Source organism: Apus apus, chromosome 5, assembly GCF_020740795.1.
Source record: "Apus apus isolate bApuApu2 chromosome 5, bApuApu2.pri.cur, whole genome shotgun sequence".
In the NCBI taxonomy this organism is placed as follows: domain Eukaryota; kingdom Metazoa; phylum Chordata; class Aves; order Apodiformes; family Apodidae; genus Apus; species Apus apus.
Window position 1 is genome coordinate 57,148,484 of NC_067286.1, and position 286,785 is coordinate 57,435,268.

At 45.0% G+C, this 286,785-nt stretch overlaps 4 protein-coding genes across 12 annotated transcripts; 3 read left to right on the forward strand and 1 right to left on the reverse strand.

The window, feature by feature from the left end:
- Positions 1–29,536: 29,536 nt before the first annotated feature.
- On the forward strand, positions 29,537–35,981 carry ZBTB42 (zinc finger and BTB domain containing 42). Of its 4 annotated transcripts, none has more exons than XM_051621888.1 (2): positions 29,537–29,783; positions 31,208–35,981. In XM_051621888.1, the coding sequence occupies exon 2, from the start codon at positions 31,222–31,224 to the stop codon at positions 32,647–32,649; it is 1,428 nt and encodes a 475-aa protein (XP_051477848.1). In that variant the 5' UTR covers positions 29,537–29,783; positions 31,208–31,221; the 3' UTR covers positions 32,650–35,981. The 4 variants fall into 4 exon arrangements, with proteins under 4 accessions (XP_051477848.1, XP_051477850.1, XP_051477851.1 ...); XM_051621890.1 differs by lacking the exon at positions 29,537–29,783 and adding an exon at positions 30,224–30,241; XM_051621891.1 differs by lacking the exon at positions 29,537–29,783 and adding an exon at positions 30,264–30,293.
- Positions 35,982–70,014: 34,033 nt separating this feature from the next.
- Positions 70,015–130,215, forward strand: CEP170B (centrosomal protein 170B). Of its 5 annotated transcripts, XM_051621361.1 has the most exons (19): positions 70,015–70,100; positions 71,630–71,765; positions 83,187–83,276; positions 86,345–86,423; positions 89,313–89,371; positions 91,467–91,605; positions 99,653–99,754; positions 100,849–101,325; positions 104,451–105,214; positions 107,386–107,574; positions 107,760–107,868; positions 109,298–111,076; positions 114,316–114,565; positions 116,749–116,908; positions 121,378–121,521; positions 123,083–123,171; positions 123,725–123,818; positions 125,188–125,239; positions 125,938–130,215. In XM_051621361.1, exons 2-19 carry the CDS (start codon positions 71,661–71,663, stop codon positions 126,171–126,173), a joined length of 4,917 nt encoding a protein of 1,638 aa, XP_051477321.1. In that variant the 5' UTR covers positions 70,015–70,100; positions 71,630–71,660; the 3' UTR covers positions 126,174–130,215. The 5 variants fall into 5 exon arrangements, with proteins under 5 accessions (XP_051477321.1, XP_051477318.1, XP_051477316.1 ...); XM_051621358.1 differs by lacking the exons at positions 70,015–70,100; positions 71,630–71,765; positions 83,187–83,276; positions 86,345–86,423; positions 121,378–121,521 and adding exons at positions 103,535–103,597; positions 120,781–120,819 and having other exon boundaries at positions 89,319–89,371; XM_051621356.1 differs by lacking the exons at positions 70,015–70,100; positions 71,630–71,765; positions 83,187–83,276; positions 86,345–86,423 and adding an exon at positions 103,535–103,597 and having other exon boundaries at positions 89,319–89,371.
- Positions 130,216–135,054: 4,839 nt separating this feature from the next.
- PLD4 (phospholipase D family member 4) lies at positions 135,055–149,749 on the forward strand. Of its 2 annotated transcripts, XM_051621290.1 has the most exons (11): positions 135,055–135,154; positions 138,630–138,719; positions 140,310–140,515; positions 141,185–141,368; positions 142,575–142,695; positions 143,056–143,183; positions 143,347–143,547; positions 143,935–144,074; positions 146,535–146,700; positions 147,768–147,864; positions 149,172–149,749. In XM_051621290.1, the coding sequence occupies exons 1-11, from the start codon at positions 135,113–135,115 to the stop codon at positions 149,378–149,380; spliced, it is 1,584 nt and encodes a 527-aa protein (XP_051477250.1). In that variant the 5' UTR covers positions 135,055–135,112; the 3' UTR covers positions 149,381–149,749. The 2 variants fall into 2 exon arrangements, with proteins under 2 accessions (XP_051477250.1, XP_051477251.1); XM_051621291.1 differs by lacking the exon at positions 135,055–135,154 and having other exon boundaries at positions 138,636–138,853.
- Positions 149,750–154,832: 5,083 nt separating this feature from the next.
- Positions 154,833–183,876, reverse strand: AHNAK2 (AHNAK nucleoprotein 2). The gene is made up of 7 exons (XM_051622038.1): positions 183,793–183,876; positions 182,964–183,020; positions 182,226–182,367; positions 181,310–181,491; positions 167,102–180,521; positions 165,232–167,052; positions 154,833–165,155 (listed from the first exon to the last, which is right to left on the reverse strand). Exons 3-7 carry the CDS (start codon positions 182,359–182,361, stop codon positions 155,797–155,799), a joined length of 24,918 nt encoding a protein of 8,305 aa, XP_051477998.1. The 5' UTR covers positions 182,362–182,367; positions 182,964–183,020; positions 183,793–183,876; the 3' UTR covers positions 154,833–155,796.
- Positions 183,877–286,785: the final 102,909 nt, after the last annotated feature.

Sequence of the window (286,785 nt, forward strand, 5' to 3'; positions counted from 1 at the left end):
TGAGCATCAAATGAATCTCTGGATTTTTGGTACACTAGGGTGCTGGAGGAGCTGACTCTGAGATGGAGGAGGAAAGGCTTCACTCTTCTTCATGGTGGAGGAAGACAGAAAAAGACCTCCTTTCCCACCAAGGAACACACCAGTTCCTCCTGGCGGAGCTGCTACATCAGTGTGGTGTTTTCTCTGGCTCTCCTTTAGGTTTACTGGGGCTGTTTCTGCACAATTAAAAATGTACCATTTCGGCAACTTAGTGGAATAAGCAGGCCCCGGGGTACAAGCCCAGTTACCCAGTTTAGGGTCAGACCCTCATGTGCTGCAGTGAGTGGAAAGATTTCTGTTGATATCAGGGCAGAATGAAAATGGCTGTGAGAACTTCCTAAGATGCAAAGGTAATGGAAAGGAAAAATCTGGGTTTGTGATCACATGTTAACCTACTGTGCATTACATTCAAAATATTTAGTGTAGATTAAAATGTAGGTAGCCATTAAAGATCTATTTAAAATTAAATTAACCATCAGTGTGCAAAGCTTGCGGGCAGCTCAAAGGACATGTATAGAAATTCACAGGAAAAAAAAAAAGAACATTCACTTATGAAGTAATTTTGAGTCTTCAGGCTGCAGTTACACCTAGCAATAAGGAGCATGGGTAAGTACAGGAGTTCACTGGCTGTAAGACACTTGTGTCCAGGCAGGGGGATCTCTGGTAATAGATCTGATTGCAGGAGAGCTCTCTTGCCTTCCTGCCAAACCCTGTACTGATTGATAAGCTCCCAGGCTGCATGGTAAGCAAGGTCATTAGGATTTCCCCCTGCCAATGAAGCAGGAGTTTAAGAAATAAGGTCATAGAGTAAACAGTTTTCTGTCCTGGAGAGAAGAAAATAAACCTCTGTTGTTTGCTAGAAAGGAAGTACAATTAAAAAAAAAATAAAATTCAACACTAACAGATTGTCTAGCTTTTTCAACTGTTGATTTACCATGATGAAAGACAGGCAGAAACTAGAAAGTTTGGATTCCGATCTGGATCTGACATTCCCCAAATGTGAAGGGGTAGTGCAATTCAGAATCTGGAGTAAGGGCTTATCTCTCAAACACAGCAAAGTACAGTGGATAAAAATACCCAGGTAAAGTAGGAAGTGCCTGGCCTGCAACAACAAGAGTGACTTTGTATCAACAATGAACAAAAGCAACTATTTTTTCTTTTCTTTGAGAACAATGAAATCACTTAAGAATTGTCATAAATGTAAACAACGTGGGTTTTATCACTCAGTTATCATCAATGGGATTATAGTCTGTGAACCCTAATTTTCAGGGAAGTCCCTAGATTTCCCTGAGTGCTTCCTCAAATTTCAAATCTGTTGACTGTAGTTTATTAAGTGCTTCAGGATAAGGTGCATCAACTGTTCCTTGGTATTATATTACCTGAAAGGACTGAGCAGAGGGCTTAGTGGCAAAGAGTGGCTGATTGCCAGACACTGTATCAATACCACACCAGAAAAGTAGGCACTCAAGTTCTCACCCATTTTTAACAAATATATAGGTAACATATAATTTGATGTAACTTTCTCGAGTTATTTTAAAACGTTTAAATTATGCAGCTGTGGATAAAAATGTTTTTTATCCAGTCAGGCATTAGAAGAAAGACTAGCATGGGAAGATGAAGTGGAATTATTGAATTAACCCCCAGCAGAGCAAGTTCTGTTCCATGATTGCTAGGAATCACCTTTATAGGCTAAGTAGCAAACACTGACATTTCTTCCTCCTTTTTTAAAAGGTGGGCTGTACTCAAAGGAAAAGACTATGTAGCAGCCTAGAATTACAGAGCCAGTTATCTCAGACTAGGCATTAACAGCTTTGAAACAAAAAACTCAGGTTTGGCCTCAGACAAAAAGTCTAGCTCACTAAAAACATAAATTGAAAGTGCATTTCACTGTGCCAAATATAAACATAGTTGTGTTTCTAAAATTGAATTAATCCAATGTTTGTAGGTGTATTTCTCAGTAGCAAAACAATAGCAAACTATCTGGAAAAAATAATAAATACAATCGTGCTGAAACATTGTAACTTTAGAAATTAATCTTGTGAATAAATAAACATATTATTTTGTTTGTAGTCTGATCAGTTTCCTACAGGGCTAAGTGTCTGTAAAGGAGCAGCAAACTCGATGCTTGTTTGCTGAAGCATTTTTTGGGAGCTCTTCCTGACGGCTCAGGGAGAGATGGGACAGGACTACTCAGGTTCGGTTTCCAGCTTCTGTTCCTGGTTGCCACGGTGCTAAAGCTGGCCAGCCCTGGGATGGCAGTGTGCTTTGCTTTCTCCAGCTGGAGCAGGAGGGAGGCACACTTCATGGTCCTGCAAAGAGCTTTTCTGACTGAGTCACCAATGGTGTTGACTCAAAGGAAGAGCCCTACGGTCATCAGGAATGATGGTAGCTGTGGCATGGGGTAGCAAACAGCCTGTGGGGAATTTGGTATACAAACAGGAACTGGATTGGTTTGCACAGAAAATGCACTAGTTAGATATAGAATGTACAAAAATAGCAAATATATCAGTTCTATCCCATACACCACCACAATTGCTTTTGTTGTTACAGTAATAACCATAAGTCCCAGTCTGGACCAGGCACCACTAGGCACTGTAGAGACACATCAGAAGACAAAGTCTTTGATCTGAAGGGACAGAAGTCTGCTTCAAACCACTGCTTTTCCTCCTTGCTTTTACAGTAACACGACATGAGTTCTTAGTTCTGGGAAGATATCTGAAAATGCTGAAATTCCAGTGATCTCTGTGAGGAAACATCACCATCTTAACGACAGTCAGAAAGGCAAATCCTCCAAGACTGCAATACTGAAGTTGTATATACATATTAAAACAAAGGTAAAAACTTTCGAGTTCCTGCTGCATTCCCAACCATCAGTGGTTGATTATCCCTGGAAAAGGCAAGAGCTGTGCTGCTGGACATGGACATGGGCACAGGAATGGGTTCTTGAAGCACTGGTTCTGGCTGCATTGAGCTCCAGGAGAAAGCCAGCACGGAACAGGTCAGTCTTCCAAATAGAATCAAATCGAATCACATCATCCTGGTTGGAAGGGACCTTGAAGATCATCAAGTCCAACCACAACCTAAATGCCTCTACCATACCCTTATTTACCCATTCAGAGCTTAAAACATGTCGCTAAGCACTATATCTATATTTCTTTTAAAAACTTCAGGATTTATGCAATTTTCTTGAGATCAAGAGCTTGTAATTGAGCTGTTAAGGTTTCAGGCATTATGGTGACAGGGGTTTCCTAGATTCTTTAAAATGTATGTAAGCATTACATTTACCCAGTGGACTGGCAGGTTTTTTATGATTTGTATATAAATGCAAGAAGAGAACAGATTGTTTTTCATTTCTTCAGTTTGCTTTCAATGGCATTTCCATGCATGCAAACCCCTTTGAATTACCCTCTCAAAACTGTATCTTGGAAACTTTTAAGTGCAGAAGCAACCATGACACTACTATGAATAAAAGCAGGAAAACAGAAGAAAGATAAACTAGTATTTTTGGTGCTCTCTCTGTTTTAGAGCTCTGCTGCCCCTGTGACTCTGCAGTCACAGTGACCAGACACCAATAAAAAGCAATGGCTTATGGAGCAAAAAGAGGAGTTTCTGCTTTATCCATAAAACAAGAAGCAATCATATGAAAGGAGAGCCTGAGCAGTAATCTTATATATAAATAATTGATATTGTGTTAATAATTTAATATGTAATTTATAAAAAATATTTCTATATTAATTTTATTTATATTTGTTTTTACTTGTTCTTAGAGGATCTCTTTCCTGTAGTTCTTTGATGTCTGATCAGGTTTGAGCTCATACTGCTTGGCCTCAGTTAAAACACTGAGGTCTCCTTTTCTGCCTGACTTTTTATTGTTGCAAAACTTCCAAGGGCTTTTACTAGCCATTGGCTACATCTACTCTGGTTTTGTTAGCTGTGCCTACAGATAGGTTTATGGCTCTTAGACCCTGTGGCCAGAGGGAGTTATGTCCAGGGGCAGGGCTCCTCTCCAAGCCTCAATCCTCTTTCTCTCCCCCTGGCCTGGAATTCCCCATGGGCAACAAATGGAGATGTGCTCAGTCTGTGTGAGCAGTGAGGTCCTGGAAGAGTGGTTTTCTGGAATTATTCAGTTGGTGTTGAGGACCCTGTCTCCTCTACCAAAGGTGTTTCAGTGAAGTGGGGGTGCTTCAGGCTAGCTGTAAAGGGAGGCCTTGTACTGCATGCCCAGTGGTGGCCAGAGTTTGTGTGGAGGCTGTCTCTGCTTTAGGTTCACTGGAAGGGAGCCCAGTTCATGCACTCCCAGACTGATACAAACTGAAGCACAGTAAATCAGCACAATCAGGAGATCTGCTTCAAAAGCACGACGCTCCTGATTCAAACATGCTAATGTAGACACAGGCATTGAAACCATTTCTGCCACATAATTTGATGGTGTCCCGAAGTTAGGAAGATATTAAGAAGAAGTTTAAGAAGATATTAGGAATATAAACCTGGCATATGCACAAACACTGCAAAATTCAGGCTAAAAACAAGTACCTATTTGGTTGCACTTTTCTACCCCACCCCTCACCATACTTGGCACATAACCCTGGTTTTCTTGGACCTTGAATCTGCAAACACTATGTGTCTGCTGAACTTCCATCCCACTTGAAGACAATGGCTCGTGCACTAAGGTGGGTCCACTAAGAGCCTGCACGTAACAGGGCCATCTCTTTGGGAGTGTGTGGGACAGGACCTACATTCAGCATGTCCAAGTACAGTGCTCAGCACAGTCTGTGCAGGAGCTTCTTGGTACTTACCTAGTACACATGCTAAATATTAAAATAGTAAAGGCAACTGTGAAAGAAACCAACCTGTTGACCTGCCTTGCAGTCTTCACTGACCTCAGCCTTGTCATCTGTATTCAGCTCGAGAAGTAGCTGCTCCTCTGCCAGATACTCGTTGCCAGCCTGGAGGGAATCAGGTCCACTGTATTCTTCTGCTGCATCCAGCCTGGCTCTCACACAGTGTTCCCACTGCAGCCCCTGAGCCTGCCAGGACATGCTGGAAGTTGTAGAAAATGATGTCACCAAATGGGCAGGGCTTCTTCTCCACCGATAGCATCTCACCGAATGTCCTCCAAATGTGCTCACAGCTTTTCCCATTATTGCATCTTTACCTTCCATTTACCTTTCCCAGTCCCACCTCTTAAGTTAGTAACCTCTTTGCTAGAGACTGTGTGAAAAAAAAAAAAATGGAAAAGAGCTTTGCTGCAGTTACTTTAAGTATATTTTATTTATTCTTGGGCAGGAAAAAAAAAATCACCAGTACTCAGATACATCCAAGCATATAGGTACCAGATTTCCACTTAAAAAGTTTAGTCTTTTCCCTTGTTCATTTACCCTCTTCCAAAATAAAACAAGCGATCAACAAAGTTGCTACCCTGCATACCTTATGCAGGAACCCCTGTGATCCCATTATTTATAATCCCTTCTCTATAAATCCTGCTACAACTCATCACTATTTAGAAAATAAGATCTGCCCCAGGGAACCCTTCTGGACATGTAGAGCTCCACTGAAATCTGCAGGGATCTGTTTAAGGACATGCCTGCAGAGAGTATCTGTTATTCTATATTTACACAGTACCCAGCATAATAGGACATGAAACCTGATTAAAGCTTCCAAATGCTACTGCCATGGAAATCAGTCTTGTTATTGACTGATGACTCAACATGTCTGAATTTAGATGGAAGAAGGCTACTTTCAATTCCCAATTCTTCTATAGACTCTCTGCATAACCTAGCCAAGTCATTTAATCTCCACACCTCAGACACTCCTGTATTTAATGCAGAGAAAGTCAATCATTGATTAATTCCCTTCCCCCAGCCCCTTCTATGTTCTTTCATCATAGGTTCCTTGGGGCAGGTGTTGCCTCTTGTGGGGTGCCAGTACCCCACATAGCATCAGGGAGCTCTGGCAATCCTATAAATTATAAAATAATAATAATGTTCAGTAGCACAGAAGCAGCTGTGATTGCCCTAATATTTGTCCTTACAGAGTCATTTTTAAATTGAAAGCACACCTGGGACAATTCAGTTCCAGAAGAGGCTCAACCTAATCCTGGGATGACGACAGCCTCAGAGTAACCTGAGCTGCAGTTTTGCCTTTAACAAAGTAAGAAAAGGTAAAATTAAGAGAGTCATAGATTTTTTACAAAATGTACAGCAATATGGACAGATTCAAACCTTAAATAAAATACCATCAGCCACACAGCTTTCCTTCTTTATGAGAACAGATGTTGAAAGCTATTATTATAATTTGCAAATAATGTTATTCCCTTTATGTGTGTCATTGGAGCTTTTTAAAGGCAAGTCTTTCAGCTAGACAGTTTCTTACATAACACTGTTATTCTGCTTTTATTTCAGACATAGTTGTTAGGTGATGGCTTTCCATGAACAGGCTGTATCAATAAATAGCCATCAGTTACATAGCTACTTATCTCTCAGAAAATTATTATTTTTAAAATCATGAAGATATTTTCTAGGGTTGAATATCTGCCAAAAGTTAAGCCCAGGAGCAAGCACAAATTCCTGCAGGTATGCCATACAACTTGCACAGACAGCCATTATTAATACAAATCACTTCCGTTCAAATTGACATGTGAACTAATTAATAGCATGTTGATTGATAAACAAGACCTTGCTCATTTTATCCAGGCATTTGCTAATTACCTGCCTGATGTTGCAGCTGACTGCTGAGGACAGTCCTGCTCGGGGAACATTGTAGGTTTTGTGTGTGTTCCAGTTTATTGGTGATTAGCTGTACCTTGCAAATAACAGTATTTTTGAGCCACGAGATATAAACTTATGTGTCTACCTGCATCATAGCTGGGATACAGAGTGTATCAGTTCATGCAAAGTAGGGTAAATATTCTCTGCCATGTGATGCTACAGTAAACTCTCCCATTTTTTGCTGACTGTAGATATTTTTTCTTTTCTCTCCTCTTCCTCCCCCCCACCTGGCAGCACTGGCAGCCTGCACAGTGCTCTGTAACAGCAAACACACTGCGACACCGTTGCAGGGGTTCCCTACAGCAGAGCCTTCCCAGTGCCATTGATCAAGCCACAAGCACTAGTTAAGTAATGCAAGGTTGGCTCTAATTCCCTGACTCATCTCCTGTTCCCCCTGGAAATCCTAAACGTGGTGCTGGAAACCAAACTGCAGTCCTCTGACTGCAGCAGGACGAAGTAACTTTGATTGCTGAGTCACCACGTTGACCCACACTGCTCAAATTTCTGTGTCTAGTTAGCAATAGTGGAAAATGCTCATTGTAATCTTACCACGGTGGAGGTACTAACTGCATGTTCCCTGGAAATGCATGGAGCCTGGCTTGCAGCTTGAGGATCAGATTCCCCAAATCAGTACTTGAATAATGTTTACAAAAACCACATTTCATTTTAAGTAGCCTTGATTTATTATATTCTTGAGATCCCTCTCTTTTAATGCATGTGTCATCTTGGAGCTAATCAGCATTCTGCTCTTGCATTTGCAACTGCTGAGAAAGTCAGATCTTAAAAAGCCGTAACTCGCTGACAATTTTTGCCTGTCAATAGCTCATACAAGCTGTTTGGGCATAGTAAGTAGCGTCGGGGAAAACTGAAGATCAAGTTATTCCCAGGTATGAATTAAATCTATTGCTTTGTAGCCTCCAACATATCTCCTTGCTCTGCATGATGAAATTCTCCCAGCTCTGTACTGCATGCTTTTACAAATGCTGCTGTCCTTCTGAGCATGATATATGCTTCTCTGACAGAAATCTGTGTTTTGCAACTATGCAACACTTCTGATAATGTGAGTCCCACTGCTTTAGATGCAAGCCTTTTGTTCTGGTCCATGGCATGAGGAGGGATGTGTTTGATGTGTGCCTGACTGCAGAGACAAATGGAAGAGGAGAAACACTCGTGTGCTACAGTTTGTTTCTAGAACTGATCTTGACAAGTCAGCATAAAACGCATCGTGCCAGTGTGACTGTCGTGACATCTTTCATTAGGAAAAATGGTTCCTCTCGGACATGGGGCAAACAGAAGTTGAGTGGGGATGCCTCTGCTACCCTTCCACATGGGCTAGTAGATAAAAGTCTGCTTGCAATTCAAAGCAAAATATGAAAATAGATCAATGTAAATACAGATGAAGGAAGAGGAGACTCACGTCAGAGAAGATACAAATGAAAAGGCATGTGACCAGTTTAAAAGTCGAATGAGCTTCTGTTAAAAGAGCTCTCTCCAGTGACCTTTTTTCCTGCCTTGTGACCAAATTCTTCAATCAAGTACTGTGGAGGAATGCTCAAATTGCCTTTGTTTTAATTTCCGATCTGGCCCTGTTAGCATATACTTGCTGTATTCATTTATTGCCCAAATAATCTCACTTTCTCTGGAAGTCAAAGGGAGTTCTTTCTTGTAACCCCTCTCCCGGCTCTAGCTCTGGGCTGCAGTGGTGGTGCCCACAACCTTTTACACTCCACAGGGCCTGGGGCCAGCCAGCTCCCTGCCATCATCAGGCCCATCTGAGAAGGGAGCAAATCAATTTAAAGCCAGCAAGTGGCTATGGGAGAAAGCTGGTTTCTGTGCAAGCTCTTGGGCTGAAGGGCAAACCCCTCTGAAAACAGCTAGCCCTAGAGTGAGCAGAGGGCCCTTCTCTATAGAGTCCAATTCATTAACCAAGCCAAATGTCCTAAAATAGGCATGGAGGGGTATTGGGGTGGGTACCTGCATCTATGCAGCCTTTTAAATCTATCTAAATCCTTGAAGAACCACAGACCCAGACCTGAAGGTAGCATTCACTTGGCTGCACCCGGTGCCAAACACAGCTATATGGTAACTCCTTCTTCTCCATCTCCCCTCACTCAGACTTCCAAGGCTCCCAGAAGAATTTCTGACGTGCTCCAACATTGAACAAAGCAATCTCTGATCTTAAGAGGGGGGAAAATACTGGGTTCAGTTTAATACAGGCAACTGGCAAAGATTCAAATTGCATCTTATTTTAACCAAAGCAGTTCACCAGTCCTGAGGAGAGATGTGAATTTTTCCGCTCCAGTCAGATGCCTAATTATTCCTTTCTCCTTATCTTGCTTTTAAAATCTTGCCAAGGCTGCACCCAGCCCTATATCTTTAGGCATTTGAATACCACTCAAGAAGCATCTGAGCCCTTTGACGGCAGGCCAGTTTTCAAGTCACCACGTAACCTCTCAGGAACCCCTGCAGATGACGACGTGCTGACAAAGCGCGCCTCACCTTGGAACGATGCTGCCTCTTACCTGTAGAGGTACCACTCCATCCACCATACCTGAAAGGATCTCTGGGACTGTCAGCCTGCTCTCACCAGACAGGAGCATGCCCTTTTCTAGAGGATGTTTAAGCAGAGCTACTGTGTGTGACAAATAATACCATCTTTTTTGCTCTAGGCAGAGCCCAAGATTGAATCCTCAATCTGTTACTGACTGCACAGGAGGGGCTTTCTCCAACTGCTGAGTCTAAAATGAAAATGAAGGAGAAAGAGGGTAAAGCATGCAGGTTGTGCAGCATAAAATCAGACTTCTGAAAAATTCCAGTTTTGTTTTCCTCCCAGATATGTTCCCCACCCAACTTTCTCATCTTCCATTCCCTCCCCACCCATGTATTCTGCAACAATCCCTTTTGGAGATGCACTCTACACTTGTTTTCTTCAGAGCTTGATTTCAGTCCCAATGAAGTCTGTGTCAGTCCTGAAGAACGACATGAGAGGATCACATCTGAGCCCCAGAGGAAGGACACTTAGGCTCCTGGCAGGACATCAATTTTAAAGCCAGAACAGATTTTTATTTTTTTTTCTGTGCTACCTGCAATTAAAGGAGCCACATGATTGATGGGTAACTCCTGTGCAGGCTTTCCACAGGGTCGGGTTTCACTCCAGGAAAGGGTTAGCTCCACTGGGAGAGACTGATGGCATCTTGTATGGCCTGGGAGAAGAGCTATACAAGACATGGGATTAGTTTCTTAGTATATCATGTAAGAGGGTGCTATGGTTTCCTTTATCATCTCCCACTTTTAGATCTGCTTATACTGTATCACTTATAAAAGTGATTATTGTTCATTACCTTAAAAAATGGTCACCTACAACTTGGGAGTACAGGACGTGTTGAGAGGGAAGTTTATTTCAGTTCCCTCTCTTCTATCGGGGGCTTTGTTCATCTGCTTCAGGTTGGGGTGAGGAAAGTCTAATGAAATTAGACTTTTTTAAATGGAGAACCAAAGTGACTTTTTTAACCTTATAGACCTTCCTAAACACAACATTTCTTGTGATCCTTGGAGAGCATGTGACACCAAAGCCCCTCTGAAGAGCCTGGCTGTGTTTCTCTTACATTTTAGACAGAGCAGGCACCACTGACATTGATACATAATTTAGTCACCACCTCCAGGGTACGATAAATTAGCAAATTCTCTAATTTGCTAGGAATTCACATAGATGAATTGATGATTAAGTAGGTGAAGAACCCAAATGGAGCAGTTTGTTGCTAATTTAAATGCCATCTATGTCTAGACCACTCTCCTTGTTACATTCTAATCGACCTAATTATTTCCAAAAAAACTCTTTTTGTAATTTCTTTCGCATTTAGATTGTTCTGTATGGGGGCTGGATGTGGGAGGAGGGCTGTTCTGGTGTCTTCCAACAGTAGAGAGTATTTTAAGCAGTGATTTTGGATAGCAGGAGCAGTGACTGGTTACGAAGCTACAGAGATTCACATAGACCTGGGGAGAAGATTGTTTGAACTTCACCACCATCCAACCACATCCACTTTTAGCACGTCTTCAGAATGAATGCATCTCCAAAAAGGACTTCTCATTTTCGGCCAAGTTTCAGTCTTAGTGCTCAGGCATTTGATTGAGTTCTGCCATTTGACAAGCTAGTGCTTGTCAGCCCAACTGAGCTGGGCAACTGCTCTGACTCTGTGCATGCTTCGTCTGGTGTGAAGGCAGAGAGGAATGGCACTTCTTGTGGTGGGGAAGGAAAACTGAAACAGTACACAGTTGCTGTAGGGAGCTATTGTTACTGCTTGTAGGAGCAAGTACCTGCAGAGTTACCACATCTCAGCTGACATGAGGTAGCTTGTTCACTGGCAGGAGTTGGATCAGCATCTGAGTCCTGCAGAGACCCGGATTTCCCTTGAATAATAGTATTATATTTAATTTATAGTAGCAATAACATCAGCTGTAGCATGAAGGAAAACTGGATGTTAAAACACAGTTCTGGTCTTTTAGAACCTCTATTTTTAATGTCAGAAAACCCTCCATACTGCCTGTAGTTAGTGTGCATGGAGAATCCACTATGGTCACTGGTGAGCCATTGCAGTGGTTCATTATCTGCCCTGAAAGCATACTCTGCACATTCAGAATGAACTGAAAAAGCTTCACCCTCCAGCTCCTGATCCTGCTTTACTTTTGTCTTTGGATGATCACCAAAAGTTATATGCTATCACCAATGGAGAGTGGCTGTAATTAATGTCTACCCCTTCTAGACTGCCCTGGCAGATACACATGGCCAAAGCAGTGTCTCATTTCCCTCATTTAGGGGAAGAAACTGAGGAGAGGGAAGAAAAAATTACTTGCTCAGGGTTGTACACAAAATCAGTGATGATGCAAGTAGGGGAACCTGGATGACCTGTTTCAAGGGTGATCTCATCAGGCAGGAACATTTTAACCAAAGTTCACGCTATCTTTGGCCTGTCCTTCACTGACTTTAGCTGAATTATCCCTGACTAAGGCCTGGCGACTGAGAGAAGAGAATGAGGTTTAAGATGCAAAAAAATGCATTTTGTTATCCCTCGTGGCTGCTTTGATTTTTCTCAGCTTTCTCTGACTGGAGACGTGTCAGTCAGATGCTGTGCCAGATGTTTCCCACAAACTGTCACATAAATGAAGTAGCTGGAGCGAGGGAGCAACGTAGCCGGTTGCCAATCGGCTGCCAGTGCCCACGGACTGCGTTCGAGAACCACAGAATCACCAGGACTCTGCTCTCCTTCCACTCAACCTCAGAAGGTCTGCCCATCCAAGAGGCCCAGAGCAGGTGGTGACAGCCACAACGACTGGCAGAAGGTAATTTAAGTGGCCACCCTGGACTAGACTGCTCCTTTTCCTCACTCCCAAACACTCAGGACCCCTTGGCAAGGGCTGGTTGGTGTGGGACTTGTTTAGTGACGGGGGTGAAGACCTGGGCAGAAGGGCAGTTGCACAACCATGGAGAAGAAATAACCCAAAGCTTGTCGGTGTCAGTAGCACTGCTGCAAAACACCTTTCAACAACCTCCCCTTAAGGTCCTTTTCCAAAGGTGCAGTGCCAGGCGGGTGTTTCCTTCAGATTGAACTACACCTGAATCTGGGGCTTCATAGGACATTTTCAGCTTAAAGAGTACTGGGTGTTTTCTGTCACATCAGGCCATCAGAGATTCCTGTCGTGTACTCATTTCTCAAATTAAGTGCTTAAAAAATGGTGCAGGCAGCCAAGTCTCACACAGATCCGGCCCCGTACTGCCAAATCTTTACCCGCTGCCACTGACCACTGCAACTGGCAGCCAAAAGCAGGTTGCTAAATCCAGCAACCTCCTCAGGAGCTGGGGCACGATGTGCAGATGCAGAATGTCCCACCTCCCCTGTGGAACACCTGCCAGAGGCTCCCCAGCCTGGCCCCAGATTTCCTGATCCCACCATGCTACACCCATAGCAGGGAAATGGGTCTTTTCCTTTCTTTGAATCAATCTCTCTCTTCCCACCCTTGGGCCCCCAGTTCTTGTTGATTTCATCCAAGAAATAAACCCTTTTTTAGGGAATTTAGTGATAAAAATCGGTGTATCATCTGCTGTGTTCTTCCAGTGCTTTCAGCTTTCAGATTTATCTTAGGAAGTTTGTGGTTTAGGAAATCAACTGTCACCTGAAACAATATTCTACATAAACCCTCTAATTGCATCAATGATCCCTGCCCATCACAGACTCCCCTCCCTTTTTTGGTACTTCAAGGAGCTTTGGTCTTTTCCAGGGTTTCTGTCTGAGCTATGACCAAATTGCAGATAAATTGGTGAAGGCATTTGCAGATAACCCTTTCCTTTCCTTTCCTTTCCTTTCCTTTCCTTTCCTTTCCTTTCCTTTCCTTTCCTTTCCTTTCCTTTCCTTTCCTTTCCTTTCCTTTCCTTTCCTTTCCTTTCCTTTCCTTTCCTTTCCTTTCCTTTCCTTTCCTTTCCTTTCCTTTCCTTTCCTTTCCTTTCCTTTCCTTTCCTTTCCTTTCCTTTCCTTTCCTTTCCTTTCCTTGCCTTGCCTTGCCTTGCCTTGCCTTGCCTTGCCTTGCCTTGCCTTGCCTTGCCTTGCCTTGCCTTGCCTTGCCTTGCCTTGCCTCTCCCTCTCCTTCTTTCTTCTTTTTCTTTTTTTTTACTTATAGCATGCTTTTTCATTTATCATTTTTCAAGTTCCTGGGAACTAAAATTCTTTTTATGTATGCACAATATGATTCTCTGAACAATATTTCTGCATGCAATTAAAACCCCTTGATTCTGAACATTTTATAAATAAAGCATCTAGACTTATATTTAGATTACAATGATCTCTTGGGCATGAACTGTCTTTCCAGTCTCTATTTATGAAGTGCTCAACACAATAGTAACAATAAAAACAATGTCATCTAGTTGCATTCAGACAGAAAAGATCTATTATCAGCTATAGCTGGAAGACTTCTTTTCAGTAGTAGTGTGTGAAAAAAAAATATATATGAAAATATCCTACTGGGAAAAAAAAAAAAAAAAGATTTCCAACAAAGAGAAATATTATTGGGAATTTTCAGTTTTCCTCATCTTGTCATTGTTTTTTTTGGAAAACTGGGCACCTTAAATCCCTTGCAAAAAGTTCTGTTCAAACAAAGCGCAGGGGTTTGGCATGTTGAGGTAAAACCCCCTAATTTTTTGTTTCAGCCCAAAGCTGCCAACAACAGAGGATTAATTAAAAATAAAAAATTCCTCTTGCTATTCTTTTGTTTGCAGCAAAAACTGCCGAACAACATTTTCTTGCCAACTCTAGTGCAAATAACCTCTCTTATGGTTTTGACAACTTCCTTGGGATTATGTTGCTCTATTTCAAGTTCTTCCTTGTTTTCTTTCCTCTACCTTAATGCCAGCATTGGCACCGAAGCTTCCCTTAATGATGACATATGTTCCTCACTCATTCAGAATATGATCTAACTCTTTATATAGAGCATCTGTTTATTTATCTGTGGGACATGTGGCTAGAACATAAACTTGAATGAGCTGTGGGAAAGGCCAATTTTAAATATGAAAATAGACTAACATTGGTGTACTTACAGACACTCACAACTCCCTAATTTGATTACTAGTCACAGAAAATGCTTAGACATTCTCATGACAATTAGTATAAACATTATTCTTCCCATTGGAAAAAAAATATTATCATAGCTGGACAAGTAAACTGACCCACAACTTGAAAATGAATGTCATTTCAAATTTGCCTTTGAAGGCATAATTCAGTAGCAGTGCTTAATATTCTCAGCTGTCATCAACCATGCAGTAATTAGTTTCAGTTCTAATGAATATTTATTTATATGAACAAGGTATAAGCATTGCAAATATTGTATGTATTTGAACACAGTTTATGATGATGACATTGTATGATTGCATGTATGTATTCATTATTATCACATGAATATTTCATAGATCAATGTAAGATGTAATTACACCCTACTATGTTTGGTTAATGTCAGTGTCAACAGTTTGATCAAGATTAGCATCAGATCAAATCATTTTCTCAAAGCAGGCCCAAGTTTCCCATTTCTGGTATCAGGATCAGGATTTTGGGGATCATAAATCACAGCAAAGTGACGTTTTCCACAGCTTGAATCACTTGATAGAAAGCTTTTCCTCAAGCCAAAGGCAAACACAGAAGGGGGGGGAACCATGTTTAGTTTTCTCGAGTGCTTAGTCCCAGAAGAATCAGGGACAGAACATTAATTATTGAGTGTGATGCAAAGATCTGAAGTCCATTTAAAGACATTTATCCATCATTCTTGCAAGTTTCAGGAGGAGTCCTAAATACAAGAAATCTTTGTGTCCTGCTGTCAGTAAGAATAAGACATTGTTTCATCGCATGCTAACACCTAAACTCTCTATTACATCAGTTGTCTAAAAATGTCCTGTTTGCCTGAAATGTTGGAAGTTCTTCATAATCACAAATATCCCCTAAAAATGAAAGATCAGAGAGAAACTAAAGCAGTGCTTTCTATTTTTGTCAGTGTTTACTTTGTTCCGTTGTTCTCATGTCACACACAAAGCCACTTCAGTTTCCTCCATCAAGACAGTTTCTCTTGCAGTTTCGAGTTTCTTTCTCACAAAGCAAGATGGCAGAGAAAACATGCGTTAAAAATAGGAAAATGTGATTGTGAAACCACAAACTTGTGTTTTGTACAGAAGAGAGGTGAAGATGGTCAGAGAGAGCTACTGCACAGAAATCCCTTTAATCTAAGTTTTGAATTGACATCGTCTTACTAAAGATGAAACTCTTCACTTTTATACTCATACCAGCCTTGGTATCAGAACCTGTGTACATTTGCGTGTGGGAGATGATTTCTCAGTATTATTCAGCTATATAATTTCCCTTTTTATGTTGTGTTTCCCCATTTTTAGCACCTTTCATTTGCTGGTAAAGCTGCCCCAGACTGTTCATAATTTCTGAAATACTTCTGAGATCCTAAACCATGAAGTTTTCACTTTATCAATCTGTCAGGGCTGCAATGCCAAGGCAGCACTGTGATAACCAGCTCAGGTCCATTGCTTGCTTGGTCTGTTTTGTTTTTGCTCAGGGTTTGGGTTTTTTTGATGATGGGATGGAGGGGAGTGCTTGGTGGGAAAGAAATCCTTCCCTTGGATAGGTTCACAACTTGCCTTTCTGAGCCTCTTAGTTGTGAAGTGTGTGCCGACAATTTCTCCTAATTGCTCTTGAGAATCTCTGAATGAGGTACACGTTTTGTTTAGGACTTGACATTTACTTGTCTTCCCTGTGTCTAAGGCAGAACCTCATGTGTTCTGCAAGGGGCATATTTCCCACCAGTGAAACCTGCCAATGCTGATCCTGGTCTCATTTTCGACCCAGCTCACACATGGATGTCATGAGAGGTGGATGGCAGAGGTGTGGAAAGGGCTTCTGCAATTTGGAGTGCTTAGAAGCCCCATGGAGGGACTAATTTGATGGTCAGAGATCTCTTTTGAGATGTGTACTCACTTGGAAGTATTAATGGAATTTTGGGAAATTATTTGGTTTGGAAGAGTTCTGGAAAAGGAGGCAGGCTTTGTCTTTGCCTGAAGTCTTTCTAAGTCATGTTGCCTCGTGATTCTGAGGCCTGAGATGGTTCCCAGGTGTTTGGACAAAAGCCACCAGCTAAGGTGCCTGCATGCATGCAGTTTGTGACAACATAACGTTCACTCTGCCTGGCACAGGTGCTGTAACCCACTGAGCTATGCCCAGAGAGTGCCCAGACACAGTGTCTCTGATATTTTCCTGTAAAGGCCACCAGCTTCCAAAGCCTTGAAAGGTACTTGGCAAAGAGGTGACAAGAGCCATAAGCTTTCCAGGCACTGCTGATTTTGGGGTTGTGTAGCACTCAGTGTTTCCTCTCATGTGGGTGTTTTTTCTTGGCCTAACAGGTTGATTGCAGCACTTTGCCACTGTGCTTCTAACAGCCCTTCCCATAATCACCGTGCAGCCATCACCATTGTAACTTCAACTGCTAAGCCTCTGGCTCTTCTTGGTTTTACTCTTCCTATCCTTTTCACCATTTCCATCCTGGCAAAGAATGGTCCTTTACTCATTGTGCTACTGCTTGTTCTGCACCTGAATCTTTCCCTGGTGCTTCCCTGGTGCTTTGCATCTAAGGCACGACACAAAGACATGCAATGTGCTCCCTCCTTAGTATTATAGATTGATGTTGAAAGGAGTGCTGCATCTAAGATTTTAATCAAGAAACTGCAGTAAGTTTATGAGCAATATATATCTCTCTTAATTTGGCCAGCAATGAAAATATGGTTGGCATGGGGAAGAAAAAGACAACTCCTTCTCTCTCACCAATGTACTTTCCAACATGAAAAAGAGGATTTTGAATAAAGTGGCAATATGGATGCATTTGAAACTGCGAAATGTGATTCTTAATTGCTCATGATTGTCTCTCCCACAACTGGTAGGTTAACCACGGCAGGCTGACAGCCTGTACTAACTGACAATCAATATTGTTGAAGCGCAGAACCTTTGCCTGCGAGACACAAAAACATTTCATTTTCAAACACTACAGGACATCTGCTTCTGGAGAGAAAAAAGTTGCTTCGTCTCGGCAGTATGCACCGACTTGTAACTTATTTTTTTCTCCTTGCTCGGAGGAAACAAAAGTCTTCTTTATACCATATCCTTTCCACTAATCTGGCAGCTATCCAGTGTGGGTTTAAACAGATGTTCTGGAAAAAAATATGGCATGTACAAATGAGATGGAATCCAGCAACTCAGTCATGGATTATTACAGATATAAAATACGAAGGGCTAAATTCTTCCCAGATACACATTCTATAGAATATTTGGCACTAGATGTAAGAACAGCACACAAACAAATCATTAATGCCCTTATTATCATAATTGTTATATATTTAGCATAAAGACCCCAGGCTGACTCAAACCCTTTGCATTCAATTCTGTACAGATACACATTCAGGCTGAGGAGTTTACACTCGAATGGCTGCATGCACCAAAGACTCAGATATGTAAGTAACTTCACTTGTGCATGTTTACAGGATTAAGCCCACATGTGATTATGTTATTGGCAACAACAGGCATTTCTTACTTTCCATGCTGCAGCCTTTGAATAAATCACACAGTAATGAACGATTCAATGTTAAAAGGGAAGAATCTGAGTTTTGCTGTAAGTCTACTAAGCCTTAGGGCTGCCACAGGGTTAGAAGCTCAGGGGTAGAAGTCATACAGACACACACACTTCATAAATTACAAAAAAGGCAGTGAAACTGATAAAATTATCTTTTTAAATGCTGAAATGCATTCCTGATGTGAAGGGCAAACACCTAAGCCTGGAGCTCTGGTAACACTGCCAGGATGAACTGTAAAAGCAGCTGGAAGAAGAGCTGGTACCACATGATGGTCCAATTCAGAGGTGGGAACTGGGGACACTGGTAACTTTGGGAAAGACACAAAGAATTTACTTGTAGCTTCTACTGATATAGTAAAAGAATATGATATGGTATGATATGATGGACAGAACATTTAAAAGCAAGAGTACCTGCACGATCTGTGGATATCCTGCTCTTCCCATGTTTCTGGGCAAACGCTCCAAACTCATATTCAGCCTGAGCTCCCGGTGCCTGGGAGTGGACCCACCACAACCCGCTTTTCTCCAAAGCTTCTATTTTTAACTTCTTCTATTTTTCCTCCTCCCTCACTTCACTTCATCTGAATTTGAAATTAATTTGCTTCAGGCAGCTCTGGTGTCCTTTCAACGAAATGTGCTCTTCCAAAAAACAACACCCCTTTTAAATATCCCTGAAAATGTGTAACAGCAAAGCCCAATACTTATGGAAATAAACTTAAAAAATCACCTTTTTTAGCAATCACAAAGGACATTTGATTACTTGACAAATAATCTTGTTTTTTATTGTTGTCATTGCTGAACAAAATAAAATGAAAGAGGTTGGGGAGATGCCAGGGTGAGGAGTGGGAGGGATTAATTTGTCCCCCTTTTCCCAACTGCTTTTCTTTTCAGTCTGTAACTTTTCAGAATTTCATCAACTTCATAAAATATACAGGGAAACGAAAGTACAGCAAACTCTGGCTTTTGTATCCCCATACTTTTGGAAATGAGAGCTCACTTGGTGGGTTGCAGTGGAGAAATAATGATAAAGTCCAAATGGGGAAGACAAAGAAGTGGGCAGGTTTCCTTTTTCTCCTGGTGTCAAGGTGAAACACTAAACATCAGGAATTTGCTAAATCCAAGGATATCAGAAAATTTCTATCTAAGAAATATCCCAAACATTTCTGGAAATGCTGCTGCACTTAAAACATTGCAAAAGCAAAACAACCTGCACTTTTCTTTCCAGCAGTGTGACAAGTCTTTTCTTCCCTTTCCCCACTGCTGCCTGATTCTGCTACCTGTATTTTTTGCCTGATTGCTGCAAAGGGCTGGGCTCACCCTGGGAGCACCTGCTGGGAGCCAGTGCCCTGTGCTGGGGGAGATGTTCTGGCACTGGGAATGCTGAGGTGCCAGCACGACCCGTGCCAGCCCAGGGCATTGCTGCATCCCCCCTCCTGAGGCACACAGACCCACCCACCATCCCCGTGTACTTGATGCCTCTGCAGAAAGGCTGGTGAGCAGCCACACAGGCATGGGTTCATTACATACTCTTTGAGCAATTTTAACAACTACAGAAGAAAGAGCTGAATTGAACACGCAGGCTGGCTCCTGCAGGCTGCCTGGTTCTGGTTACAAGCTCAAGAAACCAAGGGAAATACAGTGCAAAGCTCAGTGTATCCTCTCTAAGCCACTGAGCAAGTCAGGCTTAGTGGGTTATTTGATGATATTTGACTCTCCTATATGAATAACATCTGCAAATACACCAACTCTCTTTGGAATTGTTTTTGGTTTCAAAGAATTTGTTATTTAGAGCATTTCAATCAGTCACTCCCTGGCTTGCTGTTTTGGCTGGTCACAGTGTCACGCTTGAGCCTTCCCACCCCCTGCATCAAGAAACATCACTCTCATAATAATCAGGTGTTTGTTAGAGAAGCTTTTAGAGACAAGAGGAGAGAGCCTTGATACTATAAGCCTACTGCTGGGGGTTAGAAATGAGGATGATTATAAAGCAGGGAAAGAAGACAAAAATTAAATGAAGAAAAAGATTCCATTTCAGAAACTCCACTGATGACATTTAGATTTCTCAGCAGCAGCCAGCTCAGCATTAGGCTGGTTCACACATGCATCCTGCCCTGTGTCAGTGCATCCACCTGGCTGCTGTGGCAAGGCCAGCCATACCAGCAGCTTTAAACTTCCCAGCCATCCCAAAGGCTCTTCTTGAGCCATGATGTCTCGTCTTTCATCAAAGAGCTCAGGCAGAATTGTCTGCATTTTCCACACCAGTCAGGGCACAGGAATGAATTAGCAGAACAATGCTAGAAAAGCTGGTGGCTATAACACCTACCTCCATCATCTCCACCATACATCTAGAGGGCTTCTGCAACTGCTGCCTGCCAGTAGCAGAGGGAAAGCAAATTTTCTTCCCTATCTCCATCTACAGATAATAACATAAAAAAAGACCATCCTGGGTCAGACCAAATGTAAACCTGGTCTAGTGTTGTCTCTCCAGCAAAGAACAGAAGTAACGTGGAGGGATGAATGTGAGAACAGGGTGAGAAATCAGGGATACTTTCCCAGAATATTCTCCATGCTGTCAACACTGTGTGGCTTTCTAAGCCAAAACCAGAGCATTCTGTTCAAAACTTCTTGGTGAATGTATTGACCATGACATTTTCTCATGGTTCTCCAGACCCACACAGTCTTGGCACCTGAAGGTACTGTACCAAGGAGATCCATACCTTAACTACAATCCCATAAAGAATCACTTCCTTTAATTCATCCTGAACCTGCCATCTTGCCAATTTTATCTGCTGTCCTTGGTTCTTACTCTGGAAGAAAGAGAGGAGGACTGATCTCTGCACACTGATCCGATCCTGCAGGCTCCTGCCATCCCTCCTGGAGATGCCTCACACCAAGGCTGTAGGAGCTGTCCCTCTGCGACTACCCTGAGGCTATGTGAGCATGCCAGTCGACATCCCACCAGCCTGGATGGCAAGTTTGGGATAGGGAATGGTCTTGGACACAAGCTCAAAGATAGTCTTCTGACTGCTAAAATCTTAAGGCTCACCCAGGCAGTGTGGCTTAATTCATCAGTGCCTGCAAGCAGTGCAGGTACACAAGTGTGAGGCACCACACAAGTGTCAGCAGGCAGATCCACCTCTACCCCAGCCTCTGTGCTTAGACAGACAGCAGTGTTTTTCAATCATAATTTTTCCACAATTTGCTCAACCTTATCTCCTCTTTCCTTCCAGGCTTTAAGATAAGCAACCTTAAGAGCAGCTCCAGAAGTGGGCAGAGGCTAAAGAAGTCCCAGAAAAGACACTGGGGCAGGGAGAGGTGGGAGAGAGGCACATGCCCACATGCACTGTCACCAGCCTGCCTGAAAAAGAGAGCTAATATAATTTGTGTGGGATTTTCCTCCCCCTCCCGCAGATCAAAAGGACAGCAGCAATGCAATCTGCTGTTTGTGTAGGAAATGTGTCAGAAGAGGGAAGGAGGGGATACACATGGGAACATCTGCTCTTAGAAGCCACTTGAAAATTAACCATTTAGGTCCTGATCCAGGGAGCACCTGCCCAGTGCTGACAACACTGGGGCTGTGCACATTCATGGAACCTTCTGCAAAGTCCTGAAGGAAGATGAGGATGACAAGCAAGTCTTCCTCTGGCACCCTTGGACTTGGCTCATTCAAGCAGAAAGGAGCCCTTCCTGCTGCTAGGCAGGAACACGCACGCGTGCCTCCACCAGCTGCACTGTGAAGATGTGGGAAGAGTCACGCATGGCCAGAGTCACTCATCTCCATCAGGGCACACTTGCACAAGCAGCTCAGCTCCCTGAGTTACAGGTGTCAAGAGCAAGATACATGGAAGAAATGGGACTTTTAACCTCATTTGTTTTACAAGCTTTAAACACCTAAAACCTCCCTTCTCCTGCTCTCCTTGCTGCTCTCTCCCTCGTTCTGCATCAGCTGGACCTGGCTGGCTGCAGCTGAAGAACCCCTTGCAGAAAGTTAAAGAGGGTGGAGGGATGGGAGGGTGAGGAGGGCAGGACAGGGTGGATGGGCAGGACATCCTGGTTTTTCTTTTCTGCTTGTGACTATCACAGGTGCCCTGGGCCTTCACAGCCACTCTTTGTGCCCTTTGCACAAAATCTTGTCACCAGAATAAAATATCTGCTGACCTGGCTTTGTAACATCACCAGACACAAAGATAAGAGCAGCAGAGAAAAAGAAAAAAAAGGAGGTTGTATTATTTCTTCCTTCTGTGTGTAAAATTAAAAATCTCACATTGTCCCGGTGCAACACAGTCGAGCACAAAAAGGAAAAAACAGGTCCGTGTTGTTCTAGGCCAGGGGCCAAAACAACTTGTGCGAGTTTGTGCTGGCAGCGGCGTTCTCCGGCAGAGGGTCTGTGCTTGGCTGTGGCAGAGTCCTGACCCCACCTCCCAGGTCACCATCCTCTTTGTCCCCCCCGTCACCCTCAACCTCCCACACACTTCAGCAAAGGGTTGGGGTTTATTATTAGTAGTATTAGTATTAGTATTATTAATGTGGTGCACCCTGTAAAACGTGTCCCATGATTGCCGTTTGCTACCCGGGGTGGCATACGGAAGACTGCAGTCTCTGTGAAAACATCAACCTTAACCTGGTTTTGGATGCAGTCCAACAAATCCTTTACCCACAGAAATACTTTGACACAAGTATTTAAGTCAACAGGATTCCTTGCATGAGTAAGGGATTGTGGGATTTAGCCTTTACCCATCTTACTTTTCCAGTAAATAAAAGGTACTTTTTTTCAGCCTCTCTAGAGAACTTAACGATTTTTTAGCCTTTCACTGCTCTTTAGGTTTTGCCTATTTCCCCAGAGCTCCCTATCACCTCAAACACCATTTAACTTGCAATTTCTTTCTTTCTAATCTCTCCTCTATATAAATTTCTCCACATTTGTCCACCTTACTTGTAGACATGAGTTAAATCGGCAATTTGATCTCCTAGTTAGGAGAGATTGTTTCGATTTCAGTCCCTGCATCAGAGCCCGTTTTCTCGCTATTGATTCTGCATCGAATGCTGGAAGAGCTGCACGAGTTTAGAAGTAATTCCCAATAACCAAATAAAAATCAGATTCCAGGGTTTTTTAGTAACTGATCTTAAGAGGACCCCTGCTTTTCTTTTATTTCCCTGCCTTCTCACAAGTCTGGTCTAAATGTGTGTAGTCACAAATCCTCCCCATATTCACACCCAAGACGCTGCAGAGAGCTGGAGAGTATCCTGATTACAAAGGTGTAGTTTGAACGTTGCTCTGGACTTGAACTGAAGGCTATCTCTGCTCTCTGCTTCACTCGGCTGAAAATAAGTACTTAGCCTTTTGGACTATGGAATTACAGGCAGACATGAGCAGCAGCACATCACTTGGTGTACGCTGCTGGCTACACAAGATAAGGTCCGACAGTCATGCAGCCACATGGACCATCTAGGCACATCCTCAAGTCTGAGTCTTGAAGGTCAGCCAAACAAAGGGAGATGTAAAGACCATGGGGTTTTAGCTCCTACTTCTGCACCTCTCCTAGTCTGTTTAGTTTTAGTTTAGTCCATTTTTTGCTTTTTGCTAATGAATATTTCACTGTCATGCCAACTTCTGCAAAACCCCTTTGCATACTGAATAGGAAATACTGTCACCAGCAGTGACACTGGTCCATTCACCCCCTCCTGCTTTGACCAGGGGACATCCTACCAGTGAGGCCTGCAGCTCCCAGGCAGGTGACTGCCATTCCAGGTTGTTTCCTTTCACTTATTAACTGCTACAGGCTGACCTCCATCTCAGCATGGTGCCAAGTGTCTTTGGAAGCCTTTTTTCCAAATGCTTTTTAATAAGCATCACCAGGTTCACCAGAAAAGACCAAAGCTTTGCAAAAGCATCAGGAGTGGATCTTAATGAGCTGGAATTTTTTCGCAAGGTCTTGCATGTTTGCTGACATCTCCACCATCCCATATTTTGAGGCATTTAATTTCCAGGGGGAAGCTACTAAAAACCTTCTCCTCCATGGGTGCAGGTGGAGCTTAGGCCCCTTCGCTGTGCTGCAAGAGGAACTCGGTAATGCAACAGCCTGATCTTCAACTACAGACTGATGTCATGAAGCCTGTCACTTCATTGCATGATGAAGTTGTGATTCAAGAGCAAAATACTCAGTATAAAAGAGCTGGCTGTGAAATCAAAACTCTTCCACAGGCAGAGAGGTCTAACTGCAGCTAAATTCAAGCCTATGCCCTAGTTTCAGGGAGTCCCTTCACCCTCACTACACATTCTCCTGGGTGCTAAGCGCCCGTCTCCCCAGAGACCCAGCCATGCAACCAGCCTGAAGTATCTATCTCTGCAGCCATATTCTTAAGCTTAATGTTATTCACGTATTTCAGTGATTCATTAAAACAGGACTTACACTGAGAGTCTAATTAAGACCAAAGTTCCACATTCATTTCCAGAGAAGTAAAAGGCAAGTTATGTAAACTCCCAGCAAGTACTTCTTCTTTTACCAGAGGAGCAAGATAAAAGCATAAAACACATCCATAGGCAAAACAGTAAAGGAGGGGAGCGAAGGTTTTGGCAGACAGTACATAAGAGAAGGAAGTCTAGAAAGATACTTTTATTTGCATTTCTTACATGACATTCTCTGGACTTCCCCTCCACCTGGAATACATCAGAAGGAAGTGGAGAGACCAGTGTGATGGCTACTTCACAGCCCTTAGACAACAGCAGCTCTTTTTGACTAGATAAATGGTCTGTCTTGCTCTCTCCATTTCTGGGGACTGGAGTGCCCTCAGAGGTGTGGGTTTGGCAACCAGGCTTCCAAAAGAGTCAAGCAGAGGCTGGAAGCACACCAAGGACAGTTTCTCTCTGCACAGAGTACTCAGATTCATGGCAAAATCCTTCCCATCCACTGCTGCCCCTCCCAAAACCCTCATTCCAGCTCTCTGCCTAGACTGAGGAAAACATCACCAATCAAAGACTGAGACATGGTGAAGAAGAGAATAGATGCCCATGCTAAAGGGACCCAGTATGTTTAAAAATTGGTAGTTCCTGTATCTGGAGACAGAAACAGTGTTTGTAATGGAAGAACTGTGGCTCCTTGAGCCAGGGATGCAGCTCTGGTCTCAAAGGACAGCACAAAAAAGGGTGAGGGAAGAAGAAAGTGACTGAAGAAGGAAGAAGAGTGTGAGAAGATGACACCACTGAGTGCTCCACATTACGTAGAGTCTTGGAGCTGGGAAAAAGGAGCTTGGTTTTGATTTGCTGCATGATAACAGGATAAACAAATAGTAGATGTGATTGCTGCAGCTATCCGGGTAGGTTTGAGAGGGAAGAAGGGGGGGTCTCTAGGACCAACAACAGATGATAGCAGTGAAGGTTTTAGTATGGGGAATGGAGGAAAGTGAGATCTTTGTGATTTTATTTTTTGAACTCACATCTGGGATGCTTATGCTTATTTATATTTGCCCAGGCTGGTTTGATCTGGAAACTCAGTGAAAAAGCAAAAAGCAAGAGAAGACCAAGATTTTATGTCACATACATGGCAAAAGATAAGTCTTTAATGCACTGAGACTGCATTTTTATCTAACAAGGATCACGACACTTGTCCTAAGAGTATTTTTGGCCTACACCACAAGCCCCAAGAGAGAATTCTTCTTAAGAGACCTTTTACAGACAGTGAGATAGGTACACCATTCTCTGCGTTACAAAGCTCAGAGTAATAATTGGAGGTACAATTGATTTATCCTGGGACAAAACGTTTTCTGAGGAACTGCTGCTAAACTGGCACCAGAACATTGCTAGGACTAAGCTTTTTATTCTAGGTTATATATATTTTTGCTTAGCAAGGATTTCCATTGTGAGATTTCCCAGTCCTAAACGAGCAAAACACTTCTGCAGTATTTAGCCCTGTTTTCTTCTGGGAGCGACTAAAACAAAGTCCATTGTTAACATGGTGTGTTATTTGCTTACAAATAGAGCAACATGAATTAAGAACCTCTCGTTTAATAAGAAATTAGTAACTCTACACTGGACCCTACCAGTGCTGCTCAACATATCTGAGAATACATCAGCTCCTGATTTAAAGACCTTTGTCTGGGCCTGATAAATCTTATGCCTGGTCCCAAAGCAGACACCAATTTTGTCTCTTACTGTCCACTGTTGTTTTATGGCCTTTCATTGTCATTCTCTATATATCCTGCTACAGACTTCTATACACCTGTAAATCCATAACATACGTTCTCAGATTTCCTTCCTGAGGATGAATAGATAGATAAATAAATAAAAGAAATAGTAAAAAGGTAATAACTTGTACTAGATTTTTTTTAAAGTAAATGTATATTTTATTCTGAATGTGCCAAAGAAAATCCAATTAAAACATGGCTGCCAGGGTGAAAAAGGGGGAAAAAAAAAACCCTCTCAAAGAGGAAAGTGCGTCTTATCAACACTATGCAAATTTCCTTCACCAGTGCAAACCACAGAGTGTGCTCCTTTTATGGAAAAAAAACCCCAATGGATTTTTAAAGGCTGGAAAAGTACCTTCATTTACCATTTCTAGAAATCAGGAAAGCAGCAGATTGTAACAAAAACAACCAGAAGTTGAGGGTTAGGGAAGCTGACTGAAACTATGGAAGATGAATAACTGAGAGGAAGCTGTCTCCCAGCTGCTGACAAGGGAGCTGAAGTACAGGTGTGATATTAAATGCCTGGCTGGTTTGGATGGGGACATTGCAAGCTCTTGCTGTGGAGTCGAACGTGACCTGCGCCAGCGACACCTCTGCAGAGTCCTTTGTGCTCTTAATGCATGTCACTAGATTGCTGTATCCTTATTGATAGCTATGCTATAGCAAATACAACAAGTTAATATGTAATTTATATATGCAACTTAGTGCTATGAGCCTATCCATTTGGTAGGATGATCTGACACTGGAGATGTAAGGCCCGAGCTGCTAATATATATACTCGCAAATACTCCAGTGCACACACAGGGTCTCATTATCAGGGAGAAATCAGCAGGACAGCCATAAAACAAATACGACTCACATAAACACACTGCTCAGGAGACTGTCTGCAATATATGCTCTGATTAATGTCCGGAATGGCAATAGTGCAAGTTAATGCTTCCTTGAGTCTGAGATGACGTGCTTGAAAAGATCTTTGGGAAGGTCATGCCCACTTTTACGACTTGACTGCAAATGGAGCAACCTCCCCCCACCCCCCCAAAGGCTGACCTTGGATTTGACTGCAGGGTAAGTGCTGGAGTAGATTGCAAATTGGGGAAGATCTGAGGACACCAATAGCAGCTCCTTCTCTTAACCCCGTGGGACTCAGCATCCTCTGGGGTTAAATACCTCGATGTTTCAGAGAAGGGAATGAAGCATTTGGTCCTTCTAATGCCCACTGCTGCCTTCATGGGATAAATGAACCTTTGGAAAAGTTTGGAAGAACTTATGCAAATAAACCTCTCTATGACCAACGCAATGGAAATATCTTCAATCCCTGCAAGTATCAAACAATCTCAGGCCCTGATTCTCCCTCTGAAATGCAACTGGACTACCACAAAGAAGATGGCCTACAAAAAAAAAAAAAAAGAAAAAAAGAAAACCACAACAAAAAGAAGAACATGAAAGCACTGAAATAGTGTAGAAAGAAACACAAAGAGGCTTCTGCCCAATGTGGTGAGAGAGAAAATTATTAAGTCACATGAAAAACCTGTTGCTACCACTTCTGCATTTGGCCAACAATGAGGGCTAGAGAGGCCCCACTTGGTAAATATATACTCTTGTTGGATCAAAGGGGTAAGAATGGAAGTGAGTCCTCAGGCTTTATGGACCTGATCCAGTTGGTTTTTCTGCTAATTTCTGTGGGCTTTGGCTGGTATCCAGGCAGCATAAAAAAACCAGGAGCAGGGCTACCCTTGCTTGGTAAATGAGAGTCCTGTCAGCACCACTGATTTTCACTCTCGGCTGACCTAAACCTGGACTTTCTGTTCAACTCTAGAAGGATCCAAAAGCAGTAAGAGGCTTGCTGGTACCCAGGAACGTTTTAGCTGGACCCAGGAACACACGTGGCTGCACAAGGATGCCTAACATGGTGGCTCCCAATGTCTTCTTCTATCAGTCCCCATTCCCACTCAGCTGTCCTCATGTTTGGTGGTGCAATGGTCATGACCTCCCCAAGTACGGTTGGAGAGTTTCCTATCTGGCAAGCAGCTGCTGCCTGGCTCCATTCCCTCAGGGAAGGACTGAAAATGGAGACTCTTCTCAGCTTGGTGGTAGGGGAGCCTTCAGCCTGCAAAGGGCTCAGGGGCCAGGGAGGTGAAAGCAGATGGTTTGTTTACCACGTCATGCTTTTGTGAGAGCCTCAGGAACGCAGGAGCTCTTGGAATAAAGCTTCTGGGGCAATTCTTCCTGTTGCATTGCCTCCAGTAATCACTCTGGGCTTGTTTACATTAGAGAGTTGTACTACCAGTATTTTATACAGCCATAGTTAAAACAGTACAACACCTGTATTGTATCTGTCGTTGCCTTGGTGGTGAAGGTGAGTACAGTACTTCTGAGTCCTGAAAAAGCAACCCAACACCATGCAAAATGGATACCTAGAGAAAATGGGAATGCTGTTGTGTTTTCTGACATTTCAAACTCAGTAATGACCACGGATTTACTGTGAAATTGTAATTGGTTTACTAAAAATAAGACACTGCTGGATTGTAGACAATTATTCCTAGCTTACAGAACTCAAAAAGGAATTAAAACCTGGTTCTTTTAATCTTATTTTCCCCCCCTTATTATTAAAAGGGAGACGGAAAATGAACAATATAAATAAGGGATTTCTGCCAAGCAGTGCAATTCATATGAATACTAGAGATTGCCCAGCATTTCCAGTGTACAAAGACAGCAAAACTCTGCAAGTCGACAAATCCACAGAGTAACTTAATGGCAACTGCACCGGCACTTTGGGGAAGAAATTGCTCCACTTTTGGTAGAGCCTGCATTATCAGGCTGTGACTGTGGGATAATGCCATCTTTAAAAGGACAGAGAGCTCCCATTCCCGGTGGCGTCTGCAATGGTGGACAAATGGATAAAGCTCTCGGCTTTACTGAACGGGGACAGATTTAACCCCAGGACTTTTAACTCTTTCTCTGGAGCTGGGCACCAGGCAGGGGTTTGCAGGGGAGCTCTGAAGTGACCCCAGTGCTCCCCAGTCCCCCCAACCTGACACCAATCTCAAACTCATCCTTTTTTATTATTATTCTTTCCAAAGGGCAGCAAACCCCTTTAAACATCAACCTCGACCGGGAGCCCCAACCCTCCCCTCTGCAGCCACCTCTGCCTCCCTTCCCGGGACGATCACGGCAAGGATATCAACCCCCCCGCCCTCCACACCGGGGACTCCGGTAGCCGAAGTTTTGCTGGGGGGGGGGGGGGGAAGCGCGGTAGCGGGAGTTGCGCGGCGGCACCGCGGGTGCGGAGGCGTCGCAGCGGAGTTGGAAGCGGGACGGCAGCGCTGCCAGTGCAGCGGCCGAGGAAGGCAGGAGGAGGAGGAGGAGGAAGGGGAGGAGGAGAGAGGGGGAGGGCGCAGCCGGCAGCGCGCACCGGCCGCCGCCGGCGGGGCTAGCCGGGGCGGCGGGGGCTATTGTGTGCACCAGACGGGGACACACTTACACACACTCACACGCAGACACACACACACGGATCGGAGGGAAAATATCGCGAGAGCGGCCGGTGAACAACCTGCTCCACAAACCCCGCCGCGCCGCCGGCCCCGCGCCGCACCCGCGGAGCGCCGCGCACATGCGGACGCCGAGCCCCGCCGCCGCACGCCGGTAAGTGAGGCGGTGAAGCCGGGCGGGAGGCCGGAACCCACCCTCTTCCCCTTCCTCCGGCAAGGAGAAAAAGTCCTCCTTGCAAAGTTGGGGAGCGCGGTTGCAAAGCGCGGGGGGGGGGAGGGAGGGAGGGACCGGGGGTGTGCTCCGAAAAGCGGCTCCGCGGTTCTCTCCCCCCCCGCCCCCGCTCTACCGCGCTGCGCGGAGCCGGGCGCCAGCGAAGGTCATCGCGGTGGGCTGCGGGAAGCAACTTTGCGGCGGGAGGTGGGGTAAGGGGGGGGGGGAAGGGAAGGGAGGGAGGTGGAATATGTAGGGGTGGGGGCGGGCTCGGGGCAAGTTTGTGGGATTTAATCGCGGGCTATAAATGGGGCTGCTGGAACTTTAAAAGGCAGCAAGCTGTGGTTGGCTGGTAGCGAGATTTGGAGTAACATATGGCATTAAAAGGCGCACAGCTGGAGGTAGCATTTCCATCGCAGTGAAGTCAGAGCAGCTGACTCTCCAGCTTGCGGTGTAATTAGCAAACCGAGCACTCCTCCTTCCCTCCCTCCCTCCCTCCCGCCTGCTTCTCTCTCTCCCTCCCTCCCTCTCTCCCTCCCTCCCTCCCGCCGCGCCTCGCTCGCACTCGCGCACGCACCGCGCCCGCGCTCCCTCCTGCCCGCCCGGCTCCGCGCCCGCGGCCGGCTCCGCCGCGCCCCGCGGGAAGGTAAGCGCCCGGCCGCGGCAGGTAGCCTGCTGCCGCCTCAGCCCTGCCCGCTCGCTGTCCTTACGCCGCTCATTTTCCTCCTTGGCTTTTAATAACTTCAAGGGAAACTTTTTATTCCTCACCCCCCCTCCGCCCCTTTCCGCATGCGGTGCCGGGGCCGCTTCCCCCCCACCCCCCGCCCTCCCCGCCCTTTTCCCTCCCCGCAAAAACGCCGCTTCCCCGGTGCCGGTCGCGACTGTTTTGTTGTGATTCGGTGCATAACGACGGAGGATAAAGTTTAAATGTGCGTGCGTGTATGTGTGTGACGTGGGTAATATGCTTTATTAAAAGATGCCCCGAGTTAGCGTTGATGGGAAGAGAGCCTGGGAGTTTATGCTTTTTGTGTGCCTGGGTGCTTTCCTCCTCTTAATTTTATTAAAGTGCTTAGTGGGAGAAACAAAGGTTGGAGGGGCTGCTGCTTTACTAGCTTTTGTTTACTTACAGTCAAGTTTTTCCTGTTCGGAGCAGGTGTGAAAGGATGGGAAGCATGTTGTGTTGTTTTGGTGTTGTTTTTTTTTTTTCTCTCCCCCCTCTTTAATAAAACTATTAGAGACAATTAACCGTAAACGTTATCTCCAAGACTGTTTCTTTGGCTTGTGTTACCAAAAAGCTGATCTGTTTGTTACAGCTGCTAGGAGGCTTTAGTTTACAGTAGCATTCAAGTTTTTCCTGTTTTGAACAGGTTATGAAGGAAGAATGGAGTTTCCAGACCATAGCCGCCAGTTGCTGCAGTGTCTGAGTCAGCAGCGTCACCAGGGCTTCCTGTGTGACTGTACTGTTTTAGTTGGAGAAGCTCAATTCAGAGCTCACAGAGCCGTTCTTGCCTCTTGCAGTATGTACTTCCATCTTTTCTACAGGGACCAGTTAGACAAAAGGGATATTGTGCATCTGAACAGTGACATTGTCACAGCCCCTGCCTTCAGCCTGCTGCTCGAATTCATGTACGAGGGAAAGCTGGAATTCAACAGTCTCCCGGTGGAAGATGTGCTGGCTGCTGCCAGCTACCTTCACATGTATGACATTGTGAAAGTCTGCAAGGGCAAGTTGAAAGATAAAGAATTATGTTCGGAAGAGAAGATTAATGATGAGGCGGCTGGTTTGGAGAAAACGGAGCATTTTCTGGATGCCGGAGTGCCCCTGGTCCACGAGTTTGACCCAGGAAACAAACAAAAATTCAGCGTTGCAGAATATGAGAGAGCAGCAGGCAAAGAAAAGGTCAGCAGTCACCCTGCCTGGTCCTCTGATCATCTAAGTGTCAGCTCTGTGCCGACAGAGGCAGAACCGTGTGCCGCAGCAGCTGGAAAAACAAAGGCTAATGTCAATAGTTCCACGGGACCTTTGTCCCAAAGGTCTGTTAACCATCCCCTGGCTTCAAGTGATGTGGACTGTGCGCTGGATTTGTCTTTCAAGCCCGTGCCGGGGAGAGATTCCTTACACCCCTCCTATGTCTTTGGACAGCTGGCTTCCGACAGCCAGCAGCAGGGTACCGAGCCACTTGTTAAAGATGAACAAGACTTGCTGTCAGATCAGGAGGACGGCGAAGCCAGGAGTCCAGAGAGTCAGCATTTTGGGAATTCAGCCAAAAGCCTAGTGACAGGGTTAGGACACATGTTCGCGGGGAATGGCAGCTCTCATGCCCGAGAGGAGGATATAGATCAAGAGCGAGACGAGAGCGAGGACGACATGGATTCCTCGGACATCTCCTCGGGTGTCCTCGTGCCTCCTGGGCATATCTGCATCTGCCCCCTCTGTAGCAAGGTGTTCCCGAGCCCACACATCCTTCAGCTGCACCTGAGCTCTCACTTCCGTGACAAGGACGGCTCCCGGACCCGCCTGTCCCCTGACGGGTCTGTCCCCACTTGTACCCTCTGCGGAAAGACTTTTTCTTGCATGTACACCTTAAAAAGGCACGAGAGGACTCACTCGGGCGAGAAGCCCTACACCTGTGGCCAGTGTGGAAAGAGCTTCCAATATTCCCACAACCTCAGCCGCCACGCCGTGGTGCACACCAGGGAGAAACCCCACGGGTGCAAGTGGTGTGAGAGACGGTTCACGCAGTCTGGGGATTTGTACAGACATATCCGCAAATTTCATTGTGGCCTTGTAAAGTCCTTGGTTGTTTGAGATGTGGGATTTCTATTTTTTTTTTTTCTTCCCCCCGCGCCCTTTTTAAAATGAAACGGGAAAAAAAGGCAGCATCTGAATTTTATTCTCCCCCCCCCCTTTTATTTTATTTTGGTGATACTCACTTCAGGTATATGATCTTTAAAAGATTCAGAGGTGTACACTCCAGAGGCCTTTTAATGCAATCCTTCCACCTCTCCATCCCCCTCCTTCCCCTGCCACACTCCCTTTCCAGCCCTGTCCTTTAGGTCTTCTCTTGCACACCCATGTTACATTATTAATGTGAAATGATCTAAGTAATTCTGCAGTGATTTAGCATCTGTTTTCATGCTGGAAGTACTTGCTTCATGGTCAGGGGGTTGGTTTGTTGGTTTTTTTGGTTTTGTTTTCTTTTTCAGTTTTAAAAAAGATTATCAGCAAATTCCAGAGAAAAATTTGAATTCCATTAAGCTCCCCTAGTGCTCTCTGTGTGTTGCATGGAAACATCCAGAGATGAACCATGATTTAAATGCATTTCAGTGGAGAGAAACTTGTCTGCATGTCGCAGAGTAAGCGGCCGTGCTCTTATTTTACAGAGCTAGACAAGACCTTAAATTGGCACCTGTATGAAGGGGGTTGAGGATTCCGGGCTTTGTCTTTGGTAGGGGTCATTTTTATTCTCTTCATTATATTGGAATAGTTCTGCAATTGATCCTAAAATCTGAATGAGAAGTTTTTACCTTGGGACTTAAATTTTCCTTCCCCCCTCCCCATCCTCATCTGTGGACTGACCTGCTGAAAAGCTGCTTTTGAGCATAAGACGTGGACAGAAAAACTCTTCCTGTCTGCAGTGTATTCCCTCCTGAAATATCGAGGGATGCACACTAGAACATAGGAAAAAATCATATGATATATGAATATTTTCATTCCCATATCAACACCCAGGGGTGGATCCTGTCCCCCTTGAGGTGGAGTGGGACACGGGAGCCCTAAAGTGGCTAAACAGCCTGTCTCCATGTCAAGTTCTTGGGGTGTCTTAGTTCAAGGTAACTCGTACCATGTGTGTTAGGTGATGCCCTGCTCTCTTGTCTGAAATGTTTGCTGCTACGCTAGGGGCAGCAGCTCAGAATTTTATTTTCTTTGTTTATGAAGTTGATGATTCCCACTGGGCCAAGTTCTATGCAATCGCCTGTATTCTGAAGGGGCAGGATGGATACTAAGCCACTGGAGGGAATACTTGGCCCAACTTTTTCCCCCATGTCCCACCTTTTCAGGAGAGGTTTTTGAGGTTTTTTTAGGTGTGGGGTTTTATTTTAAGTTTTTTGTAAACTGAGGCTACCTGTAACTATAACCAGTTTTACTCCAAATAACTCAATTACTTGCTTACTATAGCATCCTTTGGTCTGTGCATGTTGGTAAATAGCAAATTATTCCCTTTGAGTGAAATTACCCATTCAAGGTACATGTACACAGGACTGAAACACAATAATAATGATATCTGAGGGCTTTGAATGTCGTTCTGCTGCGTTAGTGTTGCTTCACCAGCTTTTCTGACACTCCTGGAGTTCTTTTTGTGAGACTTAGGCATTTATTTTAAAATTAGTTTGAAGCACTGTGTTAGATTATTTTAAAAAGTTGTGCTTGAAATACTGTATTTCAACTTATGAAGAAAAGATTTCTCAATGCCTTCCCCCTCTGGTCCAAAAACTGAGCACTACCTACATAAACAATATGGAATTGATTTTTTTTTTTAAATATTTTTTTTTTATAAAAATAAGTACTTCCTCTTAAAGAAAATCAGGATCTTCTTGTTACAGCCTACTCTTACTACTCATCTCTTAAACTATGAATGTACATGTAATGTGAAATTTTGCTTCTATTTATAGTTTTGGGGGTTTTTGTTTTCAGTCTAATTTCTCGACTGTAAAATATTTTTGCTGAACCTGTTACATATGAAAGTTGTGGGAGAGTACTGTATCTTGAACATAAGTGGCTTTGGTACTGTGGTCTTATACTACTTAATCCATTTTTTTCTTCCTTTTTTTTCCCCTTTTTGCTGTGATTGGAAATAGCACTGAACAAAATCTACTAAAATTAAGTTATTTTTCTTTCTACTAAAATTAAGTTATTTTTTTTTCTCCTGAAGATACTTGATATAGTATTTATTAGAATTTTTTTTTGAAGTGGAATTATTACTGTTAATCTATTTCAAAGCTAGTTAATTTACACTTTAAATTTTATAACAGTGGGTTTTGCATGTTGAACAACATGTGAAGAGTTTAATGTAGAGTCAACATTACTGAAGCTGGTAATCTTAATTCTGCATTCTTGTGACACTTTTTTTTTTTTTGCATTTCAGTCTTTAGTTACTGTTTGGTTTTGTTTTTTTTTAAGAAGATCATAAAATAGGATGTGCCATAAGAACATCATTAGCGTACGGAGCTGGGAAAAGTTGAAACAAGTTTGTGTCTGATCTTAGTATAGAAATAATAAAAAAAACCCTGATGCTATGAGCATGCTCTGTACTGCAGTGAATATGGGGCAAAAGGTGTTTTTTTCTTAAAAAAAAAAAAAGACAAAAAAAAAAAGACTTTCTCATTCTTTATTTACATCATGAACACACTGTTCTCATAGTCTGGTATTTGTGTTCCCACTCCTCATAGTTTGAATTTCTAAAGTAAAGGAAAAAAAAAACAACAAAAAAACTTTGCACTTATTTTTGTTCTTAAGGTGACTCTTTTTTGCTATCTCTCTGTGTGTCTCTTCATTTTTAAGTTGCAATAGCTCAGAGCATGTTTTCAGAATGGCTCATGACTCTACAGAGAAGTACTAAAAACATTGCACACTTAAGCTTGTCTCTTCATAAACTGTTTCACTGTGGGGTGGTTACTGTCTCTGTAGGGGACAGTCCTGCTCTGCATTTTAAACACTGGATTTGTCTTCTACAAACAAATACTGTGAAGTTAATGTAAAAAAAAAAAAAAATCATTGATATTTTTAATTGTTTTTAATCTTGGTGCAGTTCAGATTAAATATGTATATTTAAAGACACTAATTTTTGTGGGAGAGTTTTATAGTATACAGTATGTAGAGAAGCTATTGGAATGGAATATATTTTATAAAAATGTTCTATCACTGTTTTATAGTGAACTATTTTTTTCTTCAGTGTTAGTGTAATACTGTTAGTCTAGATATGACAATCGCAGGAAGAGTGATTCAAGCTACTGTTAGCGCTTAGTTTTGCGTGGAGTTCTGTTTGCAACTGTATTGGTATGTGCTGTACAATGTGACAATCGTGACTAGGATTGTTGTCTTTATAAATTTACACAAAATAAAACGTGCTAGAGTTGTAAGCTGCAGCCTCCTCCTCCCTTTACAGGAAGGGGTGTGGTGTTTGGGGGTTTTATTTTTCTTTACTAATATTAATTCTTCTTTTCATTATTAGTATTTTACAGGGGGTTGTCCTCCTTTTTTTTTTATGTATTATGGATGATCTTTAAGGTCCTTTCCAACCCAGGATACAATTCTATGATATACTCTAATAATTTCTTTCTTTTTCAGGGCCGTGTGGAATTTTAGGCATGTGAGGAGCTGCCATATGCCAATCAGAGCCTGACTGAGCATTTCCTTAGTGACTGGGCAGGACTAAAACCAGCACCACTTCTGCATTTTAACCAGAGTATTGGGGAGGATTGAATGGGCTCAACTCTCCTGGTGCCCTGAGTGAGCTTCAGACCAGCCGTGCCCCAGGTGATGCTGCTTTACAGCCAGCTACTGGGGACTGGTTGACAAGCCTGGGGATGCAGAAGTGATGCAGCATGTGAGGATAGCCTGGCAAAGGGCTCTGGTGCCTGCTGGCATCCCAACACCATTGGGCTGACCAAAGCCACATTGGCTAACAGGCCTGAAGGGCTTCTTTTAAGCACCAAATCTCTCCCAGGCTTTGGAGAGATGAGGTCTGACTCAACTGCCACTAACATCTGCCTTAACACTCGGGTTGACTTTATCTGGAGCTGGGATTAGGAGGAAGAAGACACAAGCTGCCTGTGCCAGCTGCTGCTCGGGAGGAAAATAAGCTGGTGGGTAGGTCTGCACCTGTGCTATGCACACAGCATCATGTATCTCTTGATTATTTGGAGGCAAAGGATCCTAGAAGTGTTGGACTGCCTCAAAGTGGTGCTGGCTGAGAAATGGGCAGATAACAGTTAATGCTGATGTGGAGGCACAGCTCTCTCTCGCTCCTCCTGCTGTCACAAAGCCCCTGCTTTACAGTTGTCTCAAAACAGGTATTTCTCATGTTCAAGCCTGTGTCCTGCCTCGTGGAGCTTGTGCCTCCATCGCTGTCTGGGGAGCGTGGAAAGCTGCTGGAGGTGCCCAGCAGTCCTGCTCCTACGTGGAGATGAGTTAGAAACTGTAAGTACATATATAATTTTTTTTATTTTTTTTAAATCTACTGCTGGGTTGTGAGTGTCCCTGCAGCTGCTTATTTGTGGCATGCTCTGTTTTCACTCCTTTCTGCTGTTGCGGAGGTATGGAAGAAGATTCAAAGGTGTGTTATCCTCCCTGCCCTCCCCCTCCAAATTGCTAAGTATTTCCAAATCTGGGTGCTCTGCTGAGGAAGGAGGATGCAAAAGGGTTTTCTTTGAGGGAGAGGACACTCAGAGAGAAGCCAACTTGAAGTTAAACCTAGGAGGTGGATGGCTTGCAAACAGGCTATAAATAACTGAGTAGATTGAGGAGAGCAGCCCACATCTACTCTGGCATGGGCATGCTGTGCCCATTTTCTTTGTTGATAGCAATTGCTAATGTGAATTCTGGCACTCTAAATCCTGATGCCTGTTGTTCTGATAACATAATTAAATCGTAGGAATGTAAAATATAGAAAGCTTTGAGAAGAAACGAGGCCACTAAGTGCATACTGGGAAGGGGGGGATGTGGGGTGTGTTTGTACCGAATTAGCAATGGGATCCTTCTAGGCAGGGTTCCCTGCCTGCCAACTCACGGGTGCATTGGAAGTGACCCTTCCCTTTGGGAAAGAGAGTGACCCCCAAGGGCATCTGCTGTCCTAAACCCAGGCTGCGAGGGCTGTCATCTTCCCAGAATACAGCACGTGATGGGCTCCTTAGGTTGGCAAGGGTCAGTCCTACCACTGCCAGCAGCTTGGGTTCCTGCTGCCCTTGCAAAGCCCAGCTCTCCTTGGGGTGAGTGTTGTCAAATGTTTTTATTTATTTTTAGCTTTTGTTTTGAAGTGCTAAGTGTCTTCTGGAGGTAATCTGGCCTTGGTAAGCACAGTGATGGCTGTGGATGTCCAGATGCATCTGGCCATGTGTTGCCACGTGTCTTCACCGTGCTGCTGGAGACCACAGAGGAATGGCTTTTTCCTAAGTTGGGTGGTGAGATGTGGGTTTGGACTTTTTGCCTCCCAACCACTGAGGACAGTTTGTCCTGGCCCATGGGGATGTCAGCAGGTGAGGTCCCTGGTGCTGTTGCATCCTGTGTTGTTGGAAGCAATGTGCAAAGGGACCGTATTTGCTGTTTAAATTAAATTATTGCAGGTGAAATAAGCCTCCAAGCCTGTTAATGAGAGAGATCCCCCATGAGAAGTAGTTGGGGAGGAGGGGTAGAGAATCACAGAATCACAGAATGCTGGGGTTGGAAGGGACTTCTGGAGATCATCTAGTCCGACTCCCCTGCTAGAGCAAGATCCCCTAGAGCACATTATACAGGGGCACATCCAGGTGGGTTTTGAATGTTACCAGGGATGGAGACTGCACAACCTTCCAGGGCAGCCTGTTCCAGTGCTCTGTGACCCTCAAAGTAAAGAAGTATTTTCTCATATTCTGCCAGTTTGTGACCGTTATCCCTTGTTCTGTCACTGGAATCTCTGTATTGCCCATCTTGGTGGTGGTACTGTCACCATTCAGTTTCTACTGGTGCTCAGGGTTGGATTGTGCCACCCTGAGCTTTGCTTGCCCCTGAGTATCTTTCTATCCTCTTTTGCTGAGGGAGGCAGGCAGCAGAACTTGAAACAGCAGCTGTTATCTGAGGAAATCAATGGCAGGTGTGACCCAGCAAAAACAGCCTATGTAGGACAAAGCTGGGCTCCAGTGAAATGGAGCTGAGCCTACAGTGCAGTTGGTGTGTGAAAACGCCTTGTCCTGGGAGAAGGAGGAATCGTGAACGGGGCTGTGACCAACCTGCCTTGAGAACATTTTGTCTCAAATCTCTTGATGTTTTGTGCCGGGGACGACCTGGCGGGAAGTGCCGTGGATTGAGCAACTTTGTGCAGTGAAGTGTCTTTCATAACAACCGGACCAAAGGATTCCTAGTTTCTTACTTTTCAGAAGTGGGGATTAGCTGCTGCAGAAGGATGGTGAGCACTTTCCAAGCGCGCACCTTCGGTGATATGTTCTTGTGTGATCATAAGTAGGTGATCCTGCTGTAGCAGGGGTGTTGGACTAGATGATCTTCAGAGGTCCCTTCTAACCGTGAGAACTGTCTAAGCGCCATAGCCCTCTGCTCTCTTCCTGACTCTTTTCATCCAAATTTAAAAAAATAAATAAAAAATAATTTAAAAAATTGCTCATACTGTTTAACAGGAGAGTGAGCAAACACTTTGGTTATTGTTACCTGTTTCCTGTTTGTTGTTCCCTCTTGTGCAGCTGCAAGCTTCTGTACACAGCTGGCTCCTCTGCCCTTTCAGAATGATCTGGTGCAGAAAAGTAAAGTACTTGCCAACCTGGCTTTAAAAAGTCCCCAACAAACCCAAAATAAAAGAAACCTCAGAACCTGCTGAAAAGCCCTGTTAGTATTATTGGGCCTTGTATGTGCCCTACCCCAGCAAGAGGAGCTGGGCACAGGCTAGGATAGCTGGTGCTGCCGCCAGCCAAAGCAGCCTGTGCTGGGCAGTCCTGCCAGCCTTTTGCAGTGGCAGAAGATGGGTTCCACCATCCCAAGGGGTTTGGAAGCACTATACGTTGTAGACCTCAGGACAGAATTGCTGAGAAAGGGATGTTGTCAATCTTAACATAGGAATTTGGAGATACAAAAGTTCAGGTGATGGCCTCATGCGCAGGTTACTTCTCCCTGGGGATAGCTGAGCCCACACACTAGGTACTCGCTGTTCCCCAACCTTCCTTATCTCTCCCTTTTTTTTTTTCTGTGCTATCCAGGTGGTGTTACAAACCATCTGCTGCAGTGATTCAGCAGAATCCATTTAGCGCTTTCCCAGCGAGGCAGGCATCTGCCAGGCAAGGGGGAGACTGTGGGGAAGCCCAGCACATCTGCCGCTGTGTCTGCCAGTGAGGTTTGGGGTCAGCCCCTAACCTCCTCCTGGCCACCCTACAGGGTGCAGGTTGCATGGGAGAGCATGGTGATCTTCACCTCCATCACTGGGGCTTGTTAGGTTCAATCCGGGTAGTTAATTATCAAATGGCTGTTTTGGCTTTGGCTGTGAAGTGAAGAAGCTGCCTTGTACTTTGCAGTGTTCTGTGGTGTCTGGTCAGTGCTTGGCAGGCACTGGGCTTCCTGGCTGGCACAAAATGGGAATGAGACGGTGCCATCTTTCTTGCCAAGGTCGTAACTTAGGGAGCTTGGACTCAAAAGCATGAGTAAAAAATACACCATTTCCAAAGTGGAAGAAATAAGGGGCTGAATTCCCTTGTGGGGCAATATGGCAGCTCTAGTCCAGCAGGATTTTGCAGAGCATATGCAATGTGGGGCTGGGCTGGATGCAAGAAAGGAGGATGCCAATTCTGCCTTGGGTATCACAAATTTCCCTCCTTCACCTTGGGGAGGTCCTAGAGTGCGAGGAATGCTTTAATTTTGCTTCAGGATGGGGGGAAGATGATTGTCCAGATAATATAAAGAATTTCATTAGCAGTGCTGACTCCCCAACCTATTGGTGAGATGTGAGCTCAGGCTTGGCAGCCACTGTCAGCAAATACTGAGTCGGTGTAAAAAGTAACTACCTGGCAGGGTGATTTGAAAGCCTGTACACATTTTAGCCTCTGGCAGGAAACATAACAGATCTTGCATTCAAAAATCCATCACATCTGTGCAATAGGTTATGGCAATGAGCACTGAACAAGGAACAGGAACAGGTCATGACATTTCTCATGTACCAGAAGCTGTATTTATATTTTACAGAGGACCAGTGACAGGAGCATAAGATTCTCTCTCTCTTACTTTGTAAGTTAAATAAAAAATATCTTAGTTTTGGTAGACCAGGAGTAGTTCCAGTGACTGGGATTTTGACTCTGCTAGTGTCTAATCAGATGCCAGAAGAAGCTGGTTTCCTTTTAATAATTTCCTTAGAGATGCTCTGACACATCTAACAGTTTTGTTTCTGAAAATGTTTTGCAAGCAAACCTTTTCACCCTGCTGCTGTCAAAGAACATACACAAAATCCTTGGAAGAGGATGGGGAAAGACTTTTTCTGGGCATCTGGTCTGTCCTGCTCCTGGGGAGGGTGCACTAAACATTAGTTTTACCTGACAAATACGTGTCTAACCTGCTTGTGGGAACCTCCTCAGGCAATCTGTCATAGTGCCCACCTGTCCCTTAGCCTGGAAAACTTTTTTCTCCCTGTATTGTCTAGCCTAGGTTGTATGCTCTGATGCTTTTGTCTTTCCAGGTGGACAGGGAGCAAGGCTCTACTGGCAGTGTGATGACTGAGCTGTAAAAATGGGCTTTTGTGGAGAAAAGTTTGCTTAAGTTCATGTTTACCCAGGGGTTGAGTTTTGCCCTAGCTGGGGAGCAGGTCTGAGGGAGCTCTGCCGCCACCCAGTCCTAACCTCAATGCCATGAAAGCAGGACAGAGAAAGATGTTTAGCTCCGCGTATCCAGAGTTGGTACAGTCTAAATCCCCCTTTTTTGTCTCATCAGGACCTTCTCAAAGATGAGGAAGGAAAGGAGCCAAAGTCAGTGATGCCATTTGGTGCAATAACCCGGGGGTGGCAGTGCTTGCCTGGGAGGGATGCAAGCGGAGCTTCAGGTCTTTCACAGCCTTTTGGGACCTTGAACTTGCTGTTCCCAGGCTTGGCTAGTGCCTCAATGCCTAGGGCATAGCCAGCAGTGTCTACAGGCAGCTCTCCATCCCTACCTGCAAGGGCAAGATGGTGAAAGTGAGAGCCAGGCTCTACACCCAGCAGATGAGGACAGCTTTAGGGAGGGAGGAATCTGGAGTTGCAGACTTGAAGACAAAAGGGGCGATTGGTTTTTGGAGCAAAGTACAAGGCTCTGAACATGGCCTCACCCTAAAATTATGGTAATAGCACTGCTGCTTCTTGTTGCTGGTGCAACTGGGGCTGAGGAGCTCTGGCTCCCAGTAGCACTGAGTTCCAGTGGGGCAGAGAAACTGCAACGCTTCTTGAGTGCTGCTCTTAACTCCTGGGCACCAGCTGAATCAGAAACTCTTGTTACCTCTAAAATTAGGCTAAAAAGTCACCCGAGACTTTCAGCAACAAAAGCCACCTGTTTTATTTGGCTTGGGTTTTTTTAAGCCTTGCTGCTTGTAAAACTAGAATTTAAAAGATCAGACGACACTTTGTTCTACAGTATTTGCAAACATCAAAAGATGCCAAAACTTACTGAACACTGCTCTGAAGTACAGTATGAGCACAGTGACTTTCTTGCAGTGTTTCACTGTGCCTCCAGTAGCATACTGTCAAGTTCCTGCAATGCTTTATCATTCACCTTCAAACCAGAAGTTCTGGCTTTTTGTTTTGTTTCACAAAAATGTCAATGACTTTCAGAATAAGGAAATGTAGAAGATCTACTTTGGAAAGTGGTTTTTCAAAATGTCTTTTTGCTTGTGTTTTTCTTTGTTTACTGAGTCTTCAGGGTATGTGATGCGGCTGTGTGCAGTTGATGAAGCACAGGGGAGGGCTGGGAGGTATCAAGAATGTAACTACAATCTCTAAATTTGTCCCCCAGGATGATCTCATACACAGTCGTGATATCTGGATCTCTCAATTCTCCTCTCAAGCTGACATATCTAAAAGCCTTGTTGCTGAAATGTCAGTGCCGGGAGTTTCCCTGGGAGAGCCTGTCCTCACATCATGACCTGGCACAAACTCCCTTAGCTTTTACAACTGCCTGGTGTTAAAGGGCTCTGTGGAAGAAAAATAGATGTAGTGAGAGCTGTTACTACCTCATTGGCTTTCAGCACTGTAGCCAAAGCTGGTTAATTCATTTGGTCTTCAAATATGAGTTTAAAATATTATTTTAAACATTTTTATTTATTTGTTTATTTATCTTTAAATTAGCAGAGGAAAGTATTTAGATTTGCAGCCTTGCAGGTAGAAGTCTTTAGGTCTGCCATCCCCATGGATTTGCACATGTGGAGGTACTGAATTGCAGAAAAATATAATGCACTTTCTATAGAAAGCATCTGTTTTTTTGGCCATATCCTGAGGAGCTCTGCCCTGGTGGGGCAAACTCCAGTGCAGGAGCAGAGACTTTTACCTACGTAAAGGCTGTGGAATGGGCTCTGAAGTTGCACAACTTCCAAGCAGACACACCAGCGTCGGCTACCTGCGAGGCTCTCCCTCCTCCTCCTGCACTTTGAAACCCGGAGGGAGGGAGAGTGGAGGATGAGTAAGTCATCAGGAGCAGATGCTGCACAGTAGCAGTGAAACAAATATTTTGTGTTTCTGCTACTTCCCATTCAAGGGTAGTGTTAACACCGGTGTGTCTGTGTTAACTTGCCTTGTCCTCAGCACAATCCCACTGCAGAGCCATCAGAGCTGGTTACTAATAAAAATCTGTTTGGAGAGGAGGGAGCACTGAGCTCCTGAATATGGGCAGTTTGCTTCCTGATTCTGCAAAGCCTCTTGGTTATTCCCTTGTTTATGTGTCGTTTCTTTCCCTGCCTGACCTGTTTCCTATCCCCCTGCTGTGAGCAGTGTTTTGCTTTGCATAAGGAGGAAAGACACTACCCAGGAGGACTCAGAATTTTATTTGCAGCTTTTTTTTTTTTTTTTTTTTCTTTCCAGAGGAGTTTCTGAGTAAGAAGCAGATACCCTGGGGTAGTTTTCTGGGGGGGGGTTGTGGTTTTTGTTTTGTTTTGTTTTTTTTCAAAGAGATCTGCCTATGCCTCTTTCCAGGCATTTTCTTATAGATGTGATGGGCTTGGGGTGCACAGCTGGCTGAGAAGCACCCAGCTTCCCAGCCCTGGAGGTTATTATCCCTGTGGCAGCATCTGGCTCTTGGCAGGCTCTGCAGGCAGCCGTGCTGGCAGGGTTTGGAGTTCCCTTTTAGCTTTGTCGTGTGGTAATCTGTCAGTTGGCTCTTTGGGCTCCCTTGTTCTCCTGCAGGTTTTTTTCTTCTCGACAAACCTCTTAATTCGGAGTTCATCAATGAAAGCCTTGAGAATGCTCCTTGGAATTGCTCTCTGCAAAGCATTTATTTTGCTTTGCTCCAAAGAGGGTCTTTTGGCAAATCTTTATTTTATTATAATAGTAGCAAAAGGGGAAAAAAAAACCAAAAAACAACTGATCAGGTTTCTTGTAGCTTGGTGGAGTCTTTTAGTGTCTGCAGACAGGATAATTTACTCAGCTGATTGTTCTGGCTCTGATTATTTACAGTAACCCTAAAAGCATTGCCTCCCTCCCCAGGAAGGAAGCACTGTTGGTTTTAAACAGCAAGAAAAGACTTTAAACAAATCAAGAGTAAAAATATGAAATGCCAGCTCTGCTGCTCCTCTTGAAACAAGCGTGTTTGGGGACAGATTCTCAAATGAAGTAAATCCCTCCCGTCCCTGGGATTGTGTCACTGTGCACCGTTTCAAAATCGTCCCCCAAGGATACTACTATTTTCTCCATGTATGAATAAGCCACTTACAGTGCATAGCTGCTATATTACAATTTCCTAAGAGGTGCTGGCATCTGGAGAGATTACATTCCACTGGCCCCTGGGATGGAAAGAATGAGTTCAAGAACAAAGAATGAAATCCTCACTTCTGTGCTCAGAAACCCGATATTCACCAAGGGGTAGGGACAAGCTGGTAGCTGGACCTCGGCAATCCCACTGCTTGGTGCAACCTTCCTCTTTTCTGCCAAGAACTGGGCTACACTGAACCATCCATACAGTTAAACTTCATACCGCTCAGGCTGAACTTGGGGGGCAGGGGAGGGGGAAAGAAATCTCAGGGTTGAACTTTGCGACACTGAAATGTGTGGGATTAACAGCTCTGTGATCCGGCGTCTGTTTGCAGGACTGGCACGGTTCACGCCGTGGTCTTGGCAGCCGTGGTGCAGCCCCAGCACTGTGCTCTGCAGAGACACCTTTCTGGATGGGAGGAGGATGCTGAAGGCCTGGCTGCCTGCCAGTGAGCGTCCAACCGCCACGCAAGTTGCAGTGTAGCTGCAGGAATTGGAGATCGCCCACTCCGGCAGTCTGTGCCATCGGCTGTCTGGCAGGATTGATGGTTGTCACTACTGAATGCTGCTGAGCTGGAGCCAGAATCGAACGAGTGGATGTCCTCGTGAGCCTGCTTGGGGGAAGAAAAAAAAAAAACCCACAACAAAACTTAAAAAACCCAAGAACTTCTTTTCAGTTTAGAAACTAAACTAAAGAGGCTGGTTCCACTTTATAATTGTTTAGCTGGGAAGAAGGGCTGGAGAACATTCCTGCTGCATCCCAAAGTGAAAAGTCTTAAGTCTTCAGTTGTCTCTCCTTGGTACTGTTTTGGGGTACCACTCTGGCAGGGAGGATCGAGAGTCTCTTCTCATGCTAAACTATCCCTGGATGTTTAATCATGGCCAGCCCTGATCTTAACAGCTGTGCTGCAACACTGTTCGTAGGGACAAGCTGATATGTCTTAATGTTATCTTCCCAAATGGACATCCAGTCCTGGACATGCACTAGGTCACCATCACAGTGGTGGCTAATAAGTAATAAGCAACTGGTTATTACCTATTTGGTAAAAGTGGGGACTAGATTTCCTGAATCTAAGTGAATGGTGTAACCAATGGGATTTTACAAAATCCTGGTAGGAATGTGGTGTTAGAGCCTAGTCTGGCTGAAATGGCTGAATTGAGCTCAATCTACACCAGCAGAACAGAGATCAGGCCCTGGCCTCCTGTAGCCCTGGTATGGGATCTGCTCACCCTTCAGTCTTCAAATCATTCGCAAAACAGAGACAAGATGTATCTGGACCACCGTGTACTGAAGGGTGAGAACAACCTGGAGAATGGTCTGTGCTCCCTCACCTCTTGCAAGAGGGACAAAAGGAAGGAAGGCAAGGGAAAGGAAGGAGACATGCTTCCTTTTCTCCTCTATGTTGAAAAAATGCTTATTCTTCTGCCTGTTTCCTCTTTCTTCCCTCATGTCCTTAGTGCGATAAGATGCAGAGAATAAAAAGTGTTTTCCTTGACCGTGTGTGTCAAGTCCCTCTCCTGGGATGGGGATGCTGTGGTGCTGCTACTCCCAGGGCTGGAGAGGGCTGAATCTGATCCTGCCTCTCCTGTTGTTCCCTGCTTCAGGTGGGCTATGGACATTTATAGGAGGGGCACTGTGCTGGGCAAACATTCCCGTGACTTGCCAAGCTAAGCTACTCATGAAAGCCAAGTTCTCAGTTTGGAGGCTGCCTACACAGTGAGCTGGAAATAAAAACCTCCTACCTACCTGAGCAGGCACTTCCTCTCCTTGTTGGCTGCAGGAAGGATGCTTACCCCATGCTGCCTCCTGCCCACCTGCAGCCCTGGGTCCAGCCTGGCTTTGCAACCCCATGGCCACCTTTGGCCTGAGGGATCCTTCCATCAGTTCTCTTCTTTAGAGAGAATCTGGTTTGAGTGTTATGCCTACCCCTGGGCAGGTGTGTAGAGGATTAACTGGCCACTTGTTTGTATTCTGTCAAAGCAGATACTTGGTTTGGTTTCTTCTTCCTCCCTTTTCCCCATTAGCTTGGACGGTATCTTTGTATTAAGCAGTGCAATAGAAGAATGAAGATTTAAACTCATTTAACCTTGAACGTAGCCATTAGTTAAGCAATTAAAATTAAAGGGTGAGTTAATGGGCAGTGTCAAACATTCGGAGAAACATCTGTTGTAATAGAAGTCTGCTTTTTAGCTGATGAATAATAGATCTGCTGTTTGTCAGCACCTAAACCCAGCCAAGGCAGGAGCACTGGTACTGCTGGAGCATCTCCAGTGACCCCTGTTCAGCCAGGGGGTCCAGGAGAGCAGAAGGTCCCAGCCACCACCACTTGAAGATACATTAAGAAAAACACCTGTGTTGTATCCTCTTGGCTGAAGTCATCCCTGTCAGGTCTTTTACTTCCCTGGGATCAGACGTGTTATTTCAGGTCTAGAGGAATTGATGGCCTATATTTAAGTCTTTATTAATGCATGTGTGGATGGATGCAGTGTCTGTCTGGACTGACAGCCAGGGATGTAGATGACTCAAACCGCTTTGAATTGTATCACTGAGCTAAATTAACTTGCTTTTTGGCACTCAAAGGATGTGAGTGAACATCTTCACTAATGCATGGAGGGCAATACGGTAAATATTGACCGGGAGTTTGAAGGGTAAATAGCATAAAGCATTTGTTTCTTGGCTGTGGTAGAGCCAATAATTCTGAAGTCACATCCTCAATACAATCATCTCCCACAGAAAGCCCCCTCTCCCTAGAATAACAAACAGCAAAAGATATTTGGGTGAAATCTCTGGTCCTGTGAAATGAAGCATTCTGCTGTTCCCAGCAGGATGGCACAGAGAATGGGATGGCAGAGCTGGGTCTAGTCTCCATGCTGAGCTCCTCCACACGCCCTGCTGCTGAGGCTGGGGCTGGGAGAAGTGCCAGAGCGACCCAGAAAACGAATTGAGGGCATGAAACATTTGTCGTGTGGGATGTGGGAGATGGAAACACCGGTCACAGAGGATTCTTGATGTGCTGTTTTGCATATTGCTTCTTAATCTCTTAAAAAGAGTAGGCCTGTTGTGCAATTCCTCAAACCTTGTGTGTTTGTGCAAAACCTGCAACAAACTCAACTGAAACAACCCCAGGTTCTTGCTCCAGCGCAGAAAAGATGGCTGGTGATTAGGAAGTCAAGATGAGCCCTTGCCCCCACTGTTTGGAGGTGCCATGATCACAAGCCACTTTATGGGAGGAAGCTGGGAAAAAGATATGGGGAAAAAAACAGGAAAAAAAAAGAAAATAGAAGAAAGAAAATTATTTTGAAGATGACTCAGAGGAGAGGCAAGTGTTGACAGAAGTGGGATGTTCCCTCATCCTCAAGCTGAGTCTGGTCATGTTTTTACCCTTTGAGGTACAAGGCAATAATGGCCATTTGGCTATTTGTTGGAGAGAAACATAACAAAAGTCACCCACACTTCTAAAAAAACTAGTTGTATTAATATTTGGCTTTCATATATTCATCTCTCTTTTTTTTTTCCTCTGGACTCTCTGCAGAACTTGAATTTGTGCAACAGTCCAGTTTTTGTTGAAGATCAGGTGAATTTGTAGTTGCATCATAAACGTAAAGAAAGGGAAATAAACTGGAATGGGAAAATTAATCTGCCTGTCTTCACCTGGTTTTAGCTGACAACAAGCAGAACCTGTAGATCAGTTTCTTCCTTCATCAACTCCTTTGCATGCAGAGCCTGCCTCAACATCTGCCTGCACTTCTGCTGCTGCTTCAACTTCTTTCTCTGCTTTAGACCAGAGCAGCTCTTCTCTCAATACAAAATTGCCCCTGGATTATTGTCAAGTGTTTGATGCCTTACTCCACTTCTACCTTTCATTGACTCGTCAATATTGTCTTTAACGACATGTGAATGCAAACAGACCAAGCTTTGAAGCCTGTGTACAGCAGGCAACAAAGTTGGCTTGTTCTGGAGCTCTTTGAGGCAAGTTGTGTTTAAACAAGATTTTGACTGCTGAGGTTACGAACGTGCACAACTGCCCATCTCAGTGTGTGTGGGATGTGTACAGAAAAGATTTTCATGTTGAACTTAACGTGTAAACCCTTTTAAAGGAAAGATAACTGTGAGGATGGATGAGGTTGAGAAATGTTTTATCCTAGAGGATTTCTGTTGGAGGAAATGAGACCAGTTAAATAAGGAGATTGTATTCAAAACTGTAATTCAGCCAGTCCAGCTCTCAGTCCAAAAAAGGCTGCTATTTTTTAATTTCAATAGCAAAAAACCCCCTCAGAAACTAAAAAAACCCAAACAACCAAACTCAAAACTCTGACTTTCAAAACTTACTTATCTCTGTTTGGATAGCCAAAGTATATTTTTTAATTTTATCCAAAAAATACATGTTCATAGCTCCATCTCAGCCACAACTTCACCATTCTCCCTGTGGTGACAGGAGTGATACTGTTTTCACTACAATAACCTGGTTACATTTTCTTGACCATAAACCTACAAAATATAATAACTGTACTTTCTTTCACCCAAAGATTTGAGTGAAGAATCTGTGAAGAAATCTCTGCTAAGTAGTTTAAATGAAGTTTGTGTTTGTTGACTTAAATTGAAGTAGATTTGAGCCTTGGGAAGGCCTCTGCCCTTCAGATAACTTCCCCAAACACAAGTTTTTCATGTGCAGTAGCCAGATATTTTTCTGACTTCTTTCCATCCCTTCTGTTTACATCTCTAGATAATAAATGGGGATTTACCCCAGTGTTTTCTTGCCTCTGAAGATCATTTATCCCCCATGTGCCACATCTTCCCAGGGAAGAGAACAAAGCAGCTCCGAGTTATCTGAGGGTGTGGGTTACTGGAATGGCTGTTCCAGAAAAGTGGAATTTATGTATATGAATATGGGATAGCTGGGAACTGCCAACTAGTTACCTTACCCTATACAGTGCTGCAGCGAGGGATTGGAGTGGCAATGCTTATTGTTTAATTCCATTTTTATTAGAATTATCATCAAGTTATTTCATCCCCATCAGCAGTGGCTGGGCAGGGAGGAAGGTGAGCAGAGCTGTGTGCACAGGGGCATCCTCTGCCTTGCCTGATCTGAACAATTGCTGTGAGGCTCTGCTGGTGGGGACAAACGTGATGTCTCTGCCTGGGCTTCCCAGCTCCCAGTTGCAGGGCTAAACACCCAGAGGAGGAAAACATTCTGGGAGCCCTGCAGGGCAAGCTCTGCTGCTTTCTGAGTTGCCTGCTGGCCTTTCTGCCCAGCACACACAGGGCTGTGCCCTGGAGAGGGCCTGGCATGGGCATGGCTGGAGATGCAGGGCTTGCTGCTGCTGGCACATGTGGGGGAGAAGCAGGTGGCACTGGGAGTGATGGCTTCGTGGGCTGGTGTCAGCCATGCAAATAAGCTGGGGGAACCACAATGATTTAACTTATTGGTGGCCAGTTTGCTTTTTTTTATGTTGTCTTACTTTAAAAAAAAATGGGAGAAAAACTGCATTTAGAGGCCTGATATGGGGATGCTTGGCATAAATGGTGCTCTCCTGGCTCTTGGAAAGGCTGGATTTGGGTGCATGTCCTCTTTTATAAGGCTGCTTTTGGATTTCTTAAGAAGAAGCTGGGTGTGCTCCACCCTGTCCCATCTCCTGGGATAGATGGGTCTGAAGCTGTGAAGACCACACTGGGCTGGTGGGCTTGAACCAGCTTCTGTCCAAAGCTACTCATGCTCCTTATAAAGAGCAAAGCAGGGGCATTGACACCTTCCCCTTTGTCCTTGGGTCTGAATTTTTCCAAGGCACCCTCAGAGCCACCAGCCACTGCAGATGCTTGAGAGGAGAAAGTGAAATTAGGGAGGGAAGAGGAAACCTCTTCACATTGCCAAGACATCCTAGAGATGCTGCTGGGGCAAGTCATAATAACTACTGCTTCATTTCAAAATAAAAGGGGCTTGATTTGACATTTTCTTCTGAAAAGCTGTTTGCGACGTTAGCAACTACCCAGGCAAAATAATGTCGAAAGATACAACTTCCCAAGCCTTGGGTGTTCTCCTCCTGCCAGCAACTGACAGCTCTGCTCTGCCTGTCATCTGCAAACAAGCTGAATTACTCACAACTGTTGGAAGAATCTGTCTTTATAGCCTGGAAATGGGGGTTTGGCCTTGGCCTTTTTTGGTAATCTGTTTGGAATTGGGTGGTGGTTGCTGATCAAGAGTTGTTCAACAGCTTGCTGGTCTTAGGCTGTTTCCAGCTCTGTGCGTTTATTTCCTCTGATGCAAGGAAAAGGGTGCAGTCCATGCTAAAAGGCAGAGAATTTAAACCTGATGAAAAGAAATTCTTTGCCACACAATTAGCCTTTGGGATTTTTTACCACATGGAGCTGCTTAGGCCAAACAGTTCGCACACCTGTGGGAGAGGAAAGGGTGTCTGGGGATTTATATGGAAAACAGATTTTTCTGAGGAAAAAGATTCCAATTTGGACTAGGGCTCTAACGTTCAGAGCAGGAGTTTCAGCTGCCGTTTGAGTGATTAAGATGTTCTCTGGACTGCAGCACTGTCTTGAATGGCAACCTGCAGTCCCAGGTGAGCATCACAACTACCAGTTACACCATTAATCTGCTTTAATAGTTGTTTTTTCCACCACTGGTTCACCCAGCAATGTGAACTTCCCCCCAGGAGAAGTTTCAGCAGTGGTACAGTTTACATTACCTCCCTCCTTGGGGCTGTATCAGCACCATGAAGGACTAGGCTTGATGGTTTTGTGTGTGGGCAGCAAAGGTGTTGATAGCTTCCCCTATCACTCCAGTCCATGCGTGACTTTGTGCTGCTGGAGAGGTCAAACTCTGCTTTCCCTTCAGGCAGGAGCAAAGTACAGCAAGTTTTGTGGATGGACTATCAAGGCTGAAAGCTGGAGCAAGCCTTGCTTCTGGAAAGATTTCTCCTGGCTGCAGCCTTGCAGGTGCTGTACCCTGAAGAGCCCTTTGAGCTGGAGTTTTAGGGCGGTTGTGATGGACATGGCATCCTCTACTCACCTGGTGTTGAAGTTTGTGTGGTTTTTTACAGTGGGTTTTTGTTTCTCTTTTTTTTTTTTTTTTTTTTTTTGAGTGCCAGAGCAGTTTTTAAAAAATAAAAATTCCCCCTCTCCTGGTTTTCCAATTGCACCTGAAATTGCAAGCCCTTAATTAAAAATACTGTTTTTGTTATTAGTTTGAATCTCACCTGACAGTCTGAATTTGCAGCCAGGTGCTTTGTTACACTGGAATTGTTCCAGTGCACCACAATGAGTTTCATCCTGCAAAATGAGGCAGTTTGCTGAAAAGAGGCTTTTAGAGAAAGTCTTTCAAACCAGCAGAACAAAACCATGGCAGAACAAGACACTGTTGCCATTATAAATTAGTATTTGGTGCAAACACCAATTTCTGCAGAAGGTCCCTCGTTATTGGTTAGAGGGAAGGCACTGCTGTGTGGATTATAGACCCCCTTGGACCAAGGTGCTTAAGTGTGTGCTTAACCTTTCTGCTGACCTCCATCCTCCAGGCTGCTGGGTGAGGGCATCTTGGTGAGGGCAACTCCCCTGTGATACCCCAAGATCTGCCAGGAGGATACCTGAGAGCTGTGCCCAGCAGCCTGAGCACAGAGAGCGCCTGAGACTGAAATTCAGGATCTTCAGCAAGTCCTGGGAGCTCCTGCCTGGTGGGAGATGGGTGCTGTGGTTGGTTGGGTGCTTCTCTGCAGTGCTGCAGAAATACACAGCAGCCCCAAAGTCCCTCCTTTCTTTCCTTGTTGTCCAGGATAACAGCATACAAGAATTTAGAAATGTCCTTTATCTGATATTTGTCCCATGTTCTCTGTCAAAATTATGGTCCCATGTTATGTATAATGAATATATAGAAAAAACTATGAGGCTTATCTAAGTCCCTGCCTGGGTGCATGTATGTTTTATATGTATATTGAGCAGTAATAACATTGCAAAAGCAGGGGGAGTAGTTTTTGTCATTACTTCGTCATTTACATTACACTTTTGTCCCTATGCGAACAATTTCTTCTTCTCTTTTCCAAGCCTTGAAACACCATCGAAGTCTTGACTAAACCCTGGAACGCTTTGTGAGCCTTGAGAAGTGTTGAAGCGCTGCAGACAGCGTAGAAGGCAGCAGTTTATCTCTCACTGATGACCCAAGAGCAACCTCTAGTGTGTATTTAAGGTAATACTTACACGTCCCCTGCCCGGTTGCCTTGCGGAAAATGATACTGGCAGAGCAAGGGAGCAAAAACCATGCTTGAAGTTCATGGTGAAAGGCAGCACTAGGTGCTGGCTGAGGAAATAAATGCAAACACAGGCAGTAGGTGCTTGCTCCCACTCAAGGCTGGCTTCAGGAGCTCACAGCACTGCAACCCCCTTGGGACAGAGCCTTTCCATGAGGCATTTGGTAGCTCACATCTGGAAACCTCTGAGCAAAATTGAGAGCCAACCATTTAATAATGTTAAATGGATTGAGGAGGCCAGTTAAACTAAAAATGGAAGACTTGCTGCAGGCAAACACCTTAAACAGAGTTAAAATGTACATTTTGAGCTTATAGAGTACAGTAATGTCTGTAAGGGGTATGTTTTGACTACAAATGTATTAATGTATTTTGCTAATTAGAAAAGGTAAGTGAAACCACCTTTGAGGTTGTGGGAGTTTTTCTTCTGCTGTGAAAACCTACTTTCAGTACCAGTAAGTCATTTTCCTGCTTTGGGACATTTTGATTTTCACAGCACTGTGAAAAAATGGTGCATAATTAGGAGTTCAGCTAAATCTTTTAAAATAGCCATTACATGGCTATTATGTGTACTTATGCTATTATGGTTTTATATGACACAAATCTAGTCCCCCTGTGCCTTAATTTTGTCTCCTGTAACATGGAAAAAACTAATTTTCCTGCCTCACAAGGGAATATATCTGTTATCCTGAATGTTCAGCTCAAAGACAATGGGAAGCTGTATAAACATTACAGGTGAGTGGACACATGGCCAATGACAACATATTACCTTCTGATGGCTGGACAGAAGAAGTCATGCCATACTTTCCTTCTCTGCCTCACTGCTCCTTAGTGTTCCTGCTTCCCTCAGCTAGCAAACTACCCCCTCCCAGTAAAGTCATGGCACCAACATGGTTTCCTCTTGCCACATCACTTTGCAGAAAGCCTACTGCAAGCCTGACTCAGTGCAGGTCTGTGTGCATGTTCATAGAATATATCATAGATCACAGAACGGTTTGGGTTGGAAGGGACCTTGAAGATCATCTAGTTCCAACTCCCCTGCATAGGCAGGGACACATTTCACAAGACCCATCTGGCCTGGCCTTGGACTCAGGGATGAGATACTGCAGCTTCTCTGGACAACTTTTTCCAGTGTCTCACCACCCTCACAGTAACGAATATCTTCCTACTATAAAATCTAAATCTGCTTTCACTTTAAAACTGTTACCTCTCGTCCTGTCACTACACTCCCTGATAAAGAGTCCCTCCCCATGTTTCCTGTAGGTCCCCTTTAAGTACTGAAACCATCCTGTTATCAGGGTTCTTGTTTTTGGTTTTTTGTGGTGTTTTGTTTTTTTGTTTTTTGGTGGGGTTTTTTGTGTGTGTTTTTTTTGTGGTTGCTGTTGTCTGCTAAAAGCCTGTGGCAAAACACTGCTGAAAACTTCTGCAGGAAAGGAAGGCAGCACATATGCTCTCATCTGGAGAAGTGCAGATACTAGGACTCTGAGCAACCTGATCTAGTGGGAGGTGTTCCTGCCAATGCAGGGGGTGCAAAATCTAGATGATCTTTAAGGTCCCTTCCATCCCAAACCAGTCTATGATTCTATGATTCTAAGTAACACACTCCATTTGTGCCCAAACTTCAAAGAAGTTGAGAGGAAGGATGAGATCAGGACAGCCACAGGTTAGATTAATCTCACCTCAGTGGCATGAAGGGGTTTGAAAGAAACCTTGAAGGGATGAGCACTTACAGACATGGAAGCACATAGAAAATGAGATAACATCCAACAGACCTTACCCAAAGTTGACCATGCCAGCCTAACCTGTTAGCTTTCTTTGACAAGGGAACTGATCTTCCAGATAAGAGTTCCTGCATCTGTGCATTACCCACCTTGTCTCTTAGAGAAGTGGATAAAGTGCCATTGGGGACATTATGCATTTAAAATGGGAATCAGTAGGAGTGTTTTGGTAGGGTAAGGAGCTGGCCAGGGCAATGTGAGTAGCTTGGGGGAAGCTGCTAGAGCAGTTCCTCAAGGAGACTGGGAAACTTTCGCCAACACAGGGGAACTGGCATGTCCCAGTGGTGCACAGATGGGAACAGTAGGACAAAAGGATTAATTCAGTTGCTGTGAGCCTGAGCTCAAGGAATAACAGTAGTTTCTGCCATGAAACAGGTGCTCGACACTTCAGAATGACTGGGAAAAACACCTCAGTTTCTCCTCTGAGAGCAGGAGGATGGAAATGGCCCTCAGGAAGGGGTGGGGATGTAATTCCAGTAGATACAAGGCAGGATAAAGGCCATGGTACAGAGGTTAGTGGGACTTCACTTGGGATACTCTGCTCAGTCCATTCGTCTCTGTGAAAGGAAGACAAATGTAGGAGAAGGCAATGAGAGAAGAACACCTGAAGGTGGGGTGGCCACTGAAGGGAGCAGTCTGCCATTGAAGACCTGTCCTGGTCTAAAACAGTGTGTTTTGCTCACATTTTTCCCCCTCTGTGTTTATGTGCCGAGTGTGAATTTTGCACTAGCACAAGCAAGGAGTATCCAGGGTGGGAAGCAGCAGCCTCAGTGAGGAAGCGTAGAGTTCACATCTCAAAGATTCTTTAGTGTTGAGGTTTTCTTTCAGCTCAGCACACACTAGTGTATACATATATTTATATACTTGTATTCAAAGCCAATCATTGTGGTATTCATGTGCTGTCCTGTACAAAATCAGTGTTGAAACAACTGAGGGAATCACAGCAAAAGCAGAAACTTAGAAAGTCCATTATACACGAGGGAATCCTAAAATCCCTTGTTTCATTTAGACACTCTCCAAATTATTTCCTAAATGCCAATCTCTTGCTGTGATCAGATATACGAAGGAACAAGTTCACAGACTATTACAAATCTTGGAGAGGACTGAAACCGCAAAATACTGAGCTCAATTGACATTATACCTTTTATAGGTGAGGTTGGCTGTGCTACTTCTAAACTTCCTCTCATAAACTCATTTTCACTTAGTTATATTTGGTTTAAGGCTTAGTAATTTGGGTTAAACCCCTCAATCCTCTCTTTGCCTCAGGCCCAGAACTGAAGCCAAGTTTCTTTTTAGTTATTTCTAAGAAAGACTAGAAGGGAAAAGAAATGCTGGCAACCTACTCTCTTTGGAAATGCTAGCATTGTGCTGTGTTTCAACAAGATGGTTAGATCTGGCAGGAGCTTGGACTTCATGCCTGCCTCTCTTCTACACCTGACCTATCTCCCTTGCCCATACACACTGACACATGACCAAACAGAGATGGCCAAGTTGCCACTTATGCCCCTTCACCTGCCATTTCCCTTTGCCTGGGTCTTCAAAACAGACTCAATGATCTTAAGGGTCTTTTCCAATCTAAATAATTCTATGATTCTGTGATCACAAAGGAGCAAAACAGTACTTGGGTGAACGCAGAGCATCTGAATCCCAGTCCTCACACCCAGTCCTTACACCTCAAGCTTCCTGTCCCCACCTACTTTTACACCATTTCAAGCTATGACAAAGTAGGATTTCCAGAAAGGATTTCCATCTTCACTGGCATCAAGGAACGTAAGTGAATTCAACCTAAGGTATGTGCTTGGCATGTCAAATTTTAAAATACATGTTTCTTGTGATAAAACTACAAGTAACTGAGTAAAGCCCAACATATTGGGACATACTGGGCATATCTACCAGGCAAGGCAAGTGGCCCTGGAGGGAATAAGCATAAGTTTTTATAGGCAAATATTGCAAGTAGACTAGATGACTGCTGTAGATCCCTTCCAACTGGAACTATTCTATTCTAATACCTTAAAGAAAACTGCTGGGCATGCACTATGATTTTGAGCTTACTTTTTTTGCTGACTTGTGATTTAATCAGGTCATGGAGCTAAACACAAAATAAACACATTCAAGCAACACAGATCATGAAGATCAAAGCAGAAAATATTCATGTCACCAAGGCCACTCTAGATTTTGCCTCTTCAAGATGCTAACTGAATCACAGGTTGCTGAGTTTTGAGAAGTGATGTTATCCAACCTGCAGCTGGGGTGGTTCAATGCATCAAGAGTGTGAGTGTAAGTGTGAATATTTACACATGGACTTGCAGGGCTGATTGCTCACCTCCTGCCCTGCTTTGATCCTGTATGCTCTGGGTAACCTATTTCAATCCCACCTTGAGAGCACACAGAAAGCACTCAGTTTATACTGGCAGTGGTTTCAGTAGGATAATATGGATGGTAGAAGCATTGCAACAAATGCATATTGTGAATAGACACAGGTGGGGCCAAAGAATATGTCGTTTGGTCAAAGAAAGCCTCTAAAGTTTAATATAGACAGCAGGGCTGCTACGTAGCAGTGGCGAGGGGAGGTGTTGCTGGAGTTATTCATCCACCCTCATGCAAAATCTTGCAGTCTCCTGCCATGTCCCACCACCCCTGGCTTAGCTGCTGATCAAAATGGGCATGGATTGGATGCTGATGAATGCTGCATTTTCTTTCACTTTCTGATTTAACTGGTAATGCCACTTGCAGCACTGATGGCCAGATTTCTCTCTAGGTTTTGAGTGATGCTGCCTCTGCTGCCTTCTTGGTGTTTCTCTGCCTTCTCTACTTCTAGCCAGGTTTTTACCCAGCCAGCCTATGCTGTTTGCCCCATGCCTACTGCAGGACGGTGGGCTCTGGAGTCACTGCTGTGTTTCTCTTTGGCTCCTTGGCTTCTATAATTTTTGTGGAAATCCCTCCTACCTTCCCAGCATCCAGCCCTGTCTCCCAAATCAAGCCTCCCAGCTATGTCATCTCCCTCCAAGTCTTAGATATCCAGAAGCTGCTTTTCCCAGCAAAGAAGCTAAGTTTGATTTATAGAATCTGTTGTTGCAATCAGTGCAGGCAACTGCTGAACTTCTCCTAAGCCTCTCCTTTTCCCTAGAAGGCTTAGCAGTTGCAAGATTTCTTTGTATTCACCTCACAGACTTGCTGAGCACAATGATTGAGGTGGGAAGTTTTCCAAATCCACATTGCCTTGTGTATGACTCAACTCAGGTGAATCATTAGTGCTTGGTGCCAAGAAATCACAGTAATTGCATAAAGGCCTGAAGAAAAATTCAGTACAAGCTGATCTAAGCCTCCAAACGCAGCGAACCGTTCAAGTACAGGTGTCCTAAATCTCCTCTGCCTCCACCAGTAGCAGGGAACCCACTGCACTCTGCTAAAGAAAGGGGATACATGGCCCCAAGTGCCTTATATCTTTTTGGTACGATATTATATTGCAAATAATAAAAAATACTAACTTAATGTAATTCAATTGTGTTCAAGAGAGGCTGGGCAGTTTTGCAAAAGGCTGTTTAGCAGAAGGAAATCACACAGACCTCAGGAACCCATTGAGCTGGCAGCCAGGTGATACCCAAGGAAAGCAGGGATTTTTGCATTTTTCTCCAGGAATTCACATTGTCCAGTGAGACACTGCTGCCTAGGTGGCCCCTGGCCTGATGGGATATAGCCTTTCTTAGGAAAGCTGTCACTTTCCAGAGACTGTGTGAGCTCTTGCTCACCATGGACTGGCTCTGCCTGCATGTGGCTGCCCTGGGTGGGAGCAAGTCCCTGGGGCACCCAGAACCTTTATAGCCTGAAACTTCCTGCCCTGTGTCCGAAGCAAAGCAAAAGCTGGTGTGCTGCCCAAAACATTGCTGGTGGTGCTAATTTTAGGTCAAGAGCTTTAAGTTTCCCTTTAAATATCAAAGATTGCAGTTTAAACTTTTTCCTAGACATGGGGTGATGTGCGTCCCTGACAGGCAAGGACACAGTGTGTAAAAAATTGCCTTGCTCAAGTCAGCAGGAGTTTACCCCTTCAATTGAAAGGAAGCTTTTCTGGGCATCCCCTACCTTTCCATCACAAAGGAGCAGAGAGGTGCAGTCCCACACAGCAGTCTGCAGGCAGCAAATCCTCCCGTCAGGAGCAGAGAATTTATGAATTTTCATGGTATCCATTAGCAGTAAGTGGAAGTTGCCTTGAGACAGACTTTTTTGTTAATTAACCTTCTGAACACGCATTTTTGTTTCTAACTGGTGAATTAATTTGGTGTTCAAAGTCTTCCCCACATGCCCCTGCTTTTTTCTTTTTCTCTTCCAGGTTAATGTAATCCTTCATGGATAGTAAAATAATTACCAGGAGGCAAGAGCAGTAATTACACAGAGCAGAATAAATGCACAGAGTCAGACCCTCTCTGATTGTAACCTCTTGTAGTCCCATGAGTCCATGAAGCTGGACTGTGGCAGACAGGTGGTTTCCAGGAGCAGGACAAGGTCCATCTCCAGAAGGTGGGAGATCTCCTGATCTGAGAGGGTTGGAGCAGGATCTGGGGGTTCTGCACAGGCACTGAAGTGAAGTGGTGCAGAATGACTTGATTTCTGCATCCAACCAAACCTTGTCCCTTCTGCCACTGCTGAGAGAGAGGCCCCAGGGCTGAGCTCCTGCCTCACACCCTCTGATTTCCTACACCCAGAGGGAAGAGCCCCATTATATTAATAGATTTTTTCATAGCCAGTTGCAGAGGGGCCAATGGGGCCAAACTGCCTTCATCTGGCACTCCTATAAGCTGTGACATCTCCATTTTTTAAACCTGAGTCAGTTTTACACAAACTGCACAAACCACTCACCTTAGAAAAAGCATCAGGGTGATGTTGGCTGCAGTATCAGGACCTGTTACACTTCTGTTTCTCAATGACACTTTACTGATGTCTGTATTTTACTTAAGACTTGCCAGTTTGTCACTTCTTAATTCACTTACCTGGTTCTTGTCTGTTATCAGTTATTTTGATAATTTATGAGAGTATTGCAAATGATGAAGCAATGTACAAAAGGCCAATATCTTACATCTATTTAGAAGCTGTTATCAACTGAGCCAATAATTTAAAGGAAAGACTAAATCAAGTTTCTTTTACAAGATTTTTTTTCCCTCTAAGTCATGTTGACCCCTATTATTTCCACTAACATTCTTTATTTGCTGACTTCTATACAAGTATTTCACTACTTTGCCCAGAATTGCTAAGCTGATTGGCTTAGAATTACTTACATTGCACTAGTGATTTTTTTGAAAGTTATTTACCCAAAATGCAGTATTTCTCCGGTCCTCTAAAACATTTGCAGTCCTCCAAGATTAAGTGGGAGTGGGTCAGGGATCCCTTGAGCCAATTCATCTCAGTTGTGAGGTTGACAGTTGTCTGGACCTGTTAAGGTAATAATGTTTATCTCTACTAATACTGTTTAATAGCCTCCTTGGTTACTAATGGGATGGAAAGAGCATTGTCCTCATGACATCAGTGCATGATTCTCCTTGTTTCCAAATTCAGAACAAAAATATTTATTGAACACCTCTGACCTTTTCACATCTTCATCACCAATTTTACCATTTCTACATAGTGATGCAAATGCTTTTGAAGTGAACATGATCTTAAATGCAAACTAGAGTCAAATGCCAGTTTATTGCCCTGGTCTATTTAATGTGCTAGTGTTTGATTTAGGACCTCATTGTTCAAGACTGCAGCAATATGAAAATCCCACTGAAATCCTAAAGGATCTTCAGAGGTGAACTCAACCTCCCAGGCGTTGGTATCTTTGATGCTGGCTGCCAAAATAACTTCAAAGATTGAAGTGGGCAAGGACTGACACAGCACACGGTCTTATTGATTTTGTAAAAGCTAAAAATGGCTGCCATTCAAGTTCTAAATCAGTCTGAAAGGCAGCACAGTGCTTTTCTTAAGCCAATGGCTTTAAGGTAGCTTCCATATGATGTTTTTAAAAGGTGGTTTCTAGGCTCCATCCACTCTAAGTGCTTATAATATAAAAATCTAACCAGCAGCAGCTCAGAGACAGAAGAACATGGCTCAACTCTGACGGCACAGTGCAGAAATGGCACAGAGCTACAAAAGTGTACCTTGAGAAAGTGCCTGGTGGCCAAGGACATCAACGCTGCTGTGGTTAACATCTACAGTCTATGACCTGATCTTGTCATTAGGCCTCTGGAGGTACTGACACCTCTTCATGTGGGTTGTGTTACTCAGGTAGGCTTCTCTCCTCCTGGGCACTCCTGGGCTCAAGCCTCTTGCTGCTGGGATGGGGGCAGCGGGGAGGGGGATATGGTCCTGCTGCTCAGAGGGGTCCGGTGGTGGGAGCATCCCAGCCCCACCAGCGCAGTGCCTCTCCCCCCAGTCACTGTGCGTATCAGGAATTATATAGTCACTTTTCAGCGACTCCATCCCCTTTTTCTTTAAGGAAAGATAAAAAGCATATTTTAAAAGATAACTTTTGGGGGTGTGTTTTTTGATGTGTTTTTTTTGGTTGGTTTTGTTTTGTTTGTTTTGTTTTTGTTTTTTTTTGTTGGTGTTTTTTTTCCTTTAAAGCAGGAAATGTTGTCTCTTTGAAAACTATTGTGCCCATTTCTGTTTGCAAAGACTGACGTGTAGGGGTGAGGAAACCTAAACCATACTTCTGCACGACTTTTCGTCTGGCAGGGTGGAACAAAGAAACCTGGCAAATAATTGGCCAACGCACTAGTCCAAGTGCAAAATCCTCTCAAGCATTAACTGGAAATTTCAAAAGTCCTTTTGTGCCACCAGGAAAGTATTGTATTGCTTTCTTCCCTCCCTTCAAGTACTTGCAAAAGACATTTGCATAAAGTTTGCTGAATTCACTGTGAAAGGGCATAGTGAGCTCTCTGCAGAGTGTGGTTAACCTCAGCTCCTCTCCTTGTCCAGACGTGTCCTGAGCAATCAGCTTATGGCTGAAAAACAGATCATAGGACCAGTTGAACTACACACTGGAGAATTTCCTATTCATCTTCTCTGTATGTTAATACAAGCACTTGCAAAATGTGATCTTTTTCTTTCTGGTCAGCTATTACTAGTCCATCAAATAAATTATAGACCATGTCATCAACCTTAACTATACCACCATCTCTCTCCCCTCCTCACCTCATTGTCTTCAAAGTTAAATTCTAATGAGAAGCTACCTCCAGTTTACCTAGGGTCTCAAAGGTATCTAATTTTCAACCTTTCCAGGTATACATTAGCTTCTGTTGAATGATTATTTGCTTTGTAGGGGTGCTGAGAAGCTCAATGCAGAGTACAAAGTGTAAGAGACAGACCCTACTCAAAATCATAGAATCACCGAATATCTTGGGTTGGAAAGGTCCTAAAAAGTAATCTAGTCCAACTCCCCTACAATAAACAGGGATATCTCCATCTATATCTACAGCTATAACAGATTGCTTTGAGCCCCATCAAGCCTGACCTTGAATGTCTCCAGGGATAGGGCCTCTACCACTTCTCTAGGCAACCCATTACAGTGATCCACCACCCTCATATTTAAAAACTTTTCCCTAATGTCCAACATAAATCTACTCTTCTCTAGCTTAAAACAATTACCCCTTATCCTATTGTTACATGCCCTTGTGAACAGGTCTTCCCCAGCCCTTTCATAGGCTCCTTTCAGGTATTGGAAGATCACTATAAGACTACTTGCAGTCTACTGGGTACCAAGTGACAGGGGGGAAAACAGCTGCAAAGTGGGACAACTCTTATGTCCCACCTGTTCTCAGTCTTGTACAACACCTAGCTGTACAGTCTACAGCCTTTTTTCCTTCTCTCCTTGCATTTTCTTCCACACTTGTTTTTTCCTGACCACCCAGTCTCAAAGCACACCACTTGAAGGACCTCTTCATGGCATCTCTCTTCTGTGTTGGCTCCTTCATTCTCCTTTATGTGCTTAAGCTGATGCATATGGTACTGAGAAATACCTGATGTAGAGTGGGGAGAACAACCCTTGAGAATGAATGAGCAATTAAGATAAAATACAGTGCTAACGAATGCCTCTTGATTTAAATCCAACTCACAGTGAGTGGGTGGAAAGCTCTAGGATGTTTCTTAAAGATCTCAAGAGAAGTTTGACCTGTAGCAGCTTGTGGCAAAGGCAAAATGAAGCTAGACAGTACTGAGATGGTGATGTGCTGTGGAGAAGGCTCCACCCTGTGATGTGATACCAAATTTATTATGCATGTCCCAGCATAGAAAAAAGGATGACCACAGGCCCTTAAGGAGATTTAGTAGCAGAATCCTTTCTCATCTCTAAGTACTTGGCTGTTGGGCAGGCGTGACCATCTGTGATTGGTGTTGCAGTCACTGTTTTTTCCCAAAGGCACCATTTGCTTCTTCCTTTTCTCTCTGGGACTGGTTCCATGGAGGATCTCAAGTCAGTGAAAAAGAGGGAACCTGTACAGATCTGCTGTGCCTCAGGGAAAGGAGAGGCATCAGCCAAAGCTCCTACGCCCTCTGATATTAGATCTGGCCAGTGAGCTACAACATGGTCCTTCTTCTTGCAGTGGCCAGATATGGTTGGTTTACAGCTGTTTCTGCTAAAGTTTTTCCTGCAGAAAATGCAATTCATCCCCAAACACTGAAGCTGATATTAACAATGACAGTCAGATGGTGCCATTAGCAACCAGCAGACATCCATCTTGTAGGTGTAGGTATTGGAAGGGCCTGGAACTAAATTAATCTCAAAAAATACTGCAAGATAATGAAACTTGGTGGACGTGAGAAGTGTTCTGAGTCTCCTCTGGAACATTTAAGCAAGGCAGCCAGTGTGTGCAGGAAGTACACAGTTTCTTTGTGCTCTGCAGAAAACCAACACTGTGGTACCTCCGCTTCTTCTTCAGATGTCACTTCACCTTCCTCAATCCACTATCTCACCTAATTTCAACCCATTTTCCGGAGTTATTTTCACCACCATGGAAATACCCTGGAACTTGAGACTTGCCGGGAGTGTTGAAATGACACAATGATCTGTGCTAAACTTATCTGGGCTCTTGTGTCAACAGGATTGCTCTGTTTACCTGAAACGGATGGAGCTTCTGCTTATAAAATCTATGGTGAGAAGCAGAGGCCCAAGCACATGTGCAGTTAGCTAAGCTGCATATTTTGCAGGGTCTTAAGATTATTTGATGCATGTAGAACACATGAGAGTTCATGCACCTCTGACTAAAAAAATTATCCCAGAGTATCCTGAAGCTTTTCATAATCAGCCTGTAATAAATCCACCACTACCACACCTCAAAAATACTGCTTGGTTGGTCTCCTGGTGGCTTTTATTCTCCTGTGGTGCTGCTCATCCAACTGTTTTCCCCAAAGAAATAACTATTGCTCTGATGAGTTCTTACAAAATGCTTGGCAAGCATATAAATCTCCAACTGATGGCTCGTATGCTATAAATTAGTAAAGCTGCCCCTACAGCTGACCCCATCAAAGCAGGTTGGCTCGTCCTGACTCTGCTGACCTTTCCATCCATATTCAGAGCATTCTTCCTCACTATTCCCAAGTGAGGGAAGATCAGCATAGCAGAATATGGTCTTAACTTCACAGGGAAAAAAATACTTGTATCTCCAAGAGATTTAGTTAATTTATTCCCTGCAAGCCAGCAAATGAGAATAATAGAATCATAGAATCATTAAGCTTGGAAGGGACCTTAAAGATCACTAAGTTCCACCCCCCCTGCCGTGAGCAGGGACACCTCACACCAGACCAGGCTGCACAAGCCTCATCCACCCTGGCCTTAAACACATTCAGGGATGGAGCTTCCACAACCTCCCTGGGCAACCTATTCCAATACTTTACTACCCTCTTGGTGAAGAATTTCCTCCCAATGTCTAACCTAAATCTCCCCTCTTTCGGTTTTAAACCATTTCCAGTATCGGTCAGCAGAGCAAACACTTGGCTACAGAGGTAATAGTAATGATTCCTCTAGTGATGCAACTGTCTACTGTAACTTAAAATTTCCACCCCTTATTTGCCTTATTTATAATGCCAGCAAAGAAAGTTCAACAGTCTTGGATTTTCAGTAAAATCCATTAATTTGATCAACAAATACAGGAATGCCTTCTTTTCATGAGTTCCTCTTAATTCATTTCTGATTGTCCAAGTCTTACCTTACTGAGTCTCTCAGAAAAGGAGCAACTTTGTGCAGTTCATGCTTCAGTGAGCTCCTGTTGAATGACAGTCTTATAATTCTTTAGTGTAAACTGACGTTTAAATTGGAACCAAGATTTTCATCCTCTCCATGATGGCCCCAGTGAACTAAATATCATGAGGATTTTCCTAGAAAGGCACAAAATACATCCAATGGGAGAAGTTCTATAAAACATCACCCTGTGGAACAGTCTGCAGTGAAATGTGCACCCAAAATAAACCTTGGGATGGGTCTGAAAAAGTGCAAGTGCATGAGTGAAGCACTAGGGGAAAGGAAGGAAAAGAGAAGAGGTGGTTACTGGAGCAAAACTGCTTAAGGAAATCTTGCATCTCTGGTATTCAACCAAATATTTTTGCCTTAGCACTGTAATAACAACCACAGAGGAAAAGGATAAGGAATTTACTCATGGTTTGAAGGGCAAAGAACAGCCCTCTGGCCATGCATATTGCATTGAATTCTCCAAGCCATGTGAAATCATTTTTCTGTTTGACTAGGCTTGAAACTTCCTCATAAGAAATATGCACATACACAAACATTTATTGAATGAATAAGAGGAAAAAAACCTGAAATAGAGACAATCTCAAGCGGCCTTTTGTTCCCGTTCTACCACACAGGAGTTCTCAAAACCCTGCTGCTTCTCTTATGAAACCAATCAGCTTTCCCTGAGAAGCTATTTCTTTAAATGTGAAATTAAAATGGCTCTGGCTTGTCTTCAGGTGATTCCTGTTTCAGATGCTACACCACGCAGCCATCTGACCTAATCTCATCAGACAGCACGACATCATAATTGCTGAGCTTTTGCTAATTAAAAATGGAAAAAAAAATATTAAAAAAGAGATCAGTTTGGTTTTAATTCTTTCAGCAAAGTTTTATACTGAAGAAATCCTAGATGAGACATTCTGACAATGTTCAGAGTACACCGGCTCCTCTCTTTTATTGCACTGATATTTCCTCCTGTTCCCCCTACCCCCCCCGCCTTGAAGAGTTATGAGGGTCATAAATTAAAAATAGCTGTACAATTTTGGCTACATAATAAAAAGAAAATAATTTTTGTAGCAAATCATGGGAATAAAAGAGGGTGACTGGAGCAGTCTGTACTGCACGTTGTGAAAAGACGTGTTAATGCATATATGGTCTTATTTTCATAAATTGCATAGTTGTAAAATTAAGTGTCATGTTGGTACATGGGATTAGGTTGTGAGTAAAAAAATACAGGAAAACATCTCCACCTGGTATAAAACAAGGATAACAAGTTGAAGCCATTTTGCTCAATGCTTCTACACTCCAGCTAAGGATCTGTCTCCGCAGCTGGCTAAAAATGGGTTAAAAATACTGGTCTTGCAAAAATCCGTCTTGCAGAACCATCCAAACGACAGAGGCCTGTCCCAGTCAGGCTGTATCACTGCAAACATTTATGCAAGTGAATAACCAGGCACATGAATAGTCTTATTGTTTTCCAGTTGACTAGGCAGGATTGGGGCCTGTTCCCAGCTGTACAGGAGACGGGAATTTTGGCAACCAGCACAACCGAGATTTTGGACAGAGCGAAAGCTTGATGCTTGGGCAGAGAGGAGGGGCAGGTTGCTTTTGCTGGTTCAAACTCATTTCAGCAAACTTGTTACACCAGTCCAACTAAAATCAAGATAAACATCCCTACTCTTAACAAGTACCTAGGCGATTAAAAAGTAATCAATCAACAAGAAACAAAAAAATCAAGTGGGAAATTTTCAAAATAAAGTGCACATTCAAAAGGGGGAGTATTTGCATTTTATGATGATCCAGATCATGCTGATGCTCAGAACCAGTGGTGAAAAGCTTTGCTCTCAGGTTTTATAGGAAAGGTCTCAATCCTGCACTTTCTGCCAGTGGGCAATGGCACCATTAGCTGTACAAAGGACACAGGTCCAGATTCCTGCAGTATCCTCTTGCAAAAATCCACAGATCTTTCCTGCTTGCATTAAAAATCCAGGCAGGAATCCTGATCCAAGGTGAGAATGCTGCAGACACACACCAGGAGCATACGCAGCTCCCTGACCTGGCTGCAAATTTAGCTTTCTGGGAAAGAAAGGCCTCACTGGGGAGCAGAATCCATTTGAGAGCAAGAGAGGGTTAGGAAACCCTGTGTGACCTACTTGTGAGCCTCTCCTGATGCCTCCTGAAGTAAGTTAGCAAAGAGCAAATGAAATCACCTTGGGGAGCAGTGCCTGCCAACTACTTCTGCAGTCTCTTTGATGCAAAGCAGCCAAGAATTCACGAGCTGCACATGTGCCTGTGAATATATGCACATGCAGCTGCACACACCAGATTTTAGCCAGGCTGCGGCAGGTGAACCAGGCAGAGGTCACCTAGCAGTTCTGCACATTTTCACTTGTAAGCTACCCATCATGAGAATATCTAAGCAATAACCAAAATTATTTCTTTTCTTAGCTCATGCACAGGGAAAACTGTCCTTCCTTCAGAAGCCAGGGGGGATATCTGCATAGGGCTATGACCAGTCAGGGAACAGAAACTTCCTTTGCAGCAAGAGAGTTCATGTTTGGGAAGTCTGTCTAAAGACTTCCTTACATCAGAGCCTGTCAGAAAGAGCTTGATTTAGTTCAGCTCTTCTGGGAATGGTGGGATCTTTCTTTTGAAGCAGTGATCTAAAGTGGTTCTTCTCCAAGCAGTGATAGCTATGGGCTCAGAGTGTCAGACAAAAGGCATTTCAGTAAATGACCTGATTCTACAGCTCGATACAGAAATCTGGCTTTCCTACAGCCCTGTGACCTGCTGCTCTTCTTCCTGGACATTTTATCTCACCTTCAGACTGCTTCCTTACTAGGAATATGAATGCTTTGGGACAGGAACTGGTCCTTAGTCTGCATCTGCACAATGTATGGTACAATGAACCTCCTGACACCTGGGTTGTGTAGATTAATACAGCCATGGGAATGTCCCTTGTAGTTGGAGGTGACAGTGCTGTAGATGAACATGGAGAGCTTTGCCTGATTAAGCACCTTCTGTCACAAACACAGGATAAACCACATCGTGCTGCTGTTGCACCTAACTTCTTGAGGTCTTTCCCGGGCCTTCCCTCCTTCCTGTGGGAGCATATGGTTTTAAGACACTTCTCTAGTGTCATATTTTCATAGAGTCATAGAATCACTTAGGTTGGAAAAGACCTTGAAGATCATAATGTCCAACCTTTAACCCTACTCAACCATATGCATTTTATCTCCTTATCAAGACTGGTAATAAAGATGTTAAAAACAAGTGGTTCCAGTACTGAACCCTGAGGTTCTGACCGGCCACCAGCTGCATTTAATTCCACCCACCAGCACTCTCTGGGCCCAGCCATCCAGCTAGTGTTCTACCCAGCAGAGTGTGTGCCCATCCAAGCCACGAGCAGCCAGGTTTTTTTTCAAATACCACTGTGTGTTTCATCAGCCTGTGGTGCAAACTAGAGCAGCCCATGTGCTGCAGTGGCTGCCAACAGGGCTTGTTCCAATAGGGAAAAATCCTAAAAATCAAAATACTGCAGTGCAACAGCTACTTTTTCCCACAGAGGCACCCTCTGCCTGGGATTTAAAGATGAAAGCGTTGCACTAGGCTATTCTGCAGCCCCCAGTGCCCACACACTATTTTGGGAGAGGTAAGGAGAGAGGTGAAAGAAGGACTCCACTTACTGGGTTTCTTATTCCCTTTAGGCTACCTAAATAACACAAGGAGGCTGTAATGCAGCATTCAGCCAGGCCCAGTGTAGTGGCCTAAACTGTGTCTTCAATCAGGTCAGGAGATACGTGGTGGGAACAGGAACTATTTTACTTGTCTATAAATAGTGAAGTGCTGACTGCTCAGATAAATACATATGTATAAATGAACAGTGAAACTGGGCTTAAAGAGAGGCTAAAGCAAACACTAACCTTTTTATAGTACCTTATAACAGAGATTTGCCTAGATGGCAGGCTTGTATAAAGAAGTAAATTATCCTTCTACCTTACAGCAGTACAGAAATGCTCTACTGATCAGCTCATAAGGCATCCTCTACAGTGAATAGACATGGTTCAGAAAAAAGTCAATATTTATTAAAAATTAATCTATCAGTCAGTTAAATAACGAAACATCACTCAGTGGCAGGACAAACTGGCAAACATGGTGGGAATCCACTTTTATTTATGAAGGATTTCTATTACTTTATGCCCCAGAGGTGGTGGCTGCTCATCCTGTCCTCCTGCCTGGTGTTCAAGGGACATGGGGTGCTGCAAGGGTGTGGTGCTCTGCACTGAGAAGATAGCAAGAACACTCCAATAAAACATATTGCTGCAGCCTCAGCCAGCTTTGAAGCCTTTGAAGATAATCACACCTTGAAAACGACCTGGGGGCATGATGTATCTGCCAAGGAAGAGGTAAAATGTTGATTAAAGAAGGTAATAATACTATAAATTAAATAATAACAAAGTTATACTGCTCCTCAGAAAGAGGAAGGAAAAGAAGAACTGCTGTTTTCCTTCATCCTCCCTGGCTCTCCAGCCTTGTAGTGGATGACCCTCCTTGCCATCATTCCCAAGGGACAGGTCCTTCTGCTGTCTGAGTTGCGATGACATTAGCCTAACTGGAAGATGTAGGGCAGGGGTAAGTTCACAGAGCGATGCTGCAGTAGAACTGCCCTCTGCAAGTAGCGTACTGGATCTATGGTTTCCATCCCATCAGACTTTATTAAGGGTAGGTGCTGAGCCAAGGTTCAAGAGGACCTGAGGAATTCCTGTGGCGACAGGGGCCAGCCTCCTGCCCGAAGCCCAGCGGGGGGTGAAGAGGCTCTCAGAAGAGGCTGGTGCTGAGCTGCAGGTGGGTGGGAAGGCTGGTGTTAAGGCTTGAGTGGGGGAAAAGGCGAGTGCTGGGGCTGGCTCCAGCAACCAGGGAACGCAGCAGCATCGCCTGCAGCACCACCTCAGCCTTGCTCCTTGGGCCTCCCCAAGCCGGGGACAGCCACATCCCCATCCGGAGGGATGTCTCGAGGTTCCACTTCTCTTCGCGGTGACCCTCAGAGAGCCTGAAACGAGGGAAGCTGAAGCAGGGAACGGGTTGCGACTGCGGTGAGGAGCCCGGGCCCAAAAATCCCGTCAACCTGTCTCACACCTGCCGTTCAGGTGCCGGGCCCCGGGAGGGCCAGCGGCAGCCGCCGCCCGAGGCCGAGGCCAGAGCCGGGCGGGGTCTGGGCCGCGGGGCCGGGAGGTGGCGGGGCCGCCTCCTGACGTCGGGAACCTGCCGTGCGCGGGGCGGGGCGGCGGCGGGAGCGGCCGGCGGGAGGGGGCAGGCAGAGCCGGCTGGCGGGGCGCGGCGCCCGGGCTGCCACCGCGCCGAGGGCCGCAGCAGGTAGGGCGGCGGGGGGAGGGCGGCTCCCGCCTCACCGGCCGGGCGGGGGAACCGGAGGGGAAGCGGGAGCCCGGGCTCTGGCGGACAAAGGGCCGGGCCCGCCCCGCGGCGTGGCGGGGGGGGAACCCGGTGCCGCACCTGGCCCCTCGGGCGGCTCCGGCCGGGGCCGCTCGGCCATCCCGCAGCAGCCGGGGCGGCCCCGGGTGCTGCTCCTGGGGAGGGGGCCGGGCCCGACGGGCGCCCCGCAGCGCTGCTCGGGGCGGTGCGAAGCGGCCCCGGGGCTCGGCCGGCGGCTCCCGGCTCCCTTCCCGGGCGCTTTGTCGGCGTCTCCCCGGCAGGGCCGGGCGGCGGGGCTGCTCGCCTGTCGTGACGCGGTGGCGGGAGCCCTCGCCGCCGGCTCCCGGGGCTGCTGTGCTTGTCTGCAGCGCTGGGGAGGGCGGTGGGGCGTGCGGTCTCCCCTCGTCGCTCTCTCAGGCCTGTGCTCCGCCGGGGGAGGCAGCTCATCCTCCCCGCGGGTGTCACCTGCGCCTTCCCTGGGCCGCCGGGGCGGGGGAGGCCGGCGCTCGGAGCCGAGAGCGCAGCGCAGCCCAGATAAAACGGTGATTTCTTTCCCCCGGTGCGTCTAGGGTGCAGCTTCGATCCCGGGAGGTGGGTAGGTGGGGGGGAAGTTGCGAGCCTGATGCGTGCCGCTCTTACATTCCTTCACCCAGGGAAAGGAAAAGGCGGTATTGTGGAGGAGAGGCCGCAGGAAGAGGCTGCCTGCAGCAGGGCTGTAGCAGCCACAACAAACAGGTGTGGCTGGGAGAGTTCCCGATAAGTGCTGCTCTCGCAGGTTACAGCTGCCTCATCTGCCTGTGGCAGGGGAGAGAGGGGCGATGGACACGCCAAAACCCTCCCGCGGGAATGACAGCCTGTGTTTCCTGTCCTGAGGTAGCAGCGTGGGGTGGTTTTTGGACCAGCTCACGCGTTGAGGAAGGCAGGAAGGATCTGTGGGCTCCCGACGCGTATCGGCGTGGAAGTGGGATGAGCAACAGGGAGGCTGTTCTCCCAGCACCGGTGTAACTGCTCCTGGGAGTTTACTGTGAAAGGTGGTAGGAGCTGGGTTATGTCACCTTACTGATGTGCTGGACCACATCTTTGATGATGGGGGAAGCTCAAGCTATGATTCGTGCACAGTGCTCGTGATGAGGAAATGTTCTGGAAAAGGTGTCCTCCCATGCCACGTTTCATCTTTTCATTGATTGGATTCAGCTGCATGCTTCAATTTTTAAATAATCCTTTCTTCAGACCCTTAGTCTTTCTTTGCTGTGGGAGTATTTCCAGGGCTGCAGAGCTCCTACACATGGGCAGCAGGTCCTGGCACACACTTCACAGCTGCTTGTTGCCATGAGATGTTTAAACCACGCAAGAGGCAACGCTGGGTCCCGTGGCACAGGGAAATTTGGGAACTGCAGCTATGCACTGGTGTACTTCCACACTTCATTATTAGCTCACTGTGTGCCATGTTGTTTTTTTTTGTGTGTGTTTAGGATGTATAAGGATTAAGTGCCAAGTGCCAAAATGAGCGTGACTTCGTGGTTCTTGGTGAGCAGCACCGGCATTCGCCACCGGCTCCCTCGGGAGATGATATTTGTTGGCAGAGATGACTGTGAACTGATGCTCCAGGTAACATGGCTTTTATTTTTTTGTTATTTCTTCTGGAGGTGCAGTAGATGTGGATATAATGTTGGGGATCTGTAGGGATGTTGTGTACTTTTTTTCAAATGACATCTTTGAAAAGTAACTTCATTTTTTTATGTTGAGTCAGTGGTTCCCATGAAGACTTAATGTTTTTGTAAAAGTGCAAGTGAGGTTTCTTTCAGACTGCCAGTGTCATCAGATACATAGGAGCTGTAGTGATGAGAGATTAATCAAACAGATTAACTATCTTGATACTACTGTAAGCAGTAAGCAAAGACCATTCTGTCCTGATCTGTGATTATACTGCTGGTTTTTGTAGCTTTTAATACATGCCCTGTGTTTAGTACTATGTGTGATTTGAGTGGGGGCTGGGTTTTTTGTTTGCCTAATTTTGCCTTTGATTGAATTGTCAGTGCTTGTATGTCTCACTTAGGTTCTTTTATCATGGTAGGATATACGATGTTTAGCAGAGGAACTCTGTTTTGGTGGGGAGGGTAAGGTGGTGACCTCTTCCAAAAGTAATTGTGTTCATTGGGCAAATTTTAAGCTTCTGTTAGTGCTTCCCATACCAGGGAATTATGTCTCTGCTGGACATAATCCAATGTGTCTAAAGTGTCAACTGTGGTCTGATGTTTGACAGCATAATGTAGTGGATGTCACTCCAAACAAATGAAGCTGGAATCTTGCAAACAGCTTTTGACAGGAGCAGTTTAGCTCAAGAATCTGTAGAAGCTCAGAATTAAATTAATGTTTCTGCTAAACCCCTGCCATGAGTGCTTAAATGCAAAGTAATGTTTGATTGCACCTGCCTGTTTCCCTTTGCCCCTTAACAAAGGTGCCAAATGTGCCTGTTGGTGTTAAAATTAGGAAGCTGTGCAACAAGGACTCCCTCCCCTGTAGTTATGTCTTAAATGTTTTGCTGATGTTCTACCAGGCAGGCTGTGTTTGTAGTTACTGCAGGGATTTTGTATATGTTAGTGAGAGGTTTGTTTAGGAGGGTATAAGTTCTTGTAGAAGGTGTACTGGGAAGGCAAGGTGTTGTCTAGCTGTAAGAAAATGTTATTGTCCACAAAAGGAGGCCTTGCAGTGCTTTTACTGCTCTGCTAGCTGGCAGTGAATGGCATGACTGTTCTGCAGTGGTCATGTCTCAAGCATACTCCTGTTGGACAGCAGATCATTTGTCTGGGTTTTCCCATGAATCACACTATCCTTTATTTCATGTTTCTACTTGTCTGACTGGTGAGGCATGTAAAGATGAGACATGAAAAATGGGTTCTCTTGTGACTTGAAGTGAGAAAACATACATAGTTGCCTTTGTTTCCAAAAACAGCCTGAGTTTTAGGGTGCCCATCTTAGTAAGTTCTGAAGGTACTTGAGGTTTTTTTACTGTCAGGGTTCAGCACTCTGAGAATCACCTATCTCAAGCTGTGCACCCTAAAATAAAAGTACGCAAATATCAGTCATGCTTAAAATGCATTGTGTGTTTCTCTGGTCATTTATGGGGTTAACTGGAGAGCGTGGATTGTGAGCCACTCTGTAGCACACGGAGTATTTGGTGTTTCTTTGCAAATCTGAGCTGGCTTGTCAGTGTTGCATGTGGCCTAGTAACTTTGTGACGCTCTATGTTTTCCATGCTCTTTCCTACAAGGTAAATTCATTGGGCATTCTGGGGAAACCAGAAGTGTCTGTGCAAGCAAAGTTGTGTGTGAGCAGTTGGAGGATAAGGTCTAAAACTAGACTTTTTTCCTACTGTGACGGTCCATATCACAAAATCATTGTGAATACTGGCACAAGCATTTGGCTTGGGGAAAGCTTAAGAAGGAGGGCAGTTATTAGAGCAGATGGACAGAGCTCATGTGACAGAGTTCATACCTGTAGTATTTCTGTGGTACTGAGCCTGAAACTGTATATTCACGGCACAGTTATTTTGCTTATGTATTTCAATAAATTTGCCTTTAATCCCTTGAAGTTTACACTGGGAGCAGACCGGCAGTGCCTGGGGAATGGTTTGTATGACCTGGTTGGTGTTTTTTTGTGTCTAAGACAGTTGCTGCTTAGTGATTTCATCGTGGTACAGTTTGTGGTTCCCTGTTGAGACCGTGTGTATTAGATGGCGCAAAAACATACAACACAGAGATAACCCTTGTCCTGGAGACTTTGCAGTCTTTCTCATTTTACTGTTTTAGGAGCGTCTTATCTTTTGATATTTTCTTGGAATGTGTTGTTTCAATGTATCGGATCCCTAAACAGCAAAAAATGATGGCTTTGTTACCAAACAGTAAAGCTTTACTCTTGCCTGTGTTTACTGATTTCATACAGGTGCAAGATTTGCTTTCTGATTAACAAAGAGGTGAAGAAAACCAGGAGTCTTTAAGCTTGAAGCTAAGTAGGTTTGATAGTGATGAAACATAATCTACCTTGAAATCTTCTATACCTACTAAGAGGATTAGATATATTTTAAATGTTTTTTGCAGTACTGTAAAGCTTCTAGTAAAAATAAATGCAAGATTTACATTGGGTTTGAATGTTAGTGCATGGACAAAAATGCTGTGTAGTGTAGCTTGGTATGCACTGTGTCCTTGTGCAGTGAAGAGCTCAGTTCTGCCTCTTTTCTGAAGAACAGTGCTGGATTTCTTCAACAGTCTCACTGACTTCCTTCTGGTTACAGTCAACAAACAGCAGGCATGTAGAAATCTAGACATTCACTAATTTCCACTAGTGTGTTTTTTTGTGTGAAGCTTGGTGGTGGTAGGAAGTAATTATCTGAGAAGGTTTACTATTTTTTATATTACCAAAAATAAGAGGGGTTTTGGATCATCTTGAAAAGTCATTTTCCTCTCCCTCGACATTCTTCTTGGGAAATATAGTTGCCATTTTTATCTGCTTTGATGAATTGCTTAGTGTGATGTGTATTTACTCAGGGGATGAGCATTTTGTGAACTCAAAAATCTTCACTTAACCATTAAAACCTTCCCCTCTGCCCCTCAACAAAGCCTCTTTTGCATTTTTGCTAAATGTAAATATTTAACAGAAGGGAAAACAGGGTCATGATTTCCTTGTTTTTGTTTGAGAGAGATGTTTATTGGAAAATTTGGGAAAGAAAAATATTTAACCAATGCTCCCTTGAGTATTTTGCTGTCTTTAGAGTGATGGCTTGGGCATGCTATTGTCCTATGCCAGGTGAGATTGTACACATAAGGAGTAGGTGCAGATGGCACAATGCTTTCTGTTTTATGCCTTTGTCCTGTGTGACTTTTAAGACAGCTTCACACTTCCTACCAGGAGACACTGTTTTCAAGTGCTTATAACTGTGTTAAACTTTGTAGCTGTTTGGCATCAGAGTTTCTGTTCCTGGTGTCTGTTTTAGGTGGTGTGCTCTGGATATGATCAGCTCCCTTCTTTGGTCTTTGCTGTGAGCAACTCAGAGAAAAAAAAAAAAAATCTATTTTCTTCATGTAAACCATTTAAAAGTATGTTTAACCTCTTCTTTGAAGTTCTGGCATTGTAGAGCTGTGGGGGTGGTGCATTTAAAGAGTTGAATGCCTATGTCAGAGGTGATCAGTAATCTGAATGTGACTAATCTCCAAACCTTCAGAAAAAAAGTGGGAGGTTGCAGCAGGGACTTGCTTGATACTTCTGTCCTAAGTGACGTCTCATCTGGGAGTCAGGTTAGTGGTGGAAGGGATTGTAGAACAGAACTGTCGCAGGTTGGGCAAAGAGGAACTAGGTGCAGGGATGCACAAGGCTGGGGTTTAGATGTAAGAGCAACTGCTCTAGATTAGATCAGGGTGCATCTAGCCTGGTATCCTGACTCAGACAGTGGTCAGAGCAGCTGTCGAGGAAAGTGCGAGGGCAAGCCAAGAGTATAATGATACTTCCGGAGTACTTGCTAAACCTCTTGACCTGTGTTTTAGGAAACCAGAGGCCAAATCTTTGCATTTACTCATTGGATTTCTGCTCTATAAAGCCTCACCAGGAGATTAGGATTTGGCTGAGCAGGGAGGCACAACAAGGAGCCTGTCATGTGTACAGAGTGCGAGGAGGAGCAGCAGGACTTGGAAAAGCGGAAGGTGGTGCATATAGGGCAGAAGATGGTCAGTGTTGGGAAAGTGGACATTGCAGGACGTGATGCTGGGCAGCATCTTCCTTAGGCCTGAGATGGGCTCAAGACTTGCTTTTATTCTGGTGTCATCAAGTAGCTGTGAAAGCTACTAGCCAAGCATCTGTCACTGGTCCATATGGGACATTGCATGCTGCTTATGGTATCAATTAGTCAGTTGAAGTACTAGGAGCTTGTGAGCTAAACATAGAGGTTTGTTCTGCTGGTGAATTGGATAAATAGTTACTTGATACTGCTCGAATAGGCATTTCCCTCTTTTTACCTTGCTTTGGTAAAAAACTAGGGAGTTACAAGCATTCTACAAACTAAAGGAACACTCTTGTGGCTGCTAAGTCAAGTGTTCATAAGTGTGGAGTGGTTACGACAGACAGGTGTGAAGATTGCCTGTGTAATCCTGCTCCTGCCCCTGTGTACGCAGGCATGAAGATGCAATCTGTTATTGTGTCGTTACCGGATGTTTTTCCCCCGCAGGATCTGTTCCATGTTGGGTACACAGGCACAAATAATAGAGTGCAATGGTGAACTCTGTTTGTGACATCTGGTCAAGTTAAGGTTTCATTCACCTGACGTATCCTATCTTCCCCAGGCCATACTTGATAATATGTCTCTCCTATGTACTTTATTAAGTGTATACATAAACAAGTGTGAATAGGTGTGGTGTAGTTTGTGTACAGCATTATGCTGGGTGGAAGCAGATGGTGTGAACGTGTTAGGTTATCTTTCTCCTGGTACTTCTAGGTGAATTCACTGCGGAGCAGGATCCACACTGTGGATCCTGTCATCACTCAGGTATTTTCCCCAGTGGGAGCTATGCAGAATCTCTGCTGCCTTTTTGTCCTGACTGCTTTCCCCATGGAAGTGTGGGGCAGGAGTGGGAAGCTGTAGTCGGGACAGGGCAGAGCCCTGCTCATGCTGTTTGGCTGCAGTTACCCAGAGGGTGTAATCCAGCATTAGTCCCTGGGCGTTGAGAATTGCAGTGATCCTGAGACAGTCATTCATTAGATGTCACAAGGGAAGTCAATGTCTTACAGGCAGAAGGGAGAGGATCTAGCCTTGGGAAGGCTCTGCTTTTTGACAGGTAGTGTTTCCAGGTGCCTGGGCAGCAGCTGTGAGAGGAAGGATGCACATCCCTTGTTTCCAGGCCTGGAGTAGTTTTTTTTGGTTCTTGCCTCTCCCATTGTTTTCCGTTAATGTGCAGCTGATGGGAGCATTATGGTGCCTGATGAAATGTGGGTTGAGGAGGCTGGAGGCATGGCAGGACTGGCAAACCTGGGAGGGGAGATCATTGCTGGAGGGAGGTAAGGAGAGAGGTGATGGTGGCACTGCAGGCACCAGTTATTAGGGGTGAGAGGACTCTGTGGCTGGCAAATTGCTGGAAGCCTGGCCTGTGGAGGGAGGGTTTGTCCCTCTCCAGAGCAGGCAGGGGAAAAAGGGGACCCCTTCCACATCTGAGATCCTAATCCAGGCACTTGCATGCAGTTTAGCTGTCCTATGTAAGTTCAAGCTTCTGTCCCACCTAAGATGATGTTTTTCTATGTCTCCTGGGTGGGCATGTATATAAAGGGAAAACCAGTGCATCTGTGGGCAGTGTGTTCCCTGCCTGTAGTCAGGATCTGACTCGGGGTCACTTGAACTGATGCTCCATTTTGGGAAAGGGGAATCAGAAAGCAAAAACTCGTTCTACCCCAAAATAATGGGTTAAGTTTTTATGGGAACTGTGCCAGCCTCCAAATCCCTTCACCAAGCTGTGGGGATTAGAGTTTCTTTTTCCTGTGGGATTTCTCTGTTTTGTTCAGTGCCTTATTTTTTGCATGAATACTCAGGCCCTGCTCCTGCCACAGGTCCAATAAAGTCCATGATCTTTGCTGCAGCGAGGCTGAAGGCAGGAGCCTCTGCAGCCCAAGAGCTGTAATGTGAGTCCAGCTTCAGGATGAGGTGGCTACACCTGCTGAAGAGACATTTGTCTGCTCAGGCAGAGTCATTTAGAAACCAGCAGCACATGCCCTTGGGAGTGATCAGGCTGCCTCTTGTGGGGGTGTCTCATTTGCAACCAGCCTGGGGCAGGGCAGAGCATTCGCTAATGTTCTGGAAAAGTACTGAACTGGCTGATAAACACAACTCTGAAATGCACATTGTGGTGAAAGAGAGAGACACAGTGTTTGTAGCTGTCATTAAATGTGATCCGAGGTTTTGCTTTTGAGGAGCAAAAATCATATTTCAGGCCAGAATGCAAGGAATTATTTTTTATTTTCTTAAATTTGGCTTTGCCCTACTCCCTTCTAAAGTGAGACACTGGGAGACGTTTGCATTTCCTTACTGGGACACTTCTGCGAAGCACAGTACTGGCAGAAATGTAACCTGTTCACTATGGAAAGTATTTGAGCAAATGTTTATTGCCTGCTGCCACCAGAATGCTGCAGTTATCTTGTGCCAGACGTGCACAACAGGCTAGTGAGGAATAGGGAAACTGCTCCCATTTGTTTATTTTATCTCCAATACCACGATGCCTCGCGGCACTGGCAGGGCCGAGGTCCAAATCTCAACCCTGAGCAGTAGGATTTTGCCCATAGTAATTCTTCTGGGGGAAAAAGCAGCATCTGTATCTACATAGACAGCTGATCTGTGTCTGCTCCCTGGCCCTCTGGGGAAATGCAGGCTGTCTGGCTGTATTCCTCCTCCTGCCTTCCTAAGCAGGTCTTGTTTCCTTGTGGGTATTGCTTAGCAGCTGGTGGCTTCATCCTGAGTGCCCTGTTCTATGTATCAGACCCTCACCAAACACAGAGCTGTAGGAAAGCTGCAGCACATGTATTCAGTGTGATACGTATCTCTGTTGGGACTCCTGTGTGTCCCTGAAGCTGCTTTTGCTGCTTCCATGCTAAGCAGGGGCTTCTGCTGATGTAATGCATGCAGTTTGGAGAATCACAAGTGGGCTGCCTAATTGCATGTCTTGATTGGAGGCTGGTGATGCATATTGGTACTGGTATGGGACTGACAGACCCAGAGGTGCTACTCCCATCCGTGATTTGGACTATTTGCTTAATATGATCTTGGAAGAAAGGAGAGCTATACAATACCTCTGTCTTCAGATATATGCTGCATGTGCACTGTGTCTACTAGGTATTAAAAACATGGTGCCTTGTGGATAGCATGATGGAGAAGCAGGACAGCCTTATATTAGGAAATTAATTGAATGTTTGGAGATGCAGCCCCTGGATGAGCTTTGTGTAGTAACAAATCAGTGTCCATTTTTTCCCTTCAGAGAAGTGTAAATGTTGTTAGTCAGAGGAGCATGTGTTATGTTTACCCAGGAGTTGTTTTAACCTGATAACACGTCCAGTGTTGGGACATGGTGAGAACGCTGTGTCCTTCATTCCCAGCCTCTCAGAGTGTAGTCTTATTTCTTGTCTGCAGATCACTAGTACTTAGGAGAAGCCTTGCCTTCCTTGCCTTCTTTTCTCCTTCTCAATCTCATCTGAAGTGCTCCAGCTCTGGTTTTGCCATTTGGGTCCAAGCAGAATCTCAGTGATCCTTGCCATAGTTGAGGAGTGCCACTCATCCCACTGCAAGTGTTTTTTTTTCCTAGTGAAACATTTTAACTGTGTTATTTTCTGCTTTTGACATCTGGGTATAGGCACTTCAGGGTTTTTTAACACTTTATTGGAAATTAATAGGTATTTTCTGCTTCGACCTCTGTGTCCCCTCCTGACAGATGGATCAGTCTTGTCTTTTGTTGTGGAGGTTGTGAGTGATCATAAGCAAGGCTCAGTATTTGTTGCAAGTGTCAGTTTAAGCTGGGGAGTCCTATATTTGTGATTAAATCAAATTAATAGCAGCTTTTCAATTTATAGATGTCTAAAATCTTTCCAGTGGAGCTGCAGACCATTGGGAGCTCTGCACTCGTGGGCTGCTCTGTAATGTGTGTTGACTCAGGCTTCTTAAGTCACTTTCTGTGATTCAGTGGGTCATGCATTAGAAACCACTGGCCTGCTGAGCTGGAGTGACTTCTGTAGGACTGTTCTCAGGCTCTCAGTTGTTACCAGTTTGGAAACTGGTTTGTCTTTTCTTTGGAAGTAGGATTGAGGCAGTCTGCTCCTCTCCAAGAACAAAGCACCATCAGCCACTGGGTTGCTGCTGTCACTGCACACAAGAGCGGTTTATGTAAAATGTGACTGATGCTGAAATAAACCACACTTCAGTTCACAAGCAAGAGTGACCTTTGGCAAGTCTGCATCAAAATAAATAAGGTGTGATTTTAGTTATTTTGAGTTTCCTTGGAGATGGGAACTCCTGCTCTCAGTTTCTGTGATGTTTGCTGGTTTAACATAAACAAAGCTAACAGAATTCCCCTCTTCTCCACCAAAGCATGAAACTTCAGAGAAGTGCAGTCTGTGTAACAGCTTGCCATGTTCCTCATGTGCTTTTTAAAGAGATGCTGAGAGGTAGTATCAGGACTATAGGTCAAATTTTGCATATCATTTTGACTCTGGCTTGAACACACCTAAAGCTTCCTTTGAAGACACGAAGTTTTGGCATAAACTAGTTTCTTTGGTGACCTCTTCCTGCTTTTTTTGTAGGGCAATATCATGCTGCTGGAATACATCTCTGCTCCCCAGTGATGATCCATGTATGGTTTGGGACCCCTGGGTGGCTGTAGTCAGCTGTTGTAAAGCACAGCAGCCCAAAGGCTGTGCTGACTTGCAGCAGGGTCAGATCCAGGGCAAACTGACGTTTTGGGAGACAGCTGGTTCCCAGAAATAAACCCTTTTTTAAATGACCTATGACTTCGTGCCAGATAAAATCTACCTTCTGTGTGTGTCTGGATTAGCTTTTTGGAGTAGAAGTCTTTCTTCCCTTGGAAGGGAGCTAGAGGGGTTGTTCTGCCTTTAAATTCTGTTAATCTTTAGATGGGTGTCTGTGACATGCTGTAAAAAACTAAAGCAAACATCTGGGAACAGTGATGTGCATGAGTTTGTGTAGCAGGGGGACCAGGGAAGATGTTACATCTATATCTGTACTGTGCAGGCAGGGACCCTGTGTGCAGTTGTCTTTGTGTCCAGCGGGATGAAACGTAGTTACATAAATGCCCATGGATGGGAAGAGGGTTTTTTTCTGTCCGTGCTGTAAGTGGGGACTGTCTTCCCCTTCCTCTTGGTAGGTAAGGTGTAATGAGCCCTGTTAGAACCCCAGCCTGGGTGCAATGCCCACACCACCTGATGATTGTGGACTTGGACCCTGGGTGGGCAGGGCAGGAGACCCTCACATTCTCCTGAAGGATGTGAGGGACAGTGTGACAGGTCAGGTACAACCCCAGCTTGTGTAGCATCAGATGGTGGGATGTGTACGGTTGGAGATGTTCCTATTTACAGAGTCAGGTGCCAAGGTGCAGGTCCTGGGCAGCATCCCTGGACCATCCTTATCCTTACTCTGCACCTACCTGCCACAGCTCCTTGGGCAATTGCAAATCAAGCTGAGGGGTTGCATCTAATGTGAATAGTAATGGAATAAAGCAGCAGCTTCTTGTTGCAAGTGTTTAAGACCTGTCTGTTGGAGGTGGGATCAGACAGGAAGAGTGGGATGGCTTGGGGCTGAGAGGTTTGTGTGTGCTCCTCCTGGGAGGTAATTGCTGTGTGTCGGTTCCTGCATTTAGGTCTCAGCATAGAAGGAAATATGAGTGGGGTTCCCCATCCACCTTGTCTCTGCCTATCTCACCAGTCGTCAGTTGGGGAATGATTGCTGTCCAATATCATCAGTTGGGCAGCAAAGCACCAAGCGATACCTTGTTTTTTAGCTGGGACTCATGAGCTGACACCATAAATTCAGTAGTGTGCTGATAACTGTACTAGTGGGCAGCTGGAGGCTTGGAGTCACCTGCCCCTCTCCTTGCTGCCTCTGCTTGCGGTGGCATGTCATGAATGGTGTGAGGGACATCAGAAGGTGGAGGGGCAGTTTTCTGGCCAAGTACATGCTTGCTTCATATTGGAACTTCAGAGTTATTCTGGAGGACAAGTCTCCTTGGTTGACAGATGCTCTGCAAGGGGAGGAGGTGCTGTTTATCAGCTGTTGGAATATTACTGATGTGCTTGACGCTGGCAGGGGCAGAAGAAACTTCTGCAAGTGGTAGCAGTTTGTCTGAAAGAAGTCTCTGTTTTTACCCAGGAATTCTGAAACAATCTTTGCCTTTGCATGCTTGCAAGGAGGTAGATAATGGCTTGCTGAGAGCAGTGCTATGGAAACCAGTGTGTTTATACTTGGGAAAAGGGAAGGACTTTCACTAAGAACTTGTTGGTTGATGCCCAGGAAGAGGAGGATTAGCTAACTTAGAGGCTGGCACATCTCCCTGCTCTGGTAGCACGTCCTAACCTCCCCTGGTCCAAGATGCCAGGGAAGTCTCGGTGTTGTCTGTGCGTGCTGATGGAGTGATTGGTTCCAGTGACCAGGTGAGGTCAACTGCAGCAAGAATTCAAGTTATGAGAGGCAGTAGGTCTAAATACAGAGAGGCTGGTGTCTTTATAGCTGTAACACTTATGCCATATTTCAAAATTATTTAGAGACTTTGTTCTAGCTCTTCATCCTTAGAAGTCTGACACTATTCCTGTTCAAGTGTTATACTCTGCAAGGCCAGCGGCACCAAATTACTGTGCAGTTCAGTGTTCTCAAACCTAGCTTTAAATGTCAGTTCTCCTAGAATTGCTTTCTTTCTCATTCCAAGTTTATGAAGATTCCTCAAACTTGGAAAACATCCTAGAATTTAAATCAACTCCAGGACATAATCCTGGGAACAGTACACATTACTGTGAATAAGTTTGGTTTGTAACTTAAGAAAATTATTTTTTGCTCTTTGAAAAATAGGAAGAAATAAACCCAAATAGGAATGTCCCTAGTGATGAGGCCACTGGCTTCAGCTGGTGAGAAATGGAGCTCTTCTAGATAGCACTGGCTGAGGTCCTGCCCCCCAGGCTTTTCTGTTTGACTGGTTTTGTTTTCAGTGTGTATTGATATAGTTTATTGAAACAATGGCATGGTCTTGACAGCCTTCAGTGATTTATTTATTTTTTCCCTCTCCATGAAAACAATGAATTGTCTTCAGTGAACTGTTTAAACTACCATGGAAGCATTTACTGTTTATCCTTTGGTTATTTATAGTAGGAAACAATATTTAATCCTTCCTGCTTTTCCCCGTTCTCCCCCTACCCCATATCAAGTTATTTTAATGTCTAAATGTTGCTCTGATTAGCAGTGTCTCTCATGCCTGACCAGTCTCATGCTCATTGTGCTTTCGTTGCCAGTCCCGCAGTGTCGATAAGCAGCATGCTGTGATCAACTATGACAAGGAGAAAGATGAGCACTGGGTGAAGGATCTCGGGAGCTTGAACGGCGTAAGTAGCAAACCTCCTGGCTGATGGAGGCAGACATGTGGTGTGCTGAGTCTGCAAACACTTGTGCACTTAATTCTACTGCTAGACTCTTTTGGGTCACTGCAACTGTTGGCATGAGTTAAGCTAAACGTACTTAATTATTTGCAAGGCCTGAGATGGAGGTCGTGTAGCATCTCATCTTGGAAGAGGACAGCTTTGGTGGATACTGTGTTTCTTTTTCCTTTTCTTCTGGTGTCTTTGCAGAATGCTTCAGGGCTCACAAAATCATAGAGACTCTTGCAAAAGAGGAGGAGAAAAATTCAATATAATTTTGAGGTTGTTAATATTAAACTAGTGGAGATTCTGAAGCAGCTGTTCAGCATGAGCAGGGTGACCTTTTGGCAATTCAGTTGTCAGTGCATGGAGCAATTTACGGGATGATGAGACATTTAATTCTTTGGGGAGAAACTATTTAAAACCACCTCCTTTTTTATTATAAAAATTGCTCTTTTGCCTGCCTTGAGCCTGGTTTGTGTGAAAACTGAGGGGTAATGTGAGCCCAGAACAGAGAGCTGAGCCTGCCTGAATCTTAACCCTTGCACTGGCTCTGAGTCAAACAGTGGTGTTAGGCAGCTCGGTGAGGGCTTTGTCTGCTCACCTGATTTCTAGGGTTTTGAAATGCATCATTGTAGTGAAAACTGTCCTAATGTCATAGCATGCCTCTTCTGTAGCTGTTTCTTCACACCATCAGAGCTATTCCTCTGCTGGAGCAGGTCTAGATTCACATAATTGTTTTCCCAGTAGGGGTTTTACTGCAGTCATTGTTTTGGGTTTAGAAACAGAAGACCTCTACCATCACAACCACAAGGCAAACCAAGAAACTTGTACAAAAACAGTGGCTGAAGCAGACTTCAACTGTTCTGCCTCTTCTGGAATCTGAAAACAGCAAGAATGAGTGTTAATCTTTCTCAGCCTAATAGCTGAAGGCATGGAGCCCTGCTGAAATGGGAATATTTCCAGTAACTGGTCTGGGCTCTAGTTGCATCCCTGGTTCAAAACCTGTGGTATTTAACTCATGGTGGCAAAATAGCAGATAAAATTCTGCTTGCAAGAGAGGGAAGACTTGTACCACTAATTCTCTTCTGTCTTCACATGCTAAAGCATATTAATTTCCATTTTAATAATAGACTCATGGTCAGAGGGGCAGTGGAATAAAAGGAGTTATAGCAGTGCCTGTCTTCTGCAGCTGGTCAAACTCACTTCCATTGGAGAAGACTGTTGTGGCCAAAGTGAATTTATTTTACAGGAAGGAAATACAGGTCCTTATTTGAAAATTTTCATTAAAACCTCTTTTCCTTCCTGAAAGTGAAGGAATCACTTCTGAGAACCTTGATTTTAATTCCATTTTCAGAATTTGCTTTTATTTTGTATTTACTTTGTGGCTTGTCAAGAATGCGTTAGATGGCTTTGCTGGATCGTCTGGTTCATATTAGTTGTTAACATGTATTGTATCTTTTTTATTATACTGTTCAGTTGATGCTGCAGTCTCTCCTTTAGGGTATTTTGATTTTGAAGGTAGCATTTCTATCTTCAATAAGCAGGTTCTTTGGGTTATTTTATTTGAAGTAATCATGGACAAATAGGTAACAACATCAAAATAGATTTTCTAGTGGATTTCTGTTTTGCAGAAAATTCATCAGATAATTATTCCTTCTCCAGATTTGTTTGTAGTGGGATTCTTAAATATGGAAAAAAATCATGCAAATAGGAATTCTATGCCTTTTAACCAGCTTCACTGCTTTTATTCTGAAATTACAGGCCTGTTCCCCAGCTCTTCTGTGAATTGCCAGGAAGCTGGGGGCTGATGTCTGCTAATGTTCTAGTTTCCTGCTCTAGCATTGGTTTTCCCCTATGGTTAATACTTGTCTTATCATGCATGTTTGGCTTGGCCAAGGTGAAAAGGCAGCAGGAGAAGACTGTACCTCAGTGGTCAAAGCATGGAAATTCCTTGTCTAGCATAATTTTGATTCAACAGAACTTAGTTGCATTTGTATTGAGGCTACAAAGACCCAGCCCTGTGAGGTTGGGTGGATCCCACCCTGTAAGGCAGGGTAACTCCTGGGGTCTCTGACTGCCTTGGGTGCAACTGAGTGTGTAATCCCCAAGAGCATGCTGGTGCTTCCTCAGCTGAGTTCCTGGTCTATTTTTATTTGGTCTGGGTTATTACAAAAGTACAGGGGTTTATTTGTGAAAGATGTCCATGAGTGCTTGATTTGTTCCTCTGTTGCTCTGCAAGAATTGCTCCTGGTAGGGGGTGCCCTCGGAAAGAAGCCACCTGAGACATCTGAGATGTTTTTTAGAGCTATGAAGTATGCCTGTTGCACCTTTATAAGGATAACTTAGTTTCTTTGGGCCTCAATTAACTTCCTGGAGAACAAGAAAAAAGAACAGGCAAATCTTTGATCTGAAGGGCCTGTTGTACTGATGTGTGGTGTCTTGGACAACGCAGCCTTAGACATCTTGTTGATGCCACTGCAAATGCTTGTTTTCCTGTGCATTTTCATTTTCCCCTTTCTCTGTTCCAGGCTTTGCTTGTTGAATTATCAGGCCTTGGGGATGACACCAGTCTTGTTTGACATCCAGTGGAAAACTGATTCCTGGCTCATTAAGAGTATGAGTCAGTGTAGCTTCATTGCACCATTTGCTGCTCTTGCTGGTTGTGAAGGGCAGGGGAGAACCAAGAGCATCTGAAGTTCCTAACTTCAGGCACCTCATTTACATGTTCAAGTTGGGGACTAAAATTTCCTTTGCAGTTGGTGGAAAGGTAAATCTCGCTAGAGGTCCTTTCAGAGCATCTTGCTTTGAAGCGTAATTGGGGTGCTCTGACTTGCCCATGGGAGCTACTTGCCAGTGTTGGTTTTTCTAGGGGACTTAGCTCCTCACCTGGTTGTTTTTGTGCTAGTGCACCCTGAATGAGTGCAGTCCTGTTGGCAGATGGGCATTGGTTTCCCTTCAGGAGCTTGCTCTGTCAGAGATGCATTGCCTTGATAACCTTGGTCAAAACCCACTCCTGTGCTTCTTTCCTACAGACATTTGTCAACGATGTGAGGATTCCTGACCAGAAGTACATCACCCTAAAACTGAATGATGTTATTCGCTTTGGCTATGATATCCTTCTTGTCTGAAGATAGAGTGGGATTGGGTTTTGTGATGTTTGATTTATGGAGAGTTAACAGTGCTGATTGTGCATAATGAGTAATGGTGTTTGTTTTGCCTCCTGGAGCCTTTGCATGGTTCATAAGCTTTTGTTTCTCCACCATGGACCTGATTCAGAGCATATTAATCATGTTGCCTGATACCTTCACTGGACTTTGAATCAGGCTCTGCACTGGCAGTAGTGGCTGTGGAGGTGCCTCTTCAGTCTCTTTTTAAGGAAAGGTTGTGTTTTTTTCTTTTTATTTGGATGGCAACTGTAGCTGATAGCAGCTAGGGAGTGAACATGTTCCATATGCTTTTGTGTGAAATGTCTTCAATTTTACTTTTTTTAAAATCCAACTTGTGTGTTTTTGTTAATTGTTTCACCCAAATGCTTGTTTTTCAGGTCTTCAGCCTTAACCATGTAGCTTTGGGCTTGTGGTCAGACCCCTTGACTCTGTATCGATTGAAGTTTGCCTGTGCAAATTGCTTCTGTCACAAAATGGAAGAGTAAATGTCTCTTTAGAAGTAGCAAATTTCACCTCTATTGTGACACCCTCAGCTGCAGTTACTGCTTTGTTTACACAGTTGCACATCCTGCTAGTGTCTGCTAAAACACCTTTGCCTTCATCCTTTTCCTTTTTATCCTGGTGTGACTGTATGACTGGCTATAAGCATTGATATTGGAATGCTTTTTTGAGCCTGCAGATCAACAATAGTAAGTAGAGGCTCCTATTGCTGCCTTTTAAAAGTAATCTAATCCTTTTTTCTCACTTTTTTCAGTTGTTTTTTATCTGACAGACCTTATCCGCTCAGACAGAATTCAGAAGTAGCAAACGTGTTCTTCAGCTTTATTTCTCCTTTAGCAGAGAATTTCAGTTAAAACAGTGCAAAAATTTCTGAGAATAGAAGCAGAGACTAAGTTTTGCCTTTGCAGGGGGAGGAATTGTTTGATTGAAAAACTCTTGTGCGTCTGACCCCAAGACTGCAGTCTTATCTGTCTTTGTCATCAGGAAAATCAGTTTGTGCTTGGTCATGGTGTAGCCCTTGAAATACTCCAAATGATGCTGTAGCCCAGAGAGCTGAAGCAGCAAGGAGAAGCTGAACCTCCCACGTGTGCCAGGGATGTGGGTACCTTGGCTTTAAGAAGTGACAGTGCAGGAGCACTCACTGTTGCAGCAGGGATGCTTACACTGGTCTGCATGCAATCCTGGATCTGATGGAAAAGAGGGTTTTCTAGACCTTGTGTAAGATAAACTTTTGGCCTTGGTCTCTTTGCCATTTTTTAAATAAGAAATCCTTGCTTCACAGTGGTATTTAATCTAAAAAGGGAGGTAGCTGTTGAATCATAAAAAAAAAAAAAGAAAAAGAGAAGAAAAAAAAAGGAGATATTATTGACCTTCAGATCAGCATTTGAACAGGGTGCAATTGATGAGGATTCAGGGATAGATAGAGGGGGGGAAAAGTACTGAGTAGCCCCTTACTGAGTGCTGCCCAGTAAAAAAGCGCTGTCATCTGGGAACATGTCATTAGAGGTGGTGTTTCAGTGCACATGTGATGAAGCCTGTTACAGCCCCACAGGTAACCTCAATTCTAGCTTTTCTTGACTTTGCAAATGTTCTTTTTATGTGGCTGATAATGTCTTATAGTCTCAAGATATGTGGGGAAATTCGGAGAGGATTTGCTATGAACTCCAATCTAGTGAAGGCATAAGCCAGTGCCTGCAGTGTGGGTGGGTGTTAATGGCTGTGATACGGGTTTAAACTTTTTATAGAAAGCAGTTCTAAGCACTAAGCAGCTGAGTTAAAGTGCTTAGTCCTGCAGCCCTTACATGGATATTCATGTGAAATGAGTGATTGCATTTTATGAATTAGAATTTATTGACCTCAACAGGAAAACTTTAAAGAATATAGGTTTAGAGTAATCTTTTTACTTCAGTTTGGTTGCTATGGCAGTTAGAATCTCTTCCTTTCCTTTGCTTCCTCAGACCCACTCTCTTTAGCAGTGGTTTCTGTCCATGCCATAGTCAGCTGGAGCTGGATGGCAGCATCTCCTGAGGTCTCTCAGTCAGCTCTGAGCCACTGCGTGAGCATTTGTCTCTTTTCCATTTACAGTTTCACTTATGGACTGTCCAGAGTTTCCCTGCTATGCCAGTATCACTTGGTTTATTTTTAGTCTAATATTTTCCATCTTCCCTTTCTCCTCCCCTTTGCTTTGTGCTGTGCTGATTGGGTTGTTGAAGACATTGCCAGATGCTTCCTTTTTTTTAATTTTTTTTTTCAGTCAGTGTTGCTGAGGATTATTGCCTAGGCTTAACCATGTTGAACGCCTGCCTTCTTAAGAGGTCACAGCAGCTGATGACCTGATTTTCTTCTGATCCAGGAAACCGTAGTGCCAGAAAGGCCTTGTCAGGGCAAGAGAACACCACATGCCTGTGCATCCCTCTGTTCCCTCATCCTGAGCATGCAAGACTGCCCCATCTTGGCCAGAATGCCATGGGGAGAAAATAGTCTGCCTGGAGCTGCCCATTGTGGGGAGGGGAGCAGGGTGAGAGTTGAGTCAGGGCTCTGGTTGCTCCCCTGCATCCTGCATGGAGCTGCTAGTGCTGCTCAGGCTTCTCCTGCCCTGCTTCCCTTCTGTGCCGCTCTTTAGTTGGCACATGTCTGGCCAGCAGATGTGATTCCATGCACTGTTGCAAAACACGCATGACAAAGACTATGGTGGGATGCAGCACAGGCAGTTTTTAGTGCCCTGCATATTTTAGGCTTCTCTGGTTTTATGATCTTGTTTTCTTTCTCTGACTGAGTGCCAGATTTCTCTCTCCATCCAATTCCTTTTCCATTTCCTTAATAAGTTCTGTACATTCGAACATGTACGTTCTGGAGCAAATTCAACACAAAGTCCCAGAAGAAGCATTAAAGGTAAGTGTGTCTGAGTGTAGATGCATTTTTCAGTTTTTTTGGGTGTTTTTTTTGGTGGTGTGTTTTTTTTTGGGGGGGAGGTGGTCTAGTAAAAGTCAAAACAGCCTGAGATATTAAAATACTCTTGGCAGCAGTGAAATGTTCCACAATGTGAGGCTCTCCTCCCATTGAGACTTAAAAAAACCTTCCTTTGAGGAGAGATACAGTTCTCAGTTATCTCAGCTCTGATCTCCCTTATCCCTGTGCTAACAGGTAGATGAAGTTATTTATGATTTCATAACTGCTAAGAAAAAGGTTACTAAAGCTGTAATGTATCAGTATGTTAGTTTGTGGGTGAAGCACTGCAGAACTTGTTCTCTCCCAGATGTAGAACACAGTTGTCTTTCTCTGAGCATGGTGACTTAGGCCAGCTCCATCACACTTCCTCCAGAAGGCTAAAGTTTGTTTAATTTACTCCTGTATATCATGTCATTTTTGCATTTAAGTGCCTATTTTTTACTTACTGAGCAGTCTGCAGTGAGGTGTTTTTTAAACGAAAAGGTCACTAGCAGGTACAGAATATTCAAGTACTCTCTTTTCTAAGGCAGAAAAGCAACTCTCTTTATGCAGGGAAGTTGTCTTGTTCTGCTGAGGATCTGGGCTGTCACTGCCAAACATCACCCCTTGGCTAGCAGATACTGTCATCTTGGCCCTGGTTCTGTGTTTAGGACTTGGAGAGCATTGGAAATGGAACAGCTAGAATTGTGCAAATCACAGAATCTTAGGGGTTGGAAGGGACCTTGAAAGATCATCTAGTCCAAGCCCCCTGCCAGAGCAGGATCACCCAGAGCACATCACAAAGGAACGTGTCTAGGAGGGTTTTTAATGTCTCCAGCAAAGGAGACTCCGTGACCTCTCTGGGCAGCCTGTTCCAGTGCTCTGTCACTCTCACAGTAAAGAAGTTTTTTCTGATGTTTACATGAAACCTCCTGTGTTCCAGTTTGCACCCATTGCCCCTTGTCCTATCACTGGACAACACTGAAAAAAGCCTGGCTCTGTCCTCCTGACACTCGCCCTTAACATATTTGTAGACACTGATGAGGTCGCCCCTCAGTCTTCTCCAAGCTGAAGAGACCCAGCTCCCTCAGTCTTTCCTCGTAAGGGAGATGTTCCACTCCCTTCATCATCTTTGTGGCTCTGTGCTGGATTCTTTCAAGCAGTTTCCTGTCCTTCTTGAACTGAGGGGCCCAGAACTGGACACAATATTTCAGATGCAGCATCACCAAGGCAGAATAGAGGGGGAGGAGAACCTCCCTTGACCTACTAACCACACCCTTTCTAATGCACCCCAGGATGCCATTGGCCTTCTTAGCCACAAGGGCACATTGCTGGCTCATGGTCATCCTCCTGTCCACCAGGACCCTCAAGTCCCTTTCTCCTACACTGCTCTCCAGCAGGTCAGCCCCCAACCTGTACTGGTACATGGGGTTGTTCTTCCCCAGATACAGAATGAAATGATTCATTGAACTTACTCAGGAGTAATCTGGATGGGTACACCCTTTTTACTAATGTACATTTGATAAACCCACTTTTAAATAGCTCATTTACTGTGTTAATGTGGAGCTTCTTTTAAGGCAGAACCACTTTACTAGCTGGTGAGAGTCTGGAGAGAAAGAATTAAAATGTATTTTAATTGCCTTTGCTTAAAACCTGAGATAATGCAGATGAACGCCCTGAAAGAATTTATAACGTTGCTTGAAGAACAAAGGGGGTGTCAGGATTTGAATTCTGAATGGAAAATGGCCTAAGTTCTGATTCTTCTCAGTTTACTTTTTAAAGGGTTTTTTAATTAGTTATTTTGCGGACATGTCACAGTGGCCTTCTCATGGATGAGCATTGTCACTTAGTATCTTCCAAAGGGATATTTGAAAGCCCCTCAGCTGGCATTTTGCTATTCTGTAGCCTCTACTTGGATGTGCTTTCCTTTTATTGCAGAGTATAGCCACATTATTTGCATTTGTGTGATGGGACTGTGGGGGAAGGGTGGTTTACCTTCTTCATGGGCTAGGGCACAGATCACATGGACACCTTGCAACTGTTTCTTATGTCTTTCCAGCATGAGAAGTACACCAGCCAACTTCAGATGAATTATAAAGGCACTGCAATGAAGAGGGCAGAGCAGCCCATGGAGCACAGCGTCTACACTGAGTCCCCACAAGCAAAGCTGGAGAAGGGAGAGAGGAAAGCAATTACAGGTACTTGCTCAGGAACTAGTTAATCAAGATTCAGAACAAAGTGCAGCATGATCTCTGCACACAGTCAGAATTAAGTACAGTGTCTGGGTTGCATCTAGGAGTAGTTCCAGAAGGATCATCTTTATAAACCTCTGAGTGTTTCAGACTCTCGGTTCTTGGAGATTCAGCCTCCAAAAAAAATCAGCTGGCATGATGGCTTACACATGCTTTGTTGCTGTGTGTGTGCTGGAGAGCCTGAGTAGGCTGAGCAGGTTTGGTGAGTTCTTTGGCACCTGTCTGGTCTATTTTTAATTTCCTAATCATGAGCTGGTATTTGAACAGAGATGGTGAGTCAGAGTTGAAAATGTGTGGCTGCTGTGGCATGATGCTGGCAGGCAAGGCAGGAACAAGCCTTTTCTTTCAAAAAACCCTGTATCATCTTAAATTGCTGTATTTCCTAACATGCCAGTACGTGGTATTAAAACTGATTGCCAAAACTGGGAGGCGTTTGTTTCAGGTTCCACTGTTCCCTGGCTGGAAATCTTTTTCTATTTGAAAAATTCCTTGTGTTCTTCATTTCTTCACCCACTGCTGCCTTCCTTTAAAGACCCTTTGTCATACCTGCTCCCTCCCTGTTGCCCACCACAGCGGGCCAAGACCCTCCCCAGCAATCTTACCTTGCCCATCTGGACCTTAATACATCCTATACATGTTGCCTTGGCAGGTCTCCCCCAGTTCTGTTCAAGTATTGGTTGGTGGCCTTCCAGAGCTTGGTCACGCACTGGAGGAACAAACAGTGGTTTTAAAGCCAGTGACAGAAGACTGCCCACGGTGATCTTGTGGCACCAGGGCAATTGAAAAGCTTTAGGGTTAGCAGAGAGACTGCCCACCGTGTCTGTTGAAGGAAAGAGTGGGGAGGTGAATGAAGGGAAGAGGATGGGCAAATAGAAGTGAGACAGCACCTTGGGTGAAGTGACCTAGAGATTAAGTACAACAGCTTTCTAGAAACGTGTATAACTTTGGGTAAATCCATTAAGGCTTCATGATTGGAGTGGGTTGGCTGACCTTAATCTCCCCTCTATTGTCTTTATGAAAATCCCTCTAAGCTGACACAGTGTCCTAAAACAGTGTAATATTTTTCCCTCGTCTTGTCTGTTGCCTCCACACATCCCTGTGCTCGACTGACATTTTCTGCACTATGAAACCTTTCTCTGTGTTCCTTTAGCTGTGTCTGTGAGTTGCCTGCCCTCCCCTGTGGATGTGGCATATGTGAGTTTGCCTCACAAAAGTGCAGTAAAAAGGATGAAGTTGGTGGTGATTAACCATGACACTTGGGAAGATGAGAAGAGGTGAACCTCACCGCAGGGAAGAGCTCTCCAGCTGCCTTGCAAAGGGCGTGGGGTTCTTGAAAAACATTGCCAGTAACTGGTCCAGTTTGCATTTGCTGCTACCTGCTTGCATGAACATTATCATTTTTATTCTTGTCACCTTCCAAAACAGGCACTGGTTGGTTTTAACCTACATAGTATAAGCAGTTGATATTTGGAACATCTTCAAAGTCAGGACATTGAATGACTCTTCAGCAAGGTGACCTGTTTCTTCAGTGTCTGGTTCACAGACCTGAATTATGTTTTTATTCATTCTCTTTAGTGGGCACAGACCATATGTCCAAGGCAAAAAGGGCTGCGACTATTTATTGGTGGTTAGTGCTGAAATAAAACATTTGCAGTGAGACTGACAGATATGAAAAAAGTCTGTGAAGTGCTGCTAACCCCGTTGAAAGATGAAGGAATTCAGGATGTTTTGTGGGAAGTGTTTTACTGGATTGGACTGAAGCCTGTAGGAGCTGGGAAGTCTGAGCAATACACCCGTGCCTTGGTCTTCAGAAAGTATCTGTCCTGTGAGCAGAATGATCAGTGAGTCCCTTTTTCATCTGCGATGTGACTAATTCACCTTGTCTTCAGCTGCTCACATGTACAGTTTCTCCTTGGTTGCTCGGAGGAGTGGCAACTATTTAAAATGATTAGTGGAAAGAAGAATGTTATGTTCTGACGGGGAGTGGGCTTGCTTAATGGCAGCAGAAAGAGGCTTTGGGGAAAGAACTGTTTTGCTAAGCCCGTGGGTATGTGTGAATTTGCATTGACTAATTAAAGCAAGGTCTGGGGTGACAAAAGCCTTTAGAAGGATCACTTCCCGGGGCCCGGGTGGAAAAGAGGCAGAGGGAAGCTTTCAGGGAGGAGGTTTAACAAAACAATGTGAGCAATTAGAGCTGGTTAGGAGTGGGAGGAGGTGAGGGGCTGAGTATAAAGAGATCCATCAGAGTGAATGGGAAACAACTCAGCCATTTAGTCTTTATCTTGTTGAATTTGCAGCTTTTGGGGGTATGTTGCCTGTAAGCAGAAGAGCATCGGTCTCTGAAACGTTTGAGGCAAGGAGCTCTATAAGCCCTGATGGTTAGATATGGATATGAGTGAAAAAAGTGCCCACAGTTCAGCTAGTTAATGCTAAAAATAGCCATCAGCTATTTTTGTTTAAATCCCGTTTAAAGTCTTAAGTGATCAGGAGGCCAGGTACAGCCTTGAACTGAGCAGGTTTTAAGACTGCTACAATTCCAATCTGTTGCTACCTGAGTTAAGGTATTGGGTGAGAAAAACTACTTTGAGGTCTTCTACCCTCGACCTGTAGTTAATTCTCAGGCTGATCTTAGTGGTTTGCTTTTTTTTTAAAGCCCTCACAGACTGATTGGCCTAGATAATGCCAAATCTGATGACTAGCCCCTGCAGTACTGCTGCAGGTCTGAGTTTCCAAGGGTATAGGCTGCTTGCAGCATCCAGCTGAAATAGGCATCACCAGCTGCAGGAGCAGGACTTGAGCTTCTCCCAGGATCTATGAAACAGGCTTGCTCGTCATATTAGCGTCCATGTCATTAGGGAGTCCTCTCAGCCGAGTGGCTGACTTGAAAGTCCTGTTGGTGTCCAGGGTTGAGGTCAGCAGGCAGGGTGGACAGACGCAGTGGGAGTTGTGCCCAGTTGTGAAGTGGTTTCCATGGTCTTTGGCTGCTTTCCCCATGAGGTCATGGTAATAGCTATTTAGAAGCACAGCTCTGCCCTAGCCTTTAATTTAGGAGAGTGGTGGTGGTGTATGTCCTTTTCCTCTGAGCAAGGGTGGTGGTACCTGCATCATGGTAAAGGTTTGGTGATGTAATTGATACAAATAAATGTGTGATTATCAGCCCGAATTGAAAGCCTCTGGAATCTGTATGTTCACAGCAGGTGCAAAAGACCAGGGCTTAGGTTTGCCACACACACGCAAAATAAATACTGCAGCAAAGAGTGAGAGAATTGCTTTACAGTTATTCCTACTAGGTCTGAATTATCTGTTTTGCAGAGGAGTTAAAAAGCAGATATATAAGGAATTAATGTTAAAATGGTACAGCTAGATCATTTTTTTTTCCCCGCCCCCAAGGCCTCTGCTGTAAGAAGCCTACTCTGCATCTTCTGAAGATGGACAATATTGTTATTAATAATGAATCAAAAGCATTTTGACTTAAAGCAAGCTGGATTTCTCACACCTTTGTTGTGACTTGCTGTAGAGAGCTTCAAAGCATGTGCTTCTCTCAGCAAAGAAATTTACCATTTCTTTGTTTCTCTCATGATGGCTTGAAGCTTTGTGAGGATCTGGGCAAAGAACAGCCCTCAGTTCTGTCTTGACCACAGGGGACATCTTCAGGAGAAATCAGACCCCTCTACAGTGGGAGTTGCATGCTCATCATGAAAACACTTCTGCCCACTGGCCAGTAGAAAGAAGCACTAATGCAGGCTTTCTCCTTTCCCATTCATTACCTGGACTGTATTTTTGGTTCTGCCCTTGTGTGCCCTTGTGTTGTTCCGTGTGATTCACTTCTTCATAAATACATCCTTTGTATAGACATGTCTCATTTTCTCTTGTTCTGGTGCCTCTCCTTCAGGTGATCAATAGTTCTGTATTAATTTAACAGGCCACTTCCTTGTCAGACTTGTTAAACAAATGGACTGCTCTTGTTTGTGCTAAAACAGCCATAATTTTTTCCTATTGAGTAACTGCCCCAAAGACTGATATTGAGAAGCAGAACATGTGCATGTCAGTGGCCTTCCCTGTATTACACTGCTATGGGTAGCTCAGTATTATCTGGCTGAATGCTTGTGCTGACCTCAATTCAGTTATCTAAAAGGATGGTTTTCAGACTGTCTGCCTGAATTGATGAGCTAAGAAACATTTTTAAATGAATTGACACCATCTGGGCAGCCTGGCATGGAGAGGAGGGAGGTGGTAATGAGCTGCCATCAATTGAAGGAAGTCTCATGTCATTAAAATGACTGAGCAGTTAGTTTCATTGGTTTTCCTTGTTTCACCGCTGACTCGGGCAAGCCTTGAGTCTCTCTGCTCTTGCAAGAGCTTCCATCTCACACTAAAATCTAAGAGTCAGGTGGTGGATGCAAGGAGGTATGCCTGTGGGGACACAGGCAGATGCACTGCTCTGGATGTGGCAGGTCCAGGTTGAGGCTGCTACTCAAGATGCATCCCAGCTGGTGAAGAGCAAAGCCCTCTGGCACAGCTGCACATGTAGCCACTCTGGCCCACTTCTGTCACAGCCATCTGGTTGAGCTACCTTCCTAGTGTGCTTTTTTTCACCCCTCTCTTTATTATAGAATATTGTTGTATTAGAGCTGGAGCTGGGAGAGGTGTCAGGTCAGTTGTGCTTGCAAATTAGAAGGGACAGAAGCTTCTGACACGAGCAGAGCATCAAATTAATGTAACTCTTCTATAGTCAGGGAAATTTTACTTTGGCTCAGGATCTGGCTGCTTTCAGAAGTAGCTGAGAGTGAGGGTGTCTGTCACTTGATAACATTATTCAAAATGGAAATTAATATGAAGGCTCAGTGCAAACATTAATTGCTCTTAAAATATTGAAACTGTCCCCAAATAGTAAGATCCTGACTTCTCAGCTTCCCATCTGTGGTTTTTTGCCATCTTTAAAATGAAATTCCAGTTTATTGTGGAGGCTGGGGGAGGGAAGGAATAGAAGAAAACCCCACAGAAGTGAGCAGATGTTACACATGCTGTAATACATCTGAGTGTTGCAGTTGGGGCCACATGAGCTCTGTGTTGTAGGGCAGGGGGGACCTTCTGCTGCCATGCAGTGAGTGCCATGGAGCAGCTCCCACCACTACAGCCCTAAGTTGGTGCACCCTGCCCAATCTGATGCTCTCCCTGTAGGTGTTCCTTGATGTGCCTTAGGGTTTTGGCTTTTGTCAGAGGGAGAATTTCCAAGCACCTATCAGGGCTCCACAGAGCAGAGGCGGAAATTGGAGAAGACAGTGGAATTGGCTCATTATTCTTTATAAATCCTCTTCCCCTGCCCCACCCCTTCAACTTTCCTTGTAATTCCAAAGTTCCCTATAAACAGAAAAGTCTGACCAATGTTGACTTGCTCCCCTAGCTGCCTTTTCCCTGTAGCAGAAATACTCCTGGGGAACAAAGGCAGTAGCTCCCATGTCCAGTATGCAGGTGGGACGCAGATCCTGGGGCTGCAGCAGCTTCTGGGAAGAACTCCGTTCTGCAGGATGGATGTGAGCTCTCTTAGCTCACTTCTGCCTCTCTGAAAGCAAAATTGTCTTGAAACAGATAGCTAGAATCTTCTAAACTATAGGGCCTTTGGGATCTTGTGAGAGGCAGGGATGTCCTGGAGAGACAAGCTGTCATGAGGCAACTCCTTGCAAGGTGCAAGCAGTAACAGCACCCAGGCTTGGGAATGATGCTGCTTGTGCAAGAGTCAAGTGCAAGATGGCCTTTGCTTTTCATCTGTAGGGTAGTACCCCCAGGCTTTGTTCCACCAGCAACTTAAATTACTGATGAGCTTCCAGAATTGATCACGTTAATCTGAGATGAGTATCCAACATCTCCTGTGTTACTTCAAGGTTGAGCCCTTCATTGTGCCCCATTGACCTTTAGACATGGGTAACCCCAGACATAGCTGGGTGTTGCTAATGGATTTGTCCATCACCCAAAGTTTTTCTCCTCCCAGCCCTGACTGCTTCTTGGCCATCAACCCTAAGATAATACTGCACAGGATGATAATCCCATGTCTGCCCAAGAGAAGAACCTGACATTGGTAGAGCAGATCCTTTGTGGTTGGGGAGGGGGTTTTGTGGTGAAGTCGTGGCACAAAAAGAAGGTGCTAGGTTTCCACTAGACTGTGTGACAACGTCTTAGCCTAGCAGAGACCAAACCCTACATTTGGGCTCCTCTGTTCATTGACAAGCTTGTAAATAGGTGTTTTTCTTTTATTTCCCCCCCCCTTTTTTTTTTCTTTCTCTCTCCCTTGAATAGTTGACCCATCCTCAGTTGTGAAACATATTGCTTGGCAATTTCAATTTATTCGTGGTAAGAAAAGCTTCCTCCTTTGAACTTTCAAAGGCCGCCTACATAATGGGAACACAGTTTATCTTCTACATACTCCAGGCAGAAAGGAGAGTAATGCTTTCAGCCTCTTTTGATCCTCAGTGTGAAGGGAGAGGCAGCATGGATTATTTTGAAACATGAAGATGGTGTCTTGAAAAGGACCTGTGGGCTGTATCTGTAAAGGAAAATTTTTGCCAGTGAACTGTCAATTTATGAGCTTATGTATCTCTGGAACTATTCTAGAAAAAAAAACATCTGAAGTGGTGGCCAATGGGTCTGTGTAGCTTTATAAACCACAGCATAAAATCAACCTCCTTTTTTTTTTCCTTTGAATTATTTAATTCTCCTTCCTCTCCCAACTTCCTTTATGCTAACAACTACTTTCTGTCATGTCCCTATTAAAGTAGGGAATGCAAAATTGCAAGGCTGTTTGAGGGCTGCTTTACACAGGGCAGCATGTGGTTCCAAACCACAAGCTGAGTGAGCAGCAGCTGGCAGTAGAATCCCAGCTACAGCTCTGCAGCTGGAGCCAGGGTTTAAAACGTGGCCAGTAAAGCATGTGCTCTTGACTCTTATGGATAGAGGCAGAAGCAGCTGACAAAACTGAAGCTTAACCTCAGCCCCTGACCTATCCTTGTGTCTCTATCACCTCTGGATGAAAGAACAAAAGCTATTTTATTTGCTTCTCTTCAACTATTATAAAAACATAATTATAACTATACCATGCATAAATGGAGATGTATTCTTTTTGCTTGTTGCATAAGCAGCAGCAGCCCAAGGCACTGCCAAAACACAGTCTTGTTTTGTGGGAGACAAAACAAGAAGCAGTGGATAAGCTCCTTTGGGTACCAGTTGTTGCAAAGAAGCCCTGAGCTTTCAGTGAGTGCTCTTTGAGCAGAGAAAACGATAGAAGTCTGGCTCTTCTAGGGAAAGTTCTTCCATGAGAAAATTTTCTGTCCTGCAATGACTCTGGAACCCACTTTGTTTACTTTAAGCTTTTGAGAGAAAGAGTTTACTTCTCCTTTATGTATGTGTAAGGAGGGAGGTTTTACCATTTTCCCTCAATTTGTAATGCTACAAGTATTTCCTGTTGTGGGATGTGTGTCAGTTAGACTTGGAGTGGTGAACAGCTGGAAAAAAATCCCTGACCTCATGGGATCTGAGTACATGGTGGAGCAAGAAAGGACCAGAGCTGAAGTCTTCCAGTTATAGTCAGGACAAAAGTCAGAACTTAAAGTCAGTTCAGATTTACCTGAATTGCAGGTGATTTGCAGACAATTTTGTGGTTGGCGTTTTGCAGTCTGTCCTGCCAAAAATATTCCACTTCCTGTGAATAATGAGGCTAGAGAGGGAGAAGAGCCAGTATTTGGGAAATGCAGCTATGAAAGGCAGCAGAAGGAGGTGGAGCCAGTGTCTTGCAGCAGAATGTAAAAAAGACAAAAGGAAGAGAAAAATCCTTGAACATACTAATTATCATGTAAAATTTGCTGCTGTTATAACTGCAGTCTAACAGGTACATGATCTTGTCTGACCCTGCTGTTTTTTCCTTTTGGCCATGTGGTTGACTTCTGTGAACCTGGTAGATTTATATTTTATGTGTAAAAGTATTTGCTTATCCTCTTCCTAGAGACCAATACTTATCGCACCCCTCTTTATGGGCAGCCCTCCTGGTGGGGGGAAGATGATGCAAATAACAAGGAGGACAGAAGGCAAGAGGAACATTACCCAGGTAATGGAGGTGATTTGGAGTTCGAGAAGACTGGGGCAGGGACAAAATTTCTGCACAATTTTCTGTGAAGCCTCTAATTACCACTTTTTTCCTACTTGTATTTGCACATTCCTATGTGTAGATTGCTGCCAATGAAACCAGAATAAGGGAAAACTAAAATGTTTCCCCTAAAATATTTGAATGTTAGAAATGGCAGTTGAGGAATAATTCAATATGTATAAGAGAGGCCTCACTAAGCTTATCTGAAACAAGTTGAACTGCAGTGGTGTATCTGTGATTGTATTCAACCCACCTGAATAAAACATCCACTGTGTCTCCCAGAAGCTTCCTAAGAGGCATTTTAAGAGCTGATGCATTGACTGGATTTGATTGATGTGGCAGCAATCTGTTTCTTGCCTCATCACCCTTGGAAGCCATTTAGTCTTGCCACTCCTGTTGTTGTGAATCTGTATGCATGGAAGATGCATTTTCTCCCTTGTGCAGTAAACCTGATATTTCTATCAGGCACAAAGAAGTTTTTTATTTTGATGAGTGTGCAGTGTATCTCTTCTCTAGCAAAGAAGGATTATGGTTAACAGCCCTTCTAAGAGGCTGAAATAAAGAAGCCAAGAAGTTTAAGTACTCCTGAGAAAATGTGGGTTTATCCCTAGTGATATTACAGAATTAGGTGTTGATCCAGCAAAAAAACATACCTGTGATCAGCTTTGCACACACAAGCTTTTCCTTTGAACTGCAGAAAGTTGAGCAGGTGTGCATGTAAGGGAATTCAGCAAAGTAAACCAGGTTATCTTCCTTCCACATCAGCCTAGGCATACAGAAACCTTAAAATGCCACCAACCACATAATCTCTGCCAAAACATACAATGGAACGTGGATTTGTGCTCAGCTGTCTCTTTGGGGATCAGTGGAAGAAGGGACAAAGTGAATATAACAAATGTTGATCAGACCTCAGCAGTGCAGTAAGCACCGAGCTCAGTGATGAGGCCAGAGTGCACATCTCTGTAAAAGAGAAGCTGTATTTTTTTCTTCAATCCATTTCAGCTACTGTTTGTAAACTTAAGGTTTTGTTGCCTTTTTTTCTCCCCCTCTTGCAGAAAGATCAAAAGAGATAACCCAACATGAAGAGGAACTGAATGGTAATATTTCAGCTTACAGAGATGCCCAAGAACAGTCTGTGTTTGCCTTCCGGAGAGAGCCAAGTTACTTTGAGATTCCAACTAAAGAATTTCAGCAGCCATCAAAATCTCCAGAAACGCAGGTCCATGAGATCCCAACAAAGGATGTCGATGCTGTGGTAGCCCCCGTTGTACAAAGTCATGCCTCTTTCACCATTGAGTTTGATGATGGTACCCCTGGTAAAATAAAGATAAAAGACCACGTAACAAAATTTTCACTCAGACAGAGAAGACCATATAGTAAGGAACCAGCTCATACAGAAGTGATGTCAGCGGAGAGCAAAGTGGCAGACTGGCTTGTCCAGAATGACCCAAGCTTGATGAGACGACAGTCTCCAGGAGACGATGTGTACAGTACAAAGAGTGACCTGCCGGTTCATGTGAGGACACTTAAAGGTGAGTGGATGTCTTATCATGTGGACACAGTTCTCTGTTGGCCATGCAAATGCAGCATAATAAAGGGCGAAAGCTCTTACCCTGTCAAGGAGAACTGGACTTCATTATCTCTGCTCCACATTTGCAAGATGAAACAATTTCTTTTATGACTGTTAATGGTTTTGAATCTGGCTAGCAGGCTCTTCACCTGGCCCTGAAGTCATGTGTGATGCTGGCCTGGGGACACTCTAATCTGGTTCCTCTACATCTGTAATGCCAGCTCAGCAGTAACAATGATTGAAAAAAAGGATTTTGATTTTGAAATGTCTAAAATAATTTCCATGTGGTCAGGCAGGCTGGTAAACACAGTAGATTTTCTTCTCTTGGCTTCTGCTAGCTGAAGGAATTACTTATTTTTAGCTGTAGTCCAGAAGAAGTGAAGTGTGATAATCCTGATGGCTGTAATGACCAGAGGTCCTAACATGGAAGCTGGTGATAAAGTTGAGATATGCATGATTACCAATGGAGGAAATTGTTGTGGTCGCAAACAACGGTTTCTTTTCTTAAGCCTCTGTGAAATCCTGCTCTTATGGAAAACTTCAGGGTTTGTGAACTTGTGTCCTGTTAAGTATGTTACTGTGAGGAATTCTTTGGGTATTTTCAAGGGTCTGAAGTGTAGTTTGGAGCCAGGTCCTTAGCACAGCTGGTGGGACAGACTTGCATGATTTGAATATAATTTGCAAGATTTGAGCTTTCTTGCATGTGTCTCTTGGGCCATGCACTGAACAGCTAGGAGGAGACCACTGATTCCTGTATTCTCACTACCTTGAAGGCCTCTGGAAAAGCTATTGTTTTGAGCTGCAACTTTAACTGTTGAAGGCATATTGAAGGTTATCAGACCTATTTGCTTACTTGTGCTTGCAGTCCTTAAAAGAGAGCAGTACCTTCTTTTCCCTTAAATAAGTATTTTCATGATCCTTGTTGGAAAAAACATCCTTGTATCTTGAAGAGTTTTACCTGTTACACCTCCAACTTACTTGTTTTATGTACAGCTTTTTGAGAAGTCCCTATGGTAAAACAGTCTCACATATCCAGCCCTGGGGTTTGGCATAGCATGGAAATTGAACTGTTTTTTCACCATTGCATGTTTGTAGTTCTACGCAATAAGGGACAGTGTTGAGATGCCTTGCCTGATTACTTAGGGTCTTATTCTCAGTCTACTCTGTGTGATGGAGGGTTTGGGGTGTTTTTTGTGGGGATTTTGTTTGTTTTCTTTTTGTTATTTTGATACTGGATTATGTTGACTCACTGGAGAATGTTGTCAGGGACAGAAATGTGCCTCAGTAGTTTTGCTTTTTCCCTTTGGAGAAAACTAGAGAGAGTCAGCTGCTGCTCATCCTTGGAATACCCTGAGCAATGCACAGGAGTACTAGATAGACTGCCTTTGCCTCTTTATAGTCCATGGGAAGAAGCTGAGGTAATTTAATACGTAATTTGCATATCAAGAATCAAGTCTTTGGACACTTGATTAAAAACTATAGTGTTGGTGGCCTGAGGACTTTATCCACCTCTGCTTTGGCAGAGGACAGGGTATCATTTGTTTGTGATAGCTGTGTAACATGTTCTTCTGGCAGGGCTAATTTTGAAGATGTCTTGGAGGCTACTGCTGGCTGCCTACCAAGTCTGGGTCTTCAGGATCAGAGACGCCCACTCTCCGGGTCCACTAGTAACATTTTTCACTTTCAGGAGCAATGTGGTGAACGCAAAGCCTGATATCAAGACTAGAGAGTTCAGGCCTTAGCAGCATGGAAGGATGTGTATGGTGTTTTGCTGGGGTATCCATGGGCATGGTGGGTGTTTTTCCTTGTGTCCTCACTGTTTTTCATTCAATAGAGTTTTTAGCCAAGACCCTTTAATTTAAGAACTTTCCCTTCCAAGGATGAACCTTATCAGCCCTCAGGACACAATGCAAAGTTTGCTGACTTTCTTCATCAAGGTGTTAGGGAGCTCTTTAGAGGGCTGACTCCTGGGTTGAATGGATCTTGTATTAAATTCTAATCTTTCACAGCTAACTCGAGGTAATAAATGGTCTTCACCCATCTGTCTGGAGAACTTGCAAAGTAGGTTTGAGCAGTTTTTCTTTCAAACACGTGGTATTTTAGCCAGTATATCTTGCTGCATATTACAGTCTAGAGCGCAGAGACCTCTTTCCCCGTTCTCCCGATGACAGGTTCCTGGTCGTTGACTGAGTCGTGTTGTGTGCCTTCACACCCGTTTCCTTCTCCAAAAAAAGGTTTGTTTTTTGTTTTACTTTTAACTTTCTGTTTTATTTTACCTTACTTTCTGAGAGTCCTGAACTGAGGTGCTGAGGGGCAGGCATCACTGGTACATAGAGAAGGTTGTAAAGATGGTTGTCGCTAACATAAGTGGAAACAATTATAAACTTTAAGCTAGTGAACTCAGAAGTAATGTTTAACCTTTTCTTGGCTGGTGATAGGATGATGTTACTCATGGGGGTGGTATGCTGCAATTCTTAAATCTTCAGGAAAAGTAAGGAATCCTGTAAATTCACTTTTCTGGTTTATTTGCCCCTTTCAGAATGGGGTCAATGTGGGTGCTCAGAGGTGCATGCACTCATAACACACTGCTCTGTTCTTTCACCATGGGGATTTGGTTTCATGGGACGAAGTACGTGAGGTTTATTTACTAATCTTGCAGAGGTATTTCTGCTCTGTAACACAGAGAAACTGATGGGGTGATCTTGGACTACAGTAATGGGGCAGAATTGCAAAATAGTGTCATCATTTTTACTGAATTGGAAAAAAAGAAACAAAACATTAGGTGTCTAAAACAATCAGCATTACAAAATCGGATATCCTTGGGGATGAAATGATTTCTTGAATTGGTTTTTAATAACTTGAGAGCCAACCAGTTGTGAAAAGTGGGGTCAGGAGGCAGCTGCCTTCTCTATTATTTCCTCTGATGGGATGCAATCCCTGTACCACAGCAGATGTCTTTGGAGTTGTTTAGTCCTATGGGATTTTTTTTTTTTTCTTTTAATTGAAATGATAAATTTCATCTGAGAGGTAATGACAGGGCCACAGCAACGAAGAATACGAAAGTCAAATCTGCATACCTTTTTCCAGGCAATAGGCACGAGGACGGGACGCAGAGCGACTCTGAAGACCCTGTGGCACCCAAGGCAGAGAAGGAGACGACGACGGGCAGCGAACGTGCAACAGAGCAGACGAGGCTGCAGCGCCAGATGAGGCGCGATCCCCACGAGATGCTGCACAACAAGCAGGCCTTCGTCATCGAGTTCTTCGAGGACACGCCGCGGAAGAAGCGCTCACAGTCCTTCACGCACAGCGCTCACTCCTCCCAGAGCGACACCGACCCGGGGCTGAAGACCAAGGTTGAAAAGCGCAAGAACACGTCTCCAGCAGAGAAGCTGGGAAATGCGGTGCCACCATCCCACCCTGGGACCCAGGCAAACAAACCCAATAACAGCTCCTCTGGGACCCAAAGAGCTAGCTCCTTCAAGAGGGAGAAGACAGAGGATCGAATCAACTCTTCATCCTCTTCTGCTTCCAAAACGTCAGGCAAAACTTATGGGAGTGTTGGGAGGAAGTCTAAAATGGCTCAGGATTTTATGGCCGAGTACCTGCGAGAGACTGCTCAGTCTGGGAAGCCGAGCACTGAGAAACCGGCACCTCTGCCCATGCCGGCAGCTCCACACGTGGTTATATCATCAGAACCAGAGTCTACCTCTGCACCACCTCCCGAGGTGAAGTCTGCCCAGGGCAGGAGGAACGATGAGGAAGACAGCGTAAGCGAGACAGGCACATACACCATTGAGACGGAGTCACAGGATAAAGAGGTGGAAGAAGCACGAAAAATGATAGACCAGGTATGTGCTGCTTTTCTGTGCTTTGCCAGTGAGCTAAGGGGTGAAGGCTTGGGCTTCTGCTTCTTGTGCTGGAGGTCCTAACTTGATGAGCTGTTGCTGTGATGGATTGCTCCCTTTTGAACTGGGTGCAGCGGAGGGTTATGGTTAGGGGTGGAAAATCATCCTGGGTGACCTGTGTTAAGGATAGGCCTTGAAAAAACTGGTCGTAAAAAAACCTCCAATAAAACAACAAGCAAACAAAAGACCCACATAATGCAACAAGGCAAGGCTAGCCCACAGCAAAGAGCTGCCTTGCTTCTAAAATGGGATTTGGATGCAAGAGTGGGCTTGCCATCTGTTTAGAGGAAAGACAATAGCAGAATAGAGATCAGGCTGATCCTGCCGAGAGCCATGGCTGGGAGTGGCTCTGCTCTCTAGAGCTGCTCCCAGGCCTCTGCCTTGGCAGTGCATCACCTCCTGCCTGCTGTTACAAAGACAGGAGCTGCAGAGCATCACTGACATGGCATCCCATGGTAGGCCGAAGGAAATACAGGTCAAGGGCTGGTGGTGTTCTTGATCCTTCACAAGCCTTAGTGGTAGGTGGTTCTGTGGCTGCGCTTAATTAGAAAGGGAGTGCTTGCTGGCAAGGCAAGTGGCAGCTAGTTGAGGTAGCAAAGGGTGTGGTCTAGGGCAGAGGCAATCCTGGGTGGATCTGTGCTTGCTTGGATTTTGCAAAGTGAATGATAGCCTAAAAACAAAACCCTAGAGATGAGGAAGAGGCTTGAAAAAACCCACCCAACTAAGCAGCTGCAGGGCAAACCAAAGTTTGGCTAATTTTCGGGTTTAACTTTCACCTGTGGTCTATTATAAAAACAAAACTTGCAAGTTGCTGTGAAGATTTAGTGAAGCGTAAGCAGGAGGATGGTGAGGTTTAAAGGAAGCCTTAATTGAACCTGGCATTAGAGCTTTTTATACAGTGTTTTCTGAGCTTAGATCTAGCTTCCCTCTTTTGTTTGTTTATTACTTTTGTTGCTTACATCTTTTTTGAAATGAAATGTGATTTGAAGCTTTCAGGGCAGGGTGTTTTAAGCCACAGCAAGGCTGTAGTCCTGACATAAGATGGTTAATTGTTCTGGTGGGGAAATACAATTATTTCTGGTGAGTAATCTTGGCAGCCGTGTGACTTGGGCAGGCAAGCTGGCCAAGTTCTGCGCCTGACTCTGCCACAGACTTGGTGCAGTGCAGATCTGCCACTTGAGAAGTAACTAATAGCTGGACCTCACTGTTTCTGTCCAAGAAGAAAGATGATAGGAATTCTGGACTTGCTGCGGTTTTGATGTGACTTTGCTTTTTATTCCCCCATCATTGCAGGGACAACCTCTTTTCACTTGTGCCCTGTGATAGGAGGAGGTGCAATGGATTCAAACTCAAGCACATGAAGTTCCACCTCAATATGAGGAAGAACTTCTTTGCTGTGAGGGTTACAGATCACTGGAACAGGCTCCCCAGAGAGGTTGTGGAGTCTCCTTCTCTGGAGTTTTTCAAGGTGTCTGGATGCCTTTCTAAGTGATCTGCCCTAGTTTTTGGTCCTGCTCTGGCAGGGGGGTTTGGACTTGATGATCCTCTGAGGTTCCTTCCAACCCCTAACATTTTGTGATCGCACACACACTTTTTTTTTTAATAGAAGTGAGTGGAGAACTTTATGGCTATCTTGGCCCAGCTTAGGTACCATCCGTGGTGGCATCTTCCTCTGAAGAACAAGCCCTTCAGAGACATGAATCTTGGTCATCCCCCAAGGAATGCCTGTGTATCTCCTGAGGGAATCCGGCCAGCTAGCTCATATGCTCATGTGTCTCTGAGGTCCTTAAGTTTCCTGACTTAATCCTAAATTTTTCAAGGCTGAAAAGAAACTTGTTTTCAGTGCAAGTTACTACTCTTAAAAACAGCACACTGAAATAATGAGGGTGAGAGTAAAGGTGGACATGAGTGGGATTCTGTGGATAAGTGTATTTAAAGCTGCTACTGTGGAATAGAGAAGAAAATTATTTATTTAGCTGGTAAGGGAGTGTTGGCAAGTGTTTCTTGCCTTTTGGGATCATAGTTTGTGACTAATGCTTCATGGATTTGGATTTTGGGCTAATATTTCCCTGTGTTCTGGGTTTTTGATCTTTCCTATGCAAACATCTTTTCAGGTTTTTGGTGTTCTCGAGTCACCTGAATTTTCCAGAATCTCTTCAGCCTTTAGACCAATAATTAAAGGTGAAAAAGATGACTCTGGTTCTCATCAGCATCTAATCAGTGAAAATGGGACTAGTCAGAAGTCACCCTTGCTCCAGGCACTTGCCTCAAAAGCTGCCAGTGGGTCTCAGGCTGATGCACAGGTATGGGCAGTCCAGGTGGATTTGTTGGGGTGGTGGAAGTGTAGATGGGTTATCTGTCTGGATGGAAATGTGATGTGTAGATTGATTTCCATTTTGAGGAGACTGAGTGATGCGTGTATGAGAGGAGAGATTTTTGTGGCTTTACAAGCCCTCTTTTTGACATTGCCTTCCTCACCTTGTTGTAGATGTCTGCAGCATCTCAAGGGAGTCAGAAGTGGGTGTCTAGGTGGGCGAGCCTTGCAGACAGTTACTCTGACTCTGGATCTGTTTCTGGACAGGGTGATGGAGGTGTAGGTAAGTCTCATCCTGACATTACTGTTTGAAGGTGGCTGAATCTAAGCCAGGGTGATATGAGAAGCAGGAATTAAGGGCTTCTGTGCATCTGGCTGTGACTTATTTTCTGGTTTAGCTGATTTATTTGGGGATGGGAAGGACAGAGGGAATTGTTTCCAGTGCAATAAAGATGAAGAGAGCCTCTGGTTTGCATTTCAGAGTCATCCAAGTAGTTCTTAAATGTTATATTGGACATGACTGAAGGGCAGCTGGGAAAGGAGAGTGAATGCAAGGGCCTTGGCTGTTAACTAGCCCTGAGTAGTGATTCTTTAGACTACCTTATGATGCCACATGAAAGCCCTTTGCAAGTTGTCTTGAACTTAACTGCTGATTTGTGGGGGCTTTTTGTATGTCTGCTTCTCCTTTTCCAGCTGTGCTGAGAATTTTAGGCTGTTCTAGGGTTTGCGGTTGGGGGGCAGGTTTGAAGTGTGGAGATAAGCACAGAAAAATGGCTAGAAGGAGAGGAGTGGGAGGAGATCAGGCTTCCACTGTACTTGACAAGACAGTTTATAGGCCCCCATATCTCATATGTGAGAAAGGAAGGACAGTGCTTTGTTGGCTTTTGTAAATGTTTTCACCCTTTTTTGGTTGGAAATATTTGTTATTACCTTCAATGCCATCAACAGTGATAGATAGACTCAGTAAACATTAGAAGAAACCATTGTTTTGAAGGTCACTGCCACTGTTTTCACACTATGTGAGAACCTGACTCCTGTAGCATTTGAAATATTACCATAGTCAAATAACCAGTTATCCTGGTATTTAAAGGCCATATCAGGTACGAAGTCCTGGCCGGCGGCATGGGAGATAGAAGAGCTCTCTTTCTATGAAGTGTCTCCATACTGATAATCCCACCCACGCTGAGACCGTGAGCTCTGATTCAAAGCCTCTTCATTGTTACAGGGTATTTTTCCTGAGGCTTTGCTGTGGGATGTGGTCATAGGAGAACTTGTACTGTGAAAAATGCCATCTCTTAGTCAAATGGGCTGTGTTGTGTAGAATGGTACTTAAAACACTGCATCGCTGTGATGGTTTGTCTGATGGCTTTTCATCTCCTTCCTGTGGCCTGATTTATAGTAGACTGATGCCAGCTGTTAGCATCTAAATGTGTGTTTTGGTATGGAGGGGCAGGTTATGGGAGAATGAATGCCTCGACAGAGAGAAGGTGTTAAGTACTCTGATCCAGCAAAGGAATTAAGTATAATTTTACCCTAAGTGTTTGTATTGATAAACCTGAGGGACTGAGTAGTAGCCAGATCCTATTGATGTTCATATTACATAAAAGCTTAGTTGTCCTGTAAGTGCTTTTGAGGCCTTGTACCGTACAGGATGAAGCTCTTCCTAAATTAAGTATACAACAGTTGATTCTTGTCTACTTAACTCTCTTCAGAAAGCAGAGTAGCTCCAAAACCTGGGGAACCAGAAAATGCTGTGCCCTTGAGAACAAGACGCCTTCTTCCCCAGCTCCCACCAAGTGATAAATCAGACAGTCCCACACCCACAGTCCTGGTCTGCCAGGAGTCCTACTCTGAGGTTACCAAAAGAACTGTTGTGAGGGACCACTGTGTGGATGCCTATGGTGATTCCAGCAGCCGCCTCTTCATCCAAGAAGACTTGGATCCAGATAGCCTCAGCGACGCCAGCAGATCTGACGATGGCTTCAGCACAGAAAAAGGCAAGAAATACAAAGAGAACAATAAAATGCTAGAGCAGATGGGGGAAGACACAAAACTGGAGAGCCGGCAGCCAGGAGCCTCCCGGATCTCAAATGTGAAAGCTGTGAGTGAGTCAGTTTCTGCTTCGTTCTACATTGGTGATGACAGCAATGACATGGGGATTCCCTCCAAGCTATCTCTGAGTGTGTCCCATGCTCGAGCAGACAAAGATGGCAAGGATCAGGAGTTTTCCTTCAAGTCTGCTGGCACACCAGTTCCTGGAAAGCCACCAGTCAAAGATGTTACTGCTTACATTAATGCAGCTGGAAAAATGGTTATTTCTCTTCATCAGAGTCTTCCTCAAGATCAGGAAAGCATGGCAGGAAAGGAAACATCCTCTTTTGTTAGACAGGAAAGTTTTACCAAAGATAAATCAAGCAATGGTGTTCCTCAAAATAAACTCCCTCATATTTCAAGTCACCCGCTGCTTAAAGATTTAGAGGCTGTTCGGTCAACCCGTATGGACTTGGGTCAGGAGACTCATCTTCTCCTTAAGGACACTGAAACTGCCTTGGCAGCACTGGAAGCCAAATTACTTGGTCAAAGCCAACATCTGGAGCCCTCAGAAACTGCTGGTCAGCTGGAGGACTCCTTATCTGGGGACTCAGACGTGGACACTGCCAGCACAGTCAGCTTGGTGAGTGGCAAAAATGTCCCAACAAGCGCCCCGAAACGCAAAGCAGTTGCGAGCTTGCAGAAGGAGAAATCTTCCTCCACACCATCCATCCAGGACCAGTGTGGGCAGCCGAGCGCTCGGGACAGGCTGACAGAGAAGCGGAAAACGCAAGCACCGGAGGCATCAAACCGCGCAGAAGCTGCAAAACGCTTCCAGATGAAGCGGAGCGCTGGGGCCCGAGGGTCGCTCGACTTCACAGACGACGAGAGAAGCTCGAGCCTGCCCTACTCACTGGTGCCCGAAGCAGTTGTGTCTGACCATGAGCACTCAGTGAACAGGCCGGCTCCCAGACGGAAACCTTTTACTCAGGGTGCCAAGGAGGACCACAGCAAAACGACCTCGAATGTGCAGAAGATCCAGCAAGTTCTCACCCGCTCCAACAGTTTATCCACCCCGCGGCCCACGAGGGCCTCAAAACTACGTCGTGCCCGGCTGGGAGATGCTTCAGACAATGAGTGCATCGATACAGAGAAAACATCCTCTAACCCTGACACTGCTGCTCCAGGGTCCAAGCAGTCTGCGGAGACAAAGAAGCTCTCCCGGTTGGACATCCTTGCCATGCCAAGGAAACGGGCAGGTTCATTTACAGTGCCCAGTGACTCAGAGACAGCACAGTCAAAGACAACTGGGTTTTCGGGTCGGAGTGTGGAATCTTATAGGAAGACAGGTATGTTGGAGGTGAGAGCTGCAGCGAGGAAAATGGCAGCTGCTGCTGCCTCTGCAAAGCAACCTTTCAGCAGGACCCGTTCAAGCAGTGTCAAGTATTCCTCCTCATCCAGTAAGTCCTCATGCTTTATTGTTTCTCCCATACTCCCCTATTTCTGATTTTTAGGCTGCACATGATGGCCAAGGATTGGTATTTCAGTAATATGAGCGCTTTGTTGGTGAGTACAAAAGTCTGCATTAATGGCTGGTATGGAGGTTGACATTTCCTGTGGGTTTGAAGACAGCAGAGCATCTCTCCTACCCAGTGAGATGTTATTGTGGTGTTGTCCGTGATGATATTAGAAATAGCCATTTTTCTTTTTACCTCAGTGACTTTGCTTTTTGAACAACCAGTTGCCAATTAACAGGAGCATGTCAGACATTTTTCTGTTAAAAAAGTATAATGCCTTTCCTAATGCTACAAGGAATTCTGTTCTGCTCTTCTTTGACTTCTAGGAGTCAAAGTTTGCTCCAAAAAAGCTTATTATGGTGCTGATGACAGCTGGTGTCCAAGGTGGCAGTTTTGGTGGCGACTGAAACAGGAAAACAAGAAATAAACACTCCTGTGTTTTGAGGGCTGTTCCCTTGTTCTTCCTGTAAATGTAAACATGGGGCTAAACACTGCATGTTGATTGCCCCAAGTGGTTCCCTTTACTGTGTGTTTCCATCCACATTTGCCATAGGTAAGGCAGGTACACAGTTATGTTTCCCATGTGGTGGAGGTTTGGGGATTGTCTTGCCCCCTAGCTGTGCACTCAACAGACCCTTGCAATATTGACATTTGCCATGTTGAAATCAGTCTTTTATTAAATGGTGTGGACAACGCAAATGACCAATGTGAAGTGGTTATTGATAAATATAGATTGTTCCCAACACCTTTGCTTTAAGTCTTACTCTATGCCCATACGTTTAGACCTACCATGGATATGATGGCAAAACAGGTGTTTCCTTAGATTTTTAGCAATGTTGTGTGGGCAAGGAATGGGAAGAACCCCTTTGGCAGGGTGTCTCAGGCCTGTTGAGAGGGATCCAGTTTTCACCAGATCTGTGAATGGAGTCTTAGAGTTCTAGGTTGTATCCTTTTTGTATACTTTAATATCATTGAAATAATTATCCTCCTTGCACTATTGCATGCTAAAAACGGTATTTGCTGCTTGTTTTGATCTGGATTGTTTTAGTGCATCCAGCTTCCTTTTTATTTTAATGATTTTTTTTTTCCTTGCACATTTGGATATGCATGTAATTCAGAATGGGAATAAGCTAAAAGAGTATGTTCAGTCTTTTTTCTTGCCTTTTTTGAGATGGTGCTATTACTGATTTCTTGTTAAACAGTAACAAATTTTAAACAAAGTAATGTGGTCAGAGTTTCCCAAGCAGGAGACACTTTGCACTTCCTCTGCCTTTGGACCACAGACTTCAAATCATTTGGAGAAAAATGATAAGTGTTGGCCAGTTCTTGGTTTAAATGAATTGGTTTTTGATTTCCAGAGCTTTGTGACAGCATGCTAACACCTTTCTTTGTGCGTAGTTGCAGCAAATTATGCTAATCCTTCTTTTTAATTAGTTGCTTTTGAAATACTAACCTCCTAATTCCTTGATAAGATTGTGGACCTCACACAAGCTCTTAAGTGTACTCATGTACTTCATGCTTCATCGTGCTGTGCCAAGTGTGTGATGCATGTTCCTATACTAATGCTATTATAGTGAATCAACACCTAGCACCCCCTTCCTGGAACAAAAGTGAAACCTTGATAAACTAAACTATTGCACTGTGCCATCAAGATATTTTTGAACATGATACAATAACCCTTGAAAGCACTGAGTGTCAAGCCTTGGGAGTAAGGAGGCAGATGTGGCTGATTTATTCAAGGATTTCTTAAAGTGTTTAGCTAATCACAGCAGTTTCCAACTCTCCCAGTGGGAGAAAGTTAATCTTGCTGCCAGAGGAACAGAATGAAATATCTGGCCATGAGACAAGAAATGTCAGGAGATTATTGGGCCATCTGAAGTAACTTTATGTGAAATGCACAGATAATAGCAGAATACTCCAAGTTATCAATTCTAAAAGCTAAGGATCTGTCTCCCCTTCTTTGTGTACCTGTTTTGTTTACTTAGTATAATTTGAATGGTATGGAGGGAGCTGATACTGATTTCCCTTGCCATACAGGGATTGAAAATCAGGTTCTTAATTTTAAAAGTGCTGTTCAGGGGCAGGGTGACTTGATTCTAAACCTATGTTTAAAATAAAATAACAACAACAAAATCTGTACCGCTAGAATATGAGCAGATTTTTTTCTGTATATATATTTTTTAATCCTAAACCAAGACATTTTTATAGCTATACCTGAGATAACAATGGATAGGAGTGGTTTGGGTTTTTTTACTATACAGTAACCATAGTTTCTACCTGCATCTTAAATGCCAAATTCATTATTTTTGTTTGTATGATCTATGATGCTGGCTTAACTTGCTTGCACTGGTTCAGCATTATGATAATCTTGGTAACACAGTGAAGCTTTTAGGTGGTGTCATTTTAAGTAACTTGCCTGGCTCTGTGTTTGGTGGGTCTTTATTCTCCAAGGAAGGGTGGAAGGGAATGAAGCAGTACCCATAGAGAGTATAGTGAAGCAGCAAACACTGGGAGCCCAGTTTTCAAATAAAGACATCTTGGTGCTTCTCGTGCAAGGAGAGGACCTGGGTGTTTACAGATCTGCAGAACCAGTTGGGATAAGTGGACAGCTTCTACTTGGCTCCAGGGGTTGGAGCTGGTCCTGACTGTGTAAACACTGTTTCTTGTAGTGTCATTAATGGTGAATTGTGAGGCAGGTGGCAAACGTGGAATGTGAACTCTTGGAAATAACACCAAACACTATAGTCTCTTCCTCACTCAAACCCCCCTTCTTTTGCTTGTATTTGGAGCTCATTGGAAAGGTGTCTGCAGGCTTGAAAACTGGGCTCTTTAGAAAAGGACTTCTGTGGGACTATGAGGAGTCTGAAACTCATGCTACTTATTCACAGAGCTTCTGTGCATGGAAAGCCAAGTCTGTGATAATAATTTAGTACACAGGAGTTGTTAACACAGTCATTTTGCTTTTCCATTGGAATTTCCCACTCCAAATTTGTAGAATTGAATGGGAGCCATGGAAGTGCTCAACTGTGAAATAAACTCTGAGTATGTGCTGTTTGACTTAAAATCTGCACAGAAACTCTCCTTTCCTCCTGCTCTTGGGCTAGTTTTATGTTACCTTTTTGCCCTTTTGTAGTTATTCTTTACTACTTTCCTTGGTCTGAAACCAATTCATTTTTTATAAGCATCAAGGCGGAGACCACAGGGTTCAGATTACACTTCTACTTCGGAGGATGAATATGGCTCAAATCACAGCTCCCCTAAACACAAACGCTCCCATACTTCAACAGCCACACAAACCCCAAGGATACGTGGCTCTGGGCTGAGCAAGCAGAGGCACAACGGCAGAGAAACCGACGATGATGAAGATTTTGATGACCACCCTGACCCCTTCAACTTCATGGCGCAAACAGCAGAGATAGCAGAAATAGCCAGGTGAGGTGGGGCTTTATGTAATGACCCACATGCTGAAAATGGGTTGAGTTATTTTTTCCTCGGTGTTCAAATCAAAGCCAGGTGTGGCTATAGAAGGAGAAGCGCTCTCCTGTTGTTTGTGTGCCCCCCATCTTCTTCATATCTGAATATTGACCTGTTTAGGCTTTGGGGGGGTTTCATGAAGCTTTACAGTCTGTGCTAAGATATGCTGGTTGTACCTTCTCCCTAGAAAATGCCAAGGCGCAGTGCATTGTATCTTGGTTTGTTTCTTACCCAAGCTGTGGATGGGTCTCCCTTTGTAGCTCAAAGTCTGTCAAAAGATGTAACTGTCTATACCTGCTTATCTCTGCCTTCTGCTGGAAGTCACAGTGTGTGCACTGTGCACGGACTGGCTGGTGTGAACTGTCCTAATTCTCTGCGGAGGAAGTCACATGGATTAGTGACACTGAATATGTAAACTGCTGAAGCTGCTTTGCCTGGAGCTGATGAGGGAGCAGGAAGCAGTTGCTGCGGGTCAGAAACCTCCTCACTTGACAAAATTTAATCCAATCAAGAAAATCTGTCTGGGCTCTGTGTACAAATGAATCATTGCTTAGGTTGACATCCCTGGGTACGGGACCTGTTATATACTGGTGGTCTGATGGTTGCCTGGAGGACCTCAGCAGTAAAGCAAATAGATTCTTTTTTTAAACAGTGGCATTTGAGGTTTGACATCTCTAGTATGCAACTGTGCTATGCCAGCTTTCCAGAAATACTGGTCTTCCATCGTACTGGCCATTCTTGAAATACTTCTGACTGAGGAAGCCATCTTCTGTCTGCTTCTGGTCAGCATTTCCACATGACCTGTATCACTTGCTGCACTGATCTCTGAGGGGCTTTTCTTGTGTCTGTCAGTCTGCTAGAAACTGTGCCAGCCTTCAAACCAGGCTGTGTTACCTGCACCCCACGAGGTGTGAGGGTGGGAGATGCCGGCTCCCCTCCTAGCAGCTCCTGGCGCGGGGGAGCGCTCTGGGTTGCAGCTGCTATAAATAAATGGTTGCGTCAGACTTGTCTGGCACTGCACGTTGCAGGGCTTGGTCACAGAGTCTGCTTCATAATTGCAGTTCTGATTTCTGTTGCTGGTCCCAAATTAACTGGGAGGGGTTTAGAGGAGTCAGGGAGAGTTAAAAGGGAAAATGCCACTTGTTTACAGTAAGTGAATCACATAATGAATGCATTTGGTGACAGCTCTATCCAAACCAGTACACATAGGGGGCACCTTAGGCAGGCAGATTAAACTGCTTTTCATTAGTTCAATTATACATCTTTTTTTGAGGAAATGTTTTGATGAGCTGACAGTTTTATTACATTGCTTGGTTTTTTGAATTAAAGAAGAGAGTGTTTTTCAGCTGAAGCCTATCTAGCTGGAAGATTATTTTTTTTCTCTTAGAAGATTTTCTTTAGAATTACCACAACAGCTACTTTTGGTCTGAAGGGTTTTCTTAAGATAAGCCAGCAACAATTCAGATACTTAGAAACTGTTTTTGAGATCTAGAGCAAGTAGAGCAGAGTGCTGCCATCACTGAGTATTAACCGGACACCTGTCAAGGGGCTTGAGGTTTCAGCACTTGGTTTCTGAAAACAAGATCCCTCAGGTATGCTGTGCTTACCCTGGTGATCCCTCAGCCTTTCTGGCCAATGTGGAGACATATTTTGGTGTACAGTCTATAAACCACAAGGAAGAAGGAAAGATAATTTTTTTTTTTATTACTTAAGTAACAAAGAAAAGAAGGGCTTTTTTCCTTCTATGGACTTTTTAAGGGAAAATGAAGTCCCAAGAAGAAAAACTGACTGTGTTCTGTAAGAGAAAAAGAACACACTGGAGTGGATGGGTGGGGGAGCAATAGCATAAAGCTTTATGGATTGTCTCCCAATACTTTCTGGTAGTTTTTAGTTACTATAATCTGCGTTTTTATCAAATCTCTACTTTGAAGCTGGCTTCAGGAGGGGAATGGTTTTATTTTGTGTGCAGCCAGTGTTCCTCAGCACCCTGCCAAGGCACCCCAAAAAAACCTGCTCTCTTTAGCCTCTGCTGAGTTTAATAGTTTCAACAAACTTTTTGTGGCTGCTCTTTTATATTTTATGGATTTGAGGCTTGTTGTGTCATATGTCCTAATGGTTTTGCTGCTTGCCCTGTGCTTTAGGCTCAGCCAAACCTTGGTGAAGGACGTGGCCATCCTTGCTCGAGAGATTCATGATGTTGCTGGAGATGGGGATTCACAGAGTTCATCAGGGACAGGACCAAGCACCTCCCTCAGCTCTGTGCCCAACACTCCTGCTTCCACCATATCAGCAAGAGAAGAGGTAAGATTCTAAATGACAGAAATCTCTGCCTGTGAATGTTAGTAAGTACACAGGGCACAGATGTGGTGGGAGACCAGGGCAGCACTGCAGCACTGAAAAACCCTTATCTCCTCCTAAGAAACACTACCAGAAAGATTGACTGCAGTTGATTTAGGGTGCTCTTTATTTTGCCCTGCTCTGTGCCACAGCCAGGCTTGCAAGAGGTGGGAGTCGTCATTTCCTAAGGATCTCCTGGACTCTAATTGGACTTTGGCCCCTGAAGCTTGCATCTGAGGAACAGGGTGGGGGCAGGGGGGCAGGCTGTGTGTGTGCTTCTCTGCTGATCCAGGAAGCCAGAGCCTCCCTCCTGGTTTCAGACAAGGCTCTGGCTGCACATTCTGTATGAGCTGTGTATTTTGTACTTCTGCTGGGTCCTTTCTGCCAGGGCTGTTGAAATGCTGTGCAGATGTTACTTGAATCCCTTCCCTCCATCTGTGTATTGATGGGCTGGGGCAGGGACACTGCTCTCCACCCAGAAAGGAGAGCAAGGAGGAAGGTGGTTAGCTTGGAGAGGGCTGTCCTCCAGCTCTTCAGTGAAGCTGTGGCTTCTTCCTGAACTGTGTAATTTATTTACACTGGAGTGGGGAGGAGAGAGTGGCTCACCAGTGCTGCAATGCAAGGACTCAGCTCAAACTTGGCTGCAAAGTCCCCAGAAGGTTCCAGCTGTTAATGCAAAATTGCCTTTGCTGCTGTTTAAATCCAAATTCCCTCCTGTCCACCAGCACAGGCTTAAAATAAAACCCATCAGCTCTCTGACTGCTGTTCAGATGGGCCTCTTGGTCTTCTGTTGTCTTTTACTGTTATGAGAATTGCAAACCTATCCTAAGTAGGGTTCAAACTGAGGACCAAACCTGTTACCTTGCCAAGTGAGTACTTGAAGGCTCTGTGGCCCTCCTGTGATCATCACTGAAGGTGCAAAGCAGAAGTTTAGGGAAATACCCAGAAAATCAGGCAAGTGTGGCTGTGCCTGTGCTAAACCCAGGTCAGTTGCAGCCTGCTCAGGGAGGGATTTTTTCCTGAGGCTGTTTGGAGCTGCAGTGCACAAATGTTTCGCAATAACTTCAGGCTCTGAGATAAAGTGTTTTATTGCTTTGTTTCCTTGTATGTGCCACACCTGCAAAACTACTTTTTGTATTGTTCTTTTTGAGCTGTAAAGGTAGCAAATCTACCCTGCTTCTGACTTGCTTGCAAATGAAACATTTGCTGTGGGTTGGTAACGATCAGTATTCAGCACCTGCTTCCTTCTGGAAAATTGACATATCTACTTTTTTGTCAGTGCCACTGAAGGGTACAACCATAAGTTAGCTCATACCGAGGGATCTATCCTCTGCTACTTAGAGGAAAAGCAACTGGCAAAATACAATGTTCCCACTTTGTGGAAAATGATGAGATCCAGAGCACGCGGTTGTGATGCTGAATGGCAGGATCACAAAGCCAGGGTTACCTGGACCCAGGCAAATTGAGGGTTTCTCAGGGATGTGGCTATGCAGTGCTGCTGTGTGGGACATGCCAGTCTGCCCCCCTGCAATAGTCAGGAGAGCAGCTGTAGGGCTCTGCCGTGCTGTAGGTAATAATGCTCCTAGCAGTCCCCAGTGCTAGAGCAGTTTTTGAGATCTTACAGTGGTGTAAAGGAAGAAGAACTGGTAGGAGCCTATGAAGACAGATTAAGAGCCATAACCTTCAGTGTGTTTAGCCAGTGGTGGCAGAAGCTGCCATAAAGGCTTTTAACTAGTTTCATTCTAAATAGGGGTGGATGGCACTGTGATTTCAGCAGAGCCAGTGTCTGGGAGACCATTTGAGTTACACCCAAAATGCCACCATGCATCATTGGAGCTGCTTTATGTTAGTGATAGCCAGGAAAAGGTTAAATCAGCCAGACTTTTTACTGGTGACGCTGAGATGGGGATCTCAATCCTGAATAGCTCAGGATCCTGAACAGTGCATCTTGGGGATCGTGTTATGAATGGGAGCACTATAAACTGATGGGGGTTTATGAAACACACTTTTGTCTTTGGAAGTGGACTAGAGTCAATGGACATGCTTCCCTCAGTCAAGGTGCTCCTGAATCTGTGCTAAAAGAATTATTTTGGCTTAATGAAGGAAAGTTGCTAAGAAATAAATGAAGATCAGTGTTTGTGGGTCTCAGCATTGAGTTTTGTGTTTATTAAACAACTTTATATTAAATATTCTGGGAAAGGACATAGCTATGAGAAATAGCTTCTTTCATTATAGTAGAAATGTATTGAAACATCTGATAAAAGGCAGTATGTGAATAAGAAATGTTTGCTGTGTATGATTGTCTCGTCTACTGCTCTGGCTCTTACATTGTTGTATGCCAGTCTGCTAGCTTTTGATTTTCTGCTACTACATATTTATACCTATTGTAATAAAGTGGGAGAAAATGCAGGAAAAATAAATACTGATTCTGGAATCACTTCTGAGGGTTTAATGCTGTACTGGAAGCTTCACTTTGGACCAGTGTGTGGCACAGCGTTTCTCAGCCTCAAATGAATTGCTTTTCAAATTACTTTTATTACAAAGCTTGGTTAAAGATTTAAATAATGAGTGTTCCTTTAAAAATCAAGATGGAGCCTTAGATTTAAACCTTACTCTTCATGTTCTGTCCTTTCAGGTCCAGTGATGGCTTGGATGTTTACGAGGCAGGTTTTCAGTTTCCCCAGTGCTTGTTTGGGCTAAATTTGTTTGTTTTGTAGCCTCAGCTGTATCATTTATAATAATCTAGGTTCTTGGCTTGCTGAGCTGAGTACTGCTACAAATTAAGCAAAAAAACACCCAATCAAAACAAAAAAAAGAGTTCAGCAAGGGTGAAAACTTCATGATTCCTGTTTACCAAAGCCACGGGTTGTTTGGGCTGCTTTGGGTTGTGGTTTTGTAGGTTTTACAGGACTCTGCTTTCTGCAGAGCAGAGCAGTTGAACTGAAAGCTCAGCTGCTACAAGCGTAGTCAAGTGGGTCATCCCAAATCACTGGCCACTTCTGCTAATTTTAGCCTTGCATGGAATTCTTTTGGTTGGTCTTTGTTTGTTTGTTTGTTTTTTCTAAGTTGATAATGATACAGCAGAAACTTTAGAGCCCAATTATTTTTGTGAAGTTGTTGTTTAACATACTCAGTGTGAGTGTTGGTATGACAGGAGGAAATGCTTCTGGGGGTGACAGAACAGAAAACAGAAGAGACCAGGTCACATACAAAAATCTGGTGATGGTGGAGCAGATGCTGTGTTTCTGTGTTTTCAACTGGTTGTTCTGAGAACTGCTGGACTGAGAAATATCTCATTTCCTTCTGACACTGTTTCAGTGCTGCAGGCAGCCTAACTTTCTATTTCTGCATTTCATCAAAGGATGCTTAAAAAAGATAAGCTTATTTGCAAAACCTTCTGGCTGTTGTGCCCCTGTGCCATAATATCTCATATCTTCTGCCTGTGTATAACCCAAGTGCTATTGTATAGAGTGTGGGCAGCCTGTATCTTGGATGGCACATGGTTTCCTCAGAAGACCTGTGTGCTTTGCCAACTGAAGAGCCTCCTGGGCTGTGTGTTTGCCCATTCTTAGTGCTCGGAGGGCTGCTGGATTTCGCTCAGCACAGTCTTTTTTGAAGCAAGTGGGGAGCTGCCCAAAACCACCTCTGCAGAACTGGTTGGTGACCACGACCTGTGTGGGCTTCAGTGCATGTGGGGGTGGGCATTGAGTGCTGGTCTTCAGGAATGCACTTTTGGGAATGTCAGCCCAAAATAACCCCAAACCATGTATTCTCTTTGATACTTGCTGTCACGGTCATTCACTAGCATTGATCTTTTTGTTTCTGTTTTAACACAGATTGCTCGTAGATCTTTTCGGCTGGCATATCCATCTCAGGTGCACTTTCCATCCCATTTTTTTGTATCTTTGTCTTGACACTGTTAGTTTCCTCCCTTCTTTTAGAGTATTTGTTTGTCAGTTGACCAAAGAGGAGTTAGGTGTCTTGCCTTTTCTGTTCTTCCTGTTAATGATTTGCATTGTCAGTGGTTTTGTGTTGCTTTTTCATCTCTTCCATGTGTTACTAAATGATTTCTGATTAATTTTACTGTGGCTTTAAATGTTGCATTGATATGTGAAAACCAAAGATATGGGAAAGCAGGGCCTTTTTTACATTTAGCTTAGATTCAAAAAAAGACAAAGATGTACTTTTCAACTACATTCTCACATCTCAAAATTATCAAGTGGAATAGCCCCACTGAGTTGTATAGGATGACTCCAGTGGGTAGATATTTGCAGGATTTGGGTCTAGTAATTTGCTTAGGAACCCATACCTGTCTGAACAAGACTTAAATGAATCAGTGTTCCTCTTGGACTTGCCTGAAAATCTGCAATACCTGCAGTGAGTGCCTGTGTGCCTCCTTCCCTACTAATTTTTAATGACTCATTGTTTCCAAGTTGGTGCAGCACATTCCAGAAGCAAGTCTGAACTACCAGAAAGTGCCTCCGGGATCAGTGGAACTGAAGGATTTTGACCAAAATATGAATGATAATAGAGAAGAGGATCCCTCAAGAAAAACGAGGACAAGAAACCGTGAGGAGGCAGGCCACCTTTTTCTTTACTTTATATATGACATTGCTTTAAGCTGCAGCATGTATACCTGTTATTTATAAGCTGCCAAAGGAGGCTAATAAAAAAAAAAAATGCACTTTGCAAAAGTCCAGACTTGTAGGTGTAGAAATAGTGTTTAAAAAAAACAAAACAAAATAACAAAAAAAATCCAAACCAAAAACACAAAAAAAGAAGAGAAAAAAATTGAATCACCTTTCTTGCCAATACTGACTGGAAGTTTCCTCTAGTGTGTAAAACTCTTGTAAACCTGAGGCTTGGTCTGGGAGGAGACATTCAGTGCCAGAGCCCACTTAGGCTGTTTCACTGGTCTTTTAAAGCAAAACACAAAAATCCTGACTTAGAAATCTGCAGCGCTGATAGTTTAATGACAAGAAATCATGACATGAAAACAGTTGTTGCTAATCAATAAAGGTACATTGTTTTTCTGAGATAGGCGTGCTGGTCAGAGCTGTCCCTAGAGCAGCAGTGACATGATCTGGAGCTCATGAGGAATTTCTTTAGCTGGGCTTAAGTGCAGCCATGCAGACAGCAAGCTGCTTGTTCTCTGTTGTTCCCTGTAACGTGTGCAATATGATGCACTTGTTCTGGGGTGAGAGAGCAGGGTAACCTGGAAATCACTGGGATGATGGTAAAGAGTGAGGAAGCTTGGCCTGAAACTTGAGGCTGGAGGTGGTGTTGGAGTGAGGGCTGTGATGGAGAGCAGAGGAGCAGGCTGCTGATGCAGCATTCAGCTGGTGCTTCTGTTTGCTTTGTCCTGCTGGATCCAGTTGAGAAGGAAGAGCTGGAGCGGAGGCTCCAGGGAGGTAGTGCAGGCAGGAGGACAGAGCTAGACTCCAGCACATTCACTTTGCTGCTCTGGAGGAGTGTGACTCAAAGAGGCTGATGAGGAGAGCTTGGCTACCAACCCTGTCCTCTGACTGACTTGAAGCAATCTCTCACTTCCCGGTAGAGATGTGTGAAGGCTGAATAAAAATGCAGGTTCAGTGTGCCCTCAGCTGATTTGGGCTTTCTTGACAGAAGCCTGGAGGCTCTTTTGAACCACAGGACTTGAATATTTGGGATTTGATTTTTGTTGTTGTTGTTGTTTCTAATAAAGCAGGATGTAACATGGTGGGATTACATGGCAGTGAAGGTGGCTTCAACTCATGTAAATCACATTAGCTGGTTTCAGTGAGACTGCTTGTGGAACTTTGTGTATTGTGAATTGGTTTGGGCTGTCTTGGTGGGGAGGTGCCTGTGAGGCTTGGAAATTCTTAAGGTTTTTCTTTCAGAAGTGCCTAAATATTTATTTTACTGCAGACATCTCTATCACTTTGTACACTTCTCAAGAAAAAAAATCCAAACACGTTAATATTGATCTTTTTGCCAAAGTGCTGCAACGAAGCTGCATGTCGTCTTAATCTCCCTTAAACTTCAAATATCATCACCATAAATGAAGATGTTTAAGTGGAGATTGCTTACTGTAAAAATTTCCAGTTTTGTCATATGCCATTTTTGCTAAAAGTTCTCTGCTGTGCCCTTATATTTTAGGTAATCTTTGACAATCTAATGTTGAATCCAGTGTCCCAGTTATCACATACAATCCGTGAAAATACAGAAAACCTAGCTGAAAAAATGAAGTAAGTAACTTTTTAAATCTTGATTTTCTGCTGAGTTTGTTGGCTTGCTACTTGTGGAAGATAATGCATTATTGTCTTGGTGAGTCTTCTTATCAAGATGCAGGGAATCTAGATGTAGGAAACCACATGTGTAGTGGATGAGAGGTAACATGATAATTTGCCATCTCTTTTCCTCGTAAGTTTGGCCTTTGAAATTTTAATGCTGGATTTGTAATGCCTTTTGATACCTTAACTTGGAAATGTTGCCTGTGCGAAGAGTTGGCAGAAAATGTCTTCTTGTTGGTGGATTCTCCTCTTTCTTCCCGTGTCCCAAGGCTCTTAGAAAGCCTGCAGGTCATCAAGGCTTGTGAAAGCTCTTCAAAGCTTGTTGTTGCTCTAGAAGACATCAGTTAGGAAAGGACTTTGGTTTGTTCCTAAATCAGCTGAAAGGCGCTTTGTCCCGTTTCTAATCCACTAATCTCCTTTGTTGCAACATCCTGTGATAATTAAGTCTTTTAAGCAAGCAGCTTTTGGATGACAGTTTTAAGACCTGCTCCACTTTTTTGTACTGCAGGATTTTGTTTCAAAACTCAGAAAAGACCTGGGAGGAGATGGAGGCCAAAATTAATTCAGAAAACGAAGTGCCAATTCTGAAAACGTCAAACAAGGTAAGACCGTGCAAACAAGTGAAATCCCATAGACTTGCATCCATAAATGTTTTGTAACAAACCAAAATAATGAGCTCTGGCCCTTCTCAAACCCATTTCTGAAATTTCTAGTCCGTTTTCGTGTGCTGAAGTGCTGGTTTGTTGCTGTTTGCAGTATGGCAAAGTGAGTTCCCCTAGCTGTTGAGTTTCACCAAACTCTTCCCCTCTTCCTGTGTGTTACATCTTCAAAGACCAAGTCCCTTAACAGATGTTCAGGGTCATTAGGCTTCATTTAAACATCTACCAAAGCATCACCTACCATGTGGTTGCCACAGCTTCACTTGTTGCCAGGTGTTTCTTGTGAAAGTTTGCTTTCTTCACCTGTTACAGTTCGATAACAGGGCAATGAAAAAACTTCAGCCCTAGGGTGGTGTTTATGCTCTCTTATGACCTCTTATCATCATTTGTGGGGACTGCCAATAGTGATTTAAGTACAATAGTGGACACAACAAATACGTTTAATGCTAAGTATACATGTAACTATGCAGGACCTGTGTAGCTCCATGCTATAGCAGTATATAGGTGGCCAATTTCTGTGTCTGGTCAAGGAGCTGAGTTTGCAAATATCTTTGTGGATTTGGTATTAAGGAGGATGTAGGGGAACCTTTGTACAATTAATCTGGCTGGGGTTTCAAATCTAAAACCCCCTGTGGCTGTGAGCTGAGTGGTGTGGTAGCACTTGGTGAACTGGTGCAGAGCAGAGGTCCCTGGGCACTGAACAAATGTACCTAGATGCAGATCATAGAATGGTTTGAGTTGGAAGGGACCTTAAAAGGTCATCTAGTCCAACCATTCCTGCAGTGAGCACAGACATCTTTAGTTAGATCAGGTTGCTCAGAGCCCTCTCCAACTTGACCTTGAATGTTTCCAGGGATGGGGCGTCGACCACCTCTCTGGGCAATCTGGGCCAGTGTTTCACCACTTTATGTCAGCATAAAAAACATCCTCCTAATATCTAGTCTGAATCTCCACTCTTTTAGTTTAAAAACATTATCCCTTGTCCTATCATAACAAACCCTGCTAAGAAGTATCTATCCATCTTCCTCACAAGCTCCTTATAAGTTTTGAAAGGTTGCAATAAGTTATACCTGGAACTTTTTCTTCTCCAGGTTAAAAAACCCCAGGTCTCTAAACCTTTCCTTGTAGGAAAGATGTTCCATCCCTCTGATCATCTTCATGGATACTAGCTTTGTCTTTTCTATGAAATAAGCAAAGTTGGAACTGGCTTTCAGTCTCCTTGATCAGATAAGGCAGAAGGAGTAAGACTAGATTCCTGTGTCAGTTGAGTACTTTGTTGCTTAATTTTCCATTCTGATGTTTTTGTTTCTAGGAAATAAGTTCTATCCTGAAGGAGCTCAGGAGAGTTCAAAAACAGCTTGAAGGTAGGTCATGTAAGATGCTCTTTTTCTCTCAAATGCTAGTAAGTTTCACACAATAGAATAATGTGGCTTGATTTGCCAGGGAAAGCTGGGAAAAGATGCAGAAATTTAATTTGTTAGGATAGTGATCTCTGGGTGCGTATGGAACGAACAGTAGATTTATCCTGTGCTGCCGATTTTTAAGAAAATTGTTGACTTCTGCAATGTGGAAGGAGTTGCTGTGGAAATGCTTTGTTTGTGGTAATTAGCGTATTCCCATAAGATGAACTGGCAAAGGTCTGTTCTGCTGAAATAGTATTAAGCAGCTCTTTCAGCCAATAAGCTGTGCTATGCTTTTGGAATTTGAATTTTGCTCTTCCGTCATCTAGAAGCTTAATAAACACAGGGGTCGTTTTGGGGTTCTGCTGAAACCTTACTGTCAAGCTTGCTGTCTGTCTGCTGGAGTTTCTTTTTTCCAATTCAACCAGAAAGTTGAATGTTCTCACAGCTTCAGTTTGGGAGAGGTTTTGCTTGTTAAAGCAGCTTAGACCTGAAGGTATTAATGAAGAAAATATTGTGACTAAAATGAACCATTGGTATTGCCTGCAGTTCTACTGCCTTCAAAATTAATGCAGTAAAACACTGTTTAGAAACTCTGCTGAGTGCTACTAAAATGTCTGTTTATGTCTCTTTTATTTTTTCCCTTTTTTGTTCCCCCCCAGTCATAAATGCTATCGTTGACCCTACTGGAAACTTGGATATAGTTGCCAGTAACAAGGCATCTTCTGCTGCTAAACAATCTACAGCCACAAAAGTCAGGACTGCTAACACTTCTGGGCCCACACTGGAGACTTTGTCCCCGGCACAGATGAGAAACTACACACAGAAATCGAACTGTGGATCTTCTAGCCTACAAGATTCCAATTTCATTCCAGATGGAGAGAAATACGTGATCTGACACAGTATTTTGTATTGCTGTCAACCTGTAATCTACTGTCACATTAGTGTTGTGTGTGAGTGGTTTGTGGACAGTTTGTGTGGAGCAGTTGTTTAGATTGCTAACACGTTGCACAAAACAAAAAATAATCTATGCTGTGAGGGTGAATGGAAAGTCTGTGTACGCCTTTTAAGCAAGACTAGCACCGTGGAGCAGCACATGTTCAGCATAGACACAAACTGATTTTTAGAAAGTTCCTCACTCATTCTTCCAGTGTGCCATAAGGAAACAGGCTTTGCATCCACTCCATTCAGTACTGCCCAAGCTGAAGAGTTCTTGCCTTGGTCTGTTTATAATTATTCAGTTGTAATGAGGCACAATTTAAAAGAAAAACGTGGGGGTTTTTTTGGGTACTATATTTGTATTACCTAGAAAGGTTGGACCGAATGATCCTTGAGGTCCCTTCCAACCTACCATTCTATGATTCTTTTTTTTTTTTTTAAGTGTACAAGTGAAGCATTACAACTCTGTTGGAATCAGTGCAAATCCAACAGAATGATTGTGCAATAACACGGGTTTCTAGGAGAAACAGTTGTGTAACAATTCCTTTTCAGCCATCATAAAAAGGTAACCACAATGAAGTTGTGCTTACTTTGTTTTTTTTCAGCCCAAAAACCAAAAGAAGACAGAATAAACCCTTTGTTTTTCTCTTGGGAAAATGTAAAAGTTAATACTGGTATGAATGTAAATACTACTGATACAGTTACTATTTTTCATAATATTTCAGGCCCAAAGTTTGAGGTAGGTACAAAAAGTCAGATTTTACAGTTTAGCTTGCCAAATTTTAATTATTTCAGTACAAATGCTGTCTTTAGGCTGCTTTTTTGTTGTTATTGGGGTTCTTTTTGTCATTTTGGTTTTAAATATGCAAATTTTTTTTACAATGAGCTACAAATGCTCTTGGCTGGGCCAAAGATGAAGATGTTTGTGAGTAGCTAATTGCTAAGAAAAACATCTGTTCCAATGGCTCATGTAATAAACTTAATTGCACAGTTGCTGTGAACTGGTGTTCACTTGACAGCACTGAAAAAACAATGGCTTAAATGTAGCTCTGCCTTTACATCTACTTCTGCTATGAATTTTTTTTCAATGCAGAAGTTCTTGAAGACCACCATTCTGTGGTATTCTTCAGAAACTATTCAACAATGTCAGTCACTTGGTACAGTAGAGATTGTTGTCTGGATTTTATTTTTGGTCTGTTATAATCCTAGAAACACTAAGGATTAAGTGCAGTTGCACTGAGCAACTTGTTTAAAAAAAGTTGGGTTTTGTGTTCTGTCTTTCAGTTAAACTGCAAAATGCTAAGCAGTTTCTCTTGCTTTAAGAACAAAAGTTCTGTTTTTGAGGGGACCTCTTCCAGACGTGTTTGCTCCCAGTTTTTCCTGTCTTGTATCAATTCCTTTTTTCATTCTTCCTGGTAGACAAATTGTAATCAAGTAAAGAAATTCTTTTGTAGCTGTGGAGGATACATGTACTGGGAATGGTGAGCAGATGATTTCCACTTTGCCCTCATACAGTGTGTAGTTTAACCAGTGAAAATGGTTTCCCAAGCTCTTCTGCTTCTTGTGTGCTGCCTTCATATTTTGGGGTGGGTAGTGGATTCCTTAGTTAGCTTCAGTAGTTACCTGAGCTTTTCTGCTAGAGTGTTGTAACAGTGGGAACCTGTTAAAATAATTTAAATAAATAGGGATGCTCACTAAGTGTTTAATCTTACTAGTGAAGACCATGATTGCTTTCCTGGTGAAGCCAGTGGGAGCTTTCTGTCAATTTCAGCAGAAACAGGATCAGTCCCAAAATGGGAGTATGCCAACAGGCTATTAGTTTCTTTTGAACGTGCAAGATGCTGACTGGTAAACAATAGGTGCAAATATCCTTCCAAGGTGTCCAGTAAGTTGTAAGACTAATCAGCTTATGTTGGAGATGCTCTTCCATGAAGAAATCTGCTGAATTTCACATAGATGAATGCAGAGTAAAAAAAGAATTTACCCGTGATGATGTTCTGCCTGTAATATACGCACTATCTGAATGTGTTAATTCAGTTGTTTGTTCTGATCTGTCTTTTCTTGAAAAACCTGATTGTGTCCTTGATGAATATCCTAAGAGTTGGTATCATTCCTGACATATGAGACACAATTTTTCAAGCCCCTTTTGGTTAAGGTTTGAACTGACCAGGTGCTATCCCAACTCACTAGGAGTTGAAGGACCTTCACAGATAAGGTGTTGCTGTTAGTTTCAGTTTTGCTGTAGACACTTGTGAATTTCTCAGACATCTGACTTTCATTCTTATTTGTTACCCATTTTCCTACATCTTCATAGCTATGCTAGTGGATTTTGTTTCTCTACAATGTGTTCTTGATGAGACTTCTCTTTACTTTCACTTGCTTGATTCTGCTTTTATTCGTGAACACATCAGGGATGGATTTTCTTCCTTAGTTGCTCTGTTCTGAACTTGACAGAGCCCACAGACACATCAATCAAATCAACCCCCAAAATATGGTACCTCTTCAAGGATGTGACAATCGGTGTTTGTAATTTGGAAATGTGTGTGTAGAGGGGAGGGAGGATGCACAGCTTGATTTATTTGTGACTCAGCTCAACTATAACATGGTTCTGTGTCCTGACTCAGCGTTCATCCTTGGATCTTTGCATTTAAAGCAGTTTTGCTAGTCAGCGGTGAAATGCAATATATTTTTTTCTTGTATTCACTGCTTCTGAGGTACACCCTGTTTGCACTTGTCTGCTCCAGATAAGCCAAAGAGCCACCTGACTAACTCCCGTGTGAGAATTGTTCACTCTTTCAAGCAGTACTGTATGCAGCTGTGGACACATGCCTCTGTGTGACTCCTGTATGAACCTAACAGATGTGTAGTGGTGTATCTGGGTGGCCCAGGATCAGCACAGACAAGACATGTTGGCTTCTGTGAGCTACAGATGGGCCTTGTGTTGAGCTTGGTGGGGCTAATGCCGACCTGTGGGTCGTTCTCATACCATGTTGCTTTCATTCCTGTGTTTTGTATCTGACTAAAGAAATGTAATGCGGGGTGGGATTTTCAAAGTCTTAGGGAAGCAAGTGCTCATGTCCTTTTCGGTTTTCCATACGCTGTGGGTGCCTGATGCCGTGAGCACCTTTGGAAATCCCAGCCCTCAACTCTTCCGCTATACTTGAAAACCATGTTCTCAGTTCGACACTTTCAAATGTAAAAACCTGTTACACGGTTCTGATGGTGTGAATGTAGATCCCTGCAAGAATGTGTACCAGCTTTGTGAGCAAGGACCTAAACGTTTCTATGGCGGTGTCATGTTGTGGTTGTGCTCCAGGAGGAAAGAACGTCTGCATCATCTTTTGAGTATTTTAGTAAAGGTACAACTAGTGGAATGTTCACATGCAGCCTACTGAAAAAAAGAGGAGGGGAAAAAAAGAAGATAAAAAGTGTAAAGTATTTAAGTGCAAGATTCTACTAGTTTTTTCTTCGTTTGCAGATCACACTAGCTATTTTTGGAGTTCAGTAAATGTGTATAACTTTTACAAAGACCAGACAGAACTACCTGTTCACTTTCAATGTGCCCCGTGCTGAATTGTGCCTATTTCACTCTCTGTTGTTATGCTGCTGATTCTGCTGTTCTGAACTGTTCACTGAATCATTCCATTTGCATGCAACACAAATGCAAGCTGAGCTGTCTGAGAGTAAAGCTGAAACACGTTTGTATAACTTGAATCGATTAATGACTTTCTCTTTTCCACACCCTCTTGAAATGCTGTGTATAATTTTGATTTGTTTCTCCTGCCCTGATATTTTTTCTGCTTTTGTTTTTTTTTTGTTTGTTTTGTGTTTGTTGTTTTTTTTTTTTTGAATGGTAATTTATTTTTGTTTGGATTATAGGCAGTATCTGTACATTTTGTTTCAAGGTGATATTGTGGACGTCTTTAAAAAAAGCAAATTGTTATTTTATATAATTTTATCATAAAGTTGCTCTAATAAATCATTCTTTTATCATGTGACAATGATTCTGGATTTTGTGTGTTAATTTGCAGGGGGGGAGGATGTGTTTTGTGGGCTGTTTTTCAACTGCCTGTTTACATTGGAGTTAAGTACAGTGTAATAAAAGAATTGTCAGCAGCTGAAGACTTAAGAGTGCAACTGGATCTGTCCTGGGGACACCCACACCCATGGCTGGGGCAGATCCCTCTCCAGCAGTGCAGAGTTCCCTTTTTCCTGCCCCCGTAGTTACAGAGCTGAAGTCTCCCAGTCCCCATGACCTGAGGGTGGTCTTACTTAAGACATGGTATGATGATAGTTGATTAAATTTTTAGTACTGTTTTATTTCATTGCAGTGATTAACAATGGTAGTTAAATCCAGCCTGGGTATGATGATTCCCCAGCAGGTATGTGATTACAGAAAAGCATTATCCTCACTCTTGCTCTCACTTATATATATGCATAATGGAGTTTCTCTATCTGTGAAATTAATTTGATTGTTTTTTTTCCTCTTCATTCCATCACTGTCCTCCTTCTTCTCTCCTGTGGTTCCATCTGACCTTTGCATCCTTCCTGGCATTTTTGAAATAACACTAATTCCCCCTTCCCCTCTGTGCAGCCTTCAGGTGCCTGCAGCCTCCCCCACCCTGCTTGGTGCCATATGGGACTCTGGCTCCATGTCCTCTGCATTAGTGCAGCTTTGATAGGAAGTACAGCACGTGTAGCTGATAAAAGCATGGCATTGTTTGCCAGCAATAACTAAAATGCAGATAAAGGGGGGGAAATAATATTAGTACCTAATCAACATCAGTGGGAGACTTCCTGTTCCCTGGTGACCTTTGCCTTAGGCATTTGAACATGAGACCTTTTATGCTTAAAGTTTTAGGGAGAGATTCTGTGTTTTTTAAAAAAATAATTCTTCTGCCTCTGTTAAAAACCTTTCTTGAACTTAGTTTGTGTACACTGTGTCTGCAGAGGAGGCTTTCTGTGTTCCCTAAAATACAAGCCTGGGTTACACACCAACTGTATTACCTCTCCACAGGCTTCCCCAGCAGCACTGAGTGGTATTTGCATTGGGATGCTCTGCAAAGTGCCCTTTTGAAATCAATTGTGCATCTACTTCATTAATTTTTAACAGTCTGACTGAAAAAACATAAGAGGAAGTGGAACTGTGGCCAAGCTATTTGCAATGTAATGAAAACTGCTATCTGGCAGAATTTAAAAATAAAGGATAGATGGCAAAAGTAATGATCCCCTCTGTGCATCCCCCTGCTGAGTGTTCAGCTGCAGTCCTGCCTGGCTCTTCAATGTCCTCATCTGCTTTGGGAAGTAGAGATTGTTCTTCCTCATGTGTAAAGAAGGGAACACCAGAAACTCTTGTCTTGAGCAAGGTTTGCAGGATCCTTCCTTAGAACAAAAATTTTAAGTCATCAGAGAGACAGGTTCTCATGTTCTGACGTAATGTGAAGACCTATCAATAGGCCGTCACGTGCTGGTGTGGGAGGAGCATGCTTTTTTAGGCAAGGGCATTTGTGGACTCTTCAAGAGCAAAGCCCTGCTGGTCTCAGCATTTCCTGGTTGGATGTGGTTGGCATGGGGCAGCAGCGGGTGGTTTGGCTGTGGGGTGTGTTGCTTCCCTCAGAAAGGGTACAACCAACCATGCCGGTGCAGCCTTGCAGGCACTTGGAATGCCTGCACACGGGATCATCCTTGATGCAGTTACCTAGAAAGAATATTTTCTATTAATGCATTGACTGTTTTGGTCTCTGAACTACATGGGCTGAGCAAGGGAAGCCAAGAAAAATCAATGTAAAAAAATAGTACTAAGACTCTACCCTCCTTTAGCTTTTCTTCCTCTTTACTGAAAATACTGTACTTGCCAAAAGAATTAGTGCCACATAAAGGCTAGTTCAGCAGAAGTGCTTTTGCATCTGTCAGCATCCAGCTCACAGAAACCATAGGAAAGAAGACAAAATGCAAACCCAAAATGTGACGTCCACCTGCTGCCTAGGGATGCTTTGTAGACAAGGAAAGATCCAGAAGCAGGGGTGGAAGTTGGTTTCAGGAAGAGGACCTGTGGCTTTAGCACAGTGATAGCCGTGGATAGCAGGTTGCTCTTCTGAGTGGTAAGTTTCTCCCACAGATTGGGATTTCCCTCCCAGCTGCTGAGAGCTGGGCAGGCTTGCAGAGGATGGGTTACATCACTGCCCTTAACATGCCTTCACCATGGGCAGAACAACCTCTATGAGCAAGAAAAATGTTCTTTATCTTCAGGAGGACATGAGGATAGTGGTTGCATTGGGCCAGTGGCTTCCTCGGTTGCCAGGTACTTTGCAAACTGAAGAGTGTAATTTTTGTAGTACAAAGCCAGATATATTCAAGGCAGACAGCACATACTGAATCTTTCCCTGATATTTGGAGCCATCTTTCCTAGGTGTGGCAGAAGGGTGAATGCCACCTGAGTGGTGACAAGACTGAGACAGCAAAGGACTCTGCAATCACTTCAGCTATTCAAATCACTGATTTATTTTTTTAAATTGCAATATTTTTCCAAATACAGCGGAGAAGCATTTAATTTAGATTGAACAAAATTATTCCAAGTAAGCATTAGATTTATTTCAAGTTAAATGTTTCAAGTCCAGAGGTAGATATTTTAATGAACTTACAGAATTTTTTTTAAAGTAGTAATCAAGTAAATCTTTAAAAATACTTCCAATCTAAAGAATTACAATTTTATTTTATATTTAGAAATTATTTCTAAGCTTGTCAGCTGAATCACTTCCAATTCTTGCCCTGAAATGACTTTTTTTTTTTTCTTTTTTCTGGTTCATTTTAGTATACAATCTTCTGGCACAAAATATAAATAGAGCATGTCTCTTTCAAAGTGTGAGGACCCTGGCTGCTCCTGCCTCCCATCCTTCTGTTGACTGTTGGTGTTTGGAGACCAGCTGTCTAGTCTTTCAGAAATGGAAAATGTAGTTTCGTAGTGATCTGTGCAGTGGTAGCAACGTTTTCAGCTATTATTAGCTCTCAGAAATGAGAACGTGCTAAACTGGCAGTTTCTTCTTAGGAAACCTTCCACACAGGCATTAAAAGATCTTTCACTGTATCTTTTAATGCACTCTTCAAACAAACCGGAGTCCAGGCATGATTTTTATGGAGTACATTAACCACAGAGTGGTATCCAACTGTATGGTGAGAGATGTATTTACTCTGTGTGTGGGATGGTGGGAAGTCATCCAGAGCAACTGGTAGAAGGAGCCTAGTCTGAGAGACAAGGGAGAGGAGGTATTAAAAAAAAATTTGCTTATTTGCCCTGAAGCTCACCAGTCATTTTTTCATTCCTTCCTCCAGTTGCAGGAGTTGGCCAAATAAAACATTCTCCCCACAAACCCGCTTCCATCCTGAAACCCCAAAAGCTACAAGGCTGCTTGTAAGATCAGAATTGTGTAATTGATGTTGGGCTGGTATGTGAGATCAGATAAGCAGAAGGAAACCAGGCTTTTGCAAGCTGGAGGGGAGGAGGATGAGATTAATCTGAGCTGCAAGGGGTTAGAGAGCTGCCAAGAAGGAGAAATATGAGTCCTTTTTCTGGAAGCTGCTCTTCCCCTGATGTAACCCAGCCTCTCCCAATTTGAACTAAGCTGGTGATACTGGAGCAATGAATTATGAGTCCTGAACTTCATACGAATCTGCTGCTGCCTGTGTGGTATGATCCCGAGCTCACTGAGGTCAGTGTGAGCTTTTGTGCTATGTGTTGGTGTAGTTCATGCCAGGATTCCAGCCCTGCACCTAAGCAGAGGGAGGTGGTGCTGCTGAGCTCGCTGACATGCAGCACACACGCTGCCCTCAGCTCCTGAGGCGCCTTGCTGGAATACTTGGTTTGCATGCTCAGCCTCTGAAGTCAGTGATGGGACAGGGACACTCCCCAGAGGTGATTTGGACCTTTAGCATGGTGGCTCACTGGAGTTGCCTCTTTCCCCTGACAGCAGATGAAGCCTCAGTCAAGCAGGATCCTGCCTTCACCTCTCTGGTAACCTAAGCCTAAAGGGGTGATGTAGCCTCTGCCTCTTTTCATCTCCAGCAGCTTCATACAAGGTGTGATAAAGCCTCATGATCCTTCTTGGCTCTCAGTGTCTCTCCTTCACCCCCAGCCCCCCCCTACAGCAGCCTTCTTCAAGTACTCGACTAGGGAATTGCATCCTTCAGTGGGATGGAGGGACTGCCTGGAGAGTAACAGCAGTGTTGCCATATTGAGTTGTGTCAAGTGAGGTGCAGCCACTGGTTATTTTTACAGAAGACTTAGCTTCTTAGAAGCTGCCTCAAACTCAACATTGCATTTAACCTTCTCCCCCAACAATGTCACTGCAAATTCCAAATACCATTTGTTAAAGACAAAAGCTGTATTATTTCAAAGTAGTTTGCTCCCTTCTGTTTCTCCAAGGATGATTGGGCAGGAGAAGGCTTGCAAGAGGAAGTGGGTAGAGAGGTGGTTTCGGAGGGTTTGTTTGTCTGCTTAAAATGAAGCTTCTGGTGGGTTAAGAATGAAGCAGTGAGAATGCTGCCCTGTCTGGGATGAAAACTGCACCCAAGCTGAGCAGTGCTTTCAGCCAGTGTCTTCTAGTGCTGATCTAGGCTCTGGTCATATACTGAGGGCAGTGAGATCCTGGACATGCAACAGAGTTTGAACCAGGTCAGGCACTGAAGAAAGTTTCACCAAACAGGTGAAATCAGGACATGGAGCTGAAGAACTGGGTTGCAGCTAAATGATGACTTGGGGCTTTTTTCAGTGTGTGCTGTGAAACTCAGTGTTTGAGAGGAAGGAATCTGCAGCAGGAGGAGGAAGAAAACCGGAAGAACTCAAATCTGCTGGTGAAAAGCTTGTGTGCTGCCTCTTGTGAGTAGAGTTGGGAGGAACATTGGATGATAGTAGGACATCCACTTCCAAGCAGGTCTTCCAGGATGGTAAGTACATTCACCATCATTTTGAGGGTGGTGAGGGTTGTCATGGAGAGATGAATGCACTTTGTTAATCTGAGTAGCTTCAAACAGCTTCGGTGGTGGGGAGGGATAGTGAAAAATCTCATCCTTGTGTTTGAAATCCCAAATCTGAAACAATTTGATGCCAATGGAGAAGTACCTCAAGTTATTTTGGAGGCAGGGAGAAAGCAGCCTTAGTGCTATAAACAACAGCCTTGTGCAAGTGCTCAGCAGATTGTGGTATATTAACTTGTGCTCCAGCCTGTGAGTCGTATGAGAGCTAAGTAGCTCTTGTATTTATTGCCCTTGGATGAACTTTAGTCATTGAAATTGACAGCTGGTAAAGCCCTGAAAGCTTCCAGGGAGCCATTGTTAATTACTGACCAGCTATAATACTATTCTTAAGAATTCTGGTTGAATCCATTATATTTACTTTCTCAAAAATTAAATTAGTATCTTAGTGAAGTTCTCATGATTTCTGTAGAGCAGCTGGTCAAGGACTTCATTTAAACCAAATGGTAAATTACTCTATTATGAGATCTGTTTGCTTTCATATTTTAAGAGGCCTGCTGCTTTTTCAAGCCATTTTGTTAACTGTTGCTGAAAAAAGAGAACTGAAACAAGTTGCTTCTCCCAAGCCCACTCCTTCCGAAGCCACCACAAGCTGTAAGTGCTCCTACAGCTGCAGTGCCTTACCCGGACACTGCCTGGGTCACTGAATGTATCATGTATCAATGGCTTTGAGGGCCAGAGGGACAAGACAACAGCTTGTGGACTCTGGTTCTGTAAGGAGAACCACCCAGGGCAGCCAGGGGGGCTGTTTGTTATGGGCCAGCCCAGCTGGTTGGGGCAGCTGAGGAGTGTGACCTGCAGCTTTGCTGGGCTCTGCTGGCCTAGGCCAAAGGGCTGCTGCTGTTTCAATTGTCTTTCTTCTCCACCCTTGAAATTCCTTTGCCTCAGTTTCCTATGGAACTCCTTAACATCTCTTTTTCTCTCTGCCTTTTCTTCCCACTAAGTTTTCTGGGTTGCATTTGGCCAATTTCTCTCCTGAATGATGGGTGCTGCTGTCACATAGTTTTCTCTGCATGGTGTGTTTAATCTTCCCTCTCTACTTGGGCTGTAAGCTCTTTGGGGTAAGACACTGCATCTCTGGACTGTGTTTAAAACATGAGCTGGGATTTCAGAGTGTCGTGATTCAATCCCAGCTGGCAACTAAGCAGTATGCAGCCTCTCACTCCCCTCCATCCCCCCACCCCAGTGGGATAGGGAATGGTAATTGCAAAAAAATCCTGGGTTAAGAAGAGTTTAATAATAATAATAAAAAAAATAGTAATAATAGTAATGAAAAGAAAGTTATCTGAAAAAAAAAAAAAAAGAGAAGTAAAACCTAAGACAGACAAGTGATGCACAATGCAATTGCTCACCACCTGCTGACTGATGCCAGTCCCCAAACATTGATTGCCCCCCCAAGACAACTCCCACCAGTTTATATACTGAACATGACACCCTATGGAATACCCTTTTGGCTAGGTTGGGTCAGCTGTCCAGCTTTGCTCCCTCCCAGCTTCTTGTGCACCTCCTTGCTGGCAGAGCATGGGATGCTGAAAAGTCCTTGACTTAAGCACTAGTTAACAATAACCAAAACAATAGCGTGCTATCAACATTATTCTCATGCTAAATAAAAACCACAGCACTGTGCCAGCTACTAGGAAGAAAATAAACTCTATCTCTGCTGAAACCAGGACATAGAGGCATGGAGAGCTGACATTCATCAGGGAATGGCCAACTGTCCTTCACTGTTGGCAGCAGCTCAGTTTCTCCAGGACTGGAAGGATGGATGTTTACTTGCCAGTATTTTTAACTATTTCTCATGTAAAAGCTTGCATCTCAATCTGGGGCAGCAAAAGGAAGTGTCAGAGAGAAGTGTGAGTAAAACTGCCTTGGAAAGCAGGGACTGCTGCAGTGGGTACAGCTGATAATAACAAGCAGAGCCTGAAATGGAAACTGAGCTGTCATCTCTACAGCTCTAGTGTGCTTTTAAGTGTGGCTGTTCATACTATTTCTTCCCTTTCTCGTTCTCCCTCGTATGCTTTTACCTTAGGTCCTCTCTTTTCCTATCCCTCTCTGCATTCCCCAAATTACTGTTTCAGATCCACCTCCCTTGTCACCCAGAACATCCTCCATCTCTTTCATGCAGCCCCACCACCACTAGTTCTTGAGAGTTGGGTCCCACAAGAGGCCCCCTGGAGCTGTCTATGTCTGTGCTGTGTCCAACTCCTGCCTGTTTCATGCAGTCACAGCACCTGTACAGAAAGGTGGAGTGTGCACGAGGTGGATGCAGCCTGGACACGTGCAGCCATGCTGCCTTACTCGTGTGGGAGGGCAGACACAAGGAGCCCATCCAGTTCAGGTCACAATTCCTATGAACATATGTCAAGATGGATGGGACAAGCCTGCCAGGATCCTTCCTACCTAAAACCTGCAGGACTGTGGCCACCCACAAAGCAATTGCAGATCTGATATCCTTACAGCATGTTCGTCCTCCAGGCTGCAAATGACCAGTGGCTCAGGGATAGAAAGAGGTAGTCTGGGGACTGGACAAGTTATATCATCTGCCACTTTTTGAAATCTGCCATACCCCAGGATGTGCTTCTTCCTTTTGAGCATGGAAAACAGCAGATGATTCCTATGGAGTGAATTTACCTCTGCTGGTGCAGGGATGATTTTTAACCGGTGTGTGGGGCATGTGTGAAGGTTTTGGGTTGGCCTTTTCAGAAGGCAAAATAGGCAAGAGGCCAACTACCTCTGGCCTACCACCATCTGTGAGGTTGGGCATCTTTTGGTATTTGCTCTTATTGCCTCTGCTGGTGTTAACACAAGATTTGAGCAGTACTGTCTGAGGAGAAAAAGAAGTTAACTGGTTTTCTATGGTCATGGTTGCAACAAGGGAGGAGAGAAGTTTATATTTGGCCTGGTCCCTGTCTCTTTAGAAGCGTCCCATCTGGAAGAGACACCAGCATTGAAGACAGCTCCCACACAGAGGAAGAGAGCAGGAGCCTAACAGAGTCCCACACAGGCTGACACTGATGCTCTACACCATCAACCACAGCGTCTGTGTCTAATTATTACTTGTTGGCAAATGCATTAGCTTGCAACAGGACAAAAGCAGGTGTTGGGGGATGGCTTAAAGAGGCAGTTGTTTGCACATTAATTACTGCAGTGATTTTTGTCTATAGACAGCACCAGGGGAAAACTGCAGGAACTTGCCTTTCTCCCTTTGGAGTCTGTTAGTGTCACTCAAGACCTGTAATACAGTGAGGATGTTGCACAGATCAGTACTTAAATCTTCAGTCGCCGTGTAAAGCAATACCAGCAATCTGCTTTTTCAGTCTGTAACTGGCTTTATACAAATGTTGCTGAAAGCTTTATTTTTCCCCTTGTGTATGTTTCTGTTTTTCAGTTTGTGAAAAAAGCATTAAAAACCTCCCTGATGTTTAATGTGTCCTCCAACGTCAAATTAGGCGTGAACAATCAAAAAGACATCAAAATGGTAATTATTGGGATACACTACATTTGCTTATAAGAGCTGAGATTACAAGAGCTGGACAGAAATAACAGATTAGAAGAATGACTTTATTGCCTGTGTTCAAAATCCATGTAGGTTTCGATCCTATTTGTAAACAAGTAAGTGACAAAACCCTCATTGATTTATCCAGTAGGCTGATCAAACCTTGCTGAGATCCTGCAGCCCTGGCTCAGGACAGTAAACCTTGCTCTTACAAATAGCCTCACTTCCCCCATTAGCACAGCATTTATTATTTATTCAGCGTGCCCAGAATACTTGGCCATCACATTGGACAGCATGGTGACAGCCAAGATGTGACCTCAAAAGAGATCTCTTACCTTAGAAATGTCTTGGAAAACCTGTGTGATGTGTAAGCCTTGCCAACATGTTCACAGAATGAAATGCAGAACTCTGAAAAATTGGTTGGATTTTTTTGGCCATCAGTGAGAGGGAGAACAAGTCAGATGGCAAAAATATCAGCAGGTAGTTTAAAAGCATTTTTCTCATTCAAATCACTGCCTGATACTGATGGCAGCACTGTAGATCTTGAGAAAAGCAGAAAAATTAAAAACTGAGAATAGAAACTGAAGCAGATACTTTCAGAGGCAGCTGGTTTCTGTGCAATTTTCATATGCACCCTATTTGGGAGCCTGCATTTACAGCTACAGACCACTCCCAGACTCAGTTCACCTGCCTTGGAGGTTCAAAAGCTCGACTTTGAAGCACACCTTGCTTGTCACAGGGTGGTGGATGGTCCCAGCTCCCAGGAATTGCCATTGGGAGCCAGACATGATAATTGCTGGGGAGAAATGGTTCTGCACTAGTTGGTGTCTTGTCCTCCTTTATATAGGGCAACGTATAAAGCCTGGTGCAGTATGTTACAGCACCTGAGTGGCTAGACTTCAGTTCTAGATACACCAGTGGCGAAGATATTTTTTTCATCCATGTTCAGAAAAAAACACCACCAACAAAAAAGGAACTATAGAAGGGAAAAGAAGCTAACTCACCAGGCTAGAAAGACAAGGAAGTGCTGTTCACTCACCATATGGATAAATGAGTTTTGTGTAGTTTAACTTAAGTGAGACTTGAGTTAGGAGACAAAACCAGAACATGTTCAGAAACCACAAAACAGCCTTTTGCTTCTGACATTTTCAGACCTGTTTTTTCAACCCTGACTTCATGAACTTCCTCTTTATGGCAGTGCTGGGCTTGATGCCACAGCTAATCTGGTGTTATGGTTTTGGTAGTAATTTTGTAGAATGCCTTTTAATGTGGCTAATGACTAATCAATGTCAAACTAATCATAAGGTTTGGGGAAAAAACAGGTTTTGATATGTTGGCACAGAAACAGAATAAAACAACTAAAATCTTGGTCCTCCAATAAACCAACTCCTATGTAGCTCATGGTCCTCACTTTCAGTGACATATCTAAGAATACTCCCTGCCAGTGGCTGAAAGAAGAGCTACTATTCAACAATGGTGATTTGTTCACCTGAAACAGGTCATCATCCATTAGCTGCTGTATCAGTGACGTGGTGATTACTTAAATCTTCTCCTATTTGGATTCTGTTCTAGTTTCAAGTCTTAGGAGCAATTTTGATACTTGGTCTTGTCCTCATGGCTGTTTACTTCATGAGAGTGGACAATGTAGTTGACCCTAAGGGAGGAGAAGCAGTTTTCAGCATATATGAAGAAGTGGAGGAGGAAGAAGGACTCTATGGAGATCTCCCAGGAACCACAGAAATTGAGGACTACAGCAGTAAATCCAATGATTCCTGCAGGTAGGCCATACCCCATGGCAGATTGAGAAGTAATCACCAGATGGAGAAATAGTTACAATGCTGACAATATCAGCGTGGATTTTCTTCTCTTCTTATTGTACATATAACAAGGTATAAAATGCTGCTAACCTGGGGAAAGTGGGGGTGTTGGTTGGGTCATTAGTAGTTGCCCATTATGGGGGGTGGTAGGGGCAGTATTACAGCTCCACTACTAGTCCTGTGCTTGTGTGTCAGGCACAGCTCTGCAGGTGCTCCACCACCTCCAGCCCTCCTCCCTTTGTGGAGGCAGCAGAGCGACCAGTGGGCACAGCAGTCTCCACTCAGCTCACCCTCTTTCAGAGGCTGGAGGGAACTGAGGGTGTTTCTCCTGGTAGAGGATGGAGAGGGTACCAGAGCAACACCCAGCTCCAAGGGGTTACTTTTGTCCTCATCTGATGGTAAAATTCAAACCACAGAACAGCTACTGAGAAGCCATTCTGCTGGATTTGGGTGGACAATGTGCGATATATAAGAACTGGGGCTGCAGAATTCTTGAAACTTGTTTGTCCTGCTCAGCTTGTTTGCTTTTAAGTTTGACATCCACAGTGCCTAACTGTATGGCATGACAGGTGCTTGTTTTCCTGCTTGGGTCACAGTAGCTTGCTTCATGATATACAATTTTCATTGTAGCTTTGAACTTGTGGAAAATGTTCCTTATGACTTAGCTTTTGAGATAAATAGCACCGCAGCCAAACCCTTGTACCATGCCTGGACAAGACTCCTTGATATAGCCCAGGAAAAAATTCATGTGGCTTCCTTCTATTGGTCTCTTACTGGGAAAGATATCAATGTCAATGATTCATCCTCAAAGCAGGTAAGAAAATCAGCAAGAAGCATATTTATGGTTGTATGTCTCATGTACATGTGGCAGATGGCAGATTGACTGTATGATGTGTCTCTCAGGGACATTGCATAACTCTTCCTGAAAACCCAGAAGGCTTTTCCATGCTGGTCTGAAGCAGCACATCAGCTTTCCTCCTCTAGTCAAGTTAGACTCCATCTGGGCTCTGTCTCTAAATATTTCTATGCTGCTTTAAGAGCAATCCAGATGTGTGTCTCAGAACCACCCTTGCTCACCCTGCAGTTGGTCAGCCTGTGACAGGGACAGCCAGTAGCATGGCTTAAGAGCCTATGGGATCCCATAGATGCAACTGAACATGCCGATTCCTACTGGTGAGCTGGAGCAGTTAGTTAGGAGGCAAAGTCTGCTGGGCTTTTGACTGCATCAGAATCTGCTTCTCCCCTGTGTACAGACACAGCATCTGCATTTGCCCATTTTGCACGTGTCCTGAACCATGCCTTCAGACAGCAGCTTAGGACATGCACTCTCCTTTGCAAGGCTGTGGTGGGCACCCTGCACAGCCAGGCTTTTTGTGGGGCCTCTCTAGTCCACCATCAAAAGTAACTGAGAGAAGCCATGGCACAAGCTCAGCTTCCCACCATCCATCACGTTTATTTTCCCCTTGGTGCTATTTTAGCCTGTGGCAGCTGGCAACTTCCTGGCAGTCCTGAGCTGAGTCTGGGGGACAGTATGGGCTGGGACTGTTCTGTAAAGCACAAGGGACAAGGCCACTCTATTTCAGACAGGTACAGAGTTTAGATGTGTGTCAGGAATTGTTCTGTTTGCTGACAGACCAGATGCTGGCCTGTTTATTACTGTGAGCCCAGCCTCTGCCTCCCTCCTGGAAAACCTTCCTCATTGTCCTCACAGGATCTGTGGAACTACTCTCCTTACCTTCCTCCCCAGCTGGGTCTGGTGTTGTAAGCTGACTCATTTCCTCCACATGTATATCTAACAGCATCAAACAATAAAAAATAAGCTTGGATTCATACATTGGATCAGAATCTCTGTCCCCTTTTTTCTCCAGTTGAAGTACTCCTTAAATAGGTGAAACTTCTGACCTTCCTTGTGTTGGGGTTCTTCAGAGGAAGCATTCATTAACAACACTGTACTTGCATATCTCTTGCTAAATGTTTCATAACAAAATATTACAGAAGCAACAAACAATGTTCCCTGCAGGGTGAAGATATTCTGAAGAGGTTTGAGAGATTACTTGCAGAGAATGTCTCTGTGTATATTGCAGCAAGTATACCAACTTTGGCCACAAATTCAACTGACCTCAAGCTTTTGGAGGAAAAAGGTAATTATCTCACTTCAGTGATGTCTTCAGACCTTAAGCAATGCAAAAAGGCATCTGAGAGAAACTGGTCTCCCAGGTGTGTTCTGACATGGTGCTTACAGGAGTTCACAGGACAAGCATGATGTACTCACTAGTTCATGATCTCTGTATATGTTCGTGTCCTTAAGGATTTTTCTAAAAGTTCATATTTTGTATATTTTTGCAAGTTATTCTGTTTCCAGGAATGCTTGTCAGTTTTGGTAGTTATTACCAGTTGTAGATATGAGACATCCAGAAGTGTTCTGGCTGTCAGGGAAGCAGTACAAATTGCCACCTCCATGCTGCATCTAAACTCTTTTTCCCTTTCCCATCTTTCTTCAGGGGCTCATGTAAAACCAATTGATTTTGGACATTTGGCAGGAGGAGTCTTGCATAGCAAATTCTGGATTGTAGATATGAAACACATATATATTGGTAGTGCAAATATGGACTGGAGATCTTTATCTCAGGTGAGCTCTACTGCATATTCAAAAATTCAGGGGAAAATTAATGTCCTAGCACATAATAGAGAAAAATCATAATGATGTAAAATTTTGACTGAGTGGGAAAAACAGCAAAGAAACCTCAGGAGGTGGCTTTCTGGGGCTGTGACATAGCTTGCTCTCTTTGCAGGTGAAGGAGTTTGGTGCTGTGATATATAACTGCAGCTGCTTGGCCAGAGACCTCTGGAAAACATTTAGTACTTACTGGGATCTTGGACATGCTAATGCTACCATCCCATTCCCATGGCCTCTTAATTATTCTACCTACATTAACAAGCATCGGCCTCTGGAAGTAGAATTGAATGGAGTCCTGACAAAAGCCTATTTTTCTGTAAGTATGTTTAAAAATAACAAAATAAAAGGTGGCTTTAAGCATTGGCCAGAAACATTTCTTCAGCAGTCTTCAGTTGTGCTCTGGTTGAATAATAATTAGTTCAACAGGTTTTTTGGAACTACTCAAGGAAAAAGGATTGACCCAACTTAGGTTATCAGGTAGTGTGGCAAAGATGGGATGCAGGTCTGCTTTATTCACCTGTGAGCTCAGTACATCAATAAGTACCTGACCCATCAGGACATGGAAGGCATGAGGAACCACAGAGATCCACCTCTAGTGCTTTGTGCTTTTGTAATGAAAATGGAATGGATCTGAATATAAATGAATCACAGTCTGACAGAAAAAAGGATTAAATCACTGACATGTGTGTTTTCTTCTTTATAGGCTTCTCCTCCAGCATTTTGTCCAGAAGGTCGCACCTATGACCTCTCTGCTATAATCAGCATTATCAGTGAGGCACAGGAATTTGTCTATATTTCTGTTATGGAATATTTCCCTACCAGCCGTTTCCTTCATCCAGAAAGGTACAATTTTAATCCTGAGCAAATCAGTTGACTGAACTATTTAAAGGAAAATGCACTATTCTCCCACTTCTGCAATGAAAATATTCAGAGTGGAGGGAACTGAGGCTTGGCTCTGCATTCACAGCTGCCTCGTGGACTGTGCAAACTCTGATGCTGCAGGAAGGATGGTATCCAACACTGCCCATCTGCTTCATGACCATTTTAGAGCAGCCTCCTGTGCCCTTCACACAGCAAGAAAACTGTGAAGTGCCAGACTAGGGACAGACAAGTTCAAGTCCATTCAAAATACAATGGACCAGCTTTATGAATAGATGTAGGAATGGGAAAAGCAGAAATATATTTGATATCTGACTTTTCAGAGAAAATCTTCTGTCCTCTTTTCTGCTCCTGTTTCTCTGTATTCTTTACTTCTGAAGACTCTTGACTTCTGGCTCTGCTGCCAGTTTGATGCACTTTACACATTGTTCTGAGGCTGATTCTTACTTGTCCTTGCCAACCTCTGCAACAGTGGCTGAAACAGTCTCTGAAATAAACTTCTGGGCTTTTATTTTCTTTTTCTTACGATTCCATCTAAGGACATCTAGTTCTTTAAGCATGCTGGGTGCATGGAGAAGCAGCTCTCAAAAAGAAGGTGGTAGTGGTGACCTGCAGTGATCAAGTTGTGTGCGGTGGATCTCTGCACATCAACTAAAATCTGAACAACACATAAAGTTAGTTAGTCATGGGGCAACACTAAGACTCCAAGTCCTCTTAGATATGCTTGAATTAGGATGCTTACATGCAAGGAAGTGGTTTGAGTATTATCTCCTTATAACATTTCTGAGTTTTCCAATGAGCTAAATAATCGGACTGAGAAAAGTTCAAGCAAAGCAATTATGTACAGCATGGTTTGTAAAGAATAGGATGAGCTGTAGGTTGCTATTTAGCCAGAACTATACCCTGCTTCGTGTTCTCTGGCAGAACTATGCAAAGCCCCTGTTTTTCAGCTGGGAATGTGTGTAGGGTGTAGGATAATAGATAGACACAGATAATTCCACTGACCTTGAAACAAAATCTCAAAGACTAGCTTTCACTTGGAGGATATTTTTTTATAAATCAAACAGCTTAGAGGATTTTCAGTTTCTGTGTTGTGCGGTCAAAACTCTTGGTTTCTCACCTCCTGCTCTTCACTAAGAACAGGTTCACAGAAAGTCTCTTTTTCCCCATAGGAAAGAGTGTGTTAATACTCGTCATTCTTCATCCACCATTTGTGACATCTAGGGCCTGATCAGATGCAAAGAAGTTTGAAAGGCCTAAGGGAAGCAGCATGGGGCCTCTGGCTATCTCCACAGCAACCAGCTGTAGTGCAATGAATTGAGGCTGATTAGTTCAGGTTAGGTTCCTCCAGCAGCTGAGGCAGAGGGAACAAAGCTGCTGTCTTAATGCCTGAGTGTTAATCAACTAGAAACTGATATATTTTTTAAATGGAAACTGTTTGAAAAGAGCATTTCTAAATAACATGTTTTTCCAAATTTTTCAGGATCTACAAGTCAGCCTGAGCCTGAAAGCTCATGGTTGGTCCATTGATTTTGATGGGATGATATATGAGGGAGGATTATAGAGAACTGAGGCCTTTGTACATAAGACAAAAGGAGTAAGTTAGGCAAATTAATTCATCATTGCTCATGGGACTGTGAGTGAGTGCTGGACCTCTCTCTGTATCAGTCCTCCAATCTGTACCAAAGATGCTTCTCTTCCATGCAGCACTTATTAGAATCTATGGAATGAAAGGCTACTTGAGGATTTGGAGTTATAAGTCCTGGGATGTACATTGTCCAGCTCTTAGTGTTGTGCAGTTGAGTGAAGGAAGTTAAAATTTTTCCTCTAGCTACTGCCAAGACAAGTGTCAGGAAAACAGACAGCCCCATGTTGACAAGAGCACAGCTGTGTTTGTGACCTCAGGGGCACACTAAGGAGGGCAAGGAAGGATGGGGAAGGATAGAGCCTGTCCACACTGGCTGATGGCACAGAACTGCTGTGGACACTAGAAACAGTCTCCAGAATCCTGAAATGGGCATATTCTGCAAAATTACTCTGAGACTTTCCTCTGGGCTCTGCACTGTTCTTTCTACTTCATGCTGTATGATCTGGCTTTACACTGGAGATGTTATTTTTAGTTTCCTCAGGAAGTGAGCACGATGTCATCACACGTGTCTGTACGTGTGCACATGCACATATGCAGTTTTAAACCTTTTGATCAATTGCAACCTTCTTTGGCAGAGATCAGAGGTCTCAAAACACACGGAAAATAACTGGCAGAAATCTTACTTGTATCTCCCATGAAGGCACAAGTGCTTCTCTTACCAGACATCAGAGATGCCATCTGTGCACAGCACCATTTGTGTTCTCAGTTTATTGTCATAGCTTTCTACTGAACTGTTTCAAACCCACTCCTCTTTTCACCCACCTCTTTTTCTCTAGATACTGGCCAGCCATTGACAACGCTCTGAGACGTGCAGCTTTCAACCACAGGGTGCAAATCCGGCTTCTGGTCAGCTGCTGGACCCACACTGACCCAGCCATGCTCTACTATCTGAGGTCCCTGCGTGCTCTCAACAACCCACATGCCCACATTAGTGTTGATGTGGTATGATAAGAAACCTGATTTTGGAAAGACAGCTTGAGGATATGTGCCCTACACTGATTTGGGGGTCTAAGATGCTGGTAGTTGGGTGTACAAGTACTAGGTTTTGGAGTAGCAGATTGTTCCCATTGGTGCAGTGGCTGTTTCAAGTCCTTGGGAAAACAAGGCCCAAAATACAACCTTTGAGGAAGCAGCTATTGCAAGCTGCTAGTGATACCAAGGGACGTGCCCAGCTGCAGCACTTGAGACATTGTTTATATGACAACTTAGTGTGCTTCTCATTGACCTTTTCCTGTATGGAGTATCTTTAATGGGCCTAATTACCATACCTTTTTTAACATCTGAGTGCTCTGCTGACTGCCTATACAAGTGGGTCCTTTTTTGAACACTAAATATTACACAAGGCCATAGGGATGAGGCTGGAATGCTTCAAGTGGGAAGGGAATGGGGTGGAAGCTCCCAACATGGTGCAGTTACCAGAACAGAGAGAAATAATGTAAGAAAAAATAAATGGTTTTTACAAAAAAAAAAAAACAAAAAAACACACCTCAAAAACAAACAAAAACCAAAAAACAAAACCCAAAACCAAAACAACCCAAACAAAAACAGAACAGATATGTAGGTTTTAGTAAGAGTTAACATAAAAAAGTTAGGCATTATTGTTGTCTGCAGTACCCCTTGTGTCTGTGATCAGCCCATTCTAGCACAAAATAAAAGCAGCAATCAGTGGCAAATGCAGATCTATTAAACAGCTGCCTAAAACTGCATTTAATTGTCTGCCCTGTAATGATAATAGCTGTGCCACTAATGGAACATTGTGAAGCAAACATTATCCTTATCTGATCTCAATTGCTTATCCAATTTTATGTAGAGTGGAAGTACTATTTGTTATTTTTCTTGGATAAGAGTAAAATCTGTTTTATAGTACATTTAATAACAGTGTGTGGAATATTCTCTTCTTTCTGTACTACTCTATGCTTTGAAATACAGAAAAACTTGCATTGCCTAATTACTCAGTCTGTTCCTCACTCTGGTATTTCCATTTATGTTTTTAATTTCTCTCCCTCTAGAAACTCTTCATTGTTCCAGTTCTGAATCACACAAATATTCCTCATGGGAGAGTGAATCACAACAAATATATGGTCACTGATAAAGTAGCCTATATAGGTATGTATTCCATTATTCCAAACACTTACACTATCTTCAGGACTGTGTCTGAGAAAGGATGGGCTGTGATATCAAAGACAACCTCTTTTTGCCATGTAGAGCAGATAAACATATCAAAGTATATGGCTTTATCAGAATGTCTGCCCTGGTTAAAGAAGTAGAGATGTGAAGGGGAGACAATAATGTAGGTCAAGTTCAGGAAGAGATTTTTTCTTATGCCTGTGAACCATTAAGAATAGAGCATGACAAGTCTGAGTGCACAGCCTGTGAGAAGAGCAGTAGGAGTTTCACAGACTGTGTGCTCAGAATGATGCTCAGAGCTGGTGCTCTAGTGTATAACCTTATCAGGCTTTAATAAAAAGAAACTGGGAGGAATTAATTCCACGCACTGTTTGTTGAACAGAACTCTAGGAAAGGAAATGGGAAAACACTAATGTCAATTGCTGCTCCATTCCTGAAAGTCAGAATGGTGTTTATCTTTCACTCTTTCATTAGAATCCCTCAAAAAAGGGAATGGGAAGGGGGTCTGTCATTTCAATCAGCTCATCCTCCAAGCTATGCAAACCAGCAAATAGCCTGATCTTCCAGCAGGCTGAGGACCTGCAGCTCCAACTACCTTTAATAGAATTTGTTTCTTACTGAGTTGTCTTTTGAAGAAAATTTATTTTCATGCCTAAGTACCTTCTGGAATTGACAGCAGATTTTTCTGGCTAAGGTGAACTTAGCTAAGTGCTAAATGATAAAATGTCTATTTTTTTCCCAGTGTTTGATTTTCTGAAGGGTGGAAACTTTGGAGAGAGCCCTAAACAATGTCTATAGCTGGATTCCCAGCTGTGGCTGGTTTAAATTTCATGTTGAGATCAGAACAGCTACTAAGGATGTATCAATCAAGGGTCCAGTTTCTCCTCCTGTTTTCCTTTAACAAGTAAAGATAATTAAGTCCATTTAGGATTTTTTTCTTTAAACACAGAAACCCATGTCAAACAAGGGCTTTTACCCCTCTTAATACCCAAATGTTGCACTCCATTCCCATATTTATGACAAGTAGACCCGTGCATCTTGGCCACAGGCTGTAAGGAATCGAGATGTTATGAAACTTCAGGGTTGCATTTAATGCTGACTTTCCATAACCTGAGGTCTGGAATAAGAAGGAGGTGACCTCATTTTTGCTGCTCCATTGTTTCTAATGAGACCAGCAGTTGTACAGCAAATCAGCAAAGCCAGGCAATGTGGACTTAATAAGTATAGACATCAAAGAAAACACTAGGAAATAATGTTTTCTAATTAGCTACTTTTCCATTGCACAGGAACTTCCAATTGGTCAGAAGATTACTTCATTAATACAGCTGGTGTGGGACTAATTATCACACAGAATTCAACCAACCTGCATAGAAGGCAGCTGCCTATCCAGGAACAATTAAGAACCCTTTTTGAAAGAGACTGGAATTCCAACTACGCAGTGAATTTGGAAGATGTGCAGGGACAGAAAGACTGTAACTGGAAGGGCAGATTCTGAAGTGAATTGAAGTGCACATTTAAAATAGAAACAAAGCCTGTGTTTGAATCTCACTCCGCATGCAAAAGAAGGAGCTTTCTTTATGTCTTTGCCAGAGAAATCACTTCCTTGTGGTGTCCACACTGTTTGATGACACAAGAACTTCTCATAGTTGACTCTTCCTGAAAAATCATTAGTCAATGTGTGACATTTCCCCTTTTGTGTGATGATCTCATAGTTAATGAAATGCATACAGTGTTGTTTGACAAGCTCTCTGATATTAAAGCAAACATGGAAGATACAACCGGATCTTAATACATTAGAGACCTAGATCATTATTCCTCTGCAATTTTATCTTAGGAAGAGATAACTTTCATCCTTAATTGTTAACATGCCTTTGTGTTTGCTTAAGTGTGTTTAAGCTTCTCTTTTTTTTTTTTTTTTTTTTTTTTAATAAACTACTGGCCACTTTAAGTTTTGAGCCATGTAAGTAATGACCTACATGGTTGTAAAAATCATTCAAGAATTAGAGGTACAGGGAAATAACCGTATTTAAGCATTGTGGCCAGTCATCAGAGCTAAATGTCTGATGTTTAAATCTTGGGGCCAGCTTCCAGCCCAGCTGCCCTGGAGCCCTGCATGTCTGAGGGTCTGGGGGTGTGTGGGGCTCTGTGCACTGGCTTCATGCAGCAAAGAGGATGGGAGGAGCAGGGTGAAGCTGCTGTGTGAGTGGTGGTGTGGCAGAGGCATCCCACCTACACCACGGGCAGCACTTGGAGGGCCTCCTTGCTCCTTTAGGGCTGCCCTGGTGCTGGCCTTGACCAGCATTGTGTCTCCAGGCTGCTTTTTCCTCTGCAAACACATATGGACCATGAACCTGAGACATCTGATGCGTTATGTCCGTATCCACCACTGTGTGGCAGCTCTGCACCGGGAGACTCAGAAGTGCCAAGGAAAGGAAAGTAGGGCATGTGCTCCAGCCATGGAGGGTTGTGCTAGTGACAGGTAGCTGGGGCTCTGTGAGCCTCTCGGGAGCAAAGTACCTCTGCCTGATGCTGGAAAGGGTGTCAAAGAGTGCGCTTTTGGCTTTGGGACTGGCGTACAGCAAAGGTAAGAGAGTCTGAGGCAAAAGCCCAGAGCAGGGCCCCAGAGAAGGGCTGGGCAGACACCCTGTCCTGGCACTCTGTCCCGAGCTGTGGAAGTGCAGAGGACCTCTCCAGCCCCAAAAGGTGTGAGGCAGCTTGTGGCTTCATTCCCATCATGGAAGGGCCCCATTCAGTTGCATTTTGGCTCTGAGGCCAAGTCTCTTGCCATGGACACAGCCCTAGGTAGCGGGAATACAGGCTTCCCCATTGTGGTGCAAACTCCTCATACTCCAGCAGAAGCATTTTGGTGCTTCTGAAGCCCTGTCCTATGCTGAGAATGACAAAGGAACGTGCTGTGATCATCTTTGTGTGGATGGATTTATATCTTTGTGAATACACAAAAAATCCCCATACAAATAAGGCCCTTTCCCCACGAGGTCTTTTGGAGATGATACCAACCAATTTTCTGTTTTTTGGTTTTAGCTGTCTCTTCTAGACACTTCCAATATTCTCTGGCTTGTTTTACCCATCATTGCAAATAAATGCTGGTTGTTATTTAGGCAGATTTTTAAGATGTGTAGTTACATTTACAGATAACACTGAAATGTTGTGAGTATTCACATACATACAAACATTGAGGAAGAAGCAGGTGCTTTGTAGTGCTTTCCTCCCGTTTTCTTTCTAGAGGCTGCTTAATATTTTGAGATTTCCATTCACTAATTAAAATTTCTGGCCAAGTAGAACCTCCCCAGCTGGTTTTCACTACTTCCATTTCATGGGTTTATTATCCTGTGCCAAGGATGGCACCAGAGTTTTCCCAGTGCAATGAGCACATGTGAATGGTGGGTCAGTTTGGAAAGCTTTTTTGAGAAGTTATGTCTTTAACCAACAAAACTATTTTCTATAGAAGAGTGCACTCCTCTAGATGGCACTCAAAACTATGTTTTCACTATTTTTGACAGGAGAGATGTTGAAGGAATAAGAGGAAAACTTTCTCCTCTGCTTGTGAGCTCAAATCTGACAGTGCTGGATAAGTTGTGGGACAGCACTTCTGTGTAAGCCGAGAGACCTGGCTTTTAGTAATATAAGACTTGTGTGGGATAAGGTTCAATTTATAAAGGGAAAATTGATGCTTATGAAAGTGCTCTTTTATTTTCTTTATGGCATCACTTGTGCTGGTTTTCCTCCATATAGGAAGGAGGGGTTTATGATTAAGACAATGGACTTGATCTTATTTCCCTGGTTTCTTGGGAGACTTTTTAAGCCCGTTCATAGCTTGACTCTCATTTATTTGTTCTCTATAAGAAAGGTAGAATATGGTGTAAATTTTAACCAGGCTTTGGGTCTCCCAGTACTTTTCCATTTATGAAACAGGATGAATACTGGTCCTTATCCACCCACCTGTCACTTGTCTCTTTAATTTAGATTTGATTTCTTCAAGTTATCGACTGTACCAAATGTGAACTGGGGCCTCCAGTAGTATTCATTAGCACCTACTTACTATCCTTGGATGAATTTCCTAGCTTGAAGCTCAACTAAACCCTGGTTGGAGGCAGTTCAGATGCTTCTCAGAATTCGTTCATCATGGCTAGAAAAAGTTGCTGGTCTGAGCCTTGAGCATGGATACTCTCCTCTGATCAGTTGATCTCATGTACCTGTGTTATGATGGAGTATAACTTAAGTCAACCAGCCCTGCTTTACCTGAGTGGATTTCGTGCAGGTCTGCTGCACTGCTCTCCCAGCAGTCTTGTTTCTGAGAGTGCCTTGTGGCTACCTAGCTGGTTTATGGGCTCTGACAGGACTACAAAGTCACCTGGCTCCATTTTTTAGACACCAGCTTGTTCTAAAATCTTTAGTGTTATCTGGTTTCAGTTTTTCCCCTCATTACCCATGATTTTCCCGTCCCAATTGTTCCAGATAAATCATACCTTTGGTGCTTTCATACAGGTACCGAGAAAACTTCTCATCTATCATTTGTACTGTATCAATATACGCTTAAGATTTTGACAGTTATAAATATCTCCATAATCCCTGGAATATAGCTCTTCTGCCAAGGGCACTGACTTCCAGACCTCTGCTCTCCATGTCTTCCTAAGGAGGTCAAGTGCAGAGGCAGGTGCGAATCTCTTCTCCCTGGAATCCAGTGGTAAGATGCATGAGAATGGTTCAAAGCTGTGCCAGGGCAGGTTTAGATTTGCCACTAGAAAACATTTCTTTACCAGGAGGGTGGTTAAACACTGGTACAGGCTTCCTCAAGAGATGGTTAATACCCCAAGCCTGTCAGTGTTTAAGAGCCATTTGGACAATACACTTAACAACATGCTCTAACTTTTGGCCAGTCCTGAAGTAGTCAGGCAGCTGAGCTTGATGATTTTTGTAGGTCTCCTCTCCTCTCCTCTCCTCTCCTCTCCTCTCCTCTCCTCTCCTCTCCTCTCCTCTCCTCTCCTCTCCTCTCCTCTCCTCTCCTCTCCTCTCCTCTCCTCTCCTCAGTATGTATTATCTCATTCAGGATTACTTTTGGCTGCCTTGTGTTTGGAATACGATAGGTCCTGCTTCAAATATAACAAAAAAATAGCCAGCCAATAGAGATGCATTCAGGTCTTAACAATGTGAGAGGTTACCTGGGTGGGAGTGTCTGTCTTTTTTATACATTTATACCTTCTTTCAGATGTCAAATCACAGTTGTAGGGTTATTTGGCTGGAAACCATACATAGATGTTTAGCTGAACAAACCAGTTTTTCAGATGTTGAAAAGTAAGTAGAAGTACTCAAGGAAACCTACCAAACTACCACAGTTAAAAGAACAACCTGAGCATCTCAAACTAAATATGAAGGTGGGGGTCAGAATCAGCCCACTGACAAAATGTCTCTGTTGTGTAGGTTTGTGCCTGTGCTCCTTGAACCCTTTTGAATTGTAGAATCACAGAATCATATAGGTTGGAAGGGAATATAGGTTGGAAGGGACCTCTGAAGATCATTGAGTCCAACACCCCTACTGGTTTCCTGAAGCTAGCAGTAGCCTATTTGGAGGAAGATTTTATTGCTGCTTTTTTTCTTCTCTTCCCTCAACAATTTCATTCATCTTTTAAAAACATCATAGTGATTATTGCTCTATGGTCATTTCTGTCTCAGAGCTCAATTTAAATTGACTTAATTCTTTCACTTTTTTGTTCAGTGCTGTCAAAGTGGATTCCTGTTTATGGGCCTAAGTAAACAGACACTACCTGAGAAATACTCTGAAGGAAGCTTTGCAGGCAGATGTGAACTATTGTTGGAATGGGATGTCATTTACTACATACATTACCTTTTTCTGGATTCCATTTCTCTGTCTTGATCAAAACATTTTCCTCAGTCCTGGTATATGCTGTTACTGTCTGATAGGGTCATTTTGCATCTACAGTACAATGGATTTTAAACTTAGGGGAACTTCAGGGAAACACTCCGTCATCCAAATAAATTATATGTGCCTAACATTTATGTGAACAGTCTCTTCAGAGATAATCAGAGTTCTCTTGAGAATAACTGCCAACTCTTTAGAATCTTTAAGCCTACTGCAAAGATGCAGAAATTAAGACAATCTTGTTACAGGTGGTTAGACATCCCAGTACACTTCATTTCTAAATGTTTTGCTGTGTCTGCTTTACCTGTACAAAGTAGAATATGGAGAAAGAAAATACAGGATAAGAAAACTACTGTAAGGAAGAATGTCTGCACATCCAATTTTATGAAACTCAGGTTTGTAATGAGTGAAAATTCTCAGCCATTACCATCGTATTTCGAAATGGTTCTGTCATTAAGTGGCCACTTTAGCAGATATTGGTGTAAGCTCAAACTTTTTGCAAAATTGAACTGGGATTTTCAGAATCAGAAAATGCTAACAGAATTCATAGAATCACAGAATGCCAGGTTGGAAGGTACCTCAAGGATCACCTGGTCCAACCTTTCTAGGTACTACTATAGTTTATATGAGATGGCTCAACACCCTATCAAGCTGAGACTTAAAACTGTCCAATGTCGGGGAATCTACCACTTCCCTTGGGACACCATTTCAATGTTTGACTGTCCTCATGGTAAAATCTTTACCTCATGTCCAATTGGAATCTCCCCAGGATCAACTTGTGCCCATTACACCTTGTCTTTTCCATGTGACCCTTTGTAAATAGGGAATCTCCATCCTCTTGGTAGCCACCCTTTAAGTACTGGAAGATGGTAAGAAGGTCTCCCCTAAGCCTTCACTTCTCAAGGCTGAACAAACCCAGTTTTCTCAGTCTCTCCTCATATGGCAGGTCCTCCAGTCCTCTGATCATCCTTGTGGCCCTTCTCTGAACCCTCTCCAGCCTGTCTGCATGCTTTTGGTATAGCACTGTTAGTAATTCACACTACTGAAGTTATAATTCATATGGTGAGTTTATTGTGATTTAAGAATACAATGTTTTAATGATACATGTGATGGCTGTCACATACACACTCAGTTTTTTGTTGTGCACTTGAGAGAAGATTTAATATAAACAAAGAAGTAAATAATTATATACATCTTTCCCAAAAAATCTTTGAAGCAATTCCACTAGTGTGGCAGATCCTGCTGTGCATTTAACAATCCAGTAAATATATACACTAAAATTAATTTATCCACATTTTAATATTTATTCATTGTCAGCATGTTTTTATTTTGGTAACTTAGAAATGTGAATTAGTTACATGGTTTTTGGTCTTGAATTTATTCTGTTGGGTTTTAAGAAAAATTTTTAAGGCTAAATACAACCCACCAGAATAATAAAAAAATGGGGAAAGGGTAAAGCATTAGTCTCTACACACTAGTATCTAATTTTTATTTTGCATTGTAAAATGTTTGTGGAATATATATATTACCTTAGCTCAAATAAAGAAAAATATTTTCATAAGAAAGCAAAAGTAGGTCAGAAAGTCCAAAATCTAAACAGGTAACTATAATTCTCATAGTACTAGTTCATACTAGTTCTGGAAACAATCTATAATCTTAACATAATCACTGTGATTTGAGAAGCCTAACAAGTCTTTTTGCTATCATTGAGCCTTTCAATAGTTTGCTTTCATGGTGCCAGGTATCTTCTCAGACTCTGCTAAATCTATGGGCTCCCCTGCACCTGTAGAAATTGCTGCCTTTGGGGCAGATTTGATGACATGATTTTTTAATTACTACACAGTATAGCACACCCATGTACTTGAAAATTTAAATGTGGTATATTCCATTCAGCTGTTTTCATAAATTATAATTGTTTAAATTTCAGTTACTAGAGAATTAATAAAACTTTTTTTTTTTTTCTGTACATGTGGATTATTTTGCATTCATTGAGGGTTGAGAACAGACAATCTTCATTTAGTTGAATCTCCAGGAAGATTAGATTGGCTGTCTTTTTCTTCTTCCAACAAGATCAGTTCAGTTCTTGCTGACGATGTCACAATAGCTCGAGAAACTGCAACATTAGATGAGACCTGATAAATTTCAACTTTTTCACCCTCTGTTGTTTCTTTAGGTGATAAGCTTTCTTGTGCATCAAAAAATATATCAGGTTTATCTGATGGGCTATCTTCATCTGAGATTCTTTCCTCTTTATGACCCATCTCTTCTTTTTCAACAGTCTTAACTTTTTTGGAAGGAGATGTGAAACCAAGCTTAGGAAATCTAAACCATCCAGTTTTCTCAGTTTGCTTAGAAGAATCATTATCTGATGTGTCAGGGAATTTCACATCTTCTGGAACTGATTTTTTTACTTCTGTTCTTGTATCCGTGGTTGTTTCCTCACCAGAAGATGAAAAACCAATACTTGGAAGCCAAAATTTGAATCTTCCGGGAGATCTTTTACTATCAGTCTTTTCTTTTTCATTGGATATGTCTTTTTCTTCATTTTCTAGTGCTTCAGCTGCATCCTTATCTTTAGAGAGAGGATCTGTAGTTATTCTCTCTAGTGGCTTATCAGGATGACTCTCTTCAGGTTTAATGGGCGGCTTTACTTCTACAGCAGATGTTTTTAACTTTGGCAAACTTAGCTCTCCAGTGGATGCTTCAGTCTCACTGTGTGGCTTGTCAGATAGTTTAAGCTCAGCACTGCCAGTCCTCTGTGTTTCTACTCTGAAGCTTTCATCAGCACATTTTGGCTTGCTCACTGATTCATATTCTGTAGAAGATGGCTGCTGAACTAGGACTTCTAAGTTGCTTTGAGATTCAGGCAACTTCACCTTGAGCAACGAGAACCCCAAAGCAGCAGTTTTGACTTCTGGTGAGAGAATCTCTGATTCTTTCAGTATCTCAGTGGTGTAAATCTCACACCTTTCAATAGCAACATGTTCAGGTTCAACTTCCTCGCTCACTTCTTGACCCTCTTCAAATGACCAATGAATGTCTTGCCCTGCATTTGAAAGGGAGGACTTTATAGTAGTAGTCATCTGTGCTGTTTTAATGTCAGGTTCAGTCAGTGTTAGAAATTTGCTTTTTGCTTTTTGAATACCACCCTCTAGAGCCTCTGGTGTTCCTTCAGAGCTTGCAGAGCCTTCTTGCAGTTGCACTACTTCAATGTCAGTACTGGATCCCTTTGGATCTGTTATCACTTTTGACACTGAAACATCAGCTTCAATTGGGAGAACTCTGAAAGTGAAACTTGGTATTTTTAGTTTTGGAATTTTTATATTTACTTCTGGTCCATCTTGTGATTTGTCCACTGTTTCTGCTAGTGTTCTGGCAGGTTCTTCCATATGATCTAGAACAGGACTCCTCTGGCCAGTGGATCCCTCTGATTTTTTAATCTGTATTTCTGCTGTGACCATTTCAGTTTTAGATACTGAATCAGCTTCTGACTTTGGCAAATGGTTATCATCCTCAAGCCCCTTTGCTTCTGAATGCAACACTCTGAACTTTGGAATCTTAAACTTGTATGGTTTAATTTTACTTATTTCTGCTCTATCTTCTACTTGCGCTTCCACCACTGCAGACATGTCCTTTTCAACTCTTTTCACTTGAAATTTCATTTCAGGATCTACTCTAGCAATTTTAACATCCATTTTCACTCCTGGGACTTCTACCTTTACATCTTCCAGCTTAGCTGTAACATAAGCACCGTCTTCTGATCCCTTTGTTGGAGACCATTCACACGTAGGCCTTTTAAACTGGCTACCTTCACTGTCTTTTCCTGTAATTTTCATCTCACCCTTTTTCTTTCCTTTTTTAGCCTCTTGATTTTGGACATCTAGCTCTTCCTTTGGAAGACTGACATCTGTTTTCTCCTGTGTTGCATCCAGAGTAATTTCAGCTGATGATGGTTTACATCCTGCTCCTAAAGTCTGTAACTTTGTGGAACTTTCTGCCTTTGAGACTTCCACATCCTGTGATTTGACTTCATGCCCTTCAAGAGTCAGACTGCACACAGGAAATCTATTTGTTAAACTGCTACCTTTGTCAACACCTGAAGCACTTGGGTATGATCTAGGCAATTCCGCTGAAGACACTGTGAACTCTGAAGTATGTATTTTTTGTCCTTCAGTACTGTGCTTAACTATGTCTGCATAAGTTTCAGTTTTTTGAATATTCACTCCACTGTCTGTTCTTTCAACAGTTAATGAAATATCTCCTTCCATTTTAGGCAGGCTAACATCAGCACTCTTCACAGAATCTCCTAATTTTGAAATCCCTTCTTTTCCAATGGTAATTTCAGCAACTGTGTGTGGTAATGAGGAGGTATTTTCAGGAATACCTGTTTCAGTTTGTACTTTGGCAGAGGGAATGCCTGCCTGAGTTTTTTCCAGACTTCTTTCATTATCAGCATCACCTTTTTTTTCCTTTAAGGATGTCCTGCCAAATGAAGGTATTCTGAATTTTGGCATTTTAAACCACCCCTGATGTTCCTCAGTATGAACTCCTTCAGCTTTTATTTCATGTTCTTCTTTTAATTTTATTTCTTTCTCCTCAAGGCTCTCAATAATTCCCTCTGTCACTGTTTTATACATTGACTGGGGGCTTATATCTTCCTTTGCATCTCCAATGGCAGCTGTCGGAACTTGGGGTGTTTTTATCTTACAAGCATGAACACCTACTCCAAGATCTGACATATCAGATATAAGTTCTGATGCTGGAACTCCCACAGCAATGTCAGCAATTTCATTTGTCATTTTTATCTGGGGTAGTTCAGCTTCTGTTTTTGGTGAACTGACCTCTGTCTCCGGACATTTCCCTTTTGTCAGGGAGATTCCAAACTTTGGCTTCTCGAATTTGGGCATTTTACTCTTCTCTTCAGGACCTTCCAATTTAATCTTCCTTCCATCCACAACTGATGATTTTTCTGTTACTATTTCAGGGCTTCTAAATTCAATTGAAGCTTCTCCTTTCAGGAGCTTAATTTCTGTTTTTTGAATGGTAACTTCATCGGTAGAACTTGGTTTCAGGACAACCTGTTGAAAATCCCCCTCTGAGACAGGCAGAGCAGCAGCAGTCTTTGCTGAGCTGACTCCCAGATCAGTTTTGGAGGCCTTGGTTTCTATTTTGGAAAACTCCAGAGTGGGGATCTTAACATCGGCCAGCTTTATGCTAATTTGGGCCCCTTCCCCTGTCCTTTCAGAACTACTTATTTCCATATCAGGTATCTGTATGGAGTCATCGCCCTCTCTTTCTGTTTTAGGAATAGTAGCATCAACTTCAGCTTTTGGTGAATGTGTCTGCGATTTGGGAACCTTGATCTTGGAGAGTGAAATTTTAGGCATGACAAATTGAGGCTTTTTAATTGGACTTTTTTGTTCAACTTTCTCTGCAGATATTTCCAGATCAAGGGCTGGCCCAGTACCTTGATCATCAGTTGCAGTTCCTCTCACTTCTGTGTCTATTCTGCCTGACATTATAGGAGGTTTATGGTCTTCAGAATTTGCTCTAGAATCTGATTTAACACTTGCTTCCTTCTTCGGTGACCAGCTAAAGGATGGAAGTTTGAATTTTGGCATTTTGAAATGTCCTTCTTTCTCTTCTCCATCTCCATTTCCCTTTATCTCCCCTTTGATTTTTAGTGCTGCATCTGAATCCTGAATATCACTGTCTGTTTTTAGAATAGAAATGTCAGTTGATGGGAGGTGAACATCAGTCTCTAATCCCTTATTGTCAGCTTTGGTAATTTTGACTTTAGAGCTGTAAGGTTCTTTTCTATAATCATATTCCACCTCCAAATTTGGTGCTTCAACAGCAATGTCAGCTATTTCTACCATTGCTTTTAGCTGGGGAACCTTGACTTCTGATTTGGATTGGCTGACCTCCTTTTCTAATCCCTTCCCTTTAGAATGAGCAATTCCAAACTTTGGCTTTTGGAATTTAGACATTTTTGTTTTCCCTTCAGGACCTCCAATGTTAATGTCTGCATCACTCACAGTGATTTCACTTGATGTTCTTTCAACACTTGTGTCAGGACTCTTCACCTCAAGGGAGCCTTCAGTTAACATCTTAACATCTGAGATGGAGAGGCTGGCATTAGCAGCAACTGGTTTTAATGTCAGGTCATTGTCTTCACATGTAGGGAGTACGACCTCACCTTTAGACATACTAATGTCCACCTCTGTTTTGGGAACTCTGACATCTGGTTTGGAAAATTCCAAAGTCGGGATTGTAACTTTTGGCATTTTTGTGACCATTCCTGCCCCTTCTCCACTACTCCCTTTCTCAGATTTCTGTACTGTAACACCTTCTTTTTCTTGTTTGGGACCACGAACATCAGTTTCCAATATGGGCAGAGAGACCTGGACTTTCTGACCCTTTATTTTAGGGAATGAGATCTTTGGCATGATAAATTGGGACTTCTTGTTTCTGCCCTTTTCACCATCTTGTTCTGTTGATGTATCAAATTCCACATGAAGATGATGATTCTCAGGGGCAGGAAATGTTAATTCAGGTACTGTGTCTCCAGATAAAGTAGGCAAAATGGGTTTTTCCAGATGTCCCTCAGCTTCAGAAGGAGCAGTAGGCTCTTTCTTTGGTGACCAACTAAATGAAGGCAGTTTGAACTTGGATGTTTTAAATTTGTTTTCTTTTTCGTCAGTGTCCTTCTCTCCTGAGACTACTTCCTGTTCTGCCTGGCACTCTAAATCTGGGCCATGGATATCCACTTCTAATTTTGGCATGGTACCTTCCATTGATGGAAGACTGACATCCAACTTTGGTGCACCCAGCACAACATCAGGTGAAGGCTTGTGCATCTTTATAGCTAATTCAGCATCAAGGATCTGAGTTGGTTTTTCAATATCAGTAACAGATGTTGCACTGCCCTTGGAAATTTCACACTCCACTTTGGAACCAACGTCACTTTCGATTGGTTTTTCCTTAGACCAAGAGAGACCAAATTTTGGTTTTCGAAATTTAGGAATTTTAATGGTGATTTCTGCATCACCCAGAGATAATTCAGGAGCTACAGTTTTACCTGCTGGCTTCAGACTCCCTTGCTCAAAAGAACCATCTCCATTTAAAATTCCAATATCTGTTCCTGACAGATTTTCATCAATGAAAGAAGATATTTTTGATTCAGAGTCTCCAAGATTAACTTGATATTTAGTAAGAGTAATATCCCCTTTTGGTAAAGGGGAATCAAGAGATACTTTAGAAGAACTAATATCAACTTTAGAGAAACCCAAGCTAGGAATTCTGAATTTAGAACTTTTTGACCCACTATCACCCTTATTATCAGAAAGATCTTCAGATCCAACACTAGCTGAAATAACAGCAGGAGTTTCCTCCGTTAAAGAATAACAAAGACTTTCTGACACAGAAACTTCAAATCCAGGTTTGCTCTGTGGTTGATGTTTAGAAATTTTAGAAAGAGAAACCTTAGGCATTTTAAATAGAGAACTTTTTGCTTTACCCATATCATCACCTTTTCCAGAAGAAGAATCTATGACAACCTCAGAAGATGAGGCCCGGATCTCGGCCGCAGGCAGGGTCACGTCTACTTCCGCGCTTCCTGAGGACACCGTCAGCTGGGGCTCCCTGAGGCTGACGTCCACGTCAGCGGCCACGGTGCCCTTGGCCTCTCTGCTGCTTGACCAGCCAAAGGAGGGCATGCCGAACTTGGGCATCTTGAACTTGCCGTCCTTGGTCTTGGCGGCCTCCTTCTCTGGGGCTTTGGCTTCCCCTTCCAGGGTGAGGGCCGCCTCGGGCGCCTGCAGGTCGACGCTGGCCTTCGGAAGGCTGACGTCGACGGACGGGAGGCTGATGTCCACCTTGGGAGCTTTGATGTCAGCTTTGGGCATTTTGAGGGAGGGCTTCTCCACCTTCCAGCCGGCCCCTTCGGTTTTGGCGCCGGGGACGTCGGCTTTGAGGCTCAGCGCGGCGCCCACCCCTGCGGCTGTCACGGTGGCGGCTGGGAGGTCCACCTCTGCGCTGGGCAGGCTGACCTCAGCTTCCAGCCCTTCCGCCTTGGGAGGGGACACGCCGAATTTGGGCTTGTCGAACTTGGGCATCTTGAACTTCCCTTTCAGGCCGGCGCCTTCCAGCTCGGCTCCGTCAAGCGAGCCTTCGGCAGAGGGCACTTTGAGGTCTATGTCGGGCGCCTGGAGCTCGAGGGAGCCTTCGACGGAGGGCAGCTTGACGTCGGGGGCCGCGATGCTGATGTCGCCGGCGCCGGTCTTGAGCTCAGCCTCTGTGAGGCTGACGTCTGCCTCCAGTTTGGGAGCCTTGAGGGTGGGCTTGGAGAAGGCCACGCTGGGCACCTTGACTTTCGGCATGTGCAGTTTCATGCCGCCGCCCTCAACTTTGCCGGCAGCCACCTCCAGGCCGCCTTCGGCCTCGGGGCCCTGCAGGGCGACTTCGCCCCCCTGGACTTCGGCCTGGGCTTTGGGCAGGGAGACCTCGGCCTTTGGCAGGCTGACCTGCCCGTGGGGAGCTTTGACTTTGGGCAGCTTGACGCTGGGCATCTTGAATCGACCCTTCTCGCCGTCTCCTCCGGCGGACGCCTCCACGCTCACCTCCACGCCGGGCACCTGGATCTCGGCCGCGGGCAGGGTCACGTCTACTTCCGCGCTTCCTGAGGACACCGTCAGCTGGGGCTCCTTGAGGCTGACGTCCACGTCAGCGGCCACGGTGCCCTTGGCCTCTCTGCTGCTTGACCAGCCAAAGGAGGGCATGCCGAACTTGGGCATCTTGAACTTGCCGTCCTTGGTCTTGGCGGCCTCCTTCTCTGGGGCTTTGGCTTCCCCTTCCAGGGTGAGGGCCGCCTCGGGCGCCTGCAGGTCGACGCTGGCCTTCGGAAGGCTGACGTCGACGGACGGGAGGCTGATGTCCACCTTGGGAGCTTTGATGTCAGCTTTGGGCATTTTGAGGGAGGGCTTCTCCACCTTCCAGCCGGCCCCTTCGGTTTTGGCGCCGGGGACGTCGGCTTTGAGGCTCAGCGCGGCGCCCACCCCTGCGGCTGTCACGGTGGCGGCTGGGAGGTCCACCTCTGCGCTGGGCAGGCTGACCTCAGCTTCCAGCCCTTCCGCCTTGGGAGGGGACACGCCGAATTTGGGCTTGTCGAACTTGGGCATCTTGAACTTCCCTTTCAGGCCGGCGCCTTCCAGCTCGGCTCCGTCAAGCGAGCCTTCGGCAGAGGGCACTTTGAGGTCTATGTCGGGCGCCTGGAGCTCGAGGGAGCCTTCGACGGAGGGCAGCTTGACGTCGGGGGCCGCGATGCTGATGTCGCCGGCGCCGGTCTTGAGCTCAGCCTCTGCGAGGCTGACGTCTGCCTCCAGTTTGGGAGCCTTGAGGGTGGGCTTGGAGAAGGCCACGCTGGGCACCTTGACTTTCGGCATGTGCAGTTTCATGCCGCCGCCCTCAACTTTGCCGGCAGCCACCTCCAGGCCGCCTTCGGCCTCGGGGCCCTGCAGGGCGACTTCGCCCCCCTGGACTTCGGCCTGGGCTTTGGGCAGGGAGACCTCGGCCTTTGGCAGGCTGACCTGCCCGTGGGGAGCTTTGACTTTGGGCAGCTTGACGCTGGGCATCTTGACGTCGGGCATCTTGAATCGACCTTTCTCGCCGTCTCCTCCGGCGGACGCCTCCACGCTCACCTCCACGCCGGGCACCTGGATCTCGGCCGCGGGCAGGGTCACGTCTACTTCCGCGCTTCCTGAGGACACCGTCAGCTGGGGCTCCTTGAGGCTGACGTCCACGTCAGCGGCCACGGTGCCCTTGGCCTCTCTGCTGCTTGACCAGCCAAAGGAGGGCATGCCGAACTTGGGCATCTTGAACTTGCCGTCCTTGGTCTTGGCGGCCTCCTTCTCTGGGGCTTTGGCTTCCCCTTCCAGGGTGAGGGCCGCCTCGGGCGCCTGCAGGTCGACGCTGGCCTTCGGAAGGCTGACGTCGACGGACGGGAGGCTGATGTCCACCTTGGGAGCTTTGATGTCAGCTTTGGGCATTTTGAGGGAGGGCTTCTCCACCTTCCAGCCGGCCCCTTCAGTTTTGGCGCCGGGGACGTCGGCTTTGAGGCTCAGCGCGGCGCCCACCCCTGCGGCTGTCACGGTGGCGGCTGGGAGGTCCACCTCTGCGCTGGGCAGGCTGACCTCAGCTTCCAGCCCTTCTGCCTTGGGAGGGGACACGCCGAATTTGGGCTTGTCGAACTTGGGCATCTTGAACTTCCCTTTCAGGCCGGCGCCTTCCAGCTCGGCTCCGTCAAGCGAGCCTTCGGCAGAGGGCACTTTGAGGTCTATGTCGGGCGCCTGGAGCTCGAGGGAGCCTTCGACGGAGGGCAGCTTGACGTCGGGGGCCGCGATGCTGATGTCGCCGGCGCCGGTCTTGAGCTCAGCCTCTGCGAGGCTGACGTCTGCCTCCAGTTTGGGAGCCTTGAGGGTGGGCTTGGAGAAGGCCACGCTGGGCACCTTGACTTTCGGCATGTGCAGTTTCATGCCGCCGCCCTCAACTTTGCCGGCAGCCACCTCCAGGCCGCCTTCGGCCTCGGGGCCCTGCAGGGCGACTTCGCCCCCCTGGACTTCGGCCTGGGCTTTGGGCAGGGAGACCTCGGCCTTTGGCAGGCTGACCTGCCCGTGGGGAGCTTTGACTTTGGGCAGCTTGACGCTGGGCATCTTGAATCGACCCTTCTCGCCGTCTCCTCCGGCGGACGCCTCCACGCTCACCTCCACGCCGGGCACCTGGATCTCGGCCGCGGGCAGGGTCACGTCTACTTCTGCGCTTCCTGAGGACACCGTCAGCTGGGGCTCCTTGAGGCTGACGTCCACGTCAGCGGCCACGGTGCCCTTGGCCTCTCTGCTGCTTGACCAGCCAAAGGAGGGCATGCCGAACTTGGGCATCTTGAACTTGCCGTCCTTGGTCTTGGCGGCCTCCTTCTCTGGGGCTTTGGCTTCCCCTTCCAGGGTGAGGGCCGCCTCGGGCGCCTGCAGGTCGACGCTGGCCTTCGGAAGGCTGACGTCGACGGACGGGAGGCTGATGTCCACCTTGGGAGCTTTGATGTCAGCTTTGGGCATTTTGAGGGAGGGCTTCTCCACCTTCCAGCCGGCCCCTTCAGTTTTGGTGCCGGGGACGTCGGCTTTGAGGCTCAGCGCGGCGCCCACCCCTGCGGCTGTCACGGTGGCGGCTGGGAGGTCCACCTCTGCGCTGGGCAGGCTGACCTCAGCTTCCAGCCCTTCTGCCTTGGGAGGGGACACGCCGAATTTGGGCTTGTCGAACTTGGGCATCTTGAACTTCCCTTTCAGGCCGGCGCCTTCCAGCTCGGCTCCGTCAAGCGAGCCTTCGGCAGAGGGCACTTTGAGGTCTATGTCGGGCGCCTGGAGCTCGAGGGAGCCTTCGACGGAGGGCAGCTTGACGTCGGGGGGCCGCGATGCTGATGTCGCCGGCGCCGGTCTTGAGCTCAGCCTCTGCGAGGCTGACGTCTGCCTCCAGTTTGGGAGCCTTGAGGGTGGGCTTGGAGAAGGCCACGCTGGGCACCTTGACTTTCGGCATGTGCAGTTTCATGCCGCCGCCCTCAACTTTGCCGGCAGCCACCTCCAGGCCGCCTTCGGCCTCGGGGCCCTGCAGGGCGACTTCGCCCCCCTGGACTTCGGCCTGGGCTTTGGGCAGGGAGACCTCGGCCTTTGGCAGGCTGACCTGCCCGTGGGGAGCTTTGACTTTGGGCAGCTTGACGCTGGGCATCTTGAATCGACCCTTCTCGCCGTCTCCTCCGGCGGACGCCTCCACGCTCACCTCCACGCCGGGCACCTGGATCTCGGCCGCGGGCAGGGTCACGTCTACTTCCGCACTTCCTGAGGACACCGTCAGCTGGGGCTCCTTGAGGCTGACGTCCACGTCAGCGGCCACGGTGCCCTTGGCCTCTCTGCTGCTTGACCAGCCAAAGGAGGGCATGCCGAACTTGGGCATCTTGAACTTGCCGTCCTTGGTCTTGGCGGCCTCCTTCTCTGGGGCTTTGGCTTCCCCTTCCAGGGTGAGGGCCGCCTCGGGCGCCTGCAGGTCGACGCTGGCCTTCGGAAGGCTGACGTCGACGGACGGGAGGCTGATGTCCACCTTGGGAGCTTTGATGTCAGCTTTGGGCATTTTGAGGGAGGGCTTCTCCACCTTCCAGCCGGCCCCTTCGGTTTTGGCGCCGGGGACGTCGGCTTTGAGGCTCAGCGCGGCGCCCACCCCTGCGGCTGTCACGGTGGCGGCTGGGAGGTCCACCTCTGCGCTGGGCAGGCTGACCTCAGCTTCCAGCCCTTCCGCCTTGGGAGGGGACACGCCGAATTTGGGCTTGTCGAACTTGGGCATCTTGAACTTCCCTTTCAGGCCGGCGCCTTCCAGCTCGGCTCCGTCAAGCGAGCCTTCGGCAGAGGGCACTTTGAGGTCTATGTCGGGCGCCTGGAGCTCGAGGGAGCCTTCGACGGAGGGCAGCTTGACGTCGGGGGCCGCGATGCTGATGTCGCCGGCGCCGGTCTTGAGCTCAGCCTCTGCGAGGCTGACGTCTGCCTCCAGTTTGGGAGCCTTGAGGGTGGGCTTGGAGAAGGCCACGCTGGGCACCTTGACTTTCGGCATGTGCAGTTTCATGCCGCCGCCCTCAACTTTGCCGGCAGCCACCTCCAGGCCGCCTTCGGCCTCGGGGCCCTGCAGGGCGACTTCGCCCCCCTGGACTTCGGCCTGGGCTTTGGGCAGGGAGACCTCGGCCTTTGGCAGGCTGACCTGCCCGTGGGGAGCTTTGACTTTGGGCAGCTTGACGCTGGGCATCTTGAATCGACCCTTCTCGCCGTCTCCTCCGGCGGACGCCTCCACGCTCACCTCCACGCCGGGCACCTGGATCTCGGCCGCGGGCAGGGTCACGTCTACTTCCGCGCTTCCTGAGGACACCGTCAGCTGGGGCTCCTTGAGGCTGACGTCCACGTCAGCGGCCACGGTGCCCTTGGCCTCTCTGCTGCTTGACCAGCCAAAGGAGGGCATGCCGAACTTGGGCATCTTGAACTTGCCGTCCTTGGTCTTGGCGGCCTCCTTCTCTGGGGCTTTGGCTTCCCCTTCCAGGGTGAGGGCCGCCTCGGGCGCCTGCAGGTCGACGCTGGCCTTCGGAAGGCTGACGTCGACGGACGGGAGGCTGATGTCCACCTTGGGAGCTTTGATGTCAGCTTTGGGCATTTTGAGGGAGGGCTTCTCCACCTTCCAGCCGGCCCCTTCGGTTTTGGGCGCCGGGGACGTCGGCTTTGAGGCTCAGCGCGGCGCCCACCCCTGCGGCTGTCACGGTGGCGGCTGGGAGGTCCACCTCTGCGCTGGGCAGGCTGACCTCAGCTTCCAGCCCTTCCGCCTTGGGAGGGGACACGCCGAATTTGGGCTTGTCGAACTTGGGCATCTTGAACTTCCCTTTCAGGCCGGCGCCTTCCAGCTCGGCTCCGTCAAGCGAGCCTTCGGCAGAGGGCACTTTGAGGTCTATGTCGGGCGCCTGGAGCTCGAGGGAGCCTTCGACGGAGGGCAGCTTGACGTCGGGGGCCGCGATGCTGATGTCGCCGGCGCCGGTCTTGAGCTCAGCCTCTGCGAGGCTGACGTCTGCCTCCAGTTTGGGAGCCTTGAGGGTGGGCTTGGAGAAGGCCACGCTGGGCACCTTGACTTTCGGCATGTGCAGTTTCATGCCGCCGCCCTCAACTTTGCCGGCAGCCACCTCCAGGCCGCCTTCGGCCTCGGGGCCCTGCAGGGCGACTTCGCCCCCCTGGACTTCGGCCTGGGCTTTGGGCAGGGAGACCTCGGCCTTTGGCAGGCTGACCTGCCCGTGGGGAGCTTTGACTTTGGGCAGCTTGACGCTGGGCATCTTGAATCGACCCTTCTCGCCGTCTCCTCCGGCGGACGCCTCCACGCTCACCTCCACGCCGGGCACCTGGATCTCGGCCGCGGGCAGGGTCACGTCTACTTCCGCGCTTCCTGAGGACACCGTCAGCTGGGGCTCCTTGAGGCTGACGTCCACGTCAGCGGCCACGGTGCCCTTGGCCTCTCTGCTGCTTGACCAGCCAAAGGAGGGCATGCCGAACTTGGGCATCTTGAACTTGCCGTCCTTGGTCTTGGCGGCCTCCTTCTCTGGGGCTTTGGCTTCCCCTTCCAGGGTGAGGGCCGCCTCGGGCGCCTGCAGGTCGACGCTGGCCTTCGGAAGGCTGACGTCGACGGACGGGAGGCTGATGTCCACCTTGGGAGCTTTGATGTCAGCTTTGGGCATTTTGAGGGAGGGCTTCTCCACCTTCCAGCCGGCCCCTTCGGTTTTGGCGCCGGGGACGTCGGCTTTGAGGCTCAGCGCGGCGCCCACCCCTGCGGCTGTCACGGTGGCGGCTGGGAGGTCCACCTCTGCGCTGGGCAGGCTGACCTCAGCTTCCAGCCCTTCCGCCTTGGGAGGGGACACGCCGAATTTGGGCTTGTCGAACTTGGGCATCTTGAACTTCCCTTTCAGGCCGGCGCCTTCCAGCTCGGCTCCGTCAAGCGAGCCTTCGGCAGAGGGCACTTTGAGGTCTATGTCGGGCGCCTGGAGCTCGAGGGAGCCTTCGACGGAGGGCAGCTTGACGTCGGGGGCCGCGATGCTGATGTCGCCGGCGCCGGTCTTGAGCTCAGCCTCTGCGAGGCTGACGTCTGCCTCCAGTTTGGGAGCCTTGAGGGTGGGCTTGGAGAAGGCCACGCTGGGCACCTTGACTTTCGGCATGTGCAGTTTCATGCCGCCGCCCTCAACTTTGCCGGCAGCCACCTCCAGGCCGCCTTCGGCCTCGGGGCCCTGCAGGGCGACTTCGCCCCCCTGGACTTCGGCCTGGGCTTTGGGCAGGGAGACCTCGGCCTTTGGCAGGCTGACCTGCCCGTGGGGAGCTTTGACTTTGGGCAGCTTGACGCTGGGCATCTTGACGTCGGGCATCTTGAATCGACCTTTCTCGCCGTCTCCTCCGGCGGACGCCTCCACGCTCACCTCCACGCCGGGCACCTGGATCTCGGCCGTGGGCAGGGTCACGTCTACTTCCGCGCTTCCTGAGGACACCGTCAGCTGGGGCTCCTTGAGGCTGACGTCCACGTCAGCGGCCACGGTGCCCTTGGCCTCTCTGCTGCTTGACCAGCCAAAGGAGGGCATGCCGAACTTGGGCATCTTGAACTTGCCGTCCTTGGTCTTGGCGGCCTCCTTCTCTGGGGCTTTGGCTTCCCCTTCCAGGGTGAGGGCCGCCTCGGGCGCCTGCAGGTCGACGCTGGCCTTCGGAAGGCTGACGTCGACGGACGGGAGGCTGATGTCCACCTTGGGAGCTTTGATGTCAGCTTTGGGCATTTTGAGGGAGGGCTTCTCCACCTTCCAGCCGGCCCCTTCGGTTTTGGCGCCGGGGACGTCGGCTTTGAGGCTCAGCGCGGCGCCCACCCCTGCGGCTGTCACGGTGGCGGCTGGGAGGTCCACCTCTGCGCTGGGCAGGCTGACCTCAGCTTCCAGCCCTTCCGCCTTGGGAGGGGACACGCCGAATTTGGGCTTGTCGAACTTGGGCATCTTGAACTTCCCTTTCAGGCCGGCGCCTTCCAGCTCGGCTCCGTCAAGCGAGCCTTCGGCAGAGGGCACTTTGAGGTCTATGTCGGGCGCCTGGAGCTCGAGGGAGCCTTCGACGGAGGGCAGCTTGACGTCGGGGGCCGCGATGCTGATGTCGCCGGCGCCGGTCTTGAGCTCAGCCTCTGCGAGGCTGACGTCTGCCTCCAGTTTGGGAGCCTTGAGGGTGGGCTTGGAGAAGGCCACGCTGGGCACCTTGACTTTCGGCATGTGCAGTTTCATGCCGCCGCCCTCAACTTTGCCGGCAGCCACCTCCAGGCCGCCTTCGGCCTCGGGGCCCTGCAGGGCGACTTCGCCCCCCTGGACTTCGGCCTGGGCTTTGGGCAGGGAGACCTCGGCCTTTGGCAGGCTGACCTGCCCGTGGGGAGCTTTGACTTTGGGCAGCTTGACGCTGGGCATCTTGACGTCGGGCATCTTGAATCGACCTTTCTCGCCGTCTCCTCCGGCGGACGCCTCCACGCTCACCTCCACGCCGGGCACCTGGATCTCGGCCGCGGGCAGGGTCACGTCTACTTCCGCGCTTCCTGAGGACACCGTCAGCTGGGGCTCCTTGAGGCTGACGTCCACGTCAGCGGCCACGGTGCCCTTGGCCTCTCTGCTGCTTGACCAGCCAAAGGAGGGCATGCCGAACTTGGGCATCTTGAACTTGCCGTCCTTGGTCTTGGCGGCCTCCTTCTCTGGGGCTTTGGCTTCCCCTTCCAGGGTGAGGGCCGCCTCGGGCGCCTGCAGGTCGACGCTGGCCTTCGGAAGGCTGACGTCGACGGACGGGAGGCTGATGTCCACCTTGGGAGCTTTGATGTCAGCTTTGGGCATTTTGAGGGAGGGCTTCTCCACCTTCCAGCCGGCCCCTTCGGTTTTGGCGCCGGGGACGTCGGCTTTGAGGCTCAGCGCGGCGCCCACCCCTGCGGCTGTCACGGTGGCGGCTGGGAGGTCCACCTCTGCGCTGGGCAGGCTGACCTCAGCTTCCAGCCCTTCCGCCTTGGGAGGGGACACGCCGAATTTGGGCTTGTCGAACTTGGGCATCTTGAACTTCCCTTTCAGGCCGGCGCCTTCCAGCTCGGCTCCGTCAAGCGAGCCTTCGGCAGAGGGCACTTTGAGGTCTATGTCGGGCGCCTGGAGCTCGAGGGAGCCTTCGACGGAGGGCAGCTTGACGTCGGGGGCCGCGATGCTGATGTCGCCGGCGCCGGTCTTGAGCTCAGCCTCTGCGAGGCTGACGTCTGCCTCCAGTTTGGGAGCCTTGAGGGTGGGCTTGGAGAAGGCCACGCTGGGCACCTTGACTTTCGGCATGTGCAGTTTCATGCCGCCGCCCTCAACTTTGCCGGCAGCCACCTCCAGGCCGCCTTCGGCCTCGGGGCCCTGCAGGGCGACTTCGCCCCCCTGGACTTCGGCCTGGGCTTTGGGCAGGGAGACCTCGGCCTTTGGCAGGCTGACCTGCCCGTGGGGAGCTTTGACTTTGGGCAGCTTGACGCTGGGCATCTTGACGTCGGGCATCTTGAATCGACCTTTCTCGCCGTCTCCTCCGGCGGACGCCTCCACGCTCACCTCCACGCCGGGCACCTGGATCTCGGCCGCGGGCAGGGTCACGTCTACTTCCGCGCTTCCTGAGGACACCGTCAGCTGGGGCTCCTTGAGGCTGACGTCCACGTCAGCGGCCACGGTGCCCTTGGCCTCTCTGCTGCTTGACCAGCCAAAGGAGGGCATGCCGAACTTGGGCATCTTGAACTTGCCGTCCTTGGTCTTGGCGGCCTCCTTCTCTGGGGCTTTGGCTTCCCCTTCCAGGGTGAGGGCCGCCTCGGGCGCCTGCAGGTCGACGCTGGCCTTCGGAAGGCTGACGTCGACGGACGGGAGGCTGATGTCCACCTTGGGAGCTTTGATGTCAGCTTTGGGCATTTTGAGGGAGGGCTTCTCCACCTTCCAGCCGGCCCCTTCGGTTTTGGCGCCGGGGACGTCGGCTTTGAGGCTCAGCGCGGCGCCCACCCCTGCGGCTGTCACGGTGGCGGCTGGGAGGTCCACCTCTGCGCTGGGCAGGCTGACCTCAGCTTCCAGCCCTTCCGCCTTGGGAGGGGACACGCCGAATTTGGGCTTGTCGAACTTGGGCATCTTGAACTTCCCTTTCAGGCCGGCGCCTTCCAGCTCGGCTCCGTCAAGCGAGCCTTCGGCAGAGGGCACTTTGAGGTCTATGTCGGGCGCCTGGAGCTCGAGGGAGCCTTCGACGGAGGGCAGCTTGACGTCGGGGGCCGCGATGCTGATGTCGCCGGCGCCGGTCTTGAGCTCAGCCTCTGCGAGGCTGACGTCTGCCTCCAGTTTGGGAGCCTTGAGGGTGGGCTTGGAGAAGGCCACGCTGGGCACCTTGACTTTCGGCATGTGCAGTTTCATGCCGCCGCCCTCAACTTTGCCGGCAGCCACCTCCAGGCCGCCTTCGGCCTCGGGGCCCTGCAGGGCGACTTCGCCCCCCTGGACTTCGGCCTGGGCTTTGGGCAGGGAGACCTCGGCCTTTGGCAGGCTGACCTGCCCGTGGGGAGCTTTGACTTTGGGCAGCTTGACGCTGGGCATCTTGACGTCGGGCATCTTGAATCGACCTTTCTCGCCGTCTCCTCCGGCGGACGCCTCCACGCTCACCTCCACGCCGGGCACCTGGATCTCGGCCGCGGGCAGGGTCACGTCTACTTCCGCGCTTCCTGAGGACACCGTCAGCTGGGGCTCCTTGAGGCTGACGTCCACGTCAGCGGCCACGGTGCCCTTGGCCTCTCTGCTGCTTGACCAGCCAAAGGAGGGCATGCCGAACTTGGGCATCTTGAACTTGCCGTCCTTGGTCTTGGCGGCCTCCTTCTCTGGGGCTTTGGCTTCCCCTTCCAGGGTGAGGGCCGCCTCGGGCGCCTGCAGGTCGACGCTGGCCTTCGGAAGGCTGACGTCGACGGACGGGAGGCTGATGTCCACCTTGGGAGCTTTGATGTCAGCTTTGGGCATTTTGAGGGAGGGCTTCTCCACCTTCCAGCCGGCCCCTTCGGTTTTGGCGCCGGGGACGTCGGCTTTGAGGCTCAGCGCGGCGCCCACCCCTGCGGCTGTCACGGTGGCGGCTGGGAGGTCCACCTCTGCGCTGGGCAGGCTGACCTCAGCTTCCAGCCCTTCCGCCTTGGGAGGGGACACGCCGAATTTGGGCTTGTCGAACTTGGGCATCTTGAACTTCCCTTTCAGGCCGGCGCCTTCCAGCTCGGCTCCGTCAAGCGAGCCTTCGGCAGAGGGCACTTTGAGGTCTATGTCGGGCGCCTGGAGCTCGAGGGAGCCTTCGACGGAGGGCAGCTTGACGTCGGGGGCCGCGATGCTGATGTCGCCGGCGCCGGTCTTGAGCTCAGCCTCTGCGAGGCTGACGTCTGCCTCCAGTTTGGGAGCCTTGAGGGTGGGCTTGGAGAAGGCCACGCTGGGCACCTTGACTTTCGGCATGTGCAGTTTCATGCCGCCGCCCTCAACTTTGCCGGCAGCCACCTCCAGGCCGCCTTCGGCCTCGGGGCCCTGCAGGGCGACTTCGCCCCCCTGGACTTCGGCCTGGGCTTTGGGCAGGGAGACCTCGGCCTTTGGCAGGCTGACCTGCCCGTGGGGAGCTTTGACTTTGGGCAGCTTGACGCTGGGCATCTTGACGTCGGGCATCTTGAATCGACCTTTCTCGCCGTCTCCTCCGGCGGACGCCTCCACGCTCACCTCCACGCCGGGCACCTGGATCTCGGCCGCGGGCAGGGTCACGTCTACTTCCGCGCTTCCTGAGGACACCGTCAGCTGGGGCTCCTTGAGGCTGACGTCCACGTCAGCGGCCACGGTGCCCTTGGCCTCTCTGCTGCTTGACCAGCCAAAGGAGGGCATGCCGAACTTGGGCATCTTGAACTTGCCGTCCTTGGTCTTGGCGGCCTCCTTCTCTGGGGCTTTGGCTTCCCCTTCCAGGGTGAGGGCCGCCTCGGGCGCCTGCAGGTCGACGCTGGCCTTCGGAAGGCTGACGTCGACGGACGGGAGGCTGATGTCCACCTTGGGAGCTTTGATGTCAGCTTTGGGCATTTTGAGGGAGGGCTTCTCCACCTTCCAGCCGGCCCCTTCGGTTTTGGCGCCGGGGACGTCGGCTTTGAGGCTCAGCGCGGCGCCCACCCCTGCGGCTGTCACGGTGGCGGCTGGGAGGTCCACCTCTGCGCTGGGCAGGCTGACCTCAGCTTCCAGCCCTTCCGCCTTGGGAGGGGACACGCCGAATTTGGGCTTGTCGAACTTGGGCATCTTGAACTTCCCTTTCAGGCCGGCGCCTTCCAGCTCGGCTCCGTCAAGCGAGCCTTCGGCAGAGGGCACTTTGAGGTCTATGTCGGGCGCCTGGAGCTCGAGGGAGCCTTCGACGGAGGGCAGCTTGACGTCGGGGGCCGCGATGCTGATGTCGCCGGCGCCGGTCTTGAGCTCAGCCTCTGCGAGGCTGACGTCTGCCTCCAGTTTGGGAGCCTTGAGGGTGGGCTTGGAGAAGGCCACGCTGGGCACCTTGACTTTCGGCATGTGCAGTTTCATGCCGCCGCCCTCAACTTTGCCGGCAGCCACCTCCAGGCCGCCTTCGGCCTCGGGGCCCTGCAGGGCGACTTCGCCCCCCTGGACTTCGGCCTGGGCTTTGGGCAGGGAGACCTCGGCCTTTGGCAGGCTGACCTGCCCGTGGGGAGCTTTGACTTTGGGCAGCTTGACGCTGGGCATCTTGACGTCGGGCATCTTGAATCGACCTTTCTCGCCGTCTCCTCCGGCGGACGCCTCCACGCTCACCTCCACGCCGGGCACCTGGATCTCGGCCGCGGGCAGGGTCACGTCTACTTCCGCGCTTCCTGAGGACACCGTCAGCTGGGGCTCCTTGAGGCTGACGTCCACGTCAGCGGCCACGGTGCCCTTGGCCTCTCTGCTGCTTGACCAGCCAAAGGAGGGCATGCCGAACTTGGGCATCTTGAACTTGCCGTCCTTGGTCTTGGCGGCCTCCTTCTCTGGGGCTTTGGCTTCCCCTTCCAGGGTGAGGGCCGCCTCGGGCGCCTGCAGGTCGACGCTGGCCTTCGGAAGGCTGACGTCGACGGACGGGAGGCTGATGTCCACCTTGGGAGCTTTGATGTCAGCTTTGGGCATTTTGAGGGAGGGCTTCTCCACCTTCCAGCCGGCCCCTTCGGTTTTGGCGCCGGGGACGTCGGCTTTGAGGCTCAGCGCGGCGCCCACCCCTGCGGCTGTCACGGTGGCGGCTGGGAGGTCCACCTCTGCGCTGGGCAGGCTGACCTCAGCTTCCAGCCCTTCCGCCTTGGGAGGGGACACGCCGAATTTGGGCTTGTCGAACTTGGGCATCTTGAACTTCCCTTTCAGGCCGGCGCCTTCCAGCTCGGCTCCGTCAAGCGAGCCTTCGGCAGAGGGCACTTTGAGGTCTATGTCGGGCGCCTGGAGCTCGAGGGAGCCTTCGACGGAGGGCAGCTTGACGTCGGGGGCCGCGATGCTGATGTCGCCGGCGCCGGTCTTGAGCTCAGCCTCTGCGAGGCTGACGTCTGCCTCCAGTTTGGGAGCCTTGAGGGTGGGCTTGGAGAAGGCCACGCTGGGCACCTTGACTTTCGGCATGTGCAGTTTCATGCCGCCGCCCTCAACTTTGCCGGCAGCCACCTCCAGGCCGCCTTCGGCCTCGGGGCCCTGCAGGGCGACTTCGCCCCCCTGGACTTCGGCCTGGGCTTTGGGCAGGGAGACCTCGGCCTTTGGCAGGCTGACCTGCCCGTGGGGAGCTTTGACTTTGGGCAGCTTGACGCTGGGCATCTTGACGTCGGGCATCTTGAATCGACCTTTCTCGCCGTCTCCTCCGGCGGACGCCTCCACGCTCACCTCCACGCCGGGCACCTGGATCTCGGCCGCGGGCAGGGTCACGTCTACTTCCGCGCTTCCTGAGGACACCGTCAGCTGGGGCTCCTTGAGGCTGACGTCCACGTCAGCGGCCACGGTGCCCTTGGCCTCTCTGCTGCTTGACCAGCCAAAGGAGGGCATGCCAAACTTGGGCATCTTGAACTTGCCGTCCTTGGTCTTGGCGGCCTCCTTCTCTGGGGCTTTGGCTTCCCCTTCCAGGGTGAGGGCCGCCTCGGGCGCCTGCAGGTCGACGCTGGCCTTCGGAAGGCTGACGTCGACGGACGGGAGGCTGATGTCCACCTTGGGAGCTTTGATGTCAGCTTTGGGCATTTTGAGGGAGGGCTTCTCCACCTTCCAGCCGGCCCCTTCGGTTTTGGCGCCGGGGACGTCGGCTTTGAGGCTCAGCGTGGCGCCCACCCCTGCGGCTGTCACGGTGGCGGCTGGGAGGTCCACCTCTGCGCTGGGCAGGCTGACCTCAGCTTCCAGCCCTTCCGCCTTGGGAGGGGACACGCCGAATTTGGGCTTGTCGAACTTGGGCATCTTGAACTTCCCTTTCAGGCCGGCGCCTTCCAGCTCGGCTCCGTCAAGCGAGCCTTCGGCAGAGGGCACTTTGAGGTCTATGTCGGGCGCCTGGAGCTCGAGGGAGCCTTCGACGGAGGGCAGCTTGACGTCGGGGGCCGCGATGCTGATGTCGCCGGTGCCGGTCTTGAGCTCAGCCTCTGCGAGGCTGACGTCTGCCTCCAGTTTGGGAGCCTTGAGGGTGGGCTTGGAGAAGGCCACGCTGGGCACCTTGACTTTCGGCATGTGCAGTTTCATGCCGCCGCCCTCAACTTTGCCGGCAGCCACCTCCAGGCCGCCTTCGGCCTCGGGGCCCTGCAGGGCGACTTCGCCCCCCTGGACTTCGGCCTGGGCTTTGGGCAGGGAGACCTCGGCCTTTGGCAGGCTGACCTGCCCGTGGGGAGCTTTGACTTTGGGCAGCTTGACGCTGGGCATCTTGAATCGACCCTTCTCGCCGTCTCCTCCGGCGGACGCCTCCACGCTCACCTCCACGCCGGGCACCTGGATCTCGGCCGCGGGCAGGGTCACGTCTACTTCCGCACTTCCTGAGGACACCGTCAGCTGGGGCTCCTTGAGGCTGACGTCCACGTCAGCGGCCACGGTGCCCTTGGCCTCTCTGCTGCTTGACCAGCCAAAGGAGGGCATGCCGAACTTGGGCATCTTGAACTTGCCGTCCTTGGTCTTGGCGGCCTCCTTCTCTGGGGCTTTGGCTTCCCCTTCCAGGGTGAGGGCCGCCTCGGGCGCCTGCAGGTCGACGCTGGCCTTCGGAAGGCTGACGTCGACGGACGGGAGGCTGATGTCCACCTTGGGAGCTTTGATGTCAGCTTTGGGCATTTTGAGGGAGGGCTTCTCCACCTTCCAGCCGGCCCCTTCGGTTTTGGCGCCGGGGACGTCGGCTTTGAGGCTCAGCGCGGCGCCCACCCCTGCGGCTGTCACGGTGGCGGCTGGGAGGTCCACCTCTGCGCTGGGCAGGCTGACCTCAGCTTCCAGCCCTTCCGCCTTGGGAGGGGACACGCCGAATTTGGGCTTGTCGAACTTGGGCATCTTGAACTTCCCTTTCAGGCCGGCGCCTTCCAGCTCGGCTCCGTCAAGCGAGCCTTCGGCAGAGGGCACTTTGAGGTCTATGTCGGGCGCCTGGAGCTCGAGGGAGCCTTCGACGGAGGGCAGCTTGACGTCGGGGGCCGCGATGCTGATGTCGCCGGCGCCGGTCTTGAGCTCAGCCTCTGCGAGGCTGACGTCTGCCTCCAGTTTGGGAGCCTTGAGGGTGGGCTTGGAGAAGGCCACGCTGGGCACCTTGACTTTCGGCATGTGCAGTTTCATGCCGCCGCCCTCAACTTTGCCGGCAGCCACCTCCAGGCCGCCTTCGGCCTCGGGGCCCTGCAGGGCGACTTCGCCCCCCTGGACTTCGGCCTGGGCTTTGGGCAGGGAGACCTCGGCCTTTGGCAGGCTGACCTGCCCGTGGGGAGCTTTGACTTTGGGCAGCTTGACGCTGGGCATCTTGACGTCGGGCATCTTGAATCGACCTTTCTCGCCGTCTCCTCCGGCGGACGCCTCCACGCTCACCTCCACGCCGGGCACCTGGATCTCGGCCGCGGGCAGGGTCACGTCTACTTCCGCGCTTCCTGAGGACACCGTCAGCTGGGGCTCCTTGAGGCTGACGTCCACGTCAGCGGCCACGGTGCCCTTGGCCTCTCTGCTGCTTGACCAGCCAAAGGAGGGCATGCCGAACTTGGGCATCTTGAACTTGCCGTCCTTGGTCTTGGCGGCCTCCTTCTCTGGGGCTTTGGCTTCCCCTTCCAGGGTGAGGGCTGCCTCGGGCGCCTGCAGGTCGACGCTGGCCTTCGGAAGCCTGATGTCGACGGACGGGAGGCTGATGTCCACCTTGGGAGCTTTGATGTCAGCTTTGGGCATTTTGAGGGAGGGCTTCTCCACCTTCCAGCCGGCCCCTTCGGTTTTGGCGCCGGGGACGTCGGCTTTGAGGCTCAGCGCGGCGCCCACCCCTGCGGCTGTCACGGTGGCGGCTGGGAGGTCCACCTCTGCGCTGGGCAGGCTGACCTCAGCTTCCAGCCCTTCCGCCTTGGGAGGGGACACGCCGAATTTGGGCTTGTCGAACTTGGGCATCTTGAACTTCCCTTTCAGGCCGGCGCCTTCCAGCTCGGCTCCGTCAAGCGAGCCTTCGGCAGAGGGCACTTTGAGGTCTATGTCGGGCGCCTGGAGCTCGAGGGAGCCTTCGACGGAGGGCAGCTTGACGTCGGGGGCCGCGATGCTGATGTCGCCAGCGCCGGTCTTGAGCTCAGCCTCTGCGAGGCTGACGTCTGCCTCCAGTTTGGGAGCCTTGAGGGTGGGCTTGGAGAAGGCCACGCTGGGCACCTTGACTTTCGGCATGTGCAGTTTCATGCCGCCGCCCTCAACTTTGCCGGCAGCCACCTCCAGGCCGCCTTCGGCCTCGGGGCCCTGCAGGGCGACTTCGCCCCCCTGGACTTCGGCCTGGGCTTTGGGCAGGGAGACCTCGGCCTTTGGCAGGCTGACCTGCCCGTGGGGAGCTTTGACTTTGGGCAGCTTGACGCTGGGCATCTTGACGTCGGGCATCTTGAATCGACCCTTCTCGCCGTCTCCTCCGGCGGACGCCTCCACGCTCACCTCCACGCCGGGCACCTGGATCTCGGCCGCGGGCAGGGTCACGTCTACTTCCGCGCTTCCTGAGGACACCGTCAGCTGGGGCTCCTTGAGGCTGACGTCCACGTCAGCGGCCACGGTGCCCTTGGCCTCTCTGCTGCTTGACCAGCCAAAGGAGGGCATGCCGAACTTGGGCATCTTGAACTTGCCGTCCTTGGTCTTGGCGGCCTCCTTCTCTGGGGCTTTGGCTTCCCCTTCCAGGGTGAGGGCCGCCTCGGGCGCCTGCAGGTCGACGCTGGCCTTCGGAAGGCTGACGTCGACGGACGGGAGGCTGATGTCCACCTTGGGAGCTTTGATGTCAGCTTTGGGCATTTTGAGGGAGGGCTTCTCCACCTTCCAGCCGGCCCCTTCGGTTTTGGTGCCGGGGATGTCTTCTTTTCTTTCTTCTACCGATGATTCATTTAAAGTATCAGGTGTTAGACTTTTTACCTTTTTTTGCATTCCTTTTATATCCGTGTCACTTATAGTTGTTTTTTTTACTGTTATTTTGATTTCAGGTTTTTTCATCTTCATTTCTTCTTCTGATACACTCATCTCTGCGTTCTCAGCCTCTTCTAAGGACTGCACTTTTTCCTCGCTGTCGCTTACCTTAATTTCTGTTTTCCCTGTCTCATCCTTTGTAGTTGCCCATGTAAATGTAGGTAATTTTAATTTTGGCAGCCTGAATTTGCTTTCCTTTCCCTCTGTTTCAATTTCTGATATTTTCAATCCGATGTCTGTCTTCAAGGTTTTATCTCCTGAGGTCATGCCATCTTCCTTTGTCTGTACCTTTTTTACAACGTTAATTGATTCAACTGTGATTTCTTCTCCTTGTATTTTCATATCAGTTTTAGGTGTTGTGGCTATTTTGAATGATGGCATTTGTATTTTCCAGGTAGAAACTTCTGATTCTGCATTAGACATCTGAGGTTTCACATCCAAATTCCTGTCATCCTCTGAACCTTTATCAGCTGTTGTTTCTGATACTGAATCTGGAACATCACTTCCTGCTTTCATATTTTCATTCTCTGGCTCTTTTCTTTCAGATATTGATATCCCAAATTTTGTTTTCTGAATTGTTAGCATTTGTCTGTCTTCTTCTGGTCTTTTTTTTCTTATTTCCAGTGTGTCAGATGGTGAGTGTAATTCTGCTTTAGCGGTGCCTATTTCTAGACCTTTAACCTGTATGGATCCTTGTGCTGTGTAAGCTGTCATGTCTCCATTGATTTCACTTTCTCCTTCTGTTTTACCTGCTCTTCCTTTCTGTTTCTTTTTTCGTGATTTTGATGAAGCTTGTGCTGTTTGTTTAGTTGGGCTTTCTTTCAGATCAGGTGTTTCTAAGCTGGGCTTTGATATCTGTATTGTCATAGCTGGCACTTCAGGAACAGTAAATTTTGATGTTGAGTCCTTGTCTTTCTCTTTTTTAATGTTTATTTCAACTTCAGGGCTTTTTTTTGCATGAGATGGAATGCCATTTTTCATATCTTTTAGGTCTTTTGTTAAAGTTTCATGTACTTCCCCAGTTTTGATTTCATAAGCAGGGGATGTTGTATATTCAGCAGTTGGTATTTCAGGATTTTCCACCATGTCTTCTTTATGTATTTCTGCTTTTTCAGATAGCAGTGTTGTTTTTATTTCTTTTTTTTGCTTGTCTCGTGTTTCTGGTTTGGATCTGTGCATTTTGAATCCAATGCTAGGGAACTTCAGCTTCTTTTGACTTCCTTTTTTTTCCTTTATATGGATCTCTTGTTGAAATTGAGATTCCGTGTCTGTGCTTGTAGGGGAAATATCCTGTATAGCAGGCTCATATGCATCTGATGTACTATGAGATCTTCTGTGCCCCAGTATCTTTTTATTTTTAATTGACTGGAATTTTGGCCATGATAGTCTGTCTTTTTTAGGTCTCTTGCTTCTTCCTACCCTTTGGCTCACAATTAATGTTTCCCTGTCTTCTTCTGAAATGGCTTTTCCTGAATCATGAAGTGTTTCTTCAGGAATGCTCTCACTGAGCTCTTTTTCCTGAAAGAGGAAATAGTAGTTAGAAGATTAGAAGTAAAATATATATAGATGAAATACAAAATAAAATACACATAATGCTATAGAATATGTAAAAAATGTTGGGTTTATTCACAGGTGTTATATAAAGAATTCTTGAAAATTCAGAAATTACAACAAATTGACCATATGACTGTAATATGTAAATTTCTGAAGATTTAGATTCTTTGCAAAACTTGCAGTAAACTGAGGTTTATATATATATGTGTGTGTGTGTGTACAAATATATATATATATGCAATATATATATATACGTATATGAAGATAAGAAGAATTTTCAGTGTGATGGGAGACCTGTGAGCAGATCGCATCCATGGAGATATCAGTGATTAAACACATATTTTTACAAAAAAAAAATTCATTGATGAGCTTTTGATAAAATAAATTTACTGATAGTCTACATTTTTTAAATAGTCTACATTTTGAAAAATATTGAATAGAAATATTACAGAGCCTACCTGAACCTGTTCCATCAGTTAACACTTAACAACAAAAAAGGTGCTGGCTCACTAGAGAAGAATGTTTTCCTACCTGAATGCAAGTTTGTGGCTTTATCCAAAATCTATAGTCTTGCCCAGAATATTTATAAAGCTGGAAATACTGTGTGAGACTAAAAAATCTCATGAATATTCATGCTAGGAAGTTTAAACACATGCCTCTTAAGAAGACATAGGTATGTATTTTCTGGTCTATTTCCACACAGAACATTACTATAGCTCTATCCAAACTTTGCAAAGTAATCAAATATCTACCTGGCTTATTCTCTCCTTTTTGTACTGGGCTGTAGAGTGAATGTGTTCCAGCTCTTCTTTCCCAGCAATTTTTCTTTTGAGGCTGAATTGGACTCTGTATGGCTCGGAATATTGGAGAATCTTGAGTGCATCTTCGTATTTGATATTATCAAAAAATATTGTAGCACTTAGAAGCTGATCACCTGCAAGTCCAATCAGATAGCATTTTAGTTTGTGTTTTCATGAAGCTTTTCAAATTCTGTTGACTTAATGTTCACTAAAAAATGTGATCACACCCCATTTATTTAAAATATAAAATGATGTTCACATAATAGAATCACAGAATAGTCGAAACTGGAACGGACCTCTGGAGATCATCTAGTCCAAACATCCTGCTCAAGAAAAGGTCATCTACAGCTGGTCTATATGCAGTCAGGTTTTGAAGATTGCCAGGGATGGTGACTCCACAACCTCTCTGGAAATTCTGTTCCAGCGTCTGACGATTATGACAGTAACAAAGTTTTTTTCTTACATTTTTCAGTATTGGGACTTTTGTTCTTGTTTAAGGCATTATTTACTGTAGTTTTGTGGCATACTATTTTATGAAAGAATCAAAGGCAGGTTCTTCATTAATATTAAGGGTTGCAGTCTTTCTAAATTTCAGTTGTGTATATATCACTTTCTATGTATTTTTCACTGTTCCAGTGAAAATTCAATTATTGTTTATGGTATATTCATTATTATTTAAGAAACTGAACTTACAAATTATTAGTATGGAAAATTTAAACTCACACATAAGATTAGTTGGTTTGAGATCTACTATTTTTATTACTTATAGAGATGGCAGATCAGGCAGGTACCTATATGCACACACAATTACATACCTGATTATTTTAAGATATTAAAAAACAAACCAAAACAGAAAATTAGACTGTACCTTCTCTTAGACTAAATATTTTTGAAGCAGGAGATTCCTTAAGTACTTTTTTAACAAATATTCCTTCATTTCCTCCACCCATCACACTAAATCCACTAGCACCAGCTTCCACTTCTGTTTTCAGGGTCACTTCCATTGTCTCCTAGATATAGAAAAAAGTGTGAATTAGAATTGTTATTAATTTGTATAAAAGTGTTCTACATTATTCTACACTAAAAGATTTGAGTGTACTCAGGTAAATTTTCAGAAGTTTCAGAAGGATTATCTAAAACAGAGAATGTACTTGTTCAGTGTGGGTTTGATTCTGCTTGAAATTAGGATTAAGCACATGTTTTTAGGGTTACATTGGATCAGGGCCACAGAAAAAAATAGGCTGTAATTTTAGAACACGAAACATATGAAAACTTTGAGGCCTGAAAGACTCTGTTTTTGGTGAAGATGTTAAGCACTTGTATTAGAATCAGTAGGCCAGAAAAGTCAGACTAAGAGCTAATGCTGTACTCTAGTCAAACAGGAGAAGGCTAAAGAATGCTTTAAAGAATTACTGAAGGACACCCAAATAGGACAAGTGCCTGTGCCACAACTAGGCAATTTGTGAAGTTCCTGGTCAAAACAAATCTAAAGTGACTCTGCCTATTTGTCCTTCCCTCTGTCCACCTATCCACATCTGTGTGTTGTAATGGACTTTACTATTTTGCAATCCACATGCTTAAAACTACAGAGTGCTTTTAGACTGACCTGTGGATGACTCTGTTTTGATTTGTCAGCAGAATATTTTTTGTTTTCTTCTTGAAGCTGAAAAATAATTTGCAATTATTTCGTGTTCAGAAGTCACCCTGTTGTAAAGTACAACAAAACTATCCATCATGTCTAAACAAAGTGCTTTGTTTAGCCTAAGAACTGAGGCTGAATTTAATGGCAACAGAGCAAAATTGTGATCTAGAAGTGCAATGTACCATGTGAATGATCTAACTATATTATTCCCAGTAGTAATTTAGATGCCAAAGCCTCCCTGCATTGTACCAAAATTTGCATGAAATGAATGCCAGAGACCAAGTGTATGAAGGCACGGGGAGCTTTTCTGTATTACTCATGTAGAACATTTCTCATGCTTTCATCTTTGTGAACATACACTTTTTTTTTTCATTTATTTGACTTCAGCATGAATTTCAAACTGTTCCTACTTATCTTAACACAACAGTACTAATTAAATCTTTATGTTTTAATAACCAAGAGGTACAGTTAATTTTGAAATGCATATTAGTTAGATCCAAGTGAGTTAAACATTCTAATAGGAAAAGCATTGTGATTTCTTGACACGTTCTGCCACGGATCCTTTCAGGAATGTTGAAGTTTTTTGCCAAGAAACACAAACTTTGCCAACAAGAAGTTCAGTACAATAAAAAACTATTGATGAACATGGCCTTGATTTTGGTGGGAAGATGGAGACAATATGGCTGTAACAACACCCTGTTACATGACATAAGAGTCTTGGCTCCTTCTAGGAGCTGAGGCCTCTAGAATCAACTTGGTAAAGCCATGTCTACATAAAAACTCAGTATCTTGCCTTTAAATATTCTTCTTCTACAGAATAGTCATAAACTGGAGAGGATCCCTGTGGCCTTGGACGGATGTCTTCTACTGCCACTTCATTAACCTGTGGAAATGAAATGAGAGGTGGGAAAGGAACACCCACTCTTAAACAGTGACCCATTTCTTTAGAATAGATTTTCTACTTAGTCATAGTCTCCTTCTGTGTCCTAATCTTTCTTTAGTAATGACAGATGTAGAATAACCAATAACTTTTCTTAGATCAAGAACAAGTACAATTTTCATTTAAAGATGTTACTCAAGAACACAAAGGACAGACTCCTGAGAGACAAAAACTGGTATTCTGATTTTGGTTCTCTTTACGAATTATATTCATCTACAGACTGATCAGGCTGGAAACACTGCCAGATCAATTAGTAATAATTTAAAAAGCATTAAAAATTCCTTTACCTGCTTTATTTGCACACCTAACCTTTGCATCCTGCAGCTTCAAGCTTTATTGCCCTCTATAACCAGGCAAACCATGGATGAATCCCAGCAGGAATTTCTGCTGAGAAACATTTGGCATGCTTCCTTCTGGATCAAAATGATAGGGAATCTAAACTGGCTAAACTTTAAAGAAAAGTTACTGCAGTCAACAGCCATGTATAGTTTGCTAAGTCTTGGTATTAAACTTATACTGCTGAATCATGGCAAAGAGCAGATCACTTTATATTGGATCATTGTTCTGGATTTTGATCTGGCAGGAGAATCCTAAGAAGAAAGGCAACATTTTTCATGGGTGAAAAAATCACCAAGATCCACTTGTAAACAAAATACTGAAGAACCCATTTTAACAAAATGCCCAACCTTCATACCCATCCACCCCTGAAAAACAAACAAACAAACAAACGACTCTAAAAAAACTCACAGATTCTTCGTCCTCTGCATCTGCATCTGCATCAGCATCAGCATCAGCATCACCTGGAGGCTCGGCCGGTCTCAGCTGTCGCCCAGAACCTGAAAGCAGCAGATGGGTTGTTGGTGTCTGTGGGAGCCACACAGAGCACAGAGCAGCCAGCCTGCAAGCTGAAGCCCTCCTGAGAAGCAAGGCTGGGGGATGTGCAGGGCTGGCTGGAGAAAGGCCTGCTTTCACTCACATTCCTTATCTCAGACCTCATCAGGCTGATCTTTCCAAAGATACCAGAAATATTCATACCCAGAAATGTAAAGGCTTTTGTGAAGGCAAAAATTCCCAGATTGGAGAAAATGTAGAAAATGTAGAACTAGAAGTTGGCCAGATTTCCCTTTTTTTTTTTTTTTTTTTTTTTAATGACCAAGGCAGGCTTGAGGTGTGTATTGGGCAGAATTGGCAGGGATTTGCCAGCTCTGGGGAGGTGTCTGTCTGTGGGAAGAGGTCAGGGATCACGCTATGTTGGACACAAATGTTTGCATCCAGCTCTATCTGCAATGCTGAACTGATCGGAGGAGTTTCTGGTACCTCTGTGAAAACGTGTTTAAGAAAGGGTGGTTAATGCTGGGAAAAAGAGACACTTCCACTAGAGGAGGAAGGTAGAGAAGACGGCACTAGAGCAGGAGGAGACAGAGGCAATGGCGGAGCGGGAGAGATGCTGGAGCTAAATGGGACCTTGAGAAGGAGCTGGAGGAAGAAAAGCCACATGAGCAAAAGCAGAGGGGAGGAGGCTTGATTCTGAAGGATGGGTGGCTGGTGGAGAAACCCACTCTGGGGCTACTGAGTAGAAAGCAAGGCGTGGAAAAACAAAAGCAGCCACAAGCTGCTGACCCCTGTCTTCTGCACCAGCCCTCACCTCCCCAAAAGAACTGAGTGTAACCCACAGCGAGGGGATTGGAAACCAGAAAGACCAGAGGAGAGGTGTGCAGAGAGGAGATGAGCTGTTTTTCCCTAAGTCCTTTTAATTATTTTTTTAAATATTATCAGAATCACTAACTAAAAGTTACACAATTGGCAACAACTTAAATTGACTTAAAATCCTCATCTTGAAACTCCTCCTTGCTTCTGACAGAGGTTTTAAGACAAGAGTGAACATCATGAAGCTTTGATAGTCATAAAGATTCTGCTTTCCTGGTTTTTAAAAGTATTCAGGGCAGGGAGAGATGGGATGGTGGAGATGAGCTGTTTGAAAATGTAATGCCGTTGAAATGCCTTAAATTCAGCACCAGAGAATAAGAACAGTATGAATGCATCAGTGACTTCAGAGAGCCAGGCTTAGCCAGTAGAGGACAGTGTGGCTGAATTCCACATTCCCTGATGCTCAGGCTATTCTAATATATGCACGAGTCCTTGTCCTGATAACTATGTCTCTTTCCTCTCCATTTTTTCCAAGCCATGAGGCTGTCCAGTTCTGCAACTGCCACTAGTATACATAGTTTTGGCTCTCCTGAACAGTCTTTCTGGCTTAAAAAACATGCTTGAACACTAGAGAAGACAACAGCAAGCAGAACTGTGCAACTCACTTATTGTCTACTTTAAATGAGGAATCCTTGGGCTGGAATGCAACATTCCTGGATGTGAATATTACATGCTGTGTTGCTGACAAGCTGGCACGACATATGCATGTATGCAATCACTCCAACTTGTGCAAGTTGCCAAGCCCTTGTTAAAATGGCTTTGATTTTGTTAGCATTTCTTCATAGCTTTCTGATAGTCTACATTTACTTTTTCTTTGACTATTTGAAGATGAAGTATTTTAGTACAAGCAGGATCTTCAGGCCACATGATCAGTAATGGACCACTCTGTTAGGATGAATGGTGACAGTGTGCTTCCAGTGGGAACATCCTATGCCAGTCTGTGGGCCAAGTTTCCAAACTGGATAGAATAGAGGGCATCCTCATCAGCCATATGTACATCACCTTAATCACCTCCCCTGTGGTATTTTAGCTCCAGAGAACTAGAGTCAACTCAGAACACATCAGGGCTGCCATATCATGCCTCCCTTAGCCTTCACAGGACTAGTCCTGATGTCTATGATGGACAATTCTAGAAAATGGTCTTAATGCAGGCCCTAACTCAAATTAAAAACATGCATAAATTGATTTGATTTTTTTTCAAATGCTCTAGCATTGGCAATTTTCAGAAGATCAAAAAAAACAAAACCAAACAAAACCCCAAAACCAGGCACAAAACCTGGTCAAAAAAATCACATGCGGATTTATGAACTTGATTTTTGTCATTTCTGCTTGAAAATTCTGGAATCCATTAATGAAGCTCTTCACCACATATTTAATAAATATCATATGTGGAGAAGAGCTGCAGGACTGAGGCTTGATTGTGTAATTTGCTTAGTGCTTCTAAAGATTCAGGTGCCAACAGTGAATTTTATGGCTGTTACTGAAATTACAAGAAATAGTAAGGACTTAGTCTTGTGGCACTGCTGTATATTTTACTGGGGAGAATCCCACCCACAAGACCTGCAGTCCAGTAGAATGACTTAACAGAATATTGTTTGGCTTGCTAGAGCCTTTGCTCCTCATTGCAGCACTTCAAAACTAATTACAGCATTGATTCCTGGTGGCTGCCAATAATTTTGCTACTGGAAAAGAAAAAAGGAAAGAACTATCTGGAAGTATCCTTGGGCTGGTTCACCATGGTATGTTGTTTGGGTCTGGGGCACCACAGCTATCCTACAGGTTCTAGCTGGGGTAAAACGTTAAAACCAGATGCTTTAAACAAAGGGTATTTAGAATGACCACGTGATCAACACCTTCAAAATCTTCCTGTTGCTAAGACTGGGTTACTTGTAAAATCCAAGAAAATTAGGTCACTTCCTGCAGTGAGACCTGAACACTTATTACCCATCAAGATGTCATTTTAGAACAACAGACCACACTATCAATTCTGTTTCAGTGTGGATGTACAGAGACAGACCTGGCTTGGATGACATCTCACCTGGGGCTGGGCCAGGAGAGAATCTTCTTGTTTCCTACCAGTTGTTGATCAAGCAAAGCACTGCTGTATGAGGCACAAGGGTAGCTTCACATGCTTGGCCAAGTATTGGCAGGTGATTACTCTGCTTGTTCTTGCTAGAGGGGCTACAGTTCAAGGTTTGCCAAAATGTTGCCAGAAAATTCCCCTGCTGTTAAGAGGAAAATCTGTCAGGACAAAAAGTGTCTTTCACCTACCTCCTGATGGGTAGGAAGGGAAAAAGTCCTCCTGTTAAAGCCTTTAGTAAACTACTACCTCTCCTAAGTGGTGATAGTAGGACTCCTTCTGACAAAATGTCCCCAGGGCTCATAGGGATGCAGCTGAGATTGCATGGAGGGACATCAGCTACAAAAATGACCAAAGCTTTGCAAAGAGGCATTTCCATGCACCCTGATTCCCCCAAACTCTGCCTACTTGTATACTAATTCTCCCCTCTACCATAGCTAACCCATGTCATAAAAAACTTTGTGCCTCTGATTCCTACTGTAGACTAAGATTTCCTTCATTTTTTCCTCAGTACTTCAAAAACAAATCTGTAAAGGAGGAGAATTGCAGTACAACGATCCATTCCATTTTCAGCAAAGCCTTTTTTTCTGCATATAGAAGACTGTGCCAATAAACTGTGATTTATATGCATGTCATTCTCATGCCCCAATAGTAGTGATGCCAACATTTTATAGGTTTTAACTTTTTAAAAAAACTCTGGACAATCAATGCTTTGTTCAAAATGTTTTCATAAACAAGATGGAATTTACATCAGTGACTGCTTCTAATAGCCACTGAACTGACTTCAGAACAAGGGAATTTTTTGAAAGTAGTCAGTAGGAGTTATACAGGCTGGAACATTTTCTAGCATATGACCGAAAATTGTCTTTGCTTTTTAAATGCGATTTTTAAAAGATTATTTTTTTCTTTAATCTAGCAACCCAGATGGACTGTTTTGGGTAAAACCACAAAAACAGGTTAGTTTTTTGGTATTCACATTCAGTGGGTAACAGTCTCCAGACTCACTTTTGAGATACTATAATAAATTAAAAGTATGACAGTGTCATCGAACTAAAATAAATTGCGCTTTAATACATTGTATGAACTGAAGAGAAACAGCTTTAACTGGGACACTGGTATATAAATCTACTACAGTCTGTATCCTTTAGAATCAAGTTACCAATAAAAGAGCAAATAAGAATATCAGAAATGTTAAAAAAAATGAACTGTATAGTCCTTTGCTGAGCATCCTAGCTTTATTGCTTAGAAATTACATCTTTTTCTCCGCAATTTTTAGATTTGGGCTTTTTGCCTTTGAAGATTTTATGCTAAAATTATGAGTGAGTATGAATATTGTGATTTTAGGTAATCTGCTTTTATTTTAAAGCATATAACTTTTCCTTGCATCAACTTATTAGGCATCATCTTTCCTTCTAAAAGTGGTTTGTTCTGGTTTACTTTCTTTATTTTTATTTGTATTTTTGTCCAAGACATCGAAAATGCTGCTGTTGTGTTGTTTTCCCTGAGATCTTAGTGTAGATCAGTTAAAACTGACAACAGTAGCAATGGTTGCAATGCACATATTTTTACAAACGTGCAGGTTAAATATTCTTGATTCTCAGGTAATACCTTCACAAGAAGTGGCTCCTCCTTGCCATGTACTGACTATCATGAATTATCTAACTTTACCTCAAAAGCTAGCTCCTCTTAACAGACAGAGACCTGAGCTATGGTAATACATGCCCAAAGGCGAAAGCTTGTATGCTTTACTCACTCATTTATTACTGTTTGTTAATATATGAAGATCACAACCTGTGCCTTCATTTTACTGGGATTTTGGGTGTTTTCTTAGCTATGATAGTTAACAGCCCTGTTTGGGCAGTGTTGTGGAAATGAACAGCTTTGAGTCCATAGCCAGTTGGAAAATTCATGCCTAGACATGTGGGCAAGGGTAGGACATCCTTAGGTCAGGTCTCTTCTGGCAATGCAAAGCACACCCTGAGCACAACACCCAATTTGTATTATTAATGAGGAGGAGGACTGCATAACTGCAAGACAAACAACAATAGCAATAATTTACTAACATTGACATTGCTGGCACTGTGTTTGACCCAGGAAAGAATTAATACATGTAGGTCAGCAGTATTCACAGCACTCCCTCGTGTTTATGTCTTGCTGTAAATAAGGTCGTGCATCACTGCATGGACAGTTTCAGCTGGCTCCTATCTCAGACCCCTCTTCCTGCAGTCATAAGTCCCTGTACCTGCTGATCTGTCTGTCCCTCAGGAAGCCTGTTATGGGCCTGTTACTTCTCTTGCATGTGTGGGTAGTCACTGCTAATGCCCTGCTCCAGAATTCCTCCTAATTTTTTAAAAATTTAATCCTTATTTTTTAATTAAAAAAGAAAAACAAACCCCATCCTTTTAAAATTAAATATCTTTCTCAAAATGGGTAATGTGCCTGATTCCCACCACCACCACCCTCCCCCCTGTCTTGCAGGTATCTCAATTACTGGGATTCCTTTTCTTCCCTCAGAGCTCTCACAGCCACTGGAGCAGCGCAGCTGCGAGGCCCCGCAACCCCTCCCACTTCACTTCTTACATTTAAAATAGGGAATATTTAGAATAGTTAGAATATTTTAAATCACAGGGCCCAGGTCAGGAAAGCACTTGATAACAGGAACACTATGCACATGCTTGGCATTCATCTTGGCCTCTCAAGAGCTGTTTTTCAGATAGGTGAGTTCACTTGACTTTAGTTTACTAAGAGAAACTTCTCACTTCAAGGTTAAGGGCAAAAAGGCACCAATTCAAGCATTTTACTTTTTCTTTGGCAATCTCAGTGCTTCAGTTTCTGTGTCTACTTCTTTTTTATATACATCCCAATCCAGAGTCTTTCTTTTTTTATGCTCTATTTTTTTATGAGTTATTAATTTAATGCACCTTGCTGTGGGTTCCTTGGGTTTCCCAGGACATCCCAGAAGACTAGAGACTGATGAATGAACATAGATCAACCAGCTAATGAAAATGTCTTCTGCTGGGCAGCATTATCCAGCATACAAGCTATTGCATTCTTGGTTTGGTGGTTTACTTAAAGATCCCATGACTGAAAAATGGCCAGCACTACAATGACAGCAAAAGGGCAATTTTTTTTTTCCATCTCAGCTACCATTTTATGGATACAAACATGAATTTTTGACACTTAAAAGAACTATTTTCACCACTTTCCAAAATCAGCTGTGCTAAAGATCTCTGAATCCACAAGCAGATCTTTGTTTTCTGCTAATGGCATGAATTGGCTTGACAAGCTGGGATTTGCCAACCCCTGTGCTAAAAATGTTGTGCAAATTATATGCACAAAAATAGTTGCTCAGTATCAGCAGTGGCCTGAAATGTTTCACTCTTTCTCTTTGTTTCTCCCTCAGTTTTTTTCTTCAGCTCAAATTACAGATGGAAGGGTGACTTAGTGCTACATTAAAGAGGACTAAAAGCCTAGAGATTTTGTAATGCTTCAAGGTCTATTGTTAAAAAGAAACAAACCATGGCAGATTTGTTGTCCAGAACTGCTTTCTGGACGCCACACAGCAAAGAACATCTGCTCTAACACCACACCTTGGGTCCTGCTGAGTCTCTTTAAGTGTAAATGCCAAGATTAAGTATAAAGACCCCAAACAAAACAGACTAGGAACACACTCCAGGAGTGTGTAGGACTGCTCAGTGTGAGGGGCTTGGCTGTAGTAGTTTAGAGCAGTCATCCCCACCAGCCAAATGCTCCTGGGCAGTTTGGTGGAGGAGTCACATCCTTCCATGCAAAGATTTCCCTTTATCTGCAAATAAACTTATTTATGTATGAACTTGCCAGAGCATTTGCTTCCTTGCAGAAACTGCCATGAGGTTTAAAGCCTATCCCATGGCACAGGTTCTTGCACACTCTATGTAGGCTTGACCATGATCTCCAGCAGGGCCTCAGCATTGCCAGTCAACAGAGCCAACTAAATTGGGGAAAACTATCAGTGAAAAATCAAGAGGTTCACCTTCTACAGAGATTTCCTAGTGCATTCCAGAGATCTGGATTCATTCCATTGTCCTGCAATATCCCACAGGCTGAGTTACAACAACTGCTGGGCAGGGCTCTGGGGCATGGCAGGACTGCGGCGGGAATGCCGCGGCTGTCACTCTATCCGGGCAGGATACGTGGCAATGGGGAGATGCAGGCACACAGTGTCAGGGAGGGGGCTGCCTCTCCCACCCCTTCACTGCAGGAATGTAATGTTACTTCACTTGAACCACTGCCAGAGAGATAGCGGGGACACCCAGTAGCTCCACCTAGACAAACCAGCCTGTCAGCTCTGAAATGAACAAATGCCACAGCAGAAAAAGCAGCCGTTCTGCCTCAGAAAAAGTGATCAAGTGAGGAATGGCACCTCCCCTTTTGTGTTTCCCCTCTGCCCTGTGCTAAGAGTAGGACCCTGACCACCACGCCCTTTTAATGGTGATCTCCCTACCTATTTCTGTGGGATTAAGACAAAGGACTAGTGCATGGAATGAAGACAAAGATTTTGCTGCAAAGTGCCTTAGCAGGCCTTATTATCTGCAGGATGATATCAGAACCAGCTAAACCTGTGTTCAAGCTATACTCCCACCTTTGTTTTGCACTTGGCTTGGTAATGGCCCCTGACTGCTCCCTGTCACTGGGCTGCATATTTGTGCCGTGATGGATGCAGCTCAGACTTTTGGAGCCAAAAGCAGGGACTTGTATCACAGCCGAGCTAAAGCAGCAGCTACTCCCAAATAACCAACGTGAGAATAGTTTCCTTCCATTCAAGGCATGAACAAGATGTTTTGATTCAATGCCTTGGTATGTTAAGCTGCCCTTGTTGGCAGTAGAGTACTTCATTAAAAACTTTCAAATCACCTTGTCTCAAAACCTTCTGAACACAGAAAATATATGTAACTCATAATCATAAGGCTCCTCGCCTGGCTGGAGACCTGTTCATGAAGTCAGCTCCTACTTTTATCAAAAGGGATGGTACTCTGCTTTACAAAGTACATACAAGTAGAGCAATGTCTAGGGAATTAAGGTTTCTTACAGACCATACTGAGCTCTGTAGGACTTTATAGAGCCTACTCTACAGGTTGACAAGCATCAGGGAAGATGTGGAAGAGCAGTGGCAGCTAAAAACAGTTATAAACACTACCATAAAAAGAGAAACTAACAGCCCCCAGATGAAAAGGAGAGTGAATGGCTTTGCCATGAGTGTGCGTTTGTTGATAAGTTCTGCCCACAGGTTTAAAACTATTAGAAGCATGCCTGCTCACACTTCACAAGAGCAGCAAAACCTTTAATGAGAGTGATCAGAACGGAGCCCTTTGTTTTTACAGTGGTCCATCTTTCTTCTGACGGTAAAGGCAGAATTAAGTAGACTCCATATGACGTTTCAGATCATGAGAATAAATTACTCTGGTGGGGCTCTGCACAGACTTTCTCAGCTTAAGTAATTTTTAAACATGAAAAGCACAGGAGAAGTTTTTTTTTTTCCAAGCCTTTTTTTTTTTTTTTCAGTTGTCAAAGTGAAATTTCCCAGATCCTGGGCTAATGAGTTTCATCCAGCTATCACTTTTTTTTTTTTTTTTTTTCTTTTTTTTTTTTTCTTTTTTTGTTACTTGGCTATAAAGAAAATGTAATTTGGCCAGATACACATAACTCTTCTGGTACAAGATTAAAATATTTACTAAAATGTTTTATTAGTCTGGTATTTCACCTGTTGCTAAAAAAGAATAACGTTCCATAGGATTAACACAGTATTTGAAAACAAGCTCTCAATCAGAGTTTGTTGTGAGAACTTGATTAGAATGACGTCTAATAAATGGTCAATACATGACACTGTCTCTCCTGGTCCATCACTCCTTTCACTAGCTAAAATACAGCTGCAAGTGGCAGGGTGGAAAAAGCAGCTGGATAAATGCTCATGGCACCCACCAGATGACCAGAGGCCCAGTGCTGTTTCCCCCTACCTGATGGTGCTATCTCAAAAGAACAAGTTCCTCATCATCTCAGCATTTTAATCTGACGATTGCCTGGAGGGTAGGTGTGACCTCCTGCCCTGTGTCTGTGTGCTCACTTGTCTTAGGCAGGAATTTTCCTCTCTCAGGTTTTACATGACAGAATGGGTTTCCAATGTGTGTTTTACCTCCTGCGTGAATTCCCACGGTGTTCTGGTGCGTAGTTATTGTGAGATGGTGTGACATTAGGACCCTGTCTGATAATTGTCAGTTATGATCTTTTCCCAGAACTGCAGAGCCTCCCTTCTCACAAAGTCACTAACAGAAGGGAATTACTTTACAGCAATTTTTGTTACATAGGTCCTAGCTCCCAAACTGAAAGAAAATTGCTTCCCACCCTTTTGGAAACGGCAAAAGCGAGTTAAGGATTCATAGCCAAATAAAGCAACAAAGACTGGTCTAATCCACTGGGATCCTCAAGAGTTTTATCTCCTGGGAATCTCAATGATTTTATCTCTTGGGATATACTGCTTTTACTAACAATTGAGGCTCTACCAGCACTGTAAAACTTTGCACAGATACCCAGCTAAAATCTCCTAGTGTGCCACTGTCCATCTGGATGGTCTGGGTTTCAAGAAGGTCTTCAAGGGCACATGGCATGTTGCAAGCGAAGTGCTCTCACTTGCTTACCAGCTTCAGAAACCATAACTGGAACTATGCTGCTGTTATTTGGTTATTCAATATTATGATTAGGCACCTTGCAGCTTTTATCATCTGAAAGAAACACCTTCACTTATTTCACAAACCAGTGGTTTAGAGTGGAGGCAAAGCGGCTTTCAGAGCAAGGGACTGTCCTCCCTGTTAGCTTGCTGTGAACTCAGCTCTTATCATGACTTGCCTAGAAGCAGAGGCAGGTGGGTGCCTATTGAAGATAAGGCCCATAAAGCTCACACAAATTAACTTTCCCACATTCCTTCTCCTGGTTGATTCAGCCCCCCAAGAATCCAGGCTTCTCTCAGTGCAGATTCCTTGTTCCACTGCCGAAGCACAGCCCTGCTCAGATTTAGAAATATACCACATGAACTAATTAACTAAAAATGGTTGTTCTGCCCATGTAGGCTTGACTGGCAGCCCTGGAGACTGAATTTCTCTGCCAGCAGAGTCCATATTGTCTGAGGAGCAGTAGCCCTAACCCCAAGCTTCTCTCATGGTAGCTCAGTACTGACCCAGACAGGTATCAAGGGAAGTTGGCTCCTTGTTCTCTGGCACATTAAAGGATGTTAAGTTTTTGTACTTTTGGCAGAGAGCACATTTGTCGCCTAAGAACAGGTCTTAAGATAAGAATAAGAAGAGAGGATCTACCAACATTATGCAAAAAAAGCCCCAAGGGGGCTTTATATAAATGGTTCTTACTACTCCAAATAAGAAACAAATTTTTCAGCCCAAACTGCTCTTCAAAACCACTGCTTTAAAACCAACCTTGTCACAACCAATGCACAGTAAAATATTTTGTATTTTATATAACTATAAAAATACACATACATACATATATATACGTAATTTTTTTCTCTTTAAAGATCCCTATGGTCTAGGAAGATTTTTCATTTCTCTTTGCTTCACTGATAAAGTTCAGTGCAGAACAAAGTGCCTACATTTAGCAACATTAATAGAGTGATGTTACTTTATACTTCTCTCTGGTATGCTCAGCATAGCCCCTCTCGAAACAGGAATGCAGCAAAAACCTTGTAGCTTTTCCACAACCTTTTATGGGGGCTTTTATATAAATATCTGTCCTTGGAAACGGGTTTTCAGTTTGAGAGAAAGTTCCCTGGGCAACTTGTTTGGATGTAAATCACCATAGAAGAAAATATGTTTTAAGCTTTGAAATGCCTTAATGTATATGTCATAAAAAAGACATGGGATAAAGGTGACAGAAAATTATCATGGGAAAATATTTTACATCAAAGATTAAGTTAGCAGTTCCCTCACTTTGTTAAGATAAAAATCTTTTCTGTCAATAAACAGTGATGGTAGCAAAATAGTATTTGGCACAGCTCACTTTCTCTTGTTTTTTTTTTATATGGTGTACGAGAGTCCCTTTAAAATTAGAGAGAAATTCTGGATACATTCTGTGGGTTTACAAATGCATAACAGCTCATTTACAGATAAATTAATCCACTTTATCAATAATTTAATTAGTATAGCTCTGTTCACATCATGTAATAAAAATCTGAATAAATGCACTACAAACTTCGTTTTCAGCCAAAAAAAAGGTCAGATTTCAAAATAATTCAATAGGTGACGTACCAGAATGTAGTCCTCTTGTTTCAGTTGATTGCTATTCACCTTTTTTAAACATCTTTCCCCAGCAGAGGTATACCTTGCCCCAGCATTTTACAAACCTGCAGTTTGATAACTGTCTTTTGCAAATCAAATTTGCGAATTTAATTGTCATGGTTTGAAATCAGAAATAATCAGACACGTGAGACTGAAAAACCTTGTAATTTTAAGTGCATGTTAAGTTATAGAAGGAGAAACTGAAGGTGAAAAACTTTCTTTGCATTAGATTTTTGCAAAGAAAAATAATATTTGAATCTTTGCCTGTGGTTTTTAAATAATTCAGTGCTCATTTTCCCTTTCCATGCCATCTAGCCAGCACTGAGGCACCCAAAAATAACAAACCAGCATGCTTGCCTAATAGATTAGAGGAAAACACAGTTTAGTTAAGGAAATAGATTTCAGTTTTAAGTTTCACAGAGGCTAGTATAAACGACAAGGAGAAAACATTTTTTAAAGACCCATTATGGCAGTTCTGGATTTCATTTTGTTTAAAGACAAATAGTGAGAAAGCAACTGCACTGCAGCTCGTCCATGTAGTAACTGGTGAATGAATCGAGATGGGTGGAGTTGTTTGAAAGCACTAAGAGGACTATTTCTTGGATTTGATTATCAGCTCTAAGGCTGATTCATAACAGTTTCAAACACTCAGAGCCTCTCTGCAATAAGAAAATAATGAGATCTTCTGGAAATGAGTAACTGTTTCTTTATCATAATGGTCTAGGGCACACACAGGTTAAGTATTTTTTAACTCAGTTAAAAGAGGATGCGTTATTTTTGAAGGCACATGGTAACATTTTTCTTGATGAGCAGCTGTGCTAGATTCAGACTAACGTGTAAGGGAGAGTAAACTACATTTTGCGCTTTAGCCAGATCATGAGCTCTCCTGAAATCAACAGCCTTGTACCAATACAAAGCTAGGACGAAGAACAGGAAGACCTCAGAGCTTCAGTTACAGTCTTTGAGATCTAACTCTGAGAAGGTGGGTCTCATTCTCCTCTCAGGTGGCTTCTTCAGAGTCATTTATACCTGTGCAGCAGGAAGACAGGCCAGCAGCTTGTCCCCACTTTGCAGAATGGCAATAACTGCCTCGATTTACAGAGCTGTAGAGAGTTTTGAGTGCAAGAGGACAGAACAGGAGGCACCTGGAGATGCCCTTCTGTCCATCTGTAGGTTTTTCTGCAGAATATTTTAAAACCAATGGTGTTTTACTACTTATGGTCTCTTGCACCCTGCCTCATCCAGCAGCCCCAGTGAGGACTCTGCTTTCTGCTTGGGCAGCAGGTCATCACATGCAGCAGAGACTATTGCTCTTATGGAAGATGTGTTTGCATTCTTTGCCCCATCACCATACACAGTTTACAGTCAACAAATCCAGAAAAGGAGAACAATTGCTACCGTGAAATTACCCTGTCTACTGCTTATAAGGGGATTTATTTTCAATTCACTGTCAGCAAACAACAACCTCCACCATCATCTTACTGCAATCTTTTTAAACACTGCAGTCCCAAAGTTCTCCATGATCTGACATGCCAGTGATTTTTTAGCAATGGCTGAAACACTTGCTTTACATGCTGCTGTTGGGGTCAGTTTTGCCAGCATTCTGCAGCTACACTGAGAGCAGAACTTGATTTTTCTTCATTACAAATACTTTGAATAATACTTAATCATGCTTTAAATCCTCTAATGGGCAAGGTCTGTACCCATTTGACCACAAGGGAGTAAAGGAGACAGAAAAATATTGGGCTGATCTTTGAAGAAGACAAGCAGCCCAAGCTCTCCTCTTTTCAGCGAAATAAAGTGTCTGGCCTCTTTCAGTGCAGGGCTTAAGGCAACTGGGCACAGATAGGAAAAGTGCAAAGACTACCCAGCCCTAGCCCAAACTAAGTCGTACCTGCTAAAGGAAAAACAGCTCCTTTTACAATTCTAGACCAGCTAAATCTACCCTGGTAAGATTACCTCAAAAGATTTTGAAAAGACGCGAGGGCCAGGGTTTCAAGTGTGCGGGACCCAGAACCAACAACTCTAAGCAAAGCATAGTGGACAGGGCCAGGGCTAAAATGTAGGATCTCCTGAGGCTTGTTCTGCTTTTGGGTTTGGTTAGGGAAAAGAGCTCTTTGTTTTTGGAACACAGCTAGGTCAACACTTGGTGCTAGATCTTTTTCTTAATCCTTGGACTTTGAAGGCCTGTTCTCAGAGGGCCTCTGCACACATGTGCAAGCTACATATTGCTGTGGGGTTATCCTCTTGCAGCTGGAATCACTGGTCCAGTTAAGGACTTCTGGATGGGTCAGTACAAGAAGGTTCTGATGATTTTGTTACTCTTATTATTTGGACACATGTGGATATTACTTACACATTACTCCACACACCTCTGCAGTGGGGAAGGTCACAAACACTTCACAGCTATGTGTCTGAACAGAGTGGCCCAAAAACGTATCTAAATAATTTATAGGGAAGTTTAAGCTCTCCTTGCTGAGTGGTGCCAGCTCAGGGACACTGGAAAACACTTTTTTCATGCATGTGTTTTTTATTAAATGCAGCTGTCAATAAAGAGAAGGGCTCATGTTCCTGAAAAGGTGCAGCAAAGAAAAGACAAATTATTGGAATAAAGCATTAACAGCAATGTGCCTGCTTTGCCTAGGCTAAAATCATCACTTCTGTAGAGCCTCCAGGGCACTCTTTAAACCAGCTGGCTCAGGGACTAGTAGCTGTCTAGCTGTGAGATTTCAGTGAACGCTGGTACCAACCCAGCCACCTCCCCAGGGCAGTCAGTCCTTGCTGCACCAGCCGCTCCTCCCCATCCCCAGCCTGGCTGGATCAACACCAGCTCTGTGAGCTGCACGTCCCCGTGCTGCACAGGCACATCTGGAGGGAGACTCGCTTCAAGTAAGCCTTGCTCTCCTGACATGCTGCAGATAATGTTTTCCAAGTGTGTTGGCAGTGAACTTAAACCCTCTACTGCAACGTGATCATGCCTACCTCTCATCCTCTTACTGCAGGAAAACTACAGAGGTGAAAACAGCAAAGGCAAAGTCAGCATTCATTTGCTTGATGTTAATTTTCCTCTTATTCAATAGATATAGATTCAGATTTGTACTCTGATCCAAATGCATATTCTGAAGGAGTTCAGCTGGATTTATACCAGTGCAATAGGAGAATTTGGCTTGTGATGTTCAGATGACAACATCAATTAACAGACTTGCTTATTTCTCTGGGTTTTCTATGAAGCCCCTATTCAAGGAGTGTAACAGTCTAACTGCGATGCAGTTCTGTGGCAACAGTGTGCCACATAAATTAAGCTAACTCTGGGTAATATCACCAAAAAAAATGTGTTTATAGCTTCATGCCAGTTTCTGACTAATGCTTTTGTTTGTTGCTATAGCAAACCACACATGAATCTGATAGCCAAAAGCATGTTTATGACTAACCTTAGTTCTCTGGGGATTGAAAATATGGAATAAAAAAAAAGCCACAACATACAATGTGAGAAGAAGATGATAGGAAACACCTTTTTTGGCACAAACTACTGTGAACATTAAAAGTGAAGAACATCATGAGTGGAAAACATTAGGAAACGGGAACTGTGGGAATAACCGGCTTTAACCCTCGATGATTCAAATAGAGCTTTTATTTTACATGGCCAAGTTGTCTGTGAAGAGCCAGAGAACATTGCAGGAAGTCCTGGCTGCGTGTTAAGGAATGGATTTAAGCCTCCGAAGTCTGGAGAAGCTTTAGATTGCACTTTAAAACATTCAGACCACTTTACTCAAGGTGATTCTTACACTCTGCCTTGACACCTAGGACACTGGTATTCACTTAATTTCTATTATTTCTATACCTTGGTCGTTTCCAAGAACCTGTTCCAAGCCTGACACCTCATTACACTGTACAAATACACAGTGGTGAACAGCGCTGGCACTAGGGAGCTCTCTATCAACCTACTGGGAGGGGCAAAGGGAGAGGACGATGGGCAGGAGTTGAGAGGCAATGTGACTGCACCACCCACCAAATGAGAGGTTGAACCCAGGTGTCTTACACCCAGCTCACTTGACTGATTCAGGTTGCCAGAGAAGTTACTGTGGGAAGAAAAATACGTAAGTTACCTTGCAGAGGAGGGAAAAATCAATACAGCCAAAGTGATTCCTAAACTAGGATAACTTGCAACAAAGCTACATTATGCCAGACAAAATTTGTACTAGTATTGACCTGTTATTCTTAATAATTTAATTCCTTCTGGAATGAAAAAAAAATAAATAAAGGGGAGTATTGCCATATGGTGTTTAGATACAGATCAGTTTCTATCAGTTTTCTACTGATATGAATTACTCTGCCTTCAGATTGCATATTGTATCTTGATTCACACATCTGTACTGTGCACAAAGGCATTTGATTATCACAATTCATGTCAGGTTCTTCCATAATTTATCCCAACTCTCAATAGAGAGTCTTGAGACTGAATACAGCTTTGTGGGGAGGTCTGACCAAGCTTAGGTGTTCTGGTAATTCCAAGGAGGTGCTCATGAAAGACATCTTGACCCACCAGGAGGTTAAACCAGACAGTGTCATAAATGGAAGCTCATAAAAATCTGTAGGACTTGGATGGTAACTTTCGTACCTACTCAAGCAAGACTTCCATTGGCCTCAATGAAACTGATAAAGGTCACACTACATCATATTAATCTTGTAATTTAGACTGTGATATAGACTGAGATCTGCTTGAATTCAATCTTGTGTAATGCAGCAGAGCACACAGCATTGCACACAGTAATTACACCTGCATCCTTGTCAGAGTACATAGGTTTGGAAAAAAAACACAAGCATTTTGTAGATTGGCCATGAATTCAATCAATGTATACAGCAAATATCATTAAAACATCAGTGCTGTAAACAGTGAAAAAGAAAGATAAATAACATATAAGCAGAATTTTTCCAGCTGTAGCCTAAATGTCACTTCTGGACTAGAGAGCAATTGCTGGTGACATGTAGAAAACTATGTATTACTCTCTCTTTTCTTTCACATACCTTTTTAGTTCTCACATTTTCATCTTATTGAAAAAAAACCCCAAAGCTGCCAGGCTTCTTTCCTTCACATTGAGAACCTGAAAATAGCTTTGGGTAAGGGAAGCAAAATACAGAGACCATTTCAAAATAGCTCCCTCATTTCCTGTGACTTACTTTTCTCTGTGGGCTCTCAAAGGGCATGGCTACCCCTCCAACACCCCCCAGGGCATCGATCACACAGACAGCATTGCCTTGCACATATGAATATCCAGCCTGGTAGCTGTAGCATTTGGTCACAGTCACCAAGAAAGTCTCTGCACCTGCCCAGCCAGAACTGTGTGAAAGCAGGAGAGTTCTCCCTGCCTCACAAAAAGGAAGGTAGCAACGCAAAAAACTGACTCGCATAAAGTCACAAAGCAAGTTGGCAGCAGAGCCAGCAATAAATACAATCCAGATGTTGTGGATTCCACCTCCTCCCTGCACCATGCTGCCTCTCTTAGCTCAGTGCTGGAAGGAAATGTTTTAAATTGACTCATCCCTCCTTTCCCTTTGTCAATAGAAATGAAAGCAGGCATCTGACTGCCTAAGCCTTGAATGCTCCAATGGTTTCCAAGGCTTGCAGTGAAGTCAGCCAACATTTCTATTTAATCCAGCCCTAATGGACAACTTAAAGTGAATTCTTTGCCAACTAACCTATCAGTGCAAAACTCATCTAAGCATATATTACTTTTATATAGATATGTATTGTAGATACATATTTCATGACTTTGCAAAGAAGCACTAATTAAAAAAATTACAGAAATACCATTGTTGTAACTCAGCCAAACAGTGAATACATTGACCTACTGCTATTAAAAAATAATGATTTTTGTAAGATTTAAACCAAGCCTCTATACTTTCTTACCATGTTGAAAGGTAGGAAAGTCTATCAGGATGGTTCTTGCATTGAACTCGCTCAGGTCTGCTTAATGAATGATAGTTAATTAGCAGGAATTCTCCTTGAGTTTATTTTGTGAGCAGAATGTTCAAATATTTAAGATTTGCTCATTAAGCTGTCTAATGGTGTCTATGTGGACAACTTCCATGCATTTTCCCTAAGTGATGTAAATCTCATTTCCATGGGAATACGTCATGTCCTGTGAGCAAAATATCCTTACTGCTGTCAGCCCAAGGTGAGTCCAGGTCTCTGAGTGGTTGAACACACTCTTACTTGCCTTTTTTTCCAACCTTGAAGCACATGCCACTCCATTTTTCCTGCCTGTCACCATAAATACCCCGCTGGGAGCTGTGAAAGTTGTGCTGCTGTTGCTGTAACTCCACTGCCAATGTGCTGCTCTGGCTACCAAAGACTGTTTCAGGGGAGCAGGGCAGAAGCTAAAAAGAAATGCAGCATTGCACATCATAACCTTCTCTCCCCGAGACCCCTGATGGGAGTGGCAGTGGGGACTAAAACTTTAGCAGCTGCAGGTGTCCTAAGAGGCATAACTCCTCTAACACCTTCCTTTTTTTTCTTGACTAGAAAACAAACATACATGTGCAGAGCAAGATTTTGCATTCAGGTCTCTGAGCAGAGGTCTTTGCCCCTTCAGAGGACAGGGGCAGGAGATCCCACATGTAGCAAGATCACAGTGCTCATGCTCAGTTGTACTACACACCTCCACCACGAGCACTTTGCACAAGCCCACATGCTGCATAACTGCATCCACAGCTTTGCTCCAGCCAACCGGGATTTTTTATAACTGAGAAATTCTAAGGTCTTCCTTACAATGAAACAAACCAAAAAGCAGCCCAAAAAAGCCTTCCTTCTTTCTCTGTAAATCTGTTTCCACTGTTTCCTCATTACTGCCACTTCCAGTTTGCTCCACACGAAGTTTGTTACTCCTCTGAGGCACACCCAGGTAGGTGGCTATATATCACTTAAGGTGCTGGGGCCTTAACCTGCCATCAGAATGCCACAGCAGTAAATGAGAAGAGTAAGTCTTGACAAACAGGGCTGGTCTGTGCCATTTTTGTGCAACAATAGTAAGTTTTAGACTGATTTGAGTCTGCCCTCTCAAAAATCTCTGCAAAGCAGGAAACTCACTCATCCTTCTCCTCAGAGCCACTGCAGGCAGGTTAAGGACATTGCTCCTTGCTGCAATTTGTCAGTGCCAATTTAGCAAGTCCCAGCGCCCTTCCCTGGAGCACACAAGCTCTGGCTGGCCTTGCACGTAGTTCCAAGTGTGTCCTACAGCCAAAACCTTATCGCAGCCCCATCTCTGTCTCCCCACAAGAATGGAGCTAGTGGAGGAGTTAGTGTGGTCTGTTTGTGCTGGTGTGACAGCCAGCTCCTGATTTGGATTGGGTGATGGCTTTTCCTCCTTCTCTGCCCCTTATTGGACATGCAAATGAGAAGGATTTGAAAGAAGGAGAAAACACTCATTTTATGGTGCTTTTTTTTGGTGTGTGTGTGCGTGTGTGTTTTGTTTGTTTGTTTTTGGTTTGGTTTGGTTTAGTACCTCTTTTGCCTTCCCTTTGCTCCCTGGGGCAAATGAAAGCTCCAGGCCCAGCTCATGGCTGTATCTATGTGTGCTGCCCAAGGGCCTGACTTTTGTCAGCCCAGGCCATGAAATAACAGTGTGACAGTGGAGGAGTGTTTCTGCAGCATCCGAGTTTGCCTGCAGTTCCCCACGCAGAGGCCTGCTGGCAGAAGACCAGTTTTTGATGCATGTCACAACTTGGGAGAGCACTGCAGAAGGGCTGCTTCCCTATCACATGGCAGGGTGGAGACCTGCTGACTCCAACCCCACTTTTTCAAAGCAGGGATGAGACTGAACATGAACCAGCGATGAGCCCCAAACACAAAGGAGTGCAAATTAATGAATAAAATATAGCTCAGAGTGGCAGAGGCAGCAGGGTCACCAGGAACACCCCAAATGCCCTGCCCACAACAAGGGACACTAAGTGTCTCACTGCTTACATGCTCCAGTTTCTGGGACTGATGCAACATTTATAAGGTGTTTCCCCCAGGCTGGAAAGGCTGTGGTTGCCCAAGGGGGTGAGGAAGGGGTTTTGCTGCATGGAGTTGTCTCATCCATGCTGGTTTTCACTGTGGTGTGGCTGGTTGTGTGTGTGTGTGTGACCCTGCTGACTGCTCTCTCAGTGCTCTTGAGAAATAACCCAAACCCCTTGTTTTTCTTTCTCTGCCATTTGCTTCTGTCCCTGCTCTGGGGTTGTCTTTGGCTCCATCACAGCATCATGAGGGTTTGCAGGCACCTTGTGGCCACCTTGCTGAGGTGCTGGCAATGGGCTGTGCTGTGGGCTCCTCTGCTCTCAAACCTGTCTTTTTGCCAGGATATCCTCTCTCAATGCTGTGTCTGCCAGGCAGACTGACCCCAGAGATACCAGCCTGCAAAGGACTTGAAGGCTGGCCTGTCACAAGCTTCCTTCATGGGTGTTGTATGAATTTAAACTTTGCTTCAGAAAAAAAAAGAAAATCTAGGGACTGGAAACAGGAGAACAGGTTTTTTCCATAGGTGTTCCTTCACATGCCTTGCCATCAGCTATGGTTCACATCCAACAAGTTAATCTGACTCATCTACTTCAACCTCTCTATTTCAGAGCACCTTGTGACCCTCCAGTGATGGGTGCCCTGAGCTCCCCTGCCAGGCTGAGCACCATTTGCCTGCATGCAAACACCCCACCTGCTGAGCCACCAACCCATCTGCTCTGCCACCTGCCTGCCACAGCCCTGCCTGCTGCTGTGCTCTGCAGTTGCCTCCCGAGCAAGCCATGGTCCTATGCTGAAAGAGATGGATTGCATCATTGTTTGAAATCAAGAGAGAGAGACATTTCTGCATTTGTACAGCAACGTGCTCCAGAGACCGTAGGTTGACTGGGATGTCACCTTGCCAGGCACTGGTGGGATGTACAGTAAATGCTGCTGACACACGTAGCTGTGGGTGCTGGCCCTGGTGTGATGAAACACTGCTGTCCTCCAAACAATGTCTGTGCTACCAGATTCTCCCTACCTACAGCCACTGAGTTCCTGCCACTCCGGGACATAGTTTTCAATACCCTCTGAGCAGCGTGGCCTCTGAATAGACACACCCCATGTATCCACATCATACCCCATGTGCCACTGACCAGCCCACACTCCCAGTCCTGCTGTGCTCATCGTGGACTAGGGCTGGCCCCATGGTCAGGATGAGAGCAGTTCTGCAGGACCAGGACTGTTTATCCACAGTATCAAAGCAGAAAAAGGGCAAAAGAGAGAGGGGGGGAAGCACGAGTCAGAACTCCTAGGGAAATGTGCAGTGGACAGTTTGCCTGGGCTCCTCAGACTCCTGATGGCTGCTGTGATCTCCTCACCATGAGACCCAGGGATGATCTGTTGTCACATGCACTGAGCACCCTGTTTTCTTTCTAAGAAACAAACTGATGTGTTTAGGAGATTACATTAGTTTTAGATCTTATCTCCAAGTGCTGGGCTTATTCTCTGGGCTTCAAGGTTTATTTAGAATTAATAAGATTTATATATTTGGTTGGTGAAGCAGGTAATGTATACATTATAATTATGCAATTAATGCTCTCATCTCTGTGATGAACTTTCCTGGCATAACCCCATACAGTTATCCAAAAGCTTCTTTTTAATCTCTGAGAAAGGATACTTCTAAAAAGAAAAATATTATTTCTCCTGCTATCTCCATCCCATCCATTTCATTCACAGATTCCTGTTAGACTGACTGAAGCACCACTGTGGACATATAGTCCAAATAGACATGTAAGATCACAGTGCCATTACTAATGTATTCCTTTCATAACAGTTCTATGGGGGTCCTGCCTCCATCCAGCTCTGTAGATCACTTAAATGTCTCTTTATGTATATCTGTGTTTGAAATATCTTTCAAAAGTCTATTTTACACCATTTAATAAGTTAGCATTGCAACTTATGCAGGCATCAGTTGCCTTTGTAACCATCCATCACCATGAGTACAAGTGCCACATGTAGTCATTCTCCTATGAAAATGCCCAGTTTGCTTCCAAAATGGGCTCTGACTAACTGGTTACTTTAATTAGGCACTGAGTTGGCTGAGCTATTCGTTGCACCAGTAATTTTGTTCTCATTATCAAGCCCACTAGGTGAAAAAGTCAGCCTTACAGAGTGTGAGGACACCATTCATATAAAAATTAATGCAACTTTGCACTAAAGCATAAATCAGCTCAGCTCTGACATATATGAAAATATTTGGGGAATGTTTAATAACATTTTTGCATTCTTGTAAATTATTTGCTTTTGGCTTATTTTAGAAGCCAGAACAGGGAAAGCTCAGCTCACACCAGGAAATATCAGCTATTAAACACACCAGCTTTCTCCTGATAGTTGCACAGATCTTTAGCTCATATACCTCCCAATAAACCCACACACATTTCAAATTAAAAAACCCAACCCAACCTTTTGGATGCTTATCTGGTCTGAAAGAGAGTTGCTAACCTCTTTGAGATTCATCAAAAGCTGATTTTTAAAAATTTTTCAAAATAACAATGCCTAATCCCACCTAAATCTTCACACACACACTCACACCCCCTTCAGAATACAATGCAAACATCAGTTAAAGCAGTTCTTGCTGTTTACAAAAGCTATTATTCCATTCACCATCAAACTCTCAGTTTTGCTCGTAGCCTTTGAATTTCTTCTTCATGCTAAAATTTCCATTTTGGAGTCCACTCCTCCAAGTAATTCTGCTAAGGTTGGATTTTTGGATTAAAATGCAAATGACATGAGGCAAGGAAAAGTTCCTACATGTACTTATTTTGAGGGAAAAGCAGGGTGTTGTGCCTGGCTGAGACAGGCAAAGGGCTGGGTTCTGGGGCAAACCACACCACAAGTAAACCAAGAGGTGACCTGTGGAAAGCTGAACCACATTAGCTTTCTAGGGCAGGTATGGAGTATGGGGTACCAAGGAAAAATAGGGATGATTGGACTGATAAAATGTGTGAGTTTCCAGGACTCATTGCAAAGTGGAAGATTTTATATCCATAGCAGCTTATCAGACTATTGGGCTAGGACTTGTAGAAATGGAAAGAAATAAGTACAATTTGAAACCTTTGCTTTTCAGTTCTGGTTGAGCGAGGCTGTAGATATCCTCTTGTTCAAGGGGGAGAACTGGGAGCTCAGCAGGCAGGTAGAAAGGTATTTAAAATCAGATGGCTGTCTGGGTAACAGCTGCTCCCCTGACTCCGCCAATGTCAGGCACAGCCCCCTGCTATCAAAATCAAGTGGTGTTTGTTCTCTTAACTACAGAGAAGAAACAACATTTGTCCAACAGTGAAGAACAGTTACTATGTCTTTGGAGTCTCGAGCATTTATCAGCAGGCTTGGAAATCATATGAACCTTATCTTGTTTGTGTTTTTGAAAAACAGATAACTTTGCCCTCTGAAGACACTGCTATCTTTATTGGGCAGATGAAGTGGGCTTGGTGCCTGCTCTTCTTCAGGCATTTGCATTCCTGCTTCATGGAATTTCACTGGGATTTGGGCTGTTACCATGGCCTGGGACTTGCAGAGCTGCAATCCCTGTGCCATGGGAGCAGATGGGTCCCCTATCAGTTACCTTAGCTTATTTATTACTTACATGCCATAATAACATATTTTGACTGGTTCCAGCTACTCTGGACAACACAGTTGGTCAGATTTGGATGGTGAACCCATGGTTCTTCCCTGATAGAAAACTGAAGACCCTTTCTCTGCAATAAGTCACCAGATACTTCCTGATATTTGGCTACCTATAGTCTCCTTTCAGAAAGTAAAATTTTGGTAGGAACTAATTAGTATGTGAAAGGCCTTCTTCTAGCCTAAAGTTTTGTTTTTCAATATGAAATAATGAATTCCAGCCTTGACCTTAACATTTGGAGTGAGATGAGCCAACATGTGGTTTAGCAAGTTTCCCTAGGTGCAAATCCTGCACTGGGGCTAGGCTCAGCTATGGGTCATCCAAAGGATCTTTCTTGCCACAAAAGCATTGTCTTGATTTCTGTCACATGTGGAGAGATGGCAACCTAGTCTTGGTCGGGTTTAATCTTAGCTCCCCTATGTTGCTCAGCACTGCTCCACCACTTGGCTTTGGAGGAAAAAGCCTGCTAGGCAGATTGGAAGGGGGAAAGGCAGTAGTTATTAGATGATGTTGTCAGGAAAAGTTTTTTAGTGCACGAGAGCTCAGGGATGAGCAAAGTGCCTGAAAGCAAAAGCTCTCCCTTGCTTGTCAGTTGGTGCGGCTGCAGGGGACAGGTTCACTCCTCACTCAGAGCAGGGCTACTGTTGAGGCCTTTTGCAACCCGACTGGTTTGGATTCAACCTGCAACCTGGAGCCCAGAAACACAGTGACATGTTTTTCCAGAGGTGGAAACCCTGATTTTTCTAGTGCATATTTTGCTGCTTCCTAATGTGGGGGGCATTACAGAACGCAAAAATAGCTGCATGTAAAAAATAGATTGAATCTATTTACTCAAATATTTTCTCAGAATATAAGTCAGTAACTTTCACAACTTTCAGATATACTGCCTTACATTCTGATTTTTTAGTCTCCTGATGTGAGGAATCCTGGAAAAAAAATCTTTCCTAAACCCTTCAGTGTCATGCACTCACATAGGATGAACTGACTTTTTGCCTTAGTAGAAAACTCAAGGGAAAAAAAAAACAACAAACCCCTCTGTGCATCCTTAGATGTTCAAACCAAGGGAATATACATTCCTGTGGCTTCATAGAAGGCACGATACTTCAGTGAGATCTCAATGCCATACATCCTACTCCCTCCACTCACACTGACAATGTGAAGTGCCTGGGAAGCTCCTGTTGTGGCTTCCCAGGGGAGGGTGCCTCGGAGCACAGGGTGCTGAACCCACCAAAGGCAACAGGAGGTTAACCCAGATCACGGCTATTCCCCTGACCATGCACGACAGGCTGTTGGATTTTGTTTCAGTGATGAGCTTCAAGTACAGCCAAAAGTGAACAGAGGCACGTTGACCTCATAGACTGAGCGTCCAAGACAATTAAAAGCAGAAAACACTCCCATCTCTGAAGCCCTGGTGAATCAGTGCTGCAAGTTACCACTGCCCCGGCCACTGAAAAGCCATTAACACCCGCTGCAGAGGAGGTTGGAAGGCAGCCATCCTCCATGGATTGCTTATGGGCACCGACTGGAGCCGAACCGACTTCAGCCGGAGATTTACACAAGCCTCATAATCTAATAGTAGAGTTTACTTTACGAGAGTGCCACACCAAAGATAGTCAAATGCAGTTTGAGCTAACCAGTCTACATGCTCCCACTGAAAAGCTCCAGCCATCATGGAACATGTCAGCACTGCGGAGCGCTGGGCGCAGATTTATAGTGTTCAGTTTATTGCTGAAGGGCTATTGTTAAATCCATTGTTAAAGAGCTACAGCTATTAAAAGTTCCAGTCACACTTATGATTTTTAAACATAGTTAATAAAACCCGATACATTCTGAGAGGTGATACGTTTTCCTGTGTATCTGAAACTTTTTCATGCTGGACTTTTAACATATGTTAGGATAGATTTTGGAAGTAAATTGGCTGTCATAAGTTGCTCTGCCTCTAATGTGCTTGGATCTATGAAATTCCTTATAGTTTTTCTTTGTTATAGAAAGAGACATAGCAAGGTAATGCATACAAGTTTTCCCTTGTGCATGCAACAGGTGATCATAAGCCAAGTACTGCATCTCTTAAAAGTCACCTTTCAATTTTCTGTTTCTTCTTTCATAAATTATAAATAAAAATGGATTTTTTGTTGCTGACAGGTAGACTTTTGGTGTTTTCTTGTGTGAGTAATGCTTTCCCTCTTTTCTATCAAAGCTTTAAGAACATGTACTTTTGATTCTTTCTACAGAAGGCTGCAGATACAAATCCTACTTGGGATCATCTGTATTCATGTGTTCAGAAACATATGAAGCTATGTGGATGGGGCAAAGAACCTAGACAGGTGGACAGAAAAATCTCCTATCATTTTGTGAACTAGTCTCAGCAGCTTTGTAGTGAACACAGGCAGGACACTGCTTCTACTGACAAGGTTATGGATCTATTTTCCAAATGCTTCAAGGTTAATCTTAGTCTCAAATACCACTAACATGCAGACATCCTAGTGCCAAGTCAGTATATTATGATAGAGATATATATATTGCAAATGGTATCTATTGAGATATAATACCCACACAATCAGAATTCCTCTTGTAGAAGCACAGATACTATAAAAATCCAAATATATCTAAGGGGAAAACAACAGAAAACTCATATTAATCAGAAACCAACTTCACTACCAGTAATTTGCAATTTGCACCTTGCAATTCATTGCACCAACTGGGACTCTGGCTCTTTGTACCACAGAGGAGGGTTTCACTATCTCTGAGATCACCCCATGGGTCGAGTACACAGCCTGAGGAAGTCAGAAAAACAACGTGCGTGATCTGGAACAGAGATTACTGAATGGAGGGGTGTGTGCGGGACTGAGAACCAACATCTCCCTGGAAGCTTAGGGAGGCTTAGTGCACAAGCTGGAAACTCCTGCATTCAAAACACAGAAATGAAACTTTTTTAGCAGGCTGAACACATTTGTCCATCCCTGATCTCACATCTTCCCATACACAAGAAAGAGACAAAGATTGACACCAGGTGGGATGCACCTTGGCTGAAATTCTGGCCATACTTTTTTTTCCCAGTGGTATCATTTAACCCACAGTGTCTCCAGGTTTTGCTTACCAGCAGCTGGGAACATTATGTCTTTACAATCAGAATGTCCAGTTTCTGTATCAAAGCATGTGAAATACACATGCCCATATCTCTTTAAGATTCTAAAAGCCCATCAGCTACTGCAAACTTGTGCAAACTGCATCAGAGACTAAAAAGAAAGAAAAAGAGGGAGAGCGAGTTTTGTTTTTAAAAAAAACAACAAACAAACAAAACTTACCAAAAATAACTGAAGTTCTCTAAAGTTGCCCTGAAGTTGAAATAGCCCAGAACACCAGTGCAGAGCCTGCCTTAAACTCTCTGCCTTTCTCACTCCCTCTCTCTCTCCAGCAATTGGAAGGAGGGCTGTGCAAAAATTCAGCAAACAATTTTCCTTCTATGTCGACCGGGGCGTTCCTCTACGGGCAGAAAGGGGATGGCTGAGCCTGGGTGAGGCTTGTTGCTATCGCCAAGCCAAAGAGCTGTCGCAGATTACACAGCCCGTGAAATCCAATCCTTTTCTCTGCTACGGCAACAGCTGTACGGCTTCAGCTGAGGCAGGGGAAGAGGGCTCGTTGCTGGTCAGGCTTTCCATGCCGGGGGTGCAGGGGTTTCCGTGAGCTCCGTGTCTTCCCCCTGCTCGCTGCTGACAGCGACAGGCACCAGCGGACACAGGGTGGGGATACGGGGCAATTTCCTCGGGACTGAAAGTGGATGGGATGTGGGAGCCCGCGCAAAACAAACATCGCTTTTCCTGAAATTCATTCCCCGCCTTGCTTCAGGACATCAGTGGGTAATTAACCTTATACGTATTAGTAAATTCTCATGCAAGCAGGCGCACACACACAGGATGCAGCCAGTCACAGCAACGTGGCTCAAACGGGTTTCAAGGCTGCTCTAGTGTCCTCTCAAAATTCATTTTTCCTTGCAATTTTTAGTCAGCTCTTTATTTATGATTTTTAAAATTCATTTAAAATAAAAAAAAAAAAGACCTTGCAGCACATGCGGGGTGATGATGACTCGCAGCGTGGGAGTGCCCGTGTGCTTAGTGCTGCCTTTGCAGTGTGTCCTGACACTGACACATGGGGAAATCTGCTTAGCACCAGCAGAATTTGGCTTATCACAATTCCCAGCCCCTGCTCTCACCTGTTTCTATTTCTCCACAGCCTGCAAAAGAAGTTTGTAATACAGCTGATTCCTCCCTCTCTGAGGAATTCCTCTAATTGTATCACAGATAGGACTGCTCTGAGTCTTCCTCCCTAAAGTTGTAAAAAAATCACAGCAACAGGTTTCAGTTGGTTTTCTGGTTTCACAGAAGTATTTGGCTGCTCGTTTGCATTGTGTCAGACAGGTGTGAGGTGAGAGAGGGTGCAAAATGCAAGCAACACATAAACAGCCCAGAGAGTGTCCTGCAATCACTGTGACCGCTTTTCAAACACACTAGAGCAGAAGGTGAACAGGTAAAAAACAGCTGAAGGAAAACCTCTGTGTTTACCCAGCAGTCTCATTTTGTGTTGGGGCAGATGTTGTGCTGGGGATTTTTATGCTGTTGGCTCTGAATAGGTTTCAGTGCATGAAATTCTGCAGATGTCAGATTTCTGGACCCAGCTTTGGAATAGGCACAGAACATTTCTATAAAGGGCATATGGAAATCTGACTGTCAAAATAGAATGTATAGCTCTGCTTCCACCCTCTGCAGACACTTAGCACAGGCATTTGTGAAAACTGGGTCTTAGTAGAACTCAGCATTTCTATTAATGCAAATTCTGTAATTTTTTTGTGTAATTAATGTATACTATTATATCTAATTATATACTATCACCTCTATAGCATAATTTAGAAAGACTGTATATAATTTTATCCAATTAATATACAGTTTGTTTGCATATGAACTGGATAGTGGCTCATAAGGTGTGTTTTTATTATATGATTATATTGTGTGGAAATGTAAAATATGTATTATATATAAAGTATAATTATATACTGTATAAAAATAATATATAATTAGTATAAATGTTATGTGAGGCACTATGCAGTTTGTATGCAACCTCTATCTTCTTGGGAGTGTGATATTCACATCAAGAAAGAAAACGTTGACTGTAGGTAGTGCAGGGAGGAAGGGCAGTGAAGGAGGGGACAAGGAGATGGGACTGCATCAGCACAGGGGATGCAAGAGTCAACAAGATGATATGTTTCAAGGAAGACCTGCCACAGCTGCCCTGAGGATGGAGGAAACCAGAATCAATAAATGCCTCCTGAGGTGTGTTCAGCAGCAAGAAAGGCAGTAAGCTATGACAGCAGTGATACAGAGTAAGACGTCCCTAATTGTTAGCTAGTTTTTGGGTTGCTCTGCTGCCATCCCCATTTCTATGCTCAGTCCTTGAGACTACACCAAGGTCCAGCCTTTCTGAACCATCTTTCAACATCATCCTGACAAACAGCAAATATTTTTAGAAACAGACATTCAAAACAAGAAGCCCAACCTGGTGCTGTGGTTTGATGCAGTGACAGCTCATTTGTCTGCAGGAATCTGTCCCCCACCTCCAGAGCAGCACTTGAGCAGGGCATGGGCCGTGGTGTAGGAGCCCCAGTCAAGACTGCACTGCAACTGTCTGTGCTGAGTACAGTGATGGGCGTTGTTTCAATCTTTTTAAGAATTTTTAAAGCCCACATGAGACAAAACCATGGCTAAATTGAGAGGAGCCAACTGTTTTTAAATAAACGTGGAAGAAATTACTATATTCTTTTTCAAGGTATTGGGAAACCTGCATTCATTGTCACTGGCTTATTTCCAGTTTAATCTTGGAATTGAATGTGTAAGGCCTAACATCCAAGCAGTGCCCTGCTGTTGCAAGTCCAAGGAAAGCAGCTCCTATGTTGGAGATTTATCCCTGTATAACTTCTAGCCTAAAATCTTCCCTTTTGTCAATATGGTGGAGTTCTGTGACTATGTATTTTAACATTATTTGACTGACATAATGCATAATTCTCACTTGGTTTATTTTTAAATATTTAGCAAATCAACTGCTTGTCTACTGAGCTATCCAAAAAATGCTACCAAGCTGAAAATTTCCAATTGTCAAAATGATTTGAGCACAACAGAGATAATTTATTCACTGGGCGTACTCGAAATAGCCCTTCTGGGTTACACTTCTTGATAGGCATCTAAATATTAAAAGATAAACTCTTTGAGTTACTCTGAAGCAATACTGAAAGTTCCTCTCTGCTCTATTGCCTTGCTGGTGAGTAGGATTGTATCTCACATTTCTCTTTTCCACCTCTAACCCTGTTTCCCAGCTCCATATATTACAACTTTGTTTTCTTTACTTGGTTCACAGGTAAGGCTGAGAACACACAATCAAATGACACAAGCTTTCATTCATGTTATTCATATCCTGACCTGTGGATGAACTGATGTTAGGCCTGTGCATGAGGGTGTGCTGCTTTACTAGTAATTGAGAAATTAGATGAAAAATGATGGGAATTTTCTTGTGTTTTCTTTGGTTCAAAGAGAGGGAGATAAAAATGTCCACAGAGATTATAGTAAAGCACACTCTGAAACAGAAAGTCCTGTAGTTTATTGTGGAGGATGCAAGGCTGGTAATTTCTGTTCTTTTTTTCCTATTTAGCAATTATGCATCTTTAGATGTTTGAGGGGAAAAAGATGAGGGCACAAACTTCTATATATAGACAAGACTGGGTAGTAGAGAAGATCAGTTACAGAAAGCAAACTTTAGTAAAATTCAGAAAGGAGTTAAAAGTTGAGGACCTCCTCTCTTGTCTCCAGACAAGAGAATGAACCACAGAAGAAAGAAAAAGGAAGGGAAAACCAAGGTTGGTGTGAAAAGAAGTTGTAAAGGAATAGATGAACTGGATGTCAGGCTAGCAACAAGAAGAATGAATAGAGGGCTGTGGAGGGATCTGGCCACCAACTCTCAGATTAAGCCCAGAGGAAGATAAATATAACATTAATCACCAGCTTACAGACATCTCCTATGCTTTGTCTCCATGACTCCACATTTTGTTAAGACATGGATAAGTATATATTTATGCATTTTACAATCACTTAGTTTGAACTAAATAGGCGTGTCAGCCAGCCACACAAATTTCCTCTGGATTTATTCTCTTTTGCAATACATAAGCCATTAATTTGATTGATTTGCTTCAACGTTTTCTTGCATAAAACTCATCCAGCTGCAGTTAGACATAAAACCTCATAAACAGATGGAGAGCCAGGTGGAAATGAGGTTTCCTCACTGCCTTTTTTAAGAAGCCTCAGTTTTGGATTCAAAGACCTCATTCTGAAGTTAGTTAATTCAGATGAGTTCCCCCCAAAAAGAAGTGAATGAGTGTCATTCACGTATCTTGTAACCTAACTGGAATCTGTCCTCCAAATAATTTAGTCTTAAGTTCTTTATGACTTTTTCATCTGGGAATTTACTCAAAAGAGGCTCCAGTGGCTACTTGCTCTAGGTAGGTTCTACCAGCACTACCTGTTGTGCTGACAGAAAGATGCAACTGCTAGTATTTCATATAGTAATAGATTTCACCTTTGTGAAGATAAACAAATTTCAACTCCACACTATCCAGGGATGGAGTAGTAAAAGCCAAACCCCAGAGAAAATAATGCAAACAAACCCAGGGAACGACTGTGTATTTTCAGAAAGGCAAATGTTCTATTCCAGGATTCTTAAATACATATTTTATCACTGTAGTGGTTAATGTTCCTGTTGATGAGAGGAGAAAAAAAAAAAAGGAAAAAAAAGGAAGCTAAAAATGTTGATCTGTAACCAGCATAAATAAAAAACCTCACCAACAACAGAGAAAGCATTATTTAGAAATGAAACAAAATGAGACATTTCCAAGACCAATCCTTTCACTAGCAGGAGAAGAAGAAAAAGGAAACTAATTCACTCCGGACAGTTTCTTTTACTTTGTCCTGGGGCATATGCTCCATCTCCCTTTGTCCCCCAAATGCATTTCCACTGGCCCTGACAGTGCTGGCATTGACCTTCAGCAGCCAAAATAGCCTGGACAGAATGAACCAGAAAAAAGGAGCCAGCCAGACCAAGGGGCAATGCAGCCATGGCCACGAACCCAGGGGAAAACTGCTGTAATGAGCAAGGCTTGCACAGGAATTTAAAAAAAAAAAACACCAACACATAGTCCTCGTGGACCTGCTGCCTTCCTGCTCTGCCAGCTGCACGTTGGCTCACCCAAAGTGGGGCCATCACCTGCAGAGCTCCTCACACACCCTGGTTCCACAGGTCACCCAACCATCAACATCTCCCTCCTCTGCTGGCAGAGATCTGTCTCCAGACTGTGTGTTGTGCAGAGCTTTAATTAGAAGTTAGTATTTAGTCCATGTTCCCCCCAACCATCTCATTCCCTTCTCTCTGCTGGTTTTAATTCCCAGCTCAGCCAGAGTTCACACCTGGCTGCCCCTGAACCTTTGTAATTTTGTTATTTCAAAAGCTATGATATTGGACAGAGGGCAGAATTAGGATCCTCCTTGAGAAGTGACTATTACTGACAAATAGCCAACAAGGTGAGAAGAACAGCATCTTTTCAAGGTGAAAAGATAGGTGCTGATTATTCACAAATAACCTGAGTGTACTAGGTGGTAATGCTCAAGGATCAAAAAATTGATTATTTGAACCAATTTATTTATCTATCTGCAATATAATCTTGCTGCCATAAGCCCATTTCTTGCCACAGTTCTGGTACTTCTAATTATCACCACATTAGTAATTTTTCTTCAGTTTGGAAATCCAGGGAAAAAAACCCCTAAAACCTACCAAACTGAATACAACATTCACAAGATCTGGGTTTGTGACTGACAGAGTACAGAACTGTTCATCTCTGGCATCTTGGAAAAGGCAAAAGCTTTCAGTTGTTATAACAAAATACAATTTGGCTGCTTCATTAAGATTTTTTTTCCTCTTTTCCTTTATAATACTCACAGGGTGGTGTGGAGGTAAACTCTTGCTTTTTGTATGGTCGGGGCTTAAGACAAAGACTATTTTCACCTCTGGAAATTATTCTGAGTGAACCTTCCCTTGTTTTTGTTTGGTTTGTTGTTTGGGTTTTTTTTAACCCAGGTCTTAAAAATGGTCTTCAACAAAAATCTTAAACTAAAAATACTAGCAGATGATCTCATTATGCACCCTGAGGTTTCCATGGCATTTAGCAAACCACCAGTAATTAGTATATTTGTTGAAGTTAAGCAGATAAAGGAGTAACTGGGAACCGCACTGAAATAGCCCCTTTCCTCTGGCTTTGGGGTCCCAGTGAAACCTGCCCTTGGTGGTGGAAGAGGTGTAAATATTCACATGGGGACCCAGCTGTACCCAGGTTGCTTCATTCAGGAACAGGCTGTTTGCAGGCACTGACTCTGGTCACAGGGGTACATTTCTTACAGTTACTTCTTTTTGACAGTTTTAACCTATGTGCTTGCACACATCTTGAATTCCATCTGTTATTGGGTTACTTGTGGCCAATACTGTGCCCTGCTCTGTGGGCACGAGCTGGCTGATTCAACCCTTGGGCACAAACAAGATGTCCAGGTGGCTGGGAAAAACAGAAACCCCCTCAGAGTGGGAACAGCCAAGCACCAGCACCTGTCTTGCTAATAAAATAATCTGTCTATATTCAGATCATTAATGATCACTCTCTTTTGCTCCTCCATTGCAGGGGCATACAGGGAGTCTGGGGCAAGTCCAGAGAAGGGCCATGAAGATGATTGTGGCTGGAGCACCTCCCCTATGAACACAACTGAGAGAGCTGGGGCTCTTCAGCCTGGAGAAGAAAAAGCTTCAGTGAGACCTTAGAGCACCTTCCAGTACCTGAAGGGGCTACAGGAAAGCTGCGGAGGGACTTTTTAAAGGACATGTAGCGACAGGGCAAGGGGCAATGGCTTTAAACTGGAAGAGGGTAGGTCTAGGTTAGACATTAGGAAAAAATTCTTCAGTGTGAGGGTGGTGAGACACTGGCACAAGTTGCCCAGGAACTTGGAGCCACCTGGTCTAGTGGGAGGTGTCCCTGCCAGTGCAGAGGGTTGGAACCTGATGATCTCTAAGGTCCCTTCCAACTCAAACCACTCAATGTTTCTATGATTAAATGCAGTTATTTCATGTGTGCAGGGGTTTGCTGTGTGCTCGTGGCTGGCACACACCCCCATGGAAAAACAAGGTCAGTTTTGCTGCTGTGCCCATGACTCAGTGTGCATCTTCAGGGCGTGTGGGCTGGGACAGAGATAGGACTCAGCAGATGACAATGGGGCTCACTGTTTGCTGTCAGAGGTCAGCAACACAGCAGGGTTTATTTCTTAATGAAGTGAGTCACTTGATCAGTATCAAGTATCTGCTAAAATGAGTGATGGGGTGAATACAAATGTTAGAGGACCTTGTTTTTTAAATATACCATTCAATGCTCTGGACATGCTTGCACTGTGTAAATAATATCCATGAGAGATAGAAATATATTTGGTTAATTCCATCTGGGGCTGTAAGGTTTCCTTCTTCCTTAGAGAGTAGAGATTGATTTTCCAGCAACTTAAAATACACCTCAAAGCCTTACATCTCATTATGTATAAGCCTTCCCTTGGAATGGGACAAGCCAGAAGTATAGGGTAAATAAAATCAGATAATCTGCACAGTTATCTGACATCAGTACTTCAGCTTACTCAGCTGAACTGGCTCACTGGTGCCCCAGGAAGGAAACCTGTGAGAAATGGCAGCAAACAGGGAGTAAGAAAATGACTGCTCCTTCCACAATGCACTTGTGAAGCAATGTTGGCTTCCTCCTGTGCAGTTCTCAGCATCCTCAAACTTGCAATGAACTCTTTGAGCATTAAGGGTCGTGTCATGGGCCCCTTAGCATCTTGGTGCTTTGTAGATTCAGGCCTTTCCATCCCTGTTTGCTGTCACTGAAATCAGCTGGAGTTTTCATTCTGACTTTAGTGGGAGCGAGGCTGAGCCCTTCAATGCTTCCTTCCCAGCTTTCTCCCTCTGAACAGGAGAGGGGACAATAGGAACCAACCTCAGTCAGGGTTTAGGAACACTTCATGTTCCCTTTCAGCAGACTGGTGCTGGAGAAGAGGAAAACATTACTGATGGCCAAAACTGAAACTGCCTGACTCCTCAATAAATATCCAGAAACTGAATCTAGACTCTATTCTATGCTATTGACAGAGAAAATCAGCTTGATCAAGATGGATGTGATTCCTTTGGGTTCTGACGAAGCACTCGGTAGCGAGGCAGCACTTGTGTGGGAAAGGGGAGAGAAGAAAGGAGCCCTGGTATCAGTGACATACTGAAAAAAACCCTTTCCCCACCACTGCACTGATGGCTTTGATTTCAGCTGCCAGCCACTTGGTTGAACAAACAAGCTCAATGTGTAATAATTAATTCCTCCTAATTTGATAGTGATGCTAATGGTAAAAAACAGTTGCTGTTCAGTCTTGCACAGCACACGGTGCTCTGTTGGTTCTGGCTGCGTTTGCCCGTAGATAAGAAGCAATGAAATGAGAGCAAATAACTCACGTTGTTTTGAGAGGAGAGGTTATGTGTATTGTGGAGTTTTGACAGCAGAAGTGCCCTCGGTTTCTGGTGCAAACTCTGTGAATGCAGGCTGAGAAACAGAGCCTAAAGTGGCCAGGGTGTCGGGAGCAAGAGGAGAGCCTTTTCCCTGGGAGCTCAGCAAGCTGAACACGGTCGGTCAGCAGGGGGTCGTGTTCTGCCATCATCTGTTATCTCACACGAGTGCTGGTGTTTTCAGTCTTTCTTCACTTATGAAGAAAAATATTTTTGGTTTTCCTTTTCCTAAGAAAAAGGTTTTTTGGATGTATTTAGGAAATAGGAGGAGAACTGAATTAAAGTATTTGGAAAGCTAAGTCAAGAAGTACTGATAGTTTAGCTTTGTCTTTATCTTTTATCAAATAAATTATCTAAAAATATGTTATTAATTACAAGAATCCCAAGAAGTATTTAGGTTGACCAGTGAGAAAATACAACAGCAAAAAAGAAGGGAAAGGGGATGCAAGTGTTGTTCTCTATCTCATGCTTGGTCTGCTTAATTATATGTTAGCTTTTTTTAAACATCTTTCTTCTTAAAAAAAAATGGGGAAAAGTTTCCTTAGAAGTTTCTTATTTTAAATTAGTGTTCATATGGATAAATTGGTAAGACAGAAGTTATTGGGGAATTTTAAAAATGTATTTTTAGCAGCTTCTAAATTCTTGCTCAAGGAACTAAAATGGGTACCTTTGTGTTCTTTATGGCACCACTGATGCAATCCATCCTGCTTACACGGTCCTGAGCTCCCTCTGAGCCCCACTGGCAGCTGCAGGATCCTGCATGGACCAGGATCCTGCCCAGGCAGACCTGTGTGCCACATCCCATCCTATGTTTCTGATTAATACAAGTGACTCAGGCAACAAACGTGTGACAGCTCACACACAAGAAGCTCTGTGAAGGCTTCTCATTTCACACTGAATAGACACATGATTCATCACCTTCTTCTGCTGACTGTATCCTATGTATAGATTGATTCAGTTAAGCAGCACTGACCCTACACACTTCCAAATCCAAGGTCCTGGTTTCAGGAAACTTTTTTTTTTTTTTTCCCAAAAAGTCAAAAAATACACAAGAGAGGAAAATCATAGAATGGTTTAGGTTGGAAGGGACCTTAAAGATAATCTAGTTCCAACCCCTCTGCATGTTATCCTTAAAAGCAGTACCCATGAAAGATAAAGATGATGAATGTGCCAGTATCCAGTGAAGATCTTGCAGAGCCATGGGCAAGAAGGGTGGGCTCAGGCCTTGGGGCTGCCTCTGCACAATGACCTATGGGAGGAGGCTCAGCCCCTAACACAACAGAATATAGCTCAATTAAACACCTGTATTTAGCTGGATTTGAAGAAGGTTTACCCAGGCATTTATTTACAGCGATAGAAATGCTCAGCATGCCTGATGATAAACTGCTGCCTGAAGCCCGTTTCCATCTGTAATTGTTAACACAGCTGATTATTGTCCCTGGGTTAAAGGAATTGCCCATTATTCTGGGCTCCACTTCATGACTCAGCTCCTGAGAGCTATTTCTAGTGGCAGAGAAGCTGCCAGGCTGGCATCCCCTTCTGTTTTCTTTGTGGAAAGAGGATGTGGCTTCACACGACAGGGGTTTTATCTGCGGAACAAAGCAAGTGCGTTCGTGCTCTGCGAACTGTCTGGAGGGATTACATGGACTGAAGCCGTAATCGTGTGCTCTGATATTGTTAGTGTATTATAAATGGTCCATTATTCATCCACATGAGGAAAGCCAGAGGAATGGAAAATTAAAATGTGAAACTAGTGAGCACAAAAACCAAGCAAGTGATTCATGCTGTGTGGAAAATGGGCCTCACTGGGTGTAGGTCTCTAGTTCCATACAATTAAGTACAACAACTGGGGCTAATAATTTAGCTCTTTAACAACAATATTTGTCTTTTTCTCAGTCCTGGAAAATGCATGGGTAAAAATGGCACATGCACCCTGTGTGAGGTTTTCTTCACCAGATCTGCTCCCCAGGTGCCTCGCAGCGCTCTCTGAAGACAGAGGGACGTGAAAATATTTTCTACCCCTGTGAACACAGGGATAAGATGCCAGAGCAGATTTTGCCCAGGATGTAAAAACAACAACATGACAACAGCAATTAACCAGATTTGATCTGACTGTCTTGTGTTCCCTCCTCCTCATCTTTGGTTATGCTGGGTTCAGAGGGTTCCTCATTCACTCCCATTTCTGAGCCCTTTTCATGGAAGGGGTGCAGTAAGAAAGATGACTTTTGCCCCTTTGCCTCCTGCCGAGCTGCAGGTGGGAGGTGGAGGGTGCTCAGAATTTCCCAGCACAACCCCCTCAGAGACAGCCTTCTGCTCACCTTGCTTTTGACATTTTCAGCCACAAGACTAATTCTGGAAACACATCCATGATGCTGTGGCCTAGGTTTATTTTTTCCCTGCTTTAGACTATTTCTACAGTCCACTTTGCAAAGGAATCAAAGCAGGAAGGCTGCAGAGTGCCTTTGTAGAGTGTCTTTCCTGAGTATCCTCTCACTCCTTGCTGAAAAGCAAAACTTTTACAGGGAAAAGCAAGTGAAACATCATTCATATTCAGATATAAATTTATAATTCAAAGAGAAATTGACTCTTTTTTTTTTTCCTCTGGGGAAAAGAATAAATTTCCTGTCCTGCATTTTGAAATTTATTCCTACCCTAAAGATCCTTCAGAGAAAAATGAAGGGCCCGTTAACCATCTTTGCTTCCAAACTGGTCATGCACCACAGAAAACCAGAAGCCCTTGGAGTTAATAGGAATGGCTCAAGCAGCAGCCTGAAACTTTAAAGCTGGCAAAGGAATGAAAGAGTGAAACATCCCAAATGCACAATTAGTCAGCTTTATTATCATAATATGTGTGGTCTCTGTGAAAATCTAGCCACATCTCACAAACTCTGAGACCATCAGAAAGGTGTTGTATATGCACACTCCATAATAAAGCTGTTAGAAACCCATGAGAAGGTTTCTAATGTGAGTCATGCTATCCAGGAAGAGATGAGACAGGGCAGTCAATCCACTGCATGAGCCTGGTGCACAGTCAGCAAATCCAGACAGCCATGGATAGCACAGACAAGTTTGAACAATGTTTTATTTACAGCCTTACAAATGCCTACATCTCAGCCAAGCTGCAAATCTAACTCCCTGCACTGATTTGGAGGAAGAAGGGAGAGTGCAGATGCCAGCAATAGCTATGAGGATTTATTTGCACCCTATAGCACCCATCTAACTTTCCAGTAAACAGAAAGAGAAGGATCAAGGGCTGAGAGACAGAGGAGCAAGGGCTTGGATGAACTAGTCCTGGGTAACTGCAAGGAATAGAAGTCTTAGTGAGACCTTAAAAGACAGCTTGGAAAAGAGATCAGTTTCAGGTACAGCATTTTTTAATTTGGGGGAGCTTTTTAATTTTAAGAACAGTCATCATCCAGTGATCTACAAAAAGGAAAATGTTATCCTGCCAAAGGTTACATAGAGCCTTATGAACAGGACAGACTATGAATTTTAAGGAATAGCCACTTCATGAAGCCCAGACTGACCAGGCAGTAGGCAGAGCAGGGGAGCAGTGCTGAGACCATCACGTGTATGCTCCTGATAAAGCCAACATTAGGTAGACAGGAGCCTGAAGCAGCCCTTCCTTCCCAGCTGCTGCAAGATTTTCTTAGCTACCTGACTTAGTTCAGTGGCCACGTTTTTATCCCCCTTAAAACTTCTCTGCTTCTGGACAGAACACATTCCTACACAAAACATCCATCTCGTGGGGCAGGAGGGGTTGTCAGCAGGTCAGCCCCTGCACGGGACCAGTCCTGCAGATTGCAGATCTGAAGAGAGGAGACACTGGACAAGAACTACAACAGGCATTACTCAATACCTGCTAGAGAAATTAAGCTCAGAGACAGACTGGACCTAGTCTAAGCTTGGCCAAGGAGAGCACATCTTCACCTGGACTGAACGAGGAGCATGGTGAAAACCTCCTGAACTCTTGGAGACAGATGCCAGCAGTGCAGACGAAGCTGGAATTCATTGTGTGGAGCAAGAAGGAAGGGAGTCTCGCAGAAATGGGTCTGATGGGAAGCAGTCCCCTCAGGTGTGTAGCTAAGATTTGCCCCTCGTGCGTTATCAAACCATCACAACAGCATTTCACAGATCCCCCAGCACATAAGCTCACGGGGAAGAGCCTAGAGGAAGACATGGAGTAAGAGTACATGTAGAATTTGGATGGTAATATTACTCTAGCCAATGTGTCTCCAACACAATTCCCATTTTAGACTGTGGGGGCTCCCAGCAGAAGTTAGGAAAGATCAGTGTACAGAGGAGCCACAGTTGGAGATTTCAAAACTACTGTTATTTCCCTGGAGAACCTGGAAATCTCTGGCTGCTCAGCAAATAATTTTCAATCATGAAAGATTTAAGCTTTTAAGTGGCACTTTTCCAGCAGAAAATAAGGTGGTGCACATCAAAAATATTGTTGTTAATTTTGACCTGCACCTGTTAACACTGACCCAGTGGCAGATGGAACACATTAAATGTTTCATAAAACATAAATACTGCACTTCACACAGGATGGATTCAGGACTTCCCATAGCATGATACACTGAAAATCCACTCTTTCTCCTACACCTACTGACAGAGGTGATTCTGCCTCTCTACTCTGCCCTGGTGAGACCTCACCTGGAGTACTGTGTCCAGTTCCAGAGCCCCCAGCACAAGAAGGATGTGGACCTGTTGGAGCGTGTCCAGAAGAAGGGCAATGCAAATGATCAGAGGGCTGGAGCAGCTCTCTTATGAAGACAGGCTGAGGGAGTTGGGGCGTTCAGCCTGATGAAGAGAAGACTCTGCGGGGACCTTATAGCAACCTTCCAAGGGCAAGAACAGTTGACAGAAGCAAGCTAAGTTGCAGGCTTTTGCATAAAGACACACCTTTTCTGAACCTCTAGGCTGAGCAATCTGTGGATGCTCTTAAGTCTGGAGGGGCATCAGACAGTGTTTACTGAGAGCCAGCGTGGGTAGATGCCTGGATTAGGACTTCTCCATGATCATTTGATGTATCCATACAAGACAGAGCAGCAAGAATTACTAGAAAATTGACACCCTCAACAAAGACAGACTTTTATTCTGAAAAAAATACTTAAATCCAATCTGCTGCTATGTAATATATGTGCCAGAGGGACAAAATATGGTGTAAAATAAGATCTCAGCAATCTGAGATCCAGCTTACATATTTGGCCTGTTTAATCCATGGATGAAAATAATTACACAAAGTCAGTCTAAGCAATCCCAGAAGGATTTGAACATATGAAATATAGTCATTGCAAGAAGCGGAAGGGAGAACTACACCAGTTTCAGTTCTCCTTGGCTTTCTTAGACTCGTGTGTGAATTTGGCCCAACAAATTGTCTGGCTTTGGGGATGGTGATCATTCATCCCTTCTATTTGCACAAGAATGTGGGAAGGGCTTAGAAAAAGCGCCTCTTCTCCCATCTGGGGGCCTGGGTGGATGCCAGTTCAGTTCAATGATTCATAACCATTTCAAGAAGCTCCTTGCCACTCTCTATTTTGCAGACATTTGTAAAGTCAGCAAATGGAGATGCTGCAGCAGCATGTAGGTTGCTCTGTCATGTTGGGGCGATACTACTTTCCACTGTCATGACAGCAATACCAGGAGAAGGAAAAAAAACGACTTATCAGCTTAGCACACATCCAGCAAGATTTTCAAACCCCAGCAGCTGAGGGGAAAAGAGAGAGGAGGGACCTAACACTCAGGTAGAAGTTCTTGATGGATGTGGCATGTACTCAGAGAAGCAAGGAATTGCATCTTCCTGAGGGCATCAGCAGCCTCTCCTCCTCGCACGTTGCAAGGCAGCAGGAGGCCAGGCCCCGCGGCCGCGCTGTGAAAGGGAGCTCCTACCTGGAAGCCGTGGGCAGGTCTCAGTCTCAGTCTCCCAGCTGTCAGCTGTCCCCACCGTGGTGAATGAGATGCTTCAGGTCCTTCATGAGGCCAGGTCCCAGGGTGGGGCAGATGGGGTGGCTTCGGCTCCAAATCCCGCCTTGCATGGTCTTCCCAAAAGCCACCTCCCTTCGCCCGTACTTCTGTGAGCCTTCAGCAGCTTCTCTGCATGTTGAGAGGCAGATTGCAGCCAGTCTGCTCTGCCTTTGAACACTCGCCAAGGCTTTGTTTGTTTTCTCTTCTGTTTCAAACGTTCTTTGTGTCCTTTTGGCTCAGTTAATGAGCTACAACACTCTGCTTCTCCAGTTTTTAAGTGCCACCCAAATAACAGCTGATCCGATGTAGAGAAACTCTAAAGCCTGGGCTGTAACTGTGCTGGAAAATGAAGGTGCTACTCTGCCTATTGCAGATCCATCCAGCTGATGCACATAAGAAAACAGAGAAGACATGGTGGCTTGGGGTAATGACCATAGTAGGGTTCTTGCTTTTGTTTCTACAGAGTCCTGCAGCCCAAACTACTGCATTTCCTGGTCCTGGCACAGATCACTGAATTAAGGTACCAGTGAGGTCCTTAACAACAGCTGTAGTTGCAGGACAGGTGGCTGGGACGTAAGGACAGGATGACACTGCAGACTCACTGACTATGAGGAAATATCTCCAGGGGGTCTTCATCAGCCAGGAAGGGTGAGAATCCTGAGAAAGAGGCACATGGGGGATGGAAGGAACTGCTCTGACACTGCTCAGGAGAAGAGATGATAAGACAGACAGAAAGGCACAGCCAAGAAGATCAGGAAGAGAAGTGGCTTCAGATATTTGGACCAGTTCTACCAGGTGAAGCCTCAAACTGTTTTAGAGGTTTGTCTGAGGTGGACTATTGTCACATCCCCATGAGGTTGCTTATCTGTACCTATCACAAGGCAGTCTGTCCAGGGGTTAAAACTGCCATTTTCAGCCATGTGGCAGGCTGCTGTAATCTGTCTCTGTTGCATAACCAGCAAATATTTTGCTAAAGTTCAGTTAAATTGCAGGATTGATGGTGGTGAGTAGCAGATTCTCCTTTATGGATTGTACCCCCTTTGGAAATCAGGATAGGGACATGCAAAGCTTTTCCTCTGCTTGCTTCATTCAGTGTCCAAGCAAAGGTGCTGTCATCCCCCTCATACCAGTCATGTTCTGCTTATCAAGGAAAAAGGTTCATATTTCTTCTTTCCCTGCTCACTCCTGCTCTGGCACAGGGCAGAGATCAGAGTGTAAGAGTCCAGCATGGCACAAATCAAGCAAAGAAATGGAAACAGGGTGAGGAGGAAGTAAGAAATCCTAACATGGAATTAGGTGGAGCCCAGCTGGTCCTGTGATGTTTTGCTGAAGTCACTCTGGATTAAGAGAGGACACGAAGGTGAAGGGAGGGAGGCAAGAAAAGTCTTGTTATTTCACTTCTCCTTGAGACTGCTTATGGGATACTTGACATAACTTCATGATCATTCATGGCAGAGCTTTCCTAGGATGTTTTCTTTCTCCTCCCTTTACAGCTACTGCTGCCTTTCTGGTGATGTGTGTTCTCTGTGGCTCTCCAACTCTCATACTTTCTCCTGCTCCCCCTCCTCTATGTAAGGACTGGAGCCCAACCCTCCTTCTCTCTTCTTATCAGGTTGTTGGCCCTTCTCTGTAATACAGAGAACAGCTGTTGAAGGCTTGGAAACTCTGACTCTTGGGCCAGATCACCACTTTCTCTATACTTCACAACAGCTTGAGATCCAGCTCCTTCACACTTTGCTGCTGAGACAGACCTTTTCCATCTTTTTCCATATCTTCCACTTTAATCCTTTTTGTTTTCCTCATCATTGTTTTAACCCCCATTTACTAAAGCTTTTTGTGGTTTGACTACCCCTTCCAATTACACTAGTGTGAATCTAGAATAAATCTGCTGGTGTAATTTGGATTATAAGATATGAGAGTATTGTACATTCCATCAGCTAGAGTCAAAACCAATGTCACCATTGTCAGCACCTTTCTCACTGTTGTTCCCCATATCAAAGAGAGACTGTAGTCTGGGAATGGTGATACTAATCATCAGACTTGGAGCTAAGTTGCATAATTTGCCTACTTCAACCTTCTCTGGATGCTTTACAACCATTAATTAAATATGGGAGCCAAATAAAGATGAGGATATTAATTTTCAGGGTGAGGCACTAAGGGAGCAATGTTCTCAAAGGCAAATATCAAGGCTCCAACATGGCTTTGTGGTGTACAATTTTTTAGCTCACAGTCAGTGATAAGGTCCATGGAAAAGTCCCCATCTCTTGTCCTCGCCCTACAAGAACACTGAAAATGGGTGCTACAGAAGTGCTGGTTCTTTTCCATGGCACAGTTGTATCAAATTTGGGTGTGGTAGAAGAATCCTTCATTGTTGTTTTGTTAAATTGGCAAAGGCAACTTGAATATTAACGTCTGGGAAACCACCCCACGTAACATTGACTCCACATTTCCTTCTCCAGTCCATGGCAGCAAGATTCCTAATCCTCCAGGAGCCTGGGGTGGATCTATCTCTTTCATGCTACTGCTGAGTTCCAAAGGGATTTACTGATGTTGATCATTAGTCCAAGCTGATCACTGCTTTGGTACTGCCAGACCTCAAAAACAAGAGCACAAGGAACATGATCTGTTCTGTATTCGACCTCATTCACTGCACCTCTCTGGAACAATGTGTGATGCCACGGTAGCTTAAAGCATTCTGCTTCACTCTGTGTGTCATGAACGTAAAAAAAAAATAGAGAGTGAGTTTGGAAAATTTCCCAGATTATGCAGAGCATCCACCTTCTGTGCCCTAAGAAAAGGGTGAAGGTGACAGTCCTGTTTCCTCTTCCTTTCCTTGGTGCACAGATGTTCATCATGCTCTTGTGCCAGGCTAATCCACTGGTCCATCCCAGCTGTGTGCTTGATTAGAAAAAGATTGTGTTGAGGTGAGATGGAAAGCCCTGTGGCAGTGAAGGACAGATGGAATAGTTTTGTTTCTTGTCTCTTATGTATTCTACGCAGCATTAAATGCAGGTAAGAGAGTGCATGCTGTAATTTACAATTAATTTACCAGCATAAATTTACTAATATTTCTCCCACAGTGATTTTAATAACTGAACAGATTTTTTTTTCTGCCTGTTCTGGCAGAGAAGCTCATGCTGATAGAAATCTAGTGGTGCAATTGTCCTAAAGAAAACCCTGCAAGCCCAGCCAGGACAAATTATTCTAATCTCAAACCTGGCTACTACCCTCATGGTGAGGTTCTGTGCAGGCACATGAGATGGCAGGGTTAGTAGAAGAAGAAACCCATGGAGAAACAAGAATTAAAGGTTGCTCTTGTGCAACCCTTGTGGCCCCAAGGGTACTTAAACACAAAATGAAGATGTTCCACTAGTAAGTTTTGGCACATAGGTGCTACCATTTAGTAGTAGTGTCTACTACTAGTAAGCACATAGGGTTGAGACTAGAAAAATCAGGATCTTGTTGACATTTTCAAACTCACCTGTGTCTTGTAACTGAATAAAATTCTGTAACTGTCTGTGTCGACATAAAAACCAGGGATGTATCCTTGAGATATGGCTACTCCTTTGGTATTCAATAGATTGTTGAGCTTCATTTCCTAGGATGAACAGGCCTTAGAATGAGCTGGCCAGGGTAGAGGAAGCCCCTTCATGCAGAAGACAAGCTCCGTATGCCTTTTCTTTGGCACCAACACTGGCCTTAAGATCTCCTCAATATTCCCTCTCCTGGACCTTCTCCCTGCCGTATCATCCCCAAATGTCCACTCTAAGACTATAGAGTAAATAACCCTCCTTCAACCTCATTGCCAACCAGAAACCCATGGTTATACCCCAATGCTAAATAATGCAGCCCCCAGCATCCCACAGATCCAGGTTACCCGTGGTGGCTGTGCTGGCAGATGCCACAGGAAAGAGGTGCTAGGGACAGGGTTGTGATGGGAATGGGGGTGCACGGTGCTGTGCACCTGCAAGGTCCATCCTTATGGGACACTGGGACTGTGTGACCGTGTGTGCTGCAGTCTCAGATCCAGGCTTATTTTGCAGCCACTCCCCTGCATGGACAAGCCCAGCCTGGCTGTTTGTTTGACTGTTTGCCTTGGCAGCAAGTCTCTGCATCAAATCCAGGGTGTCATTTGTCTCCGGCAGCTGCAGCGCTCAGCACAGCGAGCGGCAACAGCAGCAGCCCCGGAGGCCCTCACTGGCTGGGGCTCACTGGCTGGGGCTCTCCCTGGCCTTTGCTTTGCATTCCTCCACCTCTTGCACAGTAACAAGGGCCCTGAAAAAGAGCTTGCTGAGGCCAGGGTGGCTTAGATAGAAACAGACAGCCCACCAACCCCTGGGCAAAAGCATTGCAAGTCCAGCTTGCACAGGAAGGAGCGCTCTACCAAAGCTGGCTTGAGATCTCTGTTAGTTCTTCCTCCTCAAAGTTTTGAAATACAGTAGTAAAGAAAAACCAATGCTTTTCAGCTGGTTTTGGTTTGCTCCTAGGGCATGGCCATTCCTCTCATGAATCAGAAACTGTGGCAAACACAATGTGCTGTGCCTCTAATGGGTACATACCATCCTCATTTCTTGCAGTTAGATGGAGAACAGCAATGCATTTTATTGCACAGTGAATGGACAAAGAAACCCTTGTGGCCCATGGGCCTCTGTCACACTGATATTTCTTTTCCAGTTGGTGCTCCTATGTCACCAAAGGGCCAACGAATACCCATTGGAAACAGAAGTGTGAAACTAATAACCAAAAATAAAAACTCTGGAGGGAAGGAGATGCCTCTGGAGGGAGGGACAACCAAGAGAAGCCAGAGGGATGCAATTTACTGAGCCTGATTCACGGTGCTGGTGTGGAGCTCTCTGCCAGACCCAGATGAATCAGATTCCCTTTCAGTCTGAGCTGGCACCACAGTTATTTTGGTGTCACCATGCACAGAAAGAGTATGTATTTGGGAAGCATTACAGGACAGTGAGCTTAACGCCCCAATGTATCTGCTGAAACCGAAATGGCTGTGTCATTTTTATGTTATACTCACTGAAAGAAGTAAAAGGGGAAATGAAGTATTCTGGCAAGTCAGGTCAGACCCTCTCCTGAGAGTTGGGGAGGGTGTTCCTCACCTGAGCTGGGAGTCTGACTCGTACAGGATTTGTTTATCTCTGTCTTGTAATGGGGCTGGAATAGATGCTGTTGCAGCTCATAGACAAACATCTTGAGAAAATATTTCTAAGAAAAAATGCAGCTCAGCTGGCATTTTGTTTTAGATCTTCAAAATTTGTGGGCCATATTCAGTGACTCACAAGACATAATGGACACCCAGCTCTTGCCATGCCTTTGGCATTGCAGTTAAGAACAGAGGAGAAGGGATGTCACTGTGCTTTTAGTGGCTTTTGGATGTCACAGCTTGTAGTTCCTGCCCAGGGGCTTTCACAGCTCTGGCTGATCTCAAGAACCAACTTGCATGTTAATCTCACGCAGTGCAAAGATGAACGTGGCACCTGAGAAGCAGCAACATTACAGTTCAAGTGCCCATTCTAAGTCATAAAATACAAGTTTGACTTTGACCCTGTCCTCCAATCCTGTGGCTATCAAGAGGCCACACAAACTTGCTCAAGTGTCTTATGGAGCTGGGTCTTTTATAGACTGCCATTAATCTCTGAGGATTTAGATCCTACTCCAAACAAGGTAAAAATAGATTAAGAAAGCATTTGTGCTAGAAAAACCTTTATGTTTTGGGATCTGGCCAATTGCTGCAGTGTGCTGATGCAGATGTTCTCTTCTACTGAATTGTTGTTCTGACTCAAAAAATTATTCATGAAGAACATTGTCTCAGTCTTCATCAACAACTGCAAAATGCTCCCAGCATCCTCCAGATGCCAGATCTGAGTGCATGCTTGTGCTTGCCTGGCTAATAAAGAAAACAAGCAAATTTTTGTTTATCTGTTTCTCACCTGTGTCATCATGACAGTCAGCTAAAGCAAGGGCAGATGAATATAGCCAGCAGAGACAGCAGCTTACGAAATGAGCCTATTTTTAACAAGCTTTCCTTCCATGCTGTGGAGGAAACAAGGGATTTAATACGAGCTTCTTGATGTGGGATTCATGGTGTGGTTTTCCCCACCCTTGTTCAGATGAGCCTGCCTCATCACCATGCTAATATAGCTGCTCTCTTTCTCCTGTGCCTGGCGGGCTTTCTCAAACACGTATCACATGCCCTGGGCAGCCAGCCAGCCTACCTGTCTGAGAAAAACAGACCTGCTTTTCCCTGCCCCACCCTGACCTCTGAGGATGATAACCTGTTGTCAAGAAACATCAGCAATAACTGTTTGGAAAACAGATGCCTGTCAAGTTTCACATGCAACCAGCTTTGCCTGCCACATCCCTTCCCAGCATGGAGCTTGTTGGCTGTGCCACAGCCCCACTGCTGCTCTGCACCTCCCGGGGTCTGGTCGGTGCTATGACCAGGTACAGGAGGTGCTCCCCATCATGCATGACCCACCACAACATCCTTTCACACCAGCAGAAAAATGGTACCGGAGAGATAATGACATGGGAGAGTTGACATTTGTGACACAGGAGAGTTTTGTTTCCTAAGCAAAAAAAAACCAACACAAAACCAAGCCAAACCTTTTTGCTAATCAGTGTGAAAAGCCTGGAAGGTGGTTACGTGGAGTGCTCTGTTAGCTTTCTGTTTTATTTGTTTCTCATAGGTAGCACCTAAAAGTCCCAACAACATCTCTCATGTGGAAAATAGTATGAGCCACAGAACTAGTTTGTTTGCTAAATAACTCACTGCAGGCAGACAAATGTTAAGAAAAGGATAGTACTGAAAAATCACATTTATAAAATAAAATCTTTCCTCTTAAACTTATATCAAGTATATAAATAATATTAAATTACTGTCTGGGTGTGGTTCTAAAATATTTGCCCTACCCTTATATAAATCAAATTACTTAATCTAAACACCAGGTAGGAAGTAGAGGGTTGGACTGTATCTCTCCATCCGTTGGGTAGAGAGAAGTGACTTATTCCTTGAGTGGTCTCCTTGATCTCAACAAGGCAACTTAAGCGATAAGATGTTACTTTTATGTGACTGGGAGTCTGACAAGCAATTTCTGACTTTCCATTGTTATGGAAAATATAATCCTAAACAATTTACAAAAGAAAAGCAGAAACAATCAGGCATATTTAAGAAGAGAAAAAATAACAGCAACAACAAAACCCAACAAACCTCTCCCCTTTTAGGCTATCAAAATGTTTACAGACTGTCGTAGATTACAACTTTTTCTACCAGAATAAATAGTGAAGAAATTTATTGCATAATTTAGATAAACATAGATTTTGTGTATTTTAAGGAAAAAAAAAAAGATACTGTAGAAATTTCAGATTCTTGACATTTTTGTAGACACAACCTTAAGACTACTGCTTGGTTATTTTAAAACAGGCTAATCTGTGCATAAACTAAAGAGCAGACTTGTAATTTATTGATACTCTTCTGCCAGCTAAGAACTGTTTTTCATTGCTCTTTTGACTCACTTCTCTGATCATCACTGTTATGCCTCAGCAATATTTTATATTCAAATATGTATATTTTCCCCTTTCCAAAAAGAGGTTAAATTGCTCATTTCCTTCTACTCTGCAGCAGGGAAATACAGGGGGAAAAAAAGCCCTTCTTCCAGAGTGCTGTTTTATTCAGCCAACAGATTGAATACAGAGCACAGGACACGTTGAATTTGCAAACATACACTACAGAAAGCAGCTTTTAGCTATTGTAAACACCAGGTAGATTGTATCATGCACTGTATCCTGCTAGTGGCTTCCTCATCCCTGTGAGAAATGAAGGGCAAGCATGTAAATTAAGGCATGCAACCCATAACAGTTAATTTAGACACAAGTGAATTCAATTTGTATACAAAGTCAAAGGCTTCCTTAAGCTTAGCTTCAGCACAATGCAGGCACCGAGGAAAGTTTAGAGGAGGCTTTTCTTAACTCTGTTTTTCCTTATCTGATTCATGCAGCATCAGAGAAAGCCACACCCTAGAAGCTGCAGGGTTTGCTTCGGAGGTTGGTTCGCAGCTAGCAGAGCACAGAAAAGCAGAAGCAGAACACAGAAAAGTATAGAAAATGTAAGCCCACCACTGGCTGGAGATCCTGGCCAGTTAGGAAGAACTAGATGAAAGCAGTCACACATCCTGGTAGATTATGGTGGTGCAGCAATAACAAGAGAGGAAAACTTTGTCTTTTTCAGAGGATCCCAGTGTAGAATCAGTCCCAATCCAGAGGAGAAGACGGAGACTTTGTGATTCTGTGCTGCAGGAAAAGTGCAGCCAGACTGAAACTAAATGCTGACACACTCCTTAGCCTCTCGGTGAATATACATCCTTGGATGCCAACCAGATTATTCTGGGCTGCCCTGCATTGCTTTATGCCTGACTGATCACTGCTTGCAGAGCTGGAGCTTCAGGTCATCGCAGCGAGAGAGAAACAGAGTGATGTGGATGTTCCTGGCAGAGCCTGAAGACACTGGGGGAGATTGATGAGGGATACCCGGGCTGCCCTGCTGCCCGATTGGCTGCTCTGCTCCCTGAGCTCCCGTGAAGAGGGCAACCTGACAGGGAGCATGCAGCAACCTCCCAGGGATGGAGAGAGCCCCTGGGAAATGGGACAGAGAAATAGCAAGGCAGGTTTCTAAGCGCTTCCCTAGGAGTATGCAGAGAAGGGGAGCAGACCTCAGGATTTTCCCTTTCCTGTGGGGCGGAGCCTGATCCAAATCCCTCTGAAGCCAGCAGAAAGGATCCCACTCATCTGCCAATGTTTAAAAATCACATACTTGAACCCTGTTCACCCAGCAAAGAAAAGGGCTAAAAATGAACATCCTGAAAATGAATTTCAATTTGTGGCTGGCTACTTACCACCATCAAGGATGAAAAAGAGCAAAATATAAATTATACATAGATCTACTGTGCTGTACTTATGATAATGCTCCTATATATATGCAATACACATCAGACAAAAAAGTCCTGGAGACCCTCTATTCCTTTCATTAGTCATTTTTCCCAAGCATGGAAATTGTGCTGCCTGTTTCACATGCAACCAGCCTTGGGCCAAAACCAGCTGCTGTGCAAGAATGTACACTAGGCCTGATGTGGTGCCCACCAAGATCAATGGGATGAGTTTCCCAGATCCTAGTGGGAGCTGAAGAAAAAATGAGTGCAACTAGTGTAAGCCAGGAGGTGAGTGCTGCTAAAAGTAGGGAATTTGCCCACACTGTCACCCCCGTTCTCTGACTGTGAGTACTGCAGTGGCATTGGTGAGGGTAGGAAGGGACCTCAAGTTTTCATGCTAGAATTGGCTTCCTTGGTATTTATGGGAAGGAAGCTAACATGAGTGGCTATGCTGCTTCTAGCACCCAACTTAGATCATACCTAGCCCTTACTTCATCTTAATGAGCATCACCCCCATGACATCAGATAGCCTGGCCCAGGCAGGACTGTGGGGATTTGGTGCCTCAAAGAGCACTGAAGAGCCAACTCCCACCAGAAGTAGGGTCTGTGGACTTCTGAGGGTGGGATTCAACTCCATGACTTCAGATGTCTACAGAATAAAAGCTTACACTCTGTGTCTCATTGTTGTGAAAGGACTGTAGTCATCCAACCGTATGTGGCTGTTAAGGGACTGTGCTCTTGACTTCACTGTCTGTATGGACCATGCAACCTACAGTCTTGACTCCATGACCCAAGACCCTTGAGCCTTTGAACTGCCCTGGGAGCCCAGATACCAAGCTTATGTGTAGACACCTACATTTGAATTACTTACAGTCAGGTGAGAGGAATGCCACCACAGGTGTCTGTGTGACATCTGTAGATGTCTGTGATGAGGTGAGCTACTGCAGATGATCAAGAGATGAGACCAAGGTTTTTGTTAAATATCCCAGCCCATATTAACCAACTGCCAGAGTGCCTGTGAGAGTCACAGCCTTCACTACAGGATGGCAGAGTAAGGTCACACTTCTGTTTGTTTGAGTCCCTTACACCCACCTGGACCTCAACAGATCTTTAAAAGAGGATTCATCATCTCAGCTTGGTCCATTGAGGCACCACTTTGGTAGGAGCAGTAGTAGCAGTTGATATACATTTTGCTAGAGTATTACATTCCCAAGCTTTATATTCTGCTACCTCTGCCTGAAGCTATAAATCCTTGAACAGCAGAGCCAGTCCAAGGCCCTCCAGCTTGTCATTGCTTGAATATGGAGAAGACCAATCAGAAGATAGAGGTGACTCAGGGATTCTCTGTGTGCTCAGGATGTGGTTTGTCTCTATTTGTAGAACCAGCTGATCAGGACAGCAGTGTGGCATCTGACAGGTGAATTATTCTTAGTGTAGCAGAGGAATAAAAACCCAGGTGTTTTTTCCTACCCTTGACAGCCTTTTAAAAACTATGCTTTTAAACATAGTAAAATATTTAGTGAAGATGATAATGGCTTGAGTCAAAATGCAGATGCAAGCACATGCACACACACAAGCAGAACAGCTCAGCTGGAAGATTCTCCTTATTTACACATTTCAGCCATGAGTTTGCACCTGCAAAACCAAAACACTTCTTGTAGTAGATCTTTTTTTGGTTAGCTTTACTTTTGCTGCTGCTATCAGTAGTGAATTCCTGTAAACCACAGAAAGTGTGCAGAATAAGGAATGCACCAATATGTCACCATCCAGCAGGGCAGGACCTGGAAGAGATGCATAGCTGGGGGCTGGGTTCAAATGAGGTTTTGGAGCTTGAAGTATGATATGAGCAGAAATTAGTCCAGCACGGTGCTGCCAAGCACCCCAGCTCTCTGCTTGGTGCTGCCTGATGCTGAACACAAACACAGTCTGGAGGTACCTCATTTCTGTTGCCCAGGAGATTGGATCTGCTCCCACATGTTCCCAGAGCTGTCTATCTGGACTCCTGAGCATGCTGAGCCACAGGATCTTCAGAGATGGTTTGTTCAGAGTCCTTGGAGCATGCTTTATCCACACTAGCAGGTTTGGCTTTCTCCACCTGCAGTGGTTTAGGGCAATACCCACTTTTATCCTAATACTCCAGTCCATAGAGCACTCTCCTGGCATGCTGATGATCAGGGTTCAGTTCTCAGTCTGTTTCATGAGAGTGAGGGTTTGGATCCACGTCTTTTTTATGACAGAAGATCCAGAGACGTTAACAAAGAGCAGCTAGAAGAGCACAGAAAAGTAGAAGCAGGGCTGTGGTAGCTCCGCAGGACTTCACAGGGCCAAAGCTCAGCCTGTCCTCCCTAGGCTGTTCCCAGCCTTCCTGCTGGTCCCTCCAAGCATTCTCAACCTCTGAATAGAGCTCATGCTACAGTTTCTGAGCAGGCCCTTTCTGTGCAAACTCCAAATGTCTCTTCTCTGAAAAAAAAGCCCTCTCCATTGCTACACATGTAGCCAGGTGTAGATGCCCTTGGGGCTTGCAGCTGGGTCTGATGGCCTCAGGGCAAGAGTGTCATGGAAACATTGACAGATGACAGAATAGGGAAGAGCAACTACAGTGTGCTAACCTTCCCTCAGGAGCTGTGAACAAGAATAAGGAGAAATAGACAATACTGGACCTTTCATTTTATACCTCAAAAGGGTTGCAGCAGGGGAAGAGCCTGATGCAAGTGTCCCACCCCCACTGGGTTGTGGTTTGGGAAAGCTGCTTGTCCAGGGGCCTTTTTCTGTGCAGCCATGCACATCTCTTTGCTGCTTGTCATGACTTTAGTCCACTGGACCAGGCTGAGTTGGCCATGGTAGGTCAGAGCTGCAAGGCCTGACCCAGCCACCAACTGAGCCATGTCCCAGAGTGATGCAAAGCCATTACATAGCAGAAGCAGGTTGGTGGTGTGATGTTTCCCACCGAGTCTACAAGGCCCAAGAATGAAGTACTGGGAGGAGTATGTCCATGTGAGTGTGACTAAAGAAGGGAATAACTGAAGTGTCTTTAGCTTTCCAAGAGGGACATGTACAGTCTAAGTTAAAAGATCTTTTTACTTTGCCTGGAAAGAGAAATGCATCTCTGAGGGAAGATTCCTCCCCCATCTCCAATGCCAGGTGTTGAAGACACACATACCTGTCCACCTCCTGGAAGAGGGTAGATTTAGGTTAGACATTAGGAAGAAAGTCTTCAGTGTGAGGGCAGTGAGACACTGTGCAGGGAGGCTGTGGGTGCCTCATCCCTGCAAGTGTTCAAGGGCAGGTTGGATGAGGCTTGGAGCAACCTGGTCTAGTGGGAGTTGTCCCTGTCCATGCAAGGGGGTTGGAACTAGATGATCTTTGAGGTCCCTTCCAACCCAAACCATTCTATAATTCTACAATGTTCTGATTACTGCACATGGGGTCTGAAGGATGGGTTCAGTCCAGTTTCTCCATTTCCTTGTGTGTGCACAAGTGTATAGTGCCCCTCCAGCCACCTTAGGGCCAGTAGACATCTGGATGGAGCTGTCAGATCTGAAATCTGTCCCCTTCCAGAGAGGCCAGCTAAGGCACAGCAGGATACCCTGGTCATCTCAGAGAGCACCACTTGCCCACATTTGGACAACTGAACCTAGCCAAGGAGGTCTCATTTTTATGTTGTTAAAGCTGGGTCAGCCTAACTGTTCTGGGTCCTGACAGTCCAACTAAGGGGTAGACTGGAATTGTTCTGGGCTGTGTATTTATTTTGTTGTGAGCTGCATCTTTATTTTGCTACATTTATTCCTCCGTCTTTTGCTTGATTCCCTCTTTCCCTTGCAGTTCATCTTTTGGAAACATGGAAGCACCTGCAAAGGAGCTGCTCCCTCAAGGGAGCTGCTATTTCTGTTCTCTCTGCATGTGCTTACTGGATAGCAATAGTCATTGGATTGTTTTTAGAAACTTCCTTCTCTGGATGCGTGATCCAGCTCCTTTCACAGGTAAGGCTCTTCCAGTGGAATTTATGGCTCTGGCCTGGCACAGCACGTTCCTTTTGCATTGTTGGAGGAGAGCAGGCTGTGCAGGAGCATGATGGCAGGGTAAGAGCAGGGCACAGACTGGCCATGGCTGGTGTTGGCTGTGGCACACCTGATCTCCTCCCCCAGCTAGTTGATTTGCACAATAACACCACAGTCTTGCAAAAAATATAAAAACTATCAGAGAGCTCAGACTGAAAACCTACTTCCTGGAGGTCTCCTGAGTAATTTCTCCACATGCCAGCTGGGTCAGCCCTCACCACATCTCCACACACCAGTGTATGCAGATGACTTTGCTGTAGGTCAGCAACAGTGTGTACAGGAGGGAGAATTCCAGCTGTCGCCTTGCTTTGCAGCTTTCATACCATGGAAAGGTTCATGGGGCTGAATGCCTCCCTGATCCTCAAATACGTGTGCAAAACACAGGGAACAGGGCTAGTGTCTTTGAAAGTTAAAGCTGGAGGAAGAGTGATCAGCCCCTGGCATCTCTTCTCAGCAGGACTGGCTGTGTAAGACTTGCCATGTCTTCTCTAGCCCTCCAGCTGCTCTGCAATGGCACATTTCTGAACTGGGAGAATCTCCTTCCTTCCTGTGGGCCCAGATGTCACTGTCACTCTGTGTTTAAACTGCACAGGTTGCACAACTGTCTCCCAGCCTCGATTCCTACATTCCTCTCCACATTTGTACTCTAGCAGGCAAAATAATATCCTTGTTCTTGAGAAGGCCCTGCTCCCTCCTCCTTCCCTTCTTCCTCAGTCTCTATTCTTTACCATTGATCTTCAGTTGCTCATTACTGGTCAGATGCTGCTGCCACTGCATGGGCAATTATGGAAAACGGATGTCAGGAGAGTTTTCCACTGAGGTCTGTTGGGGCCAGCAGGGAGCTGCATTATCCTAATACTGCTCTTCATGCCTTTTACAAGAGGCCCCTCTCTGCTTTCTGGTTTAGCCTCCTTCAGATAAGCCAGAGATCAAGGCTGGGCAGAAGACATTTCACTGGTCTAAACCACAGAAAAAACTTAGCTAGGTTTAGTCACCTGTTGTCATCACCTATAGCAATACAAAAGTGTAGTACAGATATTCCTAATTAAAAAAGTTATTTTTCAGGCTTTTCTTTTGAGACAACCAACTGGAACATTTCAGTGTTTTACCCAGAAAGACTCTTTCAGCTAGTCTTCTATTAAAAATCTTTGAAAAGTTCATTAAAATGTATCTGAATGCTTCTGAGTAAAATACATCATCCTCAACTATATCAAAGCTTTCCTTTTTATAAGAAACTACCTGCATTCTCTGCCTTGTCCAGTTATGAGAATAGTTCATTTTTCTCCTTCTGCCTCAGCCATCTGAGTCCCAGACACTAATTACAGAAATTTCTTCCCTTTCATAAGAACACACTTTTCATCACTATTTTCCTTGGGCTATGAAGAGGTACTGTGAGCTTGGAAGAATGTCCATTGGTTATCTAAAACCTGATAGGTTTCTCTAGCTCTGTTTCCCAGTCTCCTCTTCCCAGCTGAAGAGAAAAGCATAAGTACAGAAAGACCTCTTCTTCCACAGTGGTCAGATCAGTGCTCCTCCTTTAACTAACCAAAAAGTAATGATCTATTAGCTATCTGGGTGACATGTATTACCTAGAAAGACACAGAAGTAGGACTGTGAGAGGACCTAGATGCTGCATGGTTTAGTATTTCAGGGCTTTACCTCATGTGTTTCCCTGCCCAGCCCTGATTTGAGTCCTGTGCAAAGCCTGGGAGAGCTGGACATGTACAAGTAGAATTCACCAAAGCCAATGAGGAGGAATCACCTAAGTTAGCCTGCAGGCAGGGAGAGTAGCAGAGACCTGCTGGTAGATACACACTTAGGTCTGAGGTGTACCTGCTCACACTCTGGATCTATAACCATGGCATATTTCCTGGAGATCATGTTCAAGCCTATATTTTGTCTCAAAAGACAGCTGGGGCTGTGCCAGTCTCTCTTTGTATACAGTAGTTCAGTGTTGGGAGGATTCTTCTAGTAGGTGAGAAGCTGAAGATAAATTTCCTCCATGTCCTGGAGAAGGTTGTCTGAAGGTGACCTATCCTAGCCTTTTGTGAGCATTGGCTACACCACAGAGAACTGTTGCAGTACAAAAGAGGCACTGTGCCCTACAGGAAAATACCTCTTGGAGCAGCAGGGGAAGTGTCTGAATGCTTGTACGGCTTCTTGCATGTCTGGGAAAACACTTTGGCTGTTGGACACCTTTTCTTTCACAGCTTGGAGGATGTCTGATTTGTAAAGCTCATCCATGACTCATCTCTGCAAAGGAATCTCCTTTTAACCCCAAGAACTCCCCAGTGCTGAAACCCATCCAGTCCATCTTTGCTAATAGGTCTTCTCTGTTTACTTCAGACTTAGGTGGCACTTGTGTGATGGTTGCAAACCCATTAGCCTTTGTTGCATCTGCACTCTCTTTATCTCAGCTTCATCCATGCCAAGATCCTTCCCCTGATTTCCAAAGGTTGGCTTTGCAAAGAAGAAACTTTTGCTTTTATAGACATGAGTTCATAATGAGTGGATCACAGTCCTCCTGGCCATCTCCCTTCCCCATCAGTCAGATTCCAGAAGAATCCACTCAGACCATGACAATGAATTAAGGCACTCTGAGTGTCAGCAGGTTGCCACGCTCTTGTGCTGGTTCCCTGCATGCACAGTTCCTGCAGCCGTGGTAACTCCTCAGTGACCAGGCAGGGAAGGTTGATGGGGTTTTTTTTACTGCATGTGCACCTTTATGCTCAGCCTGTGTTTAACAGGTGGCAAGTAGCACCTAGTAAGCCAGAAGGAGAGTGCACTAATCAACAAAAAGCTGGTGAAAGTTAGTGCCTGAGTCAATCAGAAGCCACTCTCTGTGTCAGAGGATTATAGAAATATCTGCAAAGTCTCAAGTGAATCTTTGTTAGAGCTTAAGCCGATGACTTCCAGGGCAAGAGCTAATGTAGCATAAATCTGTCTAATGGTTAAGGTATTGGGAAGAAAACTCATTCCTGCTCAGGAGTCCTCTGCTGAGGTGATGAGATGTCTCCACATTGGACCCTCAACCAATACAGACCTGAGTTCAGTCCTTCCTGCTGGCCATCACCAAATACAACATCACAGCTGTGGTGTCCCTCTGTGAGGCCAGGGGGGTGGCTCATGGTGCTGATACCAAACCCTCACTGGTGGCCAGGCTGAGATGGGACACCCAGCAGGAGTGGGAGTGGCAGGGGGGCAAGGGGCTGGTCTGCCCCAAGGCCAGCTCCAGGACTCTGCTATCACTGTGGTATCCACCAGCTCACGTGTGCTGCTCACCCAGCAAAACCCAATGCTTGGTTCAGTGTCAGGAGCTGCTCTCAATTTCCATACTTTGCCTCTGCCCCTGTAAGGGGGTCTCACAGCTCTCCAATGACTCTACTTGATAAACAAAAACATTTGCTCAGTTCCTTTATCATTTCCTGAGCGGGCGCATTCATCTCCATCCTACTTGTGGCTGGCAGCCAGAGCCTGGATCTCTGCAGGAAATCTGCCTTGAACAACATGTGAGCACTGCCAAGAAATGCAGTGCTGGTCCCCACAGGCACCAGCAGACAACATTATAATTACTTATCCTCAGGAGATCGAGTTGCACATGGTATTCTTCTCCAAAAACCTGAGGACTTTCGTATTGCACAGTAGCTCTGCCTGGGGTGAGAGAAGGTACAGTACCCAGGGCTGTTATTAGACCCAGATGGCAGAGAGGTCCTGCAGGAACGTTTTGGTGTTGCAACCTCTTTAGCATCTGACTGAGCTGCTGCTGTTGAGCTGGCTGGGCAGCGGGAAGAGCCGTGACTCACACGGGATCAGATACTCAGAGCACAGCATGAGCTCGGCTTCCCGGAGCCCGGGGACTGCTCTGCAGCAAGCAGGATTTCACCTTTCTGCTCACTCGTGCTGGAGACCAACCTCAGCCTGGCTCTGGGGCCAACATCTGCCGATCTCTCTGCGTGGGGCTGCCACATCTCGTGTGCTTGCAAAACCCTTCTCACGCCACGGGCTCGCCCAGGGATGCAGGGAGAAGTGTTTTTCTTCCTGCTTAAAAGCACGGAGGTCAAATCCTGAAGCCCTGAAGTTTTCATGCAGCCTTTACTCTGCTCTCACACCTCTCCCTGGCAATGAGAGCTGTGCCCCTCCAAGCCCTGGCATCCCATCTCCCACCAGGATGGGCATTGGCCGTGACCGTGGGATTTTTCCCCAATTTGCTCTCAGAGGAGAGAGGCAAGCTCAGACGAGGGAGCGGCACAGAAAATAACGCTCCTGCTGCCTGCTGGGGTTACACCCTGGTCCCCGGCGAGGCAAGAACCTTTCAGCAGGGCTGCTGCTCGCTGTTTGTTTCCCAGGGGCCGCACCTCTGAGAAGGGAGGGCGGGAGAGTGGCTGAAGCTGCAGCCGCAGGGACCTGCGGCTCCGGGGACGGGCCCCGGTTCCCGCACTGCTGGCAACAGCAGCCGCCGGGACTGCAGCACCGTCCCCGGCTGCGAGCCAGCCGGGAGGGCTCTCAGGGATGGATTTTCTCCTCCTCGGCTGGCCTGACGCTGTGGGGAGGGCTGTGGTGTGTTCTAGAGAACGGGGACAAAAAAATCAAAAAAAGCGTGACGCTTCTTGTACTGATCTCCCGAGGGAAACTGGCTGCTTGTGAGCAAAAAGATGATCCCAGGCATAAAAGTGGTCACACAACTGAAGTATGTATATGGCTGGAGGAGGAATGAGCAGTCAGGGAGAGGGAAGGTAGCTTCTGTACCCTTGGAAGTAATGGGAGCCACTAAGAAATAACTCCCTCCTACTCTTAGGAAAGTAGGGACATCTCTGCCCTGTGCCCAGCTCAGCATTGCACCTTCTCAGCCTTCAAGCAGAGACTCTGTGACTGTGTGCTGGAACAGAGTCCTATCCAGCAGCTGCTGGGGGTCTGCTGGCCACCTGACCTATGCCCTTCTCCTGGTTTCCACCTGCAGTGGCCCATTAAACATGTTGGTCTCCTCACACTGGTTGTCAGTGGAGGACATTGGCACAGGGGTATTGCCATCCAGCACAGGGTGTACCTGAAAACTTGTCCCTCCCTGGGACCAGCATTCTTTCCAGGACTGGGAGAAGACACCTACACCCAGCTGAGATTCACCAGTCAGGACCTTCTCCTGAAGGCAGCTGTTGACACAACACGTTTCACAGACTTTATCTATGTAAAGCACCTGTCACCATATAGATGGACATTCTTTGGAACCACTCTGAGGGAACTGCGTCTTTTCTTTCCAAATGAATTCCCATTCCTCCTTTTCAGTGATTACACAGAGGCTGGAGCTTTGGTCCAAAAGTGGGTGAGTCAGGGTTGGTGATTGAATGGACTCAAATCCATGCTTGCTAACCAGTTAGTCCAGTGAGAGCTGATGGGACTGCCCATCACTCTTGGTGAAAATGAGTCTGCTGTACAGCAAGGAACTTAATACTGTGATCAGACAGAGAGGGCATCACTGCAAATAGGGTTGGGACTTAGTGGTCAGGGTATGCAGGTGGCTGCCAAAACTTGTTGTGCATTTTGCATTAAATATTTAGCAGACAAAATAAGGAAATCGTTTTCTGGAGCACAGCTCTCCTTCTCCTAGGTGAGTGACCTGACTGCTACACCATCAACTTCATCATTTTTTCCCTGCTGCAGCTGCAGTGAGGTTTCTTTGCCTTCCACAATTGGAAGGAAAAACTGAAAGTTGAAAGTGCCCTGTCGGAGGCAACTTGCAAAATGTTTCACTGGGGAATAGGAGAATAACATGATCATAACACTGATTTTCACTGAGGTTACAGGATTTTGTCCTGGCTTCAGCTTGCAGGCTTCTGAGTTATTTTATAGTCTAGTACCAAAGGAGTGCATTGCTCTTTAAGCTGCCTCACCCCTATGGAAAATGAAGGGGCTAACGTGGCTGGTTTCCGCTCTGCTTGTCTACGTGGTGGTGTTGAGAGCTCTGAGCAGCCAAAGGCACAAAGAGATCCCACAGCTTGATGAGAGAAACTGGTACATCCAACTGCAGCATGGGACAGTATTTAACAGCAACTGTAATTATCCAGAGGGGCTGCTGAGAAAGGCTGTGGTGGCTTCTCTGCTGCTTTAAGCCCCAAAATAAAGACTGCTACCTTTAGGAAGTCCAAAGGCTGCCCAGCATTTATCACAGAGTAAGAGTCAGCACATGGGTGTGAAGACACGGAGACAGGGGTCACAAGGCTGGGGAAAAATCAGGGAACAAGAAGGTGGAGAAAAGGAGGGACCGGAGGGATGAAGCTGTAGTTCAAGGCAGGAAGTGTACAGCCAACAGGCGGGGCCAGGGCCAGGCTGTTAAGAGGGAACACTGCATTGGAAAATAACATAATTTGGCTTTTTTGTTGTTTTAAAGAAAAATATAGTGTCCTCTGTGTAAGTCCATGCTGGGACACCCTGTTCAACCCTTCTCTGAACCTGGGCGTGTGACCCGATGTTTTCTGGGGCCTTGTATCAGTCTGTCCCAGATGCTGTTTGCAGCAAATATTCCTACAGAGGAAGAAGAGTTGAGCCAGGAGCAAGGGTGGGGGACAAAGCTCCGTGGATGGTGAGGCAGGGCTGGGGTAAGGGCAAGACCATGCTGCCCAGATCCTGCACCCCAGGGGCCACTCGTGCAGCACAAACACACCTTCCCAGGGCACACAGCAGTGCTGCCTGTTCTGTCTGTGATTAATTCTGCATGGTTACCTTGACATGATGTAACCCCCATCCTTATGACTCAGCATGCCAAATATAAGCATCGAATGACTACAGAGTCATCTGATTTACAGGAGTCTCACTTATAACAGCTCATTATCGAGCCAGCAAAGTATCTGTGAGCCAGCCAGTTGAGGGCAGATCGGAAAGCTTATGAAAGCAGATTTTGGGAAGACTTTCCTAGTCAGGTCTGTGAAACCATCCACTTGCAGCTGATAAGCAAAACCATCTTGCCTTACCTTTTCCTTTCTCACTTCAGTTGCCACCCCTGAACCGGGTGGCTAAGGAAGCCAAACTGCACCAACTGAAGCCATCTACGGAATGGTCTAGTGAGGCTATTTAAAAGCAAGTCAAAAAGAAATCTGGCTGAGAGGTAGGCACTGGAAGTAAGATCTTCCACCAACACCATGTGAGAGCAAAGAAAGCTCCCAGGTCCTCCCACTCCTCTGATGGCAGAGTTTGTAGGCAGTGTCTGCATCTCTGCAAGTGTGTCCTTTTGTGAGTCAGTCAGTGGTGAGAAGCTCCTATTGGGTGTGAAGTATATTGTTCTCACACAGGCTGTCTATATTTATTTTATTACTTAACGAGAGCCAGAACACCAAAGTTTTTCTTCAAACACCCTACTGTGCTTTACAGCTCACTCATTAAAATGTGAGATATGGTCAGTGTCTTAGGTTGATAGTTCAGGCTAAGACACCTGAATTACTCCACCTAAAACTACTATCCATGGGAATATCCCAGACACTGAACTCATGGTTTTTTTACTTCAGAGCACCTGTTTGGCATCACCTGTCTTTAAACTAGGTTAATAGAGGAAATAGGGACTCAGAGTCAAACACATAATGCCATTGACATTCAGCTCTCTCCTAATCTGATCTGCACTGTCACATAAACTTCCCTTTCTGGGTTTGAGCAGGACTACCTGAGCCCTGAAAACAAGACCTTAGATAGATGGGGATCCAGCTGCTCTCAGAGAGCTCATATTTATAGGTATTTTAGATAGTTATTTCGAGCAACCTGGTGTGGTGGAAGGTGGCTCTAACCACAACAGGGGTATTGGAACTAGATCATCTTTAAAGTCCCTGCCAACCCAAAACATTCTAGATTCTATGATATAGAAGACACACATCCAAAGCCCTTCTCTACATGGCAAACACCTCTCTAGCAGGGTAGCTCCCAAACCTCCAGGCTATACAATACTTGGAATAAGGGTTTTCCAGGACCAGATATGGGGACCCAGGGCTCTCCACATCCCCTCTGTTCTTATGGCACTAGTGCCTCACAGTCATTGAGGAAACAAAATTATTTTATTCCAGAAATCTGGACTATGCCCAGGCCCACTTACTCTGAGCTGCAGGCAAGCAATGGCTATGCTCCCTACCTGCACATCCCTTGGTAGTCAACAGCAGATTGCCATGGGTTAGGAAATGCAAGTAAAGGACCTAGTTTTTAAGGAAAATCCAGAATGTTTGGGTGTATGGTAATCCATGGGTATTTTTCTGTCTTTTTATGCAAGGCTGTCATGGGAGACATGTGACAGTCAAAACCTCTTGGGCTTTTTCCATTTGATGACCATTGTATTAAAAAAAATTATCCTGGAAATGCTGGTCCCAGTTTGCATGACTGATTGCTTCAGGATTAGATTTTCTGATGCTCTGTGAGATCCTGCAGGATCACAGCAGCCTAGTGAAGGTAAGGTGCTGTTATCATTACGACTTCAGTCTCCTTATTTTCCCCACAGGGAGAAGTAATTGTGAATGCAGTTTGTGTCTGGAGGCAGCATATTCTGCAGAAGTGTCACTTGTTACTGTGTTGCTTTTCATCTGCAGAAGGGAAAAGGGATGTGAAAATTCCCGGGGTAGCAGAAATGGGGTATTATGAATCTCATTTTGGCACCGCCTAGAAGAACCTCGTGCGCAAGGACTTGATAAGAGAGAGTCAATGCTCAATTAAAATTCCCAATTAAAGCCCTATCAAAAGCAGCACTTACACAGCGAGATGCATCAGCTCCCACTGCTTGTACTGTGCTAGTGTGTGCTTGCTTGGCTCTTTCATAATCTGTCTGTACATCTCCTGTCTTGAAGTCATTGTTTTTTCCAGCTACCTGCATAATGCTTCAAACAGTGGGATGGCCACAAGCTTTGGGTGTGGTGCTGGCCAGGAGGCACGGCAAAGCCATTACTCCAAGACAGGGCACTAGAAATTCCCAGTATCCAGACAGAGTTTGTACCTGAGACCAGTGGGTTACCATCACTTTAAATGGAAACATCCAGTTAGCCCTGAACCCTGTAGAAATGGACAGTGCTCAGCAGATCAGACTCTGCTTTTGTCAATCTGGGGACAGAAGTCTTTTTCAGTGCTGGGTTTGGAAAGCAGCCTGTGGGTGAAAGGAGGGCATGGAGGTGCTGTTACGGGGCCCAAAGCTTTTTTGTGGGTCTGGGAGACCCCTAGTTTGTGAGGGCTGTCTGCACCCCATGGGTCGTGGCACAGCCCTGTTTTGCACCAACCAACACAACCCTTGTACAGGGGCAGATTTTTGAAGACCATCCCCAGCTGATCAAGGGGCTCATCCCAGAGATGCTGAGCCTGGGATCTGGCCATGCTCCATTTGTACCAGCTGTCACTGTGGCAGTGCATCCACTGTTTTTCTCATTCCTTACACCACATAAGCTTGTGAGGCATTTCCTCAGGCAGGGACATAATGTTGCAGGCTTGTTTTCACTCTTTCTGCACTGTGCCTGCAGTGCTCTGCAATGGACTTCCAGTTTAATTGCTTTGATTTTTCCATCCCATTATGTTTTGAGGGGGTAAAGCACAAACAAATCAGTGCTTTGTGTGCTTATCCCCTTGGATCATGTAAATCTTCCCTGACCACCTTCTTACAACTGCCTCAAGCTGTGCTACTCCTTTCTCTCACACCTCTGGAGCATTGTGAGCTCTCAGGGCAGCAGATATGCTCACAGCACTCCTTGTAGTGATGGCCACCAGTGTGGCAGGTTCCTGTTCACTCCCTGTTGCAAAACCTCAGTGCGGGAGAGTCCTCCTGCAGCAGCTGGAGAGATGCTGCTGAGCAACACCAGAACTCCCTCCCTGCTCTCAGCACCCAGCCTTGGCAGTGGTGAGACTGACTGGTAAACCAAGGCAACACCGTTGGAGGCTGTGATACATGCATGTTGGCCACACACACACACATTCCTGCCACACAGGAGGCAGCAGGTGAAGCTTTCAGTGAGCTGGGAGGGACCTGCAGGGCTCTGAGGGAAGAACTGGGCTTTTAGGAACCCCTTTGCTCCAGGTAGCAGCTCTGCATTCAGCCTCCTCCTCCAGGTAGCAGCACTTTTCTAACATCTGATTTTCCCCTCAGCAAAGCCGTGTCACCTGCTCTGACTGAATTATTTCTGATTTCACCCAGCATGAAGCAGATTCTTCTGCTGGGCCATTTATAACTGATCATCACAGGGTGCCATATATCCCTCCTGCTGTTAGAGTGAGCACTGATGGTTTATTGGGTATGCCTCTGTTAATAAATTAATCATTTTCAATCCAGAAAAAGAAAACACCCAAACTTAGACTTTTTCTTCATTCTCTCAAATTTTATCACAGAAACATAAAAAATAAGGGCTGAAAAGGAGTTATGAATGTGTTCCAGCCCTGGGGTAGAGCCAGCACAAACTGAGTATCTAAATCCTTTTGGACTCCACTTCACCCCAGTGTAAGGGCCCAGCCACACAGTTGCAACAGTCACAGTAGGCAATTTGCAGGATTCATCTCATCTAGTATTTCAGGAGCAGCTCCAGGGCAGACCTCTATCCCTTTGTATCAGCTTTATTTTAGTATCCCTCAGACATACTCCGAATAGGGAGGTTTTCCCTGGAAATGTGCTTGTTGGCATGAAACAACACAAAAGAAGCATCCACCCAAAACACACGCAGGGTCCTGGTGGTCACAGAGGTGTGGGAAGAGCAGGCACAGCCAGCATTTGGCCAGTGGAGGCTGCTGGATGAGCTGATGTGGCACAAGGGAGGTCTCACCAGAGGGAAGGATGCTCCCACCCCTTGTGGGTGTGAATCAGCCCAGTGGGGCCACTCCCTTTTCAGTATTCAACACGCCACATGGTTATTTTACCAATGAGGTGTACTGAGCATATCTGTTGGGCATCCAGCAAACCTGCTGTGAGCAGCCAGTGGGCTGTTCCCTCCTCAGGGGCCTGCGTGGAGAGTTTGGTGCCCATGGTACCACTGTCTCCGATGCCAAGGCATAAATCTACTCCTCCTGCAGTAGGATGAAGGAATTTAAAGCAGGCCACTGTGCTCCTGATCAGGTGTGTATCTTCCTTACAAACCACAGGTTTCCAAGCAGGTGTGTTTTGTAGTCTCTGAAACAGCTGGGAGGGAAGCAGTGTGTTGCCAGCCTTACCACTGTGTGAATTCCTTTTTCAGGCATTTATTTGTTTTGCCAGTGTCCTTAATGTGTCCTTGCTATGGGTAGAGGATCATGCCAACAAAAACCTCCAGAAATGTCAGTGGGGGCATCTGATCCTCTATTAGTTTGCTAGAACAGTGAATGTTTTTCAGTTGGTAGTTGAACCTGAAGCCTTGTCAGGATTTATAACCCCACCGACCTCCTTAGCTAGCCCTGGGCTTGGAGTCACTCAGCACGATGTGTTGGGAGTGGCGGCACGGCCATGCCATGTCACTGCCTGCCCCTGTCTGCCCTAGGTGGCTCAGGGGACATTAGGAGGGCATGTCTGGATGACGCATGTCTTGGTGATTCCAGGACTCTTTCCCTGGAGTTTGTCCAGGGACAAATCCTTTCTGAACAAAGATTCACTCTTTTCTCGAGTCGCGTCTTGCAAAAAGAGTCATGGGGAAGGTTATGACACGTGGACATGGGGCCATGTTAGGGGGGACAGTTGAGTCTGGTTGCTCTTCATTTAATCCATGGAAACAAACAGTTCAGCCACAAGCAAAATTGCCGTTGCTTTCCCTTGCTTTTGCAGTTTCAGGATCAAGAACATTTGTTTATCTGGAATTTAATATCTACACAGAGCGCCCAGCTGACACCAGTCATTGCCTTTAGTGCTGGTAATGTGCTGCTCTGAGAGGAGGCTTTGCAGTCTGAAGCACATTTAGGAAAGTATATAAATGTGAGGAACCGGGGGGGAAAAATCCCTAAAGACATAATTTGTGTACCTATATGCATCAAAATTTAAGCCACTTCAATAAAGTACACACAAATGGTTTGCAGTCTCTCTTGAACCCTAGCTGTACTGCTGTGATTTCTAAACAGAATATGATTAATGTTAAAAATAATCCAATAGATGAATTCTGTCTTTTGGGTTGTTTTCACAAGGTCAAAGGCCATTATTGCAGTAATTGAATAATCCCACAGACCTTTGCTCCAGACATTCACTATGGAAACTAAGCAATGAGGACTGGCTATTCTATTCTCCAATCATCCAGACAGCATTTTAATGGGAAGGAAAAGTCTGATGCAGTTAAAAGCCCCTCTAAAAGCAGATTAGGGTGAAAAAATAGATGTTCAGATGAGTTGTAGGCTGGTGATTCACTTCAAAATGCTGTAAATGTTCAAGACTTTGATAAGAACTTTGGCAAGAATGCAAAGATATATAAATGCTTTCCCCCCCTTCATTCTCTAGACTGAGACAAGGGGGAAGGCTGTTTTCTTTCCATGAGACCAGTCAAAAGCAGAGATTTTAAAAGGAGAAATCAGAGTATTGTCCTGAGATTATTTTGAGACTATCAACTGAAAAATACTCTGTTGTTAAAAGTTTTGCATGTCATATTTAGGCAACAATAACGTGGCAATTTTTGTTAGTTATAGAATAGGATCATCTAATGATTCCAGCTGATTTCATGACATAGTGTGCCAAGTATTGTATACACATCGTGCAGTGAGGTGTAAACACAGCCAGGGACAACAAAGCTCTAAGTATCCTTGTAATCCATGACTGTTTGTCACCTGTTTTTACATCCTTGCAAATCCATTGAATCCAGTTGAGATGCTCTTGACTCACCTCAGCTTTGGAGGAAGACAATCCATAGGCAAATTTTGTTATTTTATATGAGAATGGGTCAAGGAAAAGATAAATTACTTGTCTAAAGTCACAGCAATAATCTATGGAAAAGGTGGCATCAACTCCAGAAACTGTATCTTAGATGCATAGGCCCTTTTTGCTTCTGTAAGAAACTGGCTAAGTTCATTTCAAGATGAGTGAGAGTCTGCCAGAAACACTCAGGCACTGTTTGGATGTGGGTCTCCCATGCTTTTCCTCCTCCCTCTTGGAGTTTCTGCCAACGTCCTGGTGGGTTCGCATCCCCTCGTGGTTCTTTCAGAACCACTAAGAAAGATTCTGTAAATCTTGGGAGATCCAGGGAAAACAGTTGCAAACTGAAATGGAGACATGAGGCATGATCCAAAGGTTTGGCCACGCAGGGTTGCCAATGCAGCACTTGTCAGGCCTGTGACTGGGCCAGGCAGACTCAGATGATGTTGCTAAAAACATAATGGAGTTTGGTTGCAGAATTTAACCTTTAGAAGTCCAGCAGCTGCTCCACAGGTTCTCTGAGAGGCTAAGCAGTCAGCACTTGAGATCCCAGATTTGAAGCACTGCAGATTCATTTTTTTTAATGCATATTCAATAACCCAAAAAAAGCCAGGTCTGCTGAATCGGTACAGCCCATTAACGGGACAGACCCATTTAAGATCTGGCACAGCAATGAGCAAATGTTTAAAAGACAAGTCTATCAGTCTTTAATGAGGTTATGTGGGGACTGAGTGGTCATCTCATTATTGAGTAATCCTTAATGCAATGTGCACTGAATCTATAATTAAAGCAGCTTCCACCCTTATCTCACATGCTAAATCTTGATTTCTCCTAATTCTTGCAAAACCTCACTCCATTTTAAAGGTGCAGCTGATGTACCTATGATCCTTGAAATTGTTCATCTTGCCTAACCTAGTGGCACTGAGAGGGGTTCACTTGGAGTTGTACGGGAGAAGATGAAACTCAAGTGCCAAATGGCATTTCATAGTGAATGGGTTTCAGCAAAATAAACCAGGTTTCAATGGAATGAAGCACCCTTATCAATTGTTGTTACCCACAGCCTCTTACTGCAGTATGGCTCCTGCCTGCTCATAGAATCATAGAATGGCTAGGGCTGGAAGGGAGTTAAAGATCATATAATTCCAACCCCTCTGCATGGGCAGGGACACCTCCCACAAGATCAGGTTGCTCAAGGCCCCATCCACCCTGGCCTTGAACAGCTCCAGGGAGGGGGCATCCACAACTTCCCTGGGTAACCTGTTCTAGCATCTCATCTCACACTCTTTCCCTATGGAGAAAGTGTCCTCTGCTCCTTCTTTGAAAACTCCTCAACCCAGAGGCCCTTAAGATCTCCCAGGAGTCTCCTTGCCTCCTCCCCATCAAAACCTCTCTCACCTGATCCATTGTCAAGCCCTCCAATGGCATCTGTTGCTGAGAAAAGCAACTACAGACAAAAATATGTGGTAAGAACCCCTGCAGTTAAGTTTTGCCCAACTTGTACAGCCCTCCCTTTCTCCTGATTACTTCCTTGCTTTTTTAGATATGTTGGGACTGAGGGGCAGAGCCTGTCTCCTCTGCAGCATCCACCAAAGGAGAGTTCCAATTTCAATCTAGGGCTCTAACACATCTTCAACCACAACACAACAGTCACAAACTACCAACGGTGACAAAACTTTCATCTCTAAGCAAGAAGTGCACAGAGCACTTTATCTCCTCACAGCAGATAACCCAAATAAAGCTTTAGTTTTCCTTCAGATACTGAGCTAGAAGTGTGTGCCAGGCGTAGTTTCCACAAGGCAGTAATTTATCTAATCATGTCACTGTAGAGCAGAGCCATGTTGATAGCTGTCTCAGCACAGAGATAAACATGTCAAGAGCTCCTCCTGAAGTAGCAGCAGCGTTTGGGCTGCAGCTGTGTGAACTGTGTTGCCACCACTGAGAATTCAGGAGAACCAGTGGGACTTCACAGCATCACTTGTTCACCAAATGAGAGGCTTTTGAAGGCAGGCAAGCCAGGGGCATCTTTAAAAACATGCCAAGTGTGTTACAAATGGCTCCTGAGAGCTGCAGCCAAGTCCAACTGAGCTCTCTCTGCTGCCTGCTGTTGTGTGCACTGTGCCTCCTGCCCAGATCCTTCAGGTAACATCCAAAAGATGGGAAGGGCTCAGCCCTGGGGTCTCGGTGGGCCATGGCAGAAACTGCAGACTTTTCGTGTCAAAACCAGACCACAGCATGATCACCCACTTCCCATTCACTGTGCCCAGTCTCTGCACAAATCCCAGGCTTGCAAGCTGGAGGAACCTCTCAGAGAGGACAAAGAAGACAAACTGCTGAGGGGACATTTTGGTGGCAACCTTGGAAAAGGAGCCCCATGATCTGCTACATGCTGACTGAGATCCCCATCCCTGCCCTTCACAGGCTTGGTGGGGAGCTGAGGACCTGGGGGCCTGAGGGGAATTCACCCACTCAAGGGGGCTGCTGGGGGTGGGATTTGGTGAATTTGCTAGAACAAGGCAACAAAAGCAGAGTGAAACACTTCAAGCAAAAGATTCCATTTTGTTCCTTGTTCTTCTAAAGTATGAGGCCACCACAGCTAAATCCAAAGGGACCCCACAGCAGTATTTTTGCACCTCACTGAAAATAATGGCAATTAGGCGTTAGGCAGCTAAATGCATTTCTGGCTCTAGCCCTAATTCTGTTGTGTCCAGTGCCCCATTAAGAAGGCAAATTCATGAAATGTCACCAAGCCGCTGAAACAAAGGTGACCGGTGTGTTGGTAAATTGGAAATGGAATTCACTCCATCTTCAGTTAGAGAACTGTCCTGCATCTGCCACTGGCTGCATTATATTAATCTTTTTTCTTTTTTAGACATCGTGTTCCTGGGGAATTTGAGTCATATATAAATCAACCTGGCTAACATTTCAATTTTTTTATTAAATAGAACAACTACTGGAAGCTAGACTTTTAGCAGTGAGCTAATTTAATGCAAAGCTTGAATTATTCTTATATGGCAAACCAGTGGGAAGGAGTAGAGTTCCCTCTGACTAGCAGCCAACAGCCACTTAAATTAAGGAAGAATCAAACCTTTTGCCAGTTTTTAAAAAATTCAATACAGCTGTCAAGAGTTATGAATTAGGGATGTTGAGCTTAGCCAAAAAAAATTATGGACAAAACCAGATCTGGATCCTCACTTTTGAAGCAGAGGACTGAACTCTGATACTCCTCTTTTTATGTGTTTGTCAAAGCAATGTTGAAAAGCACCTCTGCTTAAATAACTTAAATGTTCAGTAGAATACTAACAATCTTGGATCCTTTGATACTGTAATTTAGGGTTCCCTTTGTTGGTTTGCTAATACTCCAGCTTGAATTGCTGGGGGTTTTGCCTTATACTGAAAGAATTTGGGATCTTCTGGCTTACTGGGAACTATTGTGTATGTTGTCTCAAATTAAATTTTAATAGCAGTTTTAATTATCATTTAATCATTGTATATATACAAATTAAATATAGATATAATTTGATTGTAATTTAATTATAATAGCTATCACTAGTCCTGTAGGTAACATTTACTATGAGTAGGCTTCAAAGCATTTCACAAAAAGAGTAAACATAATTAGCACAGTTTTACAAATGGGAAACTGAGGCAGGAGCTGGCTTGGCTAGAAGAAGGCAATAGGTTAGCACCAGCAGCTGCACCTCAGTCCTGAGTCCAGCCCCAGTGTTGGTTGGATGCTCTGGCATCTTTCTGGCAGCACAAGCTAAGCTGCATATTTGGGATCTGTGACATCTTTTTCCACACCCTCTTCTCCCTGCTTCTCCCCTACAAAGTCCTAGACATTATCCATGACCCAAGAAATGAATTAGGCAATTCAGGCTAATTATTATTGTGGTAAAACTTTCTGTCTGTGGCCATCAGTCAAACAGGACGTTGTCATGAAAGGCTTATACACCTTTATTATCTCTCTTGAGACTTCACTTGTACCAACCAATGTCCCACTTGCAATACTTTTGCTACAGGGCCACCTCCTGTGATCCTTCCTGGCCATTTTGCTACAGCTGCTGCTGACCTGTGCAGACAGACACACCAGGAGCTCACAGTATCTTCTGCCAGATCATCACACCAAACAGATCTGGATTGCTGCAAGAAATGTGTGGGTGAAGAATTAATCCTTGCCTAATTGGCTGCTAATAACCCCCTAGCTCTGACAGAACTCCACAGTGAGCATTAGATGGGACACAGTTCAGACCTTAAGAAAGCAGAAATACATACCTAAACCCCAGTGTGATCCAAAAGGTATAAAAGGGTGTTTATAAAGAAAACAAGGCTGTAAAAGGAAGCATTTATAAGAATAAATGAGGATATAAAATAGAAACAGAAAAATAAGAGGTCAAGGGCTTGACTGGGAGTAACTGATTTGACTTGCGTGTTGTTGAGGCTGATTTCTGTCATAATACTCACAAAAGAGATTGAAATATTATTACTTTTTCTTCATTTTCAAAAAAAATCACATTTTTTCTCTACATTGCTGAAATGACAGTGCATTATCTGGAAGAGAGAGACACTGTCTAAATAAATGGAAAAGAAATGGGAAATTATGGGGTGAGGATGCTTCTGAATTAACCATTATACTACCAGGAGAGATGAAGTTACACAGGAAAGTTGGCATGTTTGTAAAATTTCCTTCCCAGATAGTGCCAGCAGAATTCACACGAGTTTTGAACATGCAACAACCCTCCTGTGTTCCTGCCAGAACCTTTTGTCCATGCACTAGTCTGCTGCTTTGCATGATCCTTCATGTCCCAGTACAGAGGGATGGGTGGGTGCAGACACACTGTCACAGCAAGCAGTGTGTGGAACCTGACCTGGGACTTGAAAGTGATTTTCATTATTCCAAGAAGGTGAGAATTGAGGGAGAGGTATTTTGTGCCACTTGTTTTAAAGACCCATGACACAAAGCATTGCACTGAAGTGTAGGACCCCTAGATTTGAATTGACTCTTCTCAGCTTGCTGGGTGACTTCAGACAAGACCCTTGACTGCCTCAACTTCCCCTTCATGCAAAGCCTACCATGCAGGCATCTTTCATGGAGCAGTCCAGGAGCCACTGATGAAAGAGACATACATGTTGTTATTAACTGTCTTTAGCATTTCTGACTATGTGGAATGGGTGAGTCATGGTTAGCAGAAAGCAGGCTCTTATCCAAGGGGAGTATATTTAAGTTATGAGTATGGCAGTGAGAGGGAAGGAGAGGAGAAGACACTGTCACAAATACTTCACAGCCAAACACAGCAATGCCTGGAAGTGGGAGGATGGGGAAAGCATGCTATGCAGCCAAGCCCCTCTGCAGTAAGCCCCCGTGTTTGTTGTGTTTGTTACACCACTCACAGCCCCCCTCTGACTGGGAACTCTCTGTCGTTTCCTCAGCTTTTCCTGTGCTCCTTCCCACAGGCACCATCCTTCTCATCAAAGAGGTCCAGAGCTTCCTTCCCCCTGGAGCTTTATCACTGCCTAATTGCAGTGAGGAGCTAAAAAAAGCTGGTTTGTGCACTCACCTCATCCAAGGGCATAGGAGGGGAAACAGAGGCAGAAAGGTAGAGGAGTGAGGAACTGTGTGTGAGACCATTGTGATGATGTTGCATGGAAGAGGTAACAGCACACCTTGGAGATGATGTTCCTGGTGGAGGGGATGTTGTGGAAGGTGGCAGAAAGCAAGGCCAGGGTGAAGGAGACAGGCAACACACTTGGGCACGTATGAGGGAGTGTGGGACTAAAGGGTTTTCCCCTTCCCTAGAGACAAGGGAAGAATCTAGAGACAGGGTAAACAATGATGACCAGATAAAAGCGAGAGTGTCCAAGGGCAAGCAGAATAGAAAAACCTCTCTGAAATAATATTAAATAGTTAAGTAAGTCTGAAAAGTATATCTCATTACTGCTGGCTTGCATTCACTCCAGCAACTCCTGAACAAATGCCTCAATTTATTAAACACATGCAGATACACAAAAGAGCAGCCTATAAAGACCATGTCAGCTTGCAGCCCTGGGGTGACTCTCACCTGCAGTTGTCCATGGGTTAATGGGCTCTGGAGAGCCTTTGGTCCAAGCACAATTTTATCACTACTCCTGGAACCAAGTTGTAGCAGTGTTGGCCCAATCTCAATGTTGCTGTTTGATGCTGCTTTCATCCCAGGTTCACTGGACTGAGTCACGGCAAAAGGAAAGAGGACAAACAATACAAGGAACAAAAGAAAAATTATGGGAGGGGTATTAGAAGCTCCTTTAGGTGTTCTTCAGAATTTACCCAAAGTCCATGACAAGAGAGGTGTTCCAGCCTGCCTGCCCGAAACAAATCCGTAACAAGACCAGAGAAGCCCAGGTGCTTCAAGGCATAATCCAGGGGCCACACAGCTCTCCTGGAAACCAAAGAGCTAAAATTCAAGAGAAACCAGAAAGCATTGTTAAGTGCAATGCAGAGACACTGCTTTTCAGTGGCCAGAGGGCTGGCCAGGAAGTGCATCCAGGATGTGGGTTGTGCCCTAAGGAAAGAGCTGAGTCCTATGAAACCAGATGAGGGAAACATAGAATGGTTTGAGTTGGAAGGGACCTTCAAAATCATCTAGTTCCAAGCCCCCTGCCATGGGCAGACACACCTCCCACTAGACCAGGTTGCTCAGAGCCCCATCCAACCTGGCCTTGAACACTTCCAGGGAGGGGGCAGCCATAACTTTGCTGGGCAACCTGTTCCAGTGTCTCACCACTCCCACAGTGAAGAATTTCTTCCTAATACCTAATTTATAGCTTAAAACTCTTACCCCTCGTTCCATCTCTACATGTGTGTAAAAAGCCCCTCCCCAGCTTTCCTGTAGCCCCTTCAGGAATTAGAAAGTGCTCTGAGGTCTCCCCAGAGCCTTCTCTTCTCCAGGCTGAACAACCCCAATTCCCTCCAGCTGTCTTCACAGCAGAGGTGCTCCAGCCCTCTGATAATCTTTGTGGCCCTTCTCTGGACTTCAACAGCTTCATGTCCTTTTTGTGATGAGGGCTCCAGAGCTGCACACAGAATTCCAGGTGGGGTCTCCTGAAAGTGGAGTAGAAGGGGAGAATCACCTCAGGTATCTATAAGATGTGGCAGGGAAGGCTCAGAGACCCATCCTGGACCCTTGTTTGCTTAGTGCTGGAAAAAAGGAAGGTAAAAAAAAGCAAACACAAAAAAACCAACAAAACAAACAAACAACAACACAAAAAAAATAATAAAAAAACCCCATTCCTATTTTTTTTTCTTAAACTGGGTGCAACTTCCAGGGTCAGGACAACATGTCAGAGACTCTTTTCTGTTGTCCAAACTTTTCTCAGCTGTCTGCTCACCCTAAGACCATCCTGCAAATCTCCTAAGGAAGACTCCACACGTGTAAATGCCTTAACTCCCCTGGCTTTGGGTGGGGATGGGATTATTGCTGATTTGAACCACCTGAGGTTCTGGCTTCTCCAAACCCCAAATGGTTGGTCCTGAGAGTAAAATGCCATCCCAAGCAGGAATGTGCCTGGGTGAACTGGAAGGAGACCACCAGCCTAACAGACACTGTTGAAAAATCTGTTTGTCTGCAGTAGTTCTGTCACTTGCATTTGTTATTCTTCATAAAATCTAGGTTCCAGGATGTCTCTGTGCTACTGCTAGCTAATGGAAAGCCTGTGTATCTCACTCAGATGTTATTAATTCCAAATGAATACACTTGTTAGACTTCTCTACTTACCCTCCTCATTTTCTTACATAAAAATTACTTTAAAAAAAAATGTATTTCCTGGAACAGTCCTTGACAGCTTGTTTACCATCTTAAATTGATCACCCATCACAGACTCTTTCTCTGCCATAACCACTCAATATTTTCGGGCCAGGAACTCACATTAAGTAGAGAAGATTTGCACAGCGTGTCTCCAAGACAAAGGAGCCCTTTGAAAGGTTAAACGCCGGGGTCTGCAGCGCTCTCTGTCTTGGCTGGAGGCTGAAGTGCTGCAGGCAGGAGTGTGAGACAAGCTCTCTGCAGCAGCCCTCGGCAGGCTTGGGCACTGCCTGCTCTGCAAGGAGCTGGAAGCTGGTGGAAATGGGAGCAATTCTAGTTCAGAAGATGTTTAGAACAATTTATGTCTCTCTTCTTTCCCCCTCTCCCTCCCCCTGCCCTCATGGAATTTTTCCAACCTGCAGTAAAAACCTGTTTTTCATTTTGGCTCCATGTGAATAAAGACACAAAACAAGTAATGGTTTGCTTTATTTTTTACCTCTTTTTCCCTTTCTCCCAGTTCCATTATTGCCAGATAGGAGGACTCAGGATGGAAAAACAGAGAGGGAGAAACAGCCACACGAAACTTAAATGAGTGAAAAATGTGAACACCAGGAAATGTTTCATTCTACATCACAACTAAACAAAGTTTTGCTTAAAAATGGGGAGTGCTGAACAAGTAAATAAATAGCCACAGCTCTTGTGCGATTTAAAAAGTAATCTCTTATTTTAAAAGCACTGCTGGCTGACAATTTTTCAGGTTCTTATCTGAAATTGCCATCCAGATTCCTGTAACACATAAGGTCCTTGAGGGTGGGCTGAGCGGAAGTCAGGGAGATGGGATATGGGGCAGTTTAGTCCCTGTGTTCAGCCCCTGTCCATACCCGGTGAGTGTCCTCCTGTCCTGCTGTGGCAGGAAAATGAGGCAGAAGTAGGTGAGACTTGAAATGTAAAGCTTGTTCATCTTTGACCCTGCTCTGGCAGGGGGGTTGGACTAGATGATCTTTTGAGGTCCCTTCCAACCCCTAGGATTCTATGATTCTATGATTCTATTTGGAAGCACAAGCCAGTCCTTGCTTTGCCCAGCTGGAAGCTGTGGCTGCAGCCCCTGCCTGGACAGTGGCCCCTCAGTGGCCATGGTCGAGCAGCAGGATGGCCCATCCGAGGGTGCACATCCCAGGAACAAAGGGTCTGTGAACTGGACCTCCAGCCAGAGGCAAGGACGTGTTGGCTGCCTTTGGCCACACAGGGCAGAGGAGCCAGGAACTGTGCTGCATCAGCCTGCAGTTGCTCACAGCGTGGTCTTTCATTAGAGTCATTTACTTTCATTAAAACAGGTTGGTGAGCAGCAGGACTTTCCAATCAGTCTGGGTAAGCTTGTGAAGCCCTCTGTTTCCATCAGCAGTAATTATCCATGGCTTGCCCTGCGGGGGTGTTATAAAAGCAAGTCTTTGGAGGTGGGGACCTGCACAGAGCCACTTCTGAAGAGGAGATTCAAGGTGTTTGTGTGCAGTGAGATGTGAGTGAGCCTGGAGGGCTGGTAGCATGATCCAGCACAGCACATACTGGGAGCCCTGAGACATGGGCTTTCTTTGGCAGGGGCCATGCAGCCCATCCTGGCTGGGAGATGCTCCCCTTGGGGGCAGCAGGGCTGCTACCAGCTCTGTGGCTCCTGGTCCTACAGCCTGCAGACCCTGTGCTCCTCCTGGGTCTGTGTCACACGGGTGGGTCTGCTCCTGGTCACCAGCATCAGGCAGGTCTTGCAAAGCTGTGCTGGGCGGTGCCTGAGCTCTGTGTGTTTCAGCTCTTTAATAATAAACTGGGGACTGTAGAGCATTTACTTTGCAGGGGAATTTTGAGGTTAAATCCATCAGAACTTGGGGCACTGCTCAAAGAAGGCCACATGAGTCGCATCTACTTTTTCTGAATTGTGTTTGATCCAGGCTTGGTCTAATTGTGACATTGTTTTCAGAAAAAAGCCAGTGTAGCACAAGACATTTCCTAGCAAGGAGAAGCTCCTGCTGCTGATCCTGCTGTGATTTTGTGATTCTCTGATCCCTGTGTACCCCATTCCTGAGGACTGCTGTGTTCCAGCTGTACAAACAATAATTTTTGCTGGGAGGTTAGCAGATCCCACCTGAATCCTTATGGATCCACTGTAAAGTGGAGGGGGACGTCCTTTGATCCCTGTCTGAAGTTCCTTGGCATTCCTATGCTTCCCTGGTTGCTAATCGGTCCCTCAGCTGGCAGTTAAATCATAGAATGATTTAAATGACCCCTTTGACAGAGTTTCTGGGTGATTTATTAATGATTTGTGTTTCCCTTACACCGTGAATCGGGCACACAAGTGTCTGATCCAGCTCCTACTGGATTTAGCCTTGGTTTTTCCAACGGTTTGTCATGGAGCAGAGTCAGGCCAGTCTGAGCACCAAATCAGTCACTCCAGTGCTGCCCCTGAATCATCACCCAACCCAGCAGATTAAGGCCTCTCTCATCTGCTCTGTGACTCCCCACATTAACAGCTTCTGAGCAGCTGACTTTAGCATAATGCAGTGATCCAAAGATAAGCAGACACAGCGGGATTTACGGGAAGATGCTGCCTCTCACAATTCATTATTTATAACAGTGCTTTATGATTAAATTTGAAGCCATGAGAACAGTGAAAGCTCAAGCTGGTACAATGCCAGCTTACTCAGACACACATGGACATGGGTATACCAGAAAAAAACACGTTTGCACACTATGGGATATACAGGGAAAGGCTAAGCAAGCAAACAAGATGACAGTGTAAGGCTGAAGGGATTGATTCTGATCTTGTGGGAAGGCACTACAACTCACATGGGTAGCACTGGGGCTGCTTGCTGGGGCCAGCTTGTCTGCACAGACCTCTGGAGCACCTTGGTGCTCCCCAGAAACCTCAGCCCCAGCAGCGAGCTCTGCAACCCTCCATCCGTCCAATATTGCCATTTGGAGGTGTGCAAGTTCCTAATGCTTAATCTGGTGCTTAATCTTAATGCTGATGATGCATTTACAGAGAGGTCCTCACCACATGTGGGCCTGAGGAACCCCCCTGTGAAGCTGCCAGCTGTAGCTGGCAACTACAGCAAACACTCTGGCAGCACCACTGCTAATATTCAAAGCACCCAGGATGCATCTAAGTCCTCTGGCAGATCTGAATCTACAGCCCTCAAATCTCCAAGGGACTGCCTGGGTCTTCACATCCTGACTGTGCTCCCTGGCCTTCATGATCAGGCCAGTGAAACCCTATGGTGCTTTGGGTGTAGCTGCTGCTATAGCTATTGCCCACATGTGACCATGAAGCAAAACTTGCCTCCTGGAGCACCTCTGCTTGGCCATCACTCTATCCATGCCACTGTCCACACTGCAGATGGGTCTGTGCACTTGTGGGCAGGTCTAAAAACCACACTGGGTTGTGCTTCAGCTGAACAGCAGCCTGTGCTGGAAGTTCAGGCTACTTTGTCAGACCTTTCTCCTTCTGGAGAGATGTTCTTCTCATAGCACCATCAAAGTGATTGCACAGGTCATCAGCTGCTCACAAGCAAAGAAAATACTCTTAGTGTAGACTGATAGAGGCTTTTCCATCCCACCTAGCACGGGATCTCAGATCCCTGCTGGAGCAGAGCTCTCTGCTAGCATTTGCTTTACTTAGGTGAGAGCAGTGAAGGTCCCAGAGGAGACTTAAAAATAAGCCTCTCAAGCCTTCTTCATGCACGGCTGCTCACAGACCCAGAAAGCCAGAGGCATGGGGTGCTTGATCCCACTCCACAGTGCTACCAGGGAGCTTCCTCCAGCAGTGAGACAGAGGTGCTGGGACCCCCTGGAGGAGCTGGGAGGGGTGTGGGAGTTCAAGGGAAGGGGAGAGGAATGGCTGCTTTTCCCTTTGTTGTGGCTTAACCCCTGGCAGGCAGCAGGCTTACAAGCTGCTGGGAAGAAAATCAATTCCACCCCAAACAAACCCGGTACACCCTCCTCCTCTCTCCATCGTGTAACCTTGGTGAATGAGGAGAGGCAGCCAAGGCGAGCAGAAAGGAAAAATCAAGGGAAAGGTCCTTTTTTCTTCACTGGGAGAACAAGGGCTTGTGGCTGTCAAGCAGAGTTATCTGATAGCTCCCTGCCAGGCCTTCTAGCAGGAGAGCTCATCTTCCTTGGCTGCAAAGGCTCCACGCAAGACATATCAGGAAGAGTATTGAAGAGTCTTTCAAAGATGTTTGCAATTATGCTCCCCAGAGACACCATTCTGATACTCCTTGTTTTGACCCTTTCCTCACCCAGGAGCTGACCCTGAACTGCTGCATCTGCAGACAGGGGTCAAAGGCCAGAAACTTCCAAACTCAGAAAGAAGTATTTTCCCCACCAAAGAAAGCAGGGGGCGTGGAAAGCAACACACAAACCCAACAAAACCCTCTGCTGGCAGCAGTTTCTCCATTGCTAAAGAGTAGGAGTTGTAAGTCCATTGCAGATCTCTCATGGCCAGCTTCACAGCTCAAGCTGTGGACCAGCAATTTTTACCTCTGCCCCTTCTCGTTCAGTCCAGAGTAGGCAGTATCTCAGTCATCCTTGCTTTTGCTGGGTATGTCTTACTCTATGCCCCCTTTAACTCAGCTCCAGCTTCACCAGGATTAGGGTCAATATACTCAGTTCCCAGCACTGGGCAAAGTCTGTTCTTGCTTTTTGGAAAATTGAAGAAGTTCCTCTCCCTCTGCCCAGGGCCACAGGCTGACAGTGCATAGAAAGGCTCAGAAAAACTGACAAGGTTGGAGAGCACAAAGTGCAGAAGTCAGTGCACTTCTGAGGACAGTCTCACCATCTTACAGAAGAAACCATGTGGGGATCTTTATGTCCCCTTTCTGTTTCCTCTGAGTGAAGCAAGACAAGATGTTTTCATGTATTTTTTGTTGAGAATCTCTAGCTGCTCCATCCCTACAGCATCTGAACTCCCCCAGTTCCTTCCAGGAAGCCACAGGAAAAACCCCACCATTGCTCAAGCACCCAGTCCATCATAAATGGGGTCATTAGGTGCTACTGGCCACAGGTGCCAGGACCAGTTCTCCAGTGACGATTTCAGCAGGGGCTTGCCAGCCCAGGTAAAAACAGCCAGCAGGTTGCAGTTGCAGTATGGTAACGGCTCCTGAGAGACCAGGATGGAGCTCTGGGACCAGGGCTGTGCCACAGGTCAGTGGCATTATAGCCCACATGGTTTGGAACAGGAGATCTGCTTGGGTATCACAGATCCCTTGTGAAAATGTATTCGACCTTCCCCTGTGGGGAATGTCCAAGCTGACAGAAGAGAAGCTCAGTGTCAGCATAGCTGGTGGAACACTTTGCATTTTATTTACACAACCACTCATGCAGCAGTGAAGCCCTTCAACTCATCTTTGTACTGGTGCAAATTAGGAGTATCAACTCTGCAGTCCAGTGAGATAAACCTATGATGAGTAACAGATTCCTCTGTATTTCCTTATCTCACTGCTGTGACCTTGCTGCTGAAATGTAACCTCAATCCATCACTTCTAGAGAATAAATTTCTTTACCAAACTTAAAGCCTGGAGTCTTTCAGTCCCTGGACATCAGGTTAGGAGATTACTTTATGCCACCTGACCTCTGACACCATTTTAAGGGCTCATATACAGCTACCAGTATGTATAACTTTTTCATATTTTAATATTTTTACACAGGTGCTTTCATCTGCCTTGCCACAGTATTAATAACTGAAGAAAACAAAACAAAACAAAACCAAACAAACAGGTTTGTTAAAACTGCTGCCTCATAGGGGCACATTCCCAGTGGGCACAGCGGACAGTGCTGTCAGATTCCTTTGGTAGAACCTTCTCTTACGTGACTCCAATGGGGTCACTCAGGTGGCTCAGCTTGGTTTCAAATTGCACAGTCAATCTGTTTTGAAAGAAGAGTGTTACAGGCTGTTAACCAGTCATGAGATATCAACAAGCACTTTCTTGTTTTAATGAACAAATCCTCTTCCATCTTGGATAATTAGCTAGTTTTTATAACACTAAATTTCTGATGCTGTTTGAGGATCATCCTGTTCTCCTAGCAAACACACGAGCCAAAGGATGCTCCAGTTACAACTCATAGGAATGTGTGGTTTAATTGCATTTCCACATCTTGAACTTCCAGTATCTTACATTTATGGAACTCAGAGAAAAGCAGAGCTCTGTTGATGATAACTGGGCAACAGTGAGCTCCTTTGAATTCTGTTGAGCTGTACTTTGGATTAATTAATCCAAGGATTTGTTACTGAATTAAACAAAGTCAAGATGGGTTTGTTTTAGCCACAAGACACAGTTATATCCACAGAGTCCAGATGATTAGCCCTTTTGAGCTTAGTTAAGCAAAATGGAATATGAGAGCTGGTGCACTTAGAAGTAGATGTGGACATGTCTTCCTGCGCGTTTCACCATCCTGAAATGATACACTTGAGGATTTTTTTTCATCTTTTCATGGATATTTTTATCTTTGGGTCATTAATTGATCAATCCTGCATAAGGATCATTATTGATATTGATATTGATATTGAAAATACACATCTGTGTATTTTCTTCAGGAAACAAAAGACTGGAAAACCAGCTTACAGGTCTGACTTGTGGTACAGTCAGAAAACTCACAAAGCAGGCAAGGTCTTGTCCTTCTTGACAGGAAAATGTGAAGTGGCCTTCTAAAATGAGAGCACTGTCAGAGCCAAATAAATCCTCTGTTCACCTTGATTCTGTCCAGAATCAGCACCAAAAGCAAGCTTGTATAGCAGTCTAATCTTCCTGCCACTGTCTAATTCCAAGCTTGTTGGCATTTATAGGTGACACCAGACTATTCTGCACCTGTGGTACCATGGAAAAGATCTGATTGCTTTTGAGACAGTGATCTTGTTGGATTCCTGGTACCAGGGGGACTGAATAGCAATAAATGGGAAGGACATAAGGAATGATTAAAGGGAGATACGAAAGAGGTTTTACAGTCACAAAAGGTGTGGAGAAGATGGCTGAGGAACACAGGGCATTATTTGTTAAGCGTGAGAACTGAAAGGTGCCCTATGGAAAGAGCAAGTAGCAGATTTATTTTAAAATAAACAAAGGGAAGTACTTGTTCTCACAATGCATAGCTGAATAATGACTCATTGCTGCAGGATGTTGTGGAGGCCTTAAGCCTGCACAGGTTTAGCCAAACTCAGGGAAAAGAAGTCCATTGAGAGCTATTAAATAAGATCATTCAGATACTACCTGGAGCTCACAGTTCCTAAAGCACTCCTTGCTGGGAACCAGGCTGGGATGGCATAGGCAGGCAGTAGGTAACTCAGTTCTTGCCATGGTTCCTACCTCTTCCCCCAGGAATCTGCTTTGTATTGGTGTCAGAGAGACACCAGTAGTGTAGATGATGCTCAATGGACTTTCTGACTTAGTAGGCATTTATGTTTTGCAACACAATTTTATTTATGAAACAAATTATGGTCATATTGAGGACATGCCTGTGGGGAAGATCACTTTGAGGACCTCTGCTGTGTGTAGGGGGATGTTTGCACAAGCTTCTGGTACTGAATAAATCAATGTTCAATTATACATCCAACTGTGGGAATGCCATCACTTATTTGCTTTGCTTCCAGGCTGTGTGATAACTGTGAGCAAAATTAATGATTGATGGGTGCTGCTTGTGTCACATACTCAATGTTTTACTGGGAAGATGAAGAGCAAAGTTAAGGACCAGGGTCCAGCTAATTTTGCTGCTTGGTGTTCTTCTAAGAGGTGAATGAAGGAAAGAAAATGCAAAAGGCTACATTCAAATAAAGTAATTTACACTAGGCTGCCTAAATACAGGGCTGACACCTCACTGTTTGAAAACCATGGTCTGAAAGCCCCAGCAGTAGATGGAGTGTACAGCTCTCATGCCTGGGCCCATCCCTTTTAGGACAGCAAGCAGCCTGGATGTCACCTTTAAGTTAGAATCCATAGAATCATTTTGGTTGGAAAAGATCTTTGAGATCATGAAGTCCAACCACTAACCCAGCTCTGCCAAGTCTGTCACTAAACCACGTCCCAAAGCACCACATCCACACATCTTTTAAATATTTCCAGGGACGGTGACTTCACCTCTTCCCTGGGTCCTTCAGCTTGTAGCAACTCACATGGGTCCCTCATGCCTAATCTTGCTGTGACTTCTAACCAGTCTGTTGCCCACCACTGACCTCAGAAATGTCTGAAGACTGGGCAGAGCATTCACGGGACCCTTCATAATAGTTTTGGATAGCCTGGTTCTCCTCTAGCATCTCTGTCTGCCAGCAGGGCCTCTAAAACACAGAGGAGATTAAAGTGATTAGCCCTCAAATTGGTAAGGAGTCTCCTGTTTCCACCCACTGCTCAGCCTCTCAAGAAGATTGCTGGAAATTTCATCTTTGTGTCTGCTTAAACTACCTAATCACATCCATAAGTCGTTGTAAAGCTTTTATATCTGAAGATGGCTCTGCCTGCATGGAAGGAATGGGGAGATTCACAGCTGGACTTGAGAAACTGAGAATTACAAAACTGCTGGTAATCTCCTAAAGCAACTTTATTTAAGTGTATCCAAGTCCCCTCTGCGGAGTGTGAACACATTACAGCAGGGCATGGTGGCTGGGTAAGTGCAGGGCAGTTATTATTGTAACCACAGAAGAGAGGAAGCCCCTAATACGGTACAAAACACAAACATCCCTGCAGAGCAGATGTGTCTTCAGCTGTGACAAGCATTTTCCTTTCTGAATTTCAGACAGACAGTGAGGTGCAGAGAGCTGAATGGCAAGGAAAGCGTGTGCTGGTAAAACCTAGAGACTAAGCTTGAGAAGATGAGCAAATACCACAGCATGGTGGCTCTTCTCTACAGAAGTAAGTCTTTGTTGCTGTCTTGGTGATCTGTAGTAAAATGTTTTCTTCCCTCTGTTTGCCCTGGCTGATTGGATAGAGATTAGCTAAACCATCCAGTTCTAAAACCATGGAAAATTTGTGTTTTTTCCTGTGGTTCACTCTCTCCTGGCCTTATGTGTAGAAAAGGGATATGCCCATGTTTGATCTGGCTTGTTTCTCCTGTTAATTCTCTGAAAATTTTATAGAAGTTGGATCTGGTCATGTTCTCCTCTAAAAGTCTGGAAAAGTTACTGGACCAGTCAGATGAAAGCAGCTGTACAAATCAGCAATCAGCTGCTAAATGTTTGGCAGCCCAGACAGTGCTGGTATCAACCAAGTTAGCAGTTTGGTGTTTTGCTCATTCTGCTAGAGTAATGGAAAAAAAACAATACAATTGCTCTGTTCATGAAGAAAGTCACCAGAAGCCATCTTCTCACTACTTGAGTTGCTCTGTGCCCGAGGAGACCTTGATAACATTTTGTTTGCAAGTGCTGTGTTGTGAAATTATGGCTTATCTCCCATGCTGTCTGAGAAGGTGATTTGTTACCCAGTATTTTGTCAAGATGAAACAAACAAATTGCTGGAAATGGAGCTTGGACAGGTAGGAACTCTGGCTGACTCTGGGTGGCACTGAACTGTACTGGATCCCTTGGGCTCTAATTAAGGGGCTTTTTTGCTTCTTGTTCAATTTCCCTGCTTTAAACCATATGGAATTAACTGTCCTTGGACAATGGAGGGAAGAGTTGCAGAAGTCCCCCAGCTTTGTACTTTCCTTGTCCTGCCAGAGCTGACTCCTTAAAGGAATCATTGCTCTTGCTGTCAGCAGACCCCTTCTCCAGGCACTAGGAAGTGCCGCACTGAGTCCCAGCCTTTGAGTCCTTGAAAGAACAACATTAAAGAAACCCCGTGTCAAAAATAGCTACAAGTACTGTATTTTCTTAGGCAATTAATATCTGAAAAAAGAACCCCACTCTCTCCTAGTCCTGAGCTGAAGACTGTGGCAGAAGATCCGGTCCTGGCAGAACTCAGACCAGTGAGGCTGATCCTGTCCACATGCTCCTGCTGCCAGAGGGCTTCACAAACAGCCCCCAACAGCTTGGCACCATAGCAAGGGCACTGTCACTACCAGCCAGATGTGAACTGAAGGCCATCAAAAGTGGGAGAATGAGGGAGAAGAGATTTTGGGGACAGTAACATCCCTTTTAGCTTTATGCCCTCTCCTACATAAAAAATCCTCCTAATGCACCCACCCTACAACCTCCCTTTTCATGCTATTCCTACAAGAAACTCCACAAAAACTCCCTTACCAAACATACACACTGACAGCAGTTTTGCTTGAAGTGACATTTAAAAGTGAGATCCCCCTTTCTGCAACCAAAAAGAGATTTGAGTCAAAGACAAGTGGCTTAAGCCATTTGGTAAACACACACGTGCTTCACCATCTTGTTGATCTGACAGCTGTGCTGCTTGAAAAGGGAGGAGGAGGAGTCGTGACCTGTTCCCACCTCCCCTTTGTGACTTGCTGCCTCCAGAGCCTGTTCACTTCAACACGCTGAGCACATAAAAACCACAGAAAACAATTTCAGCAACTGGAATGTCAAACGCTGGGATGTGAGAACAGTGCAAAGCCCCCAAAGACGCCCTCTCTAGCCGCATTTCATTGCATCCAACTGGCCTGGGACATCTCTGCACTGTGGGATGTGCTCAGTGTGTCATCCCACAGAGTCTTTATGCTTGTTTCCTTAAGCTGCAATAAGACTCCTTTAAACTAGATCTATGTGGCTGTCCCTTCTTAATGGAAAAAACCAAAACACTAAGTTTCTTCTATTATTATTTTATCCAGGTTCAAATATAATTTGCTCTGCTCCAAAAAGCAGAATTTCACCAATTTGAACTGGCCTGATTGTTTATCCAATTACATAATTGTTTCAACTACAGAAAACTAAATAAAGAGTTTCAAGAGAGTCTTTTTTTTTTTTTTTTTAATGTGTTTAAGTAGATTTGAAACACTACAATTTAACTGAGCTTTAAAGAAAAAAACCCAAACCCTTATGCTTTGGAAGATGTTAACTTTGGCTCCTAAAAGGGATTAGCAGTAATACTAAACACATGCTATCATAACCCAGGAAAACAGAGACACACAGACTCTTTTTTTTTCAGTGATTTTGGACATTGTCTCCCTGTGTAATTTTATACATAAATAAGAATTCTTTCTTTCTAACCCCACCCATGCATTTTTAATATTGTCTCTGGAAAAGGTTTCCTTAAACACTTTAAGGAAGCTGCTTCTTCTCCAAAGACTTTTTCCTGCCTCTCTCCTTAAATCAAAAACTTGGGTGGCCTCTTTTCTGATAAAGGGCGTCAGCCCTGTGAGCTCTGGAGTTTCAGCTCTTTCCTGGAGCATCTGTCCTGGCTTATGTCTGCACACGTGGTGAATGAAGCAGGTGCTCTAGGAAGACTCCAGGAGAAAACGTTACGCCAGCAATGTTCCCGTAGCAATAACTGCAATGAGCAGAAATGTGGAACTATCTTGGCAGCAACGACTCATGAGCACTTCTGATCCAGAAACTGCTGCAATTTAAAAAACTGCTGGCTTAGGAATGTTTTGGAGGCCAGATAGCTCTGACAGTGCCCCAGTAACCTTAGTGCAGTTGCTCCTCACTTTAGCAGGGCATGACTTGGACAGTGGGTCACTGTCCCTCTCAATTGTACTGACCTCTCCTTGATTCAAAGAGGTCTAAGAGGAGAAAGGATTTAGCAGATAGGATGGGTGGGGGTTCTGGAGCACATCATATACAGGGAGGAACTGAGGGAACTGGGCTTGTTCAGCCTTCAAAAGAGAAGGCTGAGGGTGATTTTTCTGCTGTCTTCAACTACCGTATGGGAGGGTATTGGAAGACGCAGCCGACTCTGCTTGGAGGTGCACAGTAATAGGACAAATGGACACAAGCAGGAGAGTGAGAAAATCCCCTGCTAAGGAAAAAAAAATTACTATGAGGACAGGAAAGCACTGGGCAAGCACACTGCCCAGAGGATGAGAGATCTGCATCCTGGAAGATAGTCAAACTCCAGATGAGGCCCAGAGCAACCCAGGTAGTTGACCCTGCCTTGAGTAAAGAGCTGACACTAGAGGTCCCTCCCATCCTGAATTTGTCAAATATTTCTGTGGTTTCTCAGGTATTGCTCCTTTTCCTTTTCTTCTGTGGTAGTGGCTTTGCGTGGCCTTGCCTAGTCATTTGCTTTGAAAGCTGCCTGAGAAACGATTTTGACTGGCCCAGATTTGAGAATCTACCAAATGACAATTTTGGAATTCAATAAAAGTGGTCATTCTTTCACCTACCCTGAATTCAGGGGAACAAAGGTAATAGTGAGGAACCTCAACTGGTTCTACTGGGCATTTAACATTTCAATAACCAACAGAGGAATCTATTGGCCAAAGAGATGAGTCAACAAAAGAGTGTTTGCTCAATCCAATGACTAACAACTCCTCCTAGTGCTCATACAGTGCTTTGAATAAATTATATAATTCCCTATTAAGAGTTGCACAACACAGTTTGGTTTGGGATGTAGATCTGTGGTTTGTGTTGGCTGTGTTTAGCCAACACATTTCAGCATTTCTGCAGCACTATGAGCTCAGGAGCTGATGGAACTGTCATTATCACAGCAATGTGTGCCCAGAGCTCACAGAGGCATCCATCATCAGTGATGGGTACTTGGGTGCCTTATACAAGAAGCAGACTCTCAGTGTGTAACCCACATTCAGCAGGTTGCTGAGGGAAGAGCAGAAAGAATGTAGAAATCTCACCCACATACAGTGATGAGGCTTCTTCCTAGAGCTGCCAATCAGGGCCCCTACCCACTTGGGATCCATATTCTGCACCCCACCAAGAGAGGAACCTCATCACTCTCTTTCATAGGAATAAAATCCACTTTCTTTCCAAAACATAAGAGAGAGCATCATAGTGAGGAAGGTATTGCATGCAGACTCTTCCATGAGGGGCATTCAGATCCTTTAAGATGTGGGGCAATGACTATCAGTCTCAGACTACTGGCTGAGACAACTGCCTAGACTTTCAAGCTGACTTTCAACCTCTGTTCCTGGGACTATCCATGCATTATGTGTGAAAATCTGCTAAAAGATTAAAAGATGCACAGTCCTGTCATGGATTGCCACATTTCATGTCAATAAACTGCAGCTTAGTGATGAGGATGATCCTGTGCAGTGCTCAGACCCAGGTCTTGCTCTGTTTACTCACAGAGAATGTACTTTGAGCTCAGACTATGGAGGCCCACACTTCTGTTTACAGAGGTGCTGGGTTTATTTTGCAGTGCACCAGCATCCCTTGGGAGATGTTCTGTTTCTGCTGCACTTCCTCCACATGAGATTTGACAGATATTTTATTTTATTTTATTTTTAGTATTTACCCCTGATGGTGAATAACACGTACACCAAGGCTGACTCAGCTATGAGCACAGACTGTCACCCACACAAATGTAATTGGTGTCTCACGTTTCAGAGTCTTTGATGACAAACAGTATCTTTCTTGTGGATAGAAAGGTACCTTCTTGCCAAACCAATCTGAACCCTCACCAACTAAGGACCACCCTTCTGATCCCTCTATCCCTTTCTCTTAAATTAGAAGTTGCTGGGCAATTTATTAATACTTGTGCTTCTATCTCCATTGCCAAACACTGGGTGGTTTAAACAAATCCCTGCTACTTGAAATACTACTGAGGTGATGACTCCAACAGATGATGCCATGAGACAGTGAAAAGAATCAACACTTTTTCAGTTTCAAATGAGAAATACAACAACTGGTTGTCATTATGAAGATGAGCAACTCTGAAGAACTATATAATACCTTCAGCTAGTGCAAGTATTTCAATGTCATGCTTCTAAACCTGTCATAGCATGATATATTATGTGCATATAGTGGCATTTGTACTTACATAGCGTGCACTAGGGATGCACCATATATGTTACATCCAAGAATTTCATCTATAAAATCAAGACCACTCATTTTCTCTGAATTTTGCAGGCATAAAGCAGCTTTCCTGGCATTCCTCTCTGCCCAACTCTAGCACACTGCACCTCTGAAGTTCCTGGAAGTAAAACCTGTGCGCTGTGATCCATTGTGATTGCTTGGCGGAGCGTCTGCATCTCCAGAGAGGTCACCTGAGCAGGAGCCTGTCCAGGTGGAGCTCACAGGGCATCAGGGCCCTGGTCAACATATCTGGAGAACAGAGGTCAGCACAGAAAGGCCAAGTCTGAAAATCACTGTAACTGTTTTGTAAATAACATGGAGGATAATTAATTACTCCATTATAAAGTAATAGCTATGGAAACAATTGCAAATGGAATTTTGGCAGACTTTTTTTGGCAGATTTGATCTGAAATAGCAGAGAGGGTCTCATGAGATCTGGATCTGTTTGCTTCACACAACTTTTGCCCATCAAAATCCTGGGGACGCTGAGGGTCTGTACAAAGCACCAAATCACTATTGACCCACAAAGATGGGTGGCTTGGGACCAACCTGTTCTTTAGGCTTCCTTCTCCAAAGAGATTAAACCTGTTGGCATTCAATGTAGAGCATGAACCACAAAATTTCACCAACCCCTTTTGTGGTCAAAACATACTGTGACCTACATATTAGCAAGTTTGAGCTACATATTAGCAGGTTTGAACTAATGTGCTACAGGGGTCTGCACTGTGCACACTCCACTAATTACACCATTCTTAGGCCTCAGCTTTCTGAGCAATGGAAAAGTGGCATAATGTCCATTAATGTTTTCCAGACTGGGGGAAGAAAGAAATGATACTCATTTTAGTATTTACACTCAAGGCTTCATCAATTGTGTTATGATCTTAGACGTCTGAATCACTGCTCTCCTTTCCCTGTCTTTTCTCATTGCTACATTTTGCCTTTTTCTTGTGTATGCTTTTTTAAGAAGATAAATTGAAACAGAAAGCAACAGATCAATGAACAGAGCATTGGAAATACTGTTACAGTCCATCAGGTACTGATCATACTATTCAAATCTGTGATTATGCCACTGACTGATTTAATTCCTCAGGAGAAAACAAACGAGAAGGACAAAAATAATCCCCAATATCAGACCATCAAAATAGTTCTTTCTGGAAAGCTGGACTATCTCACAGAGATAAACAAATATTCTTTTCCTGTCTGCCAGGCACTCACTCTTCCTTAAAATCACTTTGCCTGTGATCCCTGCAGCCCCAGACTCCATGCCATGTTTCCTTCCCATGCCTCCCAGGTTTCATGACTTGTTTGATAAGCTCACTGGCTGCTTTGTCCTTGTGTAATCCAAGGGCAACATTTTTATGTGCCTTGTCATTTCAGGTGCAGCTTAGATTTTTTAAGGAGTTCAAATGAAGATCCATTAAAAATTCAGATTCTTCAGTCATTTCATGCTCAGAAGTCTTGGCCTTCCTATGCAGTTTGCACTGCACTGTAGATCCCAAGTGACTGGCCATCTCATAAGGAAAAAAAAAAAAAACAAACAAAAAAACAACATAAATTGATATTAAAAAAAGGAAAAAGGAGAATTATGCTTATGTGTCTGTGCAAGGAAATAAGACACATCCACCTTCTTTCTCAAGCAACCAAACTGTTAGGGAGTGGATCTTTGAGTCACAGCTGCCCAAAGGTGGCTTTGAGTTGGAGCTCCAGACCAGCTCACCCAGGAGACCAGAGAGATGCTGTCTTTTGTCATAAGTAGCTAGCAGAGCTGAACCTACAACCAGCTGTAATTTGACCACACAAAGATACACATCTGTCCCTCACATTGTTCTGCATAAGCCTACTATTAAATAACCATACACAAAAGCCACTGCAGCCATAGCAACACTTTTTTAAACAAACTGCTCCTCAACATAGTTTTTGTTCATTTATGTAAACCCTTCTTAGGCAAATATAGGGGTATGTATGTCTCTATAGTTAGTATTGAAACAGGCATATAAATATGTGTATTTTGATATATTTCTATATATGTGTTCGTATATATATATCATAGGATCATAGAATGGTTTGAATTGAAAAGGACCTCCAAGATCATCTAGTTCCAACCCCCCCACTGTGGGCAGACACCTCCCACTAGACCAGGTTGCTCAGAGCTACATCTAATCTGCCCTTGAACACTTCCAGAGATGAGGCTTCCACAACTTCCTTGGGCAGCCTGTGCCAGTGCTTTACCACTCTCACACTGAAAAAATTCTTCCTAATTTCTAGCCTAAATCTCCCATCCTGTGATTTTAATCTATTATCTCTTGTTCTCTCACTACAAGCCCTTGTAAAAAGTCCTTCTCTAGCTTTCCTGCAGTCCCTTCAGGTACTGGAAGGTGCTATAAGGTCTCCCTGGAGCCTTCTCCAGGCTGAACAGCCCCAACTCTCTCAGCCTGTCTTCATAGGAGAGGTGCTCCAGCCCTCTGATCAACTTCATGACCCTCCAATATGTACATATATTTAATGCAGAATAAAGGTGATGCTCTGTATGACAGAGTTCTGTGAAGATGCTCAATGATTCCAAGTGCAGGTCATGGCCCTGTCAGGGGAGTCCCTACCTAGAGAAGACCAAACAACCCCGTGCACCAGTTCAGCCACCAGCCTGGCAGCAGACTAACCCAGCAGAACAACATGGCATCATTTTCTTCTGTGTTAGAAAGCTGATTTGGCTGAAGGGAAAGCCCAGCAAGTACGAAGAGCAGGTGGAGGGAGCAGAGAGACCAGAGGAAGGAACAGAGCTTTTTCAGCACCTTGTCATGAAATCACTTCAGTGAAACCACCGCCCCAGCTATTCTCCTGCAAAAGCCTCTTTCTCTCTCCTGTGGCTGTGAAAAGAGCCTAAGGAAACAAGTCTTCCCCATCTTAGCCTTACAAATATCCCTCGTAGTGCTTACACTAGGATTTACAACCGCTTAACTAAATAGATCACAGAACAGATTAAAATAAGTCCATGGAATTCAAGACGCATGAATTTCCACACTTAACTGCATCAGTTCGTTTTAGTTTCTTGTCTTTTCTGGTCCCTTTTTTCAACATGTCTAAAGCAGCATCACATGGACCTGCACATGAAGGGTTCTTCAAGCTGTTTCTGTTATTTGAAGACAACTTGTAATGGGAGGGTTTCAGTGGAGAGTAGTGGAAAAGCTCAGAAAGAATATTAACATACTTCAAAGTGGTATTATGTAGCTGTGACAGCTAGAACAGCTTGGACATTTCACCTCATGCCTCTTGCAAGTCAGAAGATAAGAACACAATCCCCCTAAGGCAAAATATTGTCATCTTTCTTACTTAACACTCTGTATTCATGAAAAATGCCTTTCAGAGTTTCTCAAATAAGGGGAAAATAAACATTAATTGTTCCTCAAGCATGTGTTTTCCCTAAGATGACTATTTTGCAACTTTATATATACTCTGTGAATAATTTAGTCTGATTATTTAATCTGCTGTGCATCCACCTACTCTTTTAGTACTATAAATCCACCTCAGAAATGTAAAATACTAGATTATTTCACTCATAATCTTAGCTTGCAAGTCTATAAAATGACCTGATTCATTTTGATATTACAGAAAAATTGTTGTCATGTACTGGGGAAAACTGTTGGATCAACTGAAGCAACCAAAGCTTGGTATGAATTTATCATATGATGTAAGGGTAAATTGTTTTTTAAGAAGAGGGAAGAATCTTTTAGTACAGAGTCTGTAAATCTGTTTCTTGAGCTTAGTTTTTACAAATTTGAGATAAATTTTTTGGAATATCTGTGCAAACAAGGGAATGGTTTTAGTGAAACATGCAGGCAGGCTTATCCCTCTGCACCAGCAGCTGAGACCTCAGGGAAGAGCTCTACAGGCACTACAGGTATTTGTTATAAACACAGAGTTTGCAACTGAGATGGGCAGGACAACCTTGGTAACTCACAGTTATGGGAAAGGTGTGGACAAGGATCAAAAGTTGTTAAGGTGTTACGGCCCTGGTATAAGTCTCTCACCTACCTCCCATCTGCTTCACCCAAGGAATAAAACACTTGTTAATTCCATAGGAAATTCATGTGAATTCAGGTCCCAGAGCTCAGCTGGAAGGAGGTAGCTCCTGCAGCTGTGATGGTGCCCTGGCTCACGTAAGAGCTCTAAGAAAACCCGTACTTGGCAGTGTGACCCACTCATGGCTGCAACTGCTTTAAATTACAACAGCAGTGGCCAATTACACTTTGTCTGGTTTTATTAATGAAGTATACAACAGCTGGGAAGGTAACTGCCTGTTCACAAAGAAAGGGTAGTAAAAATTGTATTCCCAGGTGTCTTCTTGTACAAGACATATGCTCCAGTCAGACACTGTTTTCAAGTTTCTTGCTGAGCCTTGTTTCTTAGAGTGTCAGGGACTTCAGGGTACAGCCAGCAAACTGATCTCTAAAACACGTTGCTGTAAAATCACAGACTCCATATTTTATTGAAAAAAAGACTCTTCGGGTCCTGGATAAAGCACAGAGACAGAAAGGGGTATGGTGCTAGAACCAGTCCACACTTCTGCACACAGACAATTTCTGCTAGTTGTAGTTGATTCAAGACTCTATCCATGCTGCAGATCAGACATTTGAAATCAGTAATTTGGCCTGGTTCATTGAATGTTGAAATTCTTGCAGTGACGAAAGCCAAATTAGCTAAGACTCTGCAGATTTTTATTTAAGCTGTAGCAAAAGAGAAGGGTAAAAGTAACAGCAACACCATGCTAGGAAAGAGAATTCTCTTACATAAAGTGTGCTCTGAATTGCAGACTGCTGGCTTGGCTGTCTTGGGAGTGAGGTGCAAATCATCACTTTAGTCCGTTGGCTGGACCACCATTTCATGGACAGTGAAACTTTAGAACTGGAGCAAGTGATAGGTAATCACATTTTTATCCTCAAACCCATGGGTGAGAAAGGTTTAGCAGCCCACCCTCTGTGTACCAGCATGTGGCTGAGGTACCTGGTGTCCTTGCACAGAGCCAGGTGAAGCCTGGGCAGCAGGTTGCAGCTCTCTGCACAAGGGGTGATCAACCAGCACCCAGGTGCTGCTTCCAAGCAGATGAAGCACAGTTCCTCTCCAGACCTATGGCTCATGTTCTTCTGGGTTAGCCACACCCACATCTTGGAGGGCAAATAAAATATGCGTGCTTAAATTGAGCTAGCCAGGCTGCCCAGTACCAGCCCAAGCCTTGTCCAGTCTATCAGTAGGATGGAGGGATGGCTTCCAGAGTTCCCCCAGCTTTTTGGATGCCTGTGACACAGGACTGGCAAACCTTGGCACGTGGCTCATAGGACAAGAGGGTTAGTCTCTCTCACCTGCACTGCCAGCTGAGCACAGATTGGAGCCTGCTCTACTGAGCACACCTGGCTGCTGCCAAGAGTGGGCAACCTGAATGTCAACTTCACTAGCAAACGTCCTCAGACTTACAGGGTGGACAGTTGGAGTCCAACCAAGCATTTGGGTGTAAAGCATGGTGTCAGAGGGCCTGTTCCTCATCCCTGCTGCAAAAGGAGCAGCAGTCAGCCTCACCACCTGCTTTGATGGCCATGGCACCAAGTGTTCCCAAGGGCTGCTGGAGTGTAGCAACAGCTCAGCCACAGCCACTGCCAGTCAGAGAGCTCCCACTGCAATGGTTTCCTGGCTAAGCTGACATTCCTCTCACCAGCACTGTCTAAAGATCATTTTCAACCTGCAGAAACACCTGAGCTGTGTTTCCCTTTTTTACAGGCTCTGCTTTGCTGCTTTTCTCTTCCCACTTCACTAATGGCCTTTCAGCAGTCCTGCAATGGGATTTTCTAGACGTAATTTACCCCGTTGGGGATGCATGGAAAACAAGATACTGTAACATGTACACCAGCAGGCTCAGCTGGGGGCCTGGGGAAAAAAAATCACATTGCTGTTCTCCCCAAAGCTTCTGACTGGAAAACTGCAGCTTGAACCTGACCGTGGCTCAGAAGGATGCCTTGCAGCAAATGCTGCCAGGATGTGCTGATCAAGATGCACTGGCTGTGAGCATTTGCCAGCTGAGGCTGTTGACTTCTGAGTCTCCATTTGGGATTTTCTGCAAGAAGGTGCTCTGTGCTGTTAATAGACCTTCATAAAGATGTTGTCAGATGGTCCTTACTTAGTGGAGCTTACACTGACTGGAACTACATTTAGTCCAGTAGTTACATGTTCAAAGATGCTGTACAAAAATGCAAAATCAATACATTAAAATTTAAACAAGGCAAAGACTTATACTGAAGTTAGCTACTACAGTCAGTTCAGACCTCTCTGTATTCAGAATATTTTTTGCCAACCAGCCTTTTCAATATAGAAATATAGTTTTATTACTTCCAAGGAGAGGACCCAATCTTTTTTCCAATTTTAGCTAATGAACCAATCCCACTTCCTGTAGGGAGAACAACATCCAAGTGTTAGCTATAAAGCAAAAAATCTGAACTTTTCAAGTCACCTTATTTGGCAAGGTTCTACCCATAAACATCTTATAAAGCATCAATAGCTTAGAAGTAGAGAGCAACTGGTGAACAGACAGGTGAGCTAGTATACGATTAAGTATTTTCTAACATTTAATGGCTCAGTAAATTTACTTTTAAAGACGGTTTTAGTTAACAAAATGCCTTTACTTGACATGTTCGTATCCATATAATAAGTGTTTTTCCCTGACATGTCCATACCCAGGTAAATCATGTCTGTATTCAAGCTGATAATAAATTAGTGCCCTTTAAAAATGTTCAAATATGGAAAACTAATATAAAGTGAGACCAAACATCTCGACAAGAGCTTTTTTAAAAATAAAATATTGGTGTGTCTATACATCTCAAGTTTATACACTGCTGTATTATTAATTTATACAAACTGTGTGCTTTGATGTTGCCTGAACTGAACAGCCTTTTACTGCAACTGTTTCCTTTATGGAAAATGTGTGTGGCATAACTTTCATCTCTAATTGCAACCTTATGATAATATCCTACAGAGTCCTGCTAACCTCATTTACAATAGCAGAAGAAACCTAGGCCAGCTGCTAATAGATACATGCTAAGCCTTTTCTCTTGTTTCTTTTTGGTTGGTTGGTTGATTTGGGGTTTTTTTTTGTAGTTTGCTGGTTTGGGTTTTTTTTACCATAAATAGAAATTAATACAATTTAATCTTAAAATGCAAGACCTTAAAATGCATTTGGGGAGAATATGGATCTAGACCCAACCTCTGAATTTGCAGGCCAGGCCCAGCTGTTGCAGCAGAGGTTCCCTGCTTTTACGGCTGATTTGTTTTGAAAAATGTGACCAGAGCAATGGAGCAATATAAACCATCAGATAAAACTCATACTGCCCTCTTCCAGCTCTAGCTGTGATAGCTCTGTCAGCACAGGAGGAGCTGGCAGTGTGCTCTCGCCTGCCCTCTTTTGATCTTTTCCTGTGCATTGCCCGGTTCTGTGTTTGTGTTGCTACACAAACTGGAGAGCTGCCTCCTGTCACCTGCTAACTCTAACCTTAGGGGTTGAAACAGGTTTCTCAAACACAGCTACGTTCTGATCCATTTAGCTGTATTTAGTTTAGCAGCTGCAACAGAGGGAAAAGGAGGTGAAACCTGCCTTCTCATTAGCTGCATACTGCGAAGAGCATCTGGAAACATGGCTCAAGGAGATGGTTGCACAAGGCTTCAAAGCCAGATATTCTGTTTGCCCACTTCTAAAGCTTTTGTCCGAGTGGGGTACACACTGTATTTTGAGCTGTGATGGGGAAGGAGAGGCAAGCTGAGTGCACAGGTAGGTTGGAGAGAAAGGCTTGCTCCCACAGACCCTCCAGCTGGCAGCCTGCCCTGCTGCTTCAGGCTCACCCCTGCCCAATGCCACCAAGTCACTGCAGCCTCACCAGCTGCCAGCTGTCCCCACGCTGCCGTGACACCTGGGACACATTCTCAGCACCCCCAGCTATGAGACACACGTATCCTACCTCAAGGCTGAGTTAGAAGTCCAAGATAGCACATTCCCACCTTCCAGGGGTAAAAGCAGGAGCAAAAAGAGTTTGACAGGTCAGCTGGCAGCTAATTTCAGCTTCAGGAATTGTCACCTATCTTATCTGACAACTAAGCTCTTGCCTATTGTCTGTACCACAGTCATACTGTTTCACCAGAGTGGTGGCACCAGTCAGCAGGAAGAGGCAGATGGTGCCTCTTTGCATAAGGTGTGTACACCTTATGCAAAACACACAAATCCAGCTTTTTTTGCCATTTAATTCTTTATATGATTTTATTTTCTTGCAAGGCTGGCATGTCTTTTTCATTCATACTTCAGTGCTTCACTTTAAGCAATACAATTACATCTTTCCTGATGATTAATTTCATTTCACAGGGTTTGGGACATTGAGACATCCACTGGACACTTGCTGTCTTATTTTGGGGGCAGACAAGTAAATCTGTCTTCAACTTTGTTTTCCCCTGTGCAAAGTGCAGTGGTCACCACCACTCCATCTACCTTGGAGCCCCCTCACTTGGAGAACGAAGAAGCAAGATCCTTGTAATTAAGGAGCAACAAAGATGGTAATTATTATGCTTCAGTGCTCTTTCAAACGCTGCTTGAAGCGGAGAGTTGAGTTCTAAAAAATATTCTTATGCTAGTGCTCTATTTGATAATTTTTTTTTCCTAGAGGTTTGTTAAGTGTCAAGTGCTATGAGTTAATAGTTGAAGCACAACACTTCTAATGGCATGTCTGACCTTTAACCAGCCTCACTGAACAGCACCAACAAAATTTCCAGGCAGCTAATTAATACACTGGAGCAGCACCAGCTGGGTGTACCTCTAGCAGCTTAACTCTCAGCCAAGAGGATGAAATCCTCCTCCCCTCCCCACACTCACATCTCACTAACAATAATGGATTTGGGACCTAATCAGGCATTAAAACAGAGGATTAGTGAGCTGCAAACTGCAGTGGTCACGGCTGAGTTTACAGTGCATGCAAGGGACTGGCAAAACTACGAGGGAGGTTTTCAGTAAATTAATGTCTGTCTATCTGAAAAAGCCACACGGGCAGCAGAAACTGTTTGATTTATGCTCAATATTTGTATATGATGATATTGAACGACCAGTGGAAAAAGCAACACACAACAGTAGCTTCTTGGGAAATCAGAGTAAGGAGCAGGTATGGGTAGGTGACTGTGAAGCACCAAGTACAACCTGATTGTGGTAACACACACTACTGCCATACATTTAAACAGTGACATTTTTGAAGATGTGGGTTATGTAGCATCCTTCTGTGAGCTCTAGCAGGTCCAGGGAGTGTAGGGCCCATTTTCATCTGTATTCAGAAGGGATACTGTCGGGAGGAGATAAACTCCTGTGTTTTCTGCTTTGACTACCCTCAGGGCAAGGAGAGGGACTTTAAGTAGGGGAAGAAAAGAGTAGTAAGGGAAGCAGGAGTTGGATGTTTCAGAGCTTGAGAGATGTGTAATTGTCTGTCTTGAGGATGCTTTCCTTGGCTGGGTGGATCATGAGAAGCAAGACCTTTGGATGGCCATTGGCTATGCCTACAGTAGCAAATAATTTAGTGCAGTAAGTCTGTCTCTGAGGACTGGAGCTGCCACCAGAAGGTGCTGAACTCACTTATCCTCTGCCGCAGGGCTGCCTGCAGGATGTGTGAGCAGCAACTTGGTGGCACTGGAGGGAGAGGGTGTTGTGGGAACAGGCCACATCTCCAAAGCCTTTGCCCCTGAGTAGCCAGTCTGGCATCTCGAATAGCTCTCAGCCCTGCTGGATGAATGAGTGCATGAATGGAGGAGCCGTTTTACCCTTTGTCATACAAATACATTGCAATGCTTGTTGCATGGCTGTGAGGCAAAGTCATCCATACTGGGTGGGGGCTGGACAGGCAGTTTCCAGCCGTGGCTGATAGTTTCATGTAGCTGCTGTGTGAATTATTTCTTCTGCAGCTAATAGCCCCTGGGGCATTGCTTTTAGCAGTGTGCCAGCTATCCTGGGCAGTCTGGTGATGTTTATCTCTTCCCTGCTCATCTGAGCCCAAAGCTGTAATTCCATCAGAAGCTTTGTTCCCCCTGCCAAACATTAAGTATAGAAAAGCAGCACACTTGCTGTGTTGGATGCATAATGGGGTGCTGATGCCAGCTCTGGGGAGGAGGAGGTAAAAAAGGTATGTTACAATATAACCTTGAAGAGATCTTCTGTGGAATCCCAGGATAGGAACCCTGGAGCCATGTCAAAGCACTGTCATTTCACCACATTCTCCACCATAGTGACAGAGTCCAACTAAGCAGCTGCTGCCATGTTGTGCTCACATAGTAGGTGTGTGTCTGCCGTGCTCTCTATGGGAGTAGTGGGACTGCATGAGGATCACCTTTATTCTCCTGAGATCTGTGGACTATTTCTTGGCAGTGCAGTCATGATGTTAGCAACCCCCTGCTTCTGCTACCAAATTATTCTGCTACCCAGGAAACCTTTGTCCCTCTCAAGTCCCTCTCATGTAATAAGAAGCACAACCACTTCCATAGGGTGCCCAAGTCACAATTTTCTGAGTTTTCAGAAGAGAGAACAGTTGGCAAATGGATAGTAAGAAAAAGACCTGATAAAGGAAATGAGGGGATCAGCAGTGGGGTTGAAAACAGAAGGGAAAGCAATTGAAGACAGGAAAAGATTTAAAACTAGAAGTGTCAGTGGATGATGGAGTGGTGGCAAAGAGTTGAAGGCTGGCAGATGCTGGCAAATAGGAAGGTGCCTATGGCACTTGGCCCTTTGCACGCAGCACAGGAAACACTTCAGGACCTTGTGGGAGCTCAGAGTGGGTTGAGGGTCTTCTTTTGGCACATATGCTACATAGCAAGCTGGAGGATCTTACAGTGCAGCCCACACATGGATTTAGAAGATGATGTTTCCATTAAGTGCCAGGTTGGAATGGCATTTCATTGCCTTTCTCCAGAAGACACCTAGTTTCTTCTCCTCAAAATCACTCTGAAAACCAGACTAGCCATAGAAGCAAACACGAGTTTGCTTTGAAACCACACTGCTGGGCTGGAGAGCAGCACTAAAGGCAGCCTCTGAACCCGGGGCACGGATGTATCCTCCACCTCTAGCTCTTTTGGCAAGTGCATTACAGCTCCCTCACCTTGCACAGCTGAGAGAAGAAGAGAAGGACCTAAAGTATCTTACAGCTCCCGGCAAAGGGTGTTGCCTTTTTTATGGGTAGACCTTCACCTTTTCAATGTACTGTGTGGAGGGGATGAAACATTTCCCCTGCTCAGAAGGAGTAACAGCGGTGTGTGCAAGCAGGAGAGACAAGGGAGAGCTGCCATCTGCTGTCGGAAAGATTCTGGTGCATCTTTTTCGCCCGGGCACTGCCAGCTGCTGCAGGTGTGTCCTCCCATCCCGAGTGTTTTAGCTCACAGAGCAGTATTTCAGAGGAGGTCCAGGAAATCCGCACCCCTCGTGCACCGGGGAGAAGGACAGTTTGTCCTGAAGTGCTGCTGTTCTCGTTTCTAACTCGGGAACATGATGAAGGACTTCACTGACATTTCAAACCATACAAACCAAGAGGAAAGCAAAGCTGGAAGGTGTGGTAAAACCCCCTGTGCTTCCAGGAGGGAGTTTAATGGAATAACCAACCACATTTTCAAATTCAAGCCATAGCTAGTCAATTAAATCAGTGTTTAGACCTGATATTGGCAATGGATTTCAAAAAGCACTATTACTATTCAAATTAAAGAATTGTTGATGTCCTATACTTCTAAAGTCTGGTGGGATACTTCTAAAATGCTTCTGGTGTGAAAAAATACTGTTCATCTGCTGAAAAGACAGCTCATTTAATGAAAAGTCACTTTGAGTCAGTCAAAATTATTTTTCAACTTCAGAAAACATGCTTACCCTTATTTTCTAAATGACATGTTAAGTCAATTTAGCCAAATGTAACTTAATCTATTTGAAAATAAATCCAAATATTTAACATTATTTGAAGAAAACACTTCAGTAATTTAAATAGCAAATTAATTTTGCTTAATGCTTCAATTTAAAAACAAACAAACAAAAAAAAACAACACTGAAAATTCTGCATACAAAGGTACTGGTTTTAAATGTTTTTGCTGAGGAAGAAAATGAACAAAGGGACAAACCCATCCATACCACCTTAGCCATCTACAGGGGAACACAAAAGTAAAAAATGCAGGTCCAGATCATTCACAAATGAATAAAAATTCATATTCCTGCCGTGTGGTGCTGGCTTGCTGCAAAAATAAATACTTTTCAGTTATTCTGTTGAGTGTTTTAATTGCAAATGTTTTGGGTTTTTTTCCAAAGGACAAAATGAGAAAAAGAATAAGACTAGGAAATGTGTACTAAACTCAAATAATTTACCAGTAGGAATGGTGTCAGGAGCAGCAATAGCAGCTGCAGATGAGAGTTCAGTTGTTTGTGTTAGTGAGTTTGTGAGTAGTGAGGTTCTGCTCTAGTAGATGCATATATTTAAGTGTCTAAGCCTGTAGTCCATGTATGAAGCTGTTGGCATATTTAACCCTTTCAATTAAAACTGAAAAAAAAAAAAATTAAAGTGATTGTTCATAAAGCAATTATTGATTTAATGCAGTAATTATGGGGTAGATGCCAAGGCCTGTTACATGTCAGACAAAATCATAAGACTTACCCTCCAAACAGGTAATGTGATTTTTGTCCCAAATAATCTTCAGAGGGGAAAAGTCTTTGAAAAATGCTTTTAACTTAAACTAGTCAGTCTATGGGAGGATGCCATTTAAATAATGAATCAGAGGTTCATGAGGGTGTCACACACACTCAGCTGAGCAGATTTGAGAAGTGAATTTAGACAAGGGCTGGAGAAACCCACTTTGCAGGACAGATGAACCTCATAAAATCATAGAACAGCTAAGATTGGAAGGGGACTTAAAGATCATCAGGTTCCAACCTCCCTGCTATAAGCAGGGACACCTCCCACTAGACCAGGCTGCACAAGCCTCATCCAACCTGGCCTTGAACACCTCCCAGGAGGAGCTCCCACGACATCCCTTGGCAACCTGTTCCAGAGCCTTCCTACCCTCATGGTGAAGAATTTCTTCCTGATATCCAACCTAATTCTCCCCTCTTTCAGTTTAAAACCATTACCCCTTGTCCTGTCACTGTCCCCTCTGCTGGAAAGCCCCTGCCCAGCTTTCCTGTAGCCCCTTCAGGTACTGGAAGGAGCTATAAGGTCTCCCCGGAGCCTTCTCTTCTCCCAGCTGAACAGCCCCAACTCCCTCAGCCTGTCTCCATAGCAGAGGTACTCCAGCCATCCGATCATCTTCATGGCCTTTCTCTGGACCCTCTCCAACAGCTCCATGTCTTTCCTCTGCTGAGGGCACCAGAGCTGTACACTGTACTACAGGTGGGGTCCCACCAGAGCAGAGCAGAGGGGCAGAATCCCCTCCCTGGCCCTGCTGGCCACACTTATTTTGATGCAGCCCAGGATGTGGCTGGCCCTCTGGGCTCCAACGCTCACTGGCAGCTCATGTCAAGCTTCCCAAGTCCTTTTCCTCGGGCCATTCTCCTGCTCCAACAGGAGTCATGCTGGCTCCTGGTTTTAAAACCTGCCCAAAATGCACCAGTGCAAATTTTTCATAGGTAATTCTGTGAGTTTTCAGCTGTGTTTGCCTGTGAGTGGAGGCAGCAGTAGGTACATCAGGCAGGTGGTGCAGCCAGTTGCTTCCTCTACAGGGACTCAAGGTTAGCAACTGGTTTTCCCAAGGTGGGTTATAAGGTATGCTAGGTAAGAAATAAACAACACTGTTATGTGGCAAGTTCTTAATTAAGTTACTGATGTTACCCTGGGAAAAAAGCATCACAGCTTCTTTTGTTCCTATATTGAGGTTTCTAATATCTAGGGCAGCTTCTGATGCTCACCAGTTCTCCCACCACTCAACACAACTGCAAAGACAGTTTGACCTTGGCAGGGCAGAGGCAGGTTTGCAAAACCTGCACACCCCCTTCCTTC

Coding starts and splice junctions, on each gene's coding strand:
- AHNAK2 (XM_051622038.1), bottom strand. CDS start 182,361: ATGGAAGTGACCCTGAAAACAGAAGTGGAAGCTGGTGCTAGTGGATTT. Junction 181,492..182,225: donor AATATTTAGTCTAAGAGAAG/GTACAGTCTAAT, acceptor TTGGACTTGCAG/GTGATCAGCTTCTAAGTGCT. Junction 180,522..181,309: donor AAAAGGAGAGAATAAGCCAG/GTAGATATTTGA, acceptor TTCCTCTTTCAG/GAAAAAGAGCTCAGTGAGAG.
- ZBTB42 (XM_051621888.1), top strand. CDS start 31,222: ATGGAGTTTCCAGACCATAGCCGCCAGTTGCTGCAGTGTCTGAGTCAG.
- CEP170B (XM_051621361.1), top strand. CDS start 71,661: ATGAGCGTGACTTCGTGGTTCTTGGTGAGCAGCACCGGCATTCGCCAC. Junction 91,606..99,652: donor AGAGAGGAAAGCAATTACAG/GTACTTGCTCAG, acceptor TCCTCTTCCTAG/AGACCAATACTTATCGCACC. Junction 111,077..114,315: donor CAAGTATTCCTCCTCATCCA/GTAAGTCCTCAT, acceptor ATTTTTTATAAG/CATCAAGGCGGAGACCACAG.
- PLD4 (XM_051621290.1), top strand. CDS start 135,113: ATGATAGTAGGACATCCACTTCCAAGCAGGTCTTCCAGGATG. Junction 143,184..143,346: donor ACTGGAGATCTTTATCTCAG/GTGAGCTCTACT, acceptor CTCTCTTTGCAG/GTGAAGGAGTTTGGTGCTGT. Junction 147,865..149,171: donor TGATAAAGTAGCCTATATAG/GTATGTATTCCA, acceptor TCCATTGCACAG/GAACTTCCAATTGGTCAGAA.